The sequence below is a fragment of the Schistocerca gregaria genome, chromosome 3 (assembly GCF_023897955.1).
Source record: "Schistocerca gregaria isolate iqSchGreg1 chromosome 3, iqSchGreg1.2, whole genome shotgun sequence".
Lineage (NCBI taxonomy): Eukaryota > Metazoa > Arthropoda > Insecta > Orthoptera > Acrididae > Schistocerca > Schistocerca gregaria.
The window spans coordinates 430296410-430584767 of record NC_064922.1 but is presented as its reverse complement, the minus strand read 5'-3'; the positions used below and the strand labels follow the sequence as shown (position 1 = coordinate 430584767).

The 288358-nt window shown below is 41.3% G+C and overlaps 1 protein-coding gene across 2 annotated transcripts; it reads right to left on the bottom strand.

Moving 5' to 3' along the window:
* Nucleotides 1-85849: 85849 nt before the first annotated feature.
* Nucleotides 85850-276009, bottom strand: LOC126354597 (solute carrier family 22 member 7-like). Of its 2 annotated transcripts, XM_050004349.1 has the most exons (10): nt 275665-275751; nt 186210-186320; nt 166997-167259; nt 165732-165956; nt 158872-159029; nt 154148-154316; nt 147676-147897; nt 126934-127148; nt 102312-102499; nt 85850-86674 (listed from the first exon to the last, which is right to left on the bottom strand). In XM_050004349.1, exons 2-10 carry the CDS (start codon nt 186219-186221, stop codon nt 86456-86458), a joined length of 1671 nt encoding a protein of 556 aa, XP_049860306.1. In that variant the 5' UTR covers nt 186222-186320; nt 275665-275751; the 3' UTR covers nt 85850-86455. The 2 variants fall into 2 exon arrangements, with proteins under 2 accessions (XP_049860306.1, XP_049860305.1); XM_050004348.1 differs by lacking the exon at nt 186210-186320 and having other exon boundaries at nt 275665-276009.
* Nucleotides 276010-288358: the final 12349 nt, after the last annotated feature.

The window sequence follows — 288358 nt, the reverse complement described above, 5'->3', positions numbered from 1 at the left end:
TAGACCTGCCGCACTCCGAGAACAAGAGAAGAGTGCAGTATCATCTGCGTAGAGAGCTAAACGTACCCTCGGCGCAGAGGGCAGATCGGCTGTGAAGAGGGAGTAGAGTAGCGGTCCAAGTACGCTGCCTTGTGGTACTCCTGCCCTAATGCGTCGTCGTGTAGATTTCCCATCAGGGATCCTAACGTGCAAGGTGCGACCTTCCAGGTATGTGGCTATTAGCCTTACGTGAGACACTGGAAAGCCAAGGGAAAATAATTTGTAGAGCAGCCCTTCGTACCAGACCGAGTCAAACGCTCTGGACACGTCGAGGAGTATGGCCCCAAAGTACTCCCTACGTTCTATGGCGTCCAGGGCCTCTTCTACAAGGCGCAGGAGTTGGTGAGTGGTTGCGTGTCCCTGCCTGAAGCCAAACTGCTCATCAGGGAGGACTCATTCTCGAGCAATATGGATGAGCAGTCGTTTAAGGTACAGCCTCTCGAACACCTTGGAAATGGCGGGCAAGAGGCTGGTGGGGCGGTAGCTGGCAGGGGAACGAAGATCCTTCCCAGCCTTGGGGATGGCGACCACCTCAGCATGTTTCCAGGCAGTGGGATATTGCCTGGTTGTGAGGATGTTGTTGAAGGTGGCCGTCAGGATGGGAATAGAATCTGGGGGTAGCTGCTTGAGGAGGGCATTCGTCAGCTTATCGGGGCCACCAGCTTTCTTGGATTTGAGGTACCGCAATTGCAGTTCAACCTCTTCTTCATTGATGGGGGTGATTTCATCCTCAGGGTCCTGAACGGCAAGGAATTGTGGGAGGCGTGCCGTTACCAGGCGGATGTGGTCGGGGTCATTGGGGTCATTGACCGGGGTGAAGTTGCGTGCGAAGACATCAGCCAAGGCATTTGCCTTGGCGTCTGGTTCGTACACAAAATCATTGCCGACCTGGAGGGGGGGAATCCTTTGCTCTCGTCTCAGAAGGCTTTTTGTGAGCCGCCAAGCGGACGGGTCACTCAGGTCAATGGCAGAGATTTTGTTCTCCCATGCCTGATTGCGGTGGTCTTGCACCGCAGCCTTGATTTGGCGCTGTAGTCTATTGATGAGGAGCTTGGTTGCTGGATTCCGAGTGAGCTGCCAATCTCGGATGGTCCGGTTTTTCTCTGTGATGAGAGCAAGGATGTTGGGGGGGAGCGGACGCAGATGGTCTGGGTGCCGGAGTGGACGGTGAGGGGTCGCTGCTGCTGCAGCATCTAGGGCTATGGTGGTGAGGTGAATGAGAGTGCGATCTGCGTCAGTTTGATCGGCAGCAGGGATTGTGGGTAGGGCTGCTTCGAACCGTCGCTGGTAGGACTGCCAGTCAATACCGCGGATGTTCAGGCCTTCACTCGGCGCGGTCAGGACTCCAACGAGATTGATGGAGTAGATGACAGGCCGGTGGTCAGAGGCTAGAGCGTTGCGGGTGGCTGCAGTGATGGGGTGGGGTAGACCTTTCACCACTGCGATGTCTAAGACAACTGAGGGATGTCCTCCAGTGGGGTATATGGTGGGGTCATGCGGGCTGATGGTGCGGGCATGGTGCCGCTCAGCGACCCGGAGAAGTCGACGGCCAGAAGTGTTTGATAGTCTACTATTCCAGGCAGCATGTTTGGCATTGAAGTCACGCCAAAGAAGACGTCGTTACCGAGCGACAGCAATGCCTCGTAGTCTGGTGTTTCAAGAAGGCCTCGAGGTGGTCTATAAAGAGCCACGAACGTGATGGGACCCCTCACCGTGTGGACAACAACGCCAGTGGCTTCCACGGTGTTAAGTTGGGGGAGGGGAATGGGGTGGTGACGGAGGGAGTTATGTATGTACACCACCGTGCCGCCATAGGCGGTGGGCCTGTCTGTCCTGTAGCAGGAGTAGTTTGCTACACAGACAAAAACACCAGGTTTGAGGTGCGTCTCAGCAACAAGGCAGATATCAACCCCCTCATCTAAGAGGAATTGTCGGAACTCGCCCTGTTGTTTGGGGAGGCCGTTGGCGTTCCAGATCATGGCTGTCAGTCCGTGATGTCTAACAGCCATGACTGGTTGGAACAGGAGTGGTGGTGGTGATGGGGGACATGGATTGGGAGAGGGCAGTGGGAAGTTGGTGCGGGATGGTTTGAAGGAGGGAGTAAAAAGTGGTGGAGATTGCCAAGGTCAGTGCCTCAACAACATTGTTGATGAGGTCGCTGAAGTGGGTGGGAAGAGAGGGTGGGGTTGGGATAGGGTGCTGCTGGGATTGTACCGGGGTGGGGAGGGGGGCAGCAGTGCTTAACACCTGCTGGTTGGATGGGGGAGGAACAGCGGTGCGTGACACCCACTGTGGGGAGGGGGGAGCAGTGCTTAACGCCTGCTGGGTGGGGAGGTGTGGGAAGAAGGCTGCTGGGGGGGAGGGGATGGGGATGGAGAGGAGGGGGGGGTGGGTAGGAGCCCAGAGGGGCGGGATGGGAGCGAGACGCACGTTGGGAGTAAGCCCGCGGCGCCAATCCCACCAGGGCACCAGAATAATTGGTGCCCCCGCGGGTCGCCGCCGATGGCCTTGCAGCCCTGGCTTGATTCGCCCTGAATAATTTAATTTTTGGGCAGCCCATGTAGCTGCCCGTGTGATTCCCGCCACAGCGGGCACGGGTGGGGGCGTCTCGGGGTTTAGAGCACTCCGAGGAGGCGTGTCCACCGGCACACTTCACGCAACGCATCTCACGGGTGCAGTCACCTGCGAAGTGCGCCAGTCCCTGGCACCGATAGCACACCAGGGTCATCCTCCTAGAGCGCGGTTTCTCGATCGTCACGCTGGCGTGATCGAGGAGCGAGAGGGTTAGGAGGTGGCGGTTCTCCGGCGTGTCAGGGGCGGAGACGAAAAAGAGTGGAGTGGGGCGACGGGTTCGAGGGGAGATGATGCGTGATATGACTGTGGGGGTGATGTTTAATGATGCGAGTGCCTTCCTCAGGTCATCGTCAGAGTACTCCATGGGAAGCCCTCTGACGACGACCCGGAGGCGACGGGTCCTTATGGGGGGGGGGGGGGGGGGGTGGAGAAACCTATTTTCAGCTTGCTCAGTATAATGAGCGTCTTGCCAGGTCTGAGGGAGACTGGACAGACAGTCGATAATTGTCATTTCCTGACCACTTTATACGGAAGGGGTAGTCCGTGTGCGTGGTCAGGATGTCTGCGAGCTCTTTGTAGGGCCCTTTGTGTTGGATATAGATGGGTGCTGGAGCAGGGGGGTGGCTGAGGGTGGGGGGGAGGAGGATTGGGGGGGGGGGGTGTCTGCGGTGCCATCAATAGCAGCAAAAGTATTGCTGACGGGCACATCTGTCAGCGACGTGGTGAACTGACGGCGGGGTGCCGTTTTGCGCGGCACCTGGAAGCCTTCCGCGTCAGTAATGGCCTTCTTCTTCTTGGTCAGCCCGCGTTCGGCAGGCTGAGTGGCCTCGGAGTCGGACGAGGCTAACTGCCGCTTCCGACGCTCAGCGACCGGGTGCCGATGGTCGTCGTCGAACTCCATCACGCTCCCGTCATCGCTGTCGTCGGCTGCGGCAGTCATATTGGGGAAGAGGAGGGCCTGCAGCCGAGCACTGTCGACCTGCCGGCCTCCCTCCTCTGCGGCATCACGGAGGGCGATCAGTTTCTCTTGCAGCCCCTCCTGTATGTCTGCGTCAGACATCAGCGACGACGCGACATCTTCTGGTGCCGGAAGCTGTTGTGGGACGCATACAGCGTCCTCTATGTCCGGCATGTCGAGTGGTGATCTGGTGGGGGGGGGGGGGGGGAGGGGGGGAGCGGGATCTAGTACGCGGCGCACGTGGGCTTGTCCCACGTGAAGGGGGCCCTGGTGCGCAGATTTCCCTATTCCTGGCCCTAGGTGCAGTTTCATTGATGGCTGCATCAATGAAACTGCAACCGGGAGTGGCTGGGGAGGGGCAGACGATCGTGGATGTGATGGTTGTGGTGGTGATAGTGGTGGTGCCGATGGTAGTTATCGGAAATGTGACATCACCAGCTGCGGCAGTCTTGGTCCTTTTTGAAGTCCCTGCGGTGTCCGTGTTCGTGCGCGTGGTCGTTGTAAGTGGGGGGCCGGATGGGGCCGCCGACGAAGCTCCGCCGGGCGGCGATCCGCCACACCCGTCGCATCAGTACGCATACTCTTCGCCCGCGGCATCCCAGCTCGGAATGCACGCGCGGGCGATGTGCTGGATGCCTGCGGGCCGTTACTCCACTTTCCTCGGTCAGTCTCGGAAGTACTCGGTACAGCGCGTCATTTCACGAAGTAATGCTGCGATGCGGCACTGTTTCTTTCGGAGCACGGTGCGGTATTTTTCGAAATGCCAGTACTGCGTATTTCTCGCTATATGATTGTGGTGTAAAGGAAGTTTGAAGGAAAAGTGGGTGCTGCAATGACACATACACTCAAAAAGAGACAGTCTAGTAACGTGTTGTTGCGAGCATTTAAATATGGTTGAGAATTACAGTACTTTTTCGAACAGAAGGATGAAAATTCTCAGTTTCTATTATACAGTCACATAATCGCCAGGCACTGCAAATAAGCTAGAGAATGGCAGAACACGACAATGCACAAGGGATTTAAACATTTGTATATCGTGTATTTAAATCAGGGACATAGAAACGATGGAGAGGCGTCGTGCCGCCGTAGCCCTCATTGGTTCACAACCCTACAACAGGCCACAACAGTTCACCTAACCCACCGCCGCCCCACACCGAACCCAGTGGTATTGTGCTGTTCGGTCCACAGCCCCCCCCCCCCCCCCTCCAGGAACGTCTCATACCAGACGAGTGTAACCCCAAATGTTTGCGTGGTAGAGTAATTATGGTGTACGAGTACGAGGAGACAGTGTTTGCGCAGCAATCACCGACATAGTGTAACTGAGACAGAATAAGGGGACCAGACTGCATTCGCCGAGGTAGCTGGAAAACCGCCGTAAAAACCATCCACATGCTGGCCGGTACACCGGACCCCGACATTAATCCGCCGGGTGGATTCGTGCCGGACACCGGCACTCCTCCCCTTTCGGGAAGCAGCGCATTAGACAGCGCGGCTAGCTGGGCGAGATTTAAAGATTTAGTTGGCGACAAAACAGGAAACAGGTTGGCGCACCTTCAAACGTGCAGTGCTGCACAGCAACCCGATCTCAACGTAACACACGAAAATCATTTATTGTGGTGCTTGTATTTGTACCTACTTGCTCGTAGAAATCCAATGTGTTTACAGTCAATTCTGACGTTTCTTGTTTTCAGCCGGCAACCAACTGTAGCGGCCCATCATTAAAAGCAAGCTATAAGATAGCTCTCAAAACTGTCGGATCTAATAAACCTTTTACCCATGACGAGTTCATTACAGAGTGCACTACTGAAACAGTGGGACTCGTGACGCCATTTGAGGACAGAAGTTTTCCAAAATTATCCTTTATCGACTAACAATAACTCGCCACATAGCTGTCGTGGCATCAGATGTCTACAGGCTGTTAACTGAAAATGCCAGCATGTTCACTGCATTCTCTATTGCCCTGGACGAGTGGGTCGACAATACGATCACGGATCAACTTGTGATTTACACTGACAAGCCAAAACATTATGACCACCTGCTTTTTGGGCTATCTCTCGAACTCAGTACATCATCGATTCCACGCATCACGGATCCGTCAGTTTGTGGGTAGTTTTGTGGAGGTACGTGGCACCAGGTTACTACGAATAAATCATGTAATTTCAGTAAACAAAGGGTTGCTGATTTGTGGGCGCGGCGTTGGCGCCTGGCAGCGACCCAGATGGGTTCCACTGGATTCACATCAGGTGAATTTGGTGGGCAAGTAGCACTGTTCTGGCTTTGAGACACGGACAATTATCTTGCTCAAAGATGATGTCACCGTCGGGGAAGACATTAAGCGTGAAGTGACGCAGGTGGCCAGCAGCTGTCAGCGTGTCTTCGGTTATTACCATAGGTACCATGTGAGCGCAGCGGAATGTGTCCCACAGCATAACACTGCTCCCAGCAGCCTGCGTCCTTGGCGGGGTGCACCTTTCAAACGGCCGTTCCCATGGGTGACGGCGTTTGTGGAGACAACCATCGACCTGCTGTGTCAAAAATGCGATTCATCCGTTGAGGTGACAGTTTTCCATTCATCCAGGATATATACCGACGTTCCCGAGGCCACTCCAATTGCAGATGACGATGTCGTTGAGCCAACACGTGAACAAATAGGGCCCCATATTCAACAATGTACAGCGAACGGTGTACTTTGAAACCATTATGCTTGCATCAGCAATGGGCTCTTTCGGCACAGATGCCACAATATTGCCACCTGTCCTGCTTTACAGAGCAGACTAGCTGCCGAATCACACGTAAGAGTCGTGGACGTCCATATCACTACAGTAGCACGTGAATATTCGACCAGCTACGCCGTTTTCGAGATACTCTTTCACAGACTCGGAGTAATAATATTATTATCTTTGTCAAAGACGAGTATGTCAGTAGATTTCCCAATTTGCGGCCCGTGTCGTCGCTAGAATGATTTACCATCCATCTTTTATCCACTTACGTACTTTCCATAGCGTGTCACATTCCAACTACGCAACCAGGCGACATCCAACTTCGCGGTGGGCAGTAGTCGTAATTTTTTAGGTTAACAGTGCACGTTCGTGAAGTCACAACAGTTTACATGTGACAGAAGAACTGTTACATCCGGTGCCAATGACAGAGACAACGAGAATTATCGATTAGCTGAAAACGAATGAAGAGGCAGTTGAACCCGTTGGCCTGAACTGGTCTCAATTACCACAGGTGGAGCGATTTAAAACGAGAAAGATGGATGCATTTAAAATTAAAATCACATTCTGGCAGGAACAAATTCTAATAAACTTGCAAACCGAGCCTTATTTTAATTTATTATTTTTGTTGATGTATGCTCTTTTAACACCAGAGAGTAACAGTATAATCCCGCACTTTATGATAGACAGCATAAGTTTTTCGAAATTCATGATAATAGCATAACACGAAACCAAGCCAGTCACTTTCCGGTCGTAACTGTTCTGCCTTCTAAGCGACGTGTATGCATTTCCGCCACTGTTGCCACTCGGACAACAAAGTAGGATGGTGTGGTTAGCGAGTAGTCAGACGAGAGAGAGAGAGAGAGAAGCCAACGTGTCAAAGCACCGCCCACGAGCCGAATTCTTGGCCACACCTGAGTGTAGCTTAAAATTTCGAATAAAATTATTTATTTTGACTATTAACTGTTAAAACAACATTGTAAACTGGCAGGCAGTGCACACAGCGCTTCATTAATATCCCACTAAATAACGGAGAAGTTCGTTGCCTACACATATAACTTATCTTAGCACAGATACGTAGCGAAAACTTAAGAGTTCACAATACAAAATGGTTCACAAAAACGTTAATGTCCCACACTGACTTCTTTCGCAAAGTTATCTCCACTAAGTGGCTGTATACTGTCCACAAACAACATATAGTAATAACAACTATTCTGTAATGTCCTTACACAAAGTCTTTGCTAACCCTCCCCCAAAATGAACTGTTCTCTCCATTCACTCCCTGGACGGCGTGTCCTCTCTCATCCCCAAACAACAACAGTCATCTAACCAAATGGTTCAAATGGTTCTGAGCACTATGGGACTTAACATTTGAGATCATCAGTCCCTTAGAACTTAGAACTACTTAAACCTAACTAACCTAAGGACATCACACACATCCATGCCCGAGGCAGGATTCGAATCTGCTACCATAGCGGTCAGTCATCTAACCCTTCTATATAACATGTACTCCCACTAAACAGCTGTCGAGCCTGTTGTTGGCTGCTGCTTTTTATTACTTCCCTTCCAGTCATGTACACGATATAATAAACTATTTTCGAGACTATTCGTTGATTAACATTAATGAGTCTTTTATGAAATATGCTAACACACGATAGTTTGATGTTGTACAACTTATAAATATTCAGTTACTCTTATATAAAGTTACAACTGTAGACCATCGCTAAGTTAGTCTTTTCATATCTATTAAATTCAATGGCAAAAACTATAGACGTAACTTACTACTAAAATACAATGCATGGCGCAACTGTACTTACTTTTGGTTCATTGAAGACATAATAAAATTGGTTTCCTGTACAGACTGCTGGCTCTCTAATAGGCTACAAATTTAAGCAATAATTTTGCTCAGAGACTACTTCTTTGATTGTGCCAACATACGCAATCATTAACCCGGCTCCAGGGGGGTAGGGACCCGTTCCCTATTCCTCCAATGGTCTAATTCCTGTCTGGTCCGTCTACGTCGCGGGGGTGGGCATCCTACACTTCAGTAGGCCGGCGTGCTAGGATGGCTGAGTTCAGGCAGGGATCCAATCCTGTGGGATATAACATGGAACCCTTGCCTAGGGTTACGGGTGAAGACCTTATTGGCAGCGACAGTGGAGAAGGAAGACTTCGGAACGGCGTAGCTGGCAGATGAGGCAACCCTCCTTTCTGGGGATTAACTGAGAAGGGAACCACTCCCGTGTGGTGGAGGAGAAACTCTGAAGGCTAAGGGAGACAACCCGAACAGAAAATCCTTTCTTGCGTTAGGCCTAGCAAGACAGGAGCAAAGTCTTCAATCGCTTTCAAAACACAGATGACCCTCAGAACGAACCACTCAGTATTTGACCCCACTGCTTCTCCAAGTACTGGTACGGATGATGGGAGACCTGTTATCATCAGTACAAGAAGATGGAACCAAATGGACTAAAAATAACCTAAATGTCGGCACCCTTAATATATTAACCCTCAATGGAAAAATGGAAGAAAGGACAGATGTGCTAACAGAGAGAAAGTTAGATATATTGGGATTAAGTGAAACAAAGTGGAAGAGAAATGGTGAGAAGAATTTGAGAGGAGGAAGAAAACTGTTCTGGAGTGGGAATAACAGGTTTGGAAGAAATGGTCTGGCAGTGATGGTGCATAAGAATGTACAAAACTGTATTGAAAGTATGAAATATATATCAGACAGTGTCATAATCTTAAACCTGAGATTCCAAAAAGAAACACTAAAAGTAATCCAGACTTATGCACCTGAAGTGGGACGTAGCGAAGAAGAGAAGATGAACTTTGAAAATGAGTTAAAAAACCACACAGAGAGTGCTAATATAGTGATGGGAGATTTTACTGCACAGGTACCCAAAGACAGGAAGGGATTAGAGCAAGTCTTGGGATGTTTTGGATATGGCGGAAGAAATGAAGAAGGGGAAAGACTCCTGGATTTGTGACGGAGGAATGGAATTAAAATAGCAAACAGCTGGTTCATGAAGAGAGAAAGCCATGTTATCACCAGATACAGTTGGGATGGAAGAACCAAGAGTGTAATCGATTACATTCTAGTAGATAGGGAATGGGGAGAGAAAGTAACAAGTGTGAAGGTAATTCCAAGTGTGAGTGCAGATGGAGACCATAGATTACTGGTGGGACAATGGAAAATGAATCAGTTTGTGAAAAATAAAAAAAACAGATGAAAATGATGAGGATACGGGATTGGAAACTGAAGGAGAGTGAAAGTGCTGAGAAGTATAGAGAAATAATCACACAAAAATTTCCAAAAGAAGTCCTCTGCGATGTAGAAAAAGAATGGACTTTATTCAAAGACACTTTAGTCGAAGCAGCACAAAAAGCATGTGGTAGAACATCTGGAAAGAAAAAAGGAAGACAGACAAGTTGTTGGGATGATACCACACTCCAAGCAGTTAGAAGAAAAATGGAGCATGGAGAAAGTAGTAGAAAATTAAAAATGACGAAAAATATTTTATATATATATATATATATATATATATATATATATATATATATATATATATATATATATATATAGATGAAATGAAAAAGTGCAAAGAAATAGTGGAAACAGCAAAGAAAAAGGCATGGTGAGAGTTTGCAAAAAAACTGGAAGAAGATGTGAAGAGCAATAAGAAAATGTTCTATAAAATGATGGAAAATAAAAGGAAGGCTTCTGAAGTACCTGTAAAGATGGAAACAGAGGACGGTACCGTGACTGAAGACCCAGGGAATATAAAAGATCTCTGGAAAGAACATTTTCAGAAACTGTTAAACGCTGAGGAGCATGTACACGAGGAAACAACAAATAATGGAGAAATTAAGAGAAGTTGAGAAGCAGAATTAGCACAAATTACACTGGAAGAAATGGAACTAGCTGTGAAGAAGATTAATGGGTGGGTGGGGGGGGGAGCCCCAGGACCTGATGAAGTATCAGTGGACATGATAAGAGCAGCAGGTCCAGTGGGAATGCAGTGGCTGTATAGAGTACTATCAAGTGTGTGGAGAAATAGTACAATACCTGACGACTGGAGAAGAGGAGACATTGTTCCCATCTTCAAAAAAACCAATAAAATACTTCGTAAAACCTACAGAGGAATAACCTTTATGAGTCAAACAGCCTAGATTTTTAAAAGATTATACTAAATCGAATAAGTGAAAAGACAGAAAAGAAGCTGAGTGAAGAACAGCATGGGTTTAGGAAAGGAAGAAGCATGATCAACCTGATATTTTCTATCAACTGATGGAAAAAAGTTGGGAGTATAACAAAAGGGTGATAATGGTTATTATAGAAATAGAAAAGGCATATGACTCAGTTAATAGGAAAAGACTCTGGGAGGAAATGAAGAAGATAAATATAGAAGATGGATACATTAATTTAATAAATACAATGTACAGATGAAACAATTGTCGAATTAGAACACTGTTGGAGAACTCTGAATACTTCAAAATAAGACAAGGACTTAAGCAAGGAAGTATTCTATCTCCTGTACTTTTTAATGCTGTGATGGAGGGAATGAATAGGGCAGTTAAACATACAGTAAAAGAAAAAGACAAAAAGATGATTTTTGCAGATGATATGGTCATATGGGTGATAAAGAGGTAGATGTAGAGTTACAACTTGATACATGGAAGGAAATAATGGAAAGGTATTGATTAAAAATAAATAAAGATAAGAGTGAAGTAATTGTATTTGCAAGAGAAAAAGGGATCAACGGAAATATTACCTTGAATGGAGAAACTCTCAAAGTGGTAGAGAGTTCCACTTATTTCGGAAGTGAAATATCTAGGGATGGAAGAATAACCAACGAAATTAATAGGAGGCTATCAAACAATGACACACCTGATTTGGAATAAGCAAGTTTCAGAAAAAGCAAAACTCCTTATGTATAATAATTATTACTTCCCTATTGTCACCTATGTTGGACAATGACAGAAAGGGATTGGAGCAGACTGCAAGCAGGAGAAATGAAATTTCTCAGAGCAGTTAAGGGAAAAACAAGAATGGGCAGAGTAAGGAATGTAGAGATTAGTAAGGACCTTAAACAAGAAAGTATGAGAGAAGAAATTGCAAAAAAGAAATTAAGATGGTATGAGCATGTTAAGAGGATGCATGGGCAGAGACTCCCCAAAATTATAATAGAACTAAAGATGGATGGAAAAAGACCTAGAGAGCGGCAAAGAACACGGTGGAAAATGGGAGTGAGAATATCTGTGGAAAGGAGAGGTGTGACCTGGCAGCAAGTGGAGGAAGAAAAGTAGTGGGAGGACCGAGCCAAATGGAGAGGACTCGTCAGCACCCAGACCTGGGAGTAGCTGGAGCGGGATGCGGATATAGATAGACTACTTCTACGTAGTGGATGTGGGATAAAGGCAATGAGATTCCCAAATTTGCGTACGGTGGAATGAAATCGTTATCTTATTCACTGCATTTGAGGAGATTTTCGATCTTGCTGTAGGTAATTTGGAATCTTAAGCCTTTTCTACAAGCTTCCAATACGTCCTTGTGTGCATTTCGCTTCAAACGTTGTCCGCAGCCGAGGACGGCAGGAATAAAAGGCCGTGGCAGCATATCTTGACTGCTTGCCGCTGAAGCACTCCCCATTTTAGCTTAGCATCTCAGACAGCTCTCTCCCGGCTAGCCGCGCCGTCCCCCGAGAGGGAAGGCATGCTGGTCCTCGAGGTCTGGTCTGCCGATCAGCCTGTGGATGGTTTTTAAGGCGGTTTTCCATCGGCTTCGGTGAATGCGGGCTGGTTCTCCTTATTCCGCCTCAGTTACACTATGTCGACGACTGCTGGGCAACCATTGTCTCCACGTATGTGTACATCATAATTACTCTATCATGAAAACATTTGGGGCTACACTCGTCTGGTATGAGACATTCCAGGGGAGGGGGGGAGGTGGTCTACTGGGGGCCGAACCGCACAATAATCCTGGGTTCGGTGTGGGCGGCGGTGAGGTGGGTGGACTGTTGTGGCCTGTTGTGGGGTTGTGAACCACTGAGGGCTACAGTGGGATGAAGCGTCTGTCGTTTCTAGGTCTCCGGTTCAGTACATAATACACAAAACATCTGATACAGCGCCAAGTCATTCCTGTTTACATTCATATACCCAAAGAAAAGTTAACATAAGTGCCTCCTATGCCCTATAGCGGGACTGAGCTCCCAGAGCTAAGTGATCCTTAGATAACATCCGAGCACAACTCCCCTTGCTGGTATTTTACAGAGCACACACAGCAGGTGCCCAAACTGGTAAATCCTCTCATTGGACAAACTTTCAGACAGGCGGCTCCAACGTTGCCCAGCACTTCTATTTCAAACTTGGGGAAACTTCTCCCTTGCTTAAAACAATTCCAGGTACAAGGCATTCATCTTACACAGTTGCTTTGAAAGCTGGTCACAGATCTGGTTTTATGTCAAAGACTGTACATAAATAATCTTTGAGTACTATTTTCGTAAGTTTTACTAATAACTTACAATATATCTAGGAAGCCTTCGTACTTTTCGCAATGCACTGCCCGTTTATACCTTGTGTACGCGATACTACCGCAATCTGTATACGTGTATATCGCTGTACAATTACTTTTGTCACCTCCGTCTTTGCACTAACGAGAATGAAAGAAATATTTTCAAAAGTTTCATAACCTCTTCGACGATCCATTTCAACATTTACAAATTCTGAAATCAGACACATGGCTGTGTAATGAAGCAGTATCGAAGACAAGTAAATAGTAAAAGTAAAACTTAATATATTAAATATTCGCCAATCTGTGTCTCTGTTTGCCTTGCTGTTCTTTTTCTGCAGAAACATAGTGTTGTCTTGACTGTGTCATCTTTTGCTTCCCTTCAATACCTGTTTACCTTTCGTGTTACGTTACATTTTCCAATGGTTAATATACTTAACTTTGATTAATTGTCAACAGTATCCTATTCTACCTAGCGATCGAATGGTTTGTACTCCACAGATTTCAAGGCAATATGGCTGCTTCAAAGTTCTTGTTTATTGTTTTATTGCTGCCAAATACTCAGTACCAACGCAGCCGCTTACACGCTGTCAGATTCAGAACTATGAAACATTTCACGTGAATGGTAGCATCAAATGCACTCACAATTCTGAAACATGAAATGCATCTGTCTGTTTGTGTATGTCTGATGAGTGTAAAATAGGTTGTTCAGACAAGGACGAAATTGAAAGAAAAAGTGTAGGTGTCAATATAAAGGAAAAACATTTGTTACAGAATAGTATGAATATGATTTGCCTGTAATTGTAAAATAGACTCGTTAGATATATATAGAAAATCGCTGATTGTCTCCTATGATATTCGTGAATTCTGTTTGCAAAAATAAATTGTTTCATCATCATTTACAATGAATTACTAATAATAATTACATTTACACCTACAGCTGGATGCAAATAAGTGTATTACAGCATTTCCCACAGCCATACCATCAGATGAAAAGTTTGAATCAAAGAAGTAAATGGTACATGATTGACTAAGTGAAACGAATGGTTCCCGTCAACATTATCACGTTGATGAGTGGTAGTTATCACTACACTGTGTCCGAGAAAATTAATGAAGGATAATAGCACTTCCAAATGGGATTTAATAATTTGATGTGGAACATCTTAATTGTGCCAGAAACGTAGCGTATTTATGATTTCATTTGTGAAAGGCTAATCCGTACATTATACTGAATGATATTCAAATAAGCAAGATTAATGAACATAGTTGTCAGTTTTTTGTTTTGCTTATGCTAAATGAATAAATAGTTTTTTTTAAGTCTGTGGTGGTTCTAGGATTAGTATTGCAGTGATTATTCATTTAACCTACATCCTTTCTATAATATTGTTAATGACTTTTTTGTAGGAATTTCCTCTTTCTTTCATGTCTGTGGCGGTGCTGTGCAGATCAAATTTTTTAATTAATTAATTAAATCAAATACTACAAACCGTCACGCTTCTGAAACAGCGAAGAATTATTCTTGCTGGATCAAAGATGCATTTGACACTACGCAAGCTACACTGAATAGCCAATGAAACTGTTACAGACATGCGTATTCAAGTACAGAGACATATAAACAGGCAGAACACGGCGCCGCATTCAGCACCGCCTGTATAAGACAACAAAAGTCTGGCGCTGATGTTACACGTCTTACTGCTGCTACAATGGTAGTTTATCAAGATTTAAGTGAGTTTGAACGTGATGTTGTAGACTTCGCACGAGCGATGGGACACAACATCTACGGCGTAGCGATAAAGCGGAATTTTCCCGTAAGACCATTTCACGAATGTATCGTGAATACCTGGAATCCAGTAAAACATCGAATCTCCCACATCGCTGTGGCCGGAGAAAGATCCTGCAAGAACGGGACCAACGACGACAAAAGAGAATCGTTCAACGTGACAGAAGGTGCAAACCTTTCGCAGATTTCAATGCTGGGCCAACAAGTGTCAGCGTGTGAACCATTCAACGAAACAGCATCGATATGGGCTTTCGGAGCCGAAGGCCCACTCGTGTATCATGGATGACTGCACGACACAAAGTTTTACGCCTCGCCTGGGCCCGTCAACACCGACAGTGGGCTGTTGATGACTGGAAACATGTTGCCTGGTCGGACGAGTCTGGTTTCAAATTGGATCGAGCGGGTGGACGTGTACGGGTATGGAGACAACCTCATGAACCCATGAACGCTGCAAACCAGCAGGGGACTGTTCAAGCTGGGGGAGGCTCTGTAATGGTGAGAGGCGTGTGCTTAGAGTGATATGGCACACCTGATTCGTCTAGATAAGACTCTGACAGGTGATACGTACGTAAGTATCCTATCCGATCGCCTGCATCCACTCACGTCCATTGTACATTCCGACGGACTTGGGAAATTCCAGCAGGACAGTGTTAGATGACACCCCTCGCGTCCATTATTGCTACGGAGTCTCCAGGGACACTTTTCAGAGTTTAAACACTTCCGCTAGCCGCCAAACTCGCCAGACATGAACATTATTGAGCATATGTGGGATGCCTTGCAACGTGCTGCTCAGAAGTGATCTCCGCCCCTTCGTACTCTTACGGATTTATGGACAGCCCTGCAGGGTTCACAGTGTCAGTTCCCTCCATTGCCACTTCAGACGTCAGTCGAATCCGTGCCACGTCGTACTGCGGCATTTCTGCGTGCTCGCGAGGGCCGTATACGATATTAGACAGGTTTACATTGTAGCAGGAAGCAACTAAAATAAATTGCAATTAATATCAAGACAGTTTTGTATACATTAGAAATTCCTGGACAATGAAACTTATTGCAAGATTTCAGAGCAGACTTTTCACGCAGAATTAAAGGAGATTTTGAAGACCTGGACGCCACACGAAAGAAGACATGTTAACCTGGTAAAGGATGGTCTCTTATCTACGCCATTTCCCCCTGTCAGTTACATTTTGTTATTCTCTGTTCTTTTTCAATAATTTTTGTAGCGGAAATTGGTTTAACTTTTGCTCAAAAACGCCACAAGGACCACCCCAACAATAGCTTTTCCGAATCTCGAAGTCCGACAGCTTTTCTATAATACGAAGCCGATTTGCATTTCATTCTTTCCCTTTTTCATGGTCATTTATGATTATAAAACCCCTGTCTTAATCACCATTTCTTCCAACCATTTTCAACCTTATCTTTTCTTTTATTTTCCTCTCTTCTTTTTCCTTTTTATTAACCACTACAACTGGCTCCCGCGACAGGACACAATTATCGGATGTGTCGTTTTTGAGCAAATTTGAAACTTTAATTTGTATTTTTTCCCACCAGAGACTATCCAAAAATCCTGAAGTTTAAATCATAACTAAAAGACCAACTTTATTGTACCCACGCAAATGATTATACAACTATATTGTAAAGAATTTTTCTAACTAATTCAATCTTTTTTTCCTTACATGGCGTATATTGCTGCAAAAATGTTATTTTGAGACCTTTTGGTGATTATCCGACGGAGATGTATTAAGAAAATCCATATTTTGACGAATACGATTTACGCAGAAATGATTGACCAGCCGCTGCAGGACAGAAAATTTAATGGTGAGTCACACATTTATGTTTCATCCAAACGTTCAATAGCCGACTGCAGAATCCATTTTTCCCTTTCCACACATCCTGTAGTATTCTTCTAGATTTTTCCAAAATTATCTAACTCTATTGTAGTTTGTGGTAATTATAGTATTGTTGTAGCATATGAAGATCGCGAATTTGACCGCCAAACAGTCATTTGTTACGAAAAATTTTGTCCGCCCTGCAGCATCTTTCTCAACCATTGTTTGCAATAGAGCAATCATTTACACTGACGAGAAAATATTTCAACCTAAATTTGAGTCAAATCTATATTAATCAGACTTATATTATTCCCTTTTTGACTTACGATTATACATCCTATTACAATGGAACGCGGTAAGGTAGAGATAGTTTCGGCAGATGAGTTAAGTGAAGTACATTCATCGTTCAACCAACAAAAAAATCCCCGTTTCCCTCCATGGACGAGTTCACAGATCAGTGCAATGATTTTTGCCTCAAACTCGCAACATTTGTGATAATACACAGATGGCGACTTTAAATGACGAAATGTGGAATGGACACGAGACTAGACCGTCAGCGCCATTGTTAACATCAATGTCAGAACCGAATATGAGACAAATTCAGCAACGTGACACAAATCGGACACAGGAGACTGTAAAAATGGACCGACTATTAGAGTTATTTGCAGACATCAAACGAGACGTTAGTCAGAAAACTGACGCAAAATTGGACGCACTTGGTCAGAACTTTAAACAAAGGCTAGATAAAAGCGGCGAAAAAGTTGACGTATTAAACCGTACTATGACCGAAAGATTTCAACGAACGACAAAACAGATGACAGAATTAAATAACATCACTCAACACCTCAGCCAGTGTTTTGAGACATTATCCGACCGAGTCACTAAACAGGAAGAAACTTTGGACACATTCACACATGAAACAAAAAACAATATCAGCCGATGTGAGAATCAGGTAACTCAAATAGTTAATGTGCAGCAGGAAGTGAACACTCGTGTAGAAGAGTTAGATCAGGCCCACACTTCAGCTAGCTCCACCCAAGAAAAGCTGACTGAAGAAGTGGGAAATATTACCCAACAGCTCACTTGAACAAACCCACCTCAAAGAAAAGATAGAAAAATTAGAAGACCGAGTGGACCTCGCGTCACTAAACAGCGACACCAACATGGCTGAAAGAATTGTACACGAATGTAAATTGTGTGACGATTATCTGGGCAAAAAACTTGAAACAATTACACAGGACATACTTTCAAAAACAAAGACACATGTTAAAGACGAGACAAAACACATAGAATACGAAGTGACAAAATTACGAGACAATGTTGTGTCGTGTTTAGTGATTGGTGCAAACGCATCGTCAGAATGAGCAACAGAGTCTATGGAGAGAAGTGTGCAATCCCGAGACCTATGACCCTAAAAAAAATACATCAAGACAATACTTTGAGAGGTACCTAGACAAGACACCGTACTGGTCCAAACCAGCCGACTTGCCAGCGATAATTGACACTTTAAAGAGCCACTTACCCTTTCCATACCGAGACAGATTAATAGGAGTACCGGAGAATGACATTAAGACTTTTTTAAACTTCTTAGTTCAAATGATCGTAGTTTACAGAGGTGATTCACGCCATTCAGATTTTACGCATATTAGTAACCAAAATCAGCACCCACCCCAAAGGAACCGTAGTGACGGTGGTTGGTGGGACCATCCGTCCGCGCTGCGACACAATACGATGCCTGCGCGCGAAACATATTCAAATGCAAACGTGTATGACGGTAGGAGCAACATCAGAAATTCGTGGAATAATAATAACAACAATAATTATCACCCATATCAAAATGGTAACTACAAGCCAAATGAAAATCACAGACAGTACAACAAAAACCGCACAGCAGACGACGGAAAAAGTCGACGACCGAGCTAAGCGCTCGTGCTTCGGTCGAGGGGTGTTGTAAGTGCGCAACGGCTGAGAAGGTTTGTTTCCTCAGGTACGATGACAAAATGACAGCAGAACAGGAATTAACCGACGAGAAAAACATTAAATCAGACAGTTGTGTTAAAGAATTCATACAAGCTACGGCATGGGTTAAGTTTAACGATTATGATGTACAAATTTTATTCGATAAAGTGTGCTGTCAACCGCATTCTGTAATGAATTGAAACAAATTATAAACATACCTACATTACCTGTACAGAATTGTCACGTGGTTAGCGCCACAGGTACTAAATCTAAGAACATACGCATGCAAGCCCTAGATAACTTCACATTTTCGAATACACAGTTCAAGTGTAATTTTCGGATTGTAGACAAGCTCATCGTACACTGCACCCTAGGGATGGATTTCTTGAATGAACACTAAGCAATCATAGATTTAAGTAATGGCATATGTCAATTATCTGTAGGAGAACAACTAATTAATGTTGAACTTAACAAGACGAATGAACCACGACAAAAACATTACGAAGTAAGTCAGTTTCAATTGGTTTATCCTACCATAGCTAGTGTATGTAACTTAACACTTGAAGATTTAGACTTTCAGGAGATTGAGCAGGATTTATTGTATCAGAAATGTGTCGAATCTGACTATTTAACGGAACAACACCAAGAAGAATTGTACAAATTATTATGTGATTATGCACAAGTTTTCAGTGAGAGGCCTGGTGTAATCAGAGGCTATAGCTACAAAATGGATGTTAAGCCACATAAGACTTATTGTAGGACACATTACAATATTCCGTGGGCGAAGAAACATGCGGTTTTTCGTGAATTCGAGCGTATGTTGACCTGGGGTGTCATAGAAAAATCACATTCCCCTTATTGCACTCCTATCCTGGCGGTAGGCAAGTTAGATGGCAATGTCATATTGGTGCTAGACGCACGTGAAATCAACAAAATTATTATACCTGTTAACACAAGACCCGTCAACTTGGACGAACAGTTGCTAAAATTTTATAATGTACAATACCTATCTAATATTGACCTCCGCTTATCGTACTGGCAGGTGTCCCTTCACAATGACAGTCGTAAATACACTGCTTTCCTTTGTGAAGGACGCAGTTATCAGTTTTGTGTGTTGCCTTTTGGTTTGCGCGTAAGCGCAGGAGTGTTCATCGAGGCGCTTGACGCCGTTCTCGGCTCCTGTTTATTGTCACGCGTCACTGCGTACGTCGATGACATGATCGTGGCAACAAATACGTGGGAGGAACATATTGATCTTTTACAGCAGATTTTATTTGTTTTTCACAAGCTTGAGTCACAGTAAATCTTTCGAAATCCAAACTAGGAAGGCGTGAAATCAAGTTTTTAGGCCATATTGTCTCGCCGGAAGGCATTCGTCCCGATTCTAAGAAGACTGATGCTATTTGTAATTTCCCTCCTCCACAAAACCGCAAACAATTGAAAGCATTCTTAGGATTATCTTTTTTCTTTCGGAAGTTTGTTTCAAAACAACTTCTGAACAGCTCTCACCTGCTAACGCTATTGAAAAAGGACGCAATTTGGAGATGGACAGAGTTTTGCCAAGTTGATTTTCAGGCTATCAAAGATGCATTGGTGAACGCACCCCTCCGTTGCCACCCTGACATGACCTTACATTTTTGCCTAGCCACGGATTCGTCATCATACGGCCTTGGAGCTTTCTGTTTCAAATTCAATCCTAATCAAGACAATCTGTCATCAAACCGCTAAGTTTAGCGAGCCGCACGCTCACTGAGTGCGAGAGGTCGTACTCGGTGACGGATCGGGAGGCTCTTGCCATTATTTGGGCATTCCGTAAGTTTCGCTCCTTTCTTTGGGATAAACATACTCGCACATACACAGACCATCAAGCCCTTCCTTTCTTGCTATCATGCAAATTGCTTCATTCACGGCTCACCCGGTGGTGCCTTTCACTCCAAGAACACAGCTTCGAAATTATTTACATTGAAGGTGAATCAAACGTAGTAGCCGATGCCCTGCCCCGTTTGCCCCAAGGCATACAGGATTTTTCGGAACTTTCCGATCAGACATCAGACTCTAACATCTTACTTATGTACGATGGTACATACGCCCCATACTACAGCAATATGTGCAAGAACTTTGCTTCACTTCAGGACAGCACCCCATGTGGTCAAATATTAAAAAGAGATTAAGTACAGATCCTTCTTCACGCTTACAAAAATATTATACAATACACAAAAATGTACTTTTTCATAGGCGTATCCCAGACTCGCACTATTGGTGTGTTTGTCTACCAGACTCACATGTTGACGGTTTGATTCTGTTCACACACAAAACGTGGGGACACTAAGGAGTCACTAAATGCATTGATAAAATAGTACGGTACTGTTATTTTCCCAATCTGCGTCGGAGAGTGTTGCAAATTGGTCGTAAATGCATCATCTGCCAAAAAACTAAATTTTCCAACCGATCGTCTTTGAATCAATTACATCCTATTGTACCAACCCGACCTTTGGAATTAGTATAATTAGATATCGCCGAACCTTATCCCAGAGCTCGTGGAGGTGTGAAATGCATCGTTTGCTGTACTTGATGTCTTCTCAAAATACTTAACATTGTATGCTATCCCCACTGTCAACGCCTCTGCTATTGCTAGACGTTTGACTAACAGCTACTTTACAAGGTTTGGCAAACCCCACAGCACTATCGAATACACGAACATTAAGTTATATGGCCTAAAAACACAAACGTTAATTTATGGAAACTGTATACTGCAGTTACACTTGTACACATAATTTTGAAGAGAATGTAAACCCAGGTGAGGAGATAATAGCTATTGAGATCAGTAATGACATAGGTACGTAGCAGAATGAATGAGGATATAAGAATGAATGATCAGTATGAATGAGTTAATATAAGAAGGTAAGTTACTGTGAAGTAGTTGATGGAGACAAATTATTTGAGGAAAATATTATTGAAGTTTTATGATAATGGAAATGACAAATGTCCCCACGTATGTGATATATTAATGTTTGACGACGAATATGTTTAATTTATATATATATATATATATATATATATATATATATATATATATATATATATATATAATGTTGAATAAGGGAAGTAATGGAATGAGTGAGAATGTTTTGGTAATATTGTGCTACATAGAGAAGTGAGTAAATAGTCTACATCTTTAACATTACATAAGAATATCAGTTTGAAAGAAAACATTTGTGATGAGTTAGAACATGTGAGTACAAGACGTTAAATGTGAATCTATTTACAGTGCCCTTGAAAATGAACAAATGCAAGAAAAGCAGAATGAACATAACGATGATTACAGCTGTTAAAGAAGTGTTATAAGAATGTCTCTTGGAAGCACATTAGCTTTAATTTATTTCAGAAGTGTAGCTTGGTAACCTTTCGTTAAGTTTTGTTAAGCCACTGTGTGGAAGAAAACATTTATAGTTCGTGTTCAGACAGGAGAATGATATTTTATGGAACTTAAGTTGAAATATAGTTTTTACACAGCCCTCATGTGAATACATTTGCATAATTTTTTTTTAATTTACGAAAGTGAGATTTAGTGCCATGTTAGCCTTTATTATCCTTACACACAACAGAAAATCCTGAGGAAGCAAAAAATAGGCGAGTTATTAAGGCCGTTTTGCGACTCGTACAACACCTCCACTTAAGCGAACAGATGACAAAATTACATCTACGTTGAAGACAACATTTAACTTTTCAGGTAATGCAAGGTAAGTGCGATGGAGCAGTGACCACCCGTGCAACCAACGTCGAGCAACGGAGACGGAGAAAGAGTCATTCTACTGTCAATTATAATACTATGTTCTTTATTTATGTTTTGATGTTTAACCGTCATTAAAGTAGAAGAAAGTTCATGGTTGAACTCTTGAGAGGAAATTTGGTATGTCATTATATAATACACATTATGAGAGAGACAATCTCCGTGAGATATATTTTCCATTTGTATGGACGGTATCCACAAGAAGTGGAGATATCGAGGAAGTACTGAGCAGCTATGTGATTTACTCATGCAAGGATTTGTTAATGTATAATACACTTAGGCATATGAACAGTAAGAACACAAACAGAGAATCTGTCATGAGGTTACATTACACAGACTTGACGTAAGGACACTTACTTATACACATGATTTGGTAAATGGTAAGCACCTCCTTTCAACACCCCTTGAAGGTGAAGGAAACGTTATAAGGTATTACGTTCTTGTTTATGTAGTAGCTGTAGGATTTGGTAGTTTATATGTAGTGAATAATTTCTTCCATTCTATCTTTTTTTTTCTTTCTTTCTCCGTTATCCTACCACCTCCTGCAGCTGGGTATTGTTTGTTTATGGAATGTAAGAGTGTGTTGTGTGACAGTAAACTTACAGGTATGAATAAAAAGACACGAATATTGATGGCATTACAAGCCTGCTCAACCACTAGCCAAGATATGGAATCAACAGAAAGAGATAAATAATAAATGAAGGAAAGCCCGTGCTTTATATATTAAGTCTGATATCCCTTGGCACGTACAAACCTGAATAAAAAGAATTAATACCCCAATAAAAGAAAGCCAATGGGACTTAGTATAATTTTTTTAGTGTAAATATTTCACATGCATATTCTTGTAAATTTATATGTATTTGTATATGTGTTAAAACTTTGCATACTGTCAACATATTTTGAAATGTGGCCACGAAGAATAAGTTTTCATAATTAACGATGTGAACATACTGGGACACAGTGAACTTTGTTAAAATATAAATATGGCAAAAAGTGTTGCAAACTGTCTTAAACTGTGAATGTTATAAACCACGAATTTTGAGTTATTTGTGAAACTTATGGTGCATAAACCAAATAACTGTTTGTAAATCGATATAAACTGCAATTTACTTCGACGATAATGAGGATTTTCACACTGCAAATGAACGTTTGTTGGCGAGTGTAAACAACGTAATGATACATAAACAACGTGATGATACACCTACCTTTGCGAACATCGACGCCGTTGTTCCTATCCGGCCTTCAGATGCTTTGGAGACAATAAACTCAGCACCTGTCGTAGGCGATGTGGAGGCTAAAAAGCTACATCGACCGTATGTGCCCAGGGAACAATAGTCTTGGAAACCCACAAGGACCTGGAGTGTTGTGTCGTAACAGAAGATATGGACATTGCTTCAGATCACGCACGCGCTCAATCTTATGGTGTCTCCGGACTTAGCACGCCATTTATGCTGGAATAACCACTTGTAATGAACACTATGTGAAAGTGAATACTGTGCAAGACTGTCATAACACAGCGATTTTGAAACTGCTGCACGCGAAATTCAGTCATGCTATTGCTCATGCGCAAAGACCAAAGACTGCGTGCTGTCAGAGATGCATTGGGAAACCAACGCGGGAAGCGCACAACATTAATTGCGCTGGCGAGCAGCTTGCTCAAACACACACTATGTAAGTATAAGTATATTAATTTTGTAAAAAGGATCAAAACTGTAACAACTGTATTTAGTATATAGGTTTAGAAAGTGTAAGTATTGACAAAGATTATCTCCTATGAAATCACGTGGCCTTTATTATGAAAATATGTATATATTGACATTCAGGTTTATCTATTATATTGTTTGCTAGCCTGCCACGCTAAATGTTTTAGCGTGACAGTCGAGGGGGCGATGTAGCGGGACTTTGAATTTCGCCGCGCTTCACTCGTTCCTTCAGACATTAATTATACCGTCGCAGCGGTATGAGCGCTCGATGGCAGAGAAAATTCTAAAATTGTAACTTTTTTGTTTTTCTATCCGTTTCTCTATTGTCTCTCGAGAGCGGAAGCTTAATGCAGACGTGATCTGATTAAGACGAAAAAACTTATTAATGTGTAAACATTGCGGAAGTTGTTATGAAATTCGTGGGATGGAGAGAAGCAACTAAAATAAATTGCAATTAACATCAAAACAGCTTTGTATACATTAGAAATTCCTGGACAATGAAACTTATTGCAAGATTTCAGAGCAGACTTTTCACTCAGAATTAAAGGAGATTTTGAAGACCTGGACGCCGCACGAAAGAAGACATGTTAACCTGGTAAAGAATGGCCTTTTATCTCCCCCTGTCAGTTACATTTTGTTATTCTCTGTTCTTTTTCAATAATTTTTGTAGCGGAAATTGGTTTAACTTTTGTTCAAAAACGCCACAAGGACCACCCCAACAATAGCTTTTCCGAATCTCGAAGTCCGATATCTTTTCTATAACACGAAGTCCGATTTGCTTTTCATTCTTTCCCTTTTTCATGGTCATTTACGATTATAAAACCCCTTTCATTCACCATTTCTTCCAACCATTTTCAACCTTATCTTTTCTTTTATTTTCTTCTCTTATTCTTTTTCTTTTTCATTAACCACTACAACAAATTTCTTTGGCTCTTCAGGGTATTCACGTTTGCAGAGGCAGGTGAGGCTACGATTATTTTTTCTCAAGTCGTCTGAGCCAATAAATACCAATACACAATGAACACACCGAGCAAGTCATCGACTCTGTTGTGCAAGCTAATAAATGATTACATTTACATTCACACGTCTTCATCATCACCATCTTCTTCTTCTTCATCTGTCTTACGAAAGTTTTCAAGTGGAACCTCCCAATCGTGTCCTGTTCTAAACATATTCCTTCATCTGTTTGTATGCTCATGGTCTAATTTCCTCCACGTCATCCATTACGTTCCTTATCCTTTCCATAATTCCTTCTGGTTTTCCCTCTATAATTCTTTCTTGCCGACAATTGCTGTGCGGTATACCTCCCAGCGACAATTTTTTCCTCTTTCTGATCAATTCTAATTATCTTCCATCGTCAGCTATTTTCATCGTTTTGTCATCTCACTTCATCTTAAACATTCTTCTCCTTAGCTTCCTAATGAACATTCTTTTTTTCTTTTTGAGTAGGCTTACATATCTTTTATCTGAGACGAGAGTAATAGTTCTCATGTGTTTGTTCTGACGGAGGGTGAAACGCAAATGATGGAGGTTTAAATCCCCTACCAAATATTCCCAGCTGGAACATTCTATAGCCTATGATAGTTCCTTTCATTAAATGAAGACTTGAGTGCCGTTGAAAGCACTTCAACCTTCAGTGCCCGAGCTTATCGCAAAAATATAAACGAGTCTACCTCGGACGATCCAGATATATTGCACGACAACCGTACTCTCTCGTCGCCCTCTACCCACCTTTCTCAGCTTTACAAACATCACTTCATCTACACATTCATATTTTTATGTCTTGTTTAAATGTCTACAACCTCTTAATGTAGTAGTAGGCTAACCAGCCATTGAATTTGCTTCCACAACATCCATCTCAGTCTCCACTATGATTGCGCAAGTCTTACCAAGTCTTACTAAAACAATAAAACGTCTGACCTGATTTTCTTCTGCAGATTTATATGAAAGCCTGTCTTAGAAACTGTCTAACAGGAAGTTAGAAATGGTTTAAATCATACTAATAGATGAATTACATACCGTCACGATATATCAGAAATTCTGCTCCCCATTTTTATTGCAAATGCAAGGTGGTCTGTCGTCTGGAACATCTTCTCCAATGTGAACGTTACTCGTAACCGTACGTTCCAACTCTGGGAAGATAAGCCTGGACGTCAAACGTATGGAGTAGAAGTATTGTGCATAGCATAATCTGCAGTCTAGTGCTGCGTACCTGTTGTGTTTTATGCCTCATGGGATGCAGATCATGTTACGGTGTCTACTATTACCCTGTATTGGCTATATTTGTGTCATGGACGAAACAAATGGCGTTTAGGTCTGTAAGAAGTTCATTTTATGTCTCAGTGTTTAAAAACAGGCAAACAATAACAGAAAGAAATTCACAAGACACTGCATTGTGGAGATGTAAACTGGATGAAGTTTGACGCTTTAACTGAAAAAAACACATGTTTGGGGCGGACGTGACTCAAATCTGAGCGAGTTTACATATTCATTCTTTACGGCATTGCTTCGTATCACTCAGGTAATGTGACAGCTCCGTCAGGGCGCCGAGTTCATGATACATGTTCTTGGCTACAGTTCAGTCAGTTACAGTGTTGCCAGAACTCCGTTTCTTAAATCACATTTCTGTTAAACCTATGTGCGGGATTCCGTTTGTTAGAAACACTTCTGTCTTGCATTGAGATGAGAAATCGCATACTCACCACTAAGTACTTCTCTTCAATGTCATGCAATGTAAATTTTACCATAGGCAACTGCCTCTTCTTCGTCCATAAATTCTTGCTGAAATTTATCCTTAGTTCCATGTACAGCATATTCCTTCTCTAACTGTTCTACAAATTAAGACGTTAGAAATTCCATCAACAACCTTTCACAATGCTCAAATCAAATGCTTGATACCTCCACAACCATATAACATTCCAACCAACACATTCATTGACCCAACTAACGACTTCCGTCACGAAACGTTCACCTTTCAGCAGATTTACTTCTTTCCGTCTGTGTAAACTACACACATACCAATTTTTTTCTCAGTTCTTATATTTTAATCCTTTATACAAAGATAACATTCAAGATTTCTTATATCATAAAAATATAAACTGGAGACGTCGATACGGCTTACGACAGTGTGTCCACATTGAGAGAGAACCAATAGACCAACAAAAAAGAGCACCACGTTAATTCATTACTGAAGTACTTACCTATGTAGCAACAACGGAATGAAGCAGGGGACAGATGAAATCAACAGAAACTGAATCCAGTTTCTTAACAACCATGCTGCTAGCGCTATAGAAATTGTTCCCAAACAGTAAAAGGCAAATGCCAAAAAGTTGACGAGCGAGCGATGTTTGATGCCAGTCAGTTCGATTCCTGAAACACATGTATCGATAATGGATTACAATTCCTGTCATAAAATACTCTGGTGCTGCAGCCGAAATCACATACCTCGAAATTGAAAAAAGAAGTATTGCTAATATTCATTTCGACAGCACATATGGAACAACTAATTTTTATTATTTCTATCCAAGACGTATGGGGACGTTGTATGTCCCATGCTGCCAACGCTAAATCATCGAATTTTCTGACCCATTATCTTGGAAGCTTTTAAAGACATAAACTTACAATTTTCCATAATTGTTGAATGCACACTACTAGATGCACTGAACTATAATTAATACTAACGTTGTATTATGGATCATGTTATGTTTTTTTTTTCAAACACTTAATTATTTGACAGAATTTCGTAAATAAATGAACATAAAAACAAAACAACTCAGGATATTTTAGTTATTCTATTTCCATATGTGCTGAATCTCACACTTGGCAAGCTATGAAAATTTCATGTCTCTACCATCAGTACGTTTTTAGAAAACGGATCATTTATTGCAAAAAATGTAATTGAGAGATATTGAGGTTTAAAACTTTTTTATTACAAATTCTGATACAGACTTACATTTCTGCGTCTTTCATGCACTAGAATTGCCCTGGCTCATAGTCTGTGTCTTCTTCAGTGTCACAACAGCCCAGTGCTTGCCTCCTTCTTTTCTTTCTTTCTTCTTCTGTCATTTGCTGAGCAGCTAGCTCTGCTTCACATACAAGAAGCTCATCCAGTTCCCGCAGTCCTTCAGCTGTGTTCCGTCCAAGTCTTACCCCTAACCTTTCCAGAACCTTAAGTCTTTCAATTTACTAATTACCACCATTAAAAGTTATTCCTCCTCCCCAACCACCACCCCCAACCAACCAGATGGTGAGGAGGCTTGCGTGCCTCAGGTATACAGATGCTCATACCGTAGGTGCAACCACAAAGGAGGGGTATCTGATGAGAGGCCAGATATAAATGTGGTTCCTGAAGAGGGGCAGCAGCCTTTTCAGTAGTTGCAGGGACAACAGTCTGGATGATTGACTGATCTGGTCTTGTAACACTAACCAAAACGGCCTTGCTGCGCTAGTACTGCGAAAGGCTGAAAGCAAGGCGAAACTACAGCCGTGATTTTTCCCGAGGGCATGCAGCTTTACTGTATGATTAAATGATGATGGCTTCCTCTTGAGTAAAATATTCCGGAGGTAAATTAGTCCCCCATTAGTATCTCCAGGTGGGGCTCCTCAAAAGGACGTCTTTGCCAGCAGAAAGAAAACTAGCATTCTACGGATCGGAGCGTGGAATATCATATCCCTTAATCGAGCAGGTAGGTTAGAAAATTTAAAAAGGGAAATGGATAGGTTAAAGTTAGATATAGTGGAAATTAGTGAAGTCCGGTGGCAGGAGGAAGAAGACTTTTGGTCAGGTGAATGCAGGATTATAAATACAAAATCAAAGAGGGGTAATAAAGGAGTAGGTTTAACAACGAATAAAAAAAAATATGAAAGCGGATAAGCAACTACAAACAGCATAGTGAACGCATTATTGTGGCCAAGATAGACACAAAGCCCACGCCTACTACTGTAGAACAAGTTTATATGCCAACTAGCTGTGCAGCTGACGAAGAAATTGATGAAATGTATGATGGGATAAAAGAAATTATTCAGATAGTGAAGGGAGACGAAAATTTAATAGTCATGCGTGACTAGAACTCGATAGTGGAAAATGGAGAGAAGGAAACGTAGTAGATGAATATGGATTGGGGGTAAGAAATGACAGAGGAAGCCGCCTGGTAGAATTTTGCTTGGTTCAAGAATCATGAAAGAAGGTTGTACTCATGGAAGAAGCCTGGAGGTACTAGAAGGTATCAGATAGGTTATATAATGGTAAGACAGAGATTTAGAAACCAGATTTTAAATTGTAAGACATTTCCATGGGCAGATGTGGACTATGACCACAATCTACTGCTTATGAACTGTAGATTAAAACTGAAGAAACTGCAAAAAGGTGACAATTTAAGGAGATGGGAACTGGATAAAATGACTAAACCAGAGGTTGTACAGAGTTTCAGGGAGAGCATAAGGGAACAATTGATATGAATGGGAAAAAGAAATACAGTGGAATGGGTAGCTTTGAGGAATGAAGTAGTGAAGGCGGCAGAGTATCAAGTAGGTAAAAAGACGAGGGCTAGTAGAAAGCCTTGTGTAACAGAAGAATTATTGAATTTAATTGATGAAAGGAGAAAATATAAAAATGCAGTAAATGAAGCAGGCAAAAAGGAATACAAATGCCTCAAAAATGAGATTGACAGGAAGTGCAAAATGGCGAAGTAGGGATGCCTAGAGGACAAATGTAAGGATGTAGAGGCTTATCTCACTAGGGGTAAGATAGATACTGTCTACTGGAATATTAAAGAGACCTTTGGAGAAAAAAGAATGTCTTGTATGAATATCAAAAGCTCAGATGGAAACCCAATTCTAAGCAAAGAAGGGAAAGCAGAAAGGTGGAAGGAGTATATAGGGGATCTATACAAGGGCGATGTACTTGTGGACAATATTATGGAAATGGAATAAGCTGTAGATGATGACGAAATGGGAGATATGTTACTGTGTGAAGAGTTTGACAGGGCACTGAAAGACCTGAGTCGAAACAAGGCCCTGGGAGGAGACAACATTCCACTAGAACTACTGACAGCCTTGGGAGAGCCGGTATTGACACCGAGCGAGGTGGCGCAGTGGTTAGACACTGGACTCGCATTCGGGAGGATGACGGTTCAATCCCGCTTCCGGCCATCCTGATTTAGGTTTTCCGTAATTTCTCTAAATCGTTCCAGGCACAGGCCGGGATGCTTCCTTTGAAAGGGCACAGCCGACTTCCCTCCCTGTCCTTCCCTAATCCAATGAGACCGATGACCGCGCTGTCTGGTCTCCTTCCCCAAACAACCCAACACAACCCGCTATTGACAAAACTCTACCATCTGGTGAGCGAGATATATGAGACAGGCGAAATACCCTCAGACTTCAAGAAGAATATAATAATTCCAATCCCAAAGAAAGCAGGTGTTGTTCGATGTGAAAATTACCGAACTATCAGTTTAATAAACCACAGCTAAAAAATACTAACGCGAATTCTTTACAGACGAATGGAAAAACTGATAGAAGCCGGCCTCGGAGAAGATCAGTTTGCATTCCGTAGAAATATTGGTACACGTGAGGCACAACTGACTCTACGTCTTATCTTAGAAGAAAGATTAAGGAAAGGCAAACCTACGTCTCTAGCATTTGTGGACTTAGAGAAAGCTTTTGACAATATTGACTGGAATACTCTCTTTCAAATTCTAAAGGTGGCAGGGATAAAATACAGGGAGCGAAAGGCTATTTACAATTTGTACAGAAACCAGATGGCAGTTATAAGAGTCGAGGGACTGGAAAGGGAATCAGGGTTTTGGGTAGGGAGTGAGACAGGCTTGTAACCTCTCCCTGATGTTATTCAATCTGTTTATTGAGCAAACAGTGAAGAAAACAAAAGAAAAATTAGAACTTTGAGGTTCGCCGATGACATTGTTATTCTGTCAGAGGCTGGACAGTGTCTTGAAAGGAGGATATAAGATGAACATCAACAAAAGCAAAACAAGGATAATGGAATGTAATCGAATTAAGTCGGGTGATCCTGAGGGAATTAGATTAGGAAATGAGACACTTAAAGTAGTAAAGGAGTTTTGCTACTTGGGGAGCAAAATAAATGATGATAGTCGAAGTACAGAGGACTTAAAATGCAAACTAACAATGGCAAGGAAAGAGTTTCTGAAGAAGAGAAATTTGTTAACATCGAGTATAGATTTTAGTGTCAGGAAGTCGTTTTCTGGAAGTATTTGTATGAAGTGTAGCCATGTATGGAAGTGAAACTTGGACGATAAATAGTTTGGACAAGAAGAGAATAGAAGCTTCCGAAATGTGGTGTTACAGAAGTATGCTGAAGATTAGATGGGTAGATCACGTAACTAATGAGGAGGTACTGAGTAGAACTGGGGAGAAGAGAAATTTGTGGCACCTCTTGACTAAAAGAAGGGATCGATTGATAGGACATGTTCTGAGGCATCAAGGGATCACCAATTTAGTATTAGAGGGCAGTGTGGAGGGTGAAAATCGTAGATTTTGCAGAGATGAAGACACTAAGCAGATTCAGAATTATATAGGTTGCAGTAGGTAGTGGGAGATGATGAATCTTGCACAGGATAGAGTAGGATGGAGAGCTGTATCAAACCAGTCTCAGGGCTGAAGACCAAAACAGCAACAAAAGTTATCACCGCATCAGACACCGCTAACCTTAGAGTCATAAGGCCAACAATTACTTTTTTAGGCACACGGCACCACAGAACACGATTGAAGTACTCATCCACGTTCTGGGTCTTCCATGTAAACACTTCCTTAGTAGCTCACGTACAATGTCCTCTTAAAGCATGTATCATATTTGTTAGTTCACTTCCACGCATTTTAAGAATTTAACTTGTTACCAGATTTAGAAAATACGTTCACATCAAAAATACGTTTCAAAATGATTATATTGCAACACAGCGTAATACAAAATAAACATGTTAGTATCACCGCACAGTGCTACATAAAGTAGACATGGTTGCATACATGTTTCAGAAAGGGAAAAAAGTTGTAATTCTACAGAAACTCTTGAATCAGCAGTCCACTTCTATGAAACTAATGAGAAGAAATTAACGTATTCTTAAATGTTTCAGTAAAAATAAACGAAAATACAAATCTTTTGAAGATGTATGTCCCACACTTTTCAGTTTTAATTCTTTTGATCTAATTCCTACTTTCGAGTGAATAGTAGTATGCAACTACGTATTAATTTCATTGTTTCGAAGTCAGAGAAGCTTACCGGTGGCTATACCTGATTCTGAGCTAGGCAAGCCTGGACTCTCTGCCACCGCTGAGAGAGCGACGTACAGTGGGAAGACTGAGGCTGAAACAGTTAGCAGTGATCGGGATACTGCCATCGAGCCTATGCTCACAAGAAACTGTATACTCCGGCCAAATCTGAAACGTATAAACAGTTTAACGCGTTTACTTCGAATGGATTATGCGCCGGCACAGTGACAAGTGAAACAGAAAAGCTCAATGGATAGCATTAGGGAAACATAAGAGAAATTGTTCGAAATAAGACTAATTTTTCTGTTGAAATAGAAGCTCTACAGTTCCAAAATTATTCTGTTTCCATCTCTAGCAGATTGTCACTACTGTCTTTAAGTAACTAGTAAAAGTCAATGTACAGACATCTGATGGAAATTACTTAGTTACATATAAACCTGCATCAGTGAGAGGGCAGGGGGTAGCTTTTGGGACAAAGATTACATTCTTCTTCTGTATCAAAACGGCCACTTGCACCAGCTCTCCTTATATAAACAAACTACTGCCTTGGGCTCTTACCCTTGATTATGTAGGATCTAATTATTGTCACACTAGAGTCGTTTTAATTACGATAGTTTGCGATCAAAGATTGAAAAAATGTGGTCAACCTATGATCTTGTTTAGACATGTCTCTAAAAGCTTTTAGCTTAATCTTAATTACCAAATTTATGAACCAAATTATGTTTAATATTAATTACCACAATTTATTATCCAAAAATTTTAGTCTTCCCTCCCTCATTTACTCAGTGCACTGCTATTGGTACCCCACAACCAGCATCATGAGATGGACCTACCATTCGTGCTATGTATCTAGTCGATCAAAAGCAACAGATTCAGGTCATTTATACAGTAACAAAATCGATGTAAATACTTAACAATCATTGCCACTGTGCATCAAACAATGTAAAATTACTACATTGTATCAAATACATGGTTACCACTTCGTCTGCTAAAATACTACTGGCTATCCTAACAGTAGATCTTATACGACATTACAACAGCATGCTGAAATATACCGAAGTGCCAAAGAAACTGGTACATGCGTGCGTATTCATTCAAGCAGAATACGGCGCTGCGGTCGTTAACGCATACATAAGACAACAAGTGTCTGAAGCAGGTGTTAGATCGGTTACTGTTGCTAGAATGGCAGGTTATCACGATTTAAGTGAGTCTGAACGTGGTTTTATAGATGGCCAACGAGCGATGGGACACAGCATCTCCGAGGTAGCGATGAAGTGAGGTATTTCCCGTACGACCATTTCGCGAGTGTACCGTGAATGTAAGAAATTCGGTAAAACAATAAATCTCTGACATCGCTGTGGCCGGAAAAAGATGCTGCAAAAATGGGACCAACGACGACTGAAGTGACAGAAGTGTAACCCTTCCTCTGGCTGCTGTACAATTCAATGCTGGGCCATCAAGAAGTGTCAGCGTGCGAACCATTCAACGAAACATCATCAATATGGGCTTTCGGAGTCGAAGACCCAGTCGTCTACCCTTGATAACTGCCCGTCAACATTGGCATTCGACTGTTGCTGACTGGAAACATATTGCCTGGTCGGACGAGTCTCGTTTCAAATTGTATCTAACGGATGGATGTATACGGGTATGGAGACAACCTCATGAATCAACGTGCCCTGAATGTCAGCAGGGGACTGTTCAAGCTGGTGGAGGCTCTGTAATGGTGTTAGGCGTGTGCAGTTGGAGGGATATGGGATCCCTGATACGTCTAGATACGACTCTGATAGGTGACACGTACGTAAGTATCCTGTCTGGTCACCTCCATCCATTCTTATCCATTGTGCATTCTGACGGACTTGGACAACTCCAGCAGGACAATGCGACACCCGACACGTCCAGAGTTGTTGCAGAGTGGCTCCAGGAGCACTCTTGTAAGTTTAAACATTTCGTCTCGCCCCCGAATTCTCCAGACATGAACATTATTCAGCATATATGGGATGCCTTGCAACGTGCTGTTCAGAAGAGGTCTCAACCCCCTCGTACTCTTACGGATTTATGGACAGCCCTGCAGGATTCATAGTGTCAGTTCCCTCCAGCACTACTTCAGACATTAGTAGAGTCCATGGCACATCGTGGTGCGGCACTTCTGCGTGCTCGTGGGGGCCCTACACGATATTAGGCAGGTATACCAGTTTCTTTGGATCTTCAGTGTAATTTAAGTATTTAGTTGACGATGAAAGAGCAACAAGTTGGAACGATCATTGTTCAGTACATCGAGAAGCATTTTGTGCTAATTTGCAGGCATGGAGTACGTTATGATATTCGTGATCCGAATAGCACATTTTCTGAAGTCTTGCAACAGTTTTCAATTGAACTGAGGGAATGATATGGGGACTTTATATAATACCGGAAAGTACGTTGGTTAAGTAGAGGAGTCTACCTGGGACAATTTTCCTATTTAAAACCCACTATTTTGAATTTACGAAGGGAAAAGAAGAGCAGGAGCGATCATCTGAAAACTCGGAATAGATTGCAGACCTCGCATTTTAAGTGGACTTGACAGCACACTCCCCACACTAAACAACTGAAAGCTGGGGAACAATTTGTTTCTGATTTGATGGGTATGCATTTAAAAACAAAATAACATTGAAGAAGAAATAAATTCTGACAAAAAAACACCGCCCATTTCCTTAAGTTCACTGCCGTTGCAGAAAACGTGAGGTTTAATTATTTAAGAATTACAACGATAGTTTTCTACACGTTTTGCGGACAGTACCTATCTTACAACTGTTCTGACCTGATTCGACACAGTTTGCCGTTTCAGTTGAAAGTACGTTGCGCAAGTGCAGCTGGAATTGATCGATCTGTAATGTAATACCCATTTAACAGACCAATGGTGGGCGGTAGTCAGTTTGGTATCTCACCACCGTCGAGTGCCTCTCAAGACACGCCTTCGGTCTGGAATCTCATTGCCGGCCGTTGTGGGAGAGCGGTTCTAGGCGCTACAGTCTGGAACCGTGCGACCGCTACTTTCGCAGATTCGAATCCTGCCTCCGGCATGAATGTGTGTGATGTCCTTAGGTTAGTTAGGTTTAAGTAGTTCTAAGTTCTAGGGGACTGATGACCTCAGAAATTTATATAAGTCCCATAGTGCTCAGAGCCATTTTTTGGAATCTCACTGACTGGAGTAGAGACCAGAGTAGAATGATGTTCCGTGATGAGCCCCGCTTCGAACTGAGCCCCAATGACTAGCGAAGACGCTCGCCATCCTGCCTGACAACCAGGAGTGATGATCTGCAGTGCCATTTCTTTTCATAGCAGTTCATCTTTGATTGTTATCCGTCGCACCTTTACAGCACAGCGGTACACCAATGATATTATACGGCCGTTTTGTTGCCCTTCATTAAAATCCGCCCGGAGTTTAAATTTCCAGGCAGGTAGTGCTCGCCTACACAGTGCGAGAGTTTCTACTGCTTGTCTTCGTTCTTACCACACCCTTCCATGGCCAGAGAGGTCGCCGGATTTCTCCCCAGTTGAGAACGTTAGGAGCAATGTGGGCACGTCCCTTCGGTCAGCTTGGAACTTTCAGGTTCTAACGCCCCAGTTGTACAGAATTTGACAGTGTGTCCCTGAGGCGGACATCCAGCCAATCAGTGCCATGGCGAATAACTGCTTTCGTAGGAACTAAAGGTGCCTCAACGCCCGACTGATTCGCTCAACTTGTGAAGCTGTTTCTCTTGAATAAATGATGCAACTTTTCTGAAATTGTAAGCATTTGTTTGTCAGCACGTGTTCGACGCACCTATAGATTTCCGTCCCATTAGGGTAATGTCTTCTGATATCGCTATTATATTTACAGGCCAACCGGAGTGCAAAAATATGTTAAATTGTCTGCATCTGTCCGTATACCGACAGTTTGTACCAGATAAAAATTATACTATGTCCTCAGAATGCAAAACATAATTAAATAATACTGATAATTTGTTTTGTCTGTGATGTTGAGAAATATGAATCATGAAACTAAACCGTATGCTGTGTGACTGAATTGCCATTTAAAGACGGCGTGTTCGTAGGCTCCGCTCTTCCTCCTCCTTATGCTCAGATAGTATGGCATGGAATTGGGGAAAATGTGCGACCAGGAAAAAGAGCTAATGTACATGAGCCAGAGCTTTGCTCTTGTGCAGAAATATTGACTGTCACTGCCTTAGGCCTTTCATTTAAGAACGCATATGTACAGATTGATAAAAGTCAGTTTCGTGGTTTCTCTATGCATAGCTACACAATACCGCTGCAGTTATAGAGAAAAATTAATAAAATGTCGTAAATGCTTTGTAATATTCGCTATTATGTACACTATACATATTGTTTTCATTAGTTGCAGTCCTCGCTATCGCATCGAAAAACCTAAAAGAAACTTTTATGCGAAGCGATGTTAAAACAAAATTCGCTGATTTCGAAACAGAATTCAATTACTTCGACGCAAAACCGGAATACAAAGTTCTACTAAATAATGGACGTTACAGTCTACTAAACAATGAAACGATCGGCTGATGTGAACTACACCATTTCTCTGTCGCATCTGGCACATTTTCTATCAGTTTGGATTGCTTTAGGTTCGATGCGAAGTGATCCAAACAGCTGGACACCTTTTGTTACAATCCAGTGACCAAAATCACGTGACGGACATCTCAGTCTAAGTAGTTCCGCTCTCTTAACAAAGTCAATCCCGCAGATCTATCCTCATGAGGTCTATCCGTAACGTACATATGTTCTTCATCCTTGTGGGAACACTGAGCTTCATGGCTCCCAGTGTTCAGTATAAAAAGACAGCGCATCTCTTGAGACTAGAGAGATTCGAAAGGGATTCGAAAAGTACGTGACATTTACTTTGTAGTGTACAGCTCTTATCTGAAAATTGTACGCACTACAGACTGTGTTCTACTTCTTGTGACAAATTCGAGACGTAGCAATGTCATCAGCAGTAACTCAACTGCAACGTTCTTCTGTTGTAATTATCAGTCATATTCAGTGTGAAACGATTTCATAGGAATATGTTTCACTCAAGAAAGGCGAAGAAAACCCTACTGGTTCACAGTCACACGTTTCAGTCTCTTTCTTCAGGATATCCTTATTTCAGTCGGAGGACATCTCCAATCCGCTGAACTTCCAGACAACTTATGTCATCCAATATTGTTTGATTACGAGCACCACTTTGTAGAACAACTCATCATGCACATGCATGTTCAACCTCATTATCTGGCACCGTGACTTGACTGTAGCCTTGTACCATGATGTACCATGCTCTCTGCAATTTCAAATAGCTCCACCATTTCAACTTATGGCATATTGGTTGTGACATCAGAGAAATGTTGGAAACGACTGCTGCGCCACCACAAACAACATACTAGTGGTGGAAATCGGAACCACTATCTTGGGTTTTTTGAATTTCTCACAATTTGTAGCTCAGGGCAAGTAAGCTCTGGGATTCTAAACTTATCATAAGTGACGTAACAACCAAGCAGGCTGCATAAAGAGCTATGACGTTGGATGGGTGGGGAAAACCCTACGAATTTGCAGCTACTAACAGCGCCTTACAGGTGAAAGTAAACCTCATCGAACTGGCCTCATTGTGCACCGATGTAGTGGTATTCTATGGCAATGGCATGATCCTACAGTTGCTAGCTCAGTGTTCTTGTCGAGTTTGCAACATAACTTAAGGGTCATCCAAACTTAGGACAAGTGACCTAGTTCTCCCGTGACATTATCAACACAGTTTGCAACAACATATTGAGCGTGCCAGTAATGTGTATTTAAACTTATGGCATCTAATGGCACCTGAGTTTGGGGAAGCTCAGGGTGCTTTCTGAATTTCTCTCCTTTTTCGACTTTTTACAAGAGGACTCAACTTGAGTCTTGCTACCTGTTGTCTGTGGAATCGATGGAAGTGGTGTGTTGTGGCAGGGGAAATGTCTGTATGGAGGAGGCTCCCTCAAAGAGGGGCTATTTCACCTTTTTAAACTGGAATTATGCACCAGGGCAGGATTCTGAACTTATTACAAGTGGGATGTCAGTCCTGTAGCCTGGGTCCATAACTCTATACCCTCCATCTTGGCTTCTGTACTTTTTTAATTCAGGTTCAATTCCACAATCTTGGATTTCTTTAAATTTACCACCGAGGGGACAATTGCTCATCTTGGAATTTTTGAATTTCCCACCAGTTAATACTTAGGACATTTCGACTCTTAGCACAAATGAGCTATGATGTCAGAGGGGTGGAGGAAATCCTGTTTTTAACTTACAACAATTGTAATGTAATGAATATCGCATCATTTTTTGAATTTCCTGCTGCAACTTTAAACAGTACTAATTGGTTACCTCCACCGCCTTGGAATGTGATATCACAGGTGTGGGAGAGAACTGGTAGAATGAAATCTGGCATTGTCGCTTGGTGTCATTCGGTTTTGTCACTGCTGATAGCATGCTCTATCAAGAGGAGACCTACAATTCTCCACCCCATAACCCAGGTAGTAATCAATGAGAACTTCAGTCGCAAAGTATTGGTCAGCAGAATAGACTTATAACTATGGGTCAGTTACATTTGTTACTACAAAGAACATCTGCAATTCCAGTAACAAAAGTATTAATGTGAAAATGATATTTTCTTTGCATGCTATCTTTGCATTGAAGAGATGATTAATATACCTAAGTCGATAAAGTTTTTAAAAACTAATCAGTCACACTTTGCACGAAACTCATCAAACATCATATACAAAATGAAGTACTCTTAATACTGCACGGAATTCATGGACTCATCTGGTAGCAATGTACCCTGCTCCTGTGGTTTCATCATGAACAGGAACTTCGGTTCAGGTAAATCCACCACCAGAGTATAGACCCGTAGTCTCGATTTTAGGAATTCAGAGTGTGTTAGAATAGCATCGCTTAATATGACGGCAGAATAGTGTTCTGTATGCTCTAAGTGGGCAAACATTTTACATATAGTGCAAATGAACAGAACGGGTAAATTATGAAACTCTTAGACTTTGAGAGCTGTTATGAAAGTATAGAAATAACAGAGGAGGAGAAAACTAATTTCAACAAACTAAGTTTGTGTTTGATATATTGTCTCAAATAGACTTTTTTTGAAAATTATACATTACGAGCAGTTCATTCTTTCTCATCGAACCCATGTCTTTTTTAATGGCTGAGATAATTTCCTATAGTGTCCTTAACAGAAAAGTACTCACTGTTACATTTGAGTGTTACCTGTCACCAACGTAGAAAAGCAGAACAGCACAACCGATGGAAATAAAATGACTGGCAGAATATATGGTGTTTGGATACATTTCTCTTTCGCATACCCAGTTCTCCTGGGAAGCAGCAGTTGCAGAAAACCAAGTGGCGTCATATTCCCATCTGTACATACATGGTGCTGTTTCGTTCGTTCGGTTTGGTACCTTCATCTCGCAACTGCCGTACACTTCTTCCCTAAAATACAAAAATTACTGCAATAATTTGCTTTAAACGTAAATAGATGCTGCAAAGTATTTTACTGAATTTATATTGCAGGAATCACAGTTGTTACCTCACTACGCGAAAGCATAGGACAACAGTAGCTATTGTACGGAAACAATTTGACTGAAATTGTAAATTTAGAGGAAAATCAGAACCCGTAGGTATTTTGCTAGGATGTTAGAGTATCGACAGTTTTTGCTCGATAAATACTTTTAAATGAAATAATACAGGGTAATAACATTATCTGCACAATTACAAGAACAGAACTTGGCACCAACCGGAATTTAACGTCTGGAGAACTAAGATGATGACTTCCCTCTAGCTCAGCATGGAAATCGCCGGAGCCAGGAATAGTATAACAAACGTCTGGAGTGGCGTAACTACACATAAATTTCAGCCCATAAGACTAGGTCTTGTGTCAAGTGGTATAATCGAGAGACGGACATCCAGTTGAATTCAGTTTCTCATGGAGCTCCTCTCTAAATGATTAGTTGGTGCATACTGTTGGAGAAGCTCTGTTCAACGATTGCAGTTAAGTCACTTTCCTTAAACCACGTAAAAAGAGGAGGCTTAGTTTGAAATAAAAATTGAAACAAAAATCATTGTGGGATATGCTTACACTTCATGGTCTTTCTCTAAGCAATTGATCATAAATACTCATTCAATGTGAATATTTAGTAATTTTGTAAACCAAGTAAGCAAACAGCCCGCTGAAGCAATAGTCCGTTTATGTGTGTTCACAACAGTGAAAGCAATCTCATTAGGGGACACTGTCATAATTTTTAGGACCTGCTGTTTTACTTAACGGTAAAGCTATATAGCACGTCCTCCATTACATTGGACATTCTTATTTTGTTAGAACGATATATCTGCACTATTCTCTTCGATGAAGGAAAGAAAGTCTAGTGCTCATATCTAGGGGAGCGAAAGCGAAATTATTTTATGAAGTTTCAGTCTTGTCATAGAACGTTAATACAGCCACAATTCTAATTTATCTTCGAAAAATCGTTATGGAGGTACTAAAGTAAGAAATCTCAGATTAAATTCATGTCATGCTACTTGCCTTGATATTGTCACTTTCTTCCACATTTCTATGGTTCAGTTGGTACCTTCTCTTCCTGGAACGTGGCACCAGTGTTCAGGTACTGTAAGGAAAATGAGCGTGCCGTAGGAAGACATTGAGGAAAAAAATTGTGTCAGGCAACAGAAGACAATGCTCAAGCGTATTTGGAACTTCCTGTAGCTGCCGATTTGCTCTAATATCTCCTCAAATGAAGTATTCTCAATGTGGGATTTCTCAAACTCCAACTCTTCGATGACTTTATCCTGAAAACATATCAATTCATTAAGTGGAGTCGGAACACCATATCCCGACAATGTTAAATTTAGTGAAATGGCTTCCCTGTATTTCAGGAACCACTGTAGCCATTGACATGAAACTCTTACAGGACATTAAACTGTATGTTATGAGTCTACTGAACTACACTAATTGCATTTCAGCCACTGCATTCGGAAATACAAATTTTTAAAATGTTGTGTACTTTTTTGTACGTTATCGTAAATAATTTTAATTATACATAACATTATGTTCTTCTTTTAGTTCAGTGGATTCAGAATATATCTGTTATTACTCCCTGAAAATTTGAATACTCTACTCGAAATGGTTTCTGAGATTTATGGAAAAATGCAACAGAAAATGTAAATTTTCAGGAACAGTTTCTACAGTTTCAAAAGACTGTTACTCACTTAACATATGTTTAATTTTTTCATTTTTAGTCACTCAGAAGCATCCTGCACCATACTGTATATCATCATCTTGAATTTTTTCCAAGATTTTTCCATCTTTTCTTGTTTCTGGACCCTTTAGTGACCAAATGAGCTTCATACTCTGCTTTATCAATGTGAACCTTGTCCATCCGTTCAATTTTTCAGATGCAGTTTCCTCCAGCATTAATTTCCATACGCTGTAGCACTTTCACCCTACCAATGTTGCTATCATTATAAACAATAACAGCATCACTGACCCCCCGCCCCCACTTTAGTGACTTCATTCCAACCAAAACCTTTTTTTGTTAAGCGTGTCCATATAAGATTATTGAATGACTCATTGGGATTTTGAGTCTGACCACGCAGACACTTCTTCAGTAATTCAGCATTTGCCAGCTCTCTGTAAATATGTTTTATGATATCCTTGACTGATGCTACGATGGAATGTTTATGGCTCTATGGACTGTTTGAGTACTGGGCATTGCGGTGACTACACCATGAATCGGGTCCAGTTGGGGTGGTGTGCTGGTTTTTCCATCAGTTGACAGTCTGTGGAAGAAGGTAGCCCATACTGCCTGCTTCATTTTCAACAATTTCTCGGTATTATTTCTAATGGCCATCCCATAATGCTGCTGTAGTTCATCAGTCATTTTGTCTGTCAGCCTGCGTTATATGGTTTTACCATCAGAAAGTTTCTTGTCTCCCAAACTTTCTTTCAACTTCCTCAACCTGATGCCCATCCTCTTCTGGACATGACCTTTATAACACAGCAGTCCACAGCCTTCTGTATAAAAAATTACCGATTTTATTAGATCTTGAAGTAATCTACGTAAAAATTTCAACATTTTCAACCATTGTAGTTCATATTTAAAAAAATAAAATAAAATAATTCCTAGGTGAGTCTATAGATTCGGAAAATTGCAAATTTTATAATGAGATGGAAGTCCGAAAATGTGAAAAATATTTATGTTCCGACGCCCCTTAAGTTACAAAATATGAGCGTTTTTCTCTCATATGCATGACTCTTATATTATTACAGACTTTTCACAATCTTCGCAATTTATGATTCAGGTTGATTATGGTACCTAAAATTAACATTCCACCGCAACCGAGGTCCGAAATTCATGCTTTTAAGGATGATCTAGAACAATGGGTAGCCATTGAAGTCCAGATGGCTTAAGAGTTTTTTATCACCAGTGTGTGGCCACCAAGGGGAAGAACAAACAGCACTGAGACATTCACTTTCAGCATACCATGCATCACTTCTGTTTCTGAGACTCCACACCTCATCTTGCTGGATGGTGTGGAGTGAAACTCATATTTTATGACACATTTGTCGTTCTGCCTGCCCTCTGGTGCTGTCACAGCATTTAGTTTCACCAGCAGATGTGGTGGCGATCTTGGAGAAGCAGCACCATGCAGAGCCTTCCTGTAGTGGCGTGATGCAGTGGCTGGCAGTTGGAACTACGGAGCTGGAGTGGCAACATCGACGTGAATCAGCATCAGAGGCCACTGTGAGCGGTAGCTGACAAGTCATGGGTTGTCTCTAGGTACTTGAACGGAGTAGTTCCACACTTGCTTTGCTTTGGCATTGCTGCCCCGAGGAGCAGCTGCAGAATACGGTTTGCTGAACAGTGTGGTAAGTTCGTTGATAACCACCGACAGATTCTGTGGAAGCAGAGTGCCGTGGAAATAAGAGAACCATGGCAGTAACACCATTGGACTGCAATGATCAGTGTGGGGTGTAGCTGGTTATAACACAAAGTGTCAAGCTGTGTAATAAATGGTGTCTTCCTTCCAAAGTCCACAAGAAGATGGCATCTCATAGACAGAGAGAAAGGACAGTGGGGAGTTTGGATAACAGTAGTAAAGTGCAGAGAATAAGGTGACATTTGTTTTTATGTGTGCCACAATTGCAGTTTCTAAGTGTTGGTAGTCATCAGAGTTTTGATTTACCAAAATAAAGTGTTGCAGGATCGGTGAAGTTGGCCACATTTAGTTTTCTGTTGCGAAGAAACACAGGAAGGTCATGAGGAATTTCATTGTGCCGAAACTGTATTTACATTTATTCTCATGGCGTGGCCATGGTACTACCAAAGAGTATCACTATTGATTGATTTTAAGATGCAATAAGATCATCGTGAAAATACTCCATAACAGCGATATGTCAATCTACCTTTCCCTTATTTATGCATTTTTTCTTGTAGATTCTGTAGAGGTTGCATATCCATGTAGCTTGTGTTGTCACATCTGTTGTCTGTCTGGGTTGAGGTACAGGTGTTGGTAGTAGTGGGCTGTAGATCATCGTAGTGAGCACTATGCTTGTTCTTATTTTGTTTAATTGTCCTTTTGTAAAGCCATTTGTAGACAGAAGCAATACTGTTTTGTCTATTTCCTGTTTTAAGGGGCAAATAATTGTTTTGTTTTTTAATATGTCGTTTGTTATCTGAAGTTAATTATTGCACGTGATGGAAGCGAGGGTTTTCAGTATTTGTATGTGCTCTAGTATTGTAAATGGCTGTTTAATGAAACCAAAATTGATTAAAAGCACACGCTTGCATAACCCCAAGCCAGACTCCACTCCCACCCAAACTCTCCGCCACGGCGTTGGTAGCGGAGCATGGGTGAGCGTAGTGCTGACATGGTGTCTGAGGCAGCCTTAGTATAATATTTTCTGGGATCTGGGTCTAGTTCTCCTATGTCGTGTTTCATGTATAGCCATAAAGGAAGTGCTGGGCGTCTCTTGGTTGTGCATAGATTAATTGGCCTACAAAGTGGCCATTTGAGAGAAGGCACTTGGAAGCACTGTGGCTGAGTTAACCCAACAGATTCGCCAGGGAGTGGGAGAGCCGTTGCAGTTGACTTTAGAAGAGCAGCTACATGTGAGTAAAGAAATAAATAGTATTCAGTTAGTGTCAACGTTTTTCGAGAGGAGGGGGAGGTCTAGTGTGCAGTTACAGGGATTACAGGATAGTGCCACACACGCATATGTAAATAGGGTAAATATTTCATACCTTAACGAAACAGAGAGCAAGCAAGGAAATCTTAGATAAATTGCAAGGTAGGGCAGTGTGCGTAGATATTATTTTAAATAATACGCATTCAGCAACATCCTTGCAGGGAAGTAGAATGAATCTTAATATGATTCAGAAAGTCTATATTGCTCAGGTAACGGAGCAAGACGCATCAGAGTTGGAAAACAGGAGGCAGCATAAACAGTTTGCTGGCTTACTTTACTCGATGCATGTACGATGAATAATCGTTTCTTCAATGAGTGAAAATCGGAAATGGTAAAGGATCTGTATTACATGGTACCCTTAAGCGAACAAAAACAGATGTTCAGGCTGAGTGATGTGAAAATATTGCAAATGTTATACCCATGTGCCATGGAGAGTTTAGTAAAAAAGAGTATCAAGTGCTGTCATTGGGAAGAAAATGGTAACAGGCTTCCATGAACAGATATGTAGGAAGGTTATTCCATCGAGAACAATGAGAAAATTAATTGGCTCTCATTGTGGGCATGGCACAGGGTATTTGACTGGCCACTATCAAGTACAAAACTAGGAGTGCTGGACCAGATCTTCTCTTTACTCAGTGGTTGTCATTCCCTCTCGTGTAGTGGAAGTGGCGACCACTTGTATGGGAGGGAGGAGAAATGGTACCATGCTTGAAATTTCGTGACACGCTAGTTTTCAGATTAGCCCAGCTGTGTGGACATGCGCTCTAACGTTGCCAGAGGGCATGTGTGGCGGAGAGTTGGCCGAGGCTACACATGCAGTGCCTTCCTGGGGTGTCACAACACAGTGGTTAGCGGTTGGAGCTACAGAGCTGAAGCAGAGACACGGATCCGAGCCATCACAGGGGGTGTTGTGGGCAGTAGCTGACAAGTCATGGAGTGGCACTCGCACAGAAAGCTTTAGGTATCCATTTCTCGCCCGTGTTGTTAGAGTGGGTAATAGTCGAGAAATAATCTGAAAGTGATTTTGTGTATCCTCAAGCAAGCACTTAAGTGTGAATCGCAGAGCAGTCATGTGGATGTAAATGTACATCCGATCCAACCCCTCCTGTTACCAGGACTCAGCATGTGGCTATAGATTTTCAGAGATTCCAAGCAGGGACCTATTCATCTAAAATCCATGGAACCAAAACTGGAGTAAGATCTATCAAAAAAGAAGTTAAAAAAACGATTCTGTACATAATGAGTATGGGGCGTTATCAAACTTACATTAAATACAAGGGGCATCTACCAGGAGGCCTCGTTTGTAATAATGCAGACCACTTGAAGCAGGACTGCCCTAGGCGTGAATTTCATCTTATCATCAGCCTAACTAAACTAAAACTTTTACTTTCCGACCTTGTAGCAGGAATAAGTGGAAAAGTGGACGTTTTTCACGTATTTCAGGATTTATGACGTCATATCTCCTGAACTCTGTATCTTATAATGACAAGTATGTGAATACTGTCTGCAAAATGTGTCTGGAGTACAATTAGTAGTAAATTAAAACGTCTTTGTTTCATGTGCAAGTTTTACAGCATGAACAGCGAAAATTGTAATAAGTGAGAAACTTTTTCTCCCTTTCATCATTTTGTGGAGTCGGTCTGTGAGCAACGGTTTTGTACAGGTTTTAATTATTTGTAAAGTTTGTTGCAAGTCTCTAAGAGCTCCCATTCTCAAATACTGGATGGTTAAAGTGTGGGTATTCGCTTTTCCACTTGAACCCCCACTCCTGTGATAGGTAGTTTGTTCTTACCCTCACAGCGACAATTTCCAGACAGTAACTGATATGTGTACCAACTTTGGCTGAAAACAGTCCAGTGGCTTAGTAGCAGATATGGAATATACATACATATATTTACATACATATAAAAATATGTATTTATATATGCATGCATCCATTTTTATAAAATAGATGGATTATGGCAACCATTTTCCTGATCACTGCCATTTATTATCCTTACCACGGATGTCTATTACCCAGTTAGTATACTTCATGGCCCAAAATGGCGTGCACTGTTATTAACATGCTCATCGTCCCACACAAGACACTGCTAGTGCTGTGCTAACAAGTAAGTATAAAAGTACATGCAATTCCATAAATGCATGATATTTCGCTAGATACACCAATTACTAACAAATTACTAACACGATCAGCGCATTATTTAAACATTATAACTATGACCATTGTAAAATATGAAGCAGAAATTTCGTATTTACATTAAGAAATTAGTTGCTGTAAGGAAGCGTTTGCACAAATCACATACTTCAGCATAGTGCACTGCATCTCTACCACTAGACACCTGCCACCAGGTACAGATGCCATCCAGCTGCTGTAGCATGCTTCCACAGCTTGCCACCTCACAGCAGCTCGCAGCAGACACAACTGCACTGTCTCAGTAAGTACCTCTTGCTGCATGACACAGTGTGACCTGTGCATCCTCATGTGGCACACCCACTGCCTCAGCTGGCAGGTACGGCCTTTACCTGTGCATCCTTCCACAAGCACAGCCAGAGAGGCTTTGAATCGTACGTACCAGGCCTTTAACCATAATACTGCCTAGACACTATGCTATCTAGATGTTTGGACGTCATTCAGCGGCAGCAGTATGGTCTCCAGGCATTTTCTCATAGAGTCTAGACACTGAAGGCCAGGTGTATAACCTCCAAATGATTGGAGCTCATCAGAGATACTTTGCGAACTCAAATGGGAGTGACTGGAGGAAACGCAGCGTTCCTTTCAGGAAGCACTGTTAAGAAAATTTTGAGACACAACATTTGAGGCGAGACTGCAGAACGACTCTGCTGAAACCAATGTAAATTTCGCCTAAGGACCATGAAGATAAGATTACAGCGATTAGAGCTCCTATGGAGATATATAGACAACCGATTTTGACTTGTTCTGTTTGTGAGTGGAATGGTAAATGAAATGACTAATATTGGTACTGGATATCCTATAGCATGCACCATACATACAATGGCTTGCGGAGTATTGATGTAGATGTAAACAAGCCGTTCAATAATATCTGCCTATTTGAGGGTTTCAGTGGCTGTCCAACGATATCATCAGATTACGTGATTTATCAGATGTGGCGGAGGCTTTTGATGTAGGATGTGCCATGGAGGCACACATAGCGTATCCTAGTAGTTTGCATACAATGCATAGCAGTTTGCTGGTATACAAAGACTGCCTAGTTTCGCCAAACAGTTTCCTTCCCAAGCTGATGACGATACTGGAGAATAAAAAATGATATATATTGCATAATAGAAGCCTCCAGCAATGTTGCAGTTTTGTTGGAACTGATTAGTCATCCCCACCACTAAATTCGACATAACATCCTGAATGAACAAATACATTGAGGTTAACTTTGCTAACAGGACTTCTGCAACATATGGTTTCGAGAAAGATTTTTACAATATGATTTTCGGGAAACCATGACGAAATTCACTTAACATCTAAGTGGATTGGCTGTTATTATATAGCTAGGAAAATTTTAAAAAAGGCCACAATCTTCAACAAAGAATTCGTCACACTGTAGATGCCTAACTTTGGCAGAGTTCACAAAACCTGTATACGTCAATATATGTGAACCAGACTTATACAAACTCCACATGTACGAGTTTCATTATAAGTTTTGCAGACCCAATGTTACTTTTTATGTATATGGACAGCTACATCTATTGGGTGGATGGTTGCATATGCAGTATTAAGATGCCACACCAAAATAATATTTATGGCGTAATACTAACAAACAGCAAAGTTATTGCAGTAATGAATTATGTGGCTAATTTTTCACTGGCTGAGGAGTTTGTAGGTCTTAAATCTAAAATGTACACATACCATACAATAAACACGTCACTCGAACATGGGAAAAGTGTTTGCAACATGACGTCTCAATGGCTCTCACAGTTGATGATTATTCAGAATGATTTTGCAGTAGTGTTGGTAGTGTTCCAATTCCTCATCCACATATGGCATACCAAGTTAATATTCAGGTCATGAAGTAGATACTGCATCACAGCTGAAAATTGGCCTGTCGCCCCAAGTCATTTGTGAGGACCACATCGAAACCATTTCATACTCGCACTATTCATTTGAGTGACAGTGACAGAGTCATATTCATTTGTGTGTGTGTGTGTGTGTGTGTGTGTGTGTGTGTGTGTGTGTGTGTGTGTGTGTGTGCATTCTATGTGACTGAGCCGATCCTATGACTTATGAATATTGTAAAGTTTTATCAGTTTTTATATATTGCAATTTTATTAGTCCCCAAATCAGTATTATCAGTTTTTAGTGGTACAGATTTTTCGTTTCCCATTTAAAAATGTCACTCTAACATTTCAGTAGCTTTATCAAAGAAATACAACTCTAACACTACAACTACTATATTTAAAAAAGAATGATAACCGCAACATTTCAACAACTATATCAAAAAAGACAAATTGTTAGCTTTTAAAGCTTCTCATTGGAAACATATTGAGCTGCACACTATTGGAAGCATATTTACATTCTTTTAACTCTTCATTAGTGTATGTATTTGTTCTCAATTTAATGCTGCTAGTCATCATTATTAATAGTTTTCATTTCCGATGTAAAATCATCTCTAATATCTCAAGGAAATATCATATAAAAATTGTTACCACAGAAAATATACTGTAAATAAATCAAAAATTAATTCCTTATTGTATATCGCTGCTGTTCTTATTTACAAAATAACACCTAACACATATGTAAGTACATACATACATATGCCAGCTTCCTGGCAGTGTCCCTGTGTATTACATGCTAATTATGCATTAACCACATGATAGTTCCTTGTGTCTTGGCGCACTTCATATCTCTGAATATTTCAACGATGCCGCGTTTGTGGAGAACATTGTGATAAGACATCCTCCATTTGTGTATATGGTGAAAGAAATATCCTTATATACAAATTGTCCTAATTCACTGTAGGAGCCTTGACTGTTGGTGCTGAATAAGAAACATAATCTCATAATTATTGTTTAAAGTTGCTGAAGGAAAGTATCTGTGGGAGAAATATTCCTGACATATGATTCACCCATTGTACTGAATTTGAGCTGCTATACTGTGTGGCATCATTCCATTGTTTCAAGCATATCAAGCTAAGAAACTCGTAATTCTCTTATGTTGCAACTGAGAAGTGGTGCACTGACGGTGACGATTTTAAACTTTACACTCATGTTTCTGCATCTGCTTCTAGTGCTGATGTATTGTGATTTCTTCACCGCAAAAGCCGACAAGATTCTTGTTTTGGTCTACAGTATTGAACTCAAGACAGTTTAATGCCTGGTAGCCACTGGGAGGTATATCTCATTCATGGGCAGTTCAGTCGTTTTAAAGGCTAAGCCCACCCTATGGAAGAATCAATTGAGGTACACATTTATTGCAGTGTTGCACTGGACACAAATCTAAATGATATTGGGATGCTGTTGTATGTACACAGCCCTGTTAATGCAGTTTCCCGTGCCCCCTTGTTTAAATCAACTGGTGTAAACTAATTCACATATAGAATTAGCGATCTTGCTCTTATCCTGATTGTGTGTCACATAATATCTTAACCTCAACTGACGCAGTGACTTGATGGTGCTAGTTTTTACGCAGTCGTCATGAGGAATGTAAGTTATCCATTTCTGTTAACCTTGTGTTGAAATTATCGTTTGTTGCTTCAATTTTTCAAAATAACTGTGTACAATGTCAGTGTACACATATGAGAATTTTCAAGGTGTCATTGTGAGTAAGTCTGCTACATAAAGTAGCAGTCTGCCTGTGGCTAAATACAGGGTGATTCAAAAAGAATACCACAACTTTAGGAATTTAAAACTCTGCAACGACAAAAGGCAGAGCTAAGCACTATCTGTCGGCGAATTAAAGGAGCTATAAAGTTTCATTTAGTTGTACATTTGTCCGCTTGAGGCGCTGTTGACTAGGCGTCAGCGTCAGTTGATGCTAAGATGGCGACCGCTCAACAGAAAGCTTTTTGTGTTATTGAGTACGGCAGAAGTGAATAGACGACAGTTGTTCAGCGTGCATTTCGAACGAAGTATGGTGTTTAACCTCCTGATAGGTGGTGTATTAAACGTTGGTATAAACAGTTTACAGAGAATGGGTGTTTGTGCAAAGGGAAAAGTTCTGGACGGCCTTCTTCGAAGGTGCTACTGTAACTGGACTACAGTATCTGGAGATGTTAGAGAATTGGCTGTTCCCTCAGCTCGAACAAGAAGCACAACAATTCATATTTCAGCAGGATGGAGCGCCACCACATTGGCACTTATCTGTCCATAACTACCTGAACGTCAACTAACCGAGGCGATGGATCGGCCGCCAGGCAGCCCGTGACAGAGCACTTCATCACTGGCCTCCAAGAAGCCCTGATCTTACCCCCTGCGATTTTTTCTTATGGGGGGGTATGTTAAGGATATGGTGTTTCGGCCACCTCTCCCAGCCACCATTGATGATTTGAAACGAGAAATAACAGCAGCTATCCAAACTGTAATGCCTGATATGCTACAGAGACTGTGGAACGAGTTGGAGTATCGGATTGATATTGCTCAAGTGTCTGGAAGGGGCCGTATTGAACATCTCTGAACTTGTTTTTCAGTGAAAAAAAACCTTTTTAAATACTCTTTGTAATGATGTATAACAGAAGGTTATATTATGTTTCTTTCATTAAATACACATTTTTAAAGTTGTGGTATTCTTTTTGAATCATATAGTATAGCTCTGTTGGTGATGCTAATTTTAATTTCATTGCATCTGCCAACGACTCAGAATGAATTCCGAACTGTTTTGGCTGTTGTGTTTCTGGCTTCGTAAAGGTCGCCAGGACTGTGTTTCCAGCTCACAACCAGAAGCGACTGTAGTTGTTTGGTGAATATCAGTAATATAAATAGAGTGGGTTAAAGTTTCACATACTCATTTCAGACATTACACATTCGTTTCCCCTTTACTTGTACACGATAAAATAATGTTAATAAAAACTAATAACCGCTTTACGCTACAACTGAAAGGTTTCATGTGTGCAGTCAGGACTATTGTTTTAACGTTGATCAGCGATGCCTGGTAGCTTATTATTTTAATTATATGTCAATAAAGGAAACAGTCATCAATTACACCACAACTAGCTTATATTTGTCAACTATCTATATTTATGTTTTAGTAAATATGCCAGCCACAGTTTTTAAATCCAGTGGAAATGGCATTTGGAATGAAATCCTCAGTTTATAGATAACCACTAGCAAAGCATCACGCAAAATAATTGTCGTTCTTGTATAGCTCCGGATAGGCAAACTGACGGTTGCCAGCAAGTCCGCTGATGCCACATCTGTGCCTGGTCTACGGTCCCGCTCTCTCTCTCTCTCTCTCTCTCTCTCTCTCTCTCTCTCTGTCTCTCTAATACTCGAGGACCCATTTAAGGTTATTCACCGACCTGGTAAACAACATGTGAATGGTAATGCAGTGAGTCGGCAAGTCAATGTTTGTGTTACAAGGAGTAGAGAAGAAGAGTTAAAGGCAGCTCAGGAAAAAGATCCACAACGCAAATTACGGAAAAATGACAACTTTTTGTCGAAAAAATGGATTATTGTACAAAATCACTAGTAAAGGAAACGGCCTAGTTATTCCAGAATGCATGAAAGAGCAAATCATGAGAGAAGAACACGATTCTTTATTATCAGGACATTGCGGTAAAAAAGCAACAAAAATTAAAGTAGCTCAAATGTTTTGGTGGCCGCGCCGCAAAAGTTGACATTTTCGAGTGTGTTTCACAATCTGATTCCTGTAACAGACGGAATAATGCAGGAAAAAGTAGAGCGCCATTGCAAGAACCGCCAGAAACAAGTGAACCATCTTAACTAGTAGGACTAGATGTCGTAGGACAGTTGCCTCAGGCTAAAGATGGAAACATATACATACTGACAATGGTAGATTATGTCTCGAGATACCTTCTCATGATACCAATACCTGATCGGAGCGCTGAGACCATAGCTAAAGTTTTTGTAAAAGAATGGATTCTTAAGTTTGGATCACAATTAAGTATACTTAGTGATCAAGGAACGAATTTTATGAGTGAATTACTTAAACAGACTTGTGAGCTTACGCAAATAACTCCGTTAAGGACTACACCAGCCTACCCTGAAGGAAATAGAAGAGTCGAGCGAACCCACAGAACAATAATTAAAGTGGTTAGCCACTATGTGAGCAACAAACACGACAATTGGACTGTCTGTTTACCGTACTGGTATATTGTTACAACGCCAAAATGCACAGCTCAACTGGCTTCAGTCCATATGAGATCGTCTACGGAAGAAGAATGCATGCACCTTTGGATCTTGCACGATCGACTGTCGGAATCAGCAATGAACATGTAAGGGATCTAGCACGCAAGCTAAAGGAAGCATGGATGTAGTAAAACAGCCGAATCATCAATCTTTTCTTCAGCAAGCAAGACAACACGACCGCCAAACAGCAGTGCCACAGCATCGAGTTGGAGATCTTGTCTGCCGGAGCAACGTTGTGTTAAAGAAGAACCAAGTCAAAAAGTTTAAGAAGTGTTGGAAAGGACCATATCCAATTTTGGAGGTGTTGTCGCCAGTCACTCTTAAGTTCCTACTGCCCTTTCGTTCGATTGTCGTTCATGTCAATCGTGTCAAGCCATTTGTGGGTAGATTTCCTGTAGTATCGCAAGACGACGAGGACCGACCGAGACTCTAATTTTATGTTCATTGTTAACTCTAGTATTTAGAACTAATTAAACATGTTCATTTTTATTCTAATGCTTGCTATGAAAGCGTTTGCTACTAATACTATAGTAATAGTACCACAGAGTACAGGTGTTTTGTTTGAACCACGTTCAGACATGGTAGTTTCAACAAGTAATACAAAACTTGTCCTCAAGTACAATCTGAGTGAAATCCAGCAACAATTCAATTATGTAAAGAAGCAAATTGACCTAATTCGTTCTGTTAAGGGCAATGATACAGATTTGGAAATGGGTACATCTTGGTATAATAACTGGATCACGCTGTTTTGTAAAGTTCTTGCCACAAAAAACTTTAATTAGGCATAAATGTGCTCGGTTTGATTTTCGAGGGAGTATGCTTCGTACTGTATTTGGTAATTTAACAAGTCGAGATCTACTGGAAGTTAAAGGCAAAATATTAGCTCTTGAAGAACAGTCCAGTACAGATTCAACAAACCTCTCCAAAGAAATTACCGTATTAAAGAATATGCAAAGAACCATTACTAACCACACAGTTTTCATTGAAGAGATTGTAATGTCATTTATCTCACATTTCCACGTACTTCATAATGAAACGAAGGCAAATATTCAAGAACTATTCCAAGGATTAACTGCTGTGAGTGCACACTTAAATTTGAACACTCTTTTGTTAAGGATTACTGATAGTTTATCAAATGCTAGAAGTGATGCTCTTAACTTAAGAACAGCCTTTGAAAGTAGTTCAAATGATTGTTGAGCAGCGTACTACTACATCCAGAAAATTTTTTACACATCCTGCTATCAATTGAACGAAAGCTAGATGCAACATATACTATGATTTACCTTGTTACAATTTATACGCTTACTATAAGTTAACCACTACACAATCTTTAATGATTGAAGATGAATTAACTGTTATTGTGTCTATTCCCATTGCTAGATCAAAGCATAATTTCTAAATGTATAAGATTTATACTTACCCTGAGAAATGGAGACGGGCAGGTATTCATGTAAAGAATGTACTGACTGATTTTCTACTGATCAGCAAGTATCGTAGATATTTTGTGTCCCTAAATGAAAATGATTTGCATATTTGAAAACGTAATCATAAGCTAATTTGACCTGGATCGGCATTATTCTTAGACAGTAGACTGTACAGTTGTGAGAAATAATTATTTATGAATCATCCCCCCAAGAGATGATTGCCTTAGAATTTTAATGTATCTTTATCATCCATTTCTTAAACAATGTTCTGAAGGTATAATTTTCTCATTTAACTCCACCCTTTATGACACATTTGCATGTAAAAACTTTGATACACCTGAGCTACCCTTTACACTAAAACTGAATCTTGAATGCCACACATTGTGATTTATCAAGTGAACTATCTGCTATGCCTAGTGTGTTGCCAACTACATTTCATGCAACTCTACATTTGCCATTAACGAGATTGTTCTCTGTTTATTACAATGGTTCATACATACTAACATATTAAATCATTCCTTATCAAGTTTTTCTGAAGACAATAATTTAAATAAGGACATCCATTAAATTGCAACCTCATCAAATAATGAGTTAAATTTCATTGAAGTGGCAAATAGAATTAAGCCCTTTAATTCATCCAGTAATGTTAATGCATACTTGATTGTCAGTATTGTGTTTTTACTGCTTTTATTAATTTGTTTTTTGTCAGCAGTATTTGTCATGTATAAAATTGTCATCTTGAAGGCACACTTCTCTGTACCGAACGTTACTGTGTCTGCAAATGAAATACATGTTGCAATGCCTTCTGATGCCACAAATGAGGAAAAAGATTCATAACGCCCAGGAGGTCGTTTTGAGCCAGCTATGGTTGCCGTTTTTCTTTGGGGAGAGTGATGTAAGGGTCTACGGATTGCGGGCAGCCGCACGGTACGCTAACACGCGCTCGCCAGCCGACCTGCCTGCAATGCTGACAATCTGCTTGGACAGTAGACTCGTGTCCGGCCGCGACTGGCCGCCGTCTGCAGCGGGCAGTATTAACTAGCGCGGCCTCGGACACGAATATGTCTCTGTTCTTAGCTCACCATGGAGCCTTTTGATACGACCGTAATTAGCCAGTGTTAGGATGTCAGACACAGTGATGACGGGTGAGCGTAGCGTGTGTGTTTTATAATCCGACTTCGTTAATAAAATTGTTTAAACTTACCTCTAGTTTTCGCTTATAGCCGTACCTCAAGAACCCACCGCTTACAAATCCTGACGAAATATTCATGTAATCATCATCCGGGCCAACAACACAAACTAACCCCCTTGTAGTAGGTTACCACTTAGCAATGAGATCGGTACATATGCCGCCCGAGGTATCACCGTGTCAGTATTGGCTCTTGAACGAAATAGTTTCATGACCACTGGTCTAAACGCACTAAATTAAAGGGCCTGGTATGCGGTTCGAGACTGTGATGAAAATTAGTAGATAAAGCGTTTTCGCTTACCTTGCAGATTAAGGGTTAATAATATTGCAATACGCAGGGGAAAACCAATTTCGTGTTTCTGCTTTTGCTTTTCTACGCTCAATTTCAGTCAGTGTGTTGCACACGAGTAGCTACACAATAACTTAGGTGCCATCAACAGCCTTGACAAATTTCTTGTGTTTTTGACTGTATGTCTTGCCGGATCCCTCATATTATGAACTGTTCTTCTGTTCAACATATCGATCCTGTGCTTGGTCAACTTTTTTTCTTTTTTTTTAAATTAAGCCGCATTTTTTCTGTGGATATATGACACGAGCGCCTCTTTTTCTATTTACTGGAAACGTAAATGTTCTCAGTTACTGTAACTGTTCTTCACAGGAAGTAGTCATAGTTGCTACAAATGATTGATGGTTGTTGATAACTCAATATGGATACCCTCAAAGATGTGAGGTCTATTTGTTGCCATTAGGTCTAACGCATTTCCATCATGAGTCAGCTTCCAAATATCTGTTGTAGGTTGTAATTAACTCTCTTAGTGAGGAGATCTTGACAGGGTTGCAATTTAGAATAGCTTTAGCACATACCATATGAAGTTCATTTATGTAAGTGAACTATGGGTACAACGTTTTTGTGTTTAGGCTTTATAACAACTACTGTTCATTTCTCCACATCATGTTATTGAGGCTGTAAGTTATGAATTACTTATCGGACACTCTACAATACCAGAAGACAGACAAGATAGCTTAACACACAGCACCACGAAAAGTGCAACACACGTAGTAGTAGTAGTAGTAGAGGGGTTTTGGGCGCACGACGGCAAGGTCTTCAGTGCCTGTTCAGTAACATAGTGAGACGGGTGTCAAGAAAAATACCAGAATAGGAATATAAAACGAAACAGTAAACATGGGTAACAATCGTTGAAAAACATGTGCTCATCCACACCAAAGCGTGGGATGAAGCAGAGCGTCAGCAGTAAAATATGGACAACACAGGAAGAAAATGATAGAGGGAGCTAAAACATTGTAGCAGATGGAAGTGGTTGGCTGACCGCAAGGAAAAAAGGGGAGGAGTCAGCCACTCTGCAATACACTAAAACCTCCAGCCTAAAAGTTTAGGCCAGAGTCCAGACAGATCAAAAAACTTAAAAACCCTAAACACACACGTATCATCATTAGCTAAAACAGAAGGCAGATCCCCATCAATTTGTGCTTCTGCCCGTGCATCACGGTATAAAATGCAGTCTTTTAAAATGTGCCGGACAGAGATGTGCACACCACAAGCATCACAAAACGGAGGATCCTCCCGCCGTAATAAAAAGCTATGTGTGAGAGGACAGTGCCCGATCCGAAGTCGTGTGAGTGACACCTCCTCCCGCCTGAACAACCGGCAGGAGGAACGCCATGGCCGTGTGGTTGACTTTATCAACCGCAGTTTATTGGCCGTCACCGTCAGCCATTCATCCTCCCACAACTCCATGCACTTCCTGTGGAGTGCAGAGATGACTGACTGCAAGGGAATAGGACACTGGACCACATCCTGCTCTCTGCAGGGCTCCTTGGCAGCCCGATCGGCCTGTTCATTGCCCCATATGCCGACATGACCAGACACCCAGCAGAAGGATACTTCTGTACCCCGCCGTTGGAGCAAGTACAGTTGGTCATGTATCAGCTGGTCCATCTCCTCAGTCGGGTACAGGTTCTGCAGTGACTGTAAGGCACTAAGAGCACCGGAGCAGAGAAGTAATCGATCGCCCCGACCACAATTCATCTGCTCCAGTGCTTTGAGGATCACGTGGAGCTCCGCTGCGAAAACGGTATATTCAGCAGGGAGGCGAATCCGGGTAACTTGATCAGGGAACACTACAGAACAGCCAAGGAAATTCTGGTGTTGGGAGCCATCAGTGTAAACGACAGTGAAAGCGTGATGCACATCTAAAATGTTAAAAAACAGAGATTGGAATGTAAAATCTGGTGTGCGTTCTTTCTTAAAATTAGTCAAATCTAAAATAAGTTTGGGTCTCCGGAGGAGCCAAGGTGTAGATCTGCTCCAACCGTGATGCAAAACACAAAGATCAGCCATAGACATCTCAGCGAATCAATCCTGTGTACGAATCCCATAGGGCTGCGTTGCACGTTGCCGGTTATAAAATAACTGTGCCAGAGGAGGCTGAGCAACAGTATGGTATGCAGATGTGTATGGTGTGGACAAAGTTTTATACGCCTGGCGCACTGTAAGTTGGCGTCGCCGCATATGAAGTGGCGGTTCACCAGCCTATGCACAGAGGCTTGGTATGGGGCTAGTTCGGAATGCCCCAGTGGCCAACCGAAGCCCTTCATGGTGCACAACGTCCAACACCTTTAAGTAAGCAGGCCTCGCACACCCATACACAGTGCACCCATAATCGAGCCGAGATCGCACAAACGCCCTGTAAAACTGGAGCAGACAAGTCCTGTCAGCTCCCCATGTACTGTGGCTAAGATATTTTAAAATACTTAAAGCCTCAAGTGACCGCCGTTACAGGTCTTTAAGATAAGGTAATCACGTGAGCTTCGAGTCAAAAATGAGCCCCAGAAACCTCACCGTGTCTTTAAAAGTGAGAATAGTGTCCCTCATCCGCAACTCAGGAAAGGATAAAATCGAACGAGAACGGTTAAAAAGAACACATACAGACTTCTCGGTGGAAACCTTAAAACCACTTTTCGGCGCCCAGTCATCCAAACGCCTAATGGTAAGTTGCAACTGACGAGTTGTCGTTGCAAGGCTTGAAGAAGAGCAAAACAAAGAGAAATCATCCACAAACAAAGAACACTGGACAGGACTTTTCACTATGGACGTAATGCTATTAATAGCGATGGCAAAGAGAGACACACTTAAAAAGCTACCCTGAGGGACACCGTTCTCTCGCTCAAAGCGATCAGACAGGACGTCACCAATTCGGTATCGAAAATATCGTGGCGAGAGGAAAGACTGAATAAAAAGAGGAAGACAACCACAAAAACCCCATTCGTGGAGCTGCTCCATAATAAGACGCCTCCAAGTGGTGTCGTAGGCCTTCTCGACGTCGAAAAATACACCTAGAAGGTGATGACGGCGTAGGAAACCTTGTTGTATAGCCGCCTTCAGGAGGGCAAGGTTATCGAAGGTGGAACGAAACCTCCTGAACCCACACTGAAAGCGACTAAGGAGTTGCCGGGATTCTAACATCCAGACAAGGCGGCGGTTGACCATCCGCTCCAAGGTCTTCCCTATGCAACTAGTGAGGGCAACACTACGGTAGCTACTTGGGCTGGTGCGGTCTTTACCAGGTTTTAAGAAAAGGGATTCAAACTGCCTCACGGCACGCGTCAGGGAAGTGACCCAACGCCCAAATGGCATTAAAAAGTGCGAGGAGGATTTCTTTGTTGCGTATTGTGAGATGCCATAGCATACTGTAATGGATCCTGTCGTGACCAGGGGAAGTGTCACGAGCTCCAGACAATGCAGAATCCAGCTCGCACATAGAAAATGTGGCAGTTGTAAACTTCATGACAGGTGGACTGGAAGTCCAGACTACATCTCTCAGCAACGGCTCTATGGCGCTGGAAACCTGTATCCTGACTGGTTGTTGCAGTAACTGTGGCAAAATACGCTGCTATAGTCTGGGCAATGTCTCACGGATCCGTGTGGAGAGTGCCGTTATTCAATACAGCAGCTATTGGGGCACCTCCCTCCTCTGCCATCTTCTTAAAAATGGTTCAAATGGCTCTGAGCACTATGGGACTCATATCTGTGGTCATCAGTCCCCTAGAACTTTGAACTACTTAAACCTAACTAACCTAAGGACATCACACACATCCATGCCCGAGGCAGGATTTGAACCTGCGACTGTAGCAGTCATGCGGTTCCAAACTGACGCGCCTAGAACCGCACGGCCACAACGGCCGGCCTGCATCTTCTTCCTGTCGGTTAAATTTCGCTTTTGTAGCACTTCATCTTCGTGGTGTAGCAATTTTAATGGCTAGTAGTGTACAATCAAAACTACACAGAACACTGTTTTGACCATGACTGACACTTGCAACGTACTGAGGGCATTGCACAGGTGCCGTTCTTGGCCAAATACTACAGCGAAAACTGCAGGCTAGACTAGCGTCCGCATTTATGTGGAAGCATGTATTTCTCGTGGTATTTTCATATTGTCGTCCAGCACCTGTATGTAAACCATCAAGCCATAGTACTGTGCATGGCGAAGGGTACATCATACCAATATTGTCCATTTTCATTTCTATTCCATTTCCTTACTGTGGGGGGGGGGGGGGGGAATATGATCGTTTCCTCTGTACGTGCCCTAATCTGTCTTATTCTTGTCTTCCCTACGTGAAACATGCAATGATGGCAGCAGAACAGTGGGACAGTTTTCTTTAGGAACTGGTTCTCTAAATCCATCCGATAGGGTTTCGCCTCAGTATTGTCGCCTTTCTTTCAAGGATTCCCATTTACGTTGCCTGAGCACATCTGTTACTCTTTCACGTGGGCTGTACTCACATGCTACGATCCTAGCAGCACATCTCTGAATCGTTCTCTGTCACGCATACTTGAAAACCGGTCTCACCTTCGCCTTCTATGCGATTTCCTTTACAAATACATTGCATTTTTCTTGGGACCCTCAAAAGAAATCTAAGTATTCCATTCGTCTTCCCCAAAGACATAGAATACTACCGACAGGCAACACCGCGACGGGAGTGTAGCAAATTGGACAACGCACCGCCCTGTTTCCAGAAGTACTAGGGTCACTCCAAAAGATATGTACATTTCATTTTTTATTTATCCATCTTTATTCTACATGTTTGAAAGTTTTACAGTGTGTAGATACATCCTTTAGGAACAATATTTCCATTTCTCCACATAATTTCCATCCCTCTCAACTGCCTTACGCCATCTTGGAAGCAGCGCCTGTATACACGCACGGTAAAATTCTCCACCAACCTGTTGGAGCCACTGTTTGGCATCGTGCGCAACAGAGTCATTATCTTCAAATCTTGTTCAAGGCAGAGAGACTTTCAGTTTACCAAAGAGATGATAGTCATATGGAGCCAGGCCAGGAGTATAATGCAGGTGTTTCAGTGTTGTTTATCCGAGTTTTCTCATCGCTTCCATGGTTTTTTTTACTGACATGTGGCCGTGCATTGTCGTGCAACAGCAAAACATACTGCTTTTGCCGATGTCGTCAAACACGACTCAGTATAGCTTGAAGTTTCTTCAATGTCGTCACATATGCATCAGAATTTATGGTGGGTCCACTTGGCAAGATGTTCACAAGGAAGAGTCCTTCGCAATCAAAAAACACGTTAGCCATACCTTTTCCAGCAGAAGATGTGGTTTTGAATTTTTTTTCTTGGGTGAATTTGCATGATGCCACTCCACTGATTGTCTCTTCGTCTCTAGTGAAAAATGATGGAGCCATGTTTCATCACCTGTCACAATTCTTCCAAGTAATACCTCTCCACCATTCTCATGCTTTTCCAAACGTTCGCTGCATACCGTTTTTCTTGTTCCTTTGTGAGCTACTGTCAACATCCTGGGAACCCACCTGACTCAAACCTTTTTTAATGCCAACACTTTCAGTATTCTGCAAACACTTCCTTCCCCTATCCCAACGTAGCGTGCTAATTCGTTCACTGTGATGAGTCTGTCAGCAGACACCAATTCGTTAACTCTCTGCACTTTGTCTGGAGTGTGTGCTGTACGAGGCCTGCCACTTCGAGAACAATCCTCAATACTGCCATGCCCGCTTTCATCACGTAACCTGCTTGCCCACCGACTAACTGTACTGCGATCAGCAGCAGCATCTCCATATACCTTTTTTAACCTCTTGTGGATGTTCCCCACTGTCTCGTTTTCACAGCACAGGAATTCTATGTCAGCACGTTGCTTCCGACGAACGTCAGGTGTAGCAGCCATCTTGAAGACATGCTGTGACGGCGCCACTCACGGGAACAGGTTGAACTAAGTTTGGAAACAAGCGGGAAGGATGTGCCTACACACTGTAAAGCTTTCCCACATGCAGCATGAAAACTATATTTTTACAAAATAGTGTACATTGCTTTTGGAGTGACCCTCGTAAAAACAAAGAGGCGTGGTACATTGCAGTGCGTAAACAAATTACGAAACCTTGGGTAATGCGCTCAAGACAAAAAAAAACGACACACTACGAAACAATTATCTAAGCGGATGTAAATCGGTAGACGTCATGTACATGTATAGACAAACAATTATTACAAACTCAGAAAAGTTGTACTATTTATTTTAGAGAAAGACCTCCATAAATTCAGCAAACCAATAACGCGTCGGTCCACCTCTGGCCCTTAAGTTACTCGGCTTGGCACTGATTGACAGAGTCGCTCGATGTCCTCAGAAATACCATGCCGAGCTCTGACCACTTCGTGCATTAATCGTCAAAATCCTGAGCTGGTTGGAGAGTTCCAGTGCATAATGCTCCAAACGTTCTCAGTTGAGGAGAGATCCGACAACCTTACCGGCCAAGACATAGTTTGGCGAACACGAGGACAAGCAGTAGAAACTCTCGCCGTGTGCGGGAGGGCGTTGTCTTCCTGAAACGTAGGCCATACGTCCAGCAAGGCTTGCCATGAGGAGCAACAAAACGGGGTATAGAAATCGTCGATGTTCCGCTGCGTTGTAATGGTGTCGCGGATGACAACCAAAAGGGTTCTGCTATGAAATAAAATGGTACCCAGAACATCATTCCTGGTTGTGAGGCCCTATGGCGGGGGACAGTCAGGTTGGTATCCTACCAGCATCCGGGGTGTCTCCAGATACATATCTGCTGTTCAGTGGGGCTCAATTCGAAGCGACATTCATCATTGAAGACAATTCTACTCCATTCAAGGAGATGTCAGGTGGAAGACGAATCTGGAGACCGTGCAGTCGTTTTTTTATCTTACAGTAAATAAACTCACATATTCACGTAAAGTTAAACAGGTGAAAGTTCGTACTCTGCTGGTAGAAGATGTACAACTTTGTTTCAGCCATTTGCTGATCGGTGGCGACAACGGTAAGTAGTGGCCTAAGGAAACAGATCGCAGACGTCAGGCAGTTAGCTTTGACCTCGATCAACATAACCTCACTCAAACATTAGTCGATTTGTGTCTGCATCATAAAGTTGTTCTTGATTGAAAATGTCAGTTTACGAGCCTAATTCTCCTGATTTGCGGGAGGTATTCCTGTTTTGTTTCAGTATGAAGAAAACAGCGGCTGAGTTTCATAGAATGCTCTCAAGTACGTATGGTAAGGACGCTATTAATGAAAGAACGTGTCTTGAGTGGTTTCAACGCTTCAAGAACGGTGATTTTAACGTCGTAGGCCGGCATAGTGATGCAAGACAGAATGTTTTCGATGATGCAGAATTGCAGACATTGATGAGTGAAGACTCGCGTCAAACTCAAGAAGAATTGGCACGATTAGTGGGAGTGACACAACAATCCATTTCAAAACGTCTCAAGGCTATGAGCATGATTCAGAAAGAAGGAACTTGGGTCCTGTGTGATCTGAAACCAAGAGACGTTGAACGGCGTTTGTCTGTTTGTAAACAGTTGCTTCAGAGGCAAAAACAGAAAGGATTTCTGCATCGCATTGTGACCATGGACGAAAAATGGGTTCATTACGATAACCCTAAACGCAAAAAATCATGGGGATATCCCGACCATGCTTCCATGTCGACGGCCAAACCGAATATTCACGGCTCCAAGATCATGCTCTGCATTTTGTGGGACCAACTCGGCATCGTGTACTATGAGGTGTTAAAACCAAGTGAAACAATCAAAGTGCTCGTTATCGAACGCAGTTAATGCATTTGAGCAGAGCATCAAAAGGCAAACGCCCGCAATATAGCGAGACGTAGGATAAAGTGGTTTTGCAGCACAACAAGGCTCGACCCCACGTTGCAAAACAGGTCAAAACATAATTTTAAACGTTAAAATGGGAAGTCCTACCCCACCCGCCGTATTCTCCACACATTGCTCCCTCCGACTACCCCCTGTTTAGATCAATGGCGCATGGCCTGGCTGACCAGCACTCCCGGTCTCATGAAGAAGTCACAAATTGGATCGATTCGTGGATCGCTTCAAAAGATGAACAATTTTCTCGACGCGGGATTCGTAAACTGCCCGAAAGATGGGAGAAAGTAGTGGCAGGTAATGGAAAATACTCGTACTTTGAATGGTACACGTGTAACCAATTTGTTTCATTAAAACTTCAAATGTTGGGGGCTGGCCGCTGTGGACGAGCAGCTCTAGGCGCTTCAGTCCGGAATCGCGCTGCTTCTACGATCGCAGGTTCGAATCCTGCCTCGGGCACGGATGTGTGTAATGTCTTTACGTTAGTTACGTTTAAGTAGTTTTAAGTCTAGGTGACTGATGACCTCAGATGTTAAGTCTCATAGTGCTTAGAGCCATCTGAACCATTCAGATGTTGGGGGAAAAACGGCGGAAGCAAAGTTGTACACCTTGCATATAACACAAATGTACAAAACGACTAACAACTAATATTTTAAACAATATTCGCCTGGAATAAGGAATATTCATAGTTTTATTGCTTTTATGTGTGCAGTTATAAGCTGCACAAACTTAGGCACGATTACGAAAAGAAATTCAGCAATAGCTTACTTTACAAGTTCGAATACGTTCTGTGGCTTCCAAAAATATGGCGCAAAATAATACAGCGTGGCAGCGCAAGGAGCGGTAACTAACGTTCCTTGCCCTCTCTATGTAAACTGTATCTCTTTGGTTTTCCTTAATCGTGATTTTGTGTGATAGTCCTATTTCATCTAGCTTTTTTAACATTATCTATAAGTAGACGATATAAAGTGCTTAAAATGTTCACAATTAATCTTGTAATCAGATAACAACGGCTTATAATCATTACGTTAAATGTATCCACACTTAAAGGGGACTACTATTCACAGCACCAAATGGAAATTTGTTCCAAGTGCTCCTGAATTCCCCTGCGTTTGTCCAACAGCGATACTTTTCTGTAGATAACAGCTTCATTAGCGAACGCTCTTACTAAGCTGCTAAGCCTATCCCGTAAATCGTTTTTGCGTCTTGACATCATTGGATGCCCTGTTGCGCTTTCTTTGGGAACACTCGTTGTTACTTCCGTTTCAGTGTAACGAAATGGGTTCTACTACACTAATATTTCTCGATCCTATCACGTGTTTTGGAAATATTTCGTATGATCTCTTCTAGGTAGGTACTCGAAAACGTGGTACAGCATCGAACGACTGCTGTAAATTTACTTAGATGGAAGCTACCTGTTCACCTGTATCTATTGTTTGCGAGATATCCTGTATGAATAACACAAATCATGTTTCACACTGTCAGTTTTTCTAAAGTCGTGCGCTTATTCTTTGCGAGGTGCATTTTCTCCTCCAAAAACATTAATATACAAGTTTAGAACGCAATCGTAACATTTTCGGTTGAACTGAGATACGAGGCCTTGGCGCAGCATTCTACCTACATACGTCTCTGTTTCATATTGTTCCTGATGTCCAGTACTCGTAGTGTAATCACAGCAGTAGTAAGACGCACCATCGTGTTGGTACTCGAGTTCTCGCTGCGTCGCCGAGAAAACACCAATATTTCGAGATCCGGTAGTTCAGATCAATTTCGCATTATGTTAAATACTTGATGCAAGGGACATAACCTCTTACGTATTGCACCAAAACCCGCATGTCCGTAGTGAACACTAGCCCGCACATCATGCACACGGAAGCGAAATTGTCATTCATCTGACCAGGTAATTCATTCCAGTATTCCACAGCCTAATTTTGGTGCCCGTCTGTCCACTGAAATCAGTAAATTTTGTCTACGGAATTGAGCGAAGTTGAATGGTTCAAATGGCTCTGACCACTATGGGACGTAACTTATGAGGTTATCAGTCCCCTGGAATTTAGAACTACTTAAACCTAGCTAACCTAAGGACATCATACACATCTATGTCCGAGGCAGGATTCGAACCTGCGACCCTAGCGGTCGCGCGGGTCCAGACTGTAGCCCCTAGAACCACTCGGCCACAACGGCCAGCAGCGAAGTTGAATCAGCGTCGATAGTATGGAGAAATTCCTGCCTTCTAATGAAGCAATTTTCACCAATCTATCAGAATACGAGCCGCAAACCTCGCATAGATCAAGATATCTTCTTATAAAGTTGCTCGTGATGACGATAGCTTTATCACGTTGGTTTATTTTCATCCATTTTACTATTGATATTCATTAAACGTGGTATATAACCTCTAACTCTTAACACATGTTTGCCTGTTTCTGTGTGATTAATATTGATTTTAGATGCAAGTGTTATAGAAAAGTGTATACTACTGCCAATTGCTACACGAGACAACTACCGCAATTTTCAATTGGAGAAGCAGTGTAATACATTGAAAATGACATTCCACGAGGTTGTGTGCAAATGTAAATTTCGCAAATATCTTTCAGATGAAATTAATAGAATTATAAAAGTTATTACAACCCGTGTTTAAACGCTGTTAAAGAAAATTCGAACAGATATCTGTCGGAAAAGTAAAATTTTCACTACAAGCAAATATTTTTGATGATGTCTTCAATATCCGTTTCCATTTTTTTTTTTTTTTTGCGTGTTATAATAGTTTATTTCATTCTGTAGATGCCCGTATTTTAAGCGGAACTTAACTGAATCCAACAATAGGAGTCAATAATAGCACTAAAAGCAATCGATGCCAGTCTTCTGGTTCGAATCCTGCCTCGAGCATGGATGTGTGTGATGTCATTAGTTTAGTTAGGTTTAAGTAGTTCTAAGTTCTAGGGGACTGATGACCTCAGCTGTTAAGTTCCATAGTGCTCAGAGCCATTTGGACCATTTTTTAGCCAGTCTTCTGAAAACAGACCCTTTAGTGTTATAGGGAAGTAACATCGGCCCTTTCCAAAATCTCGCAGTTGCATATCTAATGCTTCATAAATGGCATCTCCATTTTTGGTTATTTTAAAGAGCTCAGAGTGGCACTGCACATAAGATGAACAATTTGTAATTGCAATAATACCAAATAAGGCAGAAGATCCCTTGTTATATGAGAGTTATAAATGCCTACAGTTGTTGACAATTTGTAGTCGGCAATAACATAGAACAAAAATACTAATATTCCGGCAAAAAAAAGAAAAAACAGCACACAGTTCCCTAATTTCTCTCAATTTGAAGCTAATTTACTTGGTTTTAAATTTATGCAAGCTTCAATGGGTTACAAGTCAGAAGGCGTTAACCACATTATGTGCACTGCTAATTTAATGAGCTCTGTAGCAATTTACAAATTGTTCACTTAAACAGTGGTAACAAGTGAAACTTTAAAATGCATTATCTCAAAACACCTCTTTTATATAACAGATATTTATCCTGTGAAATTGACACATAGAAATCCAATTTTCAGTAAATTGTTCAGAAAAATTACAATAACTCAGAACCCCCCCAAACCATGAACCATAGACCATGCCGTTGGTGACGAGACTTGCGTGCCTAAGCGATACAGATAGCCATCCGTAGGTGCAACCACAATGGAGGGGTATCTGTTGAGAGGCCAGACAAACGTGTGGTTCCTGAAGACGGGCAGTAGTCTTTTCAGAAGTTGTAGGGACAACAGTCTGGACGATTGACTGACCTGGCCTTGTAATACTAACCAAGTCGGCCTTGCTATACTGGTACTGCGAACGGCTGAAAGCAAGGGAAAACTACACCCGTAATTTTTCCCGAGGGCATGCAGCTTTACTGTATGGTTAAATGATGATGGCGTCCTCTTGAGTAAAATATTCCGGAGCTAAAATAGTCCCCCATTCGGATCTCCGGGCGGGGACTACTCAAGAGGATGTTGTTATCGGGAGAAAGAAAACTGGCGTTCTATGGAACGGAGCGTGGAATATCAAATCCCTTAATCGGGCAGGTGGGTTAGAAAATTTAAAAAGGGAAATAGATAGGTTAAAGTTACATATAGTGGGAATTAGCGAAGTTCGGTGGCAGGAGGGACAAGACTTCTGGTCAGGTGACTAAAGGTTATAAACACAGAATCAAATAGGGGTAATGCAGAATTAGGTTTAATAATGAATAAAACAATAGGAATGCGGGTAAACTACTACAAACAGCACAGCAAACGCATTGTTGTGACCAAGATAGACACGAAGCCCACGCCTACAGCAGTAGTACAAGTTTATATGTCATCTAGCTCTGCAGATGAAGAAGAAATGTATGATGAGATAAAAGCAATTATTCAGATAGTGAAGGGAGACGAAAATTTAATAGTCATAGGTGACTGGAATTCGGAAAAGGGAGAGACAGAAACGTGGAAGGTGAATATGGATTGGGGGGGGGGGGGGGAGAAATGAAACAGGAAGCCGCCTGGTAGAATTTTGCGCAGAGCATAACTTAACCATAGCTAACACTTGGTTCAAGAATCATAAAAGAAGGTTGTATACATGGAAGAAGCCTGGAGATACTGACAGATTTTAGATAGATTATATAATGGTAAGATAGAGATTTAGCAACCAGGTTTTAAGTTGGAAGACATTTCTAGGGGCACATGTGGACTCTGACCACAATTTACTGGTTATGAACTGTAGATTAAAACTGAAAAAACTGCAAAAAGGTGGGAATTTAAGAAGATGGGACCTGGATAAACTGAATAAACCAGAGGTTGTACAGAGTTTCACGGAGAGGATAAGGCAACAATTGACAGGAATGGGCAAAAGAAATACAGTAGAAGAAGAATGGGTAGCTTTGAGGGATGAAGTAGTGAAGGCAGCAGAGGATCAAGTAGGTAAAAAGACGAGGGCTTGTAGAAAGCCTTGGGTAACAGAAGAAATATTGAATTTAATTGATGAAAGGAGGAAATATAAAAATGCAGTAAATGAAGCAGGCAAAAAGGAATACAAACGTCTTAAGAATGATATCGACAGGAAGTGCAATATGGTTAAGCAGGGATGGCTAGAGGACAAATGTAAGGATGTAGAGGCTTATCTCACGAGGGGTAAGATAGATACAGCCTACAGGAAAATTAGAGACCTTTGGAGAAAAGAGAGCCACTTGTATGAATGTCAAGAGCTCAGATGGAAACCCAGTTCTAAGCAAAGAAGGGAAAGCAGAAAGGTGGAAGGATTATATAGAGGGTCTATACAAGGGCGATGTTCTTGAGGACAATATTATGGAAATGGAAGAGAATGTAGATGAAGATGAAATGGGAGATATGAGACTCCGTGAAGAGTTTGACAAGCCACTGAAAGACCTGAGTCGAAACACGGCCCCGGGAGTAGAGAGCATTCCATTAGAACTTCTGAGAGCCTTGGGAGAGCTAGTCCTGACAAAACTCTACCATCTGGTGAGCAAAATGTATGAGACAGGCGAAATACCTTCAGACATCAAGAAGAATATAATAATTCCAGTCCCAAAGAAAGCAGGTGTTGACAGATGTGAAAATTACCGAACTATCAATTTAATCAGTCACGGCTGCAAAATACTAACGCGAATTCTGTACAGACGAATGGAAAAATTGGTAGAAGCCGACTTTGGGGAACATCAGTTTGGATTCCTTAGAAATACTAAAACAACTGAGGCAATACTGACCCTACGACATATCTGAGAAGCTAGATTAAGAAAAGGCAAAGCTACATTTCTTGTATTTGTAGACTTAGAGAAAGCTTTTGACAAAGTTGACTGGAATACTCTCTTTCAAATTCTGAAGACGGCAGTTGTAAAATACAGGGAGCGAAATGCTATTTACAGTTTGTACAGAAACCAGATGGCAGTTATAAGAGTTGGGGGACATGAAAGGGAAGCAGTGGTTGGGAAGGGAGTGAGACAGGGTTGTAGCCTCTCCCCGGTGTTATTCAATCTGTACATAGAGCAAGCAATAAAGAAGACAAAAGAAAAATTCGGTGTAGATATTAAAATCCATGGAGAAGAAATAAAAACTTTGAGGTTCGCCGATGACATTGTAATTCTTGGACTTACTTGAAGGACTTGGAAGAGCAGTTGAATGGAATGGACAGTGTCTTGAAAGGAGGATATAAGATGAACATTAAAAGAAGCAAAACGAGGATAATGGAATGTAGTCGAATTAAGTCGGGTGATTCCGAAGGAATTAGATTAGGAAATGAGACACTTGATGTAGTAAAGGAGTTTTGCTATTTGGGGAGCAAAATAACTCATGATAGTCGAAGTAGAGAGGATATATAATGTAGACTGACAATGGCAAGGAAACCGTTTCTGAAGATGAGAAATTTGTTAACACCGAGTATAGATTTAAGTGTCTGGAAGTCGTTTCTGAAACTATTTGTATGGAGTGTAGCCATGTATGGAAGTGAAACATGGACGATAAATGGTTTGGACAAGAAGAGAATAGAAACTTTCGAAATGTGTGGCCACAGAAGATTAGATGGGTAGATCATATAACTAATGAGGAGGTATTGAATAGGATTGGGGAGAAGAGAAGTTTGTGGCACAAGTTGACTAGAAGAAGGGATCGGTTGGTAGGACATGTTCTGAGGCATCAAGGGATCACCAATTTAGTATTGGAGGGCAGCATGGAGGGTAAAAATCGTAGAGGGAGACCATGAGATGAGTACACTAAGCAGATTCAGAAGGATGTAGGCTGCAGTACGTACTGGGAGATGAAGAGGCTTGCACGGGATAGAGTAGGATGGAGAGCTTCATCAAACCAGTCTCAGGACTGAAGACCACAACAACAACAACAATAGTGGCTTAAAATAAAATATTCCGGAGGTTAAGTAGTCCCCCTTCGGGAATGATAAGGTCTCTTTCCTAAATAAATTTTTAACCTTGTTCGAAAGTGAAATGTGGACATTAATCAGTTCACACTCGAAGAGAATATAAAATTTACAAATTTGTGTAGAAAAATGCTGAAGATATGATGAATATATCGTGTAACTAATGTGGAGGTACTTGGTAGGATTTCAGAGTAATAAATGTATGGCACAACTTGACCAAAGGAAGGGATCGATAGATAGGACACGTTCTGAGATATCAAGGGATCAGCAATTTATTATTAGAGGGAAGTAAATGAGGTAAAAATTGCAGAGGAAGACCAAAAGACGCATAGTGTAAACAGGCTGAAACAGATGTTGGTTGCAATAGCTATTCGGAGGTAAAATACTTGCACAGGTTTCAGTAGCGCCGAGAACTGCTTCAGACAACTCTTTTGACAAAAGACGACAATAGCAAAAGTGGCTGAGATGTTTTTAGTTCACAAGTAACTGGGTCATTCTTCAGTTACACCTCTTATAGACTATAAAACGAATTTACTGAGATAGGAGATGAATGAATCGTGACATCTCATTGTTTCCATCAAGATATATATGTATTTGTCATTAACATGTATGTTATCATTCAGCACAATGAGAGAGCAAGTCAAAACGTCTTCACACAGCTGTAGCACTTATGTTTTATTTTATAATGAAAGTTCCCCAAGTAGTAAATTTTTGATTCCGTAAGATGAACTTTTGCACAATTTTAGTAGAATATACTTCTAAAATATCTTTCTCAGGTTTTCATTCACTCTGTTTGAGCTCATCCGATTAAGAACTCGCAGAACAAAAAGAATACGCCTAAATTATTATATACATTCAACTAAGAATTTGCTGCTGTTGACACTTCATTAAATCGTTATATCTACATCACGACGCGCTCGTTTTGCCATTTTCAAATGATCCTGCAACGATGGTACAAGGTTTTCTAGCATTCTACGATAAAAGTGTATTGCTTACGTCTGTGTTAGTAGCTGTTAGTTCTACGACATATGACACAATATGTTATTATGCTACAAGAATGTATGAATGTATGGTAATGATTATGTTAATGGCTGTTTAATTTATGTCACAGTATAGTATAGTACAAATGTATATGCCTTACGTACATGTTAGTAGTTGTTCTCTTCTCATCGCAGATGTTTCAAAGTATATTGCGGTACTGGACTCTGAAGCGTCATTTGACTATCTTTCAGGTTTTGTGTTGTTGGTAATTTTTGTGTGTAGCCAGGTTTATAATGGTACTTACATTTGTTTGTGATCACGTTTAAAAAAGCACTTATAAATGTTTGACAGCTTTCTCCAGTAACACTTATACGTTTAAATTAATATTATTCACTGAAATTCAGCGACAGTAAGTAGATATCAACAACTGAATAACTATATTCCTTTTCGCTTCTCGTACAAACACGAATTTCGTATTGCATTCTCCGTGTCGGAAACTTTTTAGGATATCTAGAAAGGTTTCCATATACACTCTGTGTATGTCGCGTGTTCTTGGCTATGTGTAAAGTTTCTATACTCTTAGTACCAGAGTGGCTATGAAATCATTATGCTGTGCAATCTACTGTAAAGTTGTTTCATTTTGTGTTGAATCAGTGTCAGGTGGTTAATTCGTGATTCTATGAATCACTGGTCTGGAGAATACATATTCATGTAATTTGGATGACAGTAGTGTGTTTGTTAATGACATTCTTTTGTGGTGGATTTCCTATATGTTTCAGATCTGTGGTAGCTGTTACTGTTCCTTATCATCAAGTCTAGATCGTGTACTGAATAGTCTTTTTTTCTGCTTGAAAAGTGAATTTTATTTTAAGGTGCAAGCTATTTAATTGTTGATGGACAATTTGTGCGTAGTTGCCCTTGTCATATACCAGTAGTAGGTTATCGTCTACATATCTATAGTATTAATTGAGTGGGCTTATGCAGACAGAAAATTTCTCCTCTAATTTATTAATAAGCATATCTGCATTTGTGCCTGCAATTAAATTCCCTATTGCTACACCATCAGATTGTTTGTAAATGTTATTCTCAAATTCAAAATAATTTTGTGATGGGGCAGATTACGATAGTTTTATAATTTCATATGCGTTGATGATAGATACTTACCCTTTGTGCATAAGGTCTTACTTTATAATGTCAATTATTTCTGTTACTGGTATATTTGTGCAGAAGTTGGCTGCATTGAAAGATACAGACTTCCCTTTCTGGGAATGTTTGTGTCTTTTATAGTGTGGGCTAATATCCTAGACTTTTTAATTGTGTATTTTTTATTTGATGCATACAATTTGTCGATCAATGTAATCAGTTTCTCATTTAGAAACTAAGTTAGGCCATCAACGCAGTTAATTAGTTTTTGGATGGGGGGATCGATTCTTTGTGAATCTGGGCTGTGCATGTAGAAATGGTGTTCGTGGGTTCAAGACAATATATGATTTCTTTTCTCGATTTGTGAAAACAGCATTGCCTTTTTATTGTTTGTTTGACTTTTGCATTAAATCTGAAGGTGTGGTTGTGCTTTATAGTTGTGATATTGCTATTTTTGAGAAATATAGTAATTTTCCTACGTAATTTTCGTGTTTCATAATCACTACACTATCGCCTTTGCTTGTATTCACTAGTATTGCGTTATTTTAAATTAGTTTATTATTTATGTTTTTGTGAATATCATTTTCATCGCATTCATTTCTATTCAAGCATTTTCTATTTTGTGTGTCTGTGTCTGTATGTTTTGCTGCGTTTACCATTGTCTTCTTCAGTTCTCATGGAAAATTTCGTCACAACCTTAGTTGTAGCAATTACATTCTTTATGGTTTTATTACATAGCTGTCGGTCTATGTAAATTTGAGACCTTTGCTGAGCGGTTCTGTACCAACATCTGTAAAGTGTATGTTGTATTGTATTGTGTGTTAACCGGGGACCTAGAAACTACGGAGAGGCTCCTTCCGCGCCGCCGCCGCAGTGGTCCACAATCCCACGACGACTACCGCAGTCCACTTCACCCCTACGCCGCCCCACACCGAACCCAGGGTTATTGTGCGGTTCGGCCCTCGGTGGACCCCCCAGGTAACGTCTCGCACCAGACGAGTGTAACCCCTATGTTTGGGTGGTAGAGTAATGGCGGTGAAAGTGTATATTAGCGAGGTTTTTCACACATACGAATTATCTGAATTATGATTCGATTTCACATTGTGCTTTACTTATTAATATTACACAATCGCTGAAATGTACGTACCGTCTCTGATTTTCTTCGAATAATATTCCATGCAGGTAAAATAGGGTAACACTCATTTGGCAAGACTTCCCACAAACGTAATTTCATTTTGACATCACAAGCAATATCGACAAAAGAAGAAATTTATATCGACTTTTACTAGTGTTCGATTTGAGCTTCGATGGAGGCCTCTCCCCAGTGGGTAACAAATCACACATTTCGTTAGAGGCAGAAATGTACCAACAAGAAGTTCCATAGGTTTGCAGAAAGTCTGGCGAGAAAAGTATAACTCGCAAAATATTTGTGACAAGAAGTAACATGAATGTTATTGCTCATCGTTTCACTTGCAGCAATTTAAACTGTCCTCTTATGTTCCTGCATAGTCCGACATTCAGAAACCGCTACATACTCGGAAATTAAAGAGCCAAATATTTGTGCCATAAAGGAATAAAAATTTTACTGCTGTTCATTTCAGTCGCAGAAATTAAAGTTGTCCTCTTAGGTTCCTGCGGAATCACACACTTTGAAATCGCCACTTACGGAAATAAACAGCGACATATTTGTGACAATGAAGAATATTAAAGTTATTGGTCCTCTTACTCTCGCAGCAATTTCAGCTTCCCTCTTAGGTTTCTGCCTAAACACTCACTCGAAAATCGCCGCACAATTGGAAGGAAAAAGACAATTATTTACTTCATCCTTCGTTCTCTAATCAGACGGAAACATTAAATTACATCCAACATTGTATAGCATATTGTATTACACCTATAAAAAAAGTCCCAGCATGTGTAAACACTAGGGGCGGAACCGCACAATAACCCTGGGTTCAGTGTGGGGCGGGGTGAAGTGGGTGGACTGCTGTGACCTGTTGTGGTGTTGTGAACCACTGAGGTCGTTTCTAGATCCCCAGGTTAAAACCCAATACAATATGCCTATGACATTCAGATGCCTGGATATGTGCCGTTTAAACTTGTCGCAGTTCAATCGCAATAACAACTGTTTCATTATCATATGTTTCTTTAATGTAAGGTGCATATCCAATAGTAATCGATGGTAACACTTGCTATTGTGCAGTAGCACACACTTTAAGCTTACCTTGGAGAAGTTGGTGAACAACTTTCACTGATCACTTTTGTAGTCACTACGATACCCTTAGCTGCCACTACTTGCTATACATCACTACGAAACACCAAGTGTTTTTCACTTTCAAAAAATGGAAGGAGTGGTACGTGGCGGTTACGGATAGCAGTCACATTTATCGTCTTATCAAGACTGTTGTAGTCTCGACGCCAACAGTTCAGCTTTACATTCCAGCAACTCCAGATCTCTCACTACCACGATCAGGCGGGCAGACCGTCTCCGTGAGGCACTGGCCGCATGGCAGTCGGTATGTTAGGATATGTCAAGGAGACCTCTTCTTAGAAATACCGTACGTTAATTGAGTTGTCGTACAAAAGTAACAATCATTCACTTGGTTTAATCGTTCTTGCCGGATCATGGATACAGCAAAGCCGATGGAAGATCTTTTACAATTCAACCACGAATGAAGAATCGACACACAAGATACGAAACATGTATGACGAGCCGAGGTTTGTCCTGGTTCCCGATTTCACATATTGTGTGTCTTCCACATATTGGCTCCTTTGCGATTTCAGTGCAGTCGGTCTGTAAATGTAGGAAAGATTACCAGCGCTGTTTATGCATTTGTGAGGCATATTGTATCACAAGAATTACAGTGACCATATGCACTAATTAACTACACTACAGAAACACGTTCTTCCAGCACACGAACAGAACACAGCGTGTAACAGACTGAAATTACCCTTAGCTCCTCCCGTCCTCTTCCACTTCCCCTTATTGCTACGAGGTCGGGCTGAAAATAGCGATAAAATACACAGAGCTATTGTTGTCTGTAACACCATCACTCCGTGTGCCATCAGCGGGATTTGGAAGCTTACATGGGAAGAGAATGACAATGAATGCTTATAAAATATGATTAAACGCACCCTCTTTAGCATGGAAACAAGAGTTAATTCGACTATTTCATTGCCGTTTTCGTTACCAGCGTGGTCGATATGGTTAAGAAACTTTTATTTCATCCCAGTTACATTTTCACAGTTGGCTAGTGTAATCATGTCCTGAAAAATACTTACAGCTTTTCTTACTGAGATGTGAATACATTTTCATGCAATTTGGGTGCATAGATCCTGAGAAATCAGTATCCAGAACAATCACCTCTGGCCGTAATAACGGCCTTGATACGCCTGGGCATTGACTCAAACAGAGCTTGGATAACTTGTACAGGTACAGCTGCCCATGCAGCTTCTACACGATACCACAGTTCATCAAGAGTAGTGACTGGCGTATTGTGACGAGCCAGTTACTCGGCCGCCATTGACCAGACGTTTTCAATTGATGACTGATCTGGAGAATGTGCTGGCCAGGGCAGCAGTCAAACATTTTCTGTATCCAGAAAGGCTCGAACACGACCTGCAACATGCGGTCGTGCATTACCCTGCTGAAATGTAGAGCTTCACAGGGATCGAATGAAGAGTAGAGCCACGGGTCGTAACACATCTGAAATCTAACGTCCACTGTTCAAAGTTCCGTCAATGCGGACAAGAGGTGACAGACGTGTAACCGATGCACCCCATACCATCACGCCGGGTGATACGCCAGTATGGCGATGACGAATAAACGCTTCCAATGTGCGTTCACCGCGATGTCGCCAAACACGGATGCGACCATCATAATGCTGTAAAAAGAACCTGGATTCATCCGAAAAATGACGTTTTGCTATTCGTGCACCCAGGTTCGTCGTTGAGTACACCATCGCAGGCGCTCCTGTCTGTGATGCAGCGTCAAGGGTAACCGCAGCCATGGTATTCGAGCTGATAGTCTACGCTGCTGCAAAACGTCGTCGAACTGTTCGTGCAAATGGTTGTTGTCTTGCAAACGTCCCCATCTCTCGACTCAGGGATCGAGACGTGGCTGCACAATCCATTACAGCCATGCGGCTAAGATGCCTGTCATCTCGACTGCTAGTGATACGAGGCCGTTGGGATCCAGCATGGCGTTCCGTATTACCCTCCTAAACCCACCGATTCTATATTCTGCTAACAGTCATTGGATCTCAACCAACGCGAGCAGCAATGTTGCGATACGGTAAACCGCAATCGCGATAGGCTACAATCCGACCTTTATCAAAGTCGGAAACTTGATGGTACGCATTTCTCCTCCTTACACGAGGCGTCACAGCAACGTTTCACCAGGCAACGCCGTTCAACTGCTGTCTGTGTATGAGAAATCGGTTGGAAGCTTTCCTCATGTCAGCACGCTGTAGGTGTCGCCACCGGCGCCAACTTTGTGTGAATACTCCCAAAAGCAAATCATTTGCATATCACAGCATCTTCTTCCTGTCGGTTAAATTTCGCGTCTGTAGCACGTCATCTTCGTAGAGTAGCAATTTTAATGGCCAGTAGTGTATACAGTTTACATGAAATCTCTGTAAGAAACAAAAATAACTTCCTCCAGTATTATTTTATTCTTTCCATCTAGTGTTACAACGTTCCCTTATTCTTTACAATAAGAGGTAATTAACTGGTACCTAACTGTTATTATCAGCAAATATAAAACGGGAAAAGTTAATATAAGCACTTTAGAAGAAAAATAATGAATTTTGAAAACATTTGGTCATTATTTGCTGTAGGATGCCGAATAAGCCACGGAAAATTTATGTTTATGGGGATACATAATAGATTCCCAACAAATTAGGCTATACACCTGTACACAGAACAATAATAATAATAATGACAATAGTAATAATAATGTTAATAATAATAATCTTGTATTAAGACCTTTGAGCTGTTGCAAACTATTAATTTTATATTCCCAGCTTGTATTTGGTCTGCTCACTCTGCAGAACCCTCTGGGATTATAACTGTATGCTGAAGGTTGCAAATGTTCGTCGTACATCCGTTTTACCTAATTCCTCCAATTTTGGTGATAATCTAAGATTCTGACCATTGAAACTGAAAGTATTTAACATCTGGCATATGTCTACGTTCATCTTCCCGTCCCTCTTCGTCACTGCCACAACAGACAAAATTATATTTCGGTATCTATGCTAGAAAGTACTCAGCTAAGAGCACCGTACAAATGTAATGGCACCATCACAATAACCTTATACAACTTAACAAGGGGAAGTCCCCAGCTGTGGGATCAACAGTTTGAAACCGAATATACGGTGATGTACGTTAAGATATCGGGTGTCACACTTAACAGCCATTCACCCTGGTCGTTTGCAAGTAATTGACGACAAAAATTTCGTAATTTTTCATGATTCTCAATACCGTTAAAAATATCGAATGACGTGATACGTTTGCATGGTGTAATGGATAGGATAACAGGTTCACATGCAAGAGGAGGTGAGTTCGAGTATCGTCAGAATCTCTGGTTAGCAACGTCAACAACCATCAGTGTTCGTATCTTTCTCGAAAAATATTGAAAAATATAGCCAATTTAGTATCAGTTCACCTCTAAATTGTGTTGTCACATGGTCGCGGTGTCAACACATCTCTGCGCAGCGCTTCGGCAAGCGAGAGGTTCTTTGGTGCCTTATATTAACGTATGTTACGCTGTTTTGACTCCATTTATTTTGGTCAGTGGGTTCCTATTTATCTTATAGATGCAATTGCTTCAGTTTCGATATCTTCCTTGTGTTCTATCATTTTATATTTCTTTTGTGTTGTTTTATTGTGGAGGAGTTGTAAGAAGCTGGTATTCGCCCAAGTACGGTAGGGAAAAATATCCAAGAAGGGTCTGTTCGTTTGGAGTTGTTATACTATCCTTTTCTGGTTAGGTTCCATTGCTCTCTTCTTGTGTTGCTGTTGTGTCCAAGTTGTTCGGATTAGTTGTCCTTAGCAGGTGTGCTATTCTTTTTTCGTCTGTTTATGTTGTGTTAATTGTAGCTGTGGTCGGTATTTTGGTTGCTGTTATGCATGTTTTAATCATTTTTGGTGGGTATGGCTACTGTTAGCAGTCTTGTCGTGGCTGTTTCTGCGTTATGTCGGTTTGCCCCTATTTTTGCGGTGAGTTTTAATCGTCTGTCGTTAATTGGTTGGATTTTCGTGTTGCGGTAGACTGTTAGGTTTGTTGTCCTGGGATTCATTTGAGTGGCAGTTCGCAGTATTTTTCGTTCAATTGCCAAGAGCTTTTGAGTGTTGGTTCTGTTTGCTAGTCTACTGGGGCAGCGTATTCCATCACTGGTCTTATGACCGTTTTGTTTGTATTATCAATGGTCTCGATGCTGTCTCCATCGGCCCTTACTCTTAGGAATAATACTAGACTAAACTGGAACCACTAACCTCCTAAAAATTCTAAGTACTTGGCTGTGTTCTGTGCTTTTATTGTCTTTCCCCGTAGTTCGATTCTGGCGTCTTCGGCGACTCAGTGTTAATAGCTGCGTTTGGTCTGCATTTAGTTTTATTTTCCGAGTAGCTATCCATTTTCGTAGTTTGTTTATGTATTCTTGTGTTTGCTGGTTTGTATTTCCTATGGTTTGTGCGTGAACCCAGTATGCAGTGTCACCTGCATATAGTTCTAGACCCTCATTACATCTAGTCGGCAGCGGTATGTCTGATGTGTTGAGGGGTTCAACAAGGCAGAAATTATCGCTCCCTGTGGTACTTCTGCTATTGGGTAAAATGTGTCGGTAGCGGTGTTGTTCACGAATGCTCTCGATGGCCTGTTGTCGAGAATGTTGGATGTGAGGTTGGTTAGTTGTGGTGGAACGCCTATTGTAAGCAGTTTGTGCTATAATCCTTTGTGCCACACCATATCGAAAGCCTTTTCGGTATCCAAGAGGAGGGCGCACGCCAGTCTAGGATATGTAGGCGTCTAGTTATGCCACTGCACAGGCACACTGTTGGGTATATCGATGCGTGGTTTTTTCGTTAACTGGCTTGTAAATCCGGCATAGTTTTTTACAGCCTGTTATTCAGTATGATTTCGAAACCTTTTCCTATTACGGGAAATAGGTTAATCGGACGGCATGATAGTGGGTCTTTTGGTAGTTTGCCTGGTGAAGGAAGCATTGTGTGGGTACTGTTCCGAATGGTAGAGCCTCGTTGTACAGTGTTTTTAGGCTTTGGATCATCCTTTCCCTGGGTGCTAGTCTTATTTGCATTATTTTGATCCCGTCTATCCCAGGGGCGCTGTTTTTGTCTTTCATGGTGGCCTGATCGACTTCTTCGCCTGTTATTTCTGATATGAGGGCTGTTTGGTCTTCTGTTGCTATGTTCGTGTGATTATGATGTTCTGTTGTGTGTGGAGTTCTTCTTCTAGTGCTTTGTCGTGTTCAGTGTTACAATTTGGGTCATTGAGGAATCTATGTTTTGTCTCTATTACTTCTTTAAAGATGTTTGTTTTTCCTGTGTCTTCTGTAATGAAGTCGTTCTGATACGAGAATGTAAGGTCTGTCTTGTGCTGTATTTATGTTAGTGCTTTGAAGGTGTTCCAGTAACGGTTCGCCTCTTTGTGATCTACGTTTTTGCTGGTTTCTGCCCACTCATCCTTGCGGAATTAGTTGTTGTTTTACCAAGTTGTTCAGCCGGTTACATTATATTTTGTACACGCATTCGGCGGTCTTTTTGAAAAGCTCGTATAATCTTCTCTTTTCTTTGATTGTGCCGAGGATTCTCTGGGATATTCTGTTGGCGTGCGGATTGATGGTCTTTGCTGGGGCGCTTTCGGTTGTCGCATCTGTGATCACGTGGATGATATCTTCATTGTACTTTTCTAGTTTTCTTGTGTCGGTAATTGTGGAATTCCTCGGCAAATATTCATGTAGTGTTTTTTGGTATTTTTCTTGGTCTAGGCTCTTCAGGTCAATTATTGTTTGCCTGTTGTTATCTGTTTTTTGGTGTTGACAGCAATGATGTGCTCGTGAGTAATGGGATGTGGTCGCTACCAACGCCGGGTCGCGTCAACGGTGGACTGAAATGCGCAAATATTGATTGTGCGCTGATGAAGTGGTCGGGAGTTGTGGCTGATGAAGGTTGTTTCAGTACACTTTAGTCTTGTTATATTCGGGTCATCTTCCAGTTATGTATCTAGTGTGGCGCCGTTTCCGTTGTTTATATTGCCCGGAATGCCTCCCATCTTGCATTGAAATCTCCCGTTATGAGAAAGTTTTTCAGTATTTTGGTGTATATTTGAATTCACCGGTAGGTCTTTTTCTGGCGGAACGTTAATTGATATTAGGTGCAGTTTTTTGTTTGCCAATGTTTCGAGTTCCAGGTGGACTGCTTGTGTATGTGCGAACTGCTGTGGCAGATCAATTCGTATTGTTTTCACCCTTTTTACTGTGGAGCTCGTCTGTTCCCCATTTTGGAGGTCCTCGGTTAGTCTGTTGTACCTCGACTTTATAGGAAATGTAGTCATGTATAATTATTGGAGCTTCTGTTATTTTGGTTTTAAGAACACCTAGGATCGCAATGTTTTCTTTTTATCGATGTATTCCAGTATGGGCCGCTTTGTTTAAAAGCCGCATGCATTAACGACGCCATTGGTTATACTGTCTCTTTGGCTTCCGTCCATGTTGGTCTTCTACTTTCTTGTATTTGTGTGTGTGTGTGTGTGTGTTTGTGTGTGTGTGTTTCTTTTGCAGCAGTGCGGGAGGCGGCGGACAGCCATTCGCTCTCTCAACATCTTCAAACACCTTTGAAGAAACACTGTGAGTAGAATGACAGCGGTCAGCAGAGTAAATACTGTACAGTGTATCTTTGATATGAGTCCAGTTAGACCCTCACCATTTGAAACTGATGAATGGGTCTTTAAAGAACTCGGAATTGCAGCATATGATGTATTAGGTATTCAACTGGATTTCATTAAGATTCTGACCTCATCAAATTCAAAGACGCCGACAATTTTGACTGCAGTTGGCAATACTAGGAAATGCAAGCACCTTAACGGATCAGTTACTAATATTGCTGCAGTATATGCAGGGTATGGAATCCGGAACACAGAAGTTTATAACGTACGTTCTCAATGCCCAAATGAGATGATAATGAGTCACCTTAAACACTACGGGACCGCTTTGAAAATTGAAAATTATAAATGGTCTGTCACTTTCCGATATCAAATCGACAGTGGTGAGAGAAACGTTCGGATAGAATTAAAAATACACATTCCGTCTTACGCATTAATTGCGGGGGAATACAGCGTTTGCAACAAATATTGGGCAACCGTAGACACATTTATTTTGACCTTCCACTGTCCACTTGCTTACTAATTGTACTGAAGAATACTGATACAGCAGCCCACGGAAGGAACGCTACTTTAATGGATACAGTAGACATCCACAGTAGTTACGCGCAGGTCGCGAACAGGATAGTGACGTAACACTTTATTGCCACCAGCTATCATGACAGTTGCTGTGGTGCATGAGACAACTAAACCTGCACAGGAAATGGTAAGGCAAATTCAGAAACCAGAAGCAGAAGACGAACAAACCACAGGACTCTCAATAGAGGACCCATTTGTGGCTGCAAACCGTACAGAAATTCCCTCTATAGCCAAATAAAATACATCCAATGAAACAAAACCAAATTCAGAAGTTGAAAAGAATAAGGAGAAAACTGAAAAAACTAAGACATGTGACAAACCGGAATCACAGACCCAAGGTAGCGTTACATCTGAAAGGGACGTGTCCCAGACGACTAACTCCATCCAAATTACAGCAGATAAACCGCGCAGAGCAGTGGGATTCAGAAGTACTAAGGAATGACGAGATCCGCTTGAGGTTTTCTAAGGCTATAAATACAGCAATAAGGAATAGCACAGTACACAATACAGTTGTAAAGGAATGTACGTCTCTAAAAAGGACAACATAGAAGCTTGAAAGAAAAACATCGGTACAAAGAAAGTAACTGCGAAGAAACCGTGGGTGACCGAAGAAATACTTCATTTGATCGATGAAAGCAGGTAATACAAAAATGTTCAGGGGAATTCAAGAATACAGAAATACAGGTCGCTGAGGAATGAAATACATAGGATGTGCAGGGAGGCTAAGAGGAAATGGCTGCATGATGAATGAGGAGCAATCGAAAAAGAAATAATCGTCGGAAAATCTGACTCAGCATACAGGAAAGTCAAAACAACCTTTGGTAAAATTAAAAGCAAGGGTGCTAACAATACGAGTGCAACGGGAATTCCACTGTTAAATACAGAGGAGAGAGAGGATAGATGGAAAAAGTACACTGAAGATCTCTATGCGAGGGGAAGATTTGTCTGAAGCGATAGAGGAAGAAACAGGTGTAGATTTATTAGAGATGGCGGATGCAGTATTAGAATCAGAATTTAAGAGAGATTTGGAGGACGTAAGATCAGATAACGCATAAGGGTTGATAATATTTCATCAGAATTTCTAGAATCATTGGTGGAAGTGGCAACAAAACGATTATTCACGTTGGTGTGTAGAATGTATGAATCTGGCAACGTACCATCTGACTTTTGGAAAAATATCATCCACACAATTCCAAAGACTGCAAGAGCTGACAAGTGCGAGAATTATCGCACAATCAGCTTAATAGCTCATGCATCCAATTGCTGAAAACAGTAATATGCAGCAGAGTGGAAAAGAAAATTGAGGATGTGTTAGATGACGATCAGTTTGACTTTAGGAAAGATAAAGGCACCAGAGAGTTAATACTGACGTTGCGGTTGATAATTGAAGCAAGACTAAAGAAAATCAAGAGACTTTCATGGGATTTGTCGACCTGGAAAAAGCGTTCGACAATATGAAATGGTGCAAGATGTTGGAAAGTCTAAGAAAAATTGGGATAACTTATAGGTAGAGAAGTTTAATGTACAACATGTATAAGAGCCAAGAGGGAATAATAGCACTGGATGACCAACAACGAAGTACTCGGATTACAAAGGGTGTAAGACAGGGATGTAGCCTTTCACCGCTACTGTTGAGTCTGTACATCGAAGAAGCAAGATGGAAATAAAACAAAGATTCAGAAAAGCAATTAAAATTCAAGGTGAAAGAATATCAATGATACGATTCGCTGAAGACATCGCTATCCTGAGTGAAACTGAAGGAGAATTACAGGATCTGCTGAATGGAATGAACAGTCTAATGAGTACAGAATACGGATCTAGAGTAAATCGAAGAAAAACCAAAGTAATGAGAAGTAGCCGAGATGAGAACATCGAGATATTTAACATCAGGATTGATGGTCACGAAGTAGATCAATTTAAGGAATTCCGCTACCTAGGTAGCAAAATAACCAAAGACAGACGGAGAAAGGAGGACATCAAAAGTAGACTAGCAATGACAAAAAGGGTATTCCTGGCCAAGAGAAATGTACTGTCGTAACGCGTAGGCTTTAATTTGATGAAGAAATTTGTGATAATGTACGTTTGGAGCATAGCATTGTATGGTAGTGAAACATGGACTGGGAAAACCGGAACAGAAGAAAATCAAAGCATTTGAGATGTCCTGCTACAGACGAATGTTGAAAATCAGGTGGACTGATAATGTAAGGAATGAGGCGGTTCAGCGCAGAATCAGATAGGAAAGAAATATGTGGAAAGCACTGACAAGAATATCTGTTAAGAAACCAGGGAGTGACTTCCATGGTGCTAGAGGGAGCTTCAGAGGGCAAAATTGTAGAGAGAGACTGGCATATGTCCAGGAAATAACTGAGGACGTAGGTTGCAAATGCTACTCTGAGACGAAAAGGTTGGCACAGGAGAGAAATTCGCGGCGAACCGCATCAAACCAACCAAAAGACTGATGACTCAAAAAAAAAAGACTGGTGAATAAAAAAAAAGCAACTCCAGTGCTGAGAGAAGCGTAAAGCTAGTGGAATGGGCAGACGCTATAGACACTGAGGTGCCCGAATAGCTTAACAATAAATGGCGCTCTCTGAAACATTCTCACTTTAACATAAATATGATATTCAGTGTTACTGTGACGATTTCTCTTAAGAACTTCTTAAAGGAGATTAAATGTCATATACCTTTAGCACAAAAAAGGCAGAAGTAAAGCAGCTAGTCAAATTGTTGATTTCACATTTATTTGTAATATCTAACCAGAGAATAGAACTGGTACATTGACTAGAACTGATGACATTGAAACAAGGAACGTGGAATTGCTTGTGCTATTCTCGAAGCATTTCTTGTGAGCGTTTATGCTCCATCTGGTAGTGAAAACAAAACCAATGGAAGCCGTTTCTTTGGTCAGGAACTTTCCCAGTTACGTCATAGAAACAATAATAAACTTGTCATCGGTGGTGATTTTAACTGCGCGATTAGTAATGATGATCAGAAACCTGTTTCAAACATATGTAATGAACTTAAAGCACTGGCTGACTGTTATCATCTTGAAGACACTTGGCGAATTGTGAGCCTCAACATAGCCGAGTACACTTACTTTTGTATTAATGGGACATAGCCGACTTAATAGCATATACGTGTCATCTTCAATCCAAGCTCAAATAGTTAAAACTGAAACAAAACCTGTGATGTTCTCGGATCGTTGATGCTACACCTGCGAAATTAAATTCCCGAGAACACATTTTCATCATAAAAAAGGCATTTGGTACCTTAACATTAACCATCTGGAGTGTCACACGTTGACACAAGATTTATTGGTCAAGTTACAAGAAGTAATCAACAAGTGGTGCCACGCTAAAAGCAGATGAAGATTTTAATGAAAGAAGGTTTTATAAGTATACCGAAATTCAAACAAAATGAGAAGTAGATATAATGAACGCAATAATGTGGATGAAAATAACATGGTGATAAAACAAAAGAAATTAAATTTAAATTAACACATGCATGAACAAAGATTTCACGTGGAAAAAGAATGATACGAAGAAAAATGAGAGCAAATGAAGAAATTGATATGATTAAAATGATGTGACAAAGGAATGGAAATAAAAGATTACATTTAAATCAATTAATTGAATAAAAATGATGATCAAATTCATTTCGATAAACATTAAAAAATAAAAAAGATTTGCTGCACCTGGGGAAATTCGATCCCACAAGCTATTGTTTGGAGATCTGCTAACCATTATACCATGTAACCAGACTTAGTGATGCCACTGTTTTAATATTATTGATTGTCACACAAAATTCTGAATTTTTTTTCGTTCGTTACTAGCAAATGAGGGTCCAACAGGGTGAGTGGCTGCAGTGTGTGGTATCGGGGGTCTTAACCTGAGTAACTGGATAGATGGTTTCAAAACTGGATAGATGGTTTCAGAAAGTCGATCCCACTGCTAGGGATACTTCTTTATTAGGCACCTTTCCGTCCTTACTTTATTTCTTCACTTTATACTGTTTCTACAATAAATTCTGTTACATTTGCCAGTTTTCTTGCCAAGGGCTCTGACAGCACTAACGAAATTCAAGTAATCTCAGTAATCGGAGGATCCTGCTGGGAAGTTATGTGCTGTTAAGAATAGGTAGTAAAGATTTTTGCAACAGCTATTTTTCATGCATCTACTGTTCCCACTTTTGTAGAGTACTAATCAACAAACGTCTAATTTCAAACTGTAACAAAAACAACAAATACTGCTCGCATGGCGTAGTGATAGCTGTTACTGTCCACTGAAGTGAAAGTTCTTAGTTCAGTCCTCAGCAACAACCACCAAAGTTTTGTTTGGAACAGACTGAAATTGTGGTCCACCATGTTTCAGGCTCATGAAATAAAACTGTTACTGATTAAGTGACTAAGCGACGCTTGCAACTGACAAAGTGGTTTAACGTCGAAAGTTTGGTGCTACAGTGTAAACTACTTTCTTGCACTGTACTTTGAAATTATCCATCAGTATACGTGCTCAAATATCAGGTTTGTAGAGTGTAACAGTCTCTGGTAAGCTGGGCTTGCTCCTGGGAAGACTCCAGAACTTCTGGTCACAACCGTAGAGTGCTGCGTCTTTCATTGTCTCTGGAAGCTTCTCATTCAATGATTCTGGTAAAAATGACATCAAAATTGATGTAAAAATCATCACGATGCCAAGTATCCCAAATAGGTAATGCTGTCCAGCAGTGTTTCCCTATTAGCAGAAAACGAGCGTCATGAAAGTATATTAGATGAGATATACATGTTCACATGTTGTAATTAATAATTTACATACTTGTTATAGACAGTACAAAATAGCTTGGAATTTATTTATTTATTTATTTAACCTGGCAAGATTAGGGCCATCAGGCCCTCTCTTACATCTAACCAGGCATTCTACTTATTTTACAGTCATATGTTTTAGTAGGCATGTTAAACTACATCTAATACAAAAAGTGAGATAAACAATTAGAAAGGTACACCTCGAAAAATACATTATTGAAGAGAAAGATTTTAGATAGGAGTGCTGGCAGCAGGGAGTATGAGGGAGACTCATGGTGAAGGGAGAAGAAGAATAGAGAGACATGATGAAACATAATTAAGGAAATTATAAAGGAAAAGGAGACTAAGTTCTTCGTAATGCGCAGGTAAAGACTGAATGTTGCAGTGAGCTGCTAAAAGCTCGGACGCGTTCCGCTGAACAGCCTGGAGTAGGGTGGCAGACTGGTTTGTCCCTTTGTTAGGCACTACCTGCCGCGAGGAGCACTGGCCGGTGCTTCCGCCAAGTGACATATTACAGGGGTATCCGAGATTTTGCGCGCCCTGTTTGTGACTCCGCGAGAGCCGAAAGAAAGGCGACTGCAAGAGATTTCCTGAGGTTGCGGGAGTATAGAAAATGGATTAGTGGTATTCGGTGCAGAGAGAATATGACCAAAATGGTGACGGCTGTGTGTCACTGAGTATCCTATGTCGTAAGAGGAAAAATGTAATTAGAGTATTTGAAACAGCTTAGGGTGGAAATAAGGGAAAGGGGAGTGATTTAAGAGGCCGATGCTGCCAGCAGAGAGAAGTAAGCTTAATATTAAATAGAGTATCGTAGGAAGCTAGAATTAAATTGAAATTTACTAGAGTGATACTGGTAGTGATTATCGTAGGAAGCTACAATTAGATTTAAATTTGCTAAAGTGATATTGATAGTGATTTTTGTTATGAACAATTTAAACCGAAGAGATGGTTGACTAATGAACTACAGGAGAGACTAATAATTGCAATAGAACTATTACAGAATGGAAGAGAATAAACTGAGAAAATGAGAAAAGTATTAGCAGTAACTAAAACTAAGCAATGGCTACAGCTAAAGACACAAAAAAATAGTAAAAAGTTAATACAGTTACAAAAACAATTAGTTGAAGGTACAAATAATTAAAAAGTTAATACAGTTACAAAAACAATTAGTTGAAGGTACAAATAATTAAAAAGTTAATACAATTACAAGACTATATCTGAGTATGGGACTGTTAAAATTTGCAAATGGTGTTAAGTTTGACTTTTGGCTCGAATAGGTTCACTTAATACTATTTAGTTCTGTCATGTTTGTGACTGTCTTCTTTCCAGCTGCAGTCTTAATGATAACTCTGCCATCCTGAGTCCACACATTCTGAAAACCGAAATGGGATATGGCACTGTTTAAAATCTTTAGCCGCTCGTGTGTCAGATCTTCCCTTATTGTAATCCCTGTCCTTGCTAACTTCTTCTTCTGGGTAAAGATCTCAGCCCTTTTTCGGTACGACACAAATTTAATTATTATTGGACGAGGTTTGGTAGCACCTGGTAGTTTTCGTCCCACCCGGTGGCTCCTGTCAATGTCTGCCTTGGTCACTTCGACGCCTAATTTTTCACGCGCAACCTGTATAAGCAGGTTGTCCGTGTCTTCTTCTTTATTTTCTGCTACTCCAAACAGTCGTAGACTATTTCGCCTTTGGTACTGTTCTAGCTCGTCTGTGGCGGCAGATAGTTTCACTTCCAACTCTCGTGCCTTTTTCTCGTATTCAGACATAGACTTTTTTAGTGCTGTAATTTCGGCAGTATTGGCCTCAACAGTTTCACGCATTTTGGCCAATACTGCTGCCGTTACAGTATCTGATATGGTGCCTGCTATCAGATCGAGATTGTTTTTATCGCGAAGCGCAGCGTTTACCTCAGAGCGGACCAGCTCCGCTATACCGGGAGCCGCGGCTGCACCTTCCGCCAGGAGCAGGCCCGCCGCACCTGCTGCTTCCCCGCTGCTGGACGCGCTGCTGTTGATTCTTCTGTTTACCATTTTCTCGCAGATATTGGCGGAGCACAGAAAAAAATAGCACTACTGCACAGAACACTGTTGTTTACACGATTTCCACTTGTACTAGACAACACCACCTGCGAGAACACCTTCGAATTCGACTAAATTTCGCGAGCCGAACTTAACACGTGTTACACTGCAGCCGCCATGAGAATTGTCGATTGCTATTAGATTTATCAATATGCATGACAAAAGTTTCTGCTGTGAAGTAATTACTTAATTTGGATAAAAATTGCATTGTCAGATGGAATGGAAAAGGAGTTAGAAAGCATTATGAAAACTTGTTGGATAGCAAAAACCTCATTTTGATTTGGACGTTATCAATAATGATGGCTTAACACGTCGCAGCTGTCAGTAAATACAGCTTCGGCATGAAAAGTAATGCGAGAAACTTGAAATTGGTCAGATATCCAATAGAAAAATGTAGCAGTCTGTCGACAGAATAGAGGCGGATGGAAACAGCTGAGCCGCCAATAAGTTATAAGATTCCGTTCACTGCCAATATTGACGTTTACAGCCTTCTACTTCTACACCGACGTACTTATTCCTCAAGCCACTGTAAGTTGCACTGCGGAGGGTACCCTGAACCACTACTGGTCATTTTCCTTCATGTTCCACCCGCAAATAGGGTGAGGGGAAAACGATTGTTTGTATGCATCCACATGAGTCCTAAGCTCTCTAATCTTAATTTTATAATCCTTGCGCGAAATGTACTTTCGCGGCAATACGTTTGTTCTGTAGTCAACCTCAAACGCCGGTACTCTAAATTTTCTCTACAGTGCTCCTCGAAAAGGAAGTCGTGGTCCCTTCAGTGATTCCCATTTGAGTTCCTGGAGCATTCAATAACATTCGCGTGTTGTTCGAACCTGCCGGTAACAAGTCTAGCAGCTCGCATCTAAATTACTTCAATTTCTTCCTTTAATCCTACCTGGTGCTTGAACAGTACTCAACAATGGGCCACACTAGTGTCCTATATGCCAACTCCTTTGCAGATAAACTATACTTTCCTAAAATTCTCCCAATATACCGACATTAGCCATTCGCCTACTTACATCCTCATTCTGCTTCATATTACTTTGATACGTTACGCTTAGATATTCAGTCGACGTTACTGTGTTAAACAGCACACTATTAATGCTGTTCTTGAACATTATGGGTTTGCATTTCCTACTTGTCTGCATTAACTTACTTTTTTTTTACACTTGTCAGCAGCTGTTATACACAATATCAACTAGAAAATTTGTCTGAGTCATCTTGTATCGTCCTACATTCACTCAGAGACGACACTTCCCCTACAGCACAGCATTATCAGCGAGCAGCTGCAGACAGCTAATTACCCTGTCGGGCAGATCATGCATGTATATAGAAAATAACATTACCCTGGGACACACCTGAAGATACCCTTGCCTCTGGCAAACACTCCCCGTCGAGGACAACGTACTGAATTCTATTACTTGAGAAGTCTTCGAGCCACTCACATACCTGGAAATCTAACTTGTTTCATCACTAACATACGGTAAGGTGGCACAGTGCCGGATGCTTTGCAGGTATCTAGGAATCTGAAGGCCACCTATTGGCCTTCATCCATGGTTCACAGGATCTCGTGTGAGAAAAGGGCAAGCTGAGTCTGGAACAGACCGTCCATGGAGTGAGCAATTGGTTGGATGTAAACTTGAATGCCACTACGAGCAATCACAGTGCTCTCACTATTCTAGATACTGGACTTAAAAAATTTCCTCAACAACTGCTTTTGACCCGAAATGCGCTAACTGCCCACCTGCACGCATCCAGGGACAGCGGCGGGCAGGGGTGAACGAACAGATATGCGTGGCAAGTAAGTCAGGCAGCCTGCGCCATACAAGACTATCCAGCAGTGACCTCCCACCTAAGGGCAGGGATAACCAAATCGTTCGTACTTGCCTATATCTCCTATAATAGGACTATCTGGTGGACCCTTGTACTGGCTACGATTGCCCATAAGTGAGCTCATGGGCCTGCGTTCCATGGGGCACCACGGAGACAGCCTACCGCTTCCAACAGAAAAAATGTGATAAAAGCATTGTTGTTTAAGGATTTTGGTCCAAAAAATCGATTTTTCAAAAATATTATTTTCTTCATCTACACAGTCTAATCGATGTTCTCTGTAAATTTTATCGTGATAGCAGCTTTAGAAATGCCTACCTTTTCCGACATTTGGGAAACTCCTTTCTTCAGAGGAAATTTTGTCAGTGTGCAAGCTATTTTCGTTCGATATCTTTGGCTGACATCTACATCTCTGGCTGATACCTATATGTTTGCCTGAAAACTTTCTTGCATGTTGCTTATTTACGTTTTGACAATACTAACACATATTAGTAGGTGGAAGGTTTAATTCGCAAACCTTTACTTGGAAGTCAAGATTCATGCATAATGGGTGGTGGAAAAATTGTGTTTCTCTAACAGGTTTCATGGAAATCGGTTTACCAACAAAAAAGGGGGAGTACCTCGAAATGAAGAACATAAGCTCTCAGCTTCAGCATTGAAACTGGGAACAGGAGAATTGTACAGGTGTGTGAATAATGTTATATGGATTCCACTTGATTCAGACTTATTGATTTAAAGCTTCTCTGCCAGGCTATAAAGTGTTCATGTTCATGTGTTAGCTGTAAAAACACGAAATGCATGAGTGTTGTTGAAGAAAGAAGAGTGTGAATAGCTTGTGTTTTTAAATTAATTTGTAATCCGTGTGGCTATTAATTTTCATTTTCATCCTCCAAAACAGCTGATCTGGTACCTATGTGAGCTATTTTAGGTTAGGATATGCTCTGAGATGCCTTGCACAGGGCAAGGAAGAAGTTAAATTATTTTGCGGTTTTCTGTACATGCCTCCACCTTGTGCAAGGTCTGAAAAAATAAATAATGAAGTGTCTGATGCTGTATGCGATACTGCCGAAGTTTCTGTGAAGAAAGCAGTGGAAGAATTGGTGGAAATAAACCAAAAAGAAATAGATCGTGAGGGTAGATACTGATAACAGTGAATCCTCTACAAATGTTACTGACCTTTGTGTGTCTATAGATGGGGCCTGGGTGAAAAGGGCTCACACATCTCTGTATGGAGTAGCAACTGTTGTTGCTATTGACTCAGGTAAAGTTTTAGATGTAGAAATTTTGTCTAAATATTTCCACCAGTGTGCAACAAGGAAAATGTCCAACAATGTAGACAATGAGAAACTATGGCAAGAAAAGCATGCAGCAGCATGCTCTAAAAATTATAGTGGCTGTAGTGGGATCATGGAAGCTGCTGAAGTTCTGAGGATGTCCTCCAGATCTGAGGACCAGTATAGTGTTAAATATAATAAATACCTTGGTGATCTCGACTCCTCTTCGTTCAAAGCTGTAACAGATAAAAATCTATACAATAGAGCAATAGAAAAGTTGGAATATGTTGACCACATCAAAAAGAGGCTTGGTGGTAGGCTTCGTCGCTTGCTGAAAGAGAAGAAAGGTGAAATACTTTAGATGGAAAATCACAAGGAGGAAAAGGCTTGCTCTGAAAGAAATTGATTCTCTTCATTTATTTTATGGGAGAACTATCAGGAGAAACATAACTTAGAGGCAATTTTTTTCCACAAACTCTCCACTGACCAAACACTAATGCCAACAGAAATAACACCTATTCATATAAACACTCATTACCAGAACCTTTTATGAAAGCAATTAAGCTCATGATCAGATTTCTTGCAAACCCTGATTTATTGAGGAATTGTCTTCTTGGAAAGACAAAGTGCAAATGAAAGTCTCAATAATTAAGTTTTGATTAGATGCTCAAAAAGGACATTATGTGTAATAGAAGTATTCAAAACAGGTGTCTACAATTTATATTATGATAAAGGAAATAATGGCACAACTGAAACGCTAAAGGGAGTTGGTGTGGATCCTGGTGTGTTTACAACAAAAGCATTTTACACCATCGACGAGAGCAGGGTCAAGGAAGCTAATAGATTAGTGTCTCGCTTGCAAATACAGGCCAGGCAGATTCGAAAAGGCGAGAAGAGAAACCTGGAGGATGAGGAGTATCAGTATGAAGCATTTTAAAATTGAGGTAAGCATAATACATATGAATGTATGAGAAGAAAATTTTTTAATCTTATTTTCTCTGTTTTACATTTTTTACGTTATTAGAATGGTTTTCTCAAAAAGTATATGCGCTAATGCAATGAAATTTTCAGGAACTGTTTGCAACGTGTTGCTGTCTTCCTAGAACTAAAAAAAAAGAGATCCTGCAGTTAGATTCTGATTTTTAAGTGGTTGTATGTAGAAATAACGTTAATATTGGATGTGCAAAATTAAAAACTCTATGAGGCTACAGTTTGACCATGCATTAATAACTGTTGCTTGATTAGAATTTGAGTTACGGCTTTTTATAAAAAAAAAAAACACAATAAAAAGAATTAAAAATTCAATTTTCTAGCAAAATGTAAATCCTGAATATTTTATTATATTTTTCCGTTAAAACGTAACTATTTTGCTTTACACATGCAAAATTTTAGATTTTTACATTAATAAACATGGCTGTAATGAGTTTTTAAATAAATGTTTACATTTTATGTTACAGCCCCCCACCCCCACCCTGAGGAATCATATCTTATTGTATCAAGCCTTTCGACATTTTACTTATTTTCATAAAGATCGTTCATTTAAACATGAGTATGTGCACAAATGATTAATAATTTTCCTAATCCCTTTCCTATATGCTACACACCAGCACCTGGTTCAAATTACAACAATCATGTTCGACTTTGTATTTATAATCAATAAAGTTGGTCCTAGAAGGAATACATTTTGTCTTAGTAGCACAGGTCTTTCTTTTTGCTGCATATAATGACTCAGTCTGGTCCATTTGACGATACTTACAAAACAATAGCCAATTCCTACCAGCAGGTTGGTGATAAATAATACCATTGAATGCAAAATAATTGTAGTTAAAGATTGGTACTATTGACTCTATAAACTCAACGGTGTTACTTTGTGAACAATTTCTTAATTTCAGTAAATTGTTCTTTATAACTGCAATGACTTCTTTTATAGTGATTGGAGTACCAATTTGTGACATCTTGTTTATATACAGTGGACACCATTTGGAACATTTAATTTTCTTATTTCAGTGACAAGTGTGGTACAGTTTATACAGTATGTGTTATTTCATATGTCAAACACATGTTCAGAAAATGAATATCCTTGTAAAAGAGTTTGTATGCAGGCTTATTCAATACATTTATTACTGGTCTAATTGGACATCCTTCCTTGTGTGCTTTAGGGTTCATCTGCGTGATGTATTTCTTTTCACATTCGACCAACACAAAATGTGTCTTCTTTAACTTCCTTTGATTTTGTTGTAGAATTGTTTTCTTGGATTTTGTTCAGCTGCACTGTGTTGTTTTCCATGAAAACTTTAAGAGCTTTTTGTTTCAGTATGTTTTTTCATAATGATTATTATTCGGCCTTTCTGTTTTATATCCTGATTATTTCTTAGTTCTTTTTTTTATACAACTTATTGTTTTTGAACTGTTTTCTAATTGTCTATATTTAATTTCATGTTTCTTTGGTTCATTCTCTGGGAGTTTGTTTAGTTTGTGATATGTAGCAGATTACTCGTTTCTATTCAGTATCACAGTTTCTATTGCCTACCTTGTTGCCACTATGAGCTGACAAATACTCCTTTGCATTATTTTTTCCGACTTCCCTATAATAGGTTTATCTCTTGACAGAAATAAGAAGTTTGCTGTTATCAGTCAGTATTTAATTTATTTCCAAAATATGTTCCAAAGATTTAAGCCTCCATCATCATATGGATTTATCTAAATTAATAAGATATGTTTGTGTTGTGTTATGACTTTGGGTAACCTGTGGCACTGTCTAGTAGAGAAAACAATACACTATCTCAGAACTTCGCTCAATTGGATTGGAGGGTGGGGAAACCGTCTTAGACAAAAAAATGGAATGTAATAGTAAATGTGCAAATAAACAACCAAAATAAAATAAAATATCTCCAGTCATCACAGACTCCTTTCTCTGTCATTATACATCACATATTAATTGTTACACTTCGCAAACAGATTTGATGTACAAAACAGATAGGTGCAGAGAAGTAGAAACAAAGTAGAAACACTATTACAAAGTCAAACAGCATATATCAAAACAAAACCATTATTTCAGAGAATGTCTTAAGGCATTGTTGAAACTTTTGATGGAGTAGATCATTAGATATGTTAGATTAAATATTTCAAGTGGTGTATGAATCGTTTTTGGTAAAGTTTATACAGCTGGAACTAGTACTCATTTATGTAATCAGGTTCTAACATTCTGCGTGGTGTCTGTCTGTTCTAAGTCGTGTCTCCCTACCACTTTCGCACAACGACGCTCTGAGCGTATTTTTTAGGGAATTGACTAGTTTGAACTTGGGACCTGTTGCTGGTAAGGAGACGCCAGACCACAAATGACATGTAGAGTTCAGTGAGACTAGCGATGATATAGCCAAATACTTAATGATTTCAGTGTCAGCTCCACTGCACTCCCTGTAAAAGAATCTTAATCCTAACTAAATTTAGTGGAAGGAGTTCAAGGCTTTCCTATTTTTAGTTAGCTGGTAAAATAACGTCAAAAAAGCAGTTAAGTTTACCATTGGAAATTTTATTCTACTCACAAAACATTGATTATAAATTGCACTATTGATAAAAGGAAAATTTTAATACAAGATGATAAAAACCAACTGCATTCAACAAAAATGTGAATGAATATTCCGTGAATGGGTTTCCAAGTTCTACAATGGATAAAAGGATGACCTATCCCATATCACATCTAAGATTTAGATTTAAGTTAAGTTTCATAAAAGAGAAAGCTATCAAAATGGTCTACAGTGACCCTCAATTACCTTTAATTACTTATCTAACTTGTCATAAATTACAGTTGCTGATGTGGCTTTTGAATAATTATATAACAGAAGCATCATCGCGTTCCAGATTTTAACTTCACGTAGCAAATGTGAAAACCATGAGCTTTAATTGACGATCGACACTAGTATTACACAAAATGGGGATATAACAGATGAGACTTTTGCAGTTCTGAGTGAAGCCTTATGCGCTCACAAATGCGGCATTGCGTGTATTCATTACCTTGTTGGTGTTTAGGCAGTGTCAGGGGGCGGCGGGCGGCGCAGATCCACACCTCGCCGTCTCAGAAGCAACTCTCTCCTAACTTCTCCTTACCACAATTTACCGAGGTTAGTTTTTTTTAAACCATCTGGCTGTGTTTTCAACTGACCAGTCAGGGTCTCAATGTTAACCTTAAGCTTCGCCTACAAAAATTCTGTCTATCCAATGAGAAACTTTGTATTTTTCGTGGTGGGGCAATGTTTTTAACGTTTCCAACGTAACAGAGACGCAAAAAAGTCTCACGCTAAAACTTGCAGCTGGTGTGGCCCTTTTAGTGTTGTCGTAAGATCTATACTGTTCTTCAGGAGGGCTCTATCTTATAACATGGACTGGGGGATGGTTTTGGCAGTCAGCTGGCGACGTGGGTGTCCATCCCTATGTTGCTCTATCCTGTGCAAGCCTCCTCATCTCTGAATAACTACTGCAACTTACATCCTTCTGACTCTGGTTACTGTATTCGTTTTAGTCTCCCTCCACAATTTTTATCACCCACACTTTCCTCCGCTACTAAACTGGTTACCCATAATGTCTCAGAATGTGTCGTGTCAACTGATCTCTTCTTCTAGTCATATCATGCCACTATTTTCTTTTCTCCGGAGTTCTATTCAGTACCTTCTCAATAGTTACACACCAACTTACCTAATCCTACTACTTTTGTAGCACTAGATTTCAAAAGATTCTATTCTCTTCTTGTCTAAACTATTTATCATCCACATTTCACTTCCATACATGGCAACACTCCATGTAAATACTTTAAGAAAACATCAAACACTGAAATCTCGATTCCATGTTAACAAGTTTCTTTTCTTCACAAACATTTTTCTTGACACTGCCACTTTTACGTTTTACATTCTCTCTACTTTGTCTTTGTCTGTTATCGTTTATTTTGTTGCACAAGTAATAAAACATCAGCAGTAGGCTGCAATCTTGCCTCACTCCATTCTCAACCACTGCTTCTGTTTCACATTGCTCAACTGCTGCAACTTCCTTCTGGTTTCTGTACAAGTTGTGAATAACTTTCCACTCCCTGTATTTTACATCTGATATCTTCAGTACTTCAATATATCTGAATCCCAATCATAACTTATTTATGTTTAATTTTGCCATTCTTGGAAAAAATAATTATATAGCACTCACTATTTTCAACCCATCATCTGATTCCATAAATTAAATGTTTTCAACCCATCACCTGATTCAATAAATTAGTAGAAGTTTGAGCTATATAAACATGACTGAAAAGGATTTGTGTACCACTTGAAATATTTTCTGTAACATATCTAATTATTTATCTCCACAATACTTTAAGAATCACCCCAAAAGAGTAGTTTTGTTTTGCTATATGTTCCTTGTACTTTGAGACAGTGTTTGATTTTGCTATACAGTTTTTGCACCTATCACTTTCTATACACAATCTTTATTTAAAAGTTTAACTGTTTATATGTGATGTATTATGACAGAAAAATGAGCTTGTGACTATTATGTTTATGTTCATTTTTTTTGTCACAGACCAACCCTCACCCCCCACCCCCACTGAGTAAACTTCAAACTTCTGAGATAGTGTATGGTTTTCTCTACGAGACAGTGCCACACCTTACCCCAAAGTCTTGAGACAACATACATATGTCATATTAATACAAATAAACTCATCTGATGAGGGGGGGTTAAAACTTCTCAAACACCTTATGAAAATAGATTAAACAGTGACTGGTAACAATAAACTAATTGTTTCCTTTGCTATCAAAAACAGTCAGGGTAAAGCCTGACCTAAATTTTGACATTTAAAGCTTCAGTAGTGTACTGTCAAATGTGTAAGTGCTTTCAGCATTGTTACCCTTGTTTGTTGTTTTGATATTACCTTCATTTCAGACTGTTCACCTTCTTACTGTGTGTATTACAGATAATACGGAACAACATAATGTGAATCCCATATAAAGTTCCATCTGTTCATTGCTTTCTATTTACAAACGTATGTCCAATAGTTACCCGTTTAAAACTGTTTTCGCACTAGATACACTGAATGCATCTACTATTACAAATATAACCAATTCGTAAAATTAGCTGTCAGAACATACATAAAAACATGGGCACACTTTCATATAGAAGTAGACTGTAAACACTTCCAGAAATCATGAAGTAGAAGAATTACAAATTTTTGGACAGTACAAAAAGAGAAGAGAGAGAATTCTTGTTGATAAGCTAGAGAGTGAATGGATTAATTTCTTCACATGTTTCTTCTGTATATAAGGTCTCTATTAAACCCATATATATGCTTTTTCCTCCATGTATCACCCTCAATATTTCCAGAACTATAATTTAAGTAATCATTGGTGTTACTGACAGAAATTATAATGGGAGGTTTGTACCTGGAGGATAGTGTACCCAGTAACAGATGACTTTTTGTGGTACTTCAGTCTAGTGAATGATTTTAGAATCACATGATGAAATGTACATTAGAGACTGCCACATGCAGTTTCAGTCATTTTCCACAGGTTTTATGTGTAATAGATGACATTGTGTTTTGTGCAGCGCTTGTGAATATTTTGCAGTCTAAAGCTATATGGAATATATTGTTAAGTCTATTCAAATATATTGTTAATTCTTCAGGTACAAAATTTTATGAGTAAAGTGCTACATATCTTTAGAATTAGTTGTACAACATGTGGACGACTAAGCCAGACACTGTCAGTTGTGCAACACCTTGTATATTCTAATAGAAGAGGGTCCATACCATGTAACATGTCATAGTTGCAAAATGAATTGAGTTTCTTTATGTCTTCATCATTTGAAAATAGAAATTGGTTTTTGGTTCCAACAACTTCTATTTCAAAATATTTAATCTGTAAATGGTTTTTTATAATACTTCTGCTTAATTTGATTTCACTTATTGATTATTGTTGTGTAGTAGAATAATAATGTAACAGAGAGACATGATTAAATACAATCATGATAAGATTTTTCTCGATTGCAACGATTAAATTTCAATATGATGTTTGTTTGTAGGTACATGATCATGTTGTAACTTGGAACATTTATTCACATTTGGAAAGACATTAATTTTCCTCAAGTAATTTTTGTACGTCTTGAAAAAGACTGAAGCACATAAAAGCAGTTATCATTGTTTAAATATGGGATAATAAAATGTATTTAACTTCTTTTACACAGGTGGGTACAGGTAAACATTTGAGATGCATACTAAGGTACAACACTCTCTCCTAAACGAAAATATTATGTAAATCATATAATTCACTACGGTGGGACTTCTATGAATGTGCACAAACTTTTGGAAAGCAGTACTGTCATAAAATCTTTGCACTATGTTTTGATTTCACTTTAACAAAATGTGTGAGTGATGGTCTGTATGTGTATGAATTTCTGTTCCATAAAGGATACAGTAAACAAATAAACAGATGCATGAAAAAAATGTTTTCAAGTATTGGTGTCTAAATAATTCCAAGATTTATATCTTCCAATTGCAGTAAACCCATGAATTATTGCAGGAAAGAGAAGCACAAAAAAAAAAAGAAAAAAGAAAAATAAAAAGAATGTCCCAACTCCTGTGTAAAGGCTGCATCACACAACAGTTAGGGTTACTTCATTAACACTGAACTCAACGCTAGCAAACACGCGCCTAAAATCGGACGACGTGGTGCTGTGGGTAAGACATTGCACTTTCATTTGGGAAGAGGATAGTTTTGAGCAAACTCCGGCTATCCAAATTCAGGAATTCTGTTGCTTCCCTAAATTGCTTAGGCACATGCCGGAATGGTTCCGCACAAAAGGGCACAACCTTTCCCATCATTCCTCAACGTGAACCTATGTTGCGTCACTTCTTACATTGTCATTGATGGAACCATAACTCTGATCTTTCTTCCTTGGTTCCACATCCTTAAGCTTATAGTGAGGGCATATATCGTGTGTAGAAAGTAGTTTAAAAAATAGAGCAGCACATATAAGTGGTGGTTAAATTCTTTGCTCTGTTGTACAAAGAACAGAACAGTAAGCAAGTTTAGTGGAGGCTGTACTGTTTTCGACTCAGAAACCACTGTTTGTAACGAGGAGTTTGATTGTACCTGTGAAGTACCATTTTCACTTTGCTTAGAAAAAGAACAATTAGTATTTTTGTTCGCTAAATTGCCATCGCAGTGAGGAGCGAAGTTGTCAAGAGTTGCAGTGTTATGCACTGTTACTGGCATATTTTCGATTGTTTGTTATTGATCGTATTTAATGTTTGTTAATGGTGAGCCTTGGTAAGCGAATTCACAGACGCCTCTAGGCGTTGAGGCATCCAACATCACAAGTGAAACCATACGTCGAGACACATGTTGGGAAACCCAGAAATCAATGGAGCTAGGGTCTCGCGAATAACCTAATAGCTCCAGTGAACAAACATAATGCATAATAACCCTTACATCACTGGTGATCTTAGAATGGGGTACAAATGCTGTTCATTTGCCAGACTAAATGAAGTATGAGAAGCTCATTTTCTGCCGTCATGTTTGAAAGTGTTTGTTGGTAAGAGCCGCCTACTGGAGAACTGCGGTAAAATAGAGGTAACAGGGCAGCTACGTTGCATTTACGTATGTAAGTGAGAAGAAGCAATAATAAATCACATCGAAACCAGTATAATTTCTCGCATGACAGGTACCATAAGCGAAATTCTTACGGACGCAGTATAAACCAATAACACAAGAGGCGACGGGACATTTTTCGCGCCACATAATCAATGAAACAATTCGCACAGAGAGAGACATTACCTAAGTAATAGTTCACTCCTGGAAGCATCAGCTAAAACTCTGACATTTCTTAAGCTGTTGAGGTAAAGACATAGCCAATTAGAGGATGAGTTTTTTTAGAAGAAAGAGAGGCGTAGAATTCTAAGATTTCTACACATGAGAGGGTTAAACGGTGGGAATACGTCCACTTTATGTTCGATACGTCATACGGAAATTACTATTAAATGCTTCATCAGTAGGATATTTCTGCTATTCCTTAAGGCAGAATACCATCCCGAGATAAGATGTGTGATACGAACTGTACGCATTCTTCCGATAGTGTGATGAATAACAGTCGATCCAACAAATAAAGACATATAGAAGTTGTTGTAACAGTACAGAAATTCACTAAAAGTACTTAAATCATTTACATGTTAATCTCACGCAAAATTTATTGCAACGTTTGGAGAAGTCAATGATTCTATTGTTTCTTTGGAAATATAATTATTTCGCATGTGTTTTTCGCAGGCAAAAATTCTGTTTTGGTAAAGCTTCGACACTATTATTGAAGCCGGGACGGTGCGAAAAGAATCCACGATCAAATCACCGCATATTCAATTCTGCTGCTGTTGATCGATTTTGGTGATATTAATGCATATTTAACCAATTCTTCAATCACAAAAATGACTGTAGATCTAAAGTGATCATTGAATCGACAGTCATTGAATATGTCATCTTCTTACAAATAACACACTTAAATAAATTTTGGCATATCTCCCAAATGATCTGACATGCATAAGAAGCTAATTCCTGTGGACGGAACTCAGTCAGCCGAACGGTCTAGTGCTGCAGTCATGGACTGTGCGGCTGGTCCCGGCGGAGGTTCGAGTCCTCCCTCGGGCATGGGTATGTGTGTTTGTCCTTAGGATAATTGAAGTTAAGTAGCGTGTAAGCTTAGGGACTGACGATCTTAGCAGTTAAGTCCCATAAGATTTCACAAACAATGAACTTCTTTTTTTTAACACAGTGAACAAGCATATTCTATGCAGTGCTACACATTTTCTTTGACTGATTTGTAAACTTTGGAATGTTGAGAAGTTGAAAACTGAAAACCAGTTTCATGTAACTTCTTGGGCACTAGTACCTCAAAAAGATGATATCACTGGTTGGTCAATGTGAATCTATAAGAAAACTTACGTTTGTATCAAGGACATTAACTAATTTGCTACCGTATTTATGAAAAATTTCTTGGTCATTATTTTATGAGTCACTCGTGATTATTCGTAAAGTAAATCATGTTATTAGTTTAGTCACGAGTGAAAGGTTTCTTGAAGTGAAAAGCTAAGGAACCTGATCCCCATATCATCTGCGTTTCGCTGCTGGAACGAATTAGTTTGATATTTTCTTTGCCTTGAGTTTCACGTACGTCTGCGGAAAATACTGGATAGTTCTACGTTAATACGCTTATAACAAATCAAATGGTACTAAACTGCTGCTGTTTCTAAAAAAATATTTTTTGGCAAGCACAGTGCAGCCTTGGTGTAGTAGAATATGACTGCACAATCACAATTTTTCATCTCGTTATCTATAAATAAATACTTACATACATACCAGGTATGAAAGGTACGGATTTGCACACATGACGCAAGAGACAATTAAATATTCGACGGCGATGGATGTTTGGCGTAAACGTGTAGGATGTATTTCCATGCCCTGTAAGTTCGTAAGTAATAAAGACGAACTGGAGAAGAACTGTATCATCAGAGACCCAATGGGTATGAGCCATTTTTCAGAAGATACTGGAAAATAAGACAAAAGATTTCGTAAATATATTACATCTCAGTCACTGAACAGTTTTTGACACTTGAATATATTTCTTTTAAAATATCACATAATGTTCTATTTTTTATTTATCATACTCACATTAAGAGTTACATGCTGTCTGTTATTTTGGATCAGGATAAATATACAAATACTTGTATCGTGATATGGCTGCTGTTATTAGGTGAGCCCGAGAGTCGTGCTGTGCTGTGATGGACGGAGGCAGCTGTTCTGTGCAGCTTGGCCGACTGAGTACCTGCAGCCTTGTGAGCTGCTTTTAGCAATGGCCTTTTCGAGGTATCCGAAACCACACAGCAAGCAGTTCCCTTCACAGTGTTTACTCTTTAAGGTATCTAGATGGACCAGCTTTTGCTGACAGCAGTAGTTCCTGGCAGATTGAAACCAGCTGTCATTGACAAGGAGTGACACGTCGGACAGTCCATGTTGAACTGGGCAGCTTCATCCAAGGTGAGATCACGGTCACATCCAGGCGCGATATTTTCACGTCGACCACCTTAATGTGTTGATTCCATACAGAAGTGTGGCAACTACACATCACTAGGTTGCCATGACTTACATCAGTGACTGATGGACGCATGACCACATTTCAGCTCCACAATATCCATACCACATCAAACAGACCAGACTGGTCTTCTCAAGAGGTAACAAATGTTTTGTCCAGTGAACTTATATAATTACACAAATGAGCAACACTTAAATTACACTTACATCCAAGCAGCTACTGACACATACCCTGTCAAACAGCAGCTACTATCATCAGCTGTAACACTAAAGAGCCAACGAAGCTGATACACCAGCCTAATATCGTGTAGGGTCCCCACGAGCAAGAAGAAGTGCCCCAACACGACGAGGCACGGACTCGACTAATATCTGAAGTAGTGCTGGAGGAAATTGACACCACGAATCCATCAGGGTTGTCCATAAATCCTTAAGAGTACGAGGGGTGCAGATCTCTTCTGAACCGCACGTTGCAAAGCATTCCAGATATGCTCAGTAATGACCATGTCTGGGGAGTTTGGTGGACGGCGGAAGTGTTTAAATTTAAACTTAGAAGAGTCTTCCTGGAGCCACACTGTAGCAACTCTGGACGTGTAGGGTCTCGCATTGTCCTGCTGGAATTGCCCTAGTCCGTCAGAATCCACAGTGGATATGAAGCAGTTGACCAGACAAGATGCTTATGTATGTGTCATCTGCTAGAGCCGTATTTAGAAATATCAAGGAGCCCATATCACTCCAACTGCTCACGCTCCACACCATTAGCCTCCACCAGCTTGAACAGTCCCCTGCTGGCAAGCAGTGTCCACGGATTCAAGAGGTTGTCTCCATACCTGTACATGTCCACCTAACCGATACAGTTTGAAACGAGACTCGTCCGACCATGCAACATGTTTCCACTCATCAAAAGTCCAGTGTCGGTGTTGACGAGTCCAGGTGAAGCATAAAGCTTTGTGTAGCACTGTCATTAGGGGTACACGAATGGGCCTTCAGCTCCAAAGTCCCGTATCGATCTTTCGTTGAATGGTTCACACGCTGACACTTGTTAATGGCCTAGCTTTGAAACCTGCAGCAATTTGCGGAAAGGCTGCACTTCTGTCACGTTGAACGATTCTCTTCAGTCGTGTTGGTCCTGTTCTTGCAGGATCTTTTCCCGGCCGCAGTGTTTTCAGAGATTTACTCTTTTACCAAATTCATTATATTCACGGTACACTCGTGAAATGGTCGTACAGGAAAATCCCCACTTCATAGCTACCTCAGAGATGCTGTGGCCCATCGCTTGTTCGCCGACTATAACACCACATTCAAATTCAGATAAATCTGGATAACCTGTCACCGTAGCACCAGTAACCGATATAACAACTGCACCAGACACATGTTGTCTTATATAGGCGTTGTCGACTGTAGCGCCGTATTCTGCCTGTTTACATTTTTGTGTATTTGAATATGCATGCCTATACCAGATTCTTTGGCACTTCAGTGTATAACCAAAATATCTCGGCGAGTCACTGGGCAGTTCAGACACAAAACATATGTTAATGAGAAGTTAATGAGCAGGGGCACTACTTCAGTAGTATGTGGTATAAAGTTGAGAATTTGGGTCTGACGGGAGGTGTGATAGAGTAATACATGTGGTTGTGCTGTCCACTGCGCTCAGATGGCATAGTGGTCAGAACATCTTCCAACTGAACAGGAGACCCGACTCGAATTCCGGTTTGGTTCAAATTTTCGACTTTCCCCATTGATATAAATCAATGCTTATTGGCAGCAGCCTTTAATTCCGTTATGTTTTAATTAATAAAATGTGATGTAAATTTTTTAATATTTCATAGAACTACTGAAAAAATGCATGAAGGCCACTTTACAGTGACATAATATGTGAACCCCCCCCCCCATGAACCATGGACCTTGCCGTTGGTGGGGAGGCTTGCGTGCCTCAGCGATACAGATGGCCGTACCGTAGGTGCAACCACAACGGAGGGGTATCTGTTGAGAGGCCAGACAAACGTGTGGTTCCTGAAGAGGGGCAGCAGCCTTTTCAGTAGTTGCAGGGGCAACAGTCTGGATGATTGACTGATCTGGCCTTGCAACATTAACCAAAACGGCCTTGCTGTGCTGGTACTGCGAACGGCTGAAAGCAAGGGGAAACTACAGCCGTAATTTTTCCCGAGGACATGCAGCTTTACTGTATGATTAAATGATGATGGCATCCTCTTGGGTAAAATATTCCGGAGGTAAAATAGTCCCCCATTCGGATCTCCGGGCGGGGACTACTCAGGAGGATGTCGTTATCAGGAGAAAGAAAACTGGCGTTCTACGGATCGGAGCGTGGAATGTCAGATCCCTTAATCGGGCAGGTAGGTTAGAAAATTTAAAAAGGGAAATGGATAGGTTAAAGTTAGATATAGTGGGAATTAGTGAAGTTCGGTGGCAGGAGGAACAAGACTTCTGGTCAGGTGACTACAGGGTTATAAACACAAAATCAAATAGGGGTAATGCAGGAGTAGGTTTAATAATGAATAGGAAAACAGGAATGCGGGTAAGCTACTACAAACAGCATAGTGAACGCATTATTGTGGCCAAGATAGATACGAAGCCCACACCTACTACAGTAGTACAAGTTTATATGCCAACTAGCTCTGCAGATGATGAAGAAATTGAAGAAATGTACGATGAAATAAAAGAAATTATTCAGATAGTGAAGGGAGACGAAAATTTAATAGTAATGGGTGACTGGAATTCGAGTGTAGGAAAAGGGAGAGAAGGAAACATAGTAGGTGAATATGGATTGGGGCTAAGAAATGAAAGAGGAAGCCGCCTAGTAGAATTTTGCACAGAGCACAACTTAATCATAGCTAACACTTGGTTTAAAAATCATGAAAGAAGGTTGTATACGTGGAAGAACCCTGGAGATACTAAAAGGTATCAAATAGATTATATAATGGTAAGACAGAGATTTAGGAACCAGGTTTTAAGTTGTAAGACATTTCCAGGAGCAGATGTGGACTCTGACCACAATCTATTGGTTATGACCTGTAGATTAAAACTGAAGAAACTGCAAAAATGTGAGAAATTAAGGAGATGGGACCTGGATAAACTGACAGAACCAGAGGTTGTACAGAGTTTCAGAGAGAGCATAAGGGAACAATTGACAGGAATAGGGGAAAGAAATACAGTAGAAGAAGAATGGGTAGCTCTGAGGGATGTAGTAGTGAAGGCAGCAGAGGATAAAGTAGGTAAAAAGACGAGGGCTGCTAGAAATCCTTGCGTAACAGAAGAAATATTGAATTTAATTGATGAAAGGAGAAAATATAAAAATGCAGTAAATGAAGCAGGCAAAAAGGAATACAAACGTCTCAAAAATGAGATCGACAGGAAGTGCAAAATGGCTAAACAGGGATGGCTAGAGGACAAATGTAAGGATGTAGAAGCTTATCTCACTAGGGGTAAGATAGATACTGCCTACAGGAAAATTAAAGAGACCTTTGGAGAGAAGAGAACCACGTGTATGAATATCAAGAGCTCAGATGGCAGCCCAGTTCTAAGCAAAGAAGGGAAGGCAGAAAGGTGGAAGGAGTATATAGAAGGTTTATACAAGGGCGATGTACTTGAGGACAATATTATGGAAATAGAAGAGGATGTAGATGAAGACGAAATGGGAGATATGATACTGCGTGAAGAGTTTGACAGAGCACTGAAAGACCTGAGTCGAAACAAGGCCCCCGGAGTAGACAACATTCCATTAGAACTACTGACGGCCTTGGGAGAGCCAGTCAGGACAAAACTCTACCAGCTGGTGAGCAAGATGTATGAGACAGGCGAAGTACCCTCAGACTTCAAGAAGAATATAATAATTCCAATCCCAAAGAAAGCAGGTGCTGACAGATGTGAAAATTACCGAACTATCAGTTTAATAAGCCACGGCTGCAAAATACTAACGCGAATTCTTTACAGACGAATGGAAAAACTGGTAGATGCAGACCTCGGGGAGGATCAGTTTGGATTCCGTCGAAATGTTGGAACACGTGAGGCAATACTGACCTTACGACTTATCTTAGAAGAAAGATTAAGAAAAGGCAAACCTACGTTTCTAGCGTTTGTAGACTTAGAGAAAGCTTTTGACAATGTTGACTGGAATACTCTTTTTCGAATTCTAAAGGTGGCAGGGGTAAAATACAGGGAGCGAAAGGCTATTTATAATTTGTACAGAAACCAGATGGCAGTAATAAGAGTCGAGGGGCATGAAAGGGAAGCAGTGGTTGGGAAAGGAGTGAGACAGGGTTGTAGCCTCTCCCCGATGTTATTCAATCTGTATATTGAGCAAGCAGTAAAGGAAACAAAAGAAAAATTTGGAGTAGGTATTAAAATTCATGGAGACGAAGTAAAAACTTTGAGGTTCGCCGATGACATTGTAATTCTGTCAGAGACGGCAAAGGAGTTGGAAGAGCAGTTGAACGGAATGGACAGTGTCTTGAAAGGAGGATATAAGATGAACATTAACAAAAGCAAAACGAGGATAATGGAATGTAGTCAAATTAAATCGGGTGATGCTGAGGGAATTAGATTAGGAAATGAGACACTTAAAGTAGTAAAGGAGTTTTGCTATTTAGGAAGTAAAATAACTGATGATGGTCGAAGTAGAGAGGATATAAAATGTAGACTGGCAATGGCAAGGAAAGCGTTTCTGAAGAAGAGAAATTTGTTAACATCGAATATAGATTTATGTATCAGGAAGTCGTTTCTGAAAGTATTTGTTTGGAGTGTAGCCATGTATGGAAGTGAAACATGGACGATTACTAGTTTGGACAAGAAGAGAATAGAAGCTTTCGAAATGTGGTGCTACAGAAGAATACTGAAGATAAGGTGGATAGATCACGTAACTAATGAGGAGGTATTGAATAGGATTGGGGAGAAGAGAAGTTTGTGGCACAACTTGACTAGAAGAAGGGATCGGTTGGTAGGACATGTTTTGAGGCATCAAGGGATCACAAATTTAGCATTGGAGGGCAGCGTGGAGGGTAAAAATCGTAGAGGGAGACCGAGAGATGAGTACACTAAGCAGATTCAGAAGGATGTAGGTTGCAGTAGGTACTGGGAGATGAAGCAGCTTGCACAGGATAGAGTAGCATGGAGAGCTGCATCAAACCAGTCTCAGGACTGAAGACAACAACAACAACAATATGTGAACCAGTAGAATTAAATCTAGATATATTCGCTTTGAAACTTCCTCGCAGGTGAAAACTGTGTGCTGGACTGTGACTCGAACTAGGAACATTTTCCATTCAGGGCAATTACTCTACCGATAGAATTAGACAAGCACGACTCACAATCCGTCCTCACAGCTTTGTTTGATATACAGGAAGACGAAAGGTCCGTGAACATTTGAAAATGCATTAATTCACGTATAATGTAGGTACAGAGATAAACCCTCACACATATGCCGGGAATGACATGGGGTTTTATTCGAACTGAAAACGAGTGCAGAAACCGGCCAACAGATGTCGTTGCACCGACGAATCCCATTTCACATTCCAGAATTTGGGCTACCGAAAATTCTAGAACTGTCGTGGAAACCCCACTGAATGACGAAAAAGTCACAGAGTGGTGTGGGTTTACCACCTCAATCATGAACGGTTCTTTTTCTTCGAGGAAAGGCGGAGTGCTGTTTTTCAAACTGTCAGAGTGACAGGGATAAATACCTGCTAGAAGTTAAGACTTACAGGCAGGATAACGCTCCACCCCACGTTGCTACACGTGTGAAAGGTCTCTTGCGCACATCGTTTGGTGAGGATCGGGTGCTGAGCGGCCACTTCCATTATGCTAGGCCTCCCACGCCACAGACTTTAATCCGTCTCATTATTGGTTGTGGGGTTACCTGAAGTCGCAAATCTACCGCGATCGTCCGACCTCATTAGGAATGTTAAAAGACAACATCCGGCGGCATTTTCTCACCATACCTAAAGATATGTGGTACAGTGTGGTTCAGAACATTGTCCCTCGATTACATGTATTGTTGGTGAATGCCAGCCGACATCCTGAGCAGCTGTTATAAAGAACATCGTCGTTGCTCAAAATCAGCTGATATGCTAATTATTGCTTATGTGTCACATGAAGCGCCACCTGCTTGTTATTTTGTGCACATGTCATGTCTATCAATTTTTACCTCTCTGCATACATCATTTCGTAAAGTACTGAATTTTAAAATGTTCGGTGAATTTTGGGTCACTCCGTCTGTTTGTGATTAAGAGGGATCAAAAGATTTATAGCCGATGTGAGATCTCAAAATGCCTCACGTGAAAAGATAAAAAATGTGTGGTAGTATGCGTGGTGTAGTTTTTCTCCAAATTTAACTAATGATCTTCTCCTAAAATTTACACTGATCTGTTGTGCCTCTAGTGGGAGTAAGCAATCACATTAAAGGAGGCACATTCGGCTGCTTGAGGTCTTATCTTGTTTTCCACTAGGAGGAGCAGATTCATGGTCAGCAGGATCTATTCAGCCTTGGACACTGTTAAAATTCACAGTGTGAGACAGTCTGTTGAACTCTGTTTTTGAACTCTGGTGTTAAACTGATCGCACTAAAGGTCAATTAGGAAAATTTTACACATGTCGTGCGCGTGTTTAAGGTGGTGAAGTTTATGTTGACACTAGAATCTAACACTGCAAGGTGTTTTGTTTTCTGAAGGGCTGATTTGGACTGACTCATATTCACAGCCACCGAACAAAAACTGAACGTTAGTTTGTTAGAGTACCTAACTAGTTTGGAAGAAGACTTTGTGCTACATACTGACATGGCTTAGATGCTAAGATACTTCACTATATAAATACTATAGTTGGTGAAATTCAGCGGTACAATACGTTAAGCTCTGATCCGTGACTGTGGCCTGTACTTCATGCTTCAACCTGAAACTTATGCTTAGTAGTTATTTAAAAACATGTTTGAGCAATGGGAACTTCTTGTAATTCAACCCTACTACTTGAAAAATTGCAATCAGGTGTAACTGAGATCATTTATTTGACAATCAAATACACACATCAAAACACGTTTTGCATCACCCCAAAAGGATGGGGTCCAACAGCCAATCAGTTCCGGTCATTTCACCAGGAATGAGGTACATGGCCTAGGCAGTCAATACCGCTGTTCGATCACGTCCGCATTGTTACTTTGTGCCAGGAAGGGCTCTCAACAAGGGAAGTGTCCAGGCATCTCGGAATCAAAGGGATGTTGTTCGGACGTGGAGGAGATACAGAGAGAGAGAGAGAGAGAGAGAGAGAGAGAGAGAGAGAGAGAGAGAGAGAGAGAGAGAGAGAGGAACTGTCAATGACATGCCTCGCTCAGGCCGCCTAGGGCTACTACTGCAGTGGATGACTGGTAACTATGGGTTATGGCCAGGAGGAACCCTGACAGCAACACCCACCATGTTGAGGAATGCTGATCGTGCAGCCACAGGACGTCGTGTTACTACTCAAATTGTGCGCAGAAGGCCGCATGACGCACAAGGTGGAGGTTCCCTACTGTTTTGGGGTTTCATTATGTGGGGGCGACTTACGCCAATGGTGGTCATGGAAGGCGCCGTAACGGCTGTACAATACATGAATGCCATCCTCCGACCGATTGTGCAACCATATCGGCGGCATATGGGCGAAGCATTCGGCTTCATGCAAGTCGAGGCCCCATCGTGCACACCATGACTTCCTTCAGGATAACATCCCTCAATTAGAGTGGCCAGTATGTTCTCCAGACATCAACCCCATCGAAACTGCCTAAGATATTATGAAAAGGGCTGTTTATGGAAGACGCGACGCACCAACCACTTTGAGGGATCTACGCTGAGTCGCCGTTGAGGAGTAGGGCAATCTGGACCAACAGTGGCTAGATGAACTTGCGGATAGTACGCTACGACGAATACAGGCATGCATCAATGCAAGAGGACGTGCTACTCGGTATCAGAGGGACCGGCTTGTACAGCAATCTGGACCACCACCTCTGAAGGTCTCTATTCCAATTTTCTGAACAGGTTCCGGAACTCTCGGAACCGAGGTGATGTAAAACTTTTTTATATGTTTATATTATTCCATCAGGAGTTTTACGCGGTGCCACCAACTCCAAGTTGTACGCTAGTTTTTGTAGACTAGATCCTATGAGCCAACTACATTAACCGTTGAACGACTCTGGTAAGAAGAGAAATAAGAGTAAAAGTGTGCGATCTGATCTTACAACGTCAGAGATGAGCAGTCATTATCTAGTTGCAAATCACATATCGCATCCTGGGAAGAAAAGTGACACAAGTCAAAAAACGGCTGATTTTAGTTTGTCAAAAAAAAAAAAAAAAAAAAAAAAAAAAAAAAAAAAAAAAAAAAGAGAGAGAGAGAGAGAGAGAGAGAGAGAGAGAGAGAGAGAGAGAGAGAGAGAGAGAAGTGTGAAGTGCCTCAAAGTGCATGAAAAACTTCAGGTGTCTATCTTGCTCTTCGTCCACCTCATGGCAGTTGTGTCAGTTTTGTTGTTGTAGGCGCTTCAGTCCGAAACTGTGCTGATGCTAAGGTCGCAGGTTCGAATCCTGCGTTGGGCATGGATGTATGTGATGTCCTTAGGTTAGTTAGGTTTAAGTAGTTCCAAGTGCTAGGGGACTGATGACCTCACAAGTTAAAACCCATAGTGCTCAGAGCCATATGAACCATTTTGATTTATCATTATTTATTTTAGTATATTGCGTTCCTTAAATTGTACCTAATTCATGTTCCACATTATATTGTAGTAATTGGCATAAATAATAATTTTGCATTTTTTATGTTTCCAGTAAAACCATTTCAACTTTTCCTTTTTTTATTCTAACTTGAATACTAATTCTCCTGATGCAGTATCTAATGTCATACTACAGTAAGTAAAAAGAAAAATTATTTTTCCTTACTACAGTAAGTAAAAACAAAAATTATTTGTAGTGTGGAAAAGTGGTAAAAGTTTTACACGAGAGCTTGTAAGAAAAAATAGTTTTAAAAAAGCTAGCAAGTGACACAAATCAAAGAACTAATTAATAATTACCTGATAACACCTCACATTCGGCAACGACACAATTACATGGCCATACTAATGTTGTAAAAAAATATGGAATTCACTATCTAAAATTTGTACTTAAAATTTGAAGGAAGCTTATACTACTTTAGTGCAAGTGTTATAGCGATCTTTGAGTGGATTTATCCCAAGGATTGCATTTTTGAGTTGTGTCACTATTCTTGTCGGGTTGTAAATTGATATAGACGAGCAGATATGATAGGCCAGCAGACTATACAGTGATCTTTCAACACGTAAGGAAAGCGTGTTAGCTGAACGTGTCGAGTTTATGATCTATACCCACGATACATTGTCATGAAAAAACAAGCCACCACATTTGTTAATGTAGCATGCCCTAGTATTCAGAGTAGAGTTATCTAACCCAAAGAGCGATTCCGTAATGAGGGTGCTGGCTGTCCACAAGAGAAATTGAATAACCCGTGGAGAAGCAAGGACGGCCTTTCCTTAAAAACCAAGCAGCGGCGCGAACCAAATACAAATCATGTTATAAATAACAGAGGGTAGGGTAGGGAGGCCGCAGTATATCAAGTATGGCGCTACTTTCCTCACTGGTGGTTATAAGGCGTTCTGTATTTGGTCAAAGCCGCCGCCTCATGACGCCCGCTCCTAGCCCAGCCACATAACTGTTTAAGAGTAACTTTTCTACCATTATGTTATGGTGAATGAGAAAAAAAACTGGCAAAGTTTCAAGACGGTTAAGAGAATTTTGAAGTTGTTACAGGTTCTTAGAAGTTTTTTATGGCTGGCAAGAAAGTAAGCAGAAGCTTCAGATTTGGCAGAAAACATGTAATCTGATATACGCTAATGTGATACAAGTCGTGGGATAGCGGTATCCTCATACACAGATGGTTATAATAATAGGTGCACAATGTATAAAAGAGCAGTGCATTGGCAGAGCTACCTTTTGTACTCAGGTGGTTGTTAAAAGGTATCCGACATGGTCATTGTCGCACGACGAGAATTAACAGACTTTGAACGAGTGATGATAGTTGGAGCTACAAGTATGAGACATTCCGTTTCGGAAATTATTAGGGGATTCGATATTCCAAGATCCACGGTCTCGAGCGTGCCGAGAACATGAAACTTCAAACATTACTACTGATCACAGACAACGCAGTGGCTGACAGCTCATCTAACGACCGAGAATAGCGGCGTCTGCATAGGATTGTCAGTGCTAACAGACAAACAGCAGTACGTGGAATTACTGCAGAAATCAATGTGGGCTGTACGACGAAAGTACTCATTAGGACAGTGCTGTGAAATTTGCCGTTAATGGGCTGTGGCACCAGCCAACCGAAGCGAGTGCCTTTGCTAACAGCACGACATCGTCTGCAGTGCCTTAACTGGGTTCATAACCGTTTCGGTTCGATTCTAGACGACTGGAAAACTGTGCCCAGGGCAAATGCATCCCGATTTGAGTTGGAAAGATCTGACGGTAGGGTTCGCGTGTGGCTCAGACCCCACGAAGCCATGGACCTATGTTGTCGAGAAGACACTGTGCAAGTTGGTAGTGCCTCATAATGATATGGTCTGTGTTCTTATGGAATGGGCTGGGTCCTCTCGTCCAGCTAAACCGATTACTGACTGTAAATGGTTATTTTCCGCCGCTTGGAGACCATCTGCAACCATTCATTGACTTCAACGATGGAATTTCTATGTATGACAACGTGCCATGTCACTAGTCCACACTTTTTGCAAGTGGTTCGAACAACATTCCGGACAATTCGAGTGATTGATTTGGTGACATGAATCCCATCGACCGATTGTGGGACACAATCACAAGGTGGTTTCGTGCACAAAATGTGAATCCCAACAGTTTGTTATGTCCATGCCAGGTCGTGTTTCTGCTTACATCGGGAAAAAGCAGGTCCGGCGTGATATTAGGAGGTTTCCCATGTTTTTTGTCATCTCAGTGTACAAAACACTTTCAGCAGGCTCATCGTCTTTCATTTCTCTAGCATTTATCCCGTCTTGTACGAAGTTCACAACTTCAGAATTTCGTGCATTTAAAAAAATTTTACTATTTAACTATACGGCAGGATGACTGCTCTGACACCATAATGGCCAAGGTAAGGTAGGGGAGGAAACTCGTGTGCACCTTCTGTCTGTGATTCGTGTGTTAGCATATAGCAGCTGTTCATGGATTAATTCGTCTGAGGCAGAATGTGAGGACCATCCCAGCATCTGCCTAAACGAGCGTTGTAAACTGCCAATAGTGTATAAAGCGTGATTCATCTGAAAAGGCCACCTGTTGCCACTCACCACTCAGTGGATGTATTGTTGCGATACTGGCGTGAAAATTCCAGCAGTCAGTATGGGTGCCTGAAACAGGCACCCTCTGCAGAGGCCCATACGCAGCAACGTTTGCTAAACGGTTGTTGTGGAGACTGTTGGCAACCCCTTGGTTCATCTTGGCAGTCACGTGACTAACAGTTGCACATTAGTTCGCCCGTACACGTTTCCACAGCCGTCATTCAGCCCTGTCATGTATGGCCTATGGTACACCTCGACTCTGGTTTTTCATAGCGCCGGTTTGCTGTGTACAGTATACTTTAACCAGAGCAGCAGGCAGACAGTTTACAATCTGAGCCTTTTTGGAAATGTTTCTACCACTGATCCGAAAGCCAACGATTGTTCCCTTTTGGACGTTAAATAAATGGCTTCGTTTCTGTGTTATGGAAATGACTGCACTGATGTCCCTGTCTTCCCGACACGATTTTTATACCCTCCACCGTTAGTGCTGGCACCGCCGTCCGTGAGCGGTTTTTGCACTTTGACATCTAAAATAGGCGGCGATCACATTAAAGTGATTCGGCAGTGTACAAGGGGAACTCAAATGAAAACAAAATACACGTTGCCAAGGCTGTTCCTGGAACGCCACAGAAGTTGCGCTGGAAATCGCTTGCATGTTCTTCATATAGTCCCAATCTCGTCCAGTGTGGTTTTCATATTTTTGAGCCCTGAAAAATGGCATGTTGATTTGCTTCTGACGAAGAGGTGCATGCTCAAGTACAATTACGTTTCCGTATGCAGCTGCAAATATTTTTCCATGCAATCATTGATCGGTGTCCACACCCTCTGTGACCAAAATGGTACTGAAACAGAGGATGTCAGACTGAAGGCCAAAATACTAAATGTCTTTTTCCAAAGCTGTTTCACAGAGGAAGACTGCACTGTAGTTCCCACTCTAGATTGTCACACAGATGACAAAATGGGAGATATCGAAATGGACGACAGAGGGATAGAAAAACAATTAAAATCACTCAAAAGAGGAAAGGCAGCTGGACCTGATGGGATACCAGTTCGATTTTACACAGAGTATGCGAAGGAACTTGCCCCCCTTCTTGCAGCGGTGTACCGTAGGTCTCTAGAACGGCGTAGTGTTCCAAAGGATTGGAAAAGGGCACAGGTCATCCCCGTTTTCAAGAAGGGACGTTGATCAGATGTGCAGAACCATAGACCTGTATCTATAACGTGGATCAGTTGTAGAATTTTGAAACGCGTATTATGTTCGAGTACAATGACTTTTCTGGACACTAGAAATCTAGTATGTAGGAATCAGCATGGGTTTCGAAAAAGACGGTCGTGTGAAACCCAGCTCGTGCTATTCGTCCACGAGACTCAGAGGGCCATAGACACGGGTTCACAAGTAGATGCAGTGATTCTTGACTACCGCAAGGCGTTCTATACAGTTTCCCACAGTCGTTTAATAAACAAAATAATATGGACTATCAGACCAATTGTGTGATTGGATTTAGGAGTTCCTAGATAACAGAACACAGCATGCCATTCTCAATGGAGAGAAGTCTTCCGAAGTAAGAGTGATTTCAGGTGTGCCGCAGGGGAGTGTCGTAGGACCATTGCTATTTACAATATACATAAATGACCTTGTGGATAACATCGGAACTTCACTGAGGCTTTTTGCGGTTGATGCTGTAGTATAGAGGGGTTGTAACAGTGGAAAATTATACTGAAAAGCAGGAGGATCTGCAACGAATTGACGCATGGTGCGGGGAATAGCAATTGAATCTCAATGTAGACAAGTGTAATGTGCTGTGAATACAAAGAAAGAAGGATCCTTTATCATTTGGCTACAATATAGCAGGTCAGCAACTGGAAGCAGTTAATTCCACAAATTATCTGGGAGTAGACATTAGGAGTGATTTAAAATGGAATGATTATATAAAGTTGATCATCGGTAAAGCAGATGCCAGACAGAGTCATTGGAAGAATCCTAAGGAAATGCAATCCGAAAGGAAAGGAAGTATGTTACAGTACACTTGTTCGCCCACTGCTTGAATACTGCTCACCAGTATGGGATCTGTACCAGATAGGGTTGACAGAAGAGATAGAGAAGATCCTAAGGAGAGCAGCGTGCTTCGTTACAGGATCATTTAGTAATCGCAAAAGCTTTACAGAGATAATAGATAAACTTCAGTGGAAGACTTTGCAGGAGAGACGCTCAGTAGCTCGGTACGGGCTTTTGTTGATGTTTCAAGAACATACCTTCACCAAGGAGTCAAGCAGTATATTGCTACCTCCCACGTACATCCCGCGAAGAGACCATGAGGATAAAATCAGAGAGATTAGAGCCCACACAGAGGCATACTAACAATCATTCTTTCCACGAACAATACGAGACTGGAATAGAAGGGAGAGCCGATATAGGTACTCAAAGTACCCTCCGCCACACACCGTCAGGTGGCTTGCTGAGTATGGATGTAGGTAGCTAGGTAGGTACGTAGGTAGGTAGGTCGGTTGGTGGTGGTAAGTTCCTATGGGACCAAACTGCTTAGGTCATCAGCCGCTAGACTTACACACCACTTAACACACACACACACACACACACACACACACACACACACCCCTAGGGAGGATTAGAACCTTCGACGGGGGTAAACACCCAAACCGTAGCAAGGCGCCTTTGGCCGCACGGTTATCCCGCACGGCATCATTGACCGTCTTGTCTCACAGTGGGATAAATGAATTATCAAATATGGTGATTACATTTGAAGTCATAAACAAATTAGTTTTATTTTAACTGTCTCGTTTTCATTTGACTATCCCTTATAGATGCAGATGCAGACACTAGCCTGCCCTCGCCCTTGCACGAAATGCGCATCGGTGGACTGTAGACTCATCATGTCATGACTGCTGAGCAGGGAGGACAAAACTCGCTACAGCTGCCGCCTGATATCCTCTAAGCTGTGGCAGTTCACGAGGGAACCTGTGACAAAAGAGCCTGCTAAAACGCCTCTGCCGTGAAATAAAGGGAGCGGTGGAGGCAAGTAGTAACAGAGACTGATTCAACATAACCGTATGTCTACAACTCGAATATCAGTCAACATAGAGACGAAATCGAAGAATTCCACCACTCTATGTTGACCAAAGTGTCGTCTGCAAGCCTAGAGAAAAAATTGAACATCCTTAAAGACACACTTGCCGCCAAATTACGACACATAGCAGATTCTGTGGATGACAAGAAAATCGCCACAATAGCTTAATGTCTGTGACTATGTCTTACAGTCCATTACAAGTGTGACAAGATTCAGCCCGTGTCACCTGAAGAGCTACCAGCTTCACCCCATCAGCGCAAAACCAAGGAAGTGGCAGGATCGGACAGCATTGCCAACAATGTCCTAAAGCAGCTAACACCTATCGCCGTCCCACAGCCTGCAGATGTCCTCTTTGAAATCCTCGGGTCTGGTTGTTATCCTGCAGCGCTCAAATGCTGAGATGCCAGCCATATCCGAGACTGGAAATGACCTTCAACTGGCAAATAGCTGCGGACCTGTTAGTCCATTACCAGCACTCTCGACGACAGTTGAAAGAATCTATCTCTGTCATATTATATGCCACATCGAAGCAGAGGCCTAAAACCCAGACATCAGCTCTGATTTCAACGCGGTCACTAGAAGGAACAGCAGATTCTGCCCTCGGTGGAGGACGTTTTCGACGCCATGGGTCGCCACGAATACTTTGCAGCCGTCTTCCTGAAATGTCTCCACAGCCTTCCACAGCATGTAGCATGACGGGCTCTTATACTAGCTTGTCGCCCCAGTGCCCCGTGTCTCTGCTCCAAAACTACCTGGCAGACTGTACGTTCTGCGTGAGGTCGCAAAACAACACACCCACTAAACGTCATACCGTGGAGGGTTACCACAGGGATCGAGTGCGAGATGATCCTGTACATTCTGTACGCTGCCGACTCACCAAGAACTGATCAGGTATATATTGGGCTGTATGGAGGCGGCACCACGATGTGAACAGCGAAAATGGGCCCACTCACTTTCTAGAGAAATCTACAGGGCTCCTGTAAAGACCTCGTTGCCTGGGGCGTCCAGTGGCTGCTCAGTATCAACACGGCCAAAACCTAGTCCGTCATCATCAGCTTCCAACGAATTCTAGTGGCGCTTCAGCAAATTAGAGTTCTCGGCAGCGAAGTGCGCTGGGAAGGTACAGCAAGCTGCCTTGTCGCAAAGCAGGACAAGCATCTAACATAGTGACAACACATCCCTTACATCAGGTAAAAGGCTCACAGAAGAACCATCACCTTGTAACTGGTGTGAATCCAAGCTCGACACTGCGTCCCCACCTCTCCGTAATACTGTACAAGGCACTGTTCCCTCCGGTACTTGAACCCCCTGCGGGTTCGGGGGTTAGAATAGGCCCGCAGTATTCCTGCCTGTCGTAAGAGGCGACTAAAAGGAGTCTCAACTGTTTCGGCCTTTGATGTGATGGTCCCCATTGGGGTTTGACCTCCATTTTTCCAAATTCAACAGAAGTACGAGCCTTTTGGGGAAGGACACCTTACATGGTGCGCCATGAGTCCTCTGTGCCCTAAGACCTTGGCACTCTTTATCGTCTTGGTGTCGTCACTGCACCCTCCATCCCTCATTTTGGGCGTACACACCTGTTGGATTGTGTAAGTTACGCCCTTAGTGCATCACCATCTGCACCCACGATCACTACGGACTACCCATGGCACCCAAAATCCAGCACGATAGCCAGCCCGTTGTGGTGGGGTTGTCATGTACCCTCTACGTTGTAGCCCCCTGACAACAAAGGGATCATACTGCCGATGCCTGAGCTGACACCTCCCCAAGTAGGCCAAGGTGTAGATGCTCATCTCTCTGGGGCATCAGGACTCCCGGCAATGGCCATCCTGCCAGGTGGCCTTTGCTATGGCTGGGTGGCGCCCGTGGGGAGAGCCCCTGGTCGGAGTGGGTGGCATCGGGGCGGATGCCCCGCAATGAAGTGGGTGAAGTCACAATCCGGTGGTTGAACGACCGCCAACATCTCTAAGCACGGTAAGACAGAATTTAATGCCGTGACATACAACCCCAAATCGTTCTCTTCCCTAGCCACGCCATCGGAGGAACGTAGGGCTGCGGACAGACAGGAGCCGTATTCAACGCGATACCTTGTGTGCAGTAGAACCGATGGGGGTTCGTTTTTGGGGACTAAGACTCTCGTCTTTGTTCACCATCTTGAAGATAAGTTTGGGAAAGTGGCATCTGTTTCCAAAATGAGGAGCGGGGCTATTTTGATACAAGCAGTTTCATCTGCACAGTCACAGGCGTTACTCGCCTGTGAGAAGCTCGGTGACATCCCCGTTAACGTCACTCCTCATAAGTCCTTAAATTTGGTCCAGGGGATTATCTTTCATAAAGATCTTCTGCTACAATCTGATGACGAACTATGGGAGAACCTGGCACGATGAGGTGTGCACTTTGTCCGTCGTGTCTTTAGGGGGCCCAAGGATAATAGGGTCGCTACCTGTGCCTTCATCCTGTCCTTAGAGGGTGACTGCTTGCCTGAGAAGGTCAAGGTCATAACTTACCGGTGTGATGTCAAGCCCTATGTCCCGCCCCCTATGCGATGCTTCCAGTGCTGGAAGTTCGGACATATGTCCTCCAGATGCACTGCCAGCCCCATGTGTCGTGATTGTGGACAATCTTCACATCCTAATGCTCCATGTGCTCTCCCTCCTACTTGCGTTAACTGTGGGGAGCATCATTCTCCCTGCTCACCAGACTGTGCAGTCTACCAAAGAGAGCAGAAGATACAAGAAATTAAGACCCTGGACCGTTTAACTTACCAAGAGGCAAGGAAGAAGCTAGAACGGCTCAACCCCACATCTATGTTGAGGAGTTATGCTGCTGCAACTCTGCCGCCACCAGTTCCTGCAGAGACTCCCTTCTCAGTTGGCCCACAAAACAGTAAAGTTACGCCTGCCCCACTGCTGGTAGGGGCCACGCTCTCTTCCACTGCTCCCAAACACCCGATTTGAGAGCAGTGGACCCGAACAACTGGGGACATCCATCCCCACCTCTCAGCCGGAGAGGCACCAGCCCCCTCTGGCTGCTCAGCCGGAGAGGCACCAGCCCCCTCTGGCTGCTCAGCCGGAGAGGCAACAGCCTCTTCCAGTTCCTCAGCTGGAGAAGCACCAGCCTCCTCTGGCTGCTCGGCCGGAAAGGCAACAGCCTCCTCAGGCCTCACTCGTTCGCAAGGGGTCCCTTGGGGGAGTCCCTTCCACGGATTTTACCTGTGTCTCGCAAGACACTAGCCAGTGGCTGAGGAAGCCACCAGCAGCTTGTCGAAGGGCTTCACGCTCTTCCTCTGTTCCTGACAATGTGTCAGGAAAGCCCTCCCAGCGTGCAAACCCTCCTCCCAAAGACAAGAAAGAGAAGAGGAAGCTCTCTAAGAAGCCTAAGGACCCAGTGGTTCCCGCGCCACCGCTTCCTGTCAGCTCAGCCTCTGAGGATGAGGTCGAGCTCTTTGCGTCCCCTGATGACCTTGATTTCACCGTCTCAGAAACGATGGCAGTTGCGACGTCAGTCACTCAGTCGGAGGCAGCATGTGACTCTGTGAAGTAATTTGCATTTTCTGTGCCTTCATGCCCCTACAGGACACACTTTGTACAATCCTCCAGTGGAATTGTGGCGGTTATTTTAGCCATCTCCCTGAGCTATGACAGCTTCTAAGCATGACACCTGCTTTCTGCATTGCCCTCCAGGAAACCTGGTTCCCAGCAATGCAGACCCCTGTCCTTCGTGGATACAGGGGTTATTACAGCAACCATAGCACTTACAATTGTGTGTCCGGTGGAGCCTGCGTGTATGTCCTTACCTCTGTATATAGTGCTCCTGTGCCCCTTAAAACGTCATTGGAAGCTGTGGCTGTCCGTGTAAGGACTACCCAGGACATAACCGTCTGCAGTGTCTATCTCCCTCCATGTGGTACAGTCTCCCTGACCGAATTGGCTGCACTTGTCGACCAACTCCCCACGCCGTTTCTTCTCCTGGGGGATTTTAACGCCCACAATCCCCTGTGGGATGGAAGGTTACTGGCCGAGGCAGAGAGGTCGAGAATGTCATCTCCCAACTCGACCTCTGCCTCTTAAACACTGGCGCCGCCACACATTTCAGTGTGGCACATGGCACATTCTTGGCCATAGATCTGTCATTGTGCAGCCCAGGGCTTGTACCATCGGTCTACTGGAGAGTCCATGACGACTTGTGTGGTAGTGACCATTTTCCCATCTTCCTTTCACTACCCCAGCATCGCTCCGTTGAACGCTTGCCTAGATGGGCATTTAGCAGGGCAAACTGGGACATGTTCTCCTCTGCTGCCACTGTTGACTCTCTCCCCCACGGTACCATCGATGTGGCGGTTGGGGCACTGACTGCAGTGATTGTTTCTGCTGCGGAACATGCCATTCCTCGTTCGTTAGGGTGCCCCCGGCGAAAGTCAGTGCCTTGGTGGTCTCCGGAGGTCGCTGCAGCCATTAAAGAACGTCGGCGGGCTCTTCAGCGACATAAGCGGTACCAGTCTTTGGAGAACATCATTTTATTCAAACGTCTCCATGCTCAGGCCCGGCAGCTCATCAAAAGGCATAAACAGGAGTGCTAGGAGAGGTACGTTTCCAACATTGGTTCCTGTACTTCACCCTCCCAGGTGTGGAGGAAGATTCGGCGCATGTTTGGATTGCAGCACTCTACAGGTGTCCCAAGGCTTACCATCAACGGGGCGGTATCCACCGATGGCGATGCAATCAACGAGCATTTTGCACAGCACTATGTTCGGGCCTCTGCGTCGGGGGAACTACCCGCCTGCGTTTTGCACGCTAAAACGCCGGGCGGAAGCCAAATGGCTTTCTTTTGCCTCTCGCCACCCTGAGGTGTACAACGCCCCATTTAGTTTATGGGAACTCCATAGTGGCCTGGCACAGTGCCCCGATAGAGCCTCTGGGCCAGATGGCGTCCACAATCAGATGCTGAAACACCTGTCCCCGGACTGTCAGCGATGTGTTCTTGCCATCTTCAACCTCATATGGGGCAACGGTGTCTTTCCGTCGCAGTGGCAAGAAAGTACCATCATTCCGGTGCTGAAGCCTGGTAAGGAGCCGCTTAATGTGGATAGCTATCGGCCCATCAGCTTGACAAATACTGTGTGCAACCTACTGGAACGTATGGTGAGTCGACGGCTGTGTTGGCTGCTCAAGTCTCGGGGTCTTCTGGCTCCATGCCAGAGTGGCTTCCGTCAGGGCTGTTCCACCGCTGATACTTTGGTCTTCCTTGAGTCTGCAATCCACACTGCTTTTTCTAGGCGCCAACACCTCGTCTTCTCCATCTTTTTCGACCTCTCCAGAGCATATGATATAATGTGGCGGCACCATATTCTCGCCACGTTAAACGGGTGGAGTCTCCGAGGCTCTCTCCCCATTTTTATTCAGAACTTTTTATCTGTTCGGACATTCCGCAATTTAAATGGCACATACCATAGTTCACTTCATATCCAGCAAAATGGCGTTCCAGAGGGCTCTGTATTGAGCATGCTCCTTTTCCTTGTGGCCATTAATGGCCTTGTAGCAGCAGTAGGGTCGTCTGTTTCAGCCACGTTATATGCTGACGATTTCTGCATCTTTTTCAGCTCCTCCACCATTAGTGTTGCAGAATGTAGGTTGCAGCGAGCCATACGCAAGGCGCAGGAGTGGGCCCCAGCCCACGGGTTTCAATTTTCTCCTGCGAAGACTTGTGTTATGCACTTTTGTCGGCGTCGAACTGTCCATCCCCACCCTGAGCTTTATCTTCAGGATGCCATGCTCAGGGTTGTTGACTCTTACCGTTTTCTGGGATTGCTGTTCGATGCCCAGCTTACTTGGCTTCCACATATTCATCAGCTCAAGCATCAGTGCTGGCAGCATCTGAATGCCCTCCGCTGCCTCAGCAACACAACTTGGGGTGCAGATCGTAACACGCTGCTGCAGCTCTACAAAGCCCTTGTGCTGTCCCGACTGGATTATGGGAGTGTGGCGTATGGCTCAGCGTCGCCCTCAGCGTTGCAACTGCTGGACCCCATTCACCACTGTGGGGTTCGGCAGGCGATAGGAACATTCTGCACCAGTCCTGTTAATAGCCTCCTTGCTGAGGCTGGGGTTCCTCCGCTCCACATTCGGCATCAACAAATCTTAGCCAACTATGCTGCCCACGTACATTGTTCGCCCAATCACCCTAACTACCATCTCCTTTTCGATAATGCGGCAGTCCATATCCCACACCGGTGGCCGCAATCAGGCCATACCATTGGCATCTGTGTTCGGTCACTCCTTAGTGCACTCGAGTCGTTGCCTCTTCCATCTGCTTTTCAGGTCCACCCACATACACCACCTTGGTGTATTCATCGGCCGCAGCTTCGGCTGGAACTTTCCCGATGGCCAAAAGATTCAGTTCCTCCTGCAGTCTTGCGCTGCCAATTTCTTGCTCTCCTCGACGCATACCATGATTCAGAGGTTCTTTATACCGATGGCTCGATGGTTGATGGCCGTGTGGGGTACGCTTATGCTCATGCGGACTATGTCGACCAGCGCTCCTTGCCAGAAGGCTGCAGTGTTTACACCGCACAACTGACAGCCATTTTTCGTGCCCTTGAGTGTATTCGTACCAGCACTGGAGAGTCCTTCGTCATTTGCAGTGACTCGCTCAGTAGTCTGCAGGCTCTTGACCAGTGCTACCCACACCATACCATTGTTGGTGCCATCCAGGGGTCCATTCACGCTCTTGAACAGCGTGGTCGTTCGGTTGTGTTCATGTGGACCCCAGGACACGTTGGGATGACGGGAAATGAACTCGCAAACAAGTTAGCCAAAGAGGCTACCCGTAAACAGACGCTGGAGATCGTCCTACCGAAAGGTTTTGCACCGTCGGGTCTTTGGGATGTGGGGAGATGAATGGCGCACTCTGTCTGCACCTAATAAGCTGCGGCAAGTAAAGGAGACCACGACTGTGTGGGGTTCCTCCATGCGGGCCTCTCGCAGGGATTCTGTTGTTCTGTGTAGGCTCCGCATTGGTCACTCTTGGCTGACGCATGGTCATCTGCTGCGTCGAGACGACCCCCCTCATTGTCGCTGTGGTGAAAACATGACGGTGGCCCATATATTATTGGAATGTCCTCTTTTAACCGCCCTCAGGCGAACTTTTAATCTCCTGGGTGATTTATCATCTCTTTTAGGTGACGATGTCTCTATGGCAGATCGTGTTTTAAATTTTATTCGAGCAAGTGGCTTTTATAGGTCCCTCTAAATTTATTGTGTCACCCTCTTTTGAGCTGTATATTTTACTTCGTTTTGTCTTGTAATTCGACTCCACCCTAATCTTTTAGGCTGCAGGTTTTAACATGTTGCAGAGTGGCTAGCTCATCCTATTGTTTTCGTGATCAGCCAGCCACAGTCCTCTGCTGTATAGTTTTAATTCCTTCTGCCTTTCTTCTCTGTGTTGTTTTTGTTGCTGTGCTCCGTTTTCTGTGGTGTCTTACCATTGACCTTGGGGCTTTTCTTTCCCCGGAATCTTTATTTTAGTGCTAAGCCTGACTGGTGGATCGTTTCACTGTGCTCTGTGTTTTTATGAAACAAGGGACCGATGACCTTTGCAGTTTGGTCCCTTTACTCTTTAAAGCAACCAACCAACCAACCTCTGGTACTTGAGTATGCTGCGATGGTTTTGGGCACCACTGCTGAAAAGTGTGTCATGAGACTTCGAACCTTATAAAACCGAGCGATAATGATAGCGCTGGTGGCCGAGTGGTTTTAGGCGCTTCAGTCTAGAACTACGTGACTGCTACGGTCTCAGGTTCGAATCCTGCCTTGGGCATGGATGTGTGTGATGTCCTTAGGTTAGTTAGGTTTAAGTAGTTCTAAGTTCTAGTTGGACAGATGACCTCAGATGTTACGTCCCATATTGCTCAGAGTCATTTGAACCATTATTTTTTTTTTTTTTTTTTCGATTATGATAGCACTACTTCTGTATCGCGGTCTCACTTCTGAGATCGGGCACAAAACTGAGGATGTTCAACATCTTCATGAACGCATCGGCGAAACTGCTGCCTCTTTGTACAGAAAAACGCAGTTCTCGCAAAACCCGAAGATCCAGGCGCTCGGGCAAAATACACACTTCGAACGTCTACGAAATGGCCGCCTGCTTCTTTAGCAACTCCGATTAGCAGCAGAAGGCTCGAGGGAAACAGGAATGAGAAGCAAAACAGGAGAGAAAGGCAACAACAATCTGAAGAATAGCCTCAATGTTTAACCTCCATAAAACATCAAGGAACTCTCAATGAAGATCCAAAATTGACGGCATAGAAAGATCCTACATGTGATAGAAATAACTTGCACTGCTATTGATTTGCACGTGAAGCTGTGTGATCACTATAAATGGCTGTGTGAGCCGGTTCTCAGGTAAAAGAAAAGCTAGAGTGTAGTACCGCACCTAGTAAAACACTACAGTGTCCGGAAGAAACTCACGTCGATAACAGCATTTTCTTACTATTCAGTTTACTCCGGTTTTTTCATCGATTCTTTTTCATCCTGTGTCTTTTTCTCTCTTCAAGGTGTGACACAACAACACGATATTACGAGTACATGCACATGAGATGTATGTACTTTTTCTTAATATGGAGATTTTCTGTATGGTCATTGAAAACTTGGAGAAATATTTATGTTTTCACTCTTTGTAGCGCTGTTGTATAAGTTGTCTAGTTTGTAAAGAATAGTTTCTTCTGTAAGTGATGAGCACATGTAATATATCGTCCGCTACTCGTGGTCTAGTGGCTAGCATCGCTGCCTTTGGATCAGGGGCCCCGGGTTCGATTCCCGGCCGGGACGGGGATTTTCTCCGTCCGGGAGCTGGGTGTTTGTGTTGTCCTCATCATCATTCGGGCAGTGCCGACACTGGAAATGGAAAGATTTGGAACTTGTACCGGCGCTGGTAACCATGATGCTGAGCGCCCCATAAACAAACATCATTATCATCATGTAATATACTATCATTGTTTCACGTGTAACGAATGGGTTAACTATTGATGGGTACGTATTTCATCTATAGCCAGAAACGTAAGAAACGTATCGCTGCAGAGATTCTGAGGCTTAACTTCATCTGTATTCAGTGACAGTAACATAGTCTCCCAAATTGATAGTACATTTCAGTTTTTTGTGGGTTACCTTTTAGTAATGGAAGAGAGGCAAGAAGTTACTATATTTTGCACACAGCAGATTATAAGTTTGACCTCAAGTCCACTGTAAGTATTTGGTATTCTATACGTAGATGAAGTTGTTGCCTTTTGAACCAGCGTTAGTTTTTTTTATTTTTTAGTTAAGCTAAATTAACACCAAATATAACAGAAAATGTTAATAATTTGTTGGTCATATTTTTGTCAAAAGTGAAATTATTTCTTACTTATTATAAGTACAACAATGTCATACATAGAAAAATTTGGTAAATAGATAAATACTCGTTTCATGCAGTAGGAAGAGTCATAGCAGTTCAGTACCTGTTGTCAGCACCACGAGAATGAAAGAAACAAGGGCGCTAATCAGTAATACCAGGCAGTGTGTAAATCGTCTGCCGAGATGGTTTCCAATGAAGTGTGCCAGTGTGCAAGAAACCATCATCAAGACACCCTGGCCAACGTATGCAACGAAAGGATTCCCTCCAAAACTTTTATTGTGGAAAAGTAGCGTGTAAAGGACAAGAGAACCCGCTGACCTGTGTGGAAAAAAATCTTCATGTAATATCTTAAGAAATTAAGGTAGTTATATTTTAACTCTGATATTAAACTGATGAATCTGTATTTGATTAGTTTTCAAACAATTATTTTGATTATACAGTACGTCCTAATGTGATAGACTATTTTACTGTGACCTGTGTTTCACCACAAAAATCTTCAATTGTCGGATATGTTGCTGTTCTTTTGGTCGTTCCCTGTTGAAAACTGATTGATGCATTGCTGGTAATTCATGAAGTATCAGTACTAAGACAGCGTTATGCTATAAGAGGGCGAAATAGATTATCCGCTAGTCAGGAAATATGTTGACTTGTATGCAACTTTTTAATTCAGAAAAACTCCCAGTTTTTTCTCTTGATTTTGTAATAGTTGTCAGTCAAGTTTTCAGTTTGTGCAGCTCTTCACGCAAGTGTACCCTATGGAATTTTCTTTATCTGTGCATAAATGTAGCAAACTTCACCTATATGTAGTTGCTTTCTGCAGTCAATGCTCGAGAAGGGTTTCTTTACAAGTTTTAGGCTCCACTCCTGTCTCCATAACCAAGTCGAGTACTTCTTGGAGCACCAAGACTTGTCCTAGCAACTGATCCACCGATCCCATCCTTTACCAAGCTTGTGCCATAAATTCACTTTCAAAAGAATTCTGTTGACTACTTCCTCATCAGGAATCCTGCAGACCAGAGACTCTCTAGCCTACCACAAGGTGTGCAATAGGAGCAACTGCGTCCATGTCCTGTGTCGCTGACAAAGAGTGTGTTCCAACAAAATATAATTTGCATTTCTGATGGTAGATACAAACTGTACGTAACCTTACAAATCAATTGATACACACTACCGTAGAAGGGATTACACTACTGGCCATTAAAAGTGCTACACCACGAAGATGACGTGCTACATACGCGAAATTTAACCAACAGGAAGAAGATGTTGTGATATGCAAATGATTATCTTTTCAGAGCATTCACACAAGGTTGGCGTCGGTGGCGACACCTATAACGTGTTCACATGAGGAAAGTTTCCAACCGATTTCTCACACACAAACAACAGTTGACCGGCCTTGCCTGGTGAAACGTTTTTGTGATGCCTCATGTAAGGAGAAATGCATACCATCATGTATCCGACTTTGATAAAGGTCGGATTGTAGCCTATCGCGATTGCGGTTTATCATATCGTGACATTGCTGCTCGCGTTGGTTGAGATCCAATGACTGTTAGCAGAATATGGAATCGGTGGGTTCAGGAGGATAATACGAAACCCTGTACTGGATCCCAACGGCCTTGTATCACTAGCAGTCAAGATGACAGGTATCTTAACCGCATGGCTGTAACGGATCGGGCAGCCACGTCTCAATCCCTGAGACAACAGATGGGGACGTTTGCAAGACAACAACCATCTGCACAAAAAGTTCGACAACATTTGCAGCAGCATGGACTATCAGCTCGGAGACCAACGACGGACCTGGGTGCACGAATGGCAAAACGTCATTTTTTCGGATGAATCCAGGTTCTGCTTACAGCATCATGATGGTCGCATCTGTGTTTGGTGACATTGGGGTGAACGCACATTGGAAACGTGTATTCGTCATCGCCATACTGGCGGATCACCCGGCGTGATGGTATGGGGTGCCATTGGTTACACGTCTCTGTCACCTCTTGTTCGCACTGATGGCACTGTAAACAGTGGACGTTACATTTCAGATGTGTTACGACCTGTGGCTCTACCCTTCATTCGATTCCTGCGAAACCCTACATCTCAGCAGGATAATGCACAACCGCATATTGCAGGTCTTGTACGGGCCTTTCTAGATACAGAAAATGTTCAACTGCTGCCCTGGCCAGCACATTCTCCAAATCTCTCACCAATTGAAAACGTCTGGTCGATGGTGGCCAAGCAACTGGCTCGTCACAAAACACCAGTCACTACTCTTGATGAACTGTGGTATCATGTTGAAGCTGCATGGGCAGCTGTAGCTGTACACGCCATCCAAGCTCTGTTTGATTCTATGGCCAGGCATATCAAGGCCGTTATTACGGCCAGAGGTGCTTGTTCTGGGTACTGATTTCTCAGGATCTATGCACCCAAACTGCGTAAAAATGTAATCACATGTCAGCTCTAGTATAATATATTTGTCCAATGAATAGCCATTTATCATCTGCATTTCTTCTTGGTGTAGCAAATTTTAATGGCCAGTAGTGTAGTACATCTGGAAAGACGGCGTCGATTTTGATACGATGACGACATATGCCACCTGGGGCATAATGGAAGTATTGATAACGATTTCAATGCGCCAACAGATAGCACAGTTGCATAGCTACCAGAGTGCCATCTGTGTCCACCCTTTAATAGAGAATGCTCACGGCCAGAAGGGTCAACGTGGTGCAAACTAGTAAAGCAAGCAGGTAAGCGTGCCAATGAGACGCAGTCATGCTCTACAGCCAAATGAGCGAGTGGCAAATTGGACGTGCTGCAACGGCTGTGCAACGACGGTGATATCAGTGGTCACGTGCTCATTCTCACATCTGTCGACGAGGTTCTAGACATCCATGCACCACCGACGCCCGCCAGGAGCGTCGTATTGCAGGACAGCAGTGGCATATCGTACGCCCATCATAGCACAGATAAGATGGCTTGTGTGCTCAGACGTGTCAACACGAACTGTTACGAACCTTTTTTTAGCAGTGAAACTATGAACACGCTCACTTCTATCCCGTCTTCCACTCACGCCACAGCATCGGCGTGCACAGCTCGACTGGCCCACGATGCTCTTCAACATTGAAAGCAGATTCTGCCTGCATGCAAGTGATTTTCGATTGTGTGTGCGACGTAGATGCAGCGAGTGCTGTCTCGTAGGGTGCATTCGTCCAAGACACACTCCCCCCCCCCCCCCCCCCAGGCCTTATGCTCCAGCGTGCGAGAAGCTACAACTCTTGCTCTATTTGATTGTTTATAAGAAGCACAAACCACAGCACTCGTTACGTACAGAACGTTTTTAGACCCATCCTTTTCCCGTTCTTGCAGCAGGAAGGTGATGTATTGTTCCAGCTGGATAATGCTCTCCTACACACTGCCCTTGAAACTCAACGTGCTCTGCAACACTGCAGAGACTTCCCCGACCAGCATGATCTCCAGACTCGTCTCCAGTCGAGCACGTATGGGATATGATGGAACCAGAAGTGACTCGTGCGACTCGTTGCCCAACAATTCTTATATAATTACGTGAACGGGTCGAGTAGGCGTGGCATAACGTATCCCCGGACAGTATTCGCCATCTGCACCATCGACTGGATATCAGTGTCAACGTCTGAGTTGTCGGCCATGGACGCCACGCCACATACTAAGATGGATGTTTCAACATGTCAGTACCTGGTACCTCTCTCTGAACCGCTTGTGCTATTAATCTCTAAATTTAATCATATCATGCACTCCATATGCACTGTTGCAACAATAATTCTTGAGTGAATCTGAAAGCTCTAAAAGAGGGTATAATTTTTTTCCATCAATGTGCATCATGGGTCGCATCGAATAATATTCCAAAGTGAGATGCAGTGCCCCCTGTAACAAAACAGACGAGAGAAGCCCTCTCGCTCTTAGCCGTTTGCAGTTATTGGTTACAGTCGTATCGTGAACTTCAATAGCGGAAGTGTCGATGCCATTTATATGTCCTCGTGGATGCTTACTGTTGTTACTAGCAGCTATGAAAATTACAGCTCTACTTAGTGCTGTTTAGTATTCACTGTAATGCAATCGCGATTATTTTGGTACATAATTAATAGCAATGCAATGGTTTGCATCTTATTGGGCTAGCTACATTCCCGTAATAGTACTTTTTACTGCCCCTCTTTGGACTACAGTCTACTCAATTCTCGTGGCTATCCATCATTTTGAGGAATATCTCAGTGTATTCTCTCTTTAATCAAGGGCTAGATGAAGTATAAAAACGCTCGTTTATGTTACAATTATTTGTTCCTTTTGTCTCGCCTTGCAGCAAGACTCTTCGGGATAGGACCATCAACAGCGTGTGAGTGTGTGTGTGTGTGTGTGTGTGTGTGTGTGTGTGTGTGTGTGTGTGTGCAAGTTGAAATGAAGATGTAACGGGCTACCTATTTGTGGTTTATTGGAATAATACACACAAGTTTTTATCACATCTGTTGGGATTGTGATCTACAGAATTCCTCTGTTGCTTCCTCGAACTATTGCACTTAGCACTCTGGAACTCCTGCTACACAAGATGGGGTCCAATTCTGACTACGGTCGAGACAGAAGTAATTTAGCATGGAAGGCTACTAAATGAATCTGTTAATTGGGAATAGAGGATAGGCAGTTTTTCATCAGTTCTACGAACAGGATCGCCATGTTCTTCTAACAGAACACAGCAGTATCTACAACCCGACCTGCACATCTAATCTTCAGCTTTTTTCTGTGGTACTGCATTTCCTAAGCTTCTTTTCTCTTCTTATCTGCACAGTTTAGCGTACACAATTACCGGAGGCAAATTAACATGATTATTACTATCAGAAAACTTAAATTTATTTTAGATGTTGAAATACTTCATTTTTTCAGAAACACTCTTCTAGCTGTTGCCAATCTATATTTTACATATATCCTTTCTGCTTTGGCCACTGTTAGCTTCCTGCCCAGGTACTAAAACTATATTAATTTTAGTGCCTCATTCCCTGAATTGACTACATAAGTATGGAATGATTAATCCAACTACATTGCCCTTCATTTACTTTTATTTTGTTTCCGCAATACTGTTTTCAAGTTTCTTTCGTCTATATAGTTTTTCTATATATATATTTTTTCCTTACATTCCAGTGTACAGGCTTTCTTTAGTACCAGACTGCCGTAAGAGTGCTTAATAATTGTTCTTTTCTGCAATTTCTTTTTTAATTTCTCTATTTTAGTCAGTCGCTAATAATGCTCCATTTCAATCTCAACAGCTTCCAGTTATTTCAGCTTTCCTCTTTTCATTCCTTTCCGTCATTCTCTATTCTCCTTATGTTTCCTTCTCCTGCTTTACCTGCTATCGAACTCCTGTTCCTCATCACCATTAAATTTTCGTTTCTGTTAATTGACTAAATAATTTACATCGTCTCATTACCCATTATTACAGTCTCTTCAGTCATTTGGAGAGCTTACATTCAGTGGTGGAATTAGGACATATATATATATACTTACACTTCTGCAGTTGGTCTTGGCTTCATCTCTACTTTACATTTGTTAATATGATCACTACACTGTTCCTTGTAGTTCGCCCACACACTTTTTTTTTGGTTCTTTATTAGACCTGCTACTATGATCTTGCTACCATCTGGACCCAAACGAACAGACAGCTGGTACTCAACAATGAAGAATAGCGGATGTCCTCTGTTATGTCCTGTCTGTAGAGTCGCGTGTGCGAGTAGTATTTTATTACTTCGGCGCCGCTAATTCAGAGTCCATCACAGCTTATATAACATGGCACATTTATACAGACAAACCACTATAAAGCTTAGTTTCCAACCCGATCATGCACGGCCATGAACTTCCGAAATTGAATGTTTCGTACATTACGACGTTACAAGTGATTCACAAGACATATTCGGTATCCATCTCTCTATTATGAGCAGTTCCGTCTACATCAAGTTCGTCAGTGATGAAGTGTGCAAACAGAATCGTGCACGCCAACGCAAACAGACTTAAATTCAAACACTGGGGCAGTCTCTATCGATCAAGAAAGGCTCGGCTTCTGTGCGATGTGAGTCATCTAAATCCCATTCAAAATACCTCTGGACGATGTCATCGTGGCTTCCCAATCTTATAGCAAAGATGTCAGCCACTTGACTAAAAATGGACCACTTTCACAATACACCAGTTCCTCAACACGTTACGAAAGATTAAACCTGAATTGACAAAACAAGTGGCAGGCTACTCCGAAAATAGCAGCTCTAGGGCGATTATTAAGTACGACAGACAGCCATATACTTGCTCTGGATGTGGCCAAGAAGGACACAACAGTTCAGCGTTTCTACACTGGTGACTTGCTCAAATCCCAATAGATGAGATTGTGATCATCCTATGATCACGATTCTCCCCCCACAATTACGGACCGGTTACGATCTGATGTTGGCCATACTCGTCAGGTAGATGCTCCTGACAGGGAGGACATGGTGGAGTCCGAAGTACTGTATCCATCCACTATGATGGCACCTCTTTCGCAAGATAGATAACAGTCAATCTTGCAGAAGGTTATGGAAGAGATGATGGGCACTGACGACCGCAGCCTTTCTTCCCAATAACAGACCAGTCGAAGAAATCCACCCCCATTCGGATGCTGAAACACATGACCACAAACAGCATTCCCTGCAAAGACACAAGAAATTCTGACATACTGTGTCAGATGACTGCCTTTTACAAACGTCTGAAACGGATTGCGGACAGTCTGACAGCAGTGATGGCAATACAAAGGCCGCAGTAGCACCACACAATGTAGATCGCACTGGCGACAGCTTCAGTCCTCCCAACGCTTCTGTAAGGTGGAATCTCATGGAGATACCTGCAGCAGATTACCAGCTGGTAGTGACGGTGGAGTCTGCACCCACAGCCATAGCTGAGATAACCCATCGACAGTCAGCGGTACCTCATGGCGACCGAACAGATGACTGTGCAGATGACTCATCGTACGTCGTGCTGGACACCACTCTAGGGATTTCACCCCATCAGTGTTGATCCCTTCCCCCTGTTGGTGACTGTGATGAGACACCCAGATGCAAGGAGCCCACACCACGTTTGGTGATGCTGATGGCCAACACAATGTCACTATACTTCTACGGGAAGGAATAGTGGTGGACGATATGCACAATCTCGCCAGGGCTCAAGAAATAGTGCACATAGCGTTGGGCATAAGGCTCATCAACATATACACACCTTCTGGCACGGACGGACGTCGTGAACGTTCATGTTTTATTGCAGAGGAAATCGCGTAGCTCTTCCAAGGCTGATATGACTATTTAATGTTCTCAGGTGACTTCAGTTCCGCCTGGCATCGGACAACCAGCTCCCATGACACAGTCGGTGCCCGGAATTCAAGACACTAATCCGTGACTTGTAAGTGGTGAACACTTGAAAACATATTAACAACCACCGAATTCACTTCACACACTCAACGAGTCACTCTTTCACTCGTATCGACCAGATGTATGTTTTTCAAGTACCGTGTCTACTAAGAAACCGGATATGGAACTGTGGCCTGCTGCCTTCTCAGTCCAGTCGGCTTACATATGTACCGTCATCATTCATTGACGAGTGTGAAAAAGGGATAGTCTGTAGAAGGTAAACTTCGCTCACCAAGCTTACCCAGAATACCGCCAAGCCATTGGGGTACCTGATGTTCATGTGACATCCTCCGCCAAGCATATCCTACGAAGATCTGCTGGTGATTTGACTACTCCCAGCCAGTCTTGCGACGAACATTAATAAACTATAGTCGAGACCACACAGCTTGGCGCAGACGTACACTTGAAATCCATACCACCAGCAACCGGTACTGCATTGTGCGCTGGATTCAAAACAAAACCAGCCGACGACCCATCCTCAGTTACTATGAAAAATAAAAGAGAGAGCACATATCGCAGCGCAGTGCAATAAATAACATGCTGATCTCATGAAGACAAGGGGTAAGACCACGAAGAAGATGAACAATAAGAGGAAGAAAGAAGAATCTAGTAATTACCCAACCACAAATTCGGTTCATCTTGCCAGTGCAGTTCACTAATGTCATCTATATTTAACTACAACATGTCCATTTCTCTTTTCAATTTCGTTACCCTGTCTACCCAAGCGACAAATTTGCCAGTCCAGTCTCTGAACCGCGGATCGCCAGATTTTTATTTTCATTTATTTCTTTTTTTTTCTGATGGGAGCAGTCTCCTGAGTACTGCTACCTAAGATCCTAATAGGGGACTGCTTTTTCTCCGGAGCATTTCATCCAGAAGGATGTCATCGCCATTAAACCACTGCTGTACAGACATCAATATATTAGTGTTGTGTCATTAAATATAACGACTTTATTGCTCCCTCTATTTGTTTGAGGTGGTTGGTTGTGTGTTTTCAGGTTTTCTTCAGTTAGTTTGGTGGTTTCATTAACAGGGAGCCAACTCCATATGCTTTCTAGTTGAAAGGATTGCAATCTCACGCACAAAGTTTTAATTTCTGATGTCTTCTATTACCTGACTGGTAATTCTTACTGTCGTATCACATTCAAATTTGTAGTATTGGGGCAAGCTGCGAATGCATTTGTCCATGAGACAAATATTCCCAGTAGTAAATTTCAGAGCATCTCCACGTACCTACTAGTACCTTAATGCCCAAATAAATATTGGAAGCAGGATACTATATAAAATAGTGAAAAAATTACATAGAAAAAAATGCATACCGTTTAACATCCTTCACTCTCTCATGCTCCCACTTCATGTCATTTCACCTCTTGCTATTCTCCACTTTCCTCCAACTCACTTTCTGTCAGGACTTTCTCACTATTCACTCCTCTTGCCTCCTCCATCCACCCACTACAAATCTGCCTCACCTTCCCAGAAATTCGATTTTCACCTCTGTCACTACTCCTTCATTTGTCTTAAACAGTAACTAAATACTTGGGAACGATTAAATGAAAAACAACCCAAATGACATTCTTCAGAAAGAAAAGAACAGTTTTAAGTCACAGAGAAAATAGTGTTAAAGTTAGTAACACTACCCAAATCACGTAATACATATTTAGATACAAGGATACAAATAAACAGTAGTAATGCTATATAGTAGTCTGTTTACCATCAGTAATGCATAGTTCTGCAAAGCAGTGTAGGATTAGGCCAGAATCAACAGTGACAGACGAAAGTATAACGTGAAAACTTGCAACCAGGTGGGATTTCCTAATGTGAGCGAAAAACCAGGCATGAAATGCCATGAATAAGTCAGCATCTTCTGCAAAGAACTGTTTTTCGATCTAAAAATCAACATGTAAATATTTTTCATTATAGGCCACTGATGATGTTGTATTTCAATATGATGAAATGCGTTTGCTGGCACAAACATGTATCCTCTAGTAGTTACAAAATTTGAATTAAAACACCTTCAATAACTGTAAAGCAACTATGGACATGTGGACAAACAAATGAAGAATTTAATGATGTCTTGTCCGGCATTCACTATCGGCCTAAATTATTAGTTGATGAAGATTCATCTTTATCCATTTAAAATCATGTAAACCATCAGATTTAACAACCATTGCAAATGTAATAGTCTTATGCCAAAGTAGAAAAATGTAAAGATCAAAACAGCTCAAAAGGAAATAGTAACAGATCACAGTGAAAGGTTTAAAACACATCGTTAACCCACCAACAATTGAACAGCAAATAGACAATCACATTATAAAATCTGATTATATTCTCACCACAGTAGAAGAAAATGATCACAGTAATGCAACTATAGGACTGACCAGAGAATTAATAAAAAAAAATAATTAAAATCGCAGCAACACAGTTGAAAAAGACAGCAAATAATTCCGAAACTATTGAGATGAATCAAAAATCTATAGTAAACCTGCAAGCAGAAAACATTATAATAACAAAATTGAACAAAGATGGTACTGTTGTGCTCATGGAAACAAAAGCATACATCGAAGAAAGAGGAGTTAGGCACCAGAAATAATATTAAAAAATTGAAATCAAACCCAATAAACAGATATAAACACATCAAAAAATGCACTCAGAAACTTGGAGCATACACTTTGAAACAAGAAGAAACAGAGATTTCTTCAAGAAAATGTTCAGGTTCCTGAAGTGAGATGCCAGCCCAACAGTAAATTTCAGAACAGGTCCCACATACCTGATAGAAAAACAAATGGAATCATAGCTCACCCAATACTAGTAACTTGAAAATATGATAATAAGAAGTACCAGTTAGCTAATAAAACACATAACAAATATAAAAATCCCATGCACAGCAAAAATGATATCCTTTTATGTAAAAATCATTTACAGTTGCATCACTATTAATGTAACTATCATACCAATTGATGAAACCCAGTAAACACTCTACCAGCTACATAATAAACAGTAAGATGAAACAAAATTGTTGCAGTTAACAATAAAAAATTGTGTTGTAGCTTACCATGAGTACTAAATATAAGATGGAGGTTTACCCAACGATTCACCTATTTCAAGAGCACTAGCCAAGATCTTCATGAATCATATTGAAAAACTGATATCTGAATATGGAACAATAAAGAAAATCTAGATCATGTACGGGTACTGGTACATGGATGATATAATATGCATGCCAGATAAACCCTAAAACAAAATATAACACTTACATAAAACATAGTATATATAAGTAAATAAAGGTTACAAGTATAAGGAAATACATCACACCTCATATTTGACAAATATAAAGAACTTACAACAGACATAACAATACATGCAGGCTTAAATCACCCACAGTATCACAAACAAGCTGCAATCAGATTCTTGTCAAACAGACCCAATAAGATTCCACTGAACACTTGTAATTAGCAAAATGTGAGACTGGCGATGTACAATCAGACTTTCAGAAAAATATCATCTACACAATTCCGAAGACAACAAGGTGGGATAAATGCGTAAAGTATCGCACAATCGGCTTAACAACTGCTAACAAGAATAATATACAGAAAAATGGAAAAAAATTACCAATAGTTAAATGATGATCGGTTTGGCTTTAGGAAAGATAACGGCACCAGAGAGGCAGACCTCACGTTGCGCGTGATAATGGAAGCAATACTGAAGAAAAATCAAGACATGCTCCTAGCATTCATCGATCCAGAAAAAGTATTCAGCAGTACAAAATGGAGTAAGCCATAGGGAAAGATGGGTAATATACAGTATCCGCTACAATCAAGAGGGAACAGTAAGACTGGAAGACAATGAACGAAGTGGTCAAATTAAAAAGGCTGTAAGACAGAGTTGCTGTCTTTCGCTCATATTTTTCAGGCTCCTCATTCACGAAGCAAATGACGGAAATGAGAGAAACGTTCCAGTGTGGAATTAAAATTCAAGGTGAAACGTATATCAATGGCAGGATCCGGTGATGAAACTGCTATCCTCAGTGAGTGTGAGGAAGAATTACAGAATCTGTGGAATGAAATTAACAGTCTGATGAGTACAGATTATGGAATAAACCGGGAGAAGACAAAAGTAATTACGAGCAGCAGAAATGAGGCTGCAGAATTGGGAATTTCGAATTAGACGAAGTTAGGAATTCGCTTCCTTGAAAGCAAAGTTACATATTACGGTCATAGCAAGAATGACATAAGAAGCAATCTAGCACAGAAGAAGAAAACTTTCCTTGCCAAGAGAAGTCTATTGGTATCAAATATTCACTTTAATCTGAGGAAGAAATTTCTGAGAATGTACGATCGAAGCACAGTATAGAATGGTAGTGAATCATGAACTGGGGTAAAACTGGAACAGAAGAGTATCAAAGCGTACAAGGTGTGGTGCTACAGAAGAATGGTGAAAACCAGCTGGACTGATAACGTAAGGAATGAGGTGGTTCTATGCAAAATTGGCGAAGATAGAGACTTATGGGAAACACTGAGAAGAAGGACTAGGATGATAGGGTATGTGCTAAAGCATCAGGGAAAATAGCCCCCATGGTCAGAGAGGGAACTGCAGAGGGTAAAAGCTGTAAGGGAACTAAGAGAAGCAAATACATATAACAACTAATGTGCACGCAGGGTGCTTCTCTCAGATGAAGAGGTTCTACATCTACATCTACATCATTAATCTGCATTTCACATTTAAGTGCTTGGAAGAGGGTTCATCGAACCACAGGCATACTATCTCTCTACCATTCCACTCCTGAACAGCGCGTGGGAAAAACGAACACCTAAACCTTTCTGTTCGAGCTCTGATTTCTCTTATTTTATTTTGATATTCATTCCTACCTATGTAGGTTGGGCTCAACGAAATATTTTCACATCCGGAAGAGAAAGTTGGTGACTGTAATTTCGTAAATAGATCTCGCCGCGACGAAAAACGTCTTTGCTTTAATGACTTCCATCCCAACTCGCGTATCATATCTGCCACACCCTCTCCCCTATTACGTGATAATACAAAACGAGCTGCCCTTTTTTTGCACCCTTTCGATGTTGAGGTTACCGCAGAAGACGAATTCGTGGTGGGCTGTATCAAACAAGACTGATGACTCAAAATATTATTTGTGGCTTGAGGTCCTGTGTTGGATTTGAAACAAAATCTTTGGCTCGAAAATAATAACTTGTGGGCCAACCACGAACTGGGCAAATCAGATCTTTCTTTCAACTAAAGTTCATAAAGTTTATTTGGAGTGCTTTTGGACTGCAGCATAATATGAATGCAAGCAGGTGAAGTCAACATAATTGATTTACCTAGACGGCACTGCAGCTGAGAGCTGGCCACCGTCTGCCAACATCCACACGCGGCCGGTGTTGGCTGCATGCGGGCCGTACTCGACTTTCCTCGTTCAGTCTCGGAAGTACTCGGTACAGCGCGTCATTTCACGAAGTAATGCGATGCGGCACTGCTTCTTTCGGAGCACGGTGCGGTACTTTTCGAAATGCCAGGACTGTGTATTCCTCGCTATATGATTGTGGTGTAAAGGAAGTATGAAGGAAAGGTGGTTGCTGCAATGACACATACACTCAAAAAGAGGCAGTCCAGCAACGTGTTGTTGCGAGAATTTAAAAATGATTAAGAATTAAGTACTTTTTCGAACAGAAGGATGAAAATTCTCAGTGTCTATTATACAGTCACATAAACGCCAGGCACCACAAATAAGCTAGAGAATGGCAGTACACCATAATGCACAAGCTATTTAAAGATTTGTGAATAGTGTATTTAAATGAGGGCCCTAGAAACGATGGAGTGGCTTCATCCCGCCGTAGCCCTCAATGGTTCACAATACCACAACAGACCACAGCAGTCCCCCCACCCAACTGCCACCCACACCGAATCCAGTGTTATTGTGCAGTTCGGTCCCCAGTGGAACCCCCCCCCCCCCCCCTCCCCAGGAATGTCTTATACCAGACAAGTGTAACCACAAATGTCTGCATAGTACAGTAATTATGGTGTATGCGTATGTGGAGACATTGTTTGTGGAGCAGTCGCAGACATAGTGTAACTGAGACAGAATAAGGGTTACCAGACCGCATTTTCCAAGATAGCTGGAAAACCGCCGTAAAAACCATGCAGAAGCTGGCTGGTCCACCAGACCTCGACACTAATCCGCTGGGCGGATTCGTGCCGGGCACCAGCACTCCTTCCCTTTCGGGAAGCAGTGCGTTAGACAGCGCGGCTAGCTGGGATGGCTTTAAAGATTTAGCTGCCGACGAAACACCAAACAGGTTGGCGCACCTTCAAAAGCGCAGTGCTGCACAGCAAGCCGAACTCAACGTAACATACGAAAATCATTGTTTGTGCTGCTTGTATTTGTACCTACTTGCTCGTTGCCGGCCACGGTAGTCTCGCGGTTCTAGGCGCGCAATCCGGAACCGTGCGACTGCTACGGTCGCAGGTTCGACTCCTGCCTTGGGCATGGATGCGTGTGATGTCCTTAGGTTAGTTAGGTTTAAGTAGTTCTAAGTTCTAGGGGACTAATGACCACAGCAGTTGAGTCCCATAGTGCTCAGAGCCATTTGAACTTGCTCGTTGAAATCCAATGTGTTTACAGTCAGTTCTGAAGTTTCTTGTTTTCAGCCAGCAACCAACTGTAGCGGCCCATCATTAAAACCAAGCTATAAGATAGCACTCAAAACTGTCAGATATAATAAGCCTTTTACCAATGACGAGTTCATTACAGAGTGCACTGTTGAAGCAATGGAATTCGTGACGCCATTGGAGGAGAGAAGTTGTGCGAAATTATCCTTTTGCAACAAACAAGAACTAGCCACATAGCTGTCGTGGTATCAGATGTCTACAGAAGTTCCATGCGGCTTTTCGCAGATGATGCTGTAGTATACAGAGAAGTTGTAGCATTAGAAAATTGCAGCGAATTGCAGGTAGATTTGCAGCGGATAGGCACTTGGTGAAGGGAGTGGAAACTTACCCTTAACATAGACAAATGTAATGTATTACGAATACATAGAAAGAAGGATCCTTTATTGTATGATTATATGATAGCGGAACAAACACTGGTAGCAGTTACTTCTGTAAAATATATGGGAGTATGCGTGCGGAACAATTTGAAGTGGAATGATCATATAAAATTAATTGTTGGTAAGGCGGGTACCAGGTTGAGTTTCATTGGGAGAGTCCTTAGAAAATGTAGTCCATCAACAAAGGAGGTGGCTTACAAAACGCTTGTTCGATCTATACCTGAGTATTGCTCATCAGTGTGGGATCTGTACCAGGTCGGACTGGACTGACAGAGGAGATAGAGAAGATCCAAAGACGAGCAGCGCGTTTCATCACAGGGTTATTTGGTAAGCATGATAGCGTTACGGAGATTTTTAGCAAACTCAAGTGGCAGACTCTGCAAGTGAAGCACTTGGCATCGCGGTGTAGCTTGCTGTCCAGGTTTCGAGATTGTGCGTTTCTGGATGAGGTATCAAATATATTGCTTCCCCCTACTTATACCTCCTGAGGAGATCACGAATGTAAAATTAGAGAGATTCGAGCATGCACGGAAGCTTTCCGGCAGTCCTTCCCGCGAACCATATGCGACTGGAACAGGAAAGGGAGGTAATGACAGTGGCACGTAAAGTGCCCTCCACCACACACCGTTGGGTGGCTTGAAGGGTATAAATATAGATGTAGATGAATTGAAAATGCCAGCATGTTCATTGCATTCTCTATTGCTCTGGACGAATCGGTTGACAATGCAAACACGAATCAACTTGTGATTTACACTGAGGAGCCAAAACATTAAGATCACCTGCCTAATAGCTTTTTGGGCTATCTGTCAACGTCGGTACATCACCGGTTCCACTCATCATGGATCCATCAGTTTGTTGGTAGGTTTGTGGAGGTTGTGGCACCATATTTCTACAAATAAGTCATGTAATTACCAAAAAACAAGGGGTTGCTGATTTGTGGACGCGGCGTTGGCGCCTGATGGCGACCCAGATGGGTTACACTAGATTCACATCAGGCTAATCGGGTGGCCAAGATGTCAATGTGAGTTCACTATCATCGTCAAAACACTGTAGCACTGTTTTGGCTTTGAGACACGGACATGACGTCACCGTCGGGGAAGACATGAAGCATGAAGTGACGCAGGTGGCCAGCAGCTGTCAGCTTGTCTTCAGTTATTACCATAGGTCCCACGCAAGCGCAGCAGAATGTGTCCCACAGCATAAAATTGCTCCCACCAGCCTGCGTCTCATGGCGGGGTGCACCTTTCAAACGGCCGTTCCCATGGGGGATGGCATTTGTGGAGACGACCATCCACCCAGTGTTTCAAAAATGAGATGCAGCCGATGAGGCGACAGTTTTCCATTAATCCAGGATCCTCCCAACATTCCTGAAGCCACTCCAGTCGTAATTGATGATGTCGTTGAGCCAACACATGAACAAATAGGGCCCCATGTTCAACAATGTACAGTGAACGGTGTGCTCTGAAACCATTATGCTTGCACCAGCATTGTGCTCTTTCGGCAGAGATGCCACAAGATCGCCACCTATCCTTCTTTACAGAGCAGGCTAGCTTCTGAATCCCATGGAAGAGTCGTGGACGTCCATCCATTTATCGCCAGGTGATAGCTTCTCTGTCATTCTACCATTTTTTATGGATACTCACTACAGTAACACGTGAACATTCGACCAGCTACGCCGTTTTGGAGACTCGGAGTAATAATATCATCATCTTTGCCAAAGTTGCGTATGTCAGTACATTTCCCAATTTGCGGCCTGTATCGTCGCTGAGCCGAAACAAGGCCCCGGGAGTAGACAACATTCCATTGGAACTACTGACGGCCTTGGGAGAGCCAGTCCTGAAAAAACTCTACCATCTGGCGAGGAAGATGCATGAGACAGGCGAAGTACCCTCAGACTTCAAGAAGAATATAATAATTCAAATCCCAAAGAAAGCAGGTGTTGACAGATGTGAAAATTACCAAACTATCAGTTTAATCAGTCACAGCTGCAAAATACTAACACGAATTCTTTACTAACGAATGGAAAAACTAGTAGAAGCCGACATCGGGGAAGATCAGTTTGGATTCCGTAGAAATACTGGAACACGTGAAGCAATACTGACCTTACGGCTTATCTTAGAAGAAAGGTTAAGGAAAGGCAAACCTACGTTTCTAGCATTTGTAGACTTAGAGAAAGCTTTTGACAGTGTTGACTGGAATACTCTCTTCCAAATTCAGGGCAGAGGTAACATACAGGGAGCGAAACGCTATTTACAATTTGTACAGAAACCAGATGGCAGTTATAAGAGTCGATGGACATGAAAGGGAAGCAGTGGTTGGGAAGGGAGTAAGACAGGGTTGTAGCCTCTCCCCGATGTTATTCAATCTGTATATTGAGCAAGCACTAGAGGAAACAAAAGAAAAATTTGGAGTAGGTATTAAAATCTATGGAGAAGAAATAAAAACTTTGAGGTATGCCGATGACATTGTAATTCTATCAGAGACAGCAAAGGACTTGGAAGAGCAGTTGAACAGAATGGACAGTGTCTTGAAAGGAGGATATAAGATGAACATCAACAAAAGCAAAACGAGGATAATGGAATGTACTCAAATTAAATTGGGTGATGCAGAGGGAATTAGATTAGGAAATGAGACACTTAAAAGTTGTAAAGAAGTTTCGCTACTTGGGGAGCAAAATAACTGTGATGGTCGAAGTAGAGAGGATATAAAATGTAGAATGGCAATGGCAAGGAAAGCGTTTCTGAAGAAGAGAAATTTGTTAACATTGAGTATAGATTTTAGTGTTAGGAAGTCGTTTCTGAAGGTATTTGTATGGAGTGTAGCCATGTATGGAAGTGAAACATGGACGATACATAGTTTGGACAAGAAGAGAATAGAAGCTTTCGAAATGTGGTGCTACAGAAGAATACTGAAGATTAGATGGGTGGATCACATAACTAATGAGGAGATATTGAATAGAATTGGGGAGAAGAGGAATTTGTGGCACAACTTGACATTCTGAGGCATGAAGGGACCACAAATTTAGCATTGGAGGGCAGCGTGGAGGGTAAAAATCGTAGAGGGAGACCAAGAGATGAATACACTAAGCAGATTCAGAAGGATGTAGGTTGCAGTAGGTACTGGGAGATGAAGAAACTTGCACAGGATAGGGTAGCATGGAGAGCTTCATCAAACCAGTCTCAGGACTGAAGACCACAACAACAAGAACATAGTCGCTAGAATGATTTCACATCTATCTTTTATCCACTTACATACTTTCCATATCATGTCACATTCCAACCACGCAACCAGGCGACATCCCACCTCACGGTGGGCAGTAGTCATAATGTTTTGGGTTAACAGTGCATGTTCGTGAAGTCACAACAGTTTACATGTGACAGAAGAACTGTTAGATCTGGTGCAAATGAAAAACAAAAGGGAAGTATCGATTAGCTGAAAACGACTGAATTGGTCTCAGTTACCACCGATGGAGGGCCTGCGATGAGATGGGCACAAAATGGGCTTTTAGCATTGCTGCAAAACACAGTATAAAGACCAACAAACGATTTGTACAGAATTCATTGTTTCGTACAAAAAAATGGCTCAAATGGCTCTGAGCACTGTGGGACTCAACTGCTGAGGTCATAAGTCCCCTAGAACTTAGAACTACTTAAACCTAACTTACCTAAGGACAACACACACATATATGCCCGAGGCAGGATTCGAACCTGCGACCGTAGCGGTTGCGCGGTTCCAGACTATAGCGCCAGAACCGCTCGGCCACCAGCGGCTGGCGTTCCGCACATCAAAGAGCACTTTGTGCTAAATTTGCTGGGATGGAGCACGTCATGAAACTGGTGGTCCGAACAGAAAATTATCTTAAGTCACATAGGTCTTTTTATCGCCAGTTATAACGGTTTTTAGAGGAACTGCAGTAACAAACTGGAGACATTATTTACTACTGCGAAGTACGTTGATTAAGTTGTGGGGCATGCCTGGAACGAGTTGGTTCAATTTATGAATGGAAAAGAAAGGCAGAAAACAACGTTAGAAGATTCGGAATGCATTGGAGACCTCGCATGTTTAGTTAACTAGATTGCACACTTCAATGACCTCAGTATTGTAACTCTTAAGTTTTCTCTAGAAGCAATTAATATCTGATTTAAAACGACAAAGGTGGATGCATTTAAAACCAAAATCACATTGTGGCAGGAACAACTTCTGATAAAGGTGCAAACTTGATGTATGCTCTTTTGACAGCAGAGAGTAACAGTATAATGCCGATCTTTATGATAGACAGCTTAAGTTTTTCGAACTTCATGATAGTAGCATAACATGAATCCAAGACGCATGACAGCCGGTCACTTATCCGGGCGTAACTGTTCTGCCTTCTAAGCAACGTGCATGCATTTCCGCCACTGTTGCCACTCGGACAACAAAGCAGGATGGTGTGGGTAGCGAGTAGTCAGACGAGAGAGAGAGAGAGAAACCAACGTGTCAAAGCACCGCCCACGTGCCGAATTCCTGGCCACACCTGAATGTAGCTTAAAATTTCGAATGAAATTATTTCCTTTGACTATTAACTGTTGAAACAGCATTGCAAGCTGGCAGGCAATGCACACAATGCTTCACTAACACCCCACTAAATAACGAAAACCTTTGTTACCTAATCTTTTAACTTATCTTAGCACAGACACCTAGCGAAAACGTAAGAGTTCACAATACAAAATTCTTCACAAAAACGTCAATGGCGTCAATGTCCCACACTGACTTCTCTCGCAAAGTTATCTCGACTACGCTGCTGTATATCGCTCACAAACTGCAAACAGTAACAACAACTATTTTGTACTGTCCTTACACAAAGTCTTTGCTAACCCTCCCCTCTCTACATTCACTCCCTGGACGGAGTGTCCTCTCTCATCCCCAAACAACAACAGTCATCTAACCCTTCCACCTAACATGTACTCCCCCTACACATCTGTCTAGCCTGTTGTTGGCTGCTGATTCTTATTACTTCCCTACTAGTCACGTACACGATATAATAAACTATTTTCGAGACTATTCGTTGATTCACATTAATGAGTCTTTTATGAAATATGCTAACACACGATAGTTTGATGTTGTACAACTCATAAATATTCAGTTACTTCTTACATAATGTTAAAACTGTACAACATCGCTAAGTTAGTCTTTTCATATCTAGTAAATTAAATGACTGTAAAACTATAGACATAACTTTCTACTAATATACAATGCATGGTGCAACTGTACTTACTTTCAGTTCATTGAAGACATAATAAAATTGGTATCTTGTACAAACTGTTGGCTCTCTAATAGGCTACAAATTTACGCAATAATTTTGCTCAGGGACTATTTCTACTTAGTGGATATGGGATAAAGGTAATGAGATTCCCAAATTTGCGTGCCCTGGAATAAAACCATATGTTAATCACTGCAGCTGAGGAGAATTTCGATCTTGCTGTGGGTAATTTGGAATCATAAGCCTTCTCTACACACCACCAATATGTCCTTGTGTGCATTTCCTCTGGTAAATCCTCTCAAAGGTCAAACTTTCAGACAGGGGCTCCAACGTTGCCCAGCACTTATATTTCAAACTTGCGGAAACTTCTCCCTTGCTTAAAACAATTCCAGGTGCAAGGCTTTCACCTTACATAGTTGCTTTGAAAGCTGGTCACAGACCAGGTTTCATGTCAAAGACTGTACGTAGTTAATCTCTGAGATCTATTTTCATAAGTTTTATTGATAACTTACAATATTTTTAGGAAGCCTTTGTACTTTTTCTTCCCATTTAGAATGTTTACACTTTGAAGTTGTAAACAAGAATACTGTATCATACGTTGTTCCTAAATGACCACACAATCTGTACTGGCATGCTAGATCCGCCATTGACAAGAAAATATAACAGTCGGTTAAAGATCTGAAAGCTACACTCCTGTTTCTGATGATAGCCCCACAGCCTCACACTGGTAACTGGATAATTATGTGTTCACAGTTTAGTGTTGCATTCAGTGAGAAGACTCTGAAAATAACTACATAAGTAACTAAGGCATTGATAAGCAGCAAAAACCACAAATTTTCAGCTGCAAATTACGATCAATTTTTAAAAGTTTTCCATATATAGAACAAAAAAGCACTTACATCGCAATTAATTAAATATGTATCAATATCAAATGTTACCACTAAGAAAGCTCATTGTTTTCTGTTATCAGAGGGTGACTGTAGTGTGCTGAGATTAGTCTTTCAACTGTTTTGTTCACTGCGGATCTGATGATCCAGAAGTATATATTCATTATGTAGAGTCATAAATCATCATTTCCGTTCGAGCTACAAAAAGTATATGAAAAGCAATTTGCATTCCCATACCTGCTAATAACCAACAAAACCGTGTTTTTAAAGAGGTTCCTGTTCGTAACGATGCTTCTGATGTCCATGCGTGGAGTCCTCTGCTCTGACAGGTAAGCAAGCCTCATCCATGTGTCACAAGGTAGGGGCTTTCCATTTGTTGCTGCTACACTCTCCAGGACCTTGAGAGCTTCCTCTGGGCGCCCTTTACCGAGCAGCCATCTGGGAGATTCTGGCAAATACCTACGGAACATAAGAAGTTACCAGGCTGCACAGCCCACCTCTTCCATGAAACTGCAACAACGCTTCTGCACACCCTTACGATGTCAGTAATCTCCAACCCTATCTCATAAGTGAGAAATAAGAGAGGAATCTAGCTTGAATAAAGCTCTTAAGACAGATATGCACTTTAATAACTTGAATGAATCATTCAGTTTTTATCTCAGCACTTCTCACTAGCCTAATGGAAGAAAATGAATATACTTTTACCATTATTGTTACTAATATTATGTTGGAGTACAGCAGAGGAATTAATATAAATTTTGTCACGAGTATCAAAAGGAAGGAAGGAAGATTAGCATTAAAAGTCCCCTCGACAGTGAAGCTGTCAGAGCTGGAGAACCACTCAGGTCACGAAAGGACGGTGAAGGGAAACAGCTGTGCGGTTTTTAATGCAACCAGCTCGACATTTGCCTGGAGCGATTTAGGGAAATCACGAGAAACCTAAATCTGTATGGCCAGGTGCGAATTTGAACCGACGTCCTTCCGAGTTCTGTGTGCGAAACTCAGCACCACCTCACTCAGTACAAATATTAAAACCCAAGAATCAGAACTAGAAAAGTAATGAGCTAATTAGCTTAACCTATGAAAAGACAACGCAAGTGACAGACAACAGCGAGTAGTTCAAGATTAAGCTGAAGGTTAAACTCGAGTGGGAGGCGAGAACGAAAGAAAAATAACAGCAAAAGAGCTAAAGTAAAGTAGAGGTGGGGAAGAAACAACATTAGCAATAAAAACACAAAATAAAAGTAAAATGTGATGTAATAAAGGGAGGAGCTACATTAAATAATTACAGATGCATGAGACATGCAGTGAGGAGACAAAAAGCGTGGGATACATCCTAATATCGTGACGGACCTCCTTTTGCCCAGCGTATTATAGCGGCTCGACATCACACGGACTCAACAAGTCGTTGGAAGTCCCCTGCAGAAATATTGATCCATGCGGCTTCTATATCCATCCATAACTGCAAAAGTGAGGATGATGATGTTTGGTTTGTGCGGCACTCATCTGCGCGCTTATCAGAGCCCGTACAAATTCCCAACCTTTCTCAGTCCAACCTCGCCGCTTTTCAGGAATGACGATGAAATGATGAGGACAAATCCCTGACCCCGGCGGGAATCGAACCTGGGACCCCGTGCTGGGGAAGCGAGAACGCCACACGAGACCATGAGCTGCGGACCACTGCAAAAGTGTTGCCGATGTGCACAAACTAATCTCTCGATTACGTCCCACAGATATTTGATGGAACTCATGTCGAGCCATTTGAATGGCCAAATCGTTCGCTCAAGTTTTCCAGAATAGTCTTCCAATCAATCGCGAATAGTTCTGGCCAGGTGACATGGTGCATTGCAATCCATAAAAATGCCATCATTGTTTGGGAATGCGAAGTTAATGAATAGCTAAAAATGGTCTCCAAATGGCCAAACATAATCAGGGTCCGGACCATTCGTTGTAAACACAGCCCACATCATTGCAGAGCCACCACCAGCTTGCACAGTGCCTTGTTGACAAATAGGTCCATGACTTTGTTGAGTCTGCACCACACTCAACCCCTACCACCACATCTTACCAACTGAAATCAGGACTCATCTGACCAGGCCATGGTTTTCCAGTCATCTGCGGTCCAACCAACGCCATTAACGCCTAATGCTGCTACACTGTCCTAACAAATATGTTTGTTGTATGTCCCAAATTGATTTATACCATTATTTCATGGAGTGTTTGTCTGTTAGCACTGACAGCTCAACGTAAACACCGCTGACTTCGGTCATTAAGTGAAGACCGTCAGCCACAACGTTGTCCAGAGCAAGAGGTACTGCCTGAAATCTGGTATTCTCGTCACACTCTTGACACTGTGAATCATGGAATATTGCATTCCCTAAAGATTTCCGAAATGGAATGGCTCATGTGTCTAGCTCCAATTACTATTCCATGGTCAAAGCCTGTTGATTCCCGTAGGGCGGGTATAGGCACGTCGGAAACCTTTTCACATGAATCACCTGAGTGCAAATGGTTCAAATGGCTCTGAGCACTATGGGACTTAACATCTGAGGTCATCAGTCTCCTAGATTTAGAAGTACTTAAACCAAACTAACCTAAGGACATCACACACATCCATGCCAGAGACAGGATTCGAACCTGACAACCGTAGCAGCAATGCGGTTCCGGTCTGAAGCGCCTAGAACCGCTCGACTACAGTGGCCGACTGAGTGCTAATGACAGTTCCTCCAATGCACTGCCTGTTTATACCTAGTGTACGCGATACTACCGCAATCTGTATACATTATATCGCTGTACCATTACCTTTGTCACCTACGTCTCTGCACTAACGAGAATGAAAGAAATATTTTCAACAGTTTCTGAAGCTCTTAGACGATCCATTTCAACATTTATGAATTCTGAAAGCAGACCCATGGCTGTGTAAAGCAGTAGTATCAAAGACAAGTAAATAATAAAAATAAAACGTAATAAATTGAAAATTCGCTAATCTGTGTCTCTATTTGCCTTGCTGTTTTTTCTGTATCAGAATAGTGTTTTCTTGATTGTGTCATCTTTTGACTCCCTTCAACACCTGTTTACCTTTTGTGTTACATTACGTTTCCCAATGGTAAATATATTTACTTTTGATTAATTTTCAACAGTATCCTATACTACCAAATGATCGAGTGGTTTGTACTCCACAGATTTCAGGGAAATATGGCTGCTTCAAAGTTATTGTTGTTTATTGTTCTTTTGCTGCCAAATACTCAGTGCCAATGCAGCCGCTTACATGCTGTCAGATCCATAACTATAAGACATTCCACGTGAATGGTAGCATCAAATGCACACACAATTCAAGCCATGCGAATGTATCCGTCTGTGTTTGTGTGTCTGATGAGTGTAAAACAGGGTGCGCACACAAGGACGAGACTAAAAGAAAATGTTTAGGTGTTAATATAAAGAAAACTCTTTTATTACAGAACAGTATGAATATGATTTACCTGTAACTGTAAAACAGAATCGTTAGATATATATAGAAAATCGCGGATTGTCTCCTATGATATTCGTCAATTGTGTTTGCAATTATAAATTGTTTCATCATAGTTAATAATGAATTACTAATAATAATTGCATTTACACCTACGGCTGGATGCAATTGAGTTTCAGTGTATTAAATCATTTTCCACAGCCATACCACCAGATGAAAAGTTTGAATCAAAGAAATGAATGGTGATTTTTGTCGTCTGTCTTTGAGGTACAGGATTGACTGAGTGAAAGGAATGGTTCCCGTCAACAGTAACACGTTGATGAGTGGTAGTTATCACTGCAATGTGTCCGAGAAAGCTAATGAAGGATAGTAGAACTTCCAAATGGGATTTAATAATTTGATTTGGAACATCTAACTTGTGTCAGAAATGTAGCGTATTTATGATTTCATTTGTGAAAGACTAATCCCTACATTGTGCTGAATGATATTCAAATAACCAAGGTTAGGTACACTTCAAGCTGTTAACGAACAAAGTTGTCAGTTTTTTTGTTTTGCTTATGCTAAATGAATAAAAAGAAATTTTTTTAAAAGTCTGTGATGGTTCCAGAATTAGTACTGCAATGATTATTCATTTAACCTACGTCCTTTCTATAATATTGTTAATGACTTTTTCGTAGGAGTTTACTCTTTCTTTCATGTCTGTGACGGTGCTGTGCAGATCAAAATTTTTAATGCATTAAATCAAATACTACAAACCGTCACGACTGCACGGGAGTACCAGGTACGTGGGGTAGACAGGGCGCATGGTCAAAGGGAGAACGGTTTAAGGGTCCCCCACCAGTTGTCCCCCAGCCGTGTTAGACAAGGACTGAGACATACTCTACTAACAGAGGAAATGTTCCTTGAAACTTTTCACCTTGGTGAAGTACACGTGACATCGCAAGGCAGTCTCAGATCTCTCAAAGACTGCTTATTGAACTGTTTGCACGATGAAGAACTGCATCCACATCATTCCATGTTAACTCAGCACCAGTGACCAGAAGACCGAAGTCGACGACTACAATTTTGTGAATTGCTTTGGCACCAAGTGGAAGATAACGAATATTTCACAAATAATGTGATAAAGGCTGATGAATCTACCTTACTCGTGAACGTATTTTCAACACAAAGTCCCCCCACCCCCACCCCCGAACAGCCATTTATTTTTAGTCGGAACATCACCGACATATCACCCATGAAGTTGGCATTCAGGCAAGCTTGGCATAAGCCTGTGGGATAGAATCGAGGGGCCGCACGGGATTAGCCAGGCAGTCTAAGGCGCCACATTCGTGGACTTTATGGCTGGTCTCGGAGGAGGTTCGAGTCCTCCCTCAGGCATGGGTGTGTATGTTTGTCTTTGGATAATTTAGGTTAAGTAGCGTGTAAGCTTAGGGACTGATGACTTAAAGATTTCAAAAACATTTGAACTTTTTTTTTAATCAATGGAGGAGTTCTTTTTGGCCATTACCTATTGTCAGACAAGTCGAATGTGCCTCTGTATCATAAGTTTCTTTGCAATACTTTGCATGACCCATCAGAAAACGCTCCACTTTCTGTTCGGCGACAGCTATGGTTTCAGCATTATAGTTCATCACAGCACTTTGGGATTAATGTGTGTAACTATTTAAATCAAGCATTTCCAAGGAAATATATCGGTCGTGGAGGTCCAATGTTCTAGCCGCCACATTGCCTGGACCTTAATTCACTAGATTTTTATTTCTAGGGACCTTTAGGAACCAGTTGCTCCACCCGTTGATGTATGCAATCTAACAGCTTCTCTGCATGCCACTTCAGCAATAGTGATTGCAAGTGTGTTGCGTTCGGTCCAGAAAAGTGTGATCAAGCGACTAGCGAAGTGATTGCAAATGCAAGGCGGTCGGTCGCCTTGGGCATCTTCTCCAAAGTGAACGTTGCTCGTAACTGTATGTTCCACCTCTGTGAACATAAGACTGGACGTCAAACGTATGGAATGGAATTATTGTGCACTGCATAATGTGCAGTCTTGTGCAGCTTATCTATTGTGTTTTTATGCCTCATTGGATGCAGATGATGTTACTGTGTCTACTATTACCATCTATTGGCTATGTTTGTCTCATGCACGACACAAACGGTCGTTTAGGTCTGTAAGAAGTTCATGTTATGTCTCAGCGTTTAAGAACAGCTAACAGTAACAGAAAGGAATTCACAAGACACTGGATTGTGGAGACGTAAATTGGATATAGTTTGATGCTTTAATTGAAAAAAAAAAAAAAGAACATGTTTGGGGCGAATGCGACTCAAGCATCAGCGAGTTTACATATCCCTTCTTCACGGCAACTGGACTCGCATTCGGGAGGACGACGGTTCAATCCCGTCTCCAGCCATCCTGATTTAGGTTTTCCATGATTTCCCTAAATCGTTTCGGGCACACGCCGGGATGGTTCCTTTGAAAGGGCACGGCCGACTTCCTTCCCAATCCTTCCCTAACCCGAGCTTGCGCTCCGTCTCTAATGTCGACGGGACATTAAACACTAACCACCACCTCTACCACCTCTTCACGGCATTGCTTCGTCTCACTCAGGTAATGGGACAGCTCCGTCAGGGCGCCGAGTTCATGATACACTTCTCAGCTACACTTCACGCAGTTACAGCGTTGCCAGAGCCCCGTTTCTTAAATCACATTTCTGTTGAACCTATGGGTGGGACTCCGTTTGTTAGAATCACTTTTGCCTTGAATTGGGATGAGAAATCGCACATGGTCACCGGCAAGTACATCTTCTCTTCAATTTCATCAATTGTAAATTTTACCATAGCCAACTGCCTCTTCTTCGTCCACAAATTCTTGGTGAAATTTATCCTTGGTTCCATGTACAGCATATTCCTTCCCTAACTGTTCTACAAAGTAAGACTCGGTTAGAAATTCCATCACCAACCTTTCACAATGCTCAAATCAAATTCTTGATACCTCCACAACCATATAGCATTCCAACCAACACATTCATTGACCTAACTAACGACTTCTGTCACGAAACTACACACATATCTATTTCTTCTCAGTTCTTATATTTTAATCCTTTATACAATGATAACTTTTAAGATTTCTTATATCGTAAAAATATAAACTGGAGACGTCGATATGGCTTACGACAGTGTGTCCACAATTGAAAGAGAACCAATAGACCAACAAAAAAGAGCAGACTGTTAGTTCATTACTGAAGTACTTACCTATGTAGCAACAATGGAATGAAGCAGGGGACAGATGAAATCAACAGAAACTGAATCCAGTTTCGTAACAACCATGCTGCTAGCGCTATAGAAATTGTTCCCAAACAGTAAAAGGCAACTGCCAAAAAGTTGACGAGCGAGCGATGTTTGATGCCAGTAAGTTCGATTCCTGAAATAGATGTATCAATAATGGATTACAGTTCCTGTCATAAAATAATCTGGTGCTGCAGCCGAAACCACATACCTCAAAATTGAACAAAAAATAATGCTAATTTTTATTATTTCTGTCCAAAACTTATGGGGACGTTGTATGTCCCATGCTGCCAACGTTAAATTATCGCATTTTGTAACACATTATCTTGGAAACATTTAAAGACACCAACTTACAATTTTTCATAATTATTGAAAGCACCTTTCTAGATGCACTGAACTATAATTATTACTAATATTGTATTGTGGGGCACATTATGGTTTTTTTCTTTTCTTTTTTCAAACACTTAATTTTTTGACAGAATTTTGTAAATGAATGAACATAAAAACAAAACAATTTAGGATATTTTAATTATTCTACTTCCATATGTGTTGAATCTCACACTTGGCAAGCTGTTAAAATTTCAAGTCTCTACCATCAGTACTTTTTAGAAAAAGTGTCATTTATTGCAAAAAATGTAGTTGAGAGATATTGAGGTTTAAAACTTTTTTATTACAAATTCTGATACAGACTTACATTTCTGCGTCTTTCATGCACTAGAATTGCCCTGGCTCATAGTTTGTGTATTCTTCAGTGTCACAACAGCCCAGTGCTTGCCCACTTCCTTTCTTTCTTGCTTCTTTTGTAAATTGCTGAGCAGCTAGCTCTGCTTGACGTACAAGAAGCTCATCAAGTTCCCGCAGTCCTTTAGCTGTGTTCTGTCCAAATTTTACTCCTGACCTCTCCAGAACCTTAAGTCTTTCATAATTACTAATTACCACCATTAACAGTTATTACAGCCCCCCACCACCACCACCACCACCACCACCACCACCACCATGAACCATGGACCTTGTCGGGGTTGGGGAGGCTTGCGTACCTCAGGGATACAGATAGCTGTACCATAGGTGCAACCACAAAGGAGGAGTATCTGTTGAGAGGCCAGACATACATGTGGTTCCCGAAGAGGGGCAGCAGCCTCTTCAGTAGTTGCAGGTGCAACAGTCTGGATGATTGACTGATCTGGCCTTGTAACACTAACCAAAACGGCCTTGCTGCGCTGGTACTGCGAATGGCTGAAAGCAAGGGGGAACTACAGCCATAATTTTTCCCGAGGGCATACAGCTTTACTGTATGATTAAATGCTGAAGGCGTCCTCCTGGGTAAAATATTCCGGAGGTAAAATAGTCATCCATTTGGATCTCCGGGTGGGGCTACTCAAGAGGACGTCGTTGCCAGGAGAAAGAAAACTGGCATTCTACGGATCGGAGCGTGGAATGTCAGATCCGTTAATCGGGCAGGTAGGTTAGAAAATTTAAAAAGGAAAATGGATAGGTTAAAGTTAGATATAGTGGAAATTAGTGAAGTTCGGTGGAAGGAGGAACAAAACTTCTGGTCAGGTGAATACAGGGTTATAAATACAAAATCAAATAGGGGTAATCTCAGGAGTAGCTTTAATAATGAACAAAAATAGGAGTGCTGGTAAGCTACTACAAACAGCATAGTGAACGCTTTATTGTGGCCAAGATAGATACGGAGCCCACACCTACTACAGTAGTACAAGTTTATATGTCAACTAGCTCTGCAGATGACGAAGAAATTGAAGAAATGTATGATCAAATAAAAGAAATTATTCAGATAGTGAAGGGTGACGAAAATTTAATAGTCATGAGTGACTGGAATTCGGTAGTAGGAAAAGCGAGAGAAGGAAATGTAGTAGGTGAATATGGATTGGGGGTAAGAAATGACAGAAGATGCCGCCTGGTAGAATTTAGCACAGAGCATAACTTCATCATAGCTAACACTTGGTTCAAGAATCATGAAAGAAGGTTGTAAACATGGAAGAAGCCTGGAGATACTAGAAGGTATCAGATAGATTATATAATGGTAAGACAGAGATTTAGGAACCAGGTTTTTTACTGTAAGACATTTCCAGGGGCAGATGTGGACTCTGACCATAATCTATTGGTTATGAACTGTAGATTAAAACTGAAGAAACTGCTAAAAGGTGGGAATAAACCGACTAAACCAGGGGTTGTACAGAGTTTAGGGAGAATGTAAGGGAACAATTGATAGGAATGGGGAAAAGAAATACAGTAGAAGAAGAATGGGTAGCTTTGAGGGATGAAGTAGTGAAGGCAGCAGAGGATCAAGTAGGTAAAAAGACGAAGGCTAGTAGAAATCCTTGGGTAACAGAAGAAATAATGAATTTAATTGATGAGAGGAGAATATATAAAAATGCAGTAAATGAAGCAGGCAAAAAGGAATACAAACGTCTCAAAAATAAGGTTGACAGGAAGTGCAAAATGGCTAAGCAGGGATGACTAGAGGACAAATGAAAGTATGTAGAGGCATATACACTAGGGGTACGATAGATACTGCCTACAGAAAAATTAAAGAGACCTTTGGAGAAAAGAGAACCACTTGCATAAATATCAAGAGCTCAGATGGAAACCCAGTTCTAAGCAAAGAAGGGAAAGCAGAAAGGTGGAAGGAGTATACAGAGGGTCTATACAAGGGCTATGTACTTTAGGACAATATTGTGCAAATGGAAGAAGCTGTAGATGAAGATGAAATGGGAGATATGATAGGCCCTACTGTGTGAAGAGTTTGACAGAGCACTGAAAGACCTGAGTCGAAACAATAATTCCTATCCCACAGAAAGCATGTGCTGACAGATGTGAAAATTACTGAACTATCACTTGAATAAGACACAGCTGCAAAATACTAACGCGAATTCTTTACAGACGAATGGATAAACTCGTACAACTGACCTCTGGGAAGATCAGTTTGGATTCCGTAGAAATATTGGATACGTGACGCAATACTGACCCTACGACTTATCTTAGAAGAAAGATTAAGGAGAGGCAAACCTACGTTCCTAGCATTTGTAGACTTATAGAAAGCTTTTGACAATGTTGGCTGGAATTCTAAAGGTGGCAGTGGTAAAATACAGGGAGCGAAAGGCTATTTACAATTTATACAGAAACCAGATGTCAGTTATAAGAGTCGAGGTGCAAGAAAGGGAAGGAGTGGCTGAGAAGGGAGTGAGACAGGGTTGCAGCCTGTCGCAGTGTTATTTGATCAGTATATTGAGCAACCAGTAAAAGAAACAAAAGAGAAATTTGGAGTAGGAATTAAAATCCACGGAGAAGAAATGAAAATTTTGAGGTTTGCCGATGACATTGTAATTTTGTCAGAGACAGCAAAGAACCTGGAAGAGCAGTTAAACGGAATGGACAGTGACTTGAAAGGAGGATATAAGATGAACATCAACAAAAGCAAAACAAGGATAATGGAATGAAGTCAAATTAAATCAGGTGATTCTGAGGGAATTAGAATGGGAAATAGGACATTAAAAGAAGTAAATGAATTTTGCTATTTGGAAAGCAAAATTACTGATGATGGTCGAAGTAGAGAGGATATAAAATTTAGACTAGCTATGGCAAGGAAAGCATTTCTGACGACGAGAAATTTGTTAACATCAAGTATAGATTTGAGTGTCAGGCAGTCGTTTCTGAAGGTATTTGTATTGAGTGTAGCCATGTATGGAAGTGAAACGTGGACGACAAATAGTTTAGACAAGAAGAGACTAGAGGCATTCGACATGTGGCGCTACAGAAGAATGCTGAAGATTAGATGGGTAGGTCGCATAACTAATGAGGAGTTATTGAATAGAACTGGGGAGAAGAGAAATTTGTGGCACATCTTGACTGAAAGAAGGGATCGGTTGGTAGGACATGTTCTGAGGCACCAAGGGATCACCAATTTAGTATAGGAGGGCAGCGTGGAGGGGAAAATCGTAGATTTGGCAGATATGAAGACACTAAGCAGATTCAGAATGATGTAGCTTGCAGTAGGTAATGGGAGATGATGAAGCTTGCACAGGATAGGGTAGCACGGAGAGCTGCATCAAACCAGCCTCAGGGCTGAAGACCACAACAACAATAAAAGTTATTACAGCATCAGACACCGCTAACTTTAGAGTCATAAGGCCAACAAATATATTTTTAGGCACACGACACCACAGAACATGATTGAAGTACTCATCCACGTTTTGGGTCTTTAGTAGCTCACGTACAACGTCCTTTTAAAGGATGTATTATTTTTGTTAGAAGGTCACTTCACGCATTATAAGAATTTAACTTGTTACCAGATTTAGAAAATACATTCACAGCAAAAATACGTTTCAAAATGATTATATTGCAACACAAAGTAATACAAAATAAACATGTTTGTATCAATACACAGTGTAAGATAAAGTAGACATGGTTGCATATATTTTTTCAGAAAGGGAGAAAAGTTGTAATTCTACAGAAACTCTCGAATCAGCAGTCCACTTCTATTAAACTAATGAGAAGAAATTAATGTATTCTTAAATGTTTCAGTAAATATGAACGAAACTACAAATCTTTTGAAGATGTATGTCCCACACTTTTCAGTTTTAATTCTTTTGATCTAATTCCTACTTTCAAGTGAATAGTAGTATGCAACTACATTTTAATTTCATTGTTTCAAAGTCAGAGAAGCTTACCAATAGCTATAGCTGATTCTGAGCTAGACAAGCCTGGACTCTCTGCCACCGCTGAGAGAGCGACGTACAGTGGGAAGACTGATGCTGAAACAGTTAGCAATGATCGGGATACTGCCATCATGCCCATGCTCATAAGAAACTGTATTCTCCGGCCAAATCTGAAACGTATAAACAGTTTAACATTTTTACTTCAAGTGGATTATGCGCCGGCACAGTGACAAGTGAAACAGAAGAGCTCAATGGATAGCATTAGGGAAACATAAGAAAAATTGTTCGAAACAAGACTAATTTTTCTGTTGACATAGAAGCTCTACAGTTTCAACATTATTCTACTGTCTTTAAGTAACTAGTAAAAGTCAATGAACAGACATCTGATGGAAATTACTTAGTTATGTAAATAAAATAGAAAGAAACTTCCACATGGGAAAAATATATTAAAAACAAAGATTCCAAGACTTACCAAGCGGGAAAGCGCCGGTAGACAGGCACAATAAATAGAACACACAAACACACACACAAAATTTCTAGCTTTCGCAACCGACGGTTGCTTCTTCAGGAAAGAGGGAAAGACGAAAGGATGTGGGTTTTAAGGGAGAGGGTAAAGAGTCATTCCAATCCCGGGAGCGAAAAGACTTACCTTAGGGGTAAAAAAAGGCAGGTGTACACTTGCGCGCGCGCCCACACACACACACACACACACACACACACACACACACACACACACACACACACACACACACACACACCAGAGATGTCAGTCGACTGACATCTCTGCCCGAACTCTTTGCCTTTACAAATGTCTTCTTGTGTCTGTGTATGTGCGGATGGATATGGATATATGTGTGTGTGTGTGTGTGTGTGTGTGTGTGTGTGTGTGTGTGAGTGCGGGCGCGCGCGAGTGTACCCCTGTCCTTTTTTCCCCTCTAAGGTAAGTCTTTCCGCTCCCGGGATTGGAATGACTCCTTACCCTCTCCCTTAAAACCCACATCCTTTCGTCTTTCCCTCTCCTTCCCTCTTTCCTCAAGAACCAACCGTCGGTTGCAAAAGCTAGAAATTTTGTGTGTGTGTTTGTGTGTTTTATTTATTGTGCCTGTATACCGGCGCTCTCCCGCTTGGTAAGTCTTGGAATCTTTGTTTTTAATATAAATTACTTAGTTACATATAAACCTGCATCAGTGAGGGGGGAGGGGGTAGCTTTTGGGACAAAGGTTACATTCTTCTTCTGTATCAAAAGGGCCACTTGCACCAGCTCTCCTTATATTAACAAACTACTGCCTTGGGCTCTTACCCTTGTTTATATAGGATCTAATTAATGTCTCATAAATGTCATTTCAATTACTATAGTTTACGATCCAAGATGGAAACCATGTGGTGCACTTATGATCTTGTTCAGGTTATCAAATACATGACCCAAATTATGTTTAATATTAATTACCACAATTTATTATCCAAAAATTTTAGTCTCCCCTCGCAGTTCTGTCCTATTGGTACCCCACAACCAGCATCATGAGATGGACCTATCATTCGTGCTATGTATCTAGTCGATCGAAAGCATCAGATTCACGTGATTTATATAGTTACAAAACCCATGTAAATGCTGAACACCGATTGCCACTGTGCAGAAAACAGTGTAAAATCACTACATTGTAACAAATACACGGTTACCACTTCGTCTGCTAAAATACTACTGGCTACCCTAACAGTATATCTTATACGACATTACAACAGCATGAAGATATACACCGAAGTGCCAAAGAAACTGGTACGTGCATGCCTATTCAAACACAGATATATGTAAACAAGCAGAATACGGCGCTGCGGTCGGCAATGCTTATATAAGACAACAAGTGTCTGGAGCAGGTGTTAGATCGGTTACTGTTGCTACAATGGCAGGTTATCACGATTTAAGTGAGTCTGAACGTGGTGTTATAGATGGCAAACGAGCGATAGGACACAGCACCTCCGTGGAAGCGATGAAGTGAGGTATTTCCTGTACAACCATTTCGCGAGTGTACCGTGAATGTAAGAAAATCGGTAAAACAATAAATCTCTGACATCGCTGCGGCAGGAAAAAGATCCTGCAAAAAATGGGACCAACGATGACTGAAGTGATACAAGTGGAACCCTTCCTCTGGTTGTTGTACATTTCAGTGTTGGGCCATCAACAAGTGTCAGCATGCGAACCATTTAACGAAACATCATCGATATGGGTTTTCGGAGTCGAAGACCCAGTAGTCTACCCTTGGTAACTGCATGACAAAGTTTTACGCCTCGCCTGGGCAGGTCAACACCGACATTCGACTGTTGATGACTGGAAACATATTGCCTGGTCGGACGAGTCTCGTTTCAAATTGTACCGAGTGGATGGATGTGTACTGGTATGGAGACAACCACATGAATCAATGGGCCCTGAATGTCAGCAGGGGGCTGTTCAAGCTGGTGGAGGCTCTATAATGGTGTTAGGCGTGTGCAGTTGGAGTGATATGGGATCTCTGATACGTCTAGATACGACTCTTGACAGGTGACACATACGTAAGCGTCTGGTCACCTGCATCCATTCATGTACATTGTGCATTCCGACGGACTTAGGCAAGAGTAATAGGAGGCAGATTTCAGTCTACCTAACAGATCAAAACGAAAATTTCTGTTCCGACACTGACAATGTTGAGTATTTATCGAAAAAGTTCAAGGCAATCGTAAAATGCGTATTAGACAGGTACATGCTGGTTAAAACTGTGGGGGACGGGAAAAACCCACAGTGGTTCAACAACAAAGTTAGGAAACTACTGCGAAAGCAAAGAGAGCTTCACTGCCAGTTTAAACGCAGACAAAACCTCTAAGACAAACAGAAGCTAAGCGATGTCAAAGTTAGCGTAAGGAGGGCTATGCGGAGCGTTCAGTGAATTCGAAAGTGAAATTCTATGTACCAACTTGACAGAAAATTCTAGGAAGTTCTGGTCTTAAGTAAGTGGATCGAGACAGCATATTCAGACACTCTGGGATGATGATGGCATTGAAACAGAGGATGACACACTTAAAGCTGAAATACTAAATACCTTTTTCCATAGCTGTTTCACAGAGGAAGACCGCACTGCAGTTTCTTCTCTAAATCCTCGCACGAACGAAAAAATGGCTGACATTGAAATAAGTGTCCAAGGAATAGAAAAGCAACTGAAATCACTCAAAAGAGGTAAGTCCACTGGACCTGACGAGATGCCAATTCGATTCTACACAGAGTATGCGAAAGAACTTGCCCCCCTTCTAACAGCCGTGTACTGCAAGTCTCTAGAGGAACGGAAAGTTCCAAATGATTGGAAAAGAGCACAGTTAGTCCCAGTTTTCAAGAAGGGTCGCCGAGTAGATGCGTAAAACTATAGGCCCATATCTCTGACTTTTTTTTCCCCTCGCGTATCATGTCATTTCTGGAGACCCAGAATCTACTCTGTAGGAATCAACATGGATACCGGAAACAGCGATCGTGTGAGACCCAACTTGCTTTATTTGTTCATGAGACCCAGAAAATATTAGACACAGGTTCCCAGGTAGATGCCATTTTCCTTGACTTCCGGAAGGAGTTCGATACAGTTCCGCACTGTCGCCTGATAAAGTAAGAGCCTACGCAATATCAGACCAGCTGTGTGTCTGGATTGAAGAGTTTTTAGCAAACAGAACACAGCATGTTGTTCTCAATGGAGAGACGTCTACAGACGTTAAAGTAACCTCTGGTGTGCCACAGGGGAGTGTATGGGACCACTGCTTTTCACAGTGCATGTAAATGACCTAGTAGATAGTGTCAGAAGTTCCATGCGGCTTTCCGCAGATGATGCTGTAGTATACAGAGAAGTTGCAGCATTAGAAAATTGCAGCGAAATGTAGGAAGATCTGCAGCAGATAGGCACTTGGTGCAAGGAGTGGCAACTGACCCTTAACATAGACAAATGTAATGTATTGCGAATACATAGAAAGAAGGATCCTTTAATGTTTCAGTATATGATAGCGGAACAAACACTGGTAGCAGTTACTTCTGTAAAATATCTGGGAGTATTTGTATGGAATGATTTGAAGTGGAATGATCAGATAAAATTAACTGTTGGTAAGGCGGGTACCAGGTTGAGATTCATTGGGAGAGTCCTTAGAAAATGTAGTCCATCAACAAAGGAGGTAGCTTGTAAAACACTCGTTCGACGTATACCTGAGTATTGCTCATCAGTCTGGGATCCGTACCAGGTCGGGTTGACAGAGGAGATAGAGAAGAAGCAAAGAAGAGCAGCGCGTTTCGTCACGGGGTTATTTGGTAAGCGTGATAGCGTTACGGAGATGTTTAGCAAACTCAAGTAGCAGACTCTGGAAGAATGGCTCTGAGCACTATGGGACTCAACTGCCGTGGTCATCAGTCCCCTAGAACTTAGAACTACCTAAACCTAACTAACCTAAGGACATCACACACATCCACGCCCGAGGCAGGATTCGAACCTGCGACCGTAGCAGCCCCGCGGTTCCGGACTGCGCGCCTAGAACCGCGAGACCACCGCGGCCGGCAGACTCTGGAAGAGAGGCGCACTGCATCGCGGTGTAGCTTGCTGTCCAGGATTCGAGAGGGTGCGTTTCTGGATGAGGTATCGAATATATTGCTTCCCCCTACTTTTACCTCCCGAGGAGATCACAAATGTAAAATTAGAGAGATACGAGCGCGCACGGAGGCTTTCCGGCAGTCGTTCTTCCCGCGAACCATACGCGACTGTAACAGGAAATAGAGGTAATGACAGTGGCACGAAAAAGTGCCCTGCGCCACACACCGTTGGGTGGCTTGCGGAGTATAAATGTAGATGTAGAAGGGTCATCCAAACTTAGGACAAGTGACCTAGTTCTCCCTTGACACTATCTATACAGTCTGCAACAACATACTGAGTGTGCTAGTAATGTGTATTTAAACTTATGGCATCTACATCTACATCTACATGACTACTCTGCAATTCAAATTTAAGTGCTTGGCAAAGGGTTCATTGAACCACAATCATACTATCTCTCTACCATTCCACTCCCTAACAGCGCGCGGGAAAAACGAACACCTAAACCTTTCTGTTCGTGCTCTGATTTCTCGTATTTTATTTTGATGATCATTCCTACCTATGTAGGTTGGGCTCAACAAAGTATTTTCGCTTTTGGAAGAGAAAGTTGGTGACTGAAATTTCGTAAAAAGATCTCGCCGCGGCGAAAAACGTCTTTGCTGTAATGACTTCCATCCTAATTCGCGTATCATATCTGCCACACTCTCTCCCCTATTACGTGATAATACAAAACGAGCTGCCATTTTTTGCACCCTTTCGATGTCCTCTGTCAATCCCACCTGGTAAGGATCCCACACCGTGCAGCAATATTCTAACAGAGGACGAACCTGAGTTTGTGGAAGCCCAGGGCGCTTTTTGAATTTCTCTCCTTTTTCAGCTTTTTACAAGAGGGCTCAAGGGTTCTAAATTTGAGTCTTGGTGCCCGTGGTCTGTGGAATCGATAGAAGTGTGTTGGGGCAGGAGAATGTCTGTATGGAGGAGGCTCGCGCAAGAAGGCTATCTCACCTTTTTAAACTGGAATTATCCACCAGGGCAGAATTCTAAACTTATCACAAGTGACATGGTAGTCCTGTAGCCTGTGTCCATAACTCTATATCCTCCATCTTGGCTTTTATACTTTTTTAAATTCAGGTTCAGTTCCACCATACTGGATTTTTTTAAATTTATCACCGATGGGACAATTGCTCAGTTTGGAATTTTTGAATTTCCCACAATTTAATACTTTGGACTTTAGGACTCTTAGCACAAATGAGCTATGGTGTCAGAGGGGTTTGGTAAATCTTGTTTTGAACTTACGACAGTTGTACTTAATGAATATCGCATAATTTTTTTTTTTAATTTCCTGGAAGTTTAAACAGTACTACTGGGCTACATCCACCACCTTGGAATATGACACCACTGGTGTGGGGGAGGGGTGGTAGAATGAAATCCGGCACTGTCGCTTGATGTCATTCGGTTTTGTCACTGCCTATTGCATGCTCTACCAAGAGGAGACCTACAATTCCCCACCCCGTAACCCAGGTAGTAATCAATGAGAATTTCAGTCGCAAACTATCAGTCAGCAGAATAGACTCACAACTATGGGTGCAGTTACATTTGTTACTGTAATAAACATCTGCAATTCCAGTAACAAAAATATGAATGTAAAAATGATGTTATATTTGCTTACTATCTTTGCATAGAAGAGATGATTAATATACCTAAGTCGATGAAGTTTTTTAAAACTAATCAGTCACACTTTGCACCAAACTCATGAAACATCATCGACTTTTATATACAAAACGAAGTATTCTTAATACTGCATGGTATTCATTGGCTTATCTGATAGCAATTTACCCTGATCCTGTGGTTTCGCGATGGACAGGAACTTCGGTTGAGGTAAATCCACGACCACAGTATTGACACATAGTCCCGATTTTAGGAATTCAGAGTGTGTTAGATTAGCATTGCTTAATATGACGGCAAAATAGTGTTCTGTGTGCTCCCAGTGAGCAAACATTTTACATATAGTGCAAATGAAGAGAACGGGTGAATTACGAAACTCTTAGATTTTGAGAGCTGTTACGAATATACTGTGCTATTACTTGCATAGAAGTCATTGAGGAGGAGAAAACTCATTTCAACATATTAAGTTTGTGTTTGATATATTGTCTCAAATAGACTTTTTTTTTTAAATTGTACATTAAGTGCAGTTCATTCTTTCTCATCGAACCCATGTCTTTTCTAATGACTGAGATAAATTTCTATAGTGTCCTTAAGAGAAAAGTACCCACTATTATATTTGAGTATTACCTGTCACCAACGTAGAAAAGCAGAACAGCAAAACCGATGGAGATAAAGTGACTGACAGAATATATGGTGTTAGGATACATTTCTCTTTCGCATACCCAGTCTTCCTGGGAAGCAGCAGTTGCAGAAAACCAAGTGTCGTCATATTCCCATCCATACATACACGGTGCTGTTTCATTCGTTCGGTTTGGTACCTTCATCTCGCAACTGCTGTACACTTCTTCTACCCTAAAATACAAAAATTACTGCAATAATTTATTTTAAACCTAAACAGGCGCTGCAAAGTAATTGTACTGAATTTATATTGCAGGAATCCCAGATGTTTACCTCACTACGCGAAAGCGTAGTATAACAGAAGCCATTGTATGGTAAATTTAGAGGTATTTTGCTAGGATGCTCGAGTATCGACAGTTTTGTTCGACAAATACTGTTAAATGAAATAATACAGGGTAATAACATTCTTTGTACAATTACAAAAACAGAACTTAGCACTAACCGGAATTTAACGTCTGGAGAACTAAGATGACTTCCCTCTAGCTCAGCATGGACTCAGCATGGAAATCGCCTAAGTCAGAAATAGTAAAACAAACGTTTGGAGTGGCGTAACTACGCATAAATTTTAGCCAATAACACTAGGTCTTGTGGTAAGTGGTATAAGCGAGAGATGGACATCCAGTTGAATTCAGTTTCTCATGGAGCTCCTCTCTAAATGATTACTGGGTGCGTACTGTTGGAGAAGCTCTGTTCAACGATTGCAGTTAAGCCACTTTCCTTAAACCACGTAAAAACAGGAGGCTTAGTTTGAAATAAAAATTAAAACAAAAATCATTGTGGGATATGCTGACACTTCATGGTCGTTCTCTAAGCAATTGATCATAAATACTCATTCAATGTGAATATTTATTAATTTTGTAAACCAAGTAAGTAAACAGCTTGCTGAAGCAGTAGTCCATTTATCTGTGTTCACAACAGTGAAAGCAATCTCATTAGGGGTCACTGTCTTAATTTTTAGGACCTGCTGTTTTACTTAAAAGAAAAGCAATATAGACACATCCTCCATTACATTGGACACTCTTATTTGGTTAGAACCATGTATCTGTAATATTATCTTCGATGAAGGAAAGAAAGACTAGTGCTCCTTATTTTGTGGAGTTTCAGTCTTGTCGTAGAACGTTAATACAGCCACAAGTCTAATTTATCTTCGAAAAAATCGTTATGCAGGTATTAAAGTAAGAAAACTGAGATTATATTCATGTCATGTTACTTGCCTTGGTATTGTCACTTTCTTCCACATTTCTATGGTTGAATTGGTACCTTCTCTTCCTGGAACTTGGCACCAGTGTTCAGGTACTGTAAGGGCAATGAGCATGCCGTAGGAAGACATTGAAGAAAAAAATTGTGTCAGGCAACAGAAGACAATGCTCAATTGTATCTGGAACTTTCCGTAGCTGCCGATTTGCTCTAATATCTCCTCAAATGAAGTATTCTCAATGTGAGATTTCTGAAACTCCACCTCTTCGACGACTTTATCCTGGAAACATATAAATTCGTTAAGGGGAGTTGGAACGCCATATCCCGAGAATGTTAAATTCAGTGACTTGGCTTCCCTGTATTTCAGGAACAACTGTAGCCATTGACATGAAACTCTTACTGGAAATTGAACTGTACGTTCTGAGTCTACTGAACTACACTAATTGCATTTCAGCCACTGCTTTCGGTAATACAAATTTTTAATTATACTTTTAAAATTTTGTGTACTTTTTTGTACATTATCCTAAATAATTTTAATTATACATAACATTATGTTCTTCTTTTAGTTCAGTGGACTCAGAATATGTATGTTATTACTCCCTGAAAATTTGAATACTCTGCTCGAAATGGTTTCTGAGATTTATGGAATAAAGAAACAGAAAATGTAAATTTTCAGGAACGGTTTCTACAGTTTCAAAAGACTGTTACTCGCTTAATGTATGTTTAATTTTTTATTTCTAGTCACTCAAAAGCACCCTCCACCATACTGTATATCATCCTCTTGATCTTTTCCCAAGATTTTTTCCATATTTTCTTCTTTCTGGACTCTTTAGTAGCCAACTCTGCTTTATCAATGTGAACCTTGTCCATCCGTTCAATTTTTCTGGTGCAGTTTGCTCCAGCATTAATTCCCATATGCTGTAGCACTTTCACCTTAGCAATGTTGCTATCATTATAAACAATAACAACATCACTGAACCCCCCCCCCCCCCCTCTGCTTTAGTAACTTCATTCCAACAAAAACATTTTTTGTTGAGCGAGTCCATATAAGATTATTGAATGACTCATTGGTGGGATTTTGAGTCTGACCACGCAGACACTTCTTCTCAGGATTTGCCAGCTCTCTGTAAATAGGTTTTAATGATATCCTTGACTGATGCTAGGATGGAATGTTTATGGCTATATGAACTGTTTGAGTACTGGGCATTGCGGTGATATCACCATGAATCGGGTCTAGTAGGGGTGGTGTGCTGGTTTTTCCATCAGTTGACAGTCTGTGGAAGAAGGTAGCCCATACTGCCTGCTTCATTTTCAACAAATTCTCAGTATTATTTCTAATGGCCGTCCTATAATGCTGCTGTAATTCATCAATCATTTTGTCTGTCAGCCTGTGTTTTATGGTTTTACCATCAGAAAGTTTCTTGTCTCTCAAACTTTATTTCAACTTCCTCAACCTGGTGCCCATCCTCTTCTGGACATGACCTTTATAACACAGCAGTCCACAGCCTTCTGTATAAAAAATTAACGATTTTATTAGATCTTGAAGTAATCTACGTAAAAATTTTAACATTTTCAACCATTGTAGTTCATATTTAAAAAATAAAATAAAATACTTCCCAGATGAGTCTATAGATTCGGAAAATTTGAAATTTTATAATGAAATAAAAGTCCGAAAATGTGAAAAAAATATTATGTTCTAACGCCCCTTAAGTTAGAAAATATAAGCGTTTTTCTCTCATATGCATGACTCTTATATTATTACAGACTTTTCACAATCCTCGCAATTTATGATTCACGTTGATTGCGGTACCTAAAATAAACATTCCACCACAACTGAGGTCCGAAATTCATGCTTGTAAGGATGATCTAGAACTATGGGTAGCCATTAAAGTCCAGATGGCTTAAGAGCTTTTTATCACCAGTGTGTGGCCACCAAGGGGAAAAACAGACAGCACTGAGACATTCACATTCAGCATACTATGCATCAGTTTTGTTTCTGAGACTCCACACCTCATCTTGCTGGTTGGTGAGGAGTGAAACTCATATTTTATGACACATTTGTCGTTCTGCCTGCCCTCTGGTGCTGTCACAGCATTTAGTTTCACCAGCAGATGTGGTGGCGATTTTGGAGAAGCAGCACCATGCAGAGCCTTCCTGTGGTGGCGTGATACAGTGGCTGGCAGTTGGAACTACGGAGCTGGAGTGGCAACATCGACTTGAATCAGCACCAGAGGCCACTGTGAGCGGCAGCTGACAAGTCGTGGGTTGTCGCTAGGGACTTGTACGAGTAGTTCCACAATTGCTTTGCTTTGGCATTGCTGCCCTGAGGAGCAGCTGCAGAATATGGTTTACTGAACAGTGTGGTAAGTTCGTTGATAACCACCGACAGACCCTGAGGCAGCGGAGTGCCGTGGAAGTAAGAGCACCGTGGCAGCAACACCAGTGGACTGCAATTATTAGTGTGTGGTGTAGCTGGTTGTAACACAGTCTGAAGCTGAGTAATAAATGGTGTCTTCCTTCCAAAGTCCAGTAGAAGATGGCACCTCATAGACAGAGATGAAGGACAGTGGGGAATTTCGATAACAGTAATACAGTGCAGAGAATAAAGTGACACGAGTTTTTATGTGTGCCATAATTGCAGTTTCTAAGTGTTGGTAGTTACCTGAGCTTTGATCTACTGAAATACAGTGTTGCAGGATCGGTGAAGTTGGCCACATTTAGTTTTCTGTTGCGAACAAACACAGGAAGGTCATGAGGAATTTCATTGTGCCAAAACTGTATTTACATTTATTCTCAAGGCGTGGCCATGGTACCACCAAAGCGTATCACTATTGATTGATTTGGAGATACAATAAGGCCATTGTGAAAACACTATACAAGGTGGTCCACTGATCGTGACCGGGCCAAATATCTCACCAAATAAGCGTCAAACGAAAAAACTACAAAGAACGAAACTTGTCTAGCCTGAACGGGTGAACCAGATGGCGCTATGGGTGGCCCGCTAGATGGCGCTGCCGTAGGTCAAACGGATACCAACTGCGTTTTTTTTTAAATAGGAACCCCCATTTTATTACATATTTGTGTAGCGCGGAAAGAAATATGAATGTTTTAGTTGGACCACTTTTTTCGCTTTGTGATAGATGGCGCTGTAATAGTCACAAACATATGGCTTACAGTTTGAGACGAACAGATGGCAACAGGTAGGTTTTTAAATTAAAATACAGAACGTAGGTACGTTTGAATATTTTATTTCGGTTGTTCCAATGTGATACATGTACCTTTGTGAACTTACCATTTCTGAGAATACATGCTGTTACAGCGTGATTACCTGTAAATTCCACATTAATGCAATAAATGCTCAAAAGGATGCACTCAACCTCAATGCAATTGGCAATACGTGTAACGACATTCCTCTCAACAGTGAGTAGTTCGCCTTCCGTAATGTACGCACATGTATTGATAATGCGCTGACGCATGTTGTCTGGCGTTGGCGGTGGAACACGATAGCAAATATCCTTCAACTTTCCCCACAGAAAGAAATCCTGGAACGTCAGATCCGGTGAACGTGTGGGACATGGTATGGTGCCTCGACGACCAATCCACCTGTCATGAAATATGGTGTTCAATACCGCTTCAACCGCACGCGAGCTATGTGCCGGACATCCATGATGTTGGAAGTACATCGCCATTCTGTCATGCAGTGAAACATCTTGTAGTAACATCGGTAGAACATTAGGTAGGAAATCAGCATACATTGCACCATTTAGATTGCCATCGATAAAATGGGGGCCGATTATCCTTTCTCCCATAATGCCGCACCCTACATTAACCCGCCAAGGTCGCTGATGTTCCACTTGTCGCAGCCATCGTGGATTTTCCGTTGCCCAATAGTGCATATTGTGCCATTTTACGTTACCGCTGTTGGTGAATGACGCTTCGTCGCTAAATAGAACGCGTGCAAAAAATCTGTCATCGGCCCGTAATTTCTCTTGCGCTCAGCGGCAGAACAGTACGCGACGTGCAAAGTCGTCGCCATGCAATTCCTGTTGCATAGAAATATGGTACGGGTGCAACCGACGTTGATGTAGCATTCTGAACACCGACGTTTTCGAGATTCCCGATTCTCGCGCAATTTGTCTGCTACTGATGGCGGATTAGCGACAGCAGCTAAAACACCTACTTGGGCATCATCATTTGTTGCAGGTCGTGGGTGACGTTTCACATGTGGCTGAACACTTCCTATTTCGTTAAATAACGTAACTATCCGGCGAGCGGTCCAGACACTTGGAGGATGTCGTCCAGGATACGGAGCAGCATACATAGCACACGGCCGTTGGGCATTTTGATCACAATAGCCATACATCAACACGATATCGACCTTTTCCGCAATCGGTAAACGGTCCATTTTAACACGGGTAATGTATCACGAAGCAAATACCGTCCTCACTGACGGAATGTTACGTGATACCACGGACTGATACGTTTGTGGCTACTACAGTGCCATCTATTACAAAGCGAAAAAAGTGGTCCGACTAAAACATTCATATTTCTTTATGTACTATACGAGTATGTAAAAAAAATTGGGTTTCCTATTTTAAAAAACGCAGTTGATATCCGTTTGACATATGCCAGCGCCATCTAGCTGGCCAACCATATGTGCCATGTAGTTTCCCCCTTCAAGTTAGACGAGTTTCGTTCTTTGTAGTTTTTTCGTTTGAAGCTTCTCTCGTGAGATATTTGGCCCGGTCCCTATCAATAGACCACCCTGTACAACAGCTTTATGTCACTCTACCTTCTCCTTGTTTATGCATTTTTTCTTGTAGATTCTACAGTAGATTACATATCCTGGTAGCCTGTGTTGTTACATCTTTGTCTGCCTGGGATGAGGTACAGGTGTTGGTAGTAGTCGGCTGCAGTTCATCGTAGTGAGCAGTATGCTTGTTGTTAATGTGTTTAGTTGTCCTTTTGTAAAGCCGTTTGCAGACAGAAGCCATACTGTTTTATCTATTTCCTGTTTTAAGGGCAAATAATTGTTTTGTTTTTTAATATGTCGTTTGTTATCTGAAGATAATTATTGCACGTGATGGAAGCGAGGGTTTTCTGTATTTGTATGCGCTCTGGTATTGTAAATGGCTGTTTCATGAAATCAAAATTGATTAAAAGCACACGCTTCCATAACCCCTAGCCAGACTCCACTCCCATCCAAACTCTCCGCCACAGTGTTGGTAGCGGAGCAGGGGTGTGCGTTATGCTGACATGGTGTCTGAGGTAGCTTAGTATATTTTCTGGAATCTGTGTCTAGTGCTCCTATGCCATTAGGGATGTGCTGGGCGCCTCTTGGTTGTGCATAGATGATTTGGCCTACAAAGTGGCCATTTGAGGGAATGTACTTGGAAGCACTGTGGCGCAGTTAACCCAACTTTTTCGCCAGGGGGTCGGAGAGCCATTGCAGTTGACTTTAGAAGAGCAGCTAGATATGAGTAAAGAAATAAATAGTATTCAGTTACTGTTGACATTAAGCGAACGAAAACAGATGTCCAGGTTGTGTGGTGTGAAAATATTGCAAATATTATACCCATGTGCCACGGAGAGTTTAGTAAAAAGAGTATCAAGTGCTGTCCTTGGGAAGGAAATGGTAGCAAGCTTCCATGAACAGATGTGGAAGAAGGTAATTCCATCTAGAACAATGAGAAAATTAATTGACTCATGGGCATGGCACAGGCTATTTGGCTGGCCACTATCCTGTACAAAAGTAGGAGTGCTGGACTAGATCTTCTCTTAACTCATGATTGTACTGTTTGTTTAATTGGAGGCTTTGAGGAAGGCACAGGTCTAATTATTATCGTCCTTTTTTTTTACTTGTAGTACCTATCCAGTGGTTGTCATTCCCTCTCGTGCAGTGGAAGTGGCGACCACTTGTATAGAAGGGATGAGAAATAGTACCATGTTTGAAATTTCGTGACACGTGTGGCGGACAGTTGGCAGAGGCAACAAATGCCGTGCCTTCCTGTTGTGTCACAGTTCAGTGGTTAGCGGTTGGAGCTACAGAGCTGAAGCAGAGACACGGACCTGAGCCCTCACAGGTGATGTTGTGGGCACTAACTGGCAAGTCATGGAGTGGCGATCGCACGGAAAGCTTTAGGTATTCATTTCTCCCACGTGTTGTTTGAGTGGGTAATAGTCGACAAATAATCTGAAAGTGATTTTGTGAATCCTCAAGCAAGCACTTAAGTCTGAATCGCAGAGCAGTCATGTGGATGTAAATGTACATCCGACCCAACCCCTCCTGTTACCAGAACCCAACAAGTGGAAATAGAACCAAAAGCTGGAGTAAGATGTATCAGATGTACATAATGAGTATGTGGAGTTAGAAATCTTACATTACGTACAAGGGGGAACTACCAGGAGGCCTCATTTGTAATAATACAGACCACTCAAGCAGGACAGCCCTAGGCCTGAATTTCATCTTAGTATGAATTTAACTAAACTAAAACTTTTACTTCCCGACCATGTAGCAGGAATAAGTGGAAAAGTGGTTGCAACCAGTACCACATCAGCTTAAAGTAATTCAGTTGCTGTTAATGACACCGAGATTGTAAACAATGAGCCTGAACATAGCAGTGACGTTTAAACAAAGGTGCGTTTCTGTCTTTAGGCGTACGTGGGAAGACCACGATTTAGGAACGGTAAACACTGATCCATTACCTCACAGTGTAGCCCAGGCTAGTAAAATGGAAATGAGTGTATGGCATTGTTGGCTGGGAGGCCCCCTCCGGGGAAGTTCGGCCGCCAAGTGCTAGTCTTATTTCGGTCGACGCCACATTGGGTGACTTGCGCGCCGGTGATGAGAATGAAATGGTGATGAGGACAACACAAAACCCAGTCCCCGAGCGGTGAAAATCTCCAACCCGGCTGGGACTCGAACCCAGGCTCGCTTGCATGGCAGAAGAGCACGTTACCACTCAGCTAAGCAGGCGGCCGACCAGGCTAGTAGTAAAGGAAGTTATATCACAGCTGATACTCGCAACGTCGAGGCAACAAACTAAAAGCTCAACCGCCTAAACAGCATCGTAGTCGTAATCTGACGGTTTACAACAACCTCCTCAGAACTGTCGTTCGGTACGACTTGTTGGACAGTGCTCTGGATTCAAGTCGTGAAACGCAATCAATGGCACATCCAGCGGAAGCATTTGGGTCTCCACTATCTGAAACAACAGAACAATTATTAACGGGCACGACTAAGATTGTTGGTACAAAAAACCCGAACCACATTTTGACTGAAAATCCTAAGAGGAAAATTTCTGCGAACGGAAACGAAGAGGGACAGAAAGATATAAACGAAGAGACCTCAACAACTTCCAATAGTGACCTAGGTGAAAGCGAGGTAGTAGAAGTAGCAATGACCAACTGGGAAGCGATCTCCGATTTTGAACACCAACTGTCTGTAGACAACTGTAAGGGAGGAAAGAGAATACACAAGCAGGAGACGGAAATATAGGGAAAGAGAGGCGAAGCCTATTCTCAGTCCAAAATTCAGTAGTCGTAAGGAAGTGAACATCGAGTTTCTCTAAGACGAAATTGTATCTGTTTCACCACATACATAAAGCAAAGTTGTATTTCTTGATGATTTTAGGTCTGTTGTTAATAAAATAGATCAAAACTGAAATTTCAACACATGCAAGTGGGCCCACACGTTGCCAAGGTTGTTTGACTACACTGCAGAAGTTTCGCTGGGAAGACTTTACACATCCTTTATACAGTCCTCATTTCTCCCGACACGCTTTCCATATTTTCGGAGCACGAAAAAAGACATTCGTAGCTGTCGATTTGCTTCAGGCGAAAGTGACACACTTGGGTACAACGGTGGTAACGTGGGCAAACACAAAAATTATTCTACGAAGACATTGACCATATTATCTCGCAGTGGGATAAATACGTTAACATTTATAATGAAACAATAAACAGTTTACTTACTTTTTTATATCTGACTCGTTTTCATGAGACTGTTTCGCTACGGGTTATTCGGCTGAAGTTGAATGTTGAGGCAATATTACACTGCCCCTCCGCCTTCCTACTCCGAAATCTCCATCCCTCCTCCCCTCCTTCCAGCTCTCTCAGCAGGCCACTTGTTCTGTGTTTATTTAGATCTAATTTATTACCAGTTTATTCCAATCTCCTATTAGTCCATCTCCTCCTTCGCCCTCTCTTTGCCTATCACCTCCTTAACTCCCTCTGCATCAATCTCCTCCACCCTTTTCTCTGTCTACATCATCCACCCACCAACCTCTGCCCTTCTTACCTTGTCCTTCTTTCTGCCCATCTCCTCCCCCCTTTCTATGTACATCTCCTCATCCTCCACACTCTGCTCACCTCCTCCTCCTCCTTTTTTGTGCTCATCTCCCCCTGCCCTCTCTCTCTAACTAACTTTCCCACTTTCCTTTCTCTGTACAATTCCTCTTCCCCTACACCTTACCCATCTACTCCTCTTTCCTCTATCTGTTCATTAATCCTCCCCCCTCTTCAGCCATCTCCTTCTCCCCATCTCTCTATCCCCCCCACCCCTTTCCTCAAGTCCATCTCTTCTTCTGCCCTTTTGCTCGCCATCTCCTCCCTCCCCTTCCTCCTCTCCCCTTTCTCTTTCCATTCTCCTTCCCCCTCTATCCACCTCCTCTTCCCCCTATCTGGGTCCATTTTCTCCTTCCTCCTCCCTGTATGCCCATCTCCTCCAGTTCCTTCTCTCACCACATTACCACCCCCACCCCAACAGGAGGTTGCTGCTGCTGGTTCTTCCACTGTGTTTGTTTCCAGATAGTAACTAATGTGAGTACCAAGATCCAGGGGTTTAAGATGAGCTTTCTCCCATGGCTTTGCCCACATATCCACATGACACACATATTTCATCTATATTTAACGTATTTCATACGTATTTGTACACGAATTTCACCTTTATCTCTAGTGAATTTACCCTTGAGATCTCATTTTCACAGAGCTCATTGTGTATGTCGCCTTACCTCCTGAACTATATGCTGTACAATGAGATAGCTTTACAGATACATTCAATGATATATGTGGCTACTAGCTCCGAAATGTATTGTGAACAGAACTAGTAGCAAATAAGTAATAAATTAAAACTTAATACATCTAGTGTTTATGATGTCATATCTCCTGAACTATGTGTCATACAAAGACATATTTTTCTAGATTCATTCAGTGGTATATGTGGATACTGTTTTTCACGTAACTCAGTGTTTATGACGTCATATCTCCTGCAGTCTATGTCTTATAATGACAAGTATGTGAATAGTGCTCCCGTTCTCAAATACTGGATGCTTAAAGTGTGGGTATTCGCTTTTTCACTTGAACCCCCATTCCTTTGAAAGGTAGATTTTTCTTACCCTCAGAGCGACAATTTCCAGACGGTAACTGATATGTGTGCCAAATTGGGCTGAAAACAGTCCACTGGCTTAGTACCAGATCTGGAACATACATATATATTTACATACATACAAAAATATGTACTTATATACGCTTGCATCCATTTTTATAAAATAGATGGATCAGGGCAACCATTTTCCTGATCACTGCAATTTATTATTCTTACCACAGAAGTCTATTACCCAGTTAGTATACTTCATGACACAAGTTTTGCGCCCAGTGTTTGTAACAAGCTCATTATCGCACACAAGACACAGCCAGTGCTGTGCTAACAAGTAAGTATAAAAGTACATCAAATTCCATAAATGCATGATATTTCGCTAGTTACAACAATTACTAATATGTTTAGCGCATTATTTAAGTTTTATAACTTTGAGCATTGTAAAATATGAAGCAGAAATTTCATATTTACATGAAGAAATTAAGTGCTCTAAGGAACTCACCAATCGCTTGTGCTTCCAGTAGACAACATTATCAGCACTAACTGGGGTGTATGGTTGCTTTATCAACGTTTTAAAACATTAAGCAAGCGTTTGCACATATCACATACTTCAGTATGTATGCATCAGTGATCAACGTTGAAACAATAGTTCTGACTGCACGCATGAAACCTTTCAATTGCAGGGTGAAGCGGTTATTAGTTTTTATTAACATTATTTTATCGTGCACAAGTAAAGGAGAAACGAATGTGTAATGTCTCAAATGAGTATGTGAGGAATTCATTCTCAGAGTCGTTGGCATATGCAATGAAATTAAAATTAGCAGCACCAACAGTCATATTTAGCCACCGGTAGACTGCTATTTTATGTAGCAGACATTACTCACAATGACACCTTGAAAATTCTCATATGTGTACGCTGATGACATACACATTTAGTTCGAAAAATAAACGAAAATTTCAAAACAGAATTGGATAACTTACATTCCTCATGATGACTGCGTAAAAACAAGCACCATACGCGTCACTGCACCAGTTGAGGTTTAGATGTTACGTGACACACTATTAGGTTAAAAGGATGACTGCTTATTCTATGTATGAACTAGTTTGCACCAATTGATTTAAACAAGGGGGCTTGGTACATACAACAGTATTCCTAATATCACTTAGATTTGTGTACAGTGCAACACGGCAATGAATGTGTACCTCAGTTGATTCTTCCCAATGGCGGGCTTAGCATTTAAAACCACTGAACTGCCCACGAATAAGATATACCTCCTAGTGGCTATCCAGGCATTAGACTATCTTGAGTTCAATACTGTAGACCAAAACAAGAATTTTCTCGTCTTTTGAGGTGAAGAAATCACAATACATCAGCACTTGAAGCAGGTGCAGAAGCATGAGTGTAAAGTATAAAATCGTCACACACAGCCATCGGTGCACCACTTCTCAGTGGTAACATAGGAGAATTACGAGTTTCTTAGCTTGATATGCTTGAAACGGTGCAATGATGTCACACAGTTTAGCAGCTCAAATTCAACACAATGGGTGAATTATATGTCAGGAATATTTCTCCCACAGACTTTCTTTCAACAACTTTATACAAGAATTATGAGATTATGTTTCTTATTGAGCACCATCAGTCAAGGCTTGTACAGTGAATTAGGGCAATTTGTATATAAGCATATTTCTTTTGCCATATACACAAATGTAGGATGTCTTATCACAATGTTCTCCACAAACGCTGCATTATTGAAATATTGAGACACATGAAATGTGCCAAGACACAAGGAACTATCATGTGGCTAGTGCATAATTAGCATGTAATACGCACGGACACTGCCAGGAAGCTGGCATATGTATCTGTGTACTTACATATGTGTTGGGGGTTATTTTGCAAATAAGAACAGCAGCAATATACAATAAGGAATTAATTTTTTATTTATTTACAGTATTTTTCTCAGCACATTCCCAAGGGAGCAGGAAAGACAATCTACGTTGAAATTAAGTCACCCCAATGCAAGGAAGGGACTTTGTTGTAATTAAGCGACCCGAGAAAAGTGAGTTACTGGATACAATCCATTGTTATGTTGCTAGAAGTGTAGGTGTCGTTACAATGGTGAGATAGAATGTCGCAAAAGTCCCGGTTACAATAACGAATATGAGCAATGAAGATGTTGCTTTTCCACGAGGAACGAAAGTTGCTGAAGAGTCGAACGTAAGTAAAAGTGACGTAATAAGATTCCAGATGAGGTAACAAACGCTGCAGTTATAAACCCACAGATTTTCGTAACAGTACCGTATAACTAAAACGAGGAGACGAAGTTAATAGTGAACTGAAGCGCAAGATTTGGGAAAAGATAGAACATTTGACAGCTGATGAACAGAAGATATTAGCGCCTGTTTTGATGTTTGATGGAGTATGCAGATTTATTCCAAGAACGTGCAAAACTACCTGTCACTCATGTAGTTCAGCATGGTTTTCATTTAGGGAATGCAGCCCCAATCACACAGAAACCTTACCGGATACGATTTAGTCAAAGAGAGTTGGCAGAAGACTTGGTTAAAGAACAATTAGAAGCCGGAATTATAAAAACAAGAGATCCTTCAGACCCACTGTGATGTTCCGTCTTTGTGTTGATTACCGATCTTTGAATGCTGTGACCACACTTGACATTTACCCCTTACCAAATTTAGTGGGAAACCTTGGATTAATTGGGCAGATGTCGAATTTTTTCAGCATGTGATTTAACAAGTGGTTATCACCAGTTAACAGTGCATCCAGATGATCAAGCAAAAACTTCATATGTAACAGCAGCAGGAGTATACAAGTATCTTCGTATGCCGTTTGGACTCGTAATGCTCCAACTACATTTCAACGCCTGATGGATTCAGTTTTACGAGGGCTCATCCCAACACAAGCACTTGTTTTCCTTGATGATGTAATATTTTTTTGTGAGACAATGGAGCAGCATACTGAGAGCGGATAAGAAGCAGTTAACTATCTTGGTCATGTTATAACCAGCGAAAGTGTTCGATCTGATCCAAAATTAATTGAAGATGTAAAGAATTTTCCTGAACCACAGTATTTGAAGGAACTACAATTATTCTTGTGATTGTCAAATTTCTACAGACGATTTACAGCCGGTTATGCGAATATAGCACATCCAATGACACAGCTACTGAAGAAAGGAGTAACATTTAATTGGTCAACAGAGTGCAAAAAGGCAATGGAAGAACTAAAAACTGCTCTAACCACAGCCCCAGTGTTACTCTATCTGGCTTTCAGAAGTTGATGGTCATGAACATCCAATCTCATTTGCTTCCAGACAATTAAACAAAGCAGAATGTAATTATACTACTACTGACAGGGAGCTTTGTGCTTTGGTTTTTGGTATAACACATGAAAGATGTTTCTTAACAGGAAGAGAATTTACAGTTATTACAGATCGTACCGCATTTAAATGGTTATTGAGCTTAAAGGATCCAAGTTCCAGATTAACAAGAGCATTAAGACTGAGTGAGTACCAATTTAAGGTTATTCACCGACCTGCTAAACAAAATGTGAATGCTAATGCAGTGAGTCGACAAGTCAATGTTTGAGTTACAAGGAGTCGAGAAGAAGAGTTAAAGGCAGCTCAGGAAAAAGATCCACAATGTAAATTACGGAAAAATGATCAACGTTTTGTCGAAAAAATGGATTATTGTACAAAATCACTAGTAAAGGAAACGGCCTAGTTATTCCAGAAAGCATGAAAGAGCAAATCATGAGAGAAGAACGCGATTCTTTATTATCAGGACATTGCGGTAAAAATGCAACAAACATTAAAGTAGCTCAAATGTTTTGGTGGCCGAGCCGCAAAGCTGACATTTTCGAGTGTGTTTCACAATCTGATTCCTGTAACAGACGGAATAATGCAGGAAAAAGTAGAGTGCCATTGCAAGAACCGCCAGAAACAAGTGAACCATCTTAACTAGTAGGAATAGATGTCGTAGGACAGTTGCCTCAGACTAAAGATGGAAACATACACATACTGACAATGGTAGATTATGTCTCTAGATACCTTCTCATGATACCAATACCTGATCAGAGCGCTGAGACTATAGCTAAAGTTTTTGTAAAAGAATGGATTCTTAAGTTTGGATAACAATTAAGTATAATTAGTGATCAAGGAACGAATTTTATGAGTGAATTACTTAAACAGACTTGTAAGCTTACGCATGTAACTCGGTTAAGGACTACACCAGCACACCCTGAAGGAAATAGAACAGTGTGAGTGAATTACTTAAACAGACTTGTAAGCTTACGCAAGTAACTCGGTTAAGGACTACACCAGCACACCCTGAAGGAAATAGAACAGTCGAGCGAGTCAACAGAACAATAATTAAAATGGTTAGCCACTATGCGAGCGGCAAACACGACAACTGGACTGTGTTTACTGTACTGGCATGTTGTTACAACGCCAAAATGCACAGCTGAACTGGCTTAAGTCCATATGAGATCGTCTACGGAAGAAGAATGTATTCACCTTTGTTTGGGCTTTGCACGATCGACTACCGGAATCAGCAATGAACATGTAAGGGATGTAGCACGCAATCTAAAGGAAGCATGGAGGGAGTGAAACAGCGGAACCATCAATCTTTTCTTCGGCAAGCAAGACAACACGATCGCCAAACAGCAGTGCCACAGCATCGAGTTGGAGATCTTGTGTACCGGAGCAATGTGGTGTTAAAGAAGAGCCAAGTCAAAAAGTTTAAGAAGTCTTGGAAAGGACCATATCCAATTTTGGAGGTGTTGTCGCCAGTCACTCTTAAGCTACAACTGCCCTTTCGTTCGATTGTCGTTCATGTCAATCGTGTAAAGCCATCAGTGGGTAGATTTCCTGTAGTATCGCAAGACGACGAGGACCGACCGAGAGCAGACCTGCTGTTGTCAAATCTAGGGAGCGAGAAATACGAGCACGCAGTCCAGACCCCGAGGCCGAGGAATCGCCACGTTCCGAGCGATCCTGTTCCAGACACCCCTACAATCTGCGTAAAAGAGGTTACCACAAGAAACTCTTATTTTATGTTCTTGTTAACTCTAGAAGTAATTAAACATGTTCATTTTTATTCTAATGCTTGCTATGATAGCGTATTCTACTAATTCTTTAGTAATAGTACCACAGAGTACAGGTGTTTTGTTTGAACCACGTTCAGACATGGTAGTTTCAACAAGTTATACAAAACTTGTCCTCAAGTACAATCTGAGAGAAATCCAGCAACAATTCAATTACGTAAAGAAGCAAATTGACCTAATTCGTTCTGTTAAGGGCAATGATACAGCTTGGTATAGTAACTGGATCACACTGTTTTTTAAAGTTTTTGCCACACAAAACTTTAATTAGGCATAAACGTGCTTGGTTTGTTTTTGGAGGGAGTATGCTTCGTTCTGTATTTGGTATTTTAACTAGTCGAGATCTACTAGAAGTTAAAGGGAAAATATTAGGTCTTGAAGAACAGTCCAGTACAGATTCAACTAACCTCTCTAATGAAATTATCGTATTAAAGAATATGCGAAGAACCATTACTAACCACACAGTTTTCATTGAAGAGACTGTAATGTAATTTATCTCACATTTCCACGTACTTCGTAATGAAACGAAGGCAAATATCCAAGAACTATTCCAAGGATTAAATGCTGTGAGTGCACACCCAAATTTAAACACTCTTTTGTTTAGGATTACTGATAGTTTATCAAATGCTATAAGTGATGCTCGTAACTCAAGAACAGCCTTTGAAAGTAGTTCAAATGATTGTTGAGCAGCTTACTACTACATCCAGAATAATTTTTACACATCCTGCTATCAATTGAACGAAAGCTAGATGCAACATATACTATGATTTACCTTCATACAATTTATATGCTTACTATAAGTTAACCACTACACAATCCTTAATGATTGAAGATGAATTAACTGTTATTGTGTCTATTCCCATTGCTAGATCAAAGCATAAAAGAATTATTTATGAATCATCCCCCAAGAGATAATTGCCCTAGAATTTTAACACATCTTTATCATCCATTTCTTAAACAATGTTCTGAAGGTATAATTTTCTCATTTAACTCCGCCCTTTATGGCACATTTGCATGTAAAAACTATGATACATATGAACTATTTGATATGCCTAGTGTGTTTCCAACTACATTTCACGCAACTGGACATTAGCCATTAACGAGAATGTTATCTGTTTATTACAATGGTTCATACATACTAACATACGGAAAGCATTCATTATCAAGTTCTTTTCTGAAGACAATAATGTAATTAAGGACATTCATTAAATTGTAACCTCTTCAAATAATGAGTTAAATTTCATTGAAGTGGCAAATAGAATTGAGTCCTTCAATTCATCCAGTAATGTTAATGCATACTTGATTGTCAGTATTGTGTTTTTACTGCTTTTATTAATTTGTTTTTTCGTCAACAGCATTTGTCATGTATAAAATTGTCATCTTGAAGGCACACTTCTCTGCACCGAACGTTACAGTGTCTGCAAATGAAATAGATATTGCAATGCCTTCTGATGCCACAAATGAGGAAAAAGATTCATAACGCCCAGGAGGTCGTTTTGAGCCAGCTATGGTTGCCGTTTTTCTTTGGGGAGAGTGATGTAAGAGTCTACGGATTGAGCACAGCCGTACGGTACGTTAACACGCCCTCGCCAGCCAACCTGCCTGGAATGCTGACAATCTGCTTGGTCAGTAGACTCGTGTCCGGCCACGACTGGCAGCTGTCCACTGCGGGCAGTATTAACTAGCGCGGCCTCGGGCGCGAATATGTCTCTGTTCTTAGCTCACCATGGAGCCTTTTATACGACCGTAATTAGCCAGTGTTAGGATGTCAGACACAGTGATGACGGGTGAGCGTAGCGTGTGTGTTTTATAACCCGACTTCGTTAATAAAATTGTTTAAACTTACCTCTAGTTTTCGCTTATAGCCGTACCTCAAGAACCCACCGCTTACAAATCCTGACGAAATATTCATGTAATCATCATCCGGGCCAACAACACAAACTAACCCCCTTGTAGTAGGTTACCACTTAGCAATGAGATCGGTACATATGCCGCCCGAGGTATCACCGTGTCAGTATTGGCTCTTGAACGAAATAGTTTCATAACCACTGGTCTAAACGCACTAAATTAAAGGGCCTAGTATGCGTTTCGAGATTGTGATGAAAATTAGTAGATAAAGCGTTTTCGGTTACCTTTCAGATTAAGGGTCACTAATATTGCAATGCGCAGGGGAAAACCAATTCCGTGTTTCTGCTTTTCCTTTTCTACGCTCAATTTCATACCCTGTGTTGCACACGAGTATCTGCACAATAACTTAGGTACCATCAACAGCCTTGACAAATTTTTGTGTTTTTGACTGTATTTCTTGGCGGATCCCTCATATTATGAACTGTTCTTCTGTTCAACATATCGATCCTGTGCTTGGTCAACTTTTTTCTTTTTTTTAAAATTGAGCCGCATTTTTTCTATGGATATATGACACGAGCGCCTCTTTTTCTATATTACTGGAAACGTAAATGTTCTCAGTTACTCTAACTGTTCTTCACAGAAAGTAGTCATAGTTGCTATAAATGATTGATGGCTGTTGATAACTCAATATGGATACCCTCAAAGATGTGAGGTCTATTTGTTGCCATTAGGTATAAAGGATTTCAATCATGAGTCAGCTTCCAAATATCTGTTGTAATTACCTCTCTTAGTGAGGAGACCTTGACAGGGTTGCAATTTAGAATAGATTTAGAACATACCATATAAAGTTCATTTATGTAAGTGAACTACAGGTACAATGTTTTTGTGTTTAGGCTTTATAACAACTACTGTTCATTTATCCACATCATGTTATTGAGGCTGTAAGTTGTGAATTACTTATCGGACACTCTACAATACCAGAAGACAGACAAGATAGCTTAATACACAGCACCACGAAAAGTACAACACACGTGTCATTAAGACCAAGCGATAAGAATATTTCGAAAATTAAAATTCTTACAGGAGCAGGGTCACAGTGCATCAGAGAGAAACTAATACTTTCGTTGATAATTGTAATACTGTACAATACGAATATTCATAAACGTCCACATAAATATGTCAATCTTATTGGTTATACAAAAATTAGCTGGCAGTTCCTGATACAACACACCTTTAGTAACTGTATTGTATGAGTCGTGTGTGTTCTACATACCTTAAATCGTGGGTACCATGGTTATGTAGACATGTAGTGATTATATCTGGGTAGCATTTGTGCTATTAACCAATATCTGGCTAAATATTGAACGAAATTCGTCCATCCTTCGTGCAAGATGTCTGAGCCAGGCGAAATACCCTCAGACTTCAAAAATAATATAACCATTACAATTCCAAATAAAGCAGGTGCTGTCAGGTGTGAGCATTACCGAACTATCAGTTTAGTAAGTCGTGATTTAAAATACAAACATGATTTCTTTACAGAAGAATGGAAAAACTGGCAGAAGCTAACCTTGGGAGAAGTTTAGTTTGGATTCCGGTAAGATGTAGGAACACTTCAAGCAATATTTACCTAACTACATAGAACATACTGAAGGTTATGGAAAAGCAAACCTCCGATTATAGCATTTGTAGTCTTAGAGATAGCTTTTGACAATCCTAACTGGCGTACACTCTGAAATTCTGAAGGTGGCAGGGGTAAAATACAGGAAGCAAAAGGCTGTTTACAACTTGTACAAAAACCAGACGGCAGTTATGAGTCGAGCGGCATAATAGGGAGGCAGTGGTTGAGAAGGAAGCGAGACAGTGTTGTAGTCTATCACAGATATTATTCAGTCTGTACACTGAGCAAGCAGTAAAAGAAACCAAAGAAAATTTTGGTGTAGGAATTGAAGTTCACGGAGAAGAAATAAGAACTAAGGTTTGCTGATGGCTTTGAGACAACAATGGAAAACAAGGATAATGGAACTTAGTTGAACTAAATCAGGCGATACCGAGGGAATTAGGTTAGGAAACGAGAAACTTAAATTAGTAGAGGAGTTTTATTATGTGTGCAGTAAAATAGGGGATGACAGTTGAAGTAGAGGGGATATTAAATGTAGTCTGCCAACTACAAGAAAAGCGTTTCTGAAAAGAAATTTGTTGATATCTAATATAGATTTAAGTCCTAGGAGGTCTTTTCTGAAAGTATTTGTATGAAGTTTAGCCACGTATGGAAGTGAAACAGGGGCAGTAAACACTTTAGACAAGAAGAGAGTAGAAGCTTTTGAAATATCGTGCTACAAAAGCACGTAGACTATTAGAATGGGCAGGTCACGTAACTGATGAGGTACTGAATAGAATTTTGGAAAAAGAATTTGTTGTGCAGTTGGATTATAGGAAGGGATCAGTTGAGTACACATTCTGAGACACCGATTTAGTACGGGAGAGAAGGGTGGAGAGTAAAAATCTTGGAGGGAGACCAGAAGAATAATATGGTAAGCAGATGTAAGTTGCATTAGTTACTCGGAGATGAAGAGACTTGCGCTGGATAGAGTAGCATAGAGAGCTGCACCAGACCAGCCTTCGCACTGAATACCACAACACATTCAATTATGTTTAGATACTTTCTGGGTGATCATTGATAACAAATTTGTGTTATGGATTTCTTACCGTTCTGGTTAGTACAGCTTACGGTGGTAAAGCCAATTCTTTAACATTTACTGGTGCAGTTTTCAATTCCATATGTGACGAATAGACACAGATACACATAAAGATATGTAGTAAGAATTACGCTACTTGCAGGAATCAGTGAATGTGAACCATTGAGAGCAACACATTAGAACAATATCATACTCACATCCTCACTCATAATAGTGAAGTCGCAGAAGTGTTTTCTCTTCGAGCTGTTGCTCTATTCTGCTTATCCTTTGGTGGACTGTATAGAGTACTTGTCTCCTGTTATCCACAACTAAAACAGATAAGCATAATTAGCATTAAATACTGACTTTCAACTTTAGCCTTACTCCTGCGAACAACGCAAACAACTAAATTTGCGTTGCGTTGCTTGTAACTCTAAACGTGAGAAAACAAACTCATGCGATAGTAGGGTGGAGCACTTGCAAAACGGCGCGAAAGTTCGTACTCCAACTTATGTGAGAACCTTATAGGTACCAAATGAGATTAACAGTTCTTTTGTCAGCTGATACAACACTGACGGAAGAAAAATCGCAACACCAAAAAATATTTAATGTAGAGTAATGAAATTCCCGGAATACGTTTGTCTAGGTAGCATATTTAAGTGATTAATACTGCAAGATCACAGGCTAATATAAGAGCAAGACAAGCCATTACTAATGTGAAATGCTGGCACTTTAATAACGGCTGCAGCTGCCAGAATGTCGAATGCAAGCACACAATGCATTGTGTTGAACAGGTGCTGAATGTCTGTTTGTTGGATGGTGTTCCATGTATGTTGCACTTGGTCGGTCTCGGCCAATAAAGGGACGTTTAATGCCGTTTGTGGATGACACAGCAGATGTCGCCTGATGATGTCAGGTATGCGCTCGATTGCAGACAGATTTCACGATCGAGAAAGCCAAGGAAACATGTCAACAACCTGTAGAGCATTTTGGGTTACAACAGGGTATGTTCATAAATGGCAGGACGGGAGGTTGAACCACCAGACTGGCGTACAGAATTGCAGTCGTGGAGCGTGGGATACCTACGAGAGTGCTGCTGCTGTCATACGAAATCACATCCCAGACCATGACTACAGGTCTAGGTCTTCTACACAGGCCGATTGGTTGCGGGCCTTCAAATAGCCTCCTTGGAATCCATACATGGCTATCTCTGGCTCCGAACCAGGACCAGCTTTCATCATAAAACATCAGACCCCCACGCTGCCCGCCGATGAGTTCTCGATGACACCGCTGACGTTGCAAATGACGGTGGTTTGAGGTCAGTGGAGTACACGCTACAGGGCTTCTGGCTCGGAACTGTCCTAGAAGTAACTCATTTGTAACAGTTCGTTGTATCACTGTGGTGCGAACAGGTGCTCAGATTACTGCTGCAGATGCGATACGATGCGCAGAACCAAACACCAAACACAATGGTTGGTTGGTTGGTTGTTTGGGGGAAGAGACCAAACTGCGAGGTCATCGGTCTCAGCGGATTACGGAAGGACGGGGAAGGAAGTCGGCCGTGCTCTTTCGAAGAAACCATCCCGGCATTTGCCTGGAGAGATTTAGGGAAATCACGGAAAACCTAAATCAGGATGGCCGGACGCGGGATTGAACCGTCGTCCTACCGAATGCGAGTCCAGTGTGCTAACCACTGCGCCACCTCGCTCGGTGTCCAAACACAATGGCCTTCCCTCTCGGTAGTGCCATATGGGCGTTCAGAGACCGCTCTTCTTGCGATCGGGCGTTCCCATGACCACTGCTGTCAGCAGTCGTGTACAGTTGCTGTATTCCTGCAAAGTCTTACAGCAATATCACAGAAAGTACATCCAGCTTCTCGTAGCCCTATTACACGACCTCGTTCAAACGCTGTTAGTTCCTGACGATGGCATCTCTGTTGTCTTAAAGGCTTTATTGACTATTATCTACTCACAACGTCCAACCTGAAAGGTAACTAACACTCACGACTGTTACTGCGAGTATTTAAAGCAAACCTGATTTACATCCTTATAATGGCGGGAAATTTAAATAGATTTCACCTTTCAGAATGGGAAACACCTACCAACCTTCGTTTATGTCGCAAAACTCCTTCTTTGCGTAGTTATATGGATATGGTGTCTGTTCTTTCGGACATGTCCGAAAGAACAGACATGTCCGAAAGGACACCATACCCATATAAGTATATACACTCCTGGAAATGGAAAAAAGAACACATTGACACCGGTGTGTCAGACCCACCATACTTGCTCCGGACACTGCGAGAGGGCTGTCCAAGCAATGATCACACGCACGGCACAGCGGACACACCAGGAACCGCGGTGTTGGCCGTCGAATGGCGCTAGCTGCGCAGCATTTGTGCACCGCCGCCGTCAGTGTCAGCCAGTTTGCCGTGGCATACGGAACCCCATCGCAGTCTTTAACACTGGTAGCATGCCGCGACAGCGTGGACGTGAACCGTATGTGCAGTTGACGGACTTTAAGCGAGGGCGTATAGTGGGCATGCGGGAGGCCGGGTGGACGTACCGCCGAATTGCTCAACACGTGGGGCGTGAGGTCTCCACAGTACATCGATGTTGTCGCCAGTGGTCGGCGGAAGGTGCACGTGCCCGTCGACCTGGGACCGGACCGCAGCGACGCACGGATGCACGCCAAGACCGTAGGATCCTACGCAGTGCCGTAGGGGACCGCACCTCCACTTCCCAGCAAATTAGGGACACCGTTGCTCCTGGGGTATCGGCGAGGACCATTCGCAACCGTCTCCATGAAGCTGGGCTACGGTCCCGCACACCGTTAGGCCGTCTTCCGCTCACGCCCCAACATCGTGCAGCCGCCTCCAGTGGTGTCGCGACAGGCGTGAATGGAGGGACGAATGGAGACGTGTCGTCTTCAGCGATGAGAGTCGCTTCTGCCTTGGTGCCAATGATGGTCGTATGCGTGTTTGGCGCCGTGCAGGTGAGCGCCACAATCAGGACTGCATACGACCGAGGCACACAGGGCCAACACCCGGCATCATGGTGTGGGGAGCGATCTCCTACACTGGCCGTACACCTCTGGTGATCGTCGAGGAGACTCTGAATAGTGCACGGTACATCCAAACCGTCATCGAACCCATCGTTCTACCATTCCTAGACCGGCAAGGGAACTTGCTGTTCCAACAGGACAATGCACGTCCGCATGTATCCCGTGCCACCCAACGTGCTCTAGAAGGTGTAAGTCAACTACCCTGGCCAGCAAGATCTCCGGATCTGTCCCCCATTGAGCATGTTTGGGACTGGATGAAGCGTCGTCTCACGCGGTCTGCACGTCCAGCACGAACGCTGGTCCAACTGAGGCGCCAGGTGGAAATGGCATGGCAAGTCGTTCCACAGGACTACATCCAGCATCTCTACGATCGTCTCCATGGGAGAATAGCAGCCTGCATTGCTGCGAAAGGTGGATATACACTGTACTAGTGCCGACATTGTGCATGCTCTGTTGCCTGTGTCTATGTGCCTGTGGTTCTGTCAGTGCGATCATGTGATGTATCTGACCCCAGGAATGTGTCAATAAAGTTTCCCCTTCCTGGGACAATGAATTCACGGTGTTCTTATTTCAATTTCCAGGAGTGTAGTTCTGGAAATACCGGACATGACCTCCTTCTTCTGTGCGGATGCACACATATTACCCGAACTCATGCGGGACTTGGTAAGAATGTCTTCCACGAGAAATGAGTGTGTTCGGTAGGGACACTACGAATGTAGTATGTGGACATACGAAGGTGAGTCAAATGAAAATCTTAAATATGTTTTTAAATATTGTTTATTGTTCAGAAGTGGTACAAAGCTGTATCACGTTTAAACATAATCTTCCCCACGCTCAATCCAAGTCCTCCAGCGCTTACAAAGTGCATAAATTCCTTTAGTAAAAAATTCTTTTGGTAGTCTGCGCAACCACTCATGCACCACGTGGCGTACCTCTTCATCAGAACGGAACTTCTTTCCTCCCATTGAGTGGTCCAAACATATGGAAATCAGTTGGGGCAATGTCTGGTGAGTATGGTGGATGCGGAAGACACGTAAAATGCAGGACTGTGATTGTTGCAACTGTTGTACGGGCAGTGTGGGGCCTTGCATTGTCATGTTGAAAATGGACACCTGCTGACAGCAATTCAAGTCGCTTTGATTTGATTGCAGGAAGCATGTGGGTTTTTAGGAGATCTATGTATGATGCACTGGTGACAGTGGTGTCTCTAGGCATGTAATGCTCCAAAATTACGCCTTTTTCGTCCCAAAAGAGAGTCAGCATAACGTTCCCTGTTGATGATTCTGTTCGAATCTTCTTTGGTTTTGGTGATGATGAATGGCTCAATTCCTTGCTCGCCCCTTTCGTTTCTGTTTGGTGGAAGTGAACCCAGATGTAATCCCCAGTAACGATTATTGCAAGGAAGCCATCACCTTCTCGTTCAAAGCGTCGAAGAAGTTCTTCACAAGCATCAGCACGTCGTTCTCTCATTTCAGGAGTCAGCTGCCGTGGCACCCATGTTGCAGACACTTTGTGAAAGTGGAGCACATCATGCACAGTGTGGTGTGCTGACCCACGACTAATCTGTAAACATGCTGCAATGTCATTCAGTGCCACTCGGAGGTTTTCCTTCACTATGGCTTCAACTGCTGGAATGTTCTGTGGAGTAAGAACTCGTTGTGCCTGTCCTGGACGACGAGCATCTTTCACTGAAGTCACACCATTTGCGAACTTCCTACTCCATTCGTAGACTTGCTGCTGTGACAAACATGCATCACCGTACTGAACCTTCATTCGTCGATGAATTTCAATAGGTTTGACACCTCCATTACGCAAAAACCGAATAACAGAACGCTGTTCTCCCCTGGTGCAAGTCGCTAGTGGGGCGGCCATCTTTATACTGATACTGCGACGGTAGGTGTGCATCTGCACTATGTTGCCACCTACAGGCCATTCTGCACGATGTTTGTAGTACGCTTACCAACTTACAGGATAACGGCGCGAAATTCGATTTGTTATTACAAATCGAAAGTTTTCATTTGACTCACCGTCGTATAAGGAGAGAATGTGGATCTCGCGGGAGGCGTGTGCGAGATAGTCTCTGCAATCGCGCTATCTTCTGTGCTCTCGGTGGCTCAGATGGATAGAGCGTCTGTCATGTAAGCAGAAGATCCCGGGTTCGAGTTCCGGTCGGGGCACACATTTTCACCTGTCCCCGTTGACGTATATCAACGCCCGTCAGCAGCTGAAGGTATTAATATATAATTCTAATTCCTTCTATGTGATGTGATTTTTTTATATTTTTCCGTCGTTGTACATGCAGAGCTGGAGACAGTCTAACAAGCACAGCTCATGGCCTGCTCCGTTCTCTTCCATTTTCTCCACACTTAAAGGATTTGTAAACCAGTGACCAAACATCAGTTTGCTAACGCACTACAAGCAACACGATGCACAGAAAAACGTCAAAATAATGCCGGAGATGATTTCTTAGTGTTAATAAGCATCAAACACGGAAAACATGCTTTGTGCCAAATCTGACATTTGTCACGCGTATAATGAAACAATTTATCTCTGTTTCCATGTTCTCATTGTACGACAAAACAGAAATCGTGCTCTGACACCAAAGAATCATGCTGCTCATCGTTTGGGCGCAAAAAATAATGAGACAATTAAGAAAATCGTTTGATCTTTGTGACAGGGGTGTCCAATAAGCTATCGCCGCGGGCCGCACGCGGCCCAAAGCAAATTTCAATGCGGCCTAGAAGTGAGCATGTATCACACGGCTGCTGAAAAATAAATATTCCATAAAATTCTGTTAATATGAAATTATGATAAACCGAAACATAATCCTAAGGACAGCATGAAATATGCAGCCATTCTTTTGGATTTGATGCAAGAATCTGAAAACGGATTTCAGGATCTTCGAATAAATAATCGAAATTTTTATATTTGTGTGATCCTCTTTTCAAACATTATAGATGCGTTACCAGATGATTTTCAGATGGAATGCATAGCGTTGAAGTCTGACATCCAACTAAAAGAAAAAATTGATCATCTATCTTTGTTGGACTTTTACAAATCATACCTGTCCTGACACAAACATCCCTTACTTAACAGCATTCACTATATACATCATTATTGTTTTAAAGCACATACGTTTGTGGGTGCTTATTTCCAAGAGTAAAGCACACAAAGAGTAACAGTAGAACCAAAATCTCAGATCAAGACGTTGAAGAGCACCCTGAGAAGTGTAAGCTCTTCGATTCAATTTGAAACTGATATATTAGTTTCCCAAATTCAAAAACAAATGTCACATTAATTATGTGATTTGTAATTACTTACATATAAAATTATTAACGAAATTTCATCCATAAAATGTTACATCAGTACCAACTTACTTCTTTACAATAAAGAATCATAAATTGTAAATTATTTTAAAGTGTTAACTATACACCTCCACTAAACGGCTTTTTTTCCTTTTTTCTCAGTTCAAAAATACTCGTTTTTTTACAAAGTGACCCAGGTAAGCTATAAGTTTGGACACCCCAGTTTAGAGATTGAGCCAAGCAAATTAGAAAATACATTTGTGACGAAAGGTTCAAGTGCCATAGCGGGAAAGTAATACGTTGTAAGTACCAATAAGAAAGTTTTTACAAGCTGATGCTTACAAAGATGACAACAGCACCCAGCCACTGTTATTAATTATATTTAACTACACAAAGAGCACTATTTCAGGTTTCGAACTGAGAGGTTCATCTTCAGAAGGCCCTTCACGTTTAAATTATATTTGTTGTTGTTTGCATATTTCTTTACTCTTTCCTCAACAACAAACGTGAACAGCCAACTGAAGATAAATCTGTCAATTCGAAACTGGTAACGGCGTTCTTTATGTAAATCAAATGAACTCGAATTTTGAACACAGCTACGGACTGAAAAATACCAGTTATAGACAAAATACCAGGAAGGAAGAGTTTGTTTTACGTACCATTAACACTGAGGCGCTACGTTTTATTAGCAATAATACAAGTGCGTAACTACAGTATTAGTCTTTTAGCTAGTAGAAGAACTATTATCAACAAAAACTATTTGTTGTGTCTTTTAAGATTCGATAAAAATTGCAACAGTGCCATCCCGTAAGGTACCCTTCATAGTGGCAAATAAGTACGCACCAAAAAGCAATTTCTGCTGGATGACGCATTGACCGAGATTGTATACATCATTGTCTGCATGTACCTGTGGAACTACTTACGGTGGACAGACAAAGATTTGAGAAAATACAAAACACGACACACTGCCGTGCCTAATACAGTATAGAAAACCTGTTTGCATCCACAGCAGATTCCACTTGCCTCAGAAGTGGTAAGTATACGTGTTTTATAGCTTTCAAGGGGAATCTTACAAAATTCTTCCCGCAAAATAGTGAAAAGTTCAGGTAGCGATGACGGAGGAAGTAGCTACCACGCGTCCTTCTCTCCAGAGTAGACTATACAGGGTGGTCCATTGATCGTGACGGGGCCAAATATCTCACGAAATAAGAGTCAAACGAAAAAACTACAAAGAACGAAACTTATGAATGTCGTTACACGTACTGCCAAATGCATTGAGGTTGACGGACATCATTTTGAGCATTTATTGCATTAATGTGGTATTTACAGGTAATTACGCTGGAACAGCATGCGTTCTCAGAAATTATAAGTTCCCAAAGGTGCATGTATCACATTGGAACAACCAAAACAAAATGTTCAAAAGTACCTACGTTCTGTATTTTAATTTAAAAAACCTACCTGTTGCCATCTGTTCGTCTCAAACTGTAAGCCACATGTTTGTGACTATTACAGCGCCATCTATTACAAAGCGAAAAAAGTGGTCCAACTAAAACATTCATATTTCTTTCCGCGCTACACGAATATGTAATAAAATGGGGGTTCCTATTTAAAAAAAAAACGCAGTTGGTATCCGTTTGACCTACGGCAGCACCATCTAGCGGGTCACCCATAGCGTCATCTGATTTTCCCCCTTCAAGCTAGATGAGTTTCGATCTTTGTAGTTTTTTCGTTTGACGCTTATTTCGTGAAATATTTGGCCCGGTCACTATCAATGGACCACACTGTATATAGGCATTTGGTGACTGTGGTCGCTGGGGGAGATATGACATTTCATCTTCGTGCTCACAAAACCAGCCCTGGACGATGCGAGCTGTGGGGTCAGGGGCCCTGTCGTCTTGGAACGCAGCTTCACCACTGGAGAACAATCACAACGCAGCTTCACCACTGGAGAACAATCACTATGCCAAGGGCTGGACCTGATCGGCCAAAATAGTCACACAATCGTTGACAGTAATACGACCTTGCAGAGCACTAATGGGATCCGTGGAATACAACGCTACGGCTGTCCAAATCATCACCCAAATCCTGCAGTGTTTCACTCTTGAGGTGTAAACTCGGCCAGAAGTTGGAAATAGTGTGAACTACGACCCATCCTTCTATTGCTTCATAGTCCACCTTTTATGGCTTCGGCCCAATGTTTTCCGCTAAAGGCATTTACATCATCGATGAGTGGCTTTTGGAATTCCAGCTCGTCCTGTCACTTCCTACTTATGAAGCTCTATTCGCGTTGTTTTGGCGCCGGCATGGTTGGCGAGTGCTGCGTTATCTTCTGCAGAGAATTTCGCAGTTGTCCTCTTCTGTTTCGTCACAATCCCCTTCAATGGCCGTCTATCGCGGTCACTCAACACGCGCTTTCGTCCGCGTTGCGACGCAGCGGATGATGTTTTCCAGATTTCCCTGTATGCGGTATGAATCTTCTATACGTTGTCTCTTGAAACACCAAAGACTTGGCTACTTCTGTTGCGGAAGGACCCGCGCACTAATCAGCCTAAGTTCGAATTCGCTTCGCTTCGACTTAATAAACTACTGGCCATTAAAACTGCTCCTCCAAGAAGAAACGCAGATGATTAACGGGTATTCATTGGACAAATATATTATATTAGAACTGACATCTGATTACATTTTCACGCAATTTGGGTGCATAGATCCTGAGAAATCAGTATCCAGAACAACCACCTCTGGCCATAACAACGACCTTGATACGCTTGGGCATTGAGTCAGACAGAGCTTGGATGGCGTGTACAGGTACAGCTGCCCATGCAGCTTCAACACGATACCACAGTTAAAAATAGTGACTGGCGTATTGTGACGAGCCAGTTGCTTGGCCACCATTGACCAGACGTTTTCAATTGCTGATAGATCTGGAGAATGTGCTGACCAGGGCAGCAGTCGAACATTTTCTGTATCCAGAAAGGCCCGTACAGAACCTGCAACATGCGGTCAAGCATTATCCTGTTGAAATGTAGGGTTTCTCAGGGACTGAATGAAGAGTAAAGCCACGGGTCATAACACATCTGAAATGTGACGTCCATAGTTCAAAGTGCCGTCAATGCGAACAAGAGGTGACAGAGACGTGTAACCAATGACACCCCATACCATCACCCCGGGTGATACGCCAGTATGGCGACGACGAATGCACGCTTCCTATGTGCGTTCGCTGCGATGTCGCCAAACACGGATGCGACCATCATGAACTGTAAACAGAACCTGGATTCATCCGATAAAATGTTTTGCCATTCATGCACCCAGGTTCGTCGTTGAGTACACCATCGCAGGCGCTCCTGTCTGTGATGCAGCGTCAAGGGTAACCGCAGCCATGGTCTCCGAGCTGATAGTCCATGCTGCTGCAAACGTCGTCGAACTGTTCGTGCAAATGGTTGTCGTCTTGCAAACGTCCCCACATGCTGACTGAGGTATCGAGACGTACTGCACGATCCGTTACAGCCATGCGGATAAGATGCCTGTCATCTCGACTGATAGTGATACGAGGCCGTTGGGATCCAGCACGGGGTTCCGTATTATCCTCCTGGAACCACCGATTCCATATTCTGCTAACAGTCATTAGATCTCGGCCAATGCGAACAGCAATGTGGTGATACGATAAACCGCAATCGCGATAGGCTACAATCCGACCTTTATCAAAGTCGGAAACGTGATGGTACGCATTTCTCCTCCTTACACGAACCATTACAACAATGTTTCACGAGGCAAAGCTGGTCAACTTCTGTTTGTGTATGAGAAGTCGGTTGGAAACTTTCCTCATGTCAGCACGTTGTAGGTGTCGCCACCGGCGCCAACCTAGGGTGAATGCTCTGAAAAGCTAATCATTTGCATATCGCAGCATCTTCTTCCTGACGGATAAATTTCGCGTTTGTAGCACGTCATCTTCGTGGTGTACCAATTTTAATGGCCAGTAGTGTACAATCAAAACTACACAAAACACTGTTTTGACCATGACCGACACTTGCAACGTATTGAGGAGATTGCACAGGTGCCGTTCTTGGCCAAACATAATAGCGAAACCTGCAGGCTAGACTAGCGTCCGCATTTATGTGGAAACATGTGTTTCTCGTGGTATTTTCATATTGTCGTCCAGCACCTGTATGTAACCCATCAACCATAGTACCGTGCATGGCGAAGGGTACATCATACCAATATTGTCTATTTTCACTTCTGTTCAATTTTCTTACTGTTTGTGTGTGTGGGGGAGTATGAGCCTTACCTTTGTACGTGGCCTAATCTGTCTTATTCTTGTCTTCCCTACGTGAAATATGCAATGATGGCAGCAGAACAGTGGGACAGTTTTCTTTAGGAACTGGTTGTCTAAATCCATCCGATAGGGTTTCGCCTCAGTATTGTCGCCTTTCTTCCAAGGATTCCCATTTACGTTGCCTGAGCACATCTGTTACTCTTTCACGTAGGCTGTACTCACATGTTACGATCCTAGCAGCACATCTCTGCATCGTTCTCTGTCACGTATACTTGAAAACCGGTCTCACCTTCGCCTTGTATGCGATTTCCTTTACACATGCATTGCATTTTCCTCGGGACCCTCAAAAGAAATCTAAGTATTCCATTCGTCTTCCCCAAAGACATAGAATACTACCGACAGGCAACACCGCGACGACAGTGTAGCAAATTGGACAACACACCGCCCTGTTTTCAGAAGTACTAGGGTCACTCCAAAAGATATTCACACTTCATTTTTTTTTAAATTCATCTTTATTTTACATGTTTGAAAGTTTTACAGTGTGTAGATACATCCTAAAAGAACAATATTTTCATTTCTCCACATAATGTCCATCCCTCTCAACTGCCTTAGGCCATCTTGGAACCAGCGCCTGTATACACACACGGTAACATTCTCGACCAACATGTTGGAGCCACTGTTTGGCAGTGTGCACAAGGGAGTTATCATCTTCAAACCTTGTTCCAGGCATAGAGTCTTTCAGTTTACCAAAGAGATGATAGTCACATGGAGCCAGGTCAGGAGTGTACGCAGGTGTTTCAGTGTTGTTTATCCGAGTTTCTGATTGCTTCCATGGTTTTTTTTTACTGACATGTGGCCGTGCAACAGCAGAACATCCTGCTTTTGCCGATGTGGTCGAACACGACTCAGTCTAGCTTGAAGTTTCTTCAGTGTCGTCACATATGCATCAGCATTTACGGTGGTTCCACTTGGCAAGATGTCCACAAGCAAGAGTCCTTCGCAATCAAAAAACACGGTAGCCATAAATTTTCCAGCAGAAGATGTGGTTTTGAATTTTTTTTTCTTGGGTGAATTTGCATGGTGCCACTCCACTGATTGCCTCTTCGTCTCTGGTGAAAAATGATGGAGCCATGTTTCATCACCTGTCACAATTCTTCCAAGTAATACCTCTCCACCATTCTCGTACTGTTCCAAAAGTTCGCTGCATACCGTTTTTCTTGTTTCTTTGGGAGCCACTGTCAACATCCTGGGAACCCACCTGGCACAAACCTTTTTCAACGCCAACACTTTCAGTATTTTGCAAACACTTCTTTCCCCTATTCCAACGTAGCGTGCCAATTCGTTCACTGTGATGAGTTGTCAGCAGTCACCAATTCGTTAACTCTCTACACTTTGTCTGGAGTGTGTGCTGTAGGAGGCCTGCCGCTTGGAGAACAATCCTCAATACTGCCATGCCCACTTTCATCACGTAACCTGCTTGCCCACCGACTAACTGTACTGCGATCAACAGCAGCATCTCCATATACCTTTTTTAACCTCTTGTGGATATTTCCCACTGTCTCGTTTTCACAGCACAGGAATTTTATGTCAGCACGTTTTTTCTGACGAACGTCAAGTGTAGCAGCCATCTTGAAGACATGCTGTGACGGCGCCACTCACTGGAACAGGTTGAACTAACAAGGGGAGGCCGCCAATTGTAAAATTCAGATTCGGTTCATACTGCGCGTAATAAAAGCTCATGGCCAGAGGTGTAATGTGGCAAATCACCAAATGCACTTCTCAGCCGTTGTCGAGAAAATCGACAGTAATAATAAACCGTTGTGGTGAAATACTCTTTACGGTTAATAATTTTTACAACGTCGTGGCACAGCGGTAAGCGCTGGGGTTCGTAATCCGAACGTCGCCGGATCGAATCTCGCGCCATGCAATTTTTTTATTATAAATATATTAATGAATTGCTTATGCATGTTGGTGAAGGCGGATCGTTCCAAAATTGTACCGCCTCCATTTTTCCGTTTTTTTTAACAGGGTGTACCAAAGCTCTCCCGTCCGCACTGATCTTCGACGATGTTATAAGTTGTGCTAGGGACCGCATCTAGCTTCTTTCGAAGTTAGCAGGCAACTACGCTGTTATGCGGCGGCTCGTTTCGGCCCATTCAACATGTCCTTTAAGTGTAACGAGCGAGTAACGAAGTTTATATTTCATACCTGCCAAAGCAAATTTGTGTTAGTGGGGTCTATTCTAATTCGAACGTTTGACTTACGCTATACGTACTCGTTTCGGAATATCGTTTCTACGTCTTCCGTTAAATATACGTGGTTAACATTATGAAGACAATAACATTTGTGAAATACAACTTTGCTTGCGGAAAACATAATGATGTACGAAGTCGCCAGTTTCTCCACGACAAACGACTTTCAACAACTTGTTATATGCATAATTGTTGCAACTGATTGCCGGGAATTATATATATATTTGAATTACAAAAAACAAATACCAAAAAAAAAGGTTGCATGGTGCGACATTCGATCCGGCGACCTTCGGATTACGAACCCCAGCGCTTACCGCTGCACCACGACGCTGTAGAAAATCATTAACCGTAGAGGGTATTTCACCGCAACGGTTTGTTTTAACTGTCGATTTTCTCGACAACAGCTGAGAAGTGCATCTTGGTGCTCTGCCACGTTACACCTCTGGCCATGAGCTTTTATTGTGAGCTGTATGAAGCGAATCTGAATTTCACAATTGGCGTCCTCCCCTTGTGAGTCTGGAAATAAGTGGGAAGGATGTGCCTACACACTGTAAAACTTTCACACATGCAGTATGAAAACTATATTTTAACAAAAATAGTGTATATTTCTTTTGGAGTGACCCTCGTAAAACCAAAGAGGCGTGATACATTGCAGTGTGTAAAGAAATTACGAAACCTTGGGAAATGCACTCAAGACAAAAATAAAAAAATAAAAATAGATACACGACGAAAGAATAATCTAAACGGACATAAATCGGTAGATGACATGTGCATGTACAGATAAACAAATTATTACAAATTCAGAAAAGTTGTACTATTTATTTTAGAGAAAGACCTCCATAAATTCAGCAAACCAATAACGCGTCGGTCCACCTCTTGCCCTTAAGTTACTGGGCTTGGCACTTATTGACAGAGTCGCTCGATGACCTCAGAAATATCATGCCGAGCTCTGAATAATTCGTGCATTAATCGTCAAAATCCTGAGCTGGTTGGAGGGTTCCAGTCCATAATGCTCCAAACGTTCTCAGTTGAGGAGAGATCCGACGACCTTACCGGCCAAGACAGAGTTTGGCGAACACGAGGACAAGCAGTAGAAACTCTCGCTGTGTGCGGGAGGGCATTGTCTTGCTGAAACGTAGGCCACACTTCCAGCAAGGCTTGCCCATGAGGAGCAACAAAACGGGGTATAGAATTCGTCGATGTTCCGCTGTGCTGTAAAGGTGTCGCGGATGACAACCAAAAGGGTTCTGCTATGAAATAAAATGGTAGCCATACCATCATTCCTGGTTGTGACGCCCTATGGCGGGGGAAAGTCAGGTTGTTGGTATCCCTCCAGCATCCGGGCTGTCTCCAGATACATATCTGCTGTTCAGTGGAGCTCAATTCGAAGCGGCATTCATCACTTAAGACAATTCTACTCCATTCAAGGAGATTCCAGGTGGAAGACGCATCTGGAGACCGTGCAGTCGTTTTTTTATCTTACAGTAAATAAACTCACATATTCACGTAAAGTTAAACAGGTGAAAGTTCGTTCTCTGCTGGTAGAAGATGTACAACTTTGTTTCAGCCATTTGCTGATCGGTGGCGACAACGGTAAGTAGTGGCCTACGGAAACATATCGCAGACGTCAGGCAGTTAGCTTCGACCGCGGTCAACATAACCTCACTCAAACATTAGTCGATTTGTATCTGCATCATAAAGTTGTTCTTGATTGAAATTGTCAGTTTACGAGCCTAATTCTCCTGATTTGCGGGAGGTATTACTGTTTTGTTTCAATATGAAGAAAACAGCGGCTGAGTCTCATAGAATGCTCTCAAGTACGTGTCTCATAGAATGGCCTCAAGTACGTATGGTAAGGACGCTATTAATGAAAGAACGTGTCTTGAGCTGTTTTCAGCGCTTCAAGAACGGTGATTTTAACGTCGTAGGCCGGCATAAGGTGCAAGAGAGAATGTTTTCGAAGATGCAGAATTGGAGACATTGCTGAGTGAAGACGTCAAACTCAAGAAGAATTGGCACGATTAGTGGGAGTGACACAGCAATCCATTTCAAAACGTCTCAAGGCTATGGGCATGATTCAGAAAGAAGGAACTTGGGTCCTGTTTGAGCTGAAACCAAGAGACGTTGAACGGCGTTTGTGTGTTTGTGAATAATTGCTTCAGAGGCAAAAACAAAGGATTTCTGCATCGCATTGTGACCGTGGACAAAAAATGGCTTCATTACGATAACCCTAAACGCAAAAAATCATGGTGATATCCCGACCATGCTTCCATGTCGACGGCCAGACCGAATATTCACGGCTCCAAGATCATGCTTTGCATTTGGTGGGACCAGCTCGGCGTCGTGTACTATGAGGTGTTAAAACCAAGTGAAACAATCACAGGTGCTCGTTATCGAACGCAATTAATGCATTTGAGCAGAGCATTAGAAGACAAACGGCCGCAATATAGTGAGACGTACGATATAGTGATTTTGCAGCACAACAAGGCTCGACCCCAAGTTGCAAAAGAGACCAAAACGTACTTGGGAACGTTAAAATGGGAAGTCCTACCCCACCCGCCGTATTCTCCACACATTCTTCCCTCTGACTATCACCTGTTTAGATCAATGGCGCATGGCCTGGCTGACCAACACTTCCGATTTCATGAAGAAGTCACAAATTGGATCGATCCGTGCATCGCTTCAAAAGATGAACAATTTTTTCGACGCGGGATTCGTACACTGTGCGAAAGATGGGAGAAAATAGTGGCCGGCTATGAAAAATACTATGAATGATACATGTGTAACCAATTTGATTCATTAAAGCCTCGAATGTTGGGCGTCGGGCGATGTGGTCGAGCGGTTCTAGGCGCTTCAGTCCGGAACCGCGCTTCTGCTACGGTAGCAGGTTCAAAACCTACCTCGTGCATGGATGTATGTGATGTCCTCAAGTTAGTTAGGTTTAATTAGTTCTAAGTTCTAGGAGTCTGAGGACCTCAAATGTTAAGTCCCATAGTGCTTAGACCCATTTGAATCAAATGTTGGGCGGAAAAAAAGGTGGAAGCGAAGTTGTACACCTTGCATACAACACAAATGTACAAAACGAATAACACTAATATTTTAAACAGTGTTCACCTGGAATAAGGTATATTCATAGTTTTATTGCTTCTATGTGTGCAGTTTTAAGTTGCACAAACTTAGTCGTGATTACGAAAAGAAATTCGGCAATTGTTTACCTTACAATTTCGAATACGTTCTGTGGCTTCCAAAAATATAGCACAAAATAATACAGCGTGGCAGCGCAAGGAGCGCTAACTAACGTTCCATGTCCTCTCTATGTAAACTGTATCTCTTTGGTTTTTCTTAATACTGATTTTGTGTGCTAGTCCCATTTTATATTGCTTTTTAATATTACTTGTAAGTAGACGATATACAGTGCTTAAAATGTCCACAATTAATTTTGCAATCAGATAATAACGGCTTATAATCATTATCTTAAATGTATCCACACTTAAGGAAATAGAAGAGGATGTAGATGAGGATGAAATGGGAGATATGATATTGCGTGAAGAGTTTGACAGAGCACTGAAAGACCTAAGTCGAAACAAGGCCCCGGGAGTAGACAACATTCCACTAGAACTACTGACGGCCTTGGGAGAGCCAGTCCTGACAAAACTCTACCATCTGGTGAGCAAGATGTATGAGGCACGCGATATTCCCTCAGACTTCTAGAAGAATATAATAATTCCAATCCCAAAGAAAGCAGGTGTTGACAGATGCGAAAATTACCGAACTAACAATTTAATAAGTCACAGCTGCAAAATACTACTAACGCGAATTCTTTACAGACGAATGGAAAAACTAGTAGAAGCCGACCTCGGGGAAGATAAGATTGGATTCCGTAGAAATACTGGAACACGTGAGGCAATATGACCTTACGACTTATCTTAGAAGAAAGATTAAAGAAAGGCAAACCTACGTTTCTAGCATTTGTAGACTTAGAGAAAGCTTTTGACAATGTTGACTGGAATACTCTCTTTCAAATTCTAAAGGTGGTAGGGGTAAAATACAGGGAACGAAAGGCTATTTACAATTTGTACAGAAACCAGATGGCAGTTATAAGAGTCGATGGACATGAAAGGGAAGCAGTGGTTGGGAAGGGAGTAAGACAGGGTTGTAGCCTCTCCCCGATGTTATTCAATCTGTATATTGAGCAAGCACTAGAGGAAACAAAAGAAAAATTTGGAGTAGGTATTAAAATCTATGGAGAAGAAATAAAAACTTTGAGGTATGCCGATGACATTGTAATTCTATCAGAGACAGCAAAGGACTTGGAAGAGCAGTTGAACAGAATGGACAGTGTCTTGAAAGGAGGATATAAGATGAACATCAACAAAAGCAAAACGAGGATAATGGAATGTACTCAAATTAAATTGGGTGATGCAGAGGGAATTAGATTAGGAAATGAGACACTTAAAAGTTGTAAAGAAGTTTCGCTACTTGGGGAGCAAAATAACTGTGATGGTCGAAGTAGAGAGGATATAAAATGTAGAATGGCAATGGCAAGGAAAGCGTTTCTGAAGAAGAGAAATTTGTTAACATTGAGTATAGATTTTAGTGTTAGGAAGTCGTTTCTGAAGGTATTTGTATGGAGTGTAGCCATGTATGGAAGTGAAACATGGACGATACATAGTTTGGACAAGAAGAGAATAGAAGCTTTCGAAATGTGGTGCTACAGAAGAATACTGAAGATTAGATGGGTGGATCACATAACTAATGAGGAGATATTGAATAGAATTGGGGAGAAGAGGAATTTGTGGCACAACTTGACATTCTGAGGCATGAAGGGACCACAAATTTAGCATTGGAGGGCAGCGTGGAGGGTAAAAATCGTAGAGGGAGACCAAGAGATGAATATACTAAGCAGATTCAGAAAGATGTAGGTTGCAGTAGGTACTGGGAGATGAAGAAGCTTGCACAGGATGGAGTGGCATGGAGAGCTGCAGCAAACCAGTCTCAGGACTGAAGACCACGACAACAACATCATCAGGATACGAGCCGAACACCTCGCGTACGTCAAGATATCTTCTTATTAAGTGGCTCGTGATGACGATAGCTTTATCATGTTGGTTTATTTTAATCCATTTTACTATTTATATTCATTAAATGTGGTACATAACCCCCTAGCTCTCAACCCATGTTCGCCTCTTTCTCTGTAATTAATACTGATTTTAGATGCAAGCGTTAGAGAAAAGTGTATGGGGTGTCCTAGCAGAAACGGTCAATATTCAGCGATGTGATAGGAAAGAACTTTCGAAGCAAAAAAGTCTAGTAAACATGGCTTTAAAACGCAACCCTTAAGAGCCACGAGCACTCCTTCGTCTTTGATATTGCAACACCTAAAATGCAAATACGAGTAAAATACCTTCTGCACAATCCAAAATTTTTCGACGTTTAATCTCCGTTGATATCTTGTACTGTACTTCTGATTCAGAATCCGGAGACTTTGTTACAGAAATAATATTTAATATGTAATGGCTGTAATACTTCTGACTGCATATAACTGATTGTAATTATAATGTAAATATTTGAAATTGCTGGGTAATAGCCAAGGGTAGCAACGACAAAATGGCAATATCTGTCCCGTTGTTTATCTTTGCGTACGGAGAGTTCTGTCGCTCTGCGAGCAGAAACGAAGGCGAGCAGCTTGTGTGCTGAAGTAGTACGGAAGTGTTTGTTGGGCGCTGCCGCAGACACGGTGTGCAGCTATGATCGCGCCAGTGTAGGAGCACTTAACTCATTAACGACGAATACAGAGTGCTCGGTAGGAGTGGACAGGCGGGGGAAGCTGCATTTCTAATTATTGGGTGTCCCATGATTATCCGTTCTCTGGAGACGATTTGGGATTCTCAGCCAGCAGCAACAGCGGCAGCTCAACATTGTCGTCGGCTACATTCTTCAGCTACAGCATAGTGAGAATGTAAAGTGGCAAAGTATAACTATCATTGTAGAGGCATTACCCAGTGACATTTCTTTCACAAAGTATGACTAATTTGAATAATAATCTGCAATAGGTAAAACTCGTAGGGCAACTGTGTTGTCATTGTCCTAAGACATCATACCAATTAGTACCACTTTCCTTTCCATGCAGTCACCGAGAGTCGTAAAAATACGAGAATTGATTAACTATTTACTCCCAGTTTTGTGTGTTTGCGAATGACCAGTTTCGGTCTAAATTTTCTGCCTCAGTAACTGTTCATTCTTGTATTGATTGAAAGAGGCTTAACTAATTTGCAATTTTGAGTATTAACTTCGTTCACTTAAAGTAAGGTAAAATATCACTATCAAAAATAATAACTAAAGATTCAGCACAAATTAAAGAGTGCGCAATTTCATTTACTGCGTATTTAGCTTAGCGAGTGACTTCTGCTGGCTTGGTATATATTTTATTGTTGTTTTATTACAAGGAAAATCAGTTGATCATTTGCTGAAAGTGATTTCAATTCAATCTTTCAATAATTAAAACTAAACTGCTTGCCTTTTTCTAAATTTTGTGTTATGTTACACTGAGGTTATTGAAAATAATTTTTTTACACAACAAAGTTTTAGTTACTATTATTTAACCAGTAACTTTATTTTCAAGATTTAGCATTTCGGAATAAGTAACTGCAAGTTTAGTGTCTTCTGAGTCATTTATTTTCTCGTGAACTGTTGTATTGTGGAAAAGCGTGACAACCTTCTGTCAGTGATTATTTGCTTAAATTTCTTAGCCATTACCTTTCTTAAGAGTCAGGAGATTCATTGCCCTAGTGGGCTGGCGACTGTTTAATTATCCCCTTTCTAGCTAATCAGTATTTTCTTGTATTGTCAATATTTTTTTCTATTAAATATTACGTTGCACCCTTTTACTCCTGTGTGGTCCGTGAGTGACTGTATCTCATGCATGTCAAAATTGTCATCAGTACTTAGATTAGGTTTATAATAGATTCTTCCTTCTGAGGAGTCTGTAGTACACGTCCCTCCTACTACCTGGTATTATTTTTCTTCAGTAACGAGAGCATTACTCAGTGTAAAATTTCATTGGGTATTCTCGTCATGATCAATTACACTTACAATCCAATAGGCCGAATAGGAAGGGGGAGGTTATATACTAAGGAACATGTCTCCTCTACTGCAAGCCTTTTGCTTTCCGAATTTTGCGAGCAGGTGGTATGGACCAAGAAGGTAGTATGGACCAAAACAAGAAAAAATCTCTAATAAATAAAGATCCTAAAAATCATATCCTAAGAACTAAGGACACTTGTTCAATAGAAGAGATGTGGTTCACAGTCATGGATGAAGGACATTGTGAGAAAGGTTGACTCTGTCTGAAAATGTATGGAGGGAGCGCGCGCGTGCATACATCTATGGGTGTACATGTGTGCGTGACGGAAAACGAAAAGGGACCTCCTGTCGAAAATTTTGGATTCTCAGTTATTGTAATTTTTCTGAACAATTTACTAAAAATTGGATTTCTATGTGTACATTTGACAGGATAAATATTTGTGATATAAAAGAAGTGTTTTGACATAATGCATTTTGAAATTTCACGTTGTTACCACTGTTTAGGTGAACATATTTAAGAAACAAATTCTCTGTATATATTACCCTTAAAACGTCCTTTGTCAGAGGCTACAGAGCTCATTAAGGTAGCAGTACACATATTGTGGTTAACCCCTTCACACTTGTAACCCATTGCAACTTACCTAAATTTAAAACCAAGTAAATTGGCTTAAAATTGAGAGAAATCAGGGAAATCTGTGCTGTTTTTTTCCTTTTTGGCGAATATTAGTATTGTTATTCTATGTTATTGCCGACTGCAAAATTGGCAACATCTGTAGGCATTTATAACTCTCATTTAACGAGGGTTTTTCTGCCTTATTTGGCATTATTGCAATTACAAATTGTTCATCTTTTATACAGTGCCACTCTGAGCTCTTTAAAATAACCAAGAATTGAGATGCTATTTTGTGAAGCATTACATACGCAACAGTGAGATTCTGAAAAGGGCCCATGTTATTTCCCTATAACAACAAAGGGTCCGTTTTCAGCAGACTGGCATCGAATGCTTTTAATGCTATTATTGACTAGTCGTGTTGGGTTCAGACAATTGTCGCATCAATACGATACAGTATGAAGTACATTATTATAATACACAAAAAATTGAAACGGATAATTAAGACATCGAAAATTTTTGCTAGTAGTGAACGTTTTACTTTTCCGACAGATATCTGTTCGAATTTATAAATACTGGTTTTAATAACTTTTATAATTCTATTCATTTCATCTGAAAGATATTTGCGTAATTTACATTTGCACAAAACCTCATGGAATGTCATTTTCAATGTATTACATTGCTTCTCCAATTGAAAATTGCGGTAGTTGTCTGGGGTGTATACTATGAAAGTTGGGCGCGAGGTTTGAAAACTTGGATTACATGGTCGAGCAGCTGGTCATAAGCCACACATCACGCCAGTAAGTGCCAAACGACGCCTCGTTTGGTGTAAGGAGCGTTATCATTGGACGATTTAACAGTGGAAAAACGTTGTGTGGAGTGACGAATCACGGTACACGATGTTGCGATCCGATGGCAGGGTGTGGGTATGGCGAAATGCCCAGTGAACGTTATCTGCCAGCTTGTACAGTGCCAAAAGTACAATTCGGAGGCGGTAGTGTTATGGTGTGGTCGTGTTTTTCGTGGAGGGGTCTTGCACTCCTTGTTGTTTTGCGTGTCACTATCACAGCACAAGCCTACACTGTGGAAGAGCAAATCTGGGTTGGCGATTGCCTCTTCCAACACGATCGAGCTGTGGAGGCCTGTGGAGGAGTGGTTACACAATAACATAGCTGTAATGGACTGGCCTGCATAGAGTCCTGACCTGATTCCTATGGAACACATTTGGGCTGTTTCGGAACACCGGCTTTGTGCCAGGCCTCACCGATCGACATCGATACCTCTCTTCAGTGCAGCACTCCGTCAAAAATGGGCTGCCATTCCCTAAGAAACCTTCCAGCACCTGATTGAACGTATGCCTGCCAGAGTGGAAGCTGTCATCAAATGGTTCAAATGGCTCTGAGCACTATGGGACTCAACTGCTGTGGTCATTAGTCCCCTAGAACTTAGAACTACTGAAACTTAACAAACCTAAGGACATCACACACATCCATGCCCGAGGCAGGATTCGAACCTGCGACCGTAGCAGTCGCACGGTTCCGGACTGTGCGCCTAGAACCGAAGCTGTCATCAAGGCTGGCGGTGGGGCAACACCATATCTAATTCCAGCATTACCGATGGAGGGCGCCACGAACTTTTATGTCATTTTCAGCCAGTAGTTGGATACTTTTGATCACACAGTGTATAAATGAAGGGTAATAAGGCAGTGAGTGACTTACATACAAATGCTTTATTTGTTGGAAAAAAGAGTGTAATTCGCCAGTACCAATTCAGTCAGTAAGTAGTACGTACAGAAAAAAAGGCAATGCTCAGCAACGGACAAGGTGTGATTTCCTAAATGCCACGACACGAATTTATGGCTCAAAACTAGCAGTTTTGAAAGCACTTATATTTGTTGCATCTAAAGTAACAATTAAACCCTAAATAAAGTTGTTGGAATGCAAACAGTGCGCAATAAGGCGAAACTGGACAACTAGTTTCTACACTGCAGATTACTTGCTTAAGCTCCAAAATAAGCTCGACAACCGGAATACATTAATAACTGATTCCTTTTACCGTCCACCTGACACAAATGATACAGTGGATGAACAGTCCAAAGGAAACAGTCGACAAAATTCTTCTAGGTATGTGACCACATTTTCAATGTGTAAAATTCTCCAACGTTTCAGCCACTGTTCAGAATAGCCTTAATCGGGGAATTGTTGCTCACTGCTCAGTGAGAAAAGTTTTGTTTCTTATACAGGGTGAATCACCTAAAACCTGTACCGCAAACACTGAAATGGAAAGTGCTACTGATGTGCTGTTTTCACATAATGAATTGGTTGTAAGGGGCTCATACTGTTGGCCAATAAACAGGTTGTAATTATATTTAGAAAGTTTATTTTTTGTGCAAACATACATTTTGTTAATGGAGCAATGCCTGTTGATATTAACAAACTAAACGTACGGTAAATTAGAATGTCAGTGGTGTTTACTGCTGGAGTCTAGTGCGAGTCGTTTACGAAGTATCGTATTGTGCAATGTTTCCATACCAACACTATGTGCCATCTAACCTGCGTAGTTGGTATTACAATGTTGTTATATTTGCTTACAGTGTGCTTGTGTGTTCGTCGAATGCACTGCGACTTGCTAATCGATTAGTGTGTGATAGTGCGAGCAGTAAGTCCTGAGTGGACGATGGAATTTACAGATGGAGCTAAAGCAGACTTGTTCGTGATGTATGGAGAGTGTAAGAAGAATGCAGTTCGATCTTATATGGTATATATGGTAAGATATCCCAACAGTTGTCAACCGTCTCGGTAATTACATTAATTAACAAATTTGAACTTTTTTCTGCATCTGTTTCGTAAATGGGTGGATTTACCTAATTTTGGGGTGCAGAATACAATAGTGAAATCATTTTTTCTCTACGACGTCACATTTTCTATATGCACAGCAGAATAAAAAATGATACTAGCGAAAATTAACACAATTAAGTCAAACAAAAATACACGGCCGGCCGTGGTGGCCGAGCGGTTCTAGGCGCACAGTCTGCAACAGCGCGACTGCTACGGTCGCAGGTTCGAATCCTGCCTCGGGCATGGATGTGTGATCTGTCCTTACGTTAGTTAGGTTTAAGTAGTTCTAAGTTCTAGGGGAATGATGACCTCAGAAGTTAAGTCCAATAGTGCTCAGAGTCATTTGAACCAGAAATACATATTCATGACGTCTGAAATTAATACTGTTTTGTATGTATATATGGGCATGATGCCAATAAAAGGTGCAAATTAGTTCAGGAGATATTTTCACCTTTAATCGTCTTTGGTTTTTGAAAAATGCGACGACGGAACTCTTCTTTTGTTTGCCGTTTCATCACTCTCCCTAACAAGACCCCAACAGTAGTCACCCATCTTCGGAGGGTTCCAGTGGCCTTAGTAACGGTGTTCCATGGTAAGAACGGCTTGGTGAAAGCGTTCACCACACTCATCGCTTACGACTCCCAAATTTTTCGGGAAGAAATAAAGGTGAGAATGTAAAAAGTGAATTTTAAGCGATATTCTACACCCCATGTTCTTATAGTTGTCCAACAGATCATTCAAAATGGTAACATAATTTTTGTCTTTTTTGTTACCCAAAAGCCCTTCACAATTGCTTTAAAAGAAGACCAAGCAACTAATTGCATATCTGTAAGTATGGTATCAAAGGTTGGGTCTTTCAGAAACATTCTGATTTGTGGTCCAACTTTCGTTGGGAAACTTTTCTTTTAAGTGATTAAAGCCTCACCTTCTTTACCCAGACCTTTTAAAAGTTCTTAATAAGGCCCAAGTCGATATGAAGGGGAGGCAAAATGATTTTATCGAGCTCAACCTATGGGGTATTGTTCACATTTTTGTTTCCAGAAACATATGACTTTCTTATAGGCCATTCCTTGACTGTATAGTGGTTCTTTGTTGTCACGGCTGTCCCAAAGACACAAAAAGCAGCATTATTTCGTGAATCCAGCCTGTAAATCTGTAAGGAGTGCAACAACTTTTAAATCACAGGAAAGCTGCCATTCATGATTGTATTTGATAGCCTCTAGCAGCGAATCCATAATTTCCTAAGTTTCTTTCATCTCTACTGCGTAAGCCAAAGGTACCGATGGAAATGGGTTGCAATTATGCAGCAGTACTGCTTACAAACTGGTTTTACTGGAGTCAATAAATAATCGCCTCTCCTGTGGATTATGTTGTACACTTAGCTGCATCATCAGACCATTGGCATCTCTACATACACACATTGAATTCTGCACATCGAAATACTGTACAAAGGAAGCACCTCTTGATCTGAAACAGGAAATTGTTGTCCCTGGTGCTAGAGGGTTCCGATGTTGCAGTCTCGAACCCAAGAGTTCAGCTTGCTGTTTCGAAAGTTTTGGATCACGAACCAAATCGTTCAATTCCTTTTGATTAAAGAGCTGTCATGATATTTACGGCAGTACTCTTCTATATGTTCAATACCCTCTTGTTCACTAGACAAGGTGTCTGGTTCCGTGGCTATCAAGTTACAGACAGGGACAGGCAACCCCTCATCATGGAGCACAGGCAAATGCACTGAAGATACATTTGGATACAATTTCTATGGCTACTTAACCAAATCAGTGATTGGTTTTCTTTGGGCTTTTGGAGTGAATTTCCCACACATATAACAAAAGTTTTCGGGGTGGTTTAGACAGCAACGAGATTTACCAATTGCCATTTTTTCTAGTATAAGTTTTAAACACAAAAAGTTTGCGCTATCTTTCACAGGAAACACTCACTGAGGATCTCTTTCACACCACTGGATTACCACACCAACCATTTACTGACGATCTGCTGATCTTCTAGCTCTATTCTACTACATGACTACTCTGCAATTCACATTTAAGTGCTTGGCAGAGGGTTCATCGAACCACAATCATACTAACTCTCTACTATTCCACTCCCGAACAGCGAGCGGGAAAAACGAACACCTAAACCTTTCTGTTCGAGCTCTGATTTCTCTTATTTTATTTTGATGATCATTTCTACCTATGTAGGTTGGGCTCAACAAAATATTTTCGCATTCGGAAGAGAAAGTTGGTGACTGAAATTTCGTAAAAAGGTCTCGCCGCGACGAAAAACGTCTATGCTGTAATGACTTCCATCCCAACTCGTGTATCATATCTGCCACACTCTCTCCCCTATAACGTGATAATACAAAACGAGCTGCCCTTTTTTGCACCCTTTCGATGTCCTCCGTCAATCCCACCCTGTAAGGATCCCACACCGCGCAGCAATATTCTAACAGAGGACGAACGAGTGTAGTGTAAGCTGTCTCTTTAGTGGACTTGTTGCATCTTCTAAGTGTCCTGCCAATGAAACGCAACCTTTGGCTCGCCTTCCCGACAATATTATCTATGTGGTCCTTCCAACTGAAGTTGTTCGTAATTTTAACACCCAGGTACTTAGTTGAATTGACAGCCTTGAGAATTGTACTATTTATCGAGTAATCGAATTCCAACGGATTTCTTTTGGAACTCATGTGGATCATCTCACACTTTTCGTTATTTAGCGTCAACTGCCACCTGACGTCCCACGTGTTGAGCAATTCGGCGGTACGTCCACCCGGCCTCCCGCATGCCCACTATACGCCCTCGCTCAAAGTCCGTCAACTGCACATACGGTTCACGTCCACGCTGTCGCGGCATGCTACCAGTGTTAAAGACTGCGATGGAGTTCCGTATGCCACGGCAAACTGGCTGACACTGACGGCGGCGGTGCACAAATGCTGCGCAGCTAGCGCCATTCGACGGCCAACACGGCGGTTCCTGGTGTGTCCGCTGTGCCGTGCGTGTGATCAATGCTTGTACAGCCCTTTCGCAGTGTCCGGAGCAAGTATGGTGGGTCTGACACACCGGTGTCAATGTGTTCTTTTTTCCATTTCCAGAAGTGTATTAAGACGCTAGTGCGGACAGGCTGCTTGAACGTCAAAAAGAGGACGAGAAAGAAGACCGCAACTGACATAGAACACGGAGAAGCTGTACGTCGCTAATGAATCCGCACAGCGATATGAGATTTATTGCCAAGTAATGTGGAATCAGCCAGACGAGTATCATTCGCATCCTGCATCGACAGAATTTCCATCCCTTTCATCTGCCACTACATCAGACACTCGACGACCGTGATTTCGAACGTCGTACAGAATTTTGTCGGTTTGCCCTTCAGTAACTGAGAGACGACCCTACATTTTTCCAGTGTGGAACTTCACCAATATTGCAACGTTTACTGACCACTCTAATGGAAGTTTGCATAACATGCACTACTGGTCAGCCGAAAATCCACACTAGCTTCGTCTGGTGCAACATCAACGGCCGCGGGACGTAAACGTATTGTGGAGTATCATAGGAAAGTACATGGTGGGATGTTTCTTCAGCTCAGACGTTCTGCGAGGGGCGTTCGAAAAGTCCATGCAAAAATAAAAACAAGGTATGTGTTTGAGGTAAACCTTTTTTTTATTTTTCGACATAGACTCCTTTTAGACTTATACACTCCATCCAGCTCTGTTCTAATTTGTTGATCCCTTCTGAATAATAGGAATTGTCCAAGCAAAATAGCTTTTAGTTGCTACAATCACCTCCTCGTTTGAATAAAATCTTTGTCCCACCAACCATTTCTTCAAACTGGGGAACAAATAGTAGTCCGACGGAGCAAAGTCTGGAGAATAGGGGGGATGTGAAACGAGTTCGAATCCTATTTCCGTTAATTTCGAGACCACAACAGCTGAGGTGTGTGCAGGTGCATTGTCGTGATGGAAAAGGACTTTTTTGCGGTCGAATCGCCGGCGTTTTTCTTGCAACTCGGTTTTCAAACGGTCCAATAACGATGAATAATATGCACGTGTAATAGTTTTACCCTTTTCCAGATAGTCGATGAGAATTATCCGTTGCGAATCCCAAAACATAGTCGCCATAACCTTTCTGGCCGAAGGAATGGTCTTCGCCTTTTTTGGTGCAGATTCTCCCTTGGTAAGCCATTGTTTAGATTGTTCTTCGGTCTCAGGAGTATAGCAATGAATCCATGTTCCAAGCTTTAAGTCCTGCAGATTCTTCAAAAATGGTGCCAATGGCTCTGAGCGCTATGGGACTTATTATCTGAGGTCATCAGTGCCCTAGAACTTAGAACTACTTAAACCTAACTAACCTAAGGACACCACACACATTCATGCCCGAGGCAGGATTCGAACCTGCGACCGTAGCGGTCGCACGGTTTCAGACTAATGCGCCTAGAACCACTCGGCCACTATAGCCGGCGCAGATTCTTCCTAAACAGCTGCAAACCCTCTTTGCAACACTTCACACGATTCCGTTTTTGGTCAAGCGTAAGCAATCGCGGAACCCATCTTGCAGATAGCTTTCTCATGTCCAAAGGTTTATGCAAAATATTATGTATCCGTTCATTCGAGATTCCCACAGCACTAGCAATCTCACGCAGCTTAACTCTTCTGCCATCCACCACCATATCATGGATTTTATCAATGATTTATGGAATCGTAACCTCCACAGGGCGCCCAGAACGTTCAGCATGACTTGTGCCCATATGACCACACCGAAAATTTTGAAACCACTTGAAAACTGTTCTGATCGAAGATGCAAAGTCACCATAATGTTTATCAAACTTCTCTTTAGTCTTCTGAGGCGTTTTGCCTTATATAAAGTAATGTTTAATCACCGCAAGAAATTCTTTGTCTTCCATTTTTTGACAATCACTCGACTTCCTTGATTCACACGAATGCCAAACACAAAGAAATTGACCAATATGGCTGAAACTTGATGTGCGTTCTTTCCAAACATGCTACTAACTAAACATGACATCGACACGCGCCGGTGGTACCATTTCTCGGTCTTTACACAGACTTTTCAAGCGCCCCTCGTATATGGACAACTGTACGCACACCTTCTGACGAACATTCTGCCGGTTCTTCTAGAAGAGGTAGCACTGGATATTCGACAGTGTATGTGGCTGCAACACAACGGTTGCCCAGCTCACTCGTCATTTGTTGCAAGGCAAATATTGAGTAAGAACTTTCCTAGATGTCGGATAGGAGGAAATTCTGTTGTCACATAACCTGCGAGGTACACCGTTTTGATTTCTCTTGATTTCTTTCTTTGGGGAGCACTCAAAGATGCAGTCTCCGACGAAGCTGCAACTATGCCAGAAATAAAAATAAAATATAGGATCTTTTATATTGTTAATGTTGGTTAGATACTTATGATTAATTAAAATGGAATGTTAATGGATTTTGTCTCTGCTAGTAAATATGACTTCTTAGAAAGCATTGAACATATGCTAAGTACTGGTTGAGAACACAACATGAATGTTTCTTGCTTTGCTGGAGACAGTGCTATTCGAAAAATAAAACATGGCACAAAAAATTTTACTCGCTTTACTAATTAAGCTGAACTCTGCCTTCCAGCATCGTTCGTACATCGGACCAGCGAGTACGTTGGTAGTCGACATTGTTTGGAGGCCAATGACCGATCAGAATACTACGTGGTTCGCGTGATATCATTGCCCAAATTTTGAGAGAAAAGTTCGGTAAAATGTTCTCAGGGACCTATGAGTTATTATCTGATGGATTAAACGACAAATGAACATTAACAGTGTTTATCCGTGGCCACCAACCAATGGGCCAGCAACTTTTCTTCAATCCAGCCTCAAACTGGAATAAAAAAAGCTTAATAAAATCAGATATAACGTGAATAGCAAGGAAAGGGATCTTCAAACGAAACACGGCTACTTGAGATCAAAGTAACACAATTATTCAATAAAAGCGTGCAAGTGACATACATCTCGATAGCGGAGAACGAAAGACAGGGAGCGAGCTAGTCGCGTTCTGCTTTTTCATATCACTAGACAAACGAAGGTACTTACCACGTTTTGTTTCACAGAGTTTTATTTACACGTTTTAACTTAGATACTTGTTTTACGAAATAACTCATGAGTAATTAAAAAAATCATCTCACTAGTACATCGCTTTTTTCAATTAATTTACAAATTTATTTATTATGTATGTAAAATTATTATTATTTTCAGACTTAAATTAATATTGGGGCTATGTTTTATTCATTTCCCAAGTGACATTTTAAAATGTGTCGCCAAACCGCCAATGCATGCTCTAACACGCCATCTACTATAATTACATCCGTTCATTGTTCTTTCGAACAGCGATTGCAAATATGTCTTTCAGCCAACAGTCAACAGTTTCAACACTTTCTTATTTTTTTTGGAAGACAAAATTTATATAATATTCGTTTGGATGGTTACCAAATCATTGTTAGTAATTTGTTGTATTTCATTTACATGTATACGAAATGACATTGCAATGTCAGATAAGTCGACAGCATGTATTGCACTTAGATGATAACACTGTCGTGCACTTACTTTCAGCATGAAACGGTGTTTCGTTGAGAAGAATATTTATTTTGTGGTGTACATGTGGTCATCAAAGCATTTTTAATACTATATTTAGTTCAAAGAATGTATCCCATATGATATAATTTAGAGCTTTGATATAATTTAGAGCAGTGTAGACAGTGACGGCTCGTAGGTGTACATTCTGGGTGCTCACAAATTTTTAAATTCAGATAAATATGAGAGTGCGAAATTAATAGCATCTGCGGTGTATCAGTTATGGTTATACAACTTCATTAGCTGTCAATAATAATAATAATAATAATAATAATAATAATAATAATAATAATAATACGCTTGTCTGAAAAAAGGAAGAATTCTGTTGTTTCGTACGTAATTGAGTACAGTTTATGGCAAGAAGGAAATAATGTTTATGATTTCGCTACTCTCCGTCTGTGTAAGTGGAAATTTTCGTGCTTTTTATTTTTTCGTAAAAATGTACAATATTCCTAATTCACTTGTTAGTTAACGATTTAACTTCTGGACTGAAAAACAGGCATTCTTACGTTGCACCCACACAACAACTTACACTTAATTACACACTTCTTTGTTAAATGTTCTATTGTAGTCAAGCTTATTTTGATTTGTCACTTTCTCAGACAACGTATCTGATCTGAGAGGCCCTACATCCTTTGCAACTAACTATTCCAAGTAATTTTCTTTTCTGTTAGCACACTTCATAATAGTTCAACAGAGTTCGTGTTGATACAGCACAGGAAAGCCGATTCCTGCACAATAAACAACAAACTCCAAACACAAATTGCCATTTGCAGAAATTATTAAATTCAAGTGTTACGATCTACCAGCAAGATCACTTGACTAGAACATGAATGAGGCGCTGAGAACCATAAGAGCCATAAGCACACCATCTTCGACCCTTCTTATTTAAATATCAGAGGAATCAGTGAGACAGCTTTTCGTGAATATTGAGATATACGTACAATGTGGGCCTACAGTACAGATATACCTGATTCACTATAAGATCAACAGATGTCAGAAGCATCAATAAATGCTATAGCCTCACGATCGACGATGTCGTGCTTTATGTTTCTCAGCACCTCAAATAGAGTACAGTATGATAAACTCCAAAATTGAATATACTACATCTCATTCAGAAGCCCACAAAATACATTTTTCTATCAGTATAATAGTAACATATAATGATGTCCGATCTAGTGTTATATATAGTGAATGAATTGGCATATCTGTGGAGCATGCTACTGCCTAGCAGAATTTATGCCGAGCGAACATGCTGCAGTATGCTACCGCCTGGTGGCACTGACGTAAACTTGTAGTCGGGTGGTACAGGCTAGCAGTGCACGCCGTGAACCGTGCACATTGCTTATCAAATCCATATATACTTGGCCAGTTACGCATCCACAGAAGCTCCTTAAAATGTGCACAAGTGAAGGTGTACTCGCAAACCTCATGGCAAATTCCACCGAGTCTAGTGGAGCAATGTAGCAAAGCGCGGCAGATATAGTGCCGCGTATTTCAGATTGATGCATCTACGTTATATTTAACAGCATTCAAAGAAAAATAACCAATAAATCCGCAAGGTGTCAGAAGTTAGGGTGTTCGTGTGCTCTCACACAACAATCGCCACTGAGTGTAGATAGAGTTGCCCGGCAGCATGCATTTACCTCTAAGAAGCACACAGGCACGTACAGGAAAATATACGTCAAATCTTCATTCTAAGATATTTAATACAGAAGTTGCTTTTTTCGGCGTTCAAGACCTCTTTATTTTCGAAGAATGAACAGTTGAGTTCTGTTTCAGCTCACGTAAATCTGGAAAGATACACAAATATGAAACATTCCTGGCAGATTAAAACTGTGTGCCGCACCGAGACTCGAACTCGGGGGTTCTGAGTTCGAGTCTCGGTCCGGCATACTGTTTTAATCTGCCAGAAAAGTTTCATAACAACGCACACTCCGCTACAGAGTGAAAATCTCATTCTGGAAATGTGAAACAGTTTCCTAAGCCCTTTGTGATATGCTAGATTCTTGCCTAGGTCATATTCCCATATACAGAATTCATAGGTGAACCTGCATTTAGGTTGTAAGATGGTTCAGGGGAAAATGAAGCTTTATTCTCGTAGCCTACGCCTAGCTTACGGTACACAACACGCAGCCTGGTTCGAGACGCCCGCCTGTTGTAAGTAGGCTGTTGATGTTTTTATATTGGTAACACCACGTAGCGCTCTGTATGAAAATCACTGGCTGTGATGTGCGCAGTCTATGGCTGGGTGGCATTGTTGTAATATTCGCTATTGTAGTGTTGGGCTGTTGGCTGTTAGCGGCGCGGGTGGCATTGTTGTAATATTCGCTATTGTAGTGTTGGGCTGTTGGCTGTTAGCGGCGCTTGCCTTGCGCAGTTGGAGGTGAGCCGCCAGCAGTGGCGGATGTGGGGAGAGAGATGGCGAAGTTTTGAAATTTTTAAGACTGGATGTCATTAACTGCTATATACACTCCTGGAAATAGAAAAAAGAACACATTGACACCGGTGTGTCAGACCCACCATACTTGCTCTGGACGCTGCGAGAGGGCTGTACAAGCAATGATCACACGCAAGGCACAGCGGACACACCAGGAACCGCAGTGTTGGCCGTCGAATGGCGCTAGCTCCGCAGCATTTGTGCACCGCCGCCGTCAGTGTCAGCCAGTTTGCCGTGGCATACGGAACCCCATCGCAGTCTTTTAACACTGGTAGCATGCCGCGACAGCGTGGACGTGAACCGTATGTGCAGTTGACGGACTTTAAGCGAGGGCGTATAGTGGGCATGCGGGAGGCCGGGTGGACGTACCGCTAAATTGCTCAATACGTGGGGCGTGAGGTCTCCACAGTTCATCGATGTTGTCGCCAGTGGTCGGCGGAAGGTGCACGTGCCCGTCGACCTGGGACCGGACCGCAGCGACGCACGGATGCACGCCAAGACCGTAGGATCCTACGCAGTGCCATAGGGGACCGCACCTCCACTTCCCAGCAAATTAGGGACACTGTTGCTCCTGGGGTATCGGCGAGGACCATTCTCAACCGTCTCCATGAAGCTGGGCTACGGTCCCGCACACCGTTAGGCCGTCTTCCGCTCACGCCCCAACATCGTGCAGCCCGCCTCCAGTGGTGTCGCGACAGGCGTGAATGGAGGGACGAATGGAGATGATGGTCGTATGCGTGTTTGGCGCCGTGCAGGTGAGCGCCACAATCAGGACTGCATACGACCGAGACACACAGGGCCGATACCCGGCATCATGGTGTGGGGAGCGATCTCCTACACTGGCCGTACACCTCTGGTGATCGTCGAGAGGACACTGAATAGTGCACGGTACATCCAAACCGTCATCAAACCCATCGTTCTACCATTCCTAGACCGGCAAGGGAACTTGCTGTTCCAACAGGACGCTGCACGTCCGCATGTATCCCGTGCCACCCAATGTGCTCTAGAAGGTGTAAGTCAACTACCCTGGCCAGCAAGATCTCCGGATCTGTCCCCCATTGAGCATGTTTGGGACTGGATGAAGCGTCGTCTCACGCGGTCTGCACGTCCAGCACGAACGCTGGTCCAACTGAGGCGCCAGGTGGAAATGGCATGGCAAGCCGTTCCACAGGACTACATCCAGCATCTCTACGATCGTCTCCATGGGAGAATAGCAGCCTGCATTGCTGCGAAAGGTGGCTATACACTGTACTAGTGCCGACATTGTGCATGCTCTGTTGCCTGTGTCTATGTGCCTGTGGTTCTGTCAGTGTGATCATGTGATGTATCTGACCCCAGGAATGTGTCAATATAGTTTCCCCTTCCTGGGACAATGAATTCACGGTGTTCTTATTTCAATTTCCAGGAGTGTATATTATGACTATTAAGGTAAATACATTGATTGTTCTCTATTAAAATCTCATTTGCTAACTATACTTATCAGTAGTTAGCGCCTTCTGTAGTTTGAATCTTTTATTTAGCTGGCAGTATTGGTGCTCGCTGTATTGCAGTATCTTGAGTAACTAAGATTTTTGTGAGGTAAGTTATTTGTGAAAGGTATAGGTTATTGCTAGTCAGGGCCATTCTTTTGTAGGGATTTTTGAAAGTCAGAGTGTGTTGCGCTAAAAAAATATTGTGTGCCAGTTTAAGCACAGTCTTGTATAATTTTTCTAAGGGGACGTTTCATATGTCGACCCTTAGCCGAGGATACCTCACTGTAATCTTCTGATTTTTTCATGTAGTTTGTGTAATTAGTGTAGATTTTGTTTATTGCTAGCGCGTAATTGTGGAGAGAATCTCCATTTTAGTTGTAGTCTTTCGTTGTTGTACAGTAAAACAGTTGTGGCATTCATGTAGATTTGCACTAAGTATTTCGCAGGTGCGCCTGCAATTAACTAGATACTATTTTCAGTGCTATGGTAATGTGTTCTCTTATTTTTGCTCTTCAAATTGTTTTTCTGTGTTGTCGTGTGAAATATTGTGACAATAATGGTGTGTGAAAAAAGTAATACTAGGCTCCAAAGTAAACTGAGAAATGACAGTGAAGACGAAAGCAGTGTGTTAGCGGCACCATGTAATGAATTAACTAATGTTCAAAGTAGTAATTTGGTAAATGTGCATAGGGAAATGGAGCGGGCTGCAAATAATGGTGTAGGCAGTGAAACAATTAGTGAAAAGGGAAGCATTATCGATCGATCGGTCGGCAACAGCTCCCCTCAGGAATCCGAAATGACAGGACACAATCTTGCAAATACTGTACATCGAGGTTTTGCGTCCTCACCGTTTTCTCAAGTAAGTCAAGACACATTTTCTGCTTGTCAAAATGTGAATGGTGCAAATGCACTGCCGAAAAGCATACAGGAACAGATTCCAGACACTAATACATTATTATTGCAATTAATGCAACAAATGAAACAAAATCAGAGACAAACACAGCAACAGTTAGACACAATGGAACAAAATTTTCGGAAGTTTGACACCACACTTGAACAAACACGTGAAGATTTAACTACTGAGTTACGTAACATTGAATCGAAATGTCAAAAAATCTGTAATGACGTAAAAACACAAATTTGTGAACATTTTCGAACTATTTTTTTGCGGCATGAAAATGCATTACAGAATCACGAAGCAGCCATAAAAGAACTGCAAACTATTGTTCGTGAAAATCACGACACCTTGCAAGCTAAAATCGACTCAGTTGCATCCACCGATTCGGTTACGCAACTTGCAAAAACTCAGGAAAACTTAAAGGACACAGTAGATTCGATTTTAACACCAATGGACACTCTGAAACTTGGTTCAGAAAAACACTGAGGAAATGTGTTCACTATCGGAGAAAGTAGCCGAACTTTCGGATCAGTTCACGAACTTATCTACAAAGGTAGATGATGATCTGAATGACGCAAGACCCGTAGCCTTCACTGGCACAGAAGAGTATGAACAAATTAGAAAATTCAAACAAAATCAAAATCAAATCAATACACAGTACAAAAGAGAAATCCGGGAAGTACAAGATCAGTTGACGCAAGTAATACAAAAATTACATATTTCAGAGAACACTTCCGCTCCAACACGGGAAGAGGGACTTGGAAATAGGGAAAAGCCACAAAATAATAACACAGGGCATTTCGGAAATTATGAAAGAAATTGGCAAGGTGCACCGAATTTTGAGATGGAACCGCCGACACGACGTAGCAATGACCGATATGCGACTTGCCGACACGATGATTTTGACTATAAGCTGTTCATTACTATACGTAAATTCAAAACATTTAAGAATTCTGACAACGACATTCATCCACAAGCATGGCTTCATCAATTTTCCCATTGTTTTCCTCCCAACTGGTCATTGGAGCACAGGCTAGAATTTATGTGTGGCTACTTGGAGAATGAACCAGCTGTAAGAATGCGATCGGTCATTCACGATTGCCACAGCGAAGGAGAATTTTACCATGCCTTCCTCTCAGCTTATTGGTCTCAAGCTACACAACACCGAGTACAACATGGCATCATAATGATGAAACATTTCGAACAATCTGAATTCTCCAGTCTTGTGAAATATTTTGAAGACGTGTTGCACAAGAATCAGTACTTGTCAAACCGTTACAGCCTCTCAGAACTCATCCGCATTTGCATAATCAAACTACCTGAACATTTACGACATTATTTTGGCAGGACGTTGCAAAGATGACATTGAAGCTTTTCAGGGACTGTTACAAGAATTGGAAATTGACACTGACAATCGCGGAGCGCGAAAACAGAAGCACAACAATTACAGGTCACATCCGTCACAATTCCGCAATGACAGAAATAACACCTGGACACGACAAGGCTATTCTTACAATGTAAATCGTGACCAAAACAGACACCACCCATATGACAACCATTGGCAGAGTAGTAATAATTACAGAGAAAGATCGCATCTCCGTAATAATGAATATGACTTAGAAAACCATAGAAACAGACAATATGGGAACCAAAATAATTATCATCAGGGGAGACAGTAACTTCAGACGCAACGGTCCACCACGCAGTTACGATTCCGGGAGAAATTCTCCACCACATGACCGACAAACAAGAAACTATGTAAACTACCGACAAAACGACAGACCTGAATTGCATCAGAACTGGCGGGATTCCTACACGACAGGGCCCTCTCGACAAGGTTAATTTGTATAAGTTAGGTCTCCTAATCCCAATAACGACGCGCGCCAACAAAGAGTCAGACATTGACTCACACCGCAGGCAGCCACGTGCGCCGGCTGGCTCGGCGAAAAATAACATAGACGCTAGCCTTGAGAAAAATTCCAGTATTCTTTACCGACGTATACCGCATTATAATTGCTTTCAAGTTCAAACTCTGAGTACTATGAAGAGTAAAGGATTGCACCACATTTCACATGTAAAACCGTTTACTGAAAGATAATCTGCTTTATAACTTAGTCTCTGCCATAACATTTTTCATTTCACGTTACTAGTATGCTTTGTCAGACTTAGAAACTGTTAACATGCAACAATGTTTTGAAGTTCACTATCCAATCTAGAACCTAGAGAACATATTTAAACAGAAATTACGAATGCATTGTTATAGTGAACAGAAGACACAGTGTTGTTATTTGTACATTCTTGCTTGTTAGTTGCACGATTACGTAACGACTATCAGGCTTACATACTTAGAACATATACTGGTACTGCTAATGAGATTTTAATGCAACATTTTGGTTTACTTGAAAATACATTCTAGATTTAAAGTACTTTCTGAGAGATACCAAATGACACAGTGGTTAGTTTATTTGAGAGCTACAGGATTATATCACGACGCTACTAATGTGTGACGTAATTTACATTGTTGCTTTTGCGGTGTATCTGTTTTACATCTGCACAGTTTTTCTGAATTCTTCTGGAAAGTTAAACATATTTTAGCAGTAACTTCTGTGGTATAGCTACTATGAGACAGCCTTTTCCATAGCACAACAATACATTACAGCACAGTACTTTCTTCATCACAGCAATAAGCGTAATAACTAAGATATCTATACGCAAAGCATTTCACTTTTGTTTATCATGAGGTAAGTACATTGACTTCTGCAGAACTTAGCTTCCACAGGGATTATCTTACAAGACGCACACGTATTTGAGTGATTAATTTTGTACTTAAAACATTTATTTTTAAAGATATTTGAAGTACAATAATACTAAGGTTTTCCGTGATACATTTCATTCCATTGCTGTAATCTGTAACACCTGAGGATATAATTACATATATCCTCAGGGGGTTACACGCCTACTTTGTGTATCATGTGTTGGGCAAGCACAAGGAGCCTTAGCTAATATGGTATTTGCTTATACAACTTTACACATCGGTACCATATTTCTCTAACACATAAATTACACATTTAATAGAGAAACAAACATTTTTTTCACTATGCCAGTGACACCTGTTTACGCAATTACACAGTTGGATAACTTCACACTTATGTAATTGTATTTCGTCTGTACTTTGTGAACTGTTCATACTTTTTCGGAACCATTGTGATACTATGAGAGCTTTGAATGACATATTTGGTATGAGATCATGATTTTTAAAGTACGTTTGAGGTAGATGACACTACTGAAATGAGCAGAGAATTTTTTTTAGGTTTTGAAATTATTGGAGGAAGCTACGACGATTTTGAGATTTGGCTGAGGTTTTATGATGTTATGATGACGATGTGTATTACGCTGTTGCGGTATGTTTATGATCAATAAGCTGATGCTATATGAGGAATTTGATTATGCTACGTACTTATTATGATGAAATATTGAAGAAGTGTCTACGAATATGTATATGTGTAATAAAGCAAGGAATGAGCAGTGGTTAGGGACTCTGGTTTGTGAAAAACGATGTTGGAAACCGAGAATCGAACTTTAAGAGTTATGAAATGTGTGTGAATATATCACTATGCTGGCGAAAATTTTTTGGACACTGTTATATTTACAGGATTCTGTTTCTACAGATTTATAACGCAAATTCTTGACCTGTGAAATTTTATATGAGACTGCCACTGTAGCGGAAACTGGTGTCGTAAATATTTCAGTAAGAAAGTTAAGTGACCACCTGCACGTAATGCGTCGTGGGCACCCAGCTGCGCGACAGCCGCCTGGAAACAAGCCATTAGTGTGTGCCTTTCAGAGGCACAGGTGAAAAAAAAAAGATGCCCTTATCCTCGCTATTGACATTCCTTTGTAGAAAGCATCGCAAATATGACACGCTCAAACTTGAGAACATGTGATTATACTGTGGAGCTCTTAATTTATGATATTTAGTAAAATGCCTAATGAAATGATGAGAAACATTTTACATCTATTGTCTTTCTAGTTGAGAGAATTTTTTTTCCTTTGGAGACGCCATTTTCCTGGTGAATGGCGTTTTATGTTGTTGTTGTTGTTGTGGTCTTCAGTCCTGAAACTGGTTTGATGCAGCTCTCCATGCTACTCTATCCTGTGCAAGCTTCTTCATCTCCCAGTACCTACTGCAATCTACATCCTTCTGAATCTGCTTGTATTCATCTCTTGGTCTCCCTCTACGATTTTTACCCTCCTCGCTGCCCTCCAATACTAAACTGGTGATCCCTTGATGCCTCAGAACATGTCCTACCAACCGATCCCTTCTTCTGGTCAAGTTGTGCCACAAACTTCTCTTCTCCCCAATCCGATTCAATACTTCCTCATTAGTTATGTGATCTACCCACCTAATCTTCAACATTTTTCTGTAGCACCACATTTCGAAAGCTTCTATTCTCTTCTTGTCCAAACTATTTATCGTCCAAGTTTCACTTCCATACGTGGCTACACTCCATACAAATACTTTCAGAAACGACTTTCTGACACTTAAATCTATACTCGATGTTAACAAAATTTCTCTTCTTCAGAAACGCTTTCCTTGCCATTGCCAGTGTACATTTTATATCCTCTCTACTTCGACCATCATCAGTTATTCTGCTCCCCAAATAGCAAAACTCCTTTACTACTTTAAGTGTCTCATTTCCTAATCTAATTCTCTCTGCATCACCCGACTTAATTCGACTACATTCCATTATCCTCGTTTTGCTTTTGTTGATGTTCATCTTATACCCTCCTTTCAAGACACTATCCATATGTTGCTTTATATATATATTTGCTCATTTTGTTTAATATCTGGTTTCTTGCTGCACTGCAGCATTGGTTAAAATAAAATTTAATACATGTACTAATATAACTCTTTTCTGTCTATAGACCCAGTAAAGAATAATTTTATCATGTACTTTCGTAAAAAAGGAGTAACACAAATAGACATTTCCTCTCACAGGAATTGTATAATTAATTTTTTAATGTCTTGGTAACTTTCTTGCAGAGTAAGTTTTGTGATGCATCACTCTAGTGTTAAGATGTGATATAGGTATTAAACATGGACATTTGTACTGTAATATTTTTTCTGTTTGAGCTTTGTTATGTTTAGATATAAGTTATTGCATTTGCTGCTGCTTGCTTTGACAATTTCCATTTTTGTAATTGCTGTTTGTGTTAATTGCTTTGTACTGCTGCATTGCCTCGTCCCTTAGTTTAGCATCTGAGCTCAGTAGATTTAAGTTAGCTTAAGAGGGGGTAGACTATATGAGGAATGAGTTGTGATGAAATGGAAGAAATGCATTGAGAAGTTATACGAAAAATGTACAGAAAGCAGGTATAGGTAGGATTTTCTTGGAAATAAATGATGAGGTAAGATACTGGAAAATAAATAATGAGGTAAGAAATATGTTAACATATAAATACAGAAAGCATGCTTGGATAGGATTTTTTTGGTGGAAACAAATGTTGAAATAAGACGAAAGATCTATGGAATGAAGTTTTGGGTTGGACTGCAGTACCAAATGTTACACTGAAAACAAACCCTGCCCTTTCCTCTTGTGTTATCCCACTATATGTTTGTGTACCCTTGTGTATTTGTTTTCTTCCTTTTTCTGTACTGTTTCATAGAATTTTTTCTCTTCTAATACTAAGCTACATTCACTATGATGAGGAATATTGTTATCCTCAAATATAATTTGCATTAATAGTATGTTATTTACTTCGTAAAGATGTTTAGCCATTATTTGTTCTGTTTTGTTTTAATGCTCACGTGTGAAGTTGATGTCTCAAACGTTATTCTGATCTTTTATGTATTTACTTATGTCATAATTCTTGTAACACTGATGTATATGTTTATTTCTATTCTTTTGTAAAGCCCCTATTACTACAAATGTTATCTGTATTGTTATGTTCTTTAATTATGTATTTTGTACCTTTGTTATTGTATTCTTATTTTATAAAATTGTAATTGACACCAGTTCATCAAATTAAGTAACTTGTAAGTTACATTTCACTGCACATATTTCTGTTGGTCATAGTATATGGAAAATATGTGAGAAGTAGGGACTGATAGTGTTTGCACGTGTGTTAATAATTCAGCAAGGGACTGGATAACAGCATTGTGAGTGCACAATTGGTGGTTTATGGACTTGCTGTATTCTCCGCAAGACTCTTCGATGGTGATTGTGCACCTGCACAGTCGCAACAGATGGCTGCTGGCCATCTCTACAAGGACTGAAGTGGGTCTGCACCTTCGATGGCCCACCAATACCATAATCTCTACCAAGACTACAGTGGGTCTGCTCTGTGATGACCTACCTACCACTAGTCTTCAACTTCAACTGACTCTGCTGTGGGTTTGCTCTGCTGTGGCCCATTACCTGTCAGCATGTCAAGAGTCAGCACTGTCTTTCTGTTGGAAGGACAACACTACTTCAAGACTGCATGAAAATCCACTACTTCTGTGTGCGCATTTTCTTTTACTGCTCAGACTTTGAGAAAAAAAAGCACTGCAATTTTACTGTGATGAATGACCAGGACTGTCTTTATGGACTGTGAGAATATTTTAGCTTTTGACCAACATTGTATCAATAAGTGCGTGCATTTGATTTCTTTGTTATTGTAATTATAATTATGAAAAAAGTTTTCAAATCTGTATTGTCCAGTGCCCAAAACAATTTGTAAAATTTTTTGTGGGGAGCATGGGGACTATTTAAGTAGGCTATTTATGTTTTTATATTGGTAACGCCACGTAGAGCTCTGTATGAAAATCAGTGGCTGTGCTGTGCGCAGTCTAGGGCTGGGTGGCATTGTTGTAATATTCGCTATTGTAGTGTTGGGCTGTTGGCTGTTACTGGCGCGTAGCCGTTGCGCAGTTGGAGGTGAGCCGCCAGCAGTGGTGGATGTGGGGAGAGAGATGGCGGAGTTTTGAAATTTTTAAGACTGGATGTCATGAATTGCTATATATATTATGACTATTAAGATAAATACATTGTTTGTTCTCTATTAAAATCTTTCATTTGCTAACTATGCCTATCAGTAGTTAGTGCCTTCCGTAGTTTGAATCTTTTATTTAGCTGGCAGTAGTGGTGCTCGCTGTATTGCAGTATCTTGAGTAACTGAGATATTTGTGAGGTAAGTGATTTGTGAAAGGTATAGGTTAATGTTAGTGAGGGCCATTCTTTTGTAGGGATTTTTGAAAGTCAGATTGTGATGCGCTAAAAAAATATCGTGTGTCAGTTTAAGCAGTCTTGTATAATTTTTCTAAGGGGACGTTTCACTGTCAGTGTTTGCACCGCAAATGCTGTTTATGGCCACCGTGCTCTCTCATTCTAGGGCATTTCTCGAATTTTTTACGACAGGTTTCAGCATCAATATTAACAAGCGGTCTATCACTGTAATTGTCTTCTCAAGAGCAATCGAAAGCAGCTATAGAAAGTACAAGGTCTCGTTAAAAAAAAAGTACTTACTTCAATACCTCAGTTGATACCAGGGCTAAAAACATAAACCAAACAAAAACATACATGCCCATATACACTCTAACATTTGCCGAAAACCGCGTGTCGATGTGTAACCGTTTACAAAATAAAAGGAGTGTTGCGTGACACCCTCTATAATCAGTCTGGAACCTTCAAGTGTCCCCACAACTCTTCCACGCACACAACCTCCCTTCATGATTCTTGAACCAAGTGTTAACGATGATTAAATTATGTTCTGTGCAAAATTGTACCATGTGGCTTCCCCGTTTATTCCTTTCCTCCTCTGAAAGGGCACGGACGGCCGACTTCCTTCCCCGTCCTTCCCTAATCCAATGAGACCGATGACCTTGCTGTTTGGTCTCTTCCCCCAAACAACCCAACCCAACCAACTCCTTTCCTCCATACAGTTTTTCCCTTTCCTACTAACGAATTCAAGTCTCCCATCACAACTAAATTTTCGTCTCCCTTAAATATCTGTATAATTTCTTTTATTCATGGTAAGTCTCTTCAGTGTCTTTATTATCTTGGGAAATAGTTGGCATATAAACTTGTACAACTGTGGTGGGTACTGGCTTTCTATCTATCTTGGTTACAACAATGCATTTATTATGCTGTTTACAGTTGCTTGCCGATTTTCCTATTTTATTATTCATTATCAAAGCTATGCCTGCATTATCTCTAATTGATTTTGTATTTATAACCGTGCATTCACCTGATCAGAAATCGTGGTCCTCTTGCTACCGAACTTCACTAATTCCCACTATATCTAGCTTTAACCTACCCATTTCCCCTCTCAAATTTTCTAACCTTCCTAAGCGATTCAGGAATCTAACATAGCACTCTCTAATTTGTAGAACTCCGGTTTTGTTTCTCCCATCCTCTTCAATAATCATGGACAAATAGGGAACACCATGGCCGATACGGAAGTTAGTGGCCACAATGTCCTTGTAGCAAGACTCCAAACCAAGAAAAATCTATCTACTTAAAAAAGAAGACAAAAAACTGCTTGACACGTTTCTAAATGATCCACATAAATAGTATCTACGGTAATTGAGAGATACCGGCTGGTTACAATTAAACTGCAGCAACTTACAGAGGTCCAGAGTGGGCTATAATTAACGTATGGCAGCGAAGCTTGATAGATACATTCATGCGTTAATACGGAACTGATTTGTGCTGGGAAGAAATGATTCCAGTTTAGTCCACTAATTACGAAACTGGCGTTGTACTGTGTTTGCATGACTGTAGAACATTCACACTGTCGTTTGACAAGCCTATGGCTCGAGAAGAGATCCCGTGCACAGTTCGTAAAATTATTTTATGTGAACGGGAACAACTACAGTGCTGCATTGGTAGAATGTCGCTCACTGAAAGGTCTGAGGAGAGGCCTGATGTCATTAAATGATTTAAAGACGATGATAATGAAATTCTAAAACGTGGGTGAGCTTGTTGTGGCATTTTGAAGAGGAAAACTACCTATCGCGCTGGAAGTCATTGAAAAAGTTGCTGTTGCTGTAACTGCCCATGCAGCATGGAATTTTCCATCCCATGGCCAACAGTGTGAGAAGTTTTGCAGTCTATTTTACACTGGACCCTGTACAAGATCCAGACAGAGCAGCAAATGAAACCTCATGACTCGCAGCAACGTTCTGAATTTGCTCCTCTGTTTCTGGAATGGATTGAAATTGATGACATGTGGCTGGGAAATATTCTATGGGGTGACATTTTACACTACAGGATTCAGTGAATAGACAGAACTGCCGAATCTGAATTGCTGTTAAACCATATGTTGCACTCGTCGAATGTGACTGTGCGGTGTAACAAGCACCGTTATTCTCAATCCATCTGTTTGGAAACCAATGTTTTCATGCAAGATGGAACAACACTTCGTGCTGCTCACCTAGTGAAAGCTCTACTTAATGCAACTTCCACAACTGTGTTGTCTCAAGAGATACTGTAGATGAATAGCATGCAACGTCAACTGATCCGAATCCATGTGACTTTTGGCGCTGGGAATGTCTGTGAGAATGTGTTTGGTCCGTACCTGATCTGAAGACCAGTATACAGAAACATACTGCTTAAATTCTATCGAAACGACTTTGAGAAACTGTTGATGATGTTGTTTACCGATTCAGTACCTCGTATATGTCTCCAGTGGTCACACTGAAAAAATTATGTAACTGGTGGTTAGTAATAAAATCAACATTATGCTTTCCTCATTTGTTTTACCGTCTTTTCTCACGTCCCGTTCAAAATCCATTGCATGTGGGAAGATTTCTACACATCTTTCTTACGTACACAGCGCCAGATTTGCATCTGGTGGCCAAAATTGGAACCATTTTTTTCCGACGTAAATCGCATTAACACATTATAATATCTTCCAAGTTTTGCTGCCATACGAAAATCACGGACCATAGAGTACGTCTCTGAGTAGTTGCACATTATTTGTAACCACCTAGTACATACTTAATAAATTAATAAGAGATGGTAATGATCCCCCACGGTACACGAATGGTTCAAATGGCTCTGAGCACTATGGGACTTAACACCTGAGGTCATCAGTCCACTAGAACTTAGAACTACTTAAACCTAACTAACCTAAGGACACCACACACATCCATGCCCGAAGCAGGATTCACGCGGTTCCGGACTGAAGAGCCTAGAACCGCTCGGCACCGCGGCCGGCCATGGTACACAAAACAAATCAGAACTCTATTGTAAAAACGACGAAAAACGCATGCCAAAAAAAAACGAAAAATTACCAAGATTGGCGACATTTTACAGAAGCTCAAAATTTAGCGCTATCTTCAATTCTATATGGTTTTAACAGTTTTCACAACGAAATTCTGTCTCGAAATTTGACAGAAAACCCTAAGAGATTCTGGTTGTACGTAAAGCACGCTAGAGGCAAGACACAATCAATACCTTTACTGCGCGATACCAATGGTAACCTTACCGCCGGTAGTGCTGCTAAATCACAGTTACTAAACACGCTTTTTCCGGAATTCTTTCACCAAGGAAGATGAAGTAAATATTCCGGAACTCGAATCAAGAACAACTGCCAATGTGAGTGACTTAGACGATCCTAAGCAGGGTTAAATTACTTAATAAAGTGAAAGTCTCTTTCAGAGAATGCTGGTGCGAGTACATTAGCTCCATACTTAGGAATCATACACAACAGCTCGCTCGTCGGAAGATCCGTATCTAAAGACTAGGAAGTTGCATAAGTCACACCCGTACTCAAGAAAGGAAACAGGAGTTATCCACTGATTACAGGCCTGTATCACTAATGTCGATTTGAAGTAGGGTTTTAAAACATTTACTGTGTTCGACAATTACGAATTATCTTGACCGCCCCCATTAGCTGAGTGATCAGCGCGACAGAATGCCACCACAAGGGGCCTGGGTTCGATTCCCGGCTGATGCTTGGGGATTTTTCTCCGCTCAGGGACTGGGTGTTGTCTTGTCATCATGTCATCCCCATATTCGACGTTCAAGTTGCCCAATGTGGCGTCGAATGCAATACCTCGGCGCGGAACTTCCCCGAATACGGGACTCCCGGCCCACAATGACGTACGCTCATTTCTTTTTTTTATGAATTACCTTGGAGAAAACGATTTACTGACAAACAGGATTCAGAAAGTATCGTTCTCGTGAAACACAAGTAGATCTTTATTCTCAGGATGTAATGACTGCTATCAACAGGGTATATCAAATCCAGAAGGCTTTTGACACTAATGCTCACAAGCGACTTCCAATCAAATTGCATGTCTACAGAGCATTATCCCAGTTGTGTGACTGGGTTCGCGATTTCCTTTCAGGAAGGTCTAAGTTTATAAAAAAAGTGACGCAGGGGTGAACCTAACCTAAATACAAGGGTAGCGCAACCCCCCCTCCCCAGAACCATGAAGACATCTATTTTTTTTAGTTGGTTTGAAGGAGCTCACGTCAAAATATAGCAATTATTATCATTATTTGTATTGAACATCAGATTAAATTTTGCCTGTTGAACTTTTACAATGGCTGTCAGATTGCAAAGTTTGGCAGAAGAGATAAGTACCCTGATTACTATAGATCGTCTGTGCTAACTTGAGCTTCGGCTACCTACTTATCGTCACAAGTCGCTACCCTTCGTGCCGCGCTCCAATGTTTACGACTGCTGGCGACGTCAGTTACCAACTATAGTCTGCCTGCTTAGCTGGGTGTCAACGTACTCGCCCCCTACCGGCAGGCTTGAAGATTTTCTCCGCTCGGGGGACTAGATGTTGTGTTGTCCCTATCATTTCATCCTCATCACCGGCGCGCAAGTCGCCCAGTGTGGCGTCGACTGAAATCAGACTTGCACTTGGCGGCCGAAGTTCCCCGGACGGGGCCTCCCGGCCACCAATGCCATACGCTCATTTCCATTTTTCGTAGATCCATAGTTGCGCGGCGAACTCGTGACACATGTGGCAACACAAAAACAAATAACGTAACGAGTGTCTGAACACCAACAGCTCTCTGATATGTTTTCACGTAAAAGCAGACAGATAACATTCCCCTCATATGTTCCTTCTCAGCGTGGCGAGAAAGTTTTCCTTCCTGCTCTCTGCACACTTCACTGAAGTCGAAGGTTAACTTCGCACCGACTGCTTGTGTATGACGTCTGTCGATATCTACGAAGCAGTACTATGACGTCTGAGAGCACTAGAACTTGAAATAAGAGAAAAATGGCTTAAACAACGGAGTGATTACCAAAAACTTGTTTTAGACTTTGTCAGAGTTTCATTCCTAGTATGCAACAATACTATACCTAATACATAAGTTGGACATATTTCCAATGGCATAATAACAGCTCGTGACTATGTACTTCGGGTCTCTGACCAATCACCGAATGTGTGTTTGCTTAAATGAAGATTAAACGACGAATTCAGTCAGTTAAAGTTTTAAAATGTTTTGTCACGTTGGTAGTAAGGAGGGAATTTCAGTATTTAGCGGGAATGAGATTGTTGTTTCTTCTCTAGTTCACCTGAAGTGAGGCTATTTCACGACAGGTTTTTTATTTATATTTTGGAAGAGCGAAGTGTTGTTAAAGAGTTGTCTTAATTTAATCATGCTATCCTTATGTGGCAATAAATGTAACTTTCGTACTTCGCATTAAATATTAAGGTTATGCTCCATTTAAAAAAGACCGTAAATAATGTCTTTCTAATGGCATTTCAAATTGATTAAAAATATTGGTGATGCTTCAGATGACAAACCCCTTGTGGAAAAATCACTTTAAGACTGGAAATGTGACTTATGTGTAACGGTATTGTAATGGTAGAATAAAGTTCGTAAATTAATGCAAAATGTTTCACTTCTCACTTAAAAAGCAACGTCATCAACATACACACAGGGGAATGGAGAGGCCACAAAGTTGTCCTATGGTTTGGTATACCAGTACCTATATGTATAATTTTGCTTTCGATCCATATTTAATTAATTTCAGTAATAGTTCCAAAAGAATGCCGGTCATTCCCTGTTAAGCCAAATTTACGAATTATGGGACACGCAGTTCTGAGCGTATATTCAGTTTACAGTATATTCATATGGAAAACAGCAAAAATTGGCAGCATGGCGAAGGAAACTGAAAACTGTTGAATACGGAGAAATCACGTAAATCTAGTACTGCAGATCTTGTTTATCTGTCATAAAACAATAACAGTATAGCTTTCTCCATGTAATGTTGCGGGAAGAAATAGCCACAGTGTTTGTAACATTTTCAGCTCGCTCTACGAACCGACCATCTCCTGTAATTAAAATGCGCTAGGAAGTAATAAGGTTTCGAGCGTTACAATCACATTCATGTTCATATGTGGTGCTTAATGATAGTTATGAATGTAAAAGGCAATTAAATTAATGCCACACCTCAAGTTCAAGCAGTTCATTCCGTAATGCCTAGCGCAGTACCAATTAGTGTCAGTTTGTGTAGATTGGCAAGCACAGTGGCAGGCGTCACGAAAACTTCCGAATTCTGTCGACGAATTGTAACGTTAAGTGGGTGACTCCTAACGAACTGCGATGTTTCTTGACGCAAATATTTACTTATGAAGCGGAACAATTGCTTGGGTCGCCATTACATTAGTGTGGAAGAAAACGCGACAGTAAGTTGGATGTCCATTGCTTTCATTTAGATAGTGAGGCTTTTTGATTTAAACTTATGAAAAGAAAACTGCAAGTTACTTGTGAGCTGTATAACGGCAATGGCATTTTTTCTACGTCTCCATCTGTATTCTATGCTCTGCAAAGCCCTGTGATACGCATGGAAGAGGGTACGTCCCGTTGTACCATTTTTCCATTCCGACATCTGTGAAAAACGACATTTCTTTTTTTGGTAATAGAAGTAACTTAATCAAAATGTCGAATTTGAAATATCAAGCAATGTATGGGTAACTATGCTGAGAAACAAAATAATTTGAAGTGGACTGTTGCATAACAAGCGTCACAAGCGTCATGCAGTTTAGACACTAAGGACTCGCGATTCACGGAGAAATTTGCTTCAACATCAATAGGCGTCGCAGTTTTTCTACTTCAGTTTTTTTTATTTCCATCTATTTGTATCGGAACTTTTAGCAAATACAGACCCTCTTCCAAAGAAAAAAAATTATCTGCGCCCCTGAACTGACGGAAAATCGTCGAATGAAAGTGATATCTGACTAATTAATGGAAAATCTCATATAAAGATGTGAAACAATTACTAACAAAGGGATAGAGGGGCTGGCCAGTACTTACCTCAGCTCAGTACAGCCGATAGAAACACAAAAAACAACCGAAAATTTAAGTTCCTAGCTTTCGGAATAAATGTTCCTTCATCAGGGAGGAGAGAGGAGAACGAAAGGGAAGAAGGTTGCATCTGGCTTTTCCCAAGGAAGTGTTATAGCCCCTCTACTGTTTCTGATTTATATAAACGATTCAGGTGACGAACCTGAGCAGCCCTCTTAGCTTGTTTGCTAATTGATGCTGTCATTTACCGTCTTGTTAAGTCATCACATGATCAAAACCAACTGCAAAATGATTTAGACAAGATACCTGTACCGTGCAAAAAGTACGGTAGAGAAAAAGTGACAGCTAAATTTCGATTACACGATAAATCACACGAATCTAAATGCTGTGATTTCAAGTGCTTGGAGATAAGAATTACGAATTACTGAAATTGGGACAATCACATAGATAATGTTGTGGGGAAAGCGAAATAAAGACGGCGATTTATTGCCAACACCAGATCTACAACAACAGGTCTACTACAGGGCAGGCCTACACTGTGTTTGTCCATCCTGTTCTGCAATAATACTGCACGGTTTGGGATCTACACCAGATAGGATTGACGGAAGACATCGAACATGTTCAAAGAAGAGCAGCTCGTTTTGTATTAGCGCGAAACATATCTCGCGTCCGTCCAAATTTAATTTATTATTGTTATTATTTTTGATTGTTGCCGACTTACGTGGTGGTCCTTGATAAAGATGATATTTCATTCAATTTTGATTTACGATTAGATGCTTTTGTGAAGTTCTCCTTTTTAACAATATTAATCTTAAATTATTTGTTACGTTAATGAATGTTAGACTCGCTGAATCTTAAAACATCAGTATATAAGCTGAACAATGTAATAAACTTTTCATATTAATTTCCTCGGCTAGTCAGCTCACTTTAAAGCAAAACATTTAGTTATTAATTACAATTGCGGCCCACTCAAGCGCGAGAGTATTTTTTTCTTACCTCCGTTAACCATTGCCTCGTAGTCGGAGTCCTGGCTCTGGTTGTCGGCTACAATACTGAAAATAAGAATCTTAGAGCTATATATTTTCTGCAACTTCGTGCGGCTGTGGAGAAAAATGTGTATTACGTTAATAGCGGGCGAGTATTTCGCTTCCGATAAATTTTTAAAGTTAATATCGCCACGTAATGGCGCCGTTGGCTGCATCGGCCGCTGCGATTGTTGAACTGTAAATTACTTGAATGCAGGTTAATTCAAAGGAAGGCGGACATGAAATCGGGATCACCTCTTAAAAATTAAAAGTGAACAATGATATTAAATCAATATATTATCTGCTTAATTCGTACAAATATGCTTACATTTGCCAGCACACGCAAGATGTCCGTCTAGACACAACCAAGACAAGAGAAGAAATGAAGAAGACTAAAAAATTAACAATAGAGCGTATCTTGTCTCTCTAGATCATTTTGTTATATTTCTTTGCACTCGAAACTTACAGAGAAATTATTATTTTACGGGTACATTATAAAAAATCTATCAGTCAAGTTTTAAATGACTCTTCTTTATAAAAATTGTTTTATAAGTGTTTTCTTATTACCTCACTGGGGACGCTATACAGAGGAGAGATTGCAACGGATATGGTACTTGAATTGGGGTTGCAATCATTAAAACAAAGGCGTTTTCCGTGGCGGCAGGATTTCCTTATGAAATTTCAGTCACAAACTTTCTCTCTCGATTGCTTAAATATTTTGTTGGTGCCCACCTACATATTGAGAGATGACCTTCATAATAATATAAATCAGAGCTCTCACGGAAATATTTCAGTGATTGTTTTTCGAGCGTGCTGATCGCGAATGAAACAGAGAAATACGTAAGATTTGGAATAGCTTGAAGGTGGTTCAGTGAATGCTTCGCCAGGCACTTAATTGTGAACTGCAGAGTAATCACGTAGGTGTAGATGTAAATGTAAACAGTTTGCTAGGTATTTTCCGTATGAACTTGATATTCTACATGACTACTCTGCAATTCACATTTAAGTGCTTGGCAGAGGGTTCATCGAACCACAATCATACTATCTCTCTACTATTCCACTCCCGAACAGCGAGCGGGAAAAACGAACACCTAAACCTTTCTGTTCGAGCTCTGATTTCTCTTATTTTATTTTGATGATCATTCCTACCTATGTAGGTTGGGCTCAACAAAATATTTTCGCATTCGGAAGAGAGAGTTGGTGACTGAAATTTCGTAAAAAGGTCTCGCCGCGACGAAAAACGTCTATGCTGTAATGACTTCCATCCCAACTCGTGTATCATATCTGCCACACTCTCTCCCCTATAACGCGATAATACAAAACGAGCTGCCCTTCTTTGCACCCTCTCGATGTCCTCCGTCAATCCCACCTGGTAAGGATCCCACACCGCGCAGCAATATTCTAACAGAGGACGAACGAGTGTAGTGTAAGCTGTCCCTTTAGTGGACTTGTTGCATCTTCTAAGTGTCCTGCCAATGAAACGCAACCTTTGGCTCGCCTTCCCGACAATATTATCTATGTGGTCCTTCCAACTGAAGTTGTTTGTAATTTTAACACCCAGGTACTTAGTTGAATTGACAGCCTTGAGAATTGTACTATTTATCGAGTAATCGAATTCCAACGGATTTCTTTTGGAACTCATGTGGATCATCTCACACTTTTCGTTATTTAGCGTCAACTGCCACCTGACACACCATACAGAAATCTTTTCTAAATCGCTTTGCAGCTGATACTGGTCTTCGGATGACCTTACTAGACGGTAAATTACAGCATCATCTGCGAACAACCTAAGAGAACTGCTCAGATTGTCACCCAGGTCATTTATATAGATCAGGAACAGTAGAGGTCCCAGGACGCTTCCCTGGGGAACACCTGATATCACTTCAGTTTTACTCGATGATTTGCCGTCTATTACTACGAACTGCGACCTTCCTGACAGGAAATCACGAATCCAGTCGCACAACTGAGACGATACCCCATAGCTCCGCAGCTTGATTAGAAGTCGCTTGTGAGGAACGGTGTCAAAAGCTTTCCGGAAATCTAGAAATACGGAATCAACTTGAGATCCCCTGTCGATAGCGGCCATTACTTCGTGCGAATAAAGAGCTAGCTGCGTTGCACAAGAGCGATGTTTTCTGAAGCCATGTTGATTACGTGTCAATAGATCGTTCCCTTCGAGGTGATTCATAATGTTTGAATACAGTATATGCTCCAAAACCCTACTGCAAACCGACGTCAATGATATAGGTCTGTAGTTAAATGGATTACTCCTACTACCCTTCTTGAACACTGGTGCGACCTGCGCAATTTTCCAATCTGTAGGTACAGATCTATCGGTGAGCGAGCGGTTGTATATGAGTGCTAAGTAGGGAGCTATAGTATCAGCGTAATCTGAAAGGAACCTAATCGGTATACAATCTGGACCTGAAGACTTGCCCGTATCAAGCGATTTGAGTTGCTTCGCAACCCCTAAGGTATCTACTTCTAAGAAACTCATGCTAGCAGATGTTCGTGTTTCAAATTCTGGAATATTCCATTCGTCTTCCCTGGTGAAGGAATTTCGGAAAACTGCGTTCAATAACTCCGCTTTAGCGGCGCAGTCGTCGATAACAGTACCATCGGCACTGCGCAGCGAAGGTATTGACTGCGTCTTGCCGCTTGTGTACTTTACATACGACCAGAATTTCTTCGGATTTTCTACCAAATTTCGAGACAATGTTTCGTTGTGGAACCTATTAAAGGCATCTCGCATCGAAGTACGTGCCAAATTTCGCGCGTCTGTAAATTTTAGCCCATCTTCAGGATTTCGCGTTCTTCTGAACTTCGCATGCTTTTTCCGTTGCCTCTGCAACAGCGTTCGGACCTTTTTTGTGTACCACGGGGGATCCGTTCCATCTCTTACCAATTTATGAGGTATGAATATCTCAATTGCTGTTGCTACTATATCTTTGAATTTGAGCCACATCTCGTCTACATTCGCATAGTCAGTTCGGAAGGAATGGAAATTGTCTTTTAGGAAGGCTTCTAGTGGTACTTTATCCGCTTTTTTAAATAAAATTATTTTGCGTTTGTTTCTGATGGATTTGGAAGAAATGGTATTGAGCCTAGCTACAATGACCTTGTGATCACTAATCCCTGTATCAGTCATGATGCTCTCTATCAGCTCTGGATTGTTTGTGGCCAAGAGGTCAAGTGTGTTTTCGCAACCATTTACAATTCGCGTGGGTTCGTGGACTAACTGCTCTAAATAATTTTCGGAGAATGCATTTAGGACAATCTCGGAAGACGTTTTGTGCCTACCACCGGTTTTGAACAAGTATTTTTGCCAACATACCGAGGGTAGGTTGAAGTCCCCACCAACTATAACCGTATGAGTGGGGTATTTATTTGTTACGAGACTCAAACTTTCTCTGAACTGTTCCGCAACTGTATCATCGGAGTCTGGGGGTCGGTAGAAGGAGCCAATTATTAACTTAATTCGGCTGTTAAGTATAACCTCCACCCACACCAATTCGCACAGAGTATCTACTTCGACTTCACTACAAGATAAACCACTACTGACAGACACCAACACTCCACCACCAATTCTGCCTAATCTATCTTTCCTGAACACCGTCTGAGACTTCGTAAAAATTTCTGCAGAACTTATTTCTGGCTTTAGCCAGCTTTCTGTACCTATAACGATATCCGCTTCTGTGCTTTCTATTAGCGCTTGAAGCTCAGGGACTTTTCCAGCGCAACTACAACAGTTTACAACTATAATTCCGACTGTTCCTTGATCCAAGCACGTCCTGTAATTGCCAAGCACCCTTTGACATTGCAGCCCATCCCGCACTTTCCCGAGGCCTTCTAACCTAAAAAACCGCCCAGTCCACGCCACACAGCCTCCGCTACCCGTGTAGCCGCCAGCTGAGTGTAGTGAACTCCTGACCTATTCAGCGGAACCCGAAACCCCACCACCCTATGGCGCAAGTCAAGGAATCTGCAGCCAATACGGTCGCAAAACCGTCTGAGCCTCTGATTCAGACCCTCCACCCGGCTCTGCACCAAAGGTCCGCAGTCGGTTCTGTCAACGATGCTGCAGATGGTGAGCTCTGCCTTCATCTCATAAGCAAGACCGGCAGCCTTCACCAAATCAGATAGCCGCTGGAATCCAGAGAGAATTTCCTCAGATCCAAAGCGACACACGTCATTAGTGCCGACATGTGCCACCACCTGCAGCTGGCTGCACCCTGTGCTCTTCATGGCATCCGGAAGGACCCTTTCCACATCAGGAATGACTCCTCCCGGAATGCACACGGAGTGCACACTGGATTTCTTCCCCTCCTTAGCCGCCATATCCCTAAGGGGCCCCATTACGCGCCTAACATTGGAGCTCCCAACTACCAGTAAGCCCAACCTCTGCGATTGCCCGGACCTTGAAGGCTTAGAATGATCCTCTGAAACAGGGCAGGCAGCTGCATCTGGCTCAGCCAGAGACAGTGCCTGAAACCGGTTTGTCAGACGCACCGGGGAGGCTTTCTGGTCAGCTTCCGGGGACGCCTTTCGCTGCCTGCCACGCCTTGGAACGACCTCCCAATCAACCACAGGCGAGGGCTCAGCTCCACTGCGGGCAGCAACCGGGGCAACCACAGCGGCAGACCGATCTGGGGACAGACGGGATGAGGTTGACATCCCCGTGATACCCGAGTCCGGCTCCCCACAGTGGTGCCCATTGGCAACAGCCTCAAGCTGCGCGACCGAAGTCAGCGCCGATTGCAGCTGTGAGCGAAGGGATGCCAAGTCAGCCCTCATCCGAACACAGCAATCGCAGTCCCTGTCCATTCTAATCGATGTTTAACAACAGTTACTGAAACACGAGTCGGTGCCTAGATAACGCAAGCGGAACACGCAAAGAATGTATCAACTAACCTGTACAAATGCCTAACGACTGCGCTACAATCTGCTGAATTTACGATTACAGTAACTAAAACTCGAAACTGCACCTCCTATACGAAACTCACACGCAATTTAAATAAGAATCTACGAAGTAAACACTAAAGCGCGATGCTACAACTGTCAAATACTATAATACGCCCGAAATATATGAATTAAACAATGCAAGTACCCAAAAACACGCAAAGAAATTAATTAAACTATGTAACAAATAAGTAAGCTAGGGTTATACGACTTGCTGCTGCAGCTGCTTATCCAACGGCGGCAGGGAGCACAATGACTGTGACCAACCGAGACTGGCTGTACTATTGATATGTACTGGCTATGGTTTGTACAGCGGGAAAGAAAAAGGAATGGCGTAAAATCTAGAAGAAGTTACGGACAAAGCAAAAAATAAAAATTAGTACAGGAGCGTAGCAAAAGAAGTGCAATGCGCAAAGTATTAATGGTAGATCCAAAAGAGATGCATTTCTCCCCGTGTAAACACCGCTTGATCACAACGTCTGGATTGAAAGAACTACAGTATCTGATGGGAAGCGCATATTTTGCTTATACCTTATTTATTTATTTAGTACAAAGTATTTTTCTGAGCGACACTGCGTATGGTAACGGATGAGTTGTGTTGCCCTGAAAATATTCTAAGTTCGGAGTTGATGTGGCCGCGTGGGCCGCTCGCCAGGCCAACAGCATGTTAGCGGACATTGGCCCCAGTGCGTGCTCCAGCCCGACCGCGTGGCTGGGAATTCCATGTTGGAGCTATGTAATTGAATGGTCTTTGTGTCTAAGGAGATTTGTATGCCACAGAGTGCCAAAGATGGCGGACTTTGTGAAACCATAATGGCAGACATTTTACAGCTCACGTAGAAATTAATAATTGCCAGAGGAAGCATGATACCTTAAAAGGAAACATGTGCATTACCATTATTTGCACGACGATTCTGATGTTGTAATCAGATTTTCAATATCTGTATTAGTTTAAAGGTTAGTATCTGACAGTAAATTATACAACTAATACCCAGCAACGAATTTCCAAAATCTAAACGGTTCAACAGATTTTGTCGATCGACATTTCTTTAGAAAGTTGTTACTGTAAACCTTAATTGGTATGAATTCAGGCATGTAACTTGAATAGTACATGAGTTATTGGATGTCAAAGTGGTCGATTTCTATTAATCACGTCAGGCCATAATTACTCCACAGTTACAGAAAAAACGGTAGCAGCATCCTTATAAATATATTTATTCGTCTATGCCTTTGTTTATATCCGATATATACTATTCATGAAGAAATTGGTCAAATATTTACTGTGTTTTAGAAAGCACAGAGACATTAGGCTACTGGCCTGCTTTTGTTTCTGTTCCTTTGATATGTTTATTTGATTTGTTTGTGTACTTAATAATGTGTGTTAGAGCGTGTTTATGGTCCAGTCGTAGGAATACTTATTTAAGTTCAAGTTATATAAATGTAAATCCAGTATTTCGTATGTGTCTCAATATGTTTGCGAGTGTGTGTTGGCTTGGAGAAATGGTGGGAGCGTCCTAGCTAATCACAGCGCTCGTTACTGCATGGAAGTGGGGGAGGGGCATCAGGTCGCAGAGGATATGGGGAGAGCTGGACAGGAAGCAGCGACGTACGGTCTCAGGAAAGACTTGGAGGGTGGAGCAGTTTGTGTGTGGTCGCAGGAGACATAAATATTTCGCAGTGCCGACATGGGCACTTAAGAGGGTTCCATGGCTTCTGCAGTACAGACCTAGTAAGAAATGAATACCTCACGAGCTATGTTGTTGTTCATAACGAATTATGAAAAATAGGAATCTATTTTTCCCTGCTATTCAACTTATATATTATTTTAATTGCTGGACCATTGACACCAATAAGTTTTTTTACAGTAATGAATGGCATTCTTAAAGCTACTCCTGCTATCGAACTCAGCATTTAAAGTCGTTAAAATAGTACCTGCAGATTTTATTTAATTGCAATCTTTCATTTATAAATTTCTATGTTACATTCAAAATATGCAATTGTTGAGTGATAGGAACCTTTGACTATTCGATTCATGTGTATATCCAGATTGCATACTGTAGACTCAGTAGTATTTGGCTTGTAATGCGGCAATTACATATCCCTGCCTCTAAACAACGAAACCAGCCAAAACTTTTAATATTTCAACTCTGAGTCTGAGGGTACATAGTTGAGAGTCACACCACCATTTTTTTATTCGAAAGCCCGCAATGCAACAGGCGTTAATGGGCTGCTCATAGGAAATGTTAGGCCACCATATGCTGACATTTATCTTTTATTTCTTTATTGTAACGTTTTTCGCTTCTTTAGGACCTTTTGCCTGATGTTGGTACACTTCAGTTTTGCGTAGGCGCTTGGTAGAAACCAAGTTGGAAACACTGCCATATCAAGCTTTGCTAATTTAAAAGAACACAAGGTGGCCGACTCCAGCACCTCATTTGTCACCTGTTTCTCAACACAGCGAATAAACATGAAGTTCATGTGAAAAGGTTTCCGACGTGATTATGGAAGAACAACAGGAATTAACAGACATTTAATACTGAATAGTAGTTGGAGCTAGACATATGGAACATTCCATTTTGGAAATAGTTGGGGAATTCGATATTCCGCAATACACAGTATCAAGAATGTGCCGTAAATGCCAAATTTCAGGCATTTCCTACAATCACAGACAATGCAGTGGCTGATGCCCTTCTCTTGATGACCAAGAGCAGCGGCGTTCGTGTAAAGCTGTTAGTGTTAACAGTCAATTAACACTGAGTGAAATAACTGCACAAACCAATGTGGGACATAAGATGAACATATCCCTTAGAACAGCACAGCGGAATTAGGCATTAATGGCCTATGGCAGCAGATGACCGATGTGAGCGTCTCTTCAGGACTCTTGACCACATCGATAGGACCCTAGACGAATGGAAAACCATGGCATGGTCAGATGAATCACAGTTTCAGCTATTAAGAGCTGATGACAAGGTTTGATTGTGGCGCAGACCCCACAATTTAAATGGACCCAAGCTGTCAACACGGCAGTGTGCAAGCTGGTGGTGGCTCCATAATGGTGTGGGCTGCGCTTACACGGAATGAAGTGGGTTCTCTGATTATACTGAACCAATTTACAGATATTTTAAAACTGGGGCAATCACAGCTCAAACAGTCATACATGATTGGTTGACAATTCAGACAGTAAACAGTTGTTTAAATATAGGTGTTAAAACTATTAAAATATAAAACTGAATGAAGAGTCCACAAGTCCTCTGTAGTATTTGTATTAATTTAAGTCCATTAGAGGCTCACATCACTGGTTTCACAACTTTTAAGTTGCATCATCTGGTGTATATCTGACAGTTTTTTAAATTAATACTATGATCATGGGGAATTGAAGTTATCTGACATATCTTAATGTACTGAATGAATAGACTTTAACATGGAAGAAAATATTACGCACCTAGCTCAGAAACTAGGTGTGGATCACATATGCTCCACAAAGAACTGGCTTATATGTAGTTAATAAACAAGATTTGTAATTTCGTAACAAAAAAGGTTATTTACAAATGCTATGACACATGGTATAGGAAGTAGTTAAAGGGTGCTGCACAGAAAACAGGTGGCATGTCTAAAATTCAGCATGAATAATGAACATCATGTCCGTACTAAAATCACAAACTGTCATCACTTTATCAATTAAAATGTTTCTGTTGGGCTATGTCAAGGAACAAATAATGGCCCTCATAAGTAGTCCTTTCCTTGTTATAGACCAACAGGAACATATTTTTACTGGAATGGTACAGTAAAGACAGTTCGTGAGTTAAGACACTTGGCATACATCATTGATAAAGGTTTTTATCAACTGAGAAGGCTCAGAATTTTGTCTGGCAATGCCAGCTGTTACTCTGTGATATTGTGTAATTACCCTCTATACCAAATGACATAGCACTTATACACATCATAAGATGCAACTTAAAAGTTGCAAAACCGGTTGTATAGGTCTCTAATGGACTTAAATAAATACAGCTAGAGCGAACCATTGGTCTTTTCATTCAGTTTTATATTTTGAACACACATATATAAACAGCTGAGTACTGTGTGAACTGTCAATCAATCATGAACAAATTTACTGAATGGAAATGGTTATGTTCAGCTACTTGGAGACTATGTGCAGCCATCCATGAACTTCAAATTTTCAAACAACAATGGAGTTTTTATAGATAACAGTATATCATGTAACCAGGCCACAATTGTTCATGATTGGTTTGAAGAACATTCAGGACAGTTCAAGCAAATGATTTGGCTACCTGCATCGCCTAACATGAAACCCATTGAACATTTAAGAGAAATAATCGAAAGGTCAGTTTGTGTATAAAATCCTGCATGGGCAACACTTTCGCAATTATGAGTGGCTGTAGAGGCAGCATGGCTCGATATTTCTACAGGGACTTCCAACGACTGGTTGAGGCCACGCCACATTAAGATGCTGCACAATGTCAGGCAAAAGGAAATCTAACATGATGTTAGGTGGTATCTCAAGACTTGTCACCTCAGTGTATAGGGCAACTTTCCTGTCATGCACTGCCTACATGGCATAAGTTATACGAATGTGATGATATTCATGTATTTAACGTGGTTCTCTGAAATTTATTCATAACTCAACACAGTTGCCCACAAACAAAACAGTATGCCATGCAAGTCACCTGGCCAAATATACTTAATGCTACTGTGTGAAGCTGGGTCAGGTCTCTTGTTTATTTAAAAAGTAGTTCTCTCTGGATGTCCAATTCATGATTCATCCTAGCCAAGACCCACTACACCTTTATAAACATTTGTCAAAAGTGGGGTTCCCCACCTTTTGGTCTACAAGGGAGGCCATGATTTTTATTACTTAGTGATCAAAAACTACCTGAGGATGGTAAATGGCAGTCAAGAAACCTGAACTGAGCTAACAAACCCACGCCACTTCTGCATGCCGACGCCACCGCTGGTGAACGTGTCGTGGGGATCGACACTTTCCTCGCAACTGCTGCTATTTCTGGTAGCCACGCTGCAATTCATGCCACTGACTGCAAGCCCAGCCAAGTGCCGTAGCAACCATGAGGGTTCACTTCTCCGCATCCATGCCGTCAGCATCACGTCGTGTCGACAACTACTTCGAGATGACTACTGTAAATGGCGCCAAAGCACCGTTTTCCAGCTGTCAACATTGCCACCGTGTGTGCTGGAGATGTAACTTCTGTTGGTGAGAAAATCATAGTTTTATGTTGATACATTTTTCAGAAGGGTTTAACTTCCAGCTGAAATTGAGGCTGTTGGAGATGGAGAATGAGCTTGGATTTTTACAAGGTTGGGGAAGGAAATCAGCAGTGGCTTTCTGAAAGAACCATCCTAGTACACTGACAGAAAAAAACTCACCACAAATAATTAAAGTAGAGTAACAAAATTTCAGGATTACATTTTTGTAGGTAATATATGTAATTGATTAACATTGTAAGATCTCAGGCTAATGTAAGCATGAGATAAGCCAGTGCAAATCTGAAAAGCTGATATATTAATAACTGGTTTAACCAGCAGAATGTTGAATGTAAATACGCGAATGTGCATGCAATGTGTTGTATAGGTGTTGGATGTCAGTTTGTGAGATGGAGTTCCGCAACTTTCACACTTGGTTGGTCAATACAGGGACGGTTAATGCTGTTGGTGTATGGCATTTGAGCCGTCATCCGATTGTGTCCCAGTTATGCTCAACTGGAGCCACATTTGGTGATCGAGCAGGCCAAGACAATAAGTCAGCACTGTGTAGAGCATGTCGGGTAACAATAGCAGTATGTGGGTCAATGTCATGTTGTAAAATACTCCCTGAAATGCTGTTCCTGAATGACAGCACAACAGTTTGAATCACCACACTGGCATACAAATTTTCAGTCAGGCTGTTGGGGGATAATCACGAGAGTGCTCTTGCTGTCATGCAAAATCACACCCCACACCATAAATCCAGGTATAGGTCCAGTTGTCCAGCAAGCAGACAGGTCAGTTGCAGGACCTCAACTGGCGTCCTAACAAACCAACACATAGCCATCACTGACAATGAGGCAGAATCAGCTTTCATCAGAAAACATAACAGACCTCCACCCTGCCCTCCAATGAGCTCTCACTCGACACCACTGAAGTAGCAAATGGGTGGTGTGGAGGTCAGTGGAATGCACCCTACAGGGTGTCCTTGAAGTAAGTGATGTGTAACAGTTCATTGTGTTGCTGTGGTACCAAATACTGCTCAAACTACTGCTGCAGTTGCAGTACGATACGTCAGGGGCATATGCTGAATACGATGATCTTTCCTCTTGGTAGTACCATGTAGCTGGTCCGAGCATGATCTTGTTGTCACCGTACATTCTCATGACCAATGCTGCCAGTAATCATTTACAGTGGCTACATTCTTGCCAAATCTTCCTGCAGGAAGGAAAATTCAGTTTCTCTTAGCCCTGTAACACAACCTCATCCAAACTCAGTAAGGTGTCAAAAATGGCAACTTTGTCACCTTAAAGGCACTCTAGACTAACATCAGCTCTATTATATGAATGCATGATGTCTGTTCTTTCAGACATGCCCAAAAGTACAGACACTGTGCTTTCATATAACTGATACACGCAGCTGGGCAATGGATCCTTCTTCAGTGCAATGCACAAATACGTCTGATATCCTGTAGGAATCTTAGAGTGGAGAACAGGAGTCAATGGACAGGGACTGCAGATAGGTGGCGCTCCGTGGGACTGGATTGGCCGTGAGGTGTGCCGAGAGAGTCCACGCAATTGCAATAACGCTGTATCCCAGATGGCGCAGTGGTTAACTCACTTGCCTAGCGGAAGATCCCGGGTTCAAATGCTGGTCCGGTACACATTTTTACTCATCATTGCTTTTTCCATGTAATGTCCAGCTGCAACTGACAGCAGTGACCCCTTTCAATTTACATATAACATCAGCTTACCGCATCCTATCTCAAAGGTAACTAATGATCATGACTGTTGCAGCGAGTATTTAAAACAAATTGATTTGCATCCTCATCCTTGCTACTCTTGTGTGACTGGAGCAAAATTTTAATAGACATCATCCTTCAGGTGTAAAAACATGCCTGCTACATTTCATCCATGTTGTACAACTCCTTAGTGTTGCGATTTTTTTCAGTGTATTTGGCAGGAGTGAATTAGGGGAAACCTAAATCTTGTTGGCCAGAAGCAGATTTTAACCACTGCTGTCCAGTGTGCTAAACACTACGGTCAGTCCAACTTTCAGCTGCTGACTCCAAGGGACAGCTCATAACATCCATGCATGTTAATGTTCATATTTTTGCTGTGAATGTCTTGTCACAAATTTAGCGGGCAAAATGTCTACTACCCATTCGCAAATAAGGTGCTATTGAGGTGGGCAGTAGTGATTCACTTCTGGCTTTGCTGGATCAGATAACGTTGCTCATAAGAACATGGCACTGCAGAAAAACTGCAAACAAAACAAGAGTCAACTTTTGATCGAAAAGTAGACTTAAGCTTTCAGGTATCTCAGCTCCTATTAATGCAAGCTGAAATAAAAATTCTTGTATGGCAGTCTAGTGTGATAAAGAGGTTCTCACTATTAATTTCATAACCACGTTCCTGGGGAAGATATCTGAAAATGTTACCATATTTTTGGAAAACATGTATGATGATGTCCAAATATGTTCTTGTCCTGACAAGGTACTGTTGACCGCCGACACAAGGTCCAATATATATTCAGTTGAATCACTGTGCAATTCAAGCAATTTTGATGTGTTAGCCAAGGGGTTATCTGACGATACTTTGACAAAAGGAATGCATCATCATTGGGTGCATACGTAGGGCACCTACAATGCCTACAATTCGTGTTCATGGTGAATACACAATGGGAGTAATTCCCAGGAGAAGATGATGAGACAAAATGTGCAGCTTCTTCCCTCGACAATACAAAGTGCAGAGCCTCTTATTAATAAGGGTGGTTGTGGAGCAGCGGGGCCAAATTTTATTTCCCTGCCAGTCTGCAGATTCATTCCTGTGGCAAACATATCCCCAGTGCCCGGCACTGCCTCTTCAAGGAACTCATCAATGCTACTTTCGTTTGATCCCAGGACAAAGACATGGCACAAAAAAGGTGAGATGACACTGGCATAAACCTGAAAATCTTCCTCTGCTATCACTGCAGAGAGGTCGTCCATTGTGTCAACTGCAATCATTTAAGCACTGGCTAACAGAAGCTGTGGTGGATTTCTACGGTGTGTTGGTAACAGGAAAGGAAAAAGGAGCTGCTCTGAGTTCCAGTAAAATCTAGGTAGTGAATGTGAAATGCAACATAATAGGAAAATTGGTAGAAATATTAATAGACACAGGTGGTTGAGTGATCTTATTATGGTGAGCAGGCATTAAACCCACCTCACTGTTGCATTAGTGGATTGGCTACAGAAACTATTGTAATACTATTGATATGAGTGTGCTTAGAGAAAAAGGAAAGGATTTAGATGTTACTTTTGGAAATGATTTCCTGCACCACTTTCAATGAGTTGTGAACTTTCAGTCATAAACTGTCCAACTTGGTGACTCACTGGACCAATTTGAAGGCAAAGACATTTGAAAGGCACATGTAACCTGGGGACAAAGGCCTATTCCCAACTTCATGGCAGACATCATTTCTTGAGGCTGCTATATACAGGCTAACCGGTCTGCTAACCCCTTCACTAAGTAGGTCAGCCCCAAACTGCACACCAGTATGTGGGTGATCAGCTTGTGGTAAGGTCTGTGGTTTGAGTATATCAATTCCACTAGTGACCCCCTTAGAAGCTTCCCTTACTGCGACCTGACAGCCCACACACTGCCAGTAAAGGGAGGTAGGGTCTGCAAAGAGCTCGCCAGTGTTCACACACAGATGGGGCACACCTATGGCTGGGGAGCAGCTTACTGACACAGTCAAGCCACAAATGTGTGCCTTTCAGCTGAAAGCTCACACCCCAGGTATTATTTGCGGAGCAATGGTAAAGTTCTCTGGGTAACAACTGAGGTGCAAAATCATGTAGGAACTATCTTTCCAATTGATCCTCTCACCAGTAAAAAAGTGAGTCTCCAAGTACATGCAAAAAGAGGCATTTACCAAGCTGAAAACTTTAACAGAGAAATAAGTGTTCCCATGTGCTTAGATAACTTCAGACCACACAAAGTAATAACTCCACATGGAATGGTACAGTCCAATTTACAAGAAATAGACCCTCAGGGAATTCAGAGGACTCATGACTGTTATTACATATGGGAAACAGTTTGTGAAGGAACAAAAAATGTTTAACTGAAAACTGTGCGCAATTATGCCACCTGTAAAAACTCTATTGAGAGAAGTTAATTTCTTACACTGCCAGACAGGAATCTGTTGCATCTGGCATTAGAGGAATTAACATTACTGTTCAAGGAAAGACAGTATATACTGGTAACAGGTCCAACTCAGCCATAAGATTGCAACTGGGGATGCATGGCTGTTAGATCAGAAGCATTACTATATTACCCATCATTTACAGTAAGTTTTAGAGGAAAGCAGCTTGCAGCAGCTAGATGTGGGGATAATGCAACCTTCCTCAAGCCTGTTAGCATTGCTTAGTACGTAAGAAGAGTATAATGGAGAAAGAACTTGCCACCTCTGTGTTTATATGTGAGCAGCAAACCATGTAACAGTCCTGGATACACACCCAGTCTCCCACATTGTTGGAACAGTCGACCACTTGGGAATTTGAAAGTGTTTCATCATACTACATATGAGGCTTGGATATCCCCAAATACCCATAGTTGCTCAAGGTATAATTAAATGCAATTTTTCATGCCTTCTAAGCTACATGAATTTCTCTGAATGCCTTTCGGATTAAGAAATGGCCTTGGTATTTTTCAGCAGTTTGAAGATTTACTATTGCATGGACTGGAAATCAGCATGTGTTTAGTATAGCATGACAATATCATTGGCTTCTTGTGGGCAATCATGGAATATGCAGACAGTTAAATGTTTACAATGAGCCTAAAACTAGAGATGTGTTCTTTTGTGAAGTCTTAGTGCAATACCTGTGCCACATTATTAAGTTCTGCAGACATCACATCCAATACACATCACGGAAGCTGTTGACGGATTCCCTGTGCCAATAAAGTTAAAGGAACTGCAATAGATTCTGAATCTCACAAATTATTATCATATATACACGTAATCAGTCACGAAGATTTTGACTAAATCATTGAAAAATGGGATACCTTTTGAAACGCCCTGCTAAGCCAGCAGGACAGGATAGGTAGTTGGAATTGCAAAAAGGGGCCAAAATGAACGGCTGTCAGTTACAATCGAACACATAACTTCATTTATTTGACCAAATATTACAGTAAAAATTCTGAATATGCCACACTATCTTATGCCTTAAGGGCACAACCACTTTAATTTTAAAAAAATGCCTAAATGCCATTAACTCAAAATTCAGACACGAAAAAGAATATTTAGAAGGCAGAAGGCCTCACGCTTCGTACGTTCTACAATTTGGCTGAAGGCCCAAAAATCTAACACTTGAAAAACAACAAACTTAATTATGGTTGAAGGTCGAAGATTGAAGACTCAAGGTAAAATTAAATAAAAACACACAAGGCAGAAGGCCTTATTCAGTTAGGCTGAGGGCCCCAAACAGTCTGATGCTCGAAAGACAAAGATCCTGAATTTAAAAATGGCTGAAGACCACATGACTTCAAACTCAAGGTAACATAAATATGAACAACAAAGCCTTATCTTAAATTAGGCTCAAGGACCCAAACAATCTAACACTTGGAAAGCAAGAAACTTAATTATAAAACGGCTGAAGGCCCATCACTAAAAACACAACTAAAATAATTTTTAGCAGCTAGAAGGCCCAAGGCTTTATCTTCAAACAATATTTTGATCAGGCTGAAAGGCCAAATAAACACTTGAAAAGCAAAGAACCTTAATTTTAAAGTAGCTGAAGACCCATGACTTAAAACACCACTAAAAACAATTCAACTTTAATTCAAAACCATCAGCTATGAGCCATACAAATACACACAACAGAAAATAAGAAAAGGCAGTGCAGCTACGAGCGCTCAGAAGTTTCGGGGGTTGGCCAGCACTTTAAATATTAACGTTCACTTAGGTTCGACAGGCAGTCGGCCCAACCATTCTCGATCCGATGACAGCCCAACCAACAGTCAACGGACCCACCGACAAGGTAACTTGCGCTCCACTTGACCAGCACACAACCGGGAGTTCAGTGCAAACGTAAAAGGCATGGATGCCCACAACCAAGCATACATTAAGCTGTTGAACTACACACCATGCTGGACAGCGGTAACACATGAGGAAGGGACACTGCCTAAAATTTACGACAACAGCCAGGGTAGGTAACAGGAACGTTAACGGCCACAAGGCAGAAAATTCCGCTGGTGCACTTCAATTGCATATAACCAAATACAGTGAGACTCCACCAGACGGTGGCTAAACCTTCGCCAACTCGAACAAACACGTTGTTGCTTGTGGGAATTTCCCAACAGCCAACAACAGGAACTAAATGGCACAATGTGAACAGACTTGACTTGCTTGTAAATTAAATCCAAACTCAACTTTCGTGTCCAGGGTCAGTGAGCCACGTACCTCATAGCAATGTGAATAGCCCCACACACTCTGACACTGCGTAGAGACCGCCAGTGGGCCCGGCCTAACTACACCCTGCGGAGATTTCTTCGCTGCAAATGCCAACTGACCGACTGCTTGCACATAGGACAGTCGGAAACTATAAGCACCAGACCAAAGCTAGTACAATGTGCAAATATCTATACACTCCACTGCTGCCTCTCACAGGGAGAGTCAACAACAGCATAATCACAATAACTGTGGGAAACCAAACACAGAATAGGAACCATGGCTTAAACCAACGCATACATGAGCCCAACACGGCTCACCTTTCAACTGTATACTGTATGTTACGTAGTGAGGCAACAAATCAGAGTCTGACAAAATTCTCCTAATGACCTAATCTAGACTTTATCCTGTAATATCATGTGATGATAAACATTATCCTGTTGGCTGCCTTGTATGTCAGAAGCAAAATGGAATCATAATATCAGTTGGTTGTCAGATTAACAGAGCAGAAATTAATAATATTTTGCTTGGTGTTCAGTAAACAGAACTGTCTAATTCCTTCCCACGCTAAGCATTCTTTGAAATTATAAATAGTAATCCCTGTAAATGCTTTGCAACAGCAGAGTTTTCTCAATTTGTGTGATACACATTGATACACAATGTTCCCCTCCCCCCATGAACCATGGACCTTGCCGTTGGTGGGGAGGCTAGCGGGCCTCAGCGATACAGATAGCCATACCGTAGGTACAACCACAACGGAGAGGTATCTGTTGAGAGGCCAGACAAACGCGTGGTTCCTGAAGAGGGGCAGCAGCCTTTTCAGTAGTTGCAGGGGCAACAGTCAGGATGATTGACTGATCTGGCCTTGTAACAATAACTAAAACGGCCTTTTGTAACAATAACTAAAACGGCCTTGCTGTGCTGGTACTGCGAACGGCTCAAAGCAAGGGGAAACCACGGCTGTAATCTTTCCCAGGGGCATGCAGCTTTACTGTATGATTAAATGATGATGGCGTCCTCTTGGGTAAAATATTCCAGAGGTAAAATAGTCCCCCATTCGGATCTACGGGCGGGGACTACTCAAGAGGATGTCGTCATCAGAAGAAAGAAAACTGGCGTTCTACGGATCGGAGCGTGGAATGTCAGATCCCTTAATCGGGCAGGTAGGCTAGAAAATTTAAAAAGGGAAATGGATAGGTTAAAGTTAGATATAGTGGGAATTAGTGAAGTTCGATGGCAGGAGGAACAAGACTTTTGGTCAAGTGACTACAGGGTTATAAACACAAAATCAAATAGGGGTAATGCAGGAGTAGGTTTAATAATGAATAGGAAAATAGGAATGCGGGTAAGCTACTACAAACAGCAAAGTGAACGCATTATTGTGGTTAAGATAGATACGAAGCCCACACCTACTATAGTAGTACAAGTTTATATGTCAACTAGCTCTGCAGATGACGAAGAAATTGAAGAAATGTATGATCAAATAAAAGAAATTATTCAGATAGTGAAGGGTGACGAAAATTTAATAGTCATGGGTGACTGGAATTCTGTAGTAGGAAAAGGGAGAAAAGGAAACGTAGTAGGTGAATATGGACTGGGACAAAGAAATGAAAGAGGAAGCCGCCTGGTAGAATTTTGCACAGAGCACGACTTAATCATAGCTAATACTTGGTTCAAGAATCATAAATGAAGGCTGTATACATGGAAGAAGCCTGGAGATACTGACAGGTTTCAGATAGATTATATAATGGTAAGACAGAGATTTAGGAACCAGGTTTTAAATTGTAAGACATTTCCAGGGGCAGATGTGGACTCTGACCACAATCTATTGGTTATGACCTGTAGATTAAAACTAAAGAAACTCCAAAAAGGTGGGAATTTAAGAAGATGGGACCTGGATAAACTAAAAGAACCAGAGCTTGTACAGAGTTTCAGGGAGAGCATAAGGGAGCAATTGACAGGAATGGGGAAAAGAAATACGGTAGAAGAAGAATGGGTACCTTTGAGGGATGAAGTAGTGAAGGCAGCAGAGGATCAAGTAGGTAAAAAGACAAAGGCTAGTAGAAATCCTTGGGTAACAGAAGAAATAATGAATTTAATTGATGAGAGGAGAATATATAAACATGCAGTAAATGAAGCAGGGAAACAGGAATACAGAGATCGACAAGAAGTGCAAAATGGCAAACAGGGATGGCTAGAGGACAAATGTAAGGATGTGGAGGCTTAAGTCACTAGGGGTAAGATAGATACTGCCTACAGGAAAATTAAAGAGACCTTTGGAGATAAAAGAACCACTTGTATGAACATCAAGAGCTCAGATGGAAACCCAGTTCTAAGCAAAGAAGGGAAAGCAGAAAGGTGGAAGGAGTATATAGAGGGTCTATACAAGGGCGATGTACTTGAGGACAATATTATGGAAATGGAGGAGGATGTAGATGGAGATGAAATGGGAGATACGATACTGCGTGAAGAGTTTGACAGAGCACTGAAAGACCTAGTCGAAACAAGGCCCCTGGAGTAGACAACGTTCCATTAGAACTACTGACGGCCTTGGGAGAGCCAGTCCTGACAAAACTCTTACCATCTGGTGAGCAAAATGTATGAACCAGGCAAAATACACTCAGACTTCAAGAAGAATATAATAATTCCAAACCCAAAGAAAACAGGTATTGACAGATGTGAAAATTAGCGAACTATCAGTTTAATAAGTCACAGCTGCAAAATACTAACGCGAATTCTTTACAGACGAATGGAAAAACTAGTAGAAGCCGACCTCGGGGAAGATCAGTTTGGATTCCGTAGAAATACTGGAACACGTGAGGCAATACTGTCCCTACGACTTATCTTAGAAGCTAGATTAAGGAAGGCCAAACCTACGTTTCTAGCATTTGTAGACTTAGAGAAAGCTTTTGACAATGTTGATTGGAATACTCTCTTTCAAATTCTGAAGGTAGCAGGGGTAAAATACAGGGAGCGAAAGGCTATCTACAATTTGTACAAAAACCAGACGGCAGTCATAAGAGTCGAAGGACATGAAAGGGAAGCAGTGATTGGGAAGGGAGTGAGACAGGGTTGTAGCCTTTCCCCGATGTTATTCAATCTGTATATTGAGCAAGCAGTGAAGGGAACAAAACAAAAATTCGGAGTAGGTATTAAAATCCATGGAGAAGAAATAAAAACCTTGAAGTTCGCCGATGACATTGTAAAACTGTCAGAGACGGCAAAGGACTTGGAAGAACAGTTGAACGGAATGGATAGTGTCTTGAAAGGAGGGTATAAGATGAACATCAACAAAAGCAAAACGAGGATAATGGAATGTAGTCGAATTAAGTCGGGTGATGCTGAGGGAATTAGATTAGGAAATGAGACACTTAAAAGTTGTAAAGGAGTTTTGCTATTTGGGGGCCAAAATAAGTGATGATGGTCTAAGTAGAGAGGATATAAAATGTAGACTGGCAATGGCAAGGAAATAGTTTCTGAAGAAGAGAAATTTGTTAACATCGAGTATAGATTTAAGTGTCAGGAAGTCATTTCTGAAAGTATTTGTATGGAGTAGAGCCATGTATGGAAGTGAAACATGGACGATAACTAGTTTGGACAAGAAGAGAATAGAAGCTTTCGAAATGTGGTGCTACAGAAGAATGCTTTAGATTAGATGGGTAGATCACATAACTAATGAAGAAGTACTGAACAGGATTGGGGAGAGGAGAAGTTTGTGGCACAACTTGACCAGAAGAAGGGATCGGTTGGTGGGCCATGTTCTGAGGCATCAAGGGATCATCAATTTAGTATTAGAGGGCAGCGTGGAGGGTAAAAATGGTAGAGGGAGACCAAGAGATGACTACACTAAGCAGATTCAGAAGGATGTAGGTTTCAGTAGGTACTGGGAGATGAAGAAGCTTGCACAAGATAGAGTAGCATGGAGAGCTACATCAAACCAGTCTCAGGACTGAAGACCACAACAACAACAACACAATGTTCCAACCTTTTAGTTACTATAAGGAGACACATGTTTGCATTACCATTTATCTACTTCTCCTGCTTCAAATTTCAGATTGGCCTTCATACAACATGCATGGAAAAATGAAGATCCAAAAGAATCAACATTGATCAGGTAAACCCCTATACTTTAGACGTGTTGGAGAATACTTCTTTAAATTTCCTTACTCTTGCATTATAGGTACATTCTGTAGCGGGACTTGGAATTTTGCCGTGCTACACTCGTTCCCTCAGATATAAATTATACCGTCGCAGCTGTATGAGCGCTTGACGGCAGATAAAATATTTATAAGAAATTGAAGGTACAAAAATTGTAACTCTTTTTGTTTTCTACCTCACCCTTGTCTCTTGAGAGCGGAAGCTTAACTTCACATATTCGCTAGTCTTGGTATGATTCAGACGTAAAGACTTATTCGTTAGTCTTGGTCTGAGTAAGGTGTAAAAACTTTTTGATGTGCAGACATATAGTATTGTGGAAGCTTGTATGAAATTTGGAGGTGGAAGCAGCCGTAAAATACATTGCATCAATATCAAGATGGTTTTAATTCGTAGACATTAGTAATTCCTGGACGATGAAATATACAGCATGATTTTGGAGCAGCTACGACTTTTTCATGCAGAAATGAAGCAGGAGATTGTTGGAGAACAAGACCTGAACGCCGCACAAGAGGAGACATGTTAACTTGGTAATGAATGAACTCTCATCTACGCCATTTCCCCCTGTTAATCACATTTCGTTATTCTCTGTTCTCTTTCAAATAATTTTTGTAGTGGAAATTGGTTTGACTTTTGCTCAAAAACGCCACAAGGACCACCCCAACAATAGCTTTTCCGAATCACTCAGTCCGATAGCTTTTCTGTAATACGAAGTCCGATTCCCTTTTTCACGGTCATTAAAGATTTTAAAACCCCTTTCTACTCACCATTTCTTCCCACATTTTCATTAACCACTACAACTGGCTCCCGCGACAGGACACAATCTTCGGATGTGTCGTTTTTGAGCAAATTTGCAACTTTAACTGGTATTTTTTCCCAACACAGAATAACAAAAAATCCTGTAGTTTAAAGGGTAACTAAAAGACGAACTTTATTGTACCTAAGCAAATGCTTATACAACAATATTGTAAAGAATTTTTGTAACTAATGCAATCTGTTTTCCTGTCATGGCACATATTGATGAAAAACTGTTAGTTTGAGACCTTTTGGTGATTAAGAAAGTACATATTTTGACGAATAAGATTTACACAGAAGTGACTGACCATCCTCTGCAGGACACAATTATACTTCATTCAAACATTCAATAGCCAACTGCAGAATCCATTTTTCCTTTCCACACATCCTGTAGTTTTCTTCTAGATTTTTCCAAATTTATCTATCTCTATTGTAGTTTGTGGTGATTATAGTATTGTAGCATATGAAGATCGTGAATTTGAACGCCAAACAGTCATTTGTTACGAAAAATTTTGCCCGCCCTACTGCATCTTTCTCAAACCATTGTTGCAATAGAGCAATCATTTACATTGACGAGAAAATATTTCAACCTAAATTTGAGTCAAATCTTTATTAATCACACTTATATCATTCCCTTTTTGACTTACGATTATACATCGTATTACAATGGAACTCGGTAAGATCGAGATGGTTTTGGCAGATGAGTTAAGTGAATTAGAATCATCGTTCAACCAACAAGAAAGTCCGCGTTTCCCTCCATGGACGAGTTCACAGATCAATGCAATGATTTTGCCTCAAACTCGCATCATTTGTGATAGTACACAGATGTTGTTGTTATTGTTGTTGTGGTCTTCAGTCCTGATACTGGTTTGATGCAGCTCTCTATGCTGCTCTATCCCGTGCAAGCTTCTTCATCTCCCAGTACCTACTGCAGCCTACATCCTTCTGAATCTGCTTGGTGTATTCATCTCTTGGTCTCCCTCTACGATTTTTACCCGCCACGCTGCCCTCCAATACTAAATAGGTGTTCCTTCGATGTCTCAGAACATGCCCTTCTCCCCAATTCTATTCAATACCTCCTCGTTAGTTATGTGATCTACCCATCTAATCTTCAGCATTCTTCTGTAGCACCACATTTCGAAAGCTACTATTCTCTTCTTTTCTAAACTATTTATCGTCCACGTTTCACTTCCATACATGTCTATACTCCATACAAATACTTCCAAGAAACGACTTCCTGACATGTAAATCTCGATGTTACCAATTTTTTTCTTCAGAAACGCGTTCCTTGCCATTACCATTCTACAGTTTATATCCTCTCTACTACGACAATCATCAGTTATTTTGCTCCCCAACTAGCAAAACTGCTTTACAACTTTAAGTGTCTCACTTCCTAATCTAATTCCCTCAGCATCACCCGACTTAATTCGACTACATTTCATTATTCTCGTTTTGCTTTTCTTGATGTTCATCTTATATCCTCCTTTCAAGACACTATCCATTCAATTCAGCTGCTCTTCGAAGTCCTTTGTTGTCTGACAGAATTACAATGTCATCGGGGAACCTCAAAGTTTTTATTTCTTCTCCATGGATTTTAATACCTACTCCGAATTTTGCTTTTGTTTTTTTATTGCTTGCTTAACATACAGATTGAATAACATCGGGGATAGGCTACAACCCTGTCTCACTCCCTTCCCTACCACTGCTTCCCTTTCATGTCCCTCGAGTCTTATGACTGCCATCTGGTTTCTGTACAAATTGTAAATAGCCTTTCGCTCCCTGTATTTTACCCCTGCTACCTTCAGAATTTGAAAGAGAGTATTCCAGTTAACATTGTCCAAATCTTTCTCTAAGTCTACAGATGCTAGAAACGTAGGTTTACCTTTCCTCAATCTTTCTTCTAAGTCATAGGGTCAATATTGCCTCACGTGTTCCAACATTTCTACGGAATCCAAACTGATCTTCCTCGAGGTCGACTTCTACCAGTTTTTCCATTCGTCTGTAAAGAATTCGCGTTAGTATTTTGCAGCTGTGACTTACTAAATTGATAGTTCGGTAATTTTCACATCTGTCAACACCTGCTTTCTTTGGGATTGGAATTATTATATTCTTCTTGAAGTCTGAGGGTATTTCGCTTGTCTCATACATCTTCCTCACCACATGGTAGTGTGTTGTCAGGACTGGCTTTCCCAAGTCTGTCAGTAGTTCTAATGGAATGTTGTCTACTCCGGGTCAGCCATGGCTATTAAATTTTCGTCTCCCTTCAGTACCTGAATAATTTCTTTTATCTCATCATACATTTAATCAATTTCTTCATCATTTGCAGAGCTAGTTAGCATATAAACTTGTACTACTGTAGTAGACGTGGGCTTCGTGTCTATCTTAGTCACAAAAATGCGTTCACTTTGCTGTTTGTAGTAGGTTACCCGTACTCCTTTTTTTTATCATTATTAAACCTACTCCTGCATTACCCCTATTTGATTTTGTATTTATAACCCTGTATTCACCTGACCAAAAGTCTGTTCCTCCTGCCATCGAACTTCAATAATTCCCACTATATCTAACTTCAACCTATCCATTTCCCTTTTTAGATTTACTAACCTACCTGCCCGATTACGGGATCTGACATTCCACGCTCCGATCCGTAGAACGCCAGTATTCTTTCTCTCGATAACGACGTCCTCTTGAGCAGTCCCCGCCCGGAGATACGAATGGGGGACTATTTTACCTCCGGAATATTTTACCCAAGAGGACGCCATCATCATTTAATCATACAGTAAAGCTGCATGCCCTCGGGAAAAATTACGGCTGTAGTTTCCCCTTGCTTTCAGCCGTTCGCAGTACCAGAACAGCAAGGCCAGTACCAGAACAGCAAGGCCAGTACACAGATGGCGACTTTAAATGACGAAATGTGGAATGGACACGAGACTAGACCGTCAGCGCCATTGTTAACATCAATGTCAGAACCGAATGAGACAAATTCAGTGACGTGACACAAACTGGACCGACTATTAGAGTTATTTGCAGACATCAAACGAGACGTTAGTCAGAAAATCGACGCAAAACTGGGCGCACTTGGTCAACACTTCAAACAAATGCTAGATAAAAGCGACCAAAAATGTGACGTATTAAACCGTACTATGACCGAAAATTTTAAACGAACAACAAAACAGATGACTGAATTTAGTATCATCACTCAACAGCTCAGCCAGCGATTTGAGACATTGTCCGACCGAGTCACTAAACAGGAAGAAACTTTGGTTACATTCACACATGAAACAAAAAACAATTACCACCCGATGTCATAATCAGTTAACTGTAATAGTTAATGTGCAGCAGGAATTGAACACCCGTGTGGAAGAGTTGGCCCAGGCCCACACTTCAGCTAGCTCCACCCAAGAAAAGCTGACTGAAGAAGTGGGAAATATTACCCAACACCTCACAATGGTAGTTCTTGAACAAACCCACCTCAAAGAAAAGATAGAAAAATTAGAAGACCGAGCGTACCTCGCGTCACTAAACAACGACACCAACATGGCCGAAAGAATCATACATGAATGTAAATTGTGTGACTACTATCTGGACTAAAAACTTAAAACAATTACACAGGACATACTTTCAAAAACAAAGACACATGTTAAAGACGAGACAAAACATATTGAATACGAAGTGACAAAATTACGAGACAATGTTGTGTCGTGTTTAGTGATTGGTGCAAACGCATCGTCAGGTAACGACAGAACAGCTAAAACAATGGCTAATGACACAGGCAGAACACCTATTGCGGAATCACCCATTTGCAATCAAAATTACAATGTGCCGCTTCCTTTTCCCCAAACGAGCAGAGCAATATTACGGTACCACGCCTAGAGTAGCAAGTGACACAAACCACCTCAATAGAGTTATGCCAACAGGCATGGCCGATGACACGTTCGTAAGGCATGGGTATTTCCAGACATTTTCCAGTGAGGACAAGCACAAAGTCCACCCTATTGTGTTTATTAGGTCATTTGACGGTGTTTTTGCACGATGTTGGTCAGAAGTCGATAAAATCAGATACGTCACCAATCTCATGGAGGACGAGCAGCTAAGTGGGGTGCCGCTATGAAACGGCGGTGCCTTACATTTGAACAGTGAACAAGCTTTCCTGGACGAATTCTGGTCCGAGAATGAGCATCAGAGTCTAAGGAAAGAAGTGTGCAACCCGCAGACCTATGACCCTAAAAAAAAGACATTAAGACAATACTTTGAGAGGTACCTAGACAAGACACTGAACTGGTCCAAACCAGCCGACTTGCCAGCGATAATTGACACTTTAAAGAGCCATTTATCCTTTCCATACCGAGACAGATTAATAGGAGTACCGGAGAATGACCAAGACTTTCTTAATTATGTCAAATGGACGTAGTTTACAGAGAAGATTCACGCCATTCAAATTTTACTCGTATTAGTAACCAGTTGGTGGAACCATCCGTCCGCGCCGCGACACAATACGATGCCTGGGCGCGAAACATATTCAAATGGAGGAACAACCGCAGAAATTCGTGGAATAATAATAATAATAATAATTATCGCCCATATCAAAATGGTAACTACATGCAAAATGAAAATCACAGACAGTACAACAACAACCTCAATAGGAGACGTGAGAATAACCGGTACAACCCGAATTACTTTGACAGGAACATGCCATATAACAGACATAATTACCACCAAAACAACAACAGTCCCACCGATCACCGACAAAATATGTGGAACACACAAAATTCACGCATGACAAATCATAACCCTCAACGGAATCCGCCGCCGTTCCCCAGTACAGTTATGCACTCCCCGCCACGAAGCAGCAATAACAATTGCGGCGCGCCGTCAGCTGAGGCGTGGGCCCAACCGACCGGAATGTAAACATAGTGGAGCTGGTCAATGAACCCAGCCAAACACAGCAGACGACGTAAAACAATCGACGACCGAGTTAAGCGCTCGTGCTTCGGTCGTTGGGTGTTGTAGGAGCGCAACAGCTGAAACGGTTTGTTTCCTCACGTACGATGACAAAATGATAGCAGAACAGGAATTAACAGACGAGAAAAACATTAAAGAATTCATACAAGCTACGGCATGGGTTAAGTTTAACGATTATGATGTACAAATTTTATTCGATACTGGTGCTGCTGCAAGTGTGATGTCAACCGCATTCTATAATGAATTGAAACAAATTATAAGTATACCTACTTTACCCGTACAGAATTACCACGTGGTTAGTGCCACAGGTACTAAATCTAAGAACATACGCATGCAAGCCCTAGATAACTTCACATTTTCCAATACACAGTTCAAGTGTAATTTTCTGATCGTAGACAAGCTTATTGTACACTGCATCCTAGGGATGGATTTCTTGAATGAACACAAAGCAATCATAGATTTAAGTAATGGCATATGTCAATTATCTTTAGGAGAACAACTAATTAATGTTGAACTTGACAAGACGAATGAACCACGACAAAAAGATTACGAAGTAAGTCAATTTCAATTGGTATATCCTACCATAGCTAGTGTATGTAACTTAACACTTGAAGATTTAGACTATCAGGAGATAGAGCAGGATTTATTGTATCAGAAATGTGTCGAATCTATTTAGCGAAACAACAGCAAGAAGAATTGTACAAATTATTATGTGATTATGCACTAGTTTTCAGTGAGAGGCCTGGTGTAATCAGAGGTTATAGCTACCAAATGGATGTTAAGCCGCATAAAACTTTTTGTAGGACATATTCTAATATTCCATGGGCGAAGAAACCTGCAGTTTTACGTAAAATCGAGCGTATGTTGACCTGGGGTGTCTCAGAAAAATCACATTCCCCTTATTGCAGTCCTATCCTGGCGGTAGGTAAGCAACATAGCAATATCAGATTGGTGCTAGACGCACGTGAAATCAACAAAATTATTATACCTGTTAACACAAGACCCATCAACTTGGATGAACAGTTGCTAAAATTTTATAATGTACAATACCTAACTAATATTGACCTCCGCTAATCATACTGGCAGGTGTCCCTTCACAATGACAGTCGTAAATACACTGCTTTCCTTTGTGAAGGACGCTGTTATCAGTAGACCGCAGATTTTAGGTAAAAACCAATTTTGTTCCTGAGTTCCTATTTGCATAAAAATTTGTACTTAAGCGTTTCATGACTATTTACACTTAATAGCGTTAATTCTATGGGACCTAAAAAAGCCTATTTCGACGTTAATGCCTATTTTTGCCTATTTCGGCTTTAATATCGTAAAAAGTGCGTATTTCATCATATAAGACAGTGGCTCCAAGGTTTCTCCACACTATACGACAGATGGAAATAAATATTTTCTGCCCAGCGTGCACCAAGGTGGCTAGTTGATATGCGCCCATGCTCCGTATTTGCCTCACTCTTCGGTCTTTTTTTTATATCGCTATCCCTGTTAATACCAAATACTCTTTATAGGTGTTTTATTATTCATATGTAAAAAATAGATCACGGATCTTTAGGTTAAAACCTATTTTTTTCCTAAGCTCCAATTTGCATATAAGTTTGTACTTATGCGTTTCGTGACTAACTAAACTGAATACCGTTAGTTCTATAGGACCTAAAAGTGCGTATTTCGACGTTAGTGCCTAATTTTGCCTATTTCGGCATCAAAATTCTAAAAAGTACCTATTTCGTTAATCTGACAGAGTTCTTGTGTTTTCAAAGATTAGAAAAAGGAAGTAAACTTAGGGCTTTACGTCTCGTCGAAGGTCGTTAAAGACTGTTCACAATTCCTTTGCTTGCATTACTACCAACAGCACTCGGCACGGTTGAATGGTCATCCATCCAAGAACGCGCCGAGCGCGACAGTGCTTAACTTCGGTGAGCGAATAGGAACCGGTCAAAGATTTGAGTTACACATTAAAATCGAACGTGGAAGTACTAAATGTTATATTTGAAAGTATTTCGTTCGTAGAATTCTGGCCAGCTGTGTATTTTCGCAAAGAAAGGGTTTCATAGGCCTTAAGCTGAGCACGGGTTAAAATATCACAATGTTGATCGTGGACGCCCTCTATAGCTAAATTACTGCCCTTCGCGCATTTTCTCGCTGTTGTCTACAGGTAGTCCTATCAAACTACTCTGTTTCGTGAAAGGTATTCCACGTGAATTTTCCGGTTCGAAAAATAATTTGCCTCTAGTGAGATGTTTTCATCTGAAGCAGCGGTAGACTCCATTCGGTTGTTCTGAAGGGGCGGCCTTCTGTCAGGTGCCATATGTACAGCAACATGTACGGTACTTCTTCCCCTACCGCTCCCATGCACCGCAGTTAAAAGAGAGAGAGAGAGAGAAAACAGGCCATCGTAGTTTCTGTGTGAGAATACTACGCCATGCCGAAAACAGCTAGTTCCAAGTGTACTCATATAAGGCAGTGGCTGCAAGATTTTCCACATTATACAACAAATGGGAAAATTATTTTCTGCCAAGCATGCAACAAGGAGATTAGTAGATGTTTCTCTTAGACTTCTTATTTTCTTGTCACTCATGATTCTTTTTTATCGCTATTGTTGTTGTTGTCTTCAGTCCTGAGACTGGTTTGATGCATCTCTCCATGCTACTCTATCCTGTGCAAGCTTCTTCATCTCCCAGTACCTACTGCAATCTACATCCTTCTGAATCTGCTTAGTGTATTCATCTCTTGGTCTCCCTCTACCATTTTTACCACCCACGCTGCCCTCCAATACTAAATTGGTGATCCCTTGATGCCTCAGAACATGTCCTACCAACCGATCCTTTCTTCTCGTCAAGTTGTGCCACAACTTCTCTTCTCCCCAATCCTATTCAATACTTCATCATTAGTTATGTGATCCACCCATCTAATCTTCAGTATTCTTCGGTAGAACCACATTTCGAAAGCTTCTATTCTCTTATTGTCCAAACTATTTATCGTCCACGTTTCACTTCCATACATGGCTACACTCCATACAAATACTTTCAGGAACGACTTCCTGACACTTAAAACTATACTCAATGTTATCAAATTTCTCTTCTTCAGAAACGCTTTCCTTGCCATTGACAGTCTACATTTTATATCCTCTCTACTTCGACCATCATCAGTTATTTTGCTCCCCAAATAGCAAAACTCCTTTACAACTTTTAAGTGTCTCATTTCCTAATCTAATTCCCTCAGCATCACCCGACTTAATTCGACTACATTCCATTATCCTCGTTTTGCTTTTGTTGATGTTCATCTTATACCCTCCTTTCAAGACACTGTCCATTCCGTTCAACTGCTCTTCCAAGTCCTTTGCTGTCTCTGACAGAATTACAATGTCATCGGCCAACCACAAAGTTTTTATTTCTTCTCCATGGATTTTAATACCTACTCCAAATTTTTCTTTTGTTTCCTTTACTGCTTGCTCAATATACAGATTGAATAACATCGGGGAGAGGCTGCAACCCTGTCTTACTCCCTACCCAATCACTGCTTCCCTTTCATGTCCCTCGACTCGTATAACTGCCATCTGGTTTCTGAGCCTTTAGCTCCCTATATTTTACCCCTGCCACCTTCACAATTTGAAAGAGAGTATTCCAGTCAACATTGTCAAAAGCTTTCTCTAAGTCTACAAATGCTAGAAACGTAGGTTTGCCTTTCCTTAATCTTTCTTCTAAGATAAGTCGTAAGGTCAGTATTGCCTCACGTGTTCCAACATTTCTACGGAATCCAAACTGATCTTCCCCGAGGTCGGCTTCTACTAGTTTTTCCATTCGTCTGTAAAGAATTCGAGTTAGTATTTTGCAGCTGTGGCTTATTAAACTGATTGTTCGGTAATTTTCACATCTGTCAACACATGCTTTCTTTGGGATTGGAATTATTATATTCTTCTTGAAGTCTGAGAGTATTTCGCCAGTTTCATACGTCTTGCTCACTAGATGGTACAGTTTTGTCAGGACTGGCTCTCCCAAGGCCGTCAGTAGTTCCAATGGAATGTTGTCTATTCCGGGAGCCTTGTTTCGACTCAGGTCTTTCAGTGCTCTGTCAAACTCTTCACGCAGTATCGTATCTCCCATTTCATCTTCATCTGCATCCTCTTCTATTTCCATAATATTGTCCTCAAGTACATCGCCCTTGTATAGACCCTCTATATACTCCTTCCACCTTTCTGCTTTCCCTTCTTTGCTTAGAACTGGGTTTCCATCTGAGCTCTTGATATTCATTCAAGTGGTTCTCTTTTCTCCAAAGGTGTCTTTAATTTTCCTGTACGCAGTATCTATCTTACCCCTAGTGACATACGCCTCTACATCCTTACATTTGTCCTCTAGCCAGCCCTGCTTAGTCATTTTGCACTTCTTGTCGATCTCATTTTTGAGACGTTTGTATTCCTTTTTGCCTGCTTCACTTACTGCATTTTTGTATTTTCTCCTCTCATCAATTAAATTCAATATTACTTCCGTTACCCAAGGATTTCTACTAGCCCCCGTCTTTTTACCTACTTGATCCTCTGCTGCCTTCACTACTTCATCCCTCAAAGCTACCCATTCTTCTTCTACTGTATTTCTTTCCCCCATTTCTGTCAATTGTTCCCTCATGCTCTCCCTGAAACTCTGTACAACCTCTGGTTCTTTCAGTTTATCCAGGTCCCATCTCCTTAAATTCCCACCTTTTTGCAGTTTCTTCAGTTTTAATCTACAGGTCATAACTAATAGATTGTGTTCAGAGTACACACGTGCCCCTGGAAATGTCTCACAATTTAAAACCTGGTTCCTAAATCTCTGTCTTACCATTATATAATCTATCTGATACCTTTTAGTATCTTCAGGATTCTTCCATGTATACAACCTCCTTTCATGATTCTGAAACCAAGTGTTAGCTATGATTAAGTTGTGCTCTGTGCAAAATTCGACCAGGCGGCTTCCTATTTCATTTCTTTGCCCCAGTCCATATTCACCTACTATGTTTCCTTCTCTCTCTTTTCCTGCTACCGAATTCCAGTCACCCGTGACTATTAAATTTTCGTCACCCTTCACTATCTGAATAATTTCTTTTATTTCATCACACTTTTCTTCAATTTCTTCATCTGCAGAGCTAGTTGGCATATAAACTTGTACTCCTGTAGTAGGTGTGGGCTTCGTATCTATCTTGGCCACAATAATGCGTTCACTATGCTGTTTGTAGTAGTTTACCCGCATTCCTATTGTTTTATTCATTATTATACCTACTCCTGCATTACCCCTATTTGATTTTGTATTTATAACCCTGTATTCACCTGACCAAAAGTCTTGTTCCTCCTGCCACCGAACTTCACTAATTCCCACTATATCTAACTTTAACCTATCAATTTCCCTTTTTAAATCTTCTAACCTACCTGCCCGATTAAGGGATCTGACATTCCACGCTCTGATCTGTAGAACGCGTTTTCTTTCTCCTGATAACGGCATCCCCTTGAGTAGTCCCCGCCCGGAGATCCGAATGGGGGACTATTTTACCTCCGGAATATTTTATCCAAGAGGACGCTATCATCATTTAATCATACTGTAAAGCTGCATGCCCTCGGGAAAAATTACGGCCATAGTTTCCCCTTGCTTTCAGCCGTTCGCAGTACCAGCACAGCAAGGCCGTTTTAGTTATTGTTACAAGGCCAGATCAGTCAATCATCCTGACTGTTGCCCCTGCAACTACTGAAAAGGCTGCTGCCCCTCTTCAGGAACCACACGTTTGTCTGGCCTCTCAACAGATACCCCTCCGTTGTGGTTGTACCTACGGTACGGCTATCTGTATCGCTGAGGCACGCAAGCCTCCCCACCAATGACAAGGTCCATGGTTCATGATCGCTATCCTTTAGTAATACGAAATACTCTTTATATGAGATTCTAAACTGCATTTTCCTTTTCTCTCGTATGAGATTTCGAGTGTTAAGAAATCTCACTTAACTCAGCATGAAGATGGAAACGCACATAAAGCTAATGTTGAACGAAAGTCAAAACTGAAGTAAACTCTTTTAACCAATAAATCTGGTGAATCCTCCGGAAAAAAACGAGTTCTGCAGTGATTTGTGTCATGCACTTGTGACAGCAAACATCCCCTTTCGGAAACTAGAAAACCCTATTTTCAGAGGTTTTCTTGAGAAGTACTGCAATCAGTCTATTTCTGCAGAGTCGACTTTACGTAAGAATTATGTGGATTCAGTTTACAATGCTGCATTGCACGGAATCCGAGAAGATGCTGGAGAATCTTGTGGATGAAACTACTAACAGTCTTGGCCGTTACATTGCAAATCTGATTATTGGCAAGCTAGATCCAGATGCTCCATCCTGGGCTCATTTGATTTTCTCAAAACAGCTTGCAAAAACTAACCAACAAATAATAGCACAGTTTGTGAACAATGAGATTAAGGTGCTGTACCCTAACGGAGTGGATGAGAATTAGGTGCTTTTGGCCGTCACTGATGCTGCTGCATATATGATACAAAAATGGTGCAAATGGCTCTGAGCACTATGGGATGTAACTGCTGTGGTCATCAGTCCCCTAGAAATACTTAAACCTAACTAACCTAAGGACATCATATCCATGCCCGAGGCAGGATTCGAACCTGCGACCGTAGCGGTCGCGCGGTTCCAGAATGTAGCGCCTAGAACCGCTCGGCCACTTCTGCCGGCCCATATATGATAGCAGCGTTTCAACTATTAAAAGTATTCTACCTATTGATGCTGCACGTAACTTGTGTAGTGCATGGGGTCAACCACATAGCAGAGCAAGTAAGGCTACAATTACCTAAAGTAAATAAAGTTATATCTATGGTGAAGAAAATTTTTGTTAAGGCACCACCAAGAATACAGGCATTCAAAGAACAGCTTCCGGATGTCCCATTGCCGCCAGAGCCTGTTGCCACCCGCTGGGGCACGTGGCTGATAGCAGCAGAAGATTCTTCTTTAAACGGGACTTATCTTACATTAGGGCCCACTACACATTTATGGCAAGAATAATTTCACAATTAGAAGGCTCAGGGAGACCTAACTACGACAATATTTCTTTGCTTGAAGAAGACAAATTGAAAATTAACGAAGCGCCAGGTGAAGTAGGGGAAAAAGTACGGCAAAAATGCAAACGGTTTTGCAGAACAACACTAGCCTGAAGGAGTTGTGTGCAGCTGCCGACATACTTAGTGGAAAACCCAGCACTCCTGACTGCAGCATTCCTGTCCAACATGTGCCCAAAATGAAGTACGCCCCTGTCAGATCTGTTGATGTAGAATGTTCTTTTTCAGCGTATAAAATGATTATGACTGAACTGACAAGAGCCACAGTTTTTCACTAGAAAACCTAGAAAAGATTTTGGTTATTTATTGTGAAGCCAACTATGGTCAGAATAGGTGAAACTATGAATGTATTAATTAACCATTGCCACATCTTTTTGACGCAGATCTTTATCTTGCATGAACTCAAAAATATTTGGAGTTATGTTCAACATTAATGTTGTAGATTGCTGTGCTCTGTAATTGTGTAAATATTCATTCTCTTTGTTTTAATGACTAATAAGACGTTCATACTGTCAACACTGTGTATTTTAATTTACTTCTATTTTCTCTGCATCATTTTTATGGTTTTATATAGCCTAAATGAACTACTAAAGGAACCTATTTTAGGTGCCTAAAACACACTTTTTTACGACCTAAAAATCCGTGGTCTAGTTATCAGTTTTGCGTGTTGCCTTTTGGTTTGCGCGTAAGCGCAGGCGTGTTCATCGAGGCGTTTGACGCCGTTCTCGGCCCGTATTTGTTGCCACGCGTCACGCCGTACGTCGACATTATTGTCGTGGCAACATATACGTGGGAGGAACGCACTGATCTGTTACAACAAATTTTATTTTAATTTTCACAAGCTGGAGTCACAGTAAATCTTTCGAAGTTCAAAGCAGGAAGGCGTGAAATCAAGTTTTTAGGCCATATTATCTCGCCGGAAGGCATTCGTCCCCATTATAAGAAGATTGAAGCTATTCGTAATGCCCCTCCTCCAAAAAACCGCAAACAGTTGAAAGCATTCTTAGAATTATCTTCTTTCTTCCGGAAGTTTGGGTCACAACTTCTTAACAGCTCTCACCTGCTAACTCTACTGAAAAATAACGCAATTTGGAGATGGACAGAGCTTTGCCAAGCTGATTTTCAGACTGTTACAGATGCATTGGTGAACGCACCCCTTCTCTGCCACCCTGACATGACGTCAGATTTTTGCCTAGCCACGGATTCGTTATCATACGGCCTTGGAGTTGTTCTATTTCAAATTCAATCCGAATCTGGACAATCTGTCATCAAACCGATAAGTTTTGCGAGCTGCACGCTCACTGAGTGCGAGAGGTCGTGCTCGGTAACGGAGCGGGAGGCTCTTGCCATTATTTGGGCATTCCGTAAGTTTCGTTACTTTCTTTGGGATAAACATACTCGCACATACACAGACCATCAAGCCCTTTCTTTCTTGCTATCATTCAAATTGCTTCATTCACGGCTCACCAGATGGTGCCTTTCACTCCAAGAACACAGCTTCGAAATTATTTACATTGAAGGTGAATCAAACGTAGTAGCCGATGCCCTGTCCCGTTTGCCGAAGGCATACAGGATTTTTCAGAACTTTGCGAGCAAATATCAGACTTAAACATTTTACTTATGTGCAATGGTACGTACGCCCCATACTACCGCAATATGTGCAAGAACTTTGCTTCACTTCGGGATAGCGACCCCAGGTGGTTAAACATCAAAAAGAAATGAATTACATCCAATTGTACCAACCCGACCTTTGGAATTACACTCATGGAAATGGAAAAAAGAACACATTGACACCGGTGGTCAGACCCACCATACTTGCTCCGGACACTGCGAGAGGGCTGTACAAGCATTGATCACACGCACGGCACAGCGGACACACCAGGAACCGCGGTGTTGGCCGTCGAATAGCGCTAGCTGCGCAGCATTTGTGCACCGCCGCCGTCAGTGTCAGCCAGTTTGCCGTGGCATACGGAGCTCCATCGCAGTCTTTAACACTGGTAGCATGCCGCGACAGCGTGAACGTGAACCGTATGTGCAGCTGACGGACTTTGAGCGAGGGCGTATAGTGGGCATGCGCGGAGGCCGGATGGACGTACCGCCGAATTGCTCAACACGTGGGGCGTGAGGTCTCCACAGTACATCGATGTTGTCGCCAGTGGTCGGCGGAAGGTGCACGTGCCCGTCGACCTGGGACCGGACCGCAGCGACGCACGGATGCACGCCAAGACCGTAGGATCCTACGCAGTGCCGTAGGGGACCGCACCGCCACTTCCCAGCAAATTAGGGACACTGTTGCTCCTGGGGTATCGGCGAGGACCATTCGCAACCGTCTCCATGAAGCTGGGCTACGGTCCCGCACACCGTTAGGCCGTCTTCCGCTCACGCCCCAACATCGCAGCCCGCCTCCAGTGGTGTCGCGACAGGCGTGAATGGAGGGACGAATGGAGATGATGGTCGTATGCGTGTTTGGCGCCGTGCAGGTGAGCGCCACAATCAGGACTGCATACGACCGAGACCCATCGTTCTACCATTCCTAGACCGGCAAGGGAACTTGATGTTCCAACAGGACAATGCACGTCCGCATGTATCCCGTGCCACCCAACGTGCTCTAGAAGGTGTAAGTCAACTACCCTGGCCAGCAAGATCTCCGGATCTGTCCCCCATTGAGCATGTTTGGGACTGGATGAAGCGTCGTCTCACGCGGTCTGCACGTCCAGCACGAACGCTGGTCCAACTGAGGCGCCAGGTGGAAATGGCACGGCAAGCCGTTCCACAGGACTACATCCAGCATCTCTACGATCGTCTCCATGGGAGAATAGCAGCCTGCATTGCTGCGAAAGGTGGATATACACTGTACTAGTGCCGACATTGTGCATGCTCTGTTGCCTGTGTCTATGTGCCTGTGGTTCTGTCAGTGTGATCATGTGATGTATCTGACCCCAGGAATGTGTCAATGAAGTTTCCCCTTCGTGGGACAATGAATTCACGGTGTTCTTATTTCAATTTCCAGGAGTGTAGCATCGTTAGATATCGCCGGACCTTATCCCAGAGCTCATGGAGGTGTGAAATACATCGTTGCTGTACTTGATGTCTTCTCAAAATACTTCAAATTGAAAGCTATCCACACTGTCAACACATCTGCTATTGCTAGACGTTTGACTAACAGCTACTTTTCAAGGTTTGGCAAAACCCACAGCACTATCACGGATAACGCACCCTATTTTACGGGAAGAAAATGGAAATATTTTGTTGTCACACATGACATCAAACATATTCTTACATCAGCATTTCACGCGGAAGGGAACCCAGTAGCAAGGATTTTTAGAGAGTTTGGCCAATTCATGAGAATACATTCACCTCACAAAAACACGCAGTGGATCGAATTTTTAGCACCCTTTGAGCAGATAGTAAACAATTTGCCTAATGCCTCAACAGGATACCCACCACATGAATTATTATTAAACAACAAGTGGGCTATGCCCATTCCAAAGCTAACTGCATCCACAACACATATACCTTTGAAAGAGAAAGTAAGGCAGGCATACACTAAGTTGTGCAATAAAGCCAAGATCTGGAAAGAGAAGTATGACAAACATTTTACAAATACACAGACCTATCAGGTTGATGATCTTGTTCTTTTGCGTTCACATCCCATTCTACAAAATTAAAACAACTGAACAGAAAATGGCAACTATTATATCCAGGTCCTTTCAGAATAGCAAGCAAACCTCACTCAGGTTGTTACTCCCTAGAATACCCGTTATCTCACAAGCCAAGACATCTGAAGCCCTTTGTGCACTAAAACAATATAATATAATGACAACTAATTTGAACATGAGCAAGTCGCTGTGAAAACGAAACTGTAAATATTTGTATTGAATACACGAACATTAAGTTATACAGCCTAAGAACACAAATGTTAATCTATGGAAATTATACACTGCAGTTACACTTGTACACATAATTATGAAGAGAATGCAAACCCAGGTAAGTAAACCTACTGAATGAGAAAATATATTCATATGGAAATGGGATCTACACAGGTTACATTTGTTAACTGTAAATTATAATGTGAATCAACAACTAGTTAGTTATTTCAAGGCACTCTAACGAGAGGAGACAATAGCTATTGAGATCAGTAATGACATAGGTACGTAGCAGAATGAATGAGGATGTAAGAATGAATGATCAGTATGCATGAGTTAATATTTAAGTTAATATAAGAAGGTGAGTTACTGTGAAGTAGTTGATGGAGACAAGAGATTATTTGAGGAAGATATCACTGGAGTTTTGTGAGAATATCGTGCTACATAGAGAAGTGAGTAAATAGTCTACATCTTTAAGATTACATAAGAATTTCAGTTTGAAAGAAAACATTTGTGATGAGTTAGAACACATGAGTACAAGACGTTAAATGTGAATCTCTTTTCAGTGCCCTTGAAAATGAACGAATGCAAGAAAGGCAGAGTGAACATAATGATGATTACAACTGTTGAAAGAAGTGTAATAAGAATGTAACTTGGAAACACATTAGCTTTAATTTATTTCAGAAGTGTAACTTAGTAACCTTTCGTTGAGTTTTGTTAAGCCACTGTTTGGAAGAAAACATTTATAGTTCACGTACAGACAGGAGAATGATACTATAAGGAACTTACATTGAAATGTAGTTTTTATACAGTCCTCACGTGAGTACATTTGTATGAAAAAAATTACGAAAGTGAAATTTAGTAGCATGTCAGCCTTTATTATACTTACACACGACAGAAAACTCTGAGGAAGCAAAAGATAGGAGAGTTATTAAAGCCGTTTTGCGACTCGTACAACACCTCCACCTTCACTAAAGTAGAAGGAAGCTCATGGTGGAACTCGTGAGAGGATATTTGGTACTTTATATAATAAACTTTATGAGAGAGAGAATCTCTGTGAGATATAGTTTCAATTTGTATAGATGGTATCCGTAAGAAGTGGAGATATCGAGCAAGTACTGAGCAGATATGTGATTTACTCATGCAAGGATTTGTTAAGGTGTAATACACTTAGTCATATGAACAGTCAGAACACAAAATGGGAATCAATCATGATGTTACACTACACAGACTTACGTAAGAACACTTACATTTACCAATGATTTGGTAAATTGTAAGCACCTCCTCTCTCACCCCTTGAAGGTGATGCAAGACTTATAATGTATTATGTTCTCTTTTTATGTAATAGCTGTAGGATTTGGTAGTTCATAGGAAGTGAATAGTTTCTTCCATTCTATCTTTCTTTCTTTCTCCATTATCCTACCACCTCCTGCAGCTGGGTATTGTTTGTTTATGGAATGTAATAGTATGTTGTGTGACAGTAAACTTTCAGGTATGAATAAAAAGACATGAAGAAAATTAAGTATTTTGGAAAAGGATTATTGATGGTATTACAACCCTGGGCAACCACTAGCCAGATATGGAATCAAAAGAAAGAAATGAATAATAAATGAAGGAAAGCCCGTGCTTTAAATATTGAGTCTGATATCCCTTGGCACGCCCAAACCTGAATAAAGAAACTTAAAATGACCATAAACCTCAATAAAAGAAAGCCAGTGGGACTTAAGTATAATTTTTAGTGTTAATATTGCACATGCATATTCTTGTAAATTTATATGTATTTGTATATGTGTAAAACTTGGCATACTGTCAACATATTTTGAAATGTGACCACGAAATGTAAGCTTTCATAATTAACGATGTAAAAATGCTTCGACAAAGTGACCTTTGTTAAAACGTAAATATAGCAAAAAGTGTTGCAAACTGTGAACGTTATAAACGACGAATTTTGTGTTATTTGGGAAACTTATGGTGCATAAACCACATAACTGTGTGTAAACCGATATCAACTGCAATTTACTTCGACAATAATGAGGATTTTCACACTGCAAATGAACTTTTGTTGGCGAGTATAAACAACGTGATGAAACACCTACCTTTACAAACTTCGACGCCGTTGTTCCTGGCCGGCCTTCAGATGCTTTGGACACAACAAACTCAGCACCTGTCGTAGGCGATGTGGAGATTAAAATTACATCGACCACATATGCCCCAGGAACAATAGTCATGAAAACGCACAAGGGCCTGGAGTGTTGTGTTGTAACAGAAGACATTGACATTGCCTCAGATCACGCACACGCTACGTCTTATGGTGTCACCGGACTTAACATGCCATTTATGCTGGGATAATAACTTGTAATGAACACTATGTGAAAATGACTACTGTGCAAGACTCTTATAACACAGCGATTTTGAAACTGCCGCACACGAGAGTAGATCGATGCTATTGCACATGCGCAGAGACTACGTGCTGCCAGAGATGCATTAGCTGAGCCGGCGAGCAGCTTGCTCAAAGAAACTTTATGAAAACATATGTATATTAATTTTGTAAAAAGGATCAAATCTGTACCAATTGTATTTAGTGTATAAGTTTAGAAAGTAAGTACTGACAAAGATTATCCCCAATGAATGCACGTGGCCTTTCCTATGAAAATATGTATATATTGACATTTAGGTATATCTATTACATTGTTTGCTAGCCTGCCACGCTAAATGTTAGCGTGACAGTCGAGGGGGCGATGTAGCGGGACTTTGAATTTTGCCGCGCTACACTCGTTCCCTCAGATATAAATTATACCGTCGCAGCTGTATGAGCGTTCGACGGCAGATAAAATATTTATAAGAAATTGAAGGTACAAAAATTGTAACTCTTTTTGTTTTCCACCCCACCCTTGTCTCTTGAGAGCGGAAGCTTAACTTCACATATTCGCTAGTCTTGGTACGATTCAGACAAAGACTTATTCGTTAGTCTTGGTCTGAGTAAGGTGTAAAAACTTTCTGATGTGCAGACATATAGTATTGTGGAAGCTTGTATGAAATTTGGAGGATGGAAGCAGCCGTAAAATACATTGCATTCAATATCAGGATGGTTTTAATTCGTAGACATTAGTAATTCCTGGACGATGAAATTTACAGCATGATTTTGGAGCAGCTACGACTTTTTCATGCAGAAATGAAGCAGGAGATTGTTGGAGAACAAGACCTGAACGCCGCACGAGAGGAGACATGTTAACTTGGTAATGAATGAACTCTTATCTACGCCATTTCCCCCTGTTAATCACATTTTGTTATTCTCTGTTCTCTTTAAAATAATTTTTGTAGTGGAAGTTGGTTTGACTTTTGCTCAGAAACGCCACAAGGACCATCCCAACAATAGCTTTTCTGTAATACGAAGTTCGATTTGCATTTCATTCTTTCCCCTTTTCACGGTCATTAACGATGTTAAAGCCCCTTTTTATTCGCCAAATCTTCCCACATTTTCACCTTTTTCCTTTCTTCTCTTCTTTTTTTTTATTAACCACTATAATTCTTTCATAACTGATTGACTCTCATCTAATCCTCTGGACAGATATTGGAGACATACTTTGTTATATGTGTGATGCAATTGTCCCTTCAACATTTATTCACTATAAAACTAGTTATGGTCATTCCTTCTCTGGATTCACCCAACCATGAATTAGACTATCCGTTTATGGTGTGCCCCTTTATGTGCTAACTCCCTATATATCTGGATACATTTCATCTAATTTGTGTAATCGTATGTGCAGTTTCTGACCTTTGCTTTCTCCTGAGCACAGTGACCTTACCGAGCTATAAAACACACCAGTTTTGAATATTTCTATGGTATGGAGCCAGGTAGCTTCGTCCAAAAGGCGCGATATTTCGGCAAGCCGACTTCTTGTCATCTACAATCGTTCTTGGTGTCTTATTGGTTAATGATGGATGCCGACTTTATATAATCTGCACCTCTCTCTGGATGCATGACAAACTAATAAATAAAGACAGCGGTTTCCAGTTAAGCAAAACATGGGATCCAGCTTTGAGTATGATTAAAACACAACGACAGTCTGCACGGAAATTCGCTCCCGTCAGGACACCTGAAGAAGAAGAAGAAGAAGAAGAAGAAACATTGTCACCATGACAGTAAGGAGTTCCACAAGCGGCCGCAGCCGTGGAAGGACTGCGGCCCATGATCTGTCGCGGGGCACCGCCCTTCCCCCACCATCGGCCGCAGACCGCTCGGAAGCAGCCAGACGGGGGCTACGAGATAGGAGTGGAGATTATATGAAGTCGGTATCCATCAATCAGACACCAAAAGCGCCTGAAGATGGCAAGAAGTCGGCTTGCCGAAATATCGTGCCTTTTGGACGACGCTACCCAGCTGAATACTCTAGAAGTTTTCAAGATTTCTGGACGCCAGGAAAACATCAGATGACACACCAGTTTTGTTTTCCTCCCCTCTACACTTGAAATGATCACTGCAATATTCCTACCTTGCATGCAATATTAGCACATTCTTATTATTAGCCAAGCAACAAGAGGTGCCTCATACCTCTGTCCTATGTACCATACCTCCTGTGTTTACATGTTACGATGTCATAATATCCTTCGCCAGATTCTAGCATACTGCTCTCCCTCTTAAACCAGATCCTGTGACTTCCTAACATTTGCCTTTAAGTATGATTGAATTAATTCTAACTCTCTTTCCCTGTGTTATGTGTATGATACCTTACATCTCTAACTTACTCCTGTGAATACAGCTTGTAATTACCTATATTTGCTGCAGATAGAGGAAGGGTTACAGTGATAGTAATGTTTGCATATGGGAACAGGGAGAATGGTGTTGGTACTCCTATCAGGGAAGAAAGAAAGGGAAGGGAAAAGAATAGGCATTGTAAGATTGAAGACAGAAAGATGTTAGACCCCAAAGACTGACTCCCTTCCCATCCTCCACCCCAAGGTCCCCTACTTGATGAGTACTTCACCATGACACTACAGAATGAACTTGTCACCGTATCACTTTTACAGGCCCCAGAAACTTAACACACTCCTACTAATAGTGTGTAGATATGCAGTAGTGACATGTCAGTTGCCACTCATTTGTAGTTGGGCATCTTAATGTCACTGTTAGTCACATACTATCACATGAAGCATATGTATGTATGCAAATCATTACACAATATATTCCATGTACATAATTTGTATTTTGTACATAATGATTTATAGGATTTATTACTTTGCTTTGTGGAGGAATTATACATTCATTATTTGTTTATTGCTACTACTGCCCTTGATACTGTATAGTAGCTGCCTTGGGGAATTGAGTTCCTCTGAAAAGGATTGGTTTTTCCTCAGGTTATGAATTTCTCTAATGTATCAACATTGTAAAGTTCTTTTTCTTTCCCTGTTCTTGGGTTTACCAAAACCTCTGCTTTAGGATGTGTCAATCCCACTATCATGAAAGGTCCACTATGCACAGGAGAAAACTTGTCATACATATCTGGAATGAGGACGTATGAGCTTCCTCATTGTATTTCCTTAATTGTAACTCTGCCCGTTGTATAGACAAATCACCTGTTATATTATGTAGTTCATTTGAGTCCATCTTTCTTAAAGTAAACCATTTAAATAGTTTTAATAATGGCTCACCAATAAAATTCTTATTCATTACACCTACAGGGAATAGTCCTGTAGATATATGTGGCAGCTCATTCAAGATTACATTGAACTTCAGGATCATTTTAGCCCAAGTTGTATGTCTATCAGAACAGTATTTCTTACATAAACGTCGAGTATCTTTCACAACTCACTCACGTGGATTTGATTTTGAATGGTACTTTGATATACAAATGTGTCTAACTCTTTCCACGCTAAGAATTCTTTGAAATTATTGCTACTTAACTGTGGCCCACTATCTCTTAACATTGCCCATGGTTTTCGTACATTTACAAAATATTCCTATAAGCAATTTAATGCAGTGGCTGTCACAGCCTGTATAATTGAATATAACTATGTATTTGGATCAACATTATATGATGACAAAAATTTGTGTCACTCCTCCTCTTTTTTCACTAACTGACCAAAAAAATCTGCAGCTGTTAAATCATGTACTGCCTCTGGAATTATAGGACACATAGTGTATGCAACATTAGTGTTCCAGAAAGAAATTTTCACTGTGCAGTGGAGTGTGTGCTGATATGAAACTTCCTGGCAGATTATAACTTTGCCAGACTGAGACTTGAACTCGGGACCTTTGCCTTTCATAGGTAAGTGCTACCAACTGAGCTACCCAAGCACAACTCACAACCTGTCCTCACAGCGAGTTACCCTAGGTTTTGACTAGGGAGATTATGGAAGTAAAGGGTGTGCTGTAAGGATAGCTCCCATCTGCACATATGGGAGCTATCCTTACAGCACATCCCTTTCCCATTTTCCCCACCCAATATTTGTGAGGTGTGTGTATCTGTCAATGACACAATGCTTCTGCCTTTCAGTGACACGTCTCTTTATTCCTAAGTCATTCTGTTCAAATCTTTCTTATTTATTACCAAAATATTCACCAGTTTTTACACCTTGTTTTATTCACAATGCTACTCTCCTCATTTCATCACTAGTGTAGCTTATATCCAGAAAATTAATCAAAAAGATAACTTGTGGTCCATTAGTATGTATAATGTCATTCATGCCTAATGGTAATTGTGAAAATGCATCTGGTACTATATTCTCTGGGTCTTTTATGTAATTTATTTCTTTTTGAAGTTCTTGTTGCAATAAGTCTCAACACATTAATCAAATAGGTACTAACAGCTTCCCATTAAGAGAGGACAAGGCTTGGCGGTCCATATATACTACGACCTTAGATCCCCAAATGAGCATCTGAAACTTTTGTATGCTAAATACAATTGACAACAATTCCTTCTCCATCACTGAGTAGCTCAATTCTTCTTTACTGATACTCCTACCAATGAAAGCTAGTGTCCTGTGACCTTCTAATGTTAGATTCCACTAAACCTTGAAACAATTCACAAGTGATACCACACTCAGAAGCATCAGCTGATAACTTAAAAACTTCATTCACTACTAGTTGTTTTAAGATGGTGACTAAAACTAATTTAATATTATTAAATGCTTCTGATGCTCCTTCATCCTATATCCACTTTGTTCTTTGTTTTAACAAGGATAACACCACTGGATCATTCTTTGATTCACATTTGTTTAACAGCTACAAAACCCAGATAAACAAAAAAAAAAAAAAAGATCATAACTGTTGGACATTTTTAGGTTCAGGCACTCTTCGATGGCTCTTATTCTTTCTGAATCTGGTCTAATTTCTTTTGTTCCTGCCAGGTGCCTAGAATTTTAGTTGTTCTCTTCTGAAGTGTGATTTTGAAAGATGCATTCTGATGCCATTCCATAAAATTTATCTGACGTTAACTTAATAATATACAGTGTTCTTCTCAAGTCTGGGATAGTAGTAAATAATCATCTACATATATAATTAATTCCTCCACTAATTCCTTTATCTAGGGCTCGTATGAACACCAACACCAATATGTTTCAGTAAAAAGATAATACTTTAAACAGTTAAGATTTACCAACTCAAAGAGAAAAGCAGTATAGTTTCTTGAGTCATTATGTAATTTAACCTTATGATACCCAGCCATTAGATCCATCGAGCTCAAGTATATTCCTTGCTCAAACTTAGCTAGCAAATCATCAATAAGTATTGTTCTGCCCCTTTCTGTTTCTATATATTTGTCCAATATATGAGCATCTAAAACTAAGCTCACACTACCTGTGGCTTTTTTCACTTCTAGTAAAAAGTTCTTGTTCATGCTTAGACTACTTTCTATTACCTTATTTTCTACCATCTTATTTGTTTATTCATTCAAGCCTGATATTAAACTTTGTGTAACTGTGTACGGCTTACAAAAGATTGCTTCTTAATCTCTTATCTTAAACCCAAAAATGTAGTCTCCGATAAACCCTGGCTTATCAGACAACACACTCCCATACTTAAATAAAATAAAGTATAAATCATTTTGTTTCTCCTCTGTTAACAGACGTGATTATTTGTTCCTTCAACACATTAATGTCTTATATTGATTCTTCATTACTTTCTATTTGAGCTGTAGCAGCTAACTGCATCATATTTAATGATAAGTCAACATTATGTTCTACGAGATTTGCCTTAAGTGATGTAACATAATTCTGACAACTGTGATTCCAATATAATAATTTATTGGCGATTTTTAACTTGTACTTTACTAACCAGACAACACCTAATAATATAGGTAATGTTAGGTACCACTAATGAAGTCTGGGTAAACTTAAAATGACTTAGTTCTGTAGGTAATTATCTCTCTTGTCTAATTTGTTTTCCTTTATTGGCAATGATTCCTATAGTGTACACCCCAGTAACTGGTAGAATAGGACATGTATTTCTATTTCTAATTCTTTCCAGTCATTCCTGTGATCATAACGAAATTTCGCTTCTGTTTATTTGTGTATATTTACACTCTTTCCCCACACATTTCTTCTTATTAACGGTTTTGTTCGTTCCTCCTTTATTTTATCCTTTTGTGAAGTCTCTCCCTTGTAGGTATTGTTTGAGTAAAGCATTGTCCAATATGTGGGGCTGTAATTGGTCTGTTATAACCTGGATCCTGCCAATGTCCCAGGTTGTTGGATGTTTTCCATCACTACTACAGGAATATTTATTTTTCCAAACATTCTGCCTCCTATCTACATAACAAGAATTACTTTCTTTTGCTCTTTGATGTAGAGTGATCATCTACATTACTCTCTAGATATTTAACTCCAGTACTCAAATTTTCTCCCTGACTATAATCTCCTCTTACTTTATTTAATGTATCTAACCTTTCAATGAATGTTAACAAATCAGCCACATAAATCCATCCACTATATAATATCTCCTTTAGTATATGGTAATCACCCCTCAGGAAACTGTACTGAATGCTTCTCACGTAGTGGGTTGTCTAAATATTTTGATCTGGTTAAATGCCATTTAATATACTTCTTATATGTTCCTCATGAGCTATTGTAGTACTTTGGGTCTAATTTATTTCTCTTGCATACTTGCTCACCAATATTTTCTCTTAAATTTTTTCTGTAAGTTTAATTCAATTCAATTTATTAGCGGGCTTGTAGTACATCATCAAAATGACATAGGACTTGTTAATAAACATTACAATTTAAAATACATGTACATTAAAATTTATAATTGAATTTACTTGTCACTTAGACATTACAATTTTAATAGAACTATAAGAACATTAACATAATAATATGAATGTAGGATAGCAACATACAAAAAAAAAGCTAGTGATTCCCACATCAAATATTATTTCCTTTCTTACATTAACACTGTTTCGCACTTTCATAGAAACAGCAAGTATTTAAATGTGAGCAATTACACATATTTATTATGTCAGGGAAATATTAACTGAGCTTTTATTGTCAATGATTCATAAACTCTTCAATACTGTAAAAACTATACCTCAACAACATGTTTTTTAAATTCTCTTTTAAATATGTGAAGTTTTGGTATTATTTTTAGTTCTTTGGGGAAAGCACTGTAGAGGTATTTAGGTTGGTATAGTACACTTTTGCGATACATAGCTGTTTTATGAATTTCTCTGTGGAAATCATTCCTATTCCTCATTTCATAATTGTGAAATTCTCTGTTTAATTTAGAAAATTCCTCGTGCTCTTTTTAGAAACATATGCTTTCATATATGTATAAGGATGGTAGTGTCATGATTTTTAATTCTTTGAAAGCATGCCTGCTGTAGTCTCTATGTCCTATACCTTTTGTTATTCTGACTGCCTTCTTTTGTAGTCTGAATGAATGTTTTGTTAGATTGTTGTTCCCCCAATACTGTACACCGTATCTTAATAAACTGTGCATGAATGAGAAATAAACACATAACGCTGTTTTAATATTACAAGTGCTTTTAAGCATTCTAAGTATATAACGCATTTGACTTAATTTTTTGTTCAATGATATTACCTTATTTTCCCATCTTAAGTGTTCATCAAACCATATTCCCAAGAATTTAGTGTATGATGCTTGTTCAATCTTACACTTACCCAGTTCTACTGTAAGGTTAGTTTTTATTTTATTTGTAATATGTCTTAAGTTGATCCACATTGTTTTTTTGGCATTCACAATGAGTCTGTTTTCATTAAACCATCTGTCTGCTTCGTCTGTTGCTAATGTGACTTTTTCCTATAAGTCAGCTTCAATATTTGCTTTAACAAACAAACTTGTATCATCAGCAAACAGTACTACCTCTGCTTCAGATAGTTGACTTAGTAGGTCATTGATAAATATTAAAAACAGTAATGGCCCTAATACAGATCCCTGGGGTACTCCATACAAAACTCTCTCGAATCTTGATGAATGTGTCCTATCTGCATGGCTTATCTCCACCTTCTGATACCTGTCCAACAGATATGATTCAAACCATTTGTGGGCAACTCCACGTATCCCATAGGCATATAACTTCCTAAGCAGTAACTTATGGTTGATGACATCAAAGGCCTTTGATAAGTCTAAAAACATTCCACAATTTAATTCCTTTCTATTTATAGAATTTAGAACAAGTTGCAAAAAATTGCAATTGAAGTCCTCCCGTGATTTAAATTCCTCAGAAAATGCTGACCACCATTCTGTGGCATATGGTGGTACATGTTGCTATTCAAGGTAGCTATACGTCTACCTTCCTTTCTAACGTGTCGATGAAAGATGGTCATGCAGAAATCTTAATTTATGATAGCAATGGAAGAGGAAAGACCACCTACTGTGCCCGCATTTCTTATTTATAAGCAGATACAAAACACAAATGCAAGCACAGTACAGCTGCAAGATGCAATGGAGACTAAGTGTTTTACTGGTGAGGAAAGAGTCATTTTCACTTTGACGTCATGACTTGGGGGTGCCATAGACACCAACGAACAAGAGGTCATGACAACAATGGCTATGGCTCTGAAAAAGAAAAATGATTGAATGGAATTACTTAACGAATTACTAACTTCTTGACTTTGGGGTACTAACAGTCTACCCATCGACAAGTTTTGTTATTAAGAGCTTAAATGTGAATGTTTAATTGATGTGGTAAAAGTGTTGTGGTGACTGTAACATACAGAAGGTTCTGAAAAGAAGTGGTTATATAAGATTTCGTAGCCAGTGGGTAGCAAACATAATCGTCAATTATCACAGCACTTTTCTACAGACAGTGAAAAAGTGGCACTGCATAGCAAGACCACAATTCCAAGTAGCAACACGAGTGCAGAAAGAGAAGATTTAAAGGTAAAGGTAGGAACATACGACTGACAGATCACATTAACAGAAATGGTACCCAGTTAAGTACTCTCCAACAGCGAATAACAGCAGTAACATTCCAGTTGATATCTTTCTGTTTGACTACTGACTATTATACAGTGAAGCAGCAAACTGAAGACAATCTCACAAATTCCCCCCTGTCAATTAATCTACACCTTATCCTATCATATCATTTGATACTAACCATTGCACTAATGGCTGCCTTATAATTAAGGAACAAAATGGAATCAAGATACCAATTAGTTGTCAGCTTAACAGTGCAGAAATTAATTACAGCTGCTAGCTGTGGCATTTGGTGCAAATTACTTCAAGTGCTACTTTTATGGCACACGTTTTACAATAGTCACTGGCCATGCTGCACTTCTATGGCACCTACATATGAAAGCTCAGAGTATTTGATTGAGTTGATAGACCCTAAAGCTGCAAAGAGTATGATTATGAGGTTTGTCATAAACCAGGCAGACTTCACCAAAATGCCAATGCACTGAGTGGAAGAGCTAACATATTACAAATGGACGAAGTATGTACAGTTGAACTATAGAAGACACAGGAACAGGATGAAGAATGCCAGCAACTTCCTTTTCTACTGGAATTTGTGTCAAAAGGCAATATTTTAGAACATAAAGCTCTTCAAGGAAACCAATTCACAATACTAAAAGTTCTTCAGCAGCAGATATTACAGAACAGTGTAATCACAGTATTCAGTCTTGTCAAAGGAGAAAGCAGGCAACTGATGTGGACTGGGGCACATCCACTTTGATGAGAATCTCACTTCCAGTGAAACAGACTAATACAGGAGTCCCAGTAGGAAAGATTCATGGGTTCTAGAGCAGTTAACACATAATGAAAGTATTACTCAGCTTTGGTAACACTGGTTACAGCAATTGTAGAAAGCAAATTTAGCCTTCTGTCCTGTGTTGACTACAGTTCCAAGAACACAAACTAAATAATGTTCTCTGAACTAAAGATGGAAAAAACTAATCTTCTTTTTGGATGTACTATTGGAAGAATTTCAACTAACAGTATTCAGTTAAATCTCTAGGCAGGTGATCTCTGTCCATACATGACAATTTTATTTACTGTTCTGTTTCTACTGAAGACCAACTGCTGTCTATCTATCAGGCACTGTTTCTCTCACACTCAGTGACTTGAAGGCATGATGAAAGTTCTGCAGGAACTCCCTAGAAAGACTCATACTGATTTACAACATCCAACTGAGAACTTTTGCTTGTACCCCATTACTTAAGCACTCGTCTCTCTTCTTGGTAGTATTGCCATTCCATGGGGCATGATTCTCATGGCCAGCATGATTGCTTTCCACCCAGCCATGTTCCTGTTGTAGATGGACATCCTAGGTACTTCTGGTACCAACAGTAACAAACTCTTCTTGTGCGGTATCTCAGTAGACCACAGCAACAAATGTCTGTGTGACAATGAGGCATTTGTGGAAAGGTTGACAATGTGACACTAAAAATCATATCCATGCCTGCATCATTTCTGCATAGATCACATAAAATGTAAACTATAACAGCACACAGCTTTAGGGAAGTGGAACATTCTGGAGGTTTACTGAACACCAAGAAAACTTTTAAAAACATTTATTTGATGTCAGTAGCCCAAACAAGAATCAAGCATTGCTGAACAAGTGTAATATTGACTAAACAAGTAAATTCTCTTTTAAATTTTATGTAGAATGCAAGTTAATGAAAGTTAATGAAAATAAAAACTCCTTATGCTGAGATTTGAACAACTGCACTCTGAACACACTTGTTTCACAATAAGGTAGAAAATTTATAAACCTTTTCTTGTCATTAGCAAGCATATACACCCATTTAAAAACCATACATTGAACATTCAATTTATACCTGGTAATTAAAAGAAATTTACTTCTTAAGCACTAACCATCCCTCTGATTGGTTTATTTCTCAAAACTTCAGGCAGTTTTACTCTTTCTCTCTGACTTTACATGAACAAGATAGCAAGCTTGAACGTAGTTTATCAAACTACCAACTGTCAGCCCTGACAGTCACATTCTACCTCTATTGAATTAACTGTTATACACTCTAATCACATATGTTAGTGCAATCATATGGCATAACTGTCACTTCTCTGGTTATTAAACCTGCCAATTTCCAACATTCACATACTGTCTGTCTTAGCATGTAGGTGAACATCAGCTGTGTGTTCCTCTGTCCTTATGGATGCCTTGCCAATCTACGCACGGTGATATACAATAGTTGAGCAGCAACTAAGGGATAGAACTTCTGTCTCCACGCTGTCCACCTCACCAATGGTTGCCAAGTCCACTGATCTCCTTGTTATGTGTGTCAGTGTCCAGGAGTACCATACTGTTGGGCTCGATGCATCCTCTTTGTTGATCTCAGTCACTTCCAGATGACAGAGTCAAACTCGTACCCAATATTCTATCCGCAACTCCACTCCCCATCTCATTTCCCTTTGCTCTCTCTCTACAGCACTCAGATATTGATTATATATATTTGTAAACTTCTGAGACTTAAGATATGGAGGACAACACCTTTTCACACTAATGTGAGTGGAAGGTTGGAGCACGAACACAAAACCGTAACTAATAGCTTTCTTATTATATTAGCATAACCCAAAACAGCTGGGTCAAGTATTTACCTTACATTAAATTCGTCTATAAAAGTACAGTTCATGAGTCAACTGGGTAAACTCCCTAAGAGGCTGTGTAGAGATGAAAAATGAGCTACCCTTTTGAATTAGAAAAATTACTGGCAGGTACTGATTCACGAATAGTTAAGGGAATAATGTAGAAACTTAAACCCATGTGAAAGAGAATGCAGCAGAAAAACTCTTGAGCAATCGCAAGACAAATACAAAGAGGTAATAAACTCCAATTTTACCATCCTATTGACGGGGGTGTGGTCTATTGAGAAATTTTGCAATTACAAATGGAAAAAAACCACAATATTCTCTCCCTCTTATGAGTGCACATATCAGATTTAGTCATTCACATTACCTGTGATGCTGGATTGCAATTAGCCAATTGCACTGTGATCATACAGTCTGAAATGATGAACTCATAGCATGGTCATCCGAGCCCCCTACACCGCCACACCAATTGTGAGTTCTGCTGATCCTCCATGATCTTAATCTAGTACCTCAAAATGGACTAAATGATTAAAAAGTGAGACATTGAGTCTTCCTCACTCAAATTACAATTTTCTTAATCTTAGTCGTGGCAATAGCTGCATTTTGTGGTGATGGCACTAGTGGGTGCACCTAATGTGTTGAGGTGGAATCCCACATGCAGTGCAGCTTGGAGACCTGATGTATGCACCTCTTCTAACAGCAGCCGGTACCCCCACTGACACAGCAGTCTCACATACTGCCCACTTACCTCATGCCCCTCATTTCTGCCAAGCCAGCAGCCCGCCCCC

Excerpts from the sequence above, each read along its gene's own strand:
- LOC126354597 (XM_050004348.1), bottom strand. The coding sequence starts at position 275,847 with ATGTCAATGTCTTCTGTTACAACACAACACTCCAGGCCCTTGTGCGTT. Across the intron at positions 159,030-165,731 it reads CTTTTCTACGTTGGTGACAG|ATTTGGCCGGAGAATACAGT; the intron begins GTAATACTCAAA and ends TATACGTTTCAG. Across the intron at positions 102,500-126,933 it reads TCTCGTGGTGCTGACAACAG|TATCTTCTGAAAAATGGCTC; the intron begins GTACTGAACTGC and ends CTTATTTTCCAG.